This window comes from Strongylocentrotus purpuratus, unplaced genomic scaffold (genome assembly GCF_000002235.5).
Source record: "Strongylocentrotus purpuratus isolate Spur 01 unplaced genomic scaffold, Spur_5.0 spur5_scaffold_12, whole genome shotgun sequence".
NCBI lineage: Eukaryota > Metazoa > Echinodermata > Echinoidea > Camarodonta > Strongylocentrotidae > Strongylocentrotus > Strongylocentrotus purpuratus.
The window spans coordinates 30,320,960-30,609,317 of NW_022145597.1; the positions used below are offsets into that span (position 1 = coordinate 30,320,960).

Sequence of the window (288,358 nt, forward strand, 5' to 3'; positions counted from 1 at the left end):
CTTGTCAGCTTTTATGTCCTAAATCCATAATTTCTCAGCCCGTCATGCAATAACTTTATGTTTTTGGCAAATAAGGAAATAACCCAGAAATAGCTAAGGAATTTGTCTCAAGCTACGCACTTAAACAGTAAAATCCACTATACTTCAGCTGTTAAGTCCTATAACAAGGCAATGGACACTATCATTTTTCTGACTAACTATTCTGTTTACATTTATGTCCCGCAAAAAGATTTTGTCATAGCCATAAAAAAACATTTTAAGACAAGGAAAGTTGAAGGGATAGTTGAGTTCTGTTTTCAGACCGCAAATGCCTTTAAAGTGCATGGTTATTGCTCTTATTCTTATCTATGACATTTCTAGTGCCTTTTTTAGAACCTAAAATTGCTTTGAAGGTAATTTTAGACCCCAAAATGTGTGAAATTTAGCCAATACAAGCATACCAATTCAGCTCCACTTTAAAAAAAATCATGGTGACCGTTAATTGATTATTTAATTAAAAATAACGATACATGGGCCGGCTGATTGTGTGTAATATAAGCAACACGGAAATGCAACGACGTTAAAGGCATTAATTACGGTTTTTTTCAACGTTTTTGTCAAATTTCTCAAAATATCTAATATTTGTGGTGGTACACAAGTATTAGAAATTGTTATATTTCAGCCGTCTCTGAACCGATTTTGATCAAACAAAGATGATTTTGTCATTTAAATATTATGTTCTTTCAAATTTGACACTCAGTTTTTCATTATCTCACAAAAAAATATTTTTTGTAGCGCCCTTTGCAACAGAACTCAACTATCCCTTTAAGAAATACAGATAAGTAAAGTTTTGATGTGGCTGTAAAGTCCTATAACCATGCTCCCATAGCTAGCAGGGTACAGATAGTTGCGACACATGCACTCTCATAGTTCACAGAGGACCAAAATGGTGTCCTTCCCTACTAGGCATTGTATGTGAAGGGGCACTATTTGAGCTCCAGGGATAGCCTTTCAGCACGTACATATGCTCATGTCACAACTCTCTCTCTCTAACTATGCTATGCATGCTTCAGAAGAGCTCCCTCTAGAGGCAGTTCTAGGATAGTTTCATCCTACAAGTACACTTTGTCTTTGCCATGTGAAAACTTGGTATTGAGCTGAGCAGACTTCTTGATGAGGAGCTTCCGCTTTGCTTCGTCAAACTGGTTGACATTCAGGTCAAGGTCACGGTCAAAAGGTCGTCTTTCAACTGGCTTTTCTCCTTCCTCTTCCTACAGTGAGGCAAACGAAATAGGAATTATCAATATCTAATTTCTCTATGATTAGAAAGCTATCCAATTTTTTCTAATATAATCTGACCAAGAAAGCGAACATCAGTTGCAATAAATTTCCCCTAAAATAAAGTTTAGAAGAATTCTCACACATATCACAGTAAAGCACTCATAACTCCCCTTCAATAAGAAGACCTTGAATAGCAATTTGAATGGAAAGTTTGGTCGAGACAAAAAGAGGCTTTGCGCATGTACTACTACTACTACTAATAACAAAATATATGAGATTTGTAAGGCGTGAATCCACAGTAAAAGCAAATGCTCTAGGGGCGCTTGTGAAACAAAAACAAAAAAGAGGATGTATAAAAGCATCTGCATTATAAACAAAGGAGCAGAAGTAAGAAAGAACATGTATACAAAAATTATAGAACAATTAATTATAACAAACGCCTTTATGCATACTCTGTGAATAAGCAGATTTGTGACCTTTATTCTTTGGTTGTTACATGGTTTACCATGTCATTTTAAAGTTGCTCAAGCGTGGGTATATAGTCGTTTGTGAAGAAGGAAACTTGGCGATCACTCCCGATCACTATAACACTGAGCCAATGGGTATTACGCTCCCGTGCGTCATCCGTGTGCTGCCCTCTATATAACCAAGCTTGAGCAACTTTAAAGGAAGGTGTGATGATGAAACAAGGACTAGAGCATATGTCAGTGGCCACAATTATTCCAGTGATAATTGCTCTGACCTTTATCTACACTGGCAGTAGGGTTTACGGTTTTTGGATCAGATTAAGGGTAAGGGTCAGTGTGAGGTATAGAGTCTGATCCAGGTTTGAATTAGGGATGTAATTAGTGTAGCAAACTCATCATGGAGCAACTGTGGTGAGAGTAGATGCTGAACAACACCTAGAAATACAAGACCACTTACTAGTATTCTCTTGCGGTCCTTGGAGTGCATGTCAACCAAGCTCTCTGCTCTCTTTGTCTCGTTGTGTTTAGCCACCATGTCAGCCAGTCTCTTGTCTCTCTGCGACAGTTCTGTCCCGGCCTCCTTTTTCCTACTCTTCCCTCCTCTTTCTTGAGTTTCTTCTATCCTTCTTTTCTCGGCTCTCTCCTAAAATAAGAACGTGTCACAACAAACTTGTGTGTTAATGAAAGGAATGGTAGTTGGGATGAAAAGTGTATTTGACAGAAAAATACAAACCAACATTACACTTACAATATAATATGCTGATTAAGGATAATTTTACTGTACACAGGAAAAGGGACAGCATAAGACACAGAAAGGAAAGCATAAGGGAGGAAAGAAAAGAACATGGAGGTCTGAATCATAGATATTTCCAGCATAACGTGGTAAAGGTGCTGTAGTCCAGAGGTTTCAACACATGAAGGTAGTAGATCCAAACCTAGGAGTGTCGTGGTCGAGTGGTTTAAGGCGCTTGACTGGAGATGCGAAGGTCGAGGGTTTGAATCCCGACACGGCACTAATATCCTTTGGCAAGATATTTACCTGCACTTGCTACTCTCCACCCAGGTGTTAAATGGGTACCTGGTAGGATGCGAACGTTCATGTGGTTGGACGAGCAAGTGTGCACTTGTAAAATGGCGACTGGCTGGAATACTCCCCAGGGAGTGGAAAATGTGCATACATTGTGTGCGGGTAAGCCTGAATCCGATGACCGGGGTAATAATATATCTGTAAAGCGTTTAGGCACATCGTCGGATTGATGTATTGAGCGCTATATAAACAAAGAATATTATTATTATTATTATGACACTCATGTCTTGAAGCATGGCAATGTATCCACATCGCTTCTCTCCTTCAAGGGGTTATATTGGTCACCTGTGTAAAGTGTGTATAAAGACCACATGTTTGTTTCGCTTGACAATCTTGTCTCATAGAAACTTGTACTAAAGGAACCTGCACATGAAGACCACCTGCCTATAAAAAACACTTTGACTTGTCTCTCTTGAGTGGTCTTTATATACCGTACGTTTCACTGTATCTGTGTCTGAACAATTATGTGTATGTAGCTGGAGTGCCCTCAGGGCTGGGAGTGTGTGCACGCAGGCAATGCTGAACCTAAAGACTGAGATGATAACATATACCATAAACATGTATATAATTAGGCACAAATTCACACAAGCCGGCAGAAGATCACCCTTGTCTAGATGCTGAAAAGGCTTTGACAAGTAGCAGAATAGAAGTAGAATAAAAGTGTAAGATCAGGAAAAGGCGCTATATCAGATATCTTTTGGATTGGATTGGATTGGATTGTGAACACAGGCAATGCTAAACCTGAAGACTCTGATGATAACATATATCTGTGAAGTGCTTAGAGACATTGTTGTTAACAATCCAGGATATTACTTTTATCATCTTTATTATCAGTTCAACTATAAATCACCTTTTCTCTCCTAGCTTTATCTGCTGGAGTATCTGTCCATTCCGACCGATCCGTTTCCTCAGGTCTCGCTGTCTTTCGAAAGGTCCTGGATCCAAGACCAAAGTTAGTAGAGTACCCTGGGAGCTCCATCATCCATGTCTCCCTCTTAGGCTGCTCCGGTCGATTCTGTAATTCAGCCAAAAATACAATTCTCAAGTAAAAAACAGAATTAATTACTTAAATATCATTGTGAGTAAATCCTCTGTATACAACATCAAAACCTAAAAGTGTGCCCACGAACAGAAAAGTATTTTTTACAATGCTGTAATTGATATGAGAAATCAGTGGGTTCAGGTTCAGTTCCTGTTACAGCAACAACAATTATTTTCATGATACAGAAAACTTTCATCAGTTGGGGATAATTATAACATGTAGTTTTAAGCTTCTACCAAGCTTATATTTGTTATGCAAGCTTTCGCCCACTCCCGTGGACTTTCTCAAGCTAAGTGATCAGTCTGAGTCATCTTTTTTTTCATGACAAAGATTTTAACATTTGAAGCAAGTGTGGTATTTGTTTTCAATATAATGCTGATTCATAATAGAGTCTTTAAAAAGTCATTTTTAGTTTGACGGTTCTTACATGCTATAGTGACTTGCTTCCACATTACGAAAGACACAGAGGCAGGTTTTTGTTTAAAAAACGTATTATTAATGAATTGCAAATGGGGATGAAAAAATTAGCTGCGCACTAAGAGATCCTTCGACCTTCGCATACTCACAACTACAACAATAAGCCATACAATATGGTTTCCAAAAAAAGGGATTAATGCTGCAAAAGCCAATTACTGGTACATACCTTATTTGCAATTTTTTCCTTCATGGCAGCTGCTCTCTTTTCAAATTCATCAGCGGTCGATGAAGAATATAAACCCTCACTACCTGGCTTCAAAGGCATAGGGCCAATCATTTCATCCTCCTCCTCATCATCACTCTCATCATCCTCCGCAAGTTCTACCAGCATCCTATTGCTATGGAGACCAGGAGGAAGTGATGGACCATAGTTTCTGACATTTAAGTTCGCCGACATTTCAGCATTGTCTGTCGGTTGATGTTTTTTATAACTGGGAGGTAGTGCTGGTCCATATGCATCATCATCGTCATCATCATTGTCTACCTCTTTATTCTGCTTTTCCTGAACACCAGCTGCGTCATCCTTTGTGTCTTCATCATCATTTTCACCAAAATCATCGTCACTGGCATCAACATCGAATGTGTTCCATCTGCTGTAGTCAGGGGGAAGCTGTACACCAAACTCTGTCTCATCGTCTTTTTCTTTTGCAACTTGCTTTCTTTTCTTTGGTTGTAGGTGTGGTGGCAGAGCAGGGCCTATTTCATCATTTCCATCACTGTCTTCATCGCCACTGCCGGCCATAGTTTTTCCAAGAAGGTGTGGAGGCAACGCAGGCCCAACTAAATCACTGTCGTCACTGTCATCTTCATCCACTAGTGATTTTCTACTGGAGTTGGCTGTTTGAGAAAAAGGTAGAAAGGAATAAGTAGTAAATTACTTACTTTCTTTTTGTAAGATCTAGCGCACATCAAACATGAATATCTGATACATCTCTACTACGTAACTTCTACAGTAATCGATGCCCTTCCAAAATACTTCAGAAATTATCATCCTGGCTTTCATTGCCAAACTGAGCTTTTGTCTCAACTTCAAAGTTCAAGACTGTTGTCCACTCATCCACTTTTACTTACTTAGTATCAAACAGGCTAGTACTTTGAAGTTGAAAGTCATTATTTTAGTGTTTAATTTTAGCAGTATAGGAATATTACTATTTTTTCAATGCTTTTTCGTGACTCTTACATCATCCCTCACCAACGTTAAAGTTAAGACTTTGTACACGCCCTAACAAAGGGCTAAAGCCAGGCGCAAGAACCTTCTCTAACAAGTCTAAGAAGTATAATAATAATAATAATATGTCTTGTTTACCCAGGGTAGCCTCATCAGTATGAAATACTGACTACAAAACCCCCTCCTCTAACCGCACCACTTCCATCCATACTAGCACCCAACTTTTGAAAACCCTGATAGTCCCAATAGATAAGACCAAATCCTTAAAGAACGTAACCCCTAAAGCAATAGCTACATCAATCAAAGAATGTGTGGGCCAATCACCTATGATTGAGTTTATCAAACACACGTACTCCGGAATTCTTGTTCAGTGCAAGACCCCAAAACAACATCGAAACCTTAACCAAATCCAATCAATCGGTAACATTCCAGTTAAAGTACAAGAGAAGATCGTGGGTGTGAAAGGAGTCATCTCAGGGATCCCGGTAGACATGACAGAGAAAGAGATAGAACAAGAGCTGAAATGCCAAAAAGTAATAGCAGTTAAAAGAATCATGAAGAAAAGAAAAGAAAACAAAGGAAATGAAAACGAAACAAATCTGCAGCCAGAGTACTTTCCGACTAGAAGTGTCATTTTGACTTTTAACTCAGAACTTCCAGAAAAGGTTTCTATGTTTTTTCAGACATTCAGAGTCTCGTTATATATCCCACTCGTTCCCAGGTGTTACAGATGCCAAATGTTTGGTCATGGCATTGCTCATTGTAGATCGAAGTTGAGATGCGTTCGCTGTGGAGATCCCCACACTTTTGAACAATGCCAAAGAAAAGAAAATCCAAAATGTGTAAATTGTGGAGAAGCCCACTCCGCTGCCTATAATGGCTGCAAAGAAGCTAAAAAGGCAAAACAGGTCCAGCAATTCAAATGCGAAAACAAACTAACTTACGCACAAGCCTCGAAGGCATGGAACGAAAAACAACGTCATGATCAAAATTCCAACCCTATCCCAGAACCCATTCAAAAGAGCGCTCAACAACAGAGTGCACATCAACCCCAAACAAACAAAGAGTCTCCCCCCAATTACGAACCCCCTACCAAAGTTTCAAGTGCTCCACATTATGAACAACCATCCAAAGTTCCCTCTTCCTTATACTCCCAAGATCAAAATCAATCAAACAGAAATACAAAACTCGCGGGGAACGCAAATTTAACAAATACTTATGTCAGAAATGGAAACGCCTCAACATCAGAACGAAATGAACAAATATTGCACTCTATTGTACAATTGATAATGATTTTTGAAAAAGATAAAAGAGAAGTTGATATTATTGAGCTGGTTAAAGTAGCAGCGGAAAGACTACTTTACAAAAGATTGCATCACGAGCAGTATGATGGGTGCAGTTAGTTATTTAACAACAATAGCTGTGCTTTCCATTCTCCAATGGAACGCACAAGGCATGTCCGCACATGGACATGAGCTCTTAAAATTTGTAGACTGTAATAATAGAACAAATAAAATAATTCATTTAATCTGTATCCAAGAGACTTGGTTCAATGACACTAGGAACTTAACCCTTCCAGGCTATACTTGTATCCCCAAAAACAGAAAATCCCAATATCGAGGTGGATGTGCTTTTTATGTTCATGACTCTATTCAATACAATCACTCCTCTAGAGATGAGACAGATTTAGAATTACAATCCATAGAATTATACGTAGCTGATTCTATTTATCGAGTTGTGAATTTTTATAACCCATGCAAACAACTAAACCAAATTATCATGCAAGAACTTCAAAAAAGCATCCAAGAATACGATAAATATATCATCGTAGGAGACTTTAACTCACACAATACTTTATGGGGGAGTGAAAAAACGGACCCCAATGGCAAGATCATTGAAAACTTCATAAACGAAAAAAATATGGTTTTATTAAATGATGGGTCCGGAACAAGAATGGATCCGAAGAACGCAAAAGTATCAGTTTTAGATCTATCTATTACGTCCTCCCTCTTATCTGGCAAATGCGAGTGGCGCGCTTTACAAAACAAATTTGGAAGCGATCATTACCCAATCTCTATTCATATCATACTAGATAAAAAGCACAACGATAATAAACAAGACGAAATGGAAGATATCAGATGGTCCTTTCGGAACATGAACTGGACACTTTTCTCGGTAGAGTGTGAAAAAATGTTTCATCGGGAAAACGAAAAAAATGTAAGTGAAGACCCAACAGAGTTATATCTACACTTTATCAGTACGATCACCGAGGTTATTCAGAAAACCTATCCAAAAAAAGGTAAACGACAACGAAAACCCATCCCTTGGTGGAATAAGGAGTGCTCAGATAAAATAAAGGAAAGAAATAGAGCTAAAAAGAAACTAAATAGAACAATATCGATTGAGAATTTAAACGACTTTTTGAAGAAGAAGGCAGAGACGCAGAAATTCCTTCGTCAATGTGAACAACTATACTGGAACAACTTCTGCCAGAAACTTAATCGATTTGTCCCGGAATCTAACATCTGGAAATGCATTAAAAGATTGAATGGCATACAAACCAAAACAAAAAGAATTCCAGTACTGAAAGACAAAGAAAGGATTATGCAGTCGGACCAAGACAAGGCGGAGTTACTTGGAGGTTTCTTTCATACAATTTTTACTACAGAAGCGCCAAAATCAACAGAAAAAACCCGAAGTTGGCAGCCGAATCAGGAAATAATGGATAATACATTAAAGGAAAGTAAAGTACATACTCTGAATGGGGCATTCGGACTAGCAGAATTCAATAGAGCCATCGAAAAGAAAAAAAATTCTGCTCCTGGAAAAGACAGAATACCGTATTCAGTTTACCAAAACTTGCCCCTTGTGGCGAGAGAGTACGTACTACATTTCATTAATTTAATCTGGGAATCCAACCAAATCCCTCCCCAACTCAAACACGCGATAATGGTCCCAGTCCTAAAACAGAACGGAAATGCAAGTGAGGCATCATCATATCGACCCATAGCGTTATCGCCATGTCTCATAAAAATCATGGAAACGATGATTAAAACAAGACTTGATTGGTTTTTAGAGAAGCATGAGATATTACCTACTTTTATGAGTGGGTTCAGAAGAGGCCGTAGTATAACAGACAATATAGTAAATCTTGAAAACGATGTCCAGAAGAGTATAAATAATAAAGAGCATACTTTAGCCGTTTTCTTAGACATAAATAAGGCATATGATACAGTATGGATAGAAGGCCTAATTCACAAACTAGGAAATATAGGTATTCAAGGAAACATGCTTAGATTTCTTCACAACTTTTTAAAAGACCGCACTTATCAGGTACGCGTTGGTAGACAACTATCGCACGAGTTCAAGATGGAGAGAGGTCTCCCGCAAGGTAGCATACTGAGTCCCACACTCTTTAACATAATGCTCAACGATATCCCAACAGACCCTTCGATAAAAATATCCTTGTATGCCGATGATTGCGCGATATGGATCTCACGCAGCAATATTCCTTTCATTACCAAAAAAATACAAAATTATATTGATGACCTACATAGCTGGTTTACGTCCTGGGGTCTCCAATTGTCCCTAAAAAAGACTGTTCCCCTACTTTTCACCAAAAGTACCAAAAACCATGAGATAAACCTCACTTTAAACAAAATACCACTAAAATGTGAAAATACACACCGATTCCTAGGTATATTATTTGACAAAAAACTTACCTGGACTCAACATATAGAGTATATATTCACCAGATGCAAGAGAAAGTTAAATATTTTAAGATGTTTAACTGGTACGTCATGGGGCAGTTCATCTAAGTCCTTAATAATGGTTTATAGAGCTTATATTCGCCCCCTTTTGGACTTCGGGTGTGAAGCCTACGACAGTGCATCGGAAAACGTAAAGAAGGTGTTAGATTCGATTCAATACCAATCCTTAAGGATATGTGCAGGTGCCCTACCGGTAACTTCACTAGCGTCTCTCCAAGTAGAAATGGGAGAAGCCCCATTAGATCTTAGGAGACAACAACTAGCCCTAAAATATAAGCACAGCATAGAACAGCAACCTAAGCATCCAGTTTTTCCAAGTTTACAACCTTGTTGGCAGTATCAGTATATGAAAGGAAAACAGTGCAACAAACCGTTTGGTTATCGAACAGAAAACTCTAACAAACACCTTTCTGTAGAAAAATTAAAACCCCTAAACTTCCCCCCATGGTTACTAACGGAGCCTGTTATATCAATTGAATTGGCTAGTCAGATAAACAAATCTGATAATCCACTACTTTTGCAACAGAGAAGTTTAGAAATAATAAACACAAAATGGTTCAGCCAACTTCACATATTCACAGATGGGTCCAAACTTCCTAAAGAAGGACGTTGTTCTGCAGCTTTCTATGTTCCTTACTTCGCGTGTAAACAATCAAAGAGATTGTCTGACGGAACATCCTCATATAGAGCTGAGCTGGCGGGGATAATGCTGGCCCTCAATTGGTTACACCAGTTAGATACTTTATATGTAGGATCAGTTATATTCAGCGACTCATTAAGTGCCTTAGTAGCAATAAAGAACAAAAAAGAAGAGAATTTTATTTCAGAAATACTTGTAAGCATATCCCACCTTAAATTAAAAAATATAAATGTTAGCTTTGAATGGATTCCCTCCCACTGTGGAATAACGGGAAATGAATGTGCGGATTTTCATGCTAAGGCAGCCCTCAGCAAACACATTGAAATAACAAACAGCCTTAATATCTCAGAAGTGAACAGCATTTTAGAGAGGCATTTTACCGAGCTGTGGCAATTAAGATGGCAGGTTTCTCCAAATACACATTACAAAACAATCCAAAAATCGGTTGCACAAACCTTCAATTGCAAACTAGAGCGAGCAAAAGAAAAGATAATACGTCGTTTACGACTTGGACACATTGGTCTTAACGCGGATCTAGGCCGAATGGGAATACATCCAACTGGACACTGTAACTCGTGTCGAGAAGTAGAAACCACTGAACACTTTATAGCAAAGTGCCCGAAATATTTAATTGAAAGATCCATGCTACTCGCTGAAACAGATTGTATAAATCCCGACGATATTTTAAGGCTCTTAAATTCATCAGAAGCTAACATTCAAAACGCTTTATACCGTTTCGTTCTAAGAACGAAACGTTTCAACTAACCCAAAATAATCGAGCATTTTTTTTTTTTTTTTTTTTTTTTTTTTTTGTTTTTGCACCACCACTCACAAAAGCCCACATTTTGTTTGTTTCCCCTAAAAAGTTTAATTATCCAATGCAACATGTATTATAAACACCACTCTATCACAAAATTGTTTTTCTTTTGATCGAAGATTCATTAAAGTCTGCGAGGTCGCTCAAAGCCAATTTCCCCGGAAAAGTACCCTCTTGATTTTATAATTGTTGATCAATTCCTTTCTTCTTTCGAGTTTCCAGATTATTTATGTATCCCAAAGGGAGCCCCCTGTCTACACCCGAGAGACAGGACGGTGTCTGGACGGTGTCTTAGAACGGACAGGACTACGCGGTAACCTACAGGATACAAAAATCTACATTTTGTCGTATTTTTATTTATTTATTTATTTATTTATATATTTTTTTTTCTTCATCTATTTTCTCTTTCATTTCATTTTAAGGGGGAAAAAAAAGAATTAAAAAAAAAGAGAGAAGCCTATATTTAAATTATATTTTTGATACTCTTATTTTTTTTAAAAAGAGAAAGAAAGAAATTAATATTAAAAAGAAAGGCGTTGGTGATAATAGTCGGGTTTTGACTGATTGCCATTACAACAAAAAACAACAACAACAGTATTCATACTGTTCTTCCTGTGGGCCCTGCAATCATATTATTACCCTGTTCATTGGATTCAGGCTTACCCGTGCACAATATATTGACTTTCAGAAATTTTAAACAGGCCCGAGGGAATTGGCATGTCATTGCCGGGACAAAGTCCAAAATGACATTTAAATTCTGTGTGAAATCTGATCAAAGTACAGATCCTATCCTCTTGCAGCGCCCAAAACTCAATCCACCTAGACTGAGACAGGCAGTTCCCATCAAGGCACAGCTACTGAGTGGTGTATACCCCACCAACTCTTGTAAACAAACCCATCAACCCAGAGAAATCCTCCTGCTGCTCCTGTGGAGAAACTACCGAGTCAATCATCCACATGGTGGGTGAGTGCCCTCACAGAGACAATTTCATAGCTCACTGGCCAAGACGCTGGGAGAGCCATTATTCCAACTTGAAAATGAAGGGTTAATGCTTCACAAAGCTATCGCTGCTTGGGCCTTGGCTCCTGCTCGATGCTCTCACACCTCTTTCATATTTCATACTTGACCTCCATGTTCAGATGTTAAACGTTCCACTACATAGATGATGCCACCTTTTAACCTGCCTTTCCTTTTTATATGTGTACTACCAACACCTGCACCAACTGCAGTTCTCCAAAATGGAGGAAGCCAAGCCAAGAAGAAGAAGAAGAAGTACATGTAGCATACGTACATGTATGTATCTATCTCTCTCTCTCTCTTTCTTTACGGCCCCCAAACTCCGGGGTAGCTTTTGTTCGTACCGATACGGTACTTCATGTACCTTGGTCCTTGCGAGTCTTTGACTTTTTTGTGTGAGTCAAGTGAAAAATGATAGATCTAGTAAGCACTAATTAATAATTGTTTAATATTTCGGTCATTCTAGAGTAGATACTAATTACCTGGCGGCATGGCCGGACCATAAGAAGCCATATTTATGGATATTTCAGTCGAATTCTCCCAGTCCCAACGAAACCCAGTTTCACTTGCTTATTGAGGCTATTGAGCGCATGCGCTAAACACAAATTATGAATATTCATTAGACTCTATTATGTATTGCATAAGTTCGCTTTCCTTGGCCTTGCATGTTGTGTTCTGCCGCGATCAACACTGCTCTGCACTCCCGACTGCACTGTCTAGCTAACGAAGTTTTTGGTAAGAAGAATGTACCTTTTAAGCGAACATTTTATTCTAAATAGGTGACATGAACTCAACATATTTTACATTAGTTTGTGATGTGAAAGTAGCTTAATCATCATGATACATTAGTTGTGCTGAAATAGATTTTGAAGAGAAGCCCCATGCACATGACCATGTGTATGGTTATTCGATCGTGTGTGTTGACCATGTTGACATAGTTGAGAGCTGAAAGTGAGATCGAAAGAGTCCCTGAGGCCCAATATCGCAAATGCCACAAATGTCACAGATTGTTGGAATGTGATCTATGATTCCTCATTTTCTGCAAATGTGTATTCAGATCAACCAAATGATAGCACAATTTTGAATGACAGATTGGGCAAATAAAAATAAAAAATAATGATTAATGACAAAGTCAAATTAAGAATTTCAGAAATGTTGCAGTCTCATGATTGAGAAACAAACAAATATGATAAAATTTATAAAACAATATATGTTCTTAAATTTATGGAATGTTTCCTCAACAGATAAATGATAACCTTTTCTGTCCAAGGACTTAAGCTTGGACACCATTGTCAGTGTTGGAAAGTGGTGTTTTTATCCAGGTAATATTATAAGTTCTTTCTATCGATCACGCTTAAGAATTTCTGAATTTTCTCAAATGATATTTTATGCAATAATGTTGATGATTCAAGTAGCAACACATCTCCCGTCCCACCCTCCCCTCCCTCCCCTCCCTCTCCCTCCCCTCCCTCTCCCTCCCCTCCCTCTCCCTCCTGTCCCCTCCCTAATTCCCCTCCCTTCCCCTCCTCTCCCCTCCCTTCCCCTCCATTCCCCTCCTGTCCCCTCCCTAATTCCCCTCCCTTCCCCTCCTCTCCCCTCCCTTCCCCTCCATTCCCCTCCTGTCCCCTCCTAGACCGAATTTTCCGTCTCTTTCGTTCGTTAGCCTCTTATTGGGGTAGGGTCGGCCGGCTCTCTCTTTAGAGACGGAAGCCGTTTATACACATGTCCTTGCTAACGCCACGGCCAGTCCTGGTCGTAGCGTTTTGCCCCCAAAATCCCCCAAAATGTCATTTTACCTCGAGCATGTTATATTGTAAATTAGGCCTAGGCTATAATAAATCAGTTCCACTTACCAACTTGACTGAAATAATCAGTTTAATAGTCCCTTTTTAGGAAATTATGGGTCAAAATCGAAATCCATTTTGAAAATCTTTTTCAACATGGATTCCGATTTTGACCCATAATTTCCTAAAAAGGGACTATTAAACTGATTATTTCAGTCAAGTTGGTAAGTGGAACTGATTTATTATAGCCTAGGCCTAATTTACAATATAACATGGTCGAGGTAAAATGACATTTTGGGGGATTTTGGGGGCAAAACGCTACGACCAGGACTGGCCGTGGCGTTAGCAAGGACATGTGTATAAACGGCTTCCGTCTCTAAAGAGAGAGCCGACCCTACCCCAATAAGAGGCTAACGAACGAAAGAGACGGAAAATTCGGTCTAGTCCCCTCCCTAATTCCCCTCCCTTCCCCTCCCTTCCCCTCCCTTCCCCTCCCTTCCCCTCCCTCCCCCTCCCTCCCCTCCCTTCCCCTCCCTTCCCCTCTCTTCCCCTCCCTTCCCCTCCCTTCCCCTCCCTTCCCCTCCCTTCCCCTCCCTTCCCTCCCTTCCCCTCCTGTCCCCTCCCTAATTCCCCTCCCTTCCCCTCCTCTCCCCTCCCTTCCCCTCCATTCCCCTCCTGTCCCCTCCCTAATTCCCCTCCCTTCCCCTCCCTTCCCCTCCCTTCCCCTCCCTTCCCCTCCCTTCCCCTCCCTTCCCCTCCCTTCCCCTCCCTTCCCCTCCCTTCCCCTCCCTTCCCCTCCATCCCTTAAGGCCCTTTTAACTCAATGCTGAGTTTCCCGTCGCCTCCCGGCGTATGCGATCGAAAATCCGAAAAATATTTTTTTCTTGTTGTTGTTTGTTTGTTTTTTGTTTTTTGTTTTTTGTTTTCCTTTTTATGAAAATTATTTTGTAATTGTTACAAATAGACTTGTTTTTTTCGGGGGAAAATTCCATAAAAAATTGTTTTTATCCCACTTTCAGTATTACAAGAAGTAGGTTGATTTTTAATTATATACATAAAAACAACATTGTAATTTTGTTCATATAATTTTTTAACAATAAATAAAATCACTAAACATTCTGACATGTGAATGTTAATTGTAAATGATACAAATGTGATTAATAGTCAACATAATTCTGAATGCAATTTCGAACTTATATCAAATATGGTAGAAAAAAGAAAAGAAACGAAAAAAAAAATCGGAAAAATTTCTTTCCCACTACTACTACTGCTACTGCAGCTGCTATCATTATTATCATTATTAGAACATAACAATGCTCAAGAATCATTTAACATTACTTTATTTTTACATCACTTGAGTCGATGAAATCTTTTATCCAACAGATTCATTCCATCACGCTCATATTCTTCCATAATGGGAAAGGACGGCCAAACAGCCAAGAGGTCAAGTGAAGGTCAAGACAATGGTGAAACAAGTGCCGCCAAAAAGGTGACTAAATTATTAACGGGAGATGTGCGTCAGTTTCCATGTGCAGAAGGTTCACAAACACTAGACTTAGGGAACTACTATTAATGGTTGTACAAGTCTCGCACAGAGCAAACCAGTAATCCCATCAAGAAATACCCCCTAGTCTCTCGGAGAGTCTTTGGGTGAGGGAAATGTAAGATAATTATGTTACCAAATTGGGGAGGGGGGGGGGGAGGGGGGGGGGGGGGATTGGTGGAAAATGCAGAGCATTACATTAGGCCTGTTGATCATATAACTTAAGGCTAATCCTGGTAATTGACAACACCTGCTACCTGGGGAAACAAACCTGAATGGTGTTGAATGAGAGCTAGTCCACTACTATGTGTTTTTAAAGACTGGACTCTCAAACTGATGATTGCGATTGGATGTAGTGTGCTTAACCCCTTCCACGCTACAGGTGGCGAATGTGCCCAACTTTCCCAAGAGTATGGGTGTTCTATACTTAAATTTGGATTTTGAAACGTACCTCCATGATAAAATTATTCCACTTAGAAGATATTTAAAAGAAAAGAGAAGAATTATGCAAGATATGACATTAAAACAGGTTTCAGAATTTGTTTGTGTGGAAAATTAGGACAATGGATATCACTGTGGTTGATCTAACATTGGCACCGGTGACAATGACCTCTGAGCTTTATTCCATCAAAAAGTATAGGGTAAAGGTTAGGGTTGCAAATGGTTTTTAAGTAAGGTTTAGGTTTAGGTAAATTGTTTGGTCCATGATTGATGTTTTAAACTCGGTTAACGTAGGACATTTCCATGAATCAGTTGTCAATGGGCCATTAATACAACCATACCTGTCAATATTTATAAAAAAAGAAATCTCATTCATTAAAGATGACCTATGTTTCTAGCTTCTATCAAGTGCACACATAAAAAGGAATAATTCTTATTAGGCCTGTCTTCATCAGTTTGAGATTGCCAAATATCCCGCTATTTGAACTATCCCGATCACAAATTATCCAGTTAATTTGCGTTTTAATCAGCCCTAGGTTGCAATTAGCAGGATATTTGGTTGAGATAATCATCCCAAGTTATCTTGGGCTAGTTTACAAAATATTCTGCTATTCGGCAAAATATTCCACTATTTGTCCGGGGCGTCTTCGACAGCCCAAAGACTCGCAATATGCGCGAACGCTGAGCAAAATATCTCGAGCTAATTTTTCGAGGTCAAGTTCCAAGTTTTGAGGTGAAGTCTTGAGCTGATGAAAACGCGATTTGTAACTAAGGGATTATTTCATAATTTTGGAGCGGGCTATTTGGCCATCTCCAGCTGATGAGGACAGGCCTAATAATACATTTTGTCTCCCTCTACAGGTGAAGAAAGAAGAGGATGGAGCCGAGGTTCAAGATCTCCAAACCAAGGTGGCAAGCCTCCGGAATGCTTCTGGAAGCTCCATCCTCAACTTCCAGTTCAACAAGAAGCGTGTGAAGATCCTCTCTGACACAATGGACATCGCAGAAGACAACAGAGGCATTGTCTACTGGATGAGCAGAGACCAGAGAGTCCAAGGTAGGGGATTGCTTGGTAGTGGCTCTTTGGGGGGGGGGAGGGGGTAGTGGTAGTGGCTCTTTGGGGGGTAGTGGTAGTGGCTCTTTGGGGGTATGGGGTAGTGGTAGTGGCTCTTTGGGGGTAGAGAGTAGTGGTAGTAGCTCTTTGGGAGTAGGGGGTAGTGGTAGTAGCTCTTTGGGGGTAGGGGGTAGTGGTAGTAGCTCTTTGGGAGTAGGTGTGGTGGTAGTGGCTCTTTGAGGGTAGGGGGTAAAGGTAGTGGCTCTTTGGGGGTAGGGGGTAGTGGTAGTAGCTCTTTGGGGGTAGGGGGTAGTGGTAGTGGCTCTTTGGGGTAGGGGGTAGTGGTAGTAGCTCTTTGGGAGTAGGTGTGGTGGTAGTGGCTCTTTGAGGGTAGGGGGTAAAGGTAGTGGCTCTTCGGGGGTAGGGGGTAGTGGTAGTGGCTCTTTGGGGGTAGGGGGTATTGGCTCTTTGGGGGTAGGGGGTAGTGGTAGTGGCTCTTTGGGGGTAGGGGGTAGTGGTAGTGGCTCTTTGAGGGTAGGGGGTAAAGGTAGTGGCTCTTTGGGAGTAGGGGGTAGTGGTAGTAGCTCTTTGGGAGTAGGTGTGGTGGTAGTGGCTCTTTGAGGGTAGGGGGTAAAGGTAGTGGCTCTTTGGGAGTAGGGGGTAGTGGTAGTAGCTCTTTGGGGGTAGGGGGTAGTGGTAGTAGCTCTTTGGGGGTACGGGGTAGTGGTAGTGGCTCTTTGGGGGTAGGGGGTAGTGGTAGTAGCTCTTTGGGAGTAGGTGTGGTGGTAGTGGCTCTTTGAGGGTAGGGGATAATGGTAGTGGCTCTTTGGGGGTAGGGGGTAGTGGCTCTTTGGGGATAGGGGGTATTGGCTCTTTGGGGGTAGGGGGTAGTGGTAGTGGCTCTTTGGGGGTAGGGGGTAGTGGTAGTGGCTCTTTGAGGGTAGGGGGTAAAGGTAGTGGCTCTTTGGGAGTAGGGGGTAGTGGTAGTTGCTCTTTGGGAGTAGGTGTGGTGGTAATAATAATAATTACAGTGCTTATATAGCGCCTAACACTTACTTCGTCAGAAGTCTCTAAGCGCTCTACAATAATGCAGCATAATTACCCTGGTAGTGGCTCTTTGAGGGTAGGGGGTAAAGGTAGTGGCTCTTTGGGAGTAGGGGGTAGTGGTAGTAGCTCTTTGGGGGTAGGGGGTAGTGGTAGTAGCTCTTTGGGGGTACGGGGTAGTGGTAGTGGCTCTTTGGGGGTAGGGGGTAGTGGTAGTAGCTCTTTGGGAGTAGGTGTGGTGGTAGTGGCTCTTTGAGGGTAGGGGGTAATGGTAGTGGCTCTTTGGGGGTAGGGGGTAGTGGTAGTAGCTCTTTGGAGGTACGGGGTAGTGGTAGTGGCTCTTTGGGGGTAGGGGTAGTGGTAGTAGCTCTTTGGGAGTAGGTGTGGTGGTAGTGGCTCTTTGAGGGTAGGGGTAAAGTTAGTGGCTCTTTGGGGGTAGGGGGTAGTGGTAGTAGCTCTTTGGGGGTAGGGGGTATTGGCTCTTTGGGGGTAGGGGGTAGTGGTAGTGGCTCTTTGGGGGTAGGGGGTAGTGGTAGTGGCTCTTTGGGGGGAGGGGGTAGTGGTAGTGGCTCTTTTGGGGTAGGGGGTAGTGGTAGTGGCTCTTTGGGAGTAGGTGTGGTGGTAGTGGCTCTTTGAGGGTAGGGGGTAGTGGTAGGTGGTAGTGGTAGTGGCTTTTTGGGGGTAGGGGGTAGTGGTAGTGGCTCTTTGGAGGGGAGGGGATAGTGGTAGTGGCTCTTTGGGGGTAGGGGGTAGTGGTAGTGGCTCTTTTGGGGGAGGGGGTAGTGGTAGTGGCTCTTTGGGGGTAGGGGGTAGTGTAGTGGCTCTTTGGGGGTAGGGGGTAGTGGTAGTCGCTCTTTGGGGGTAGAGGTAGTGGCTCTTTGGAGGGGAGGGGATAGTGGTAGTGGCTCTCTTGGGGTAGGGGGTAGTGGTAGTGGTTCTTTGGGGGTAGGGGGTAGTGGTAGTGGCTCTTTGGGGGTAGAGGTAGTGGCTCTTTGGAAGGGAGGGGATAGTGGTAGTGGCTCTCTTGGGGTAGGGGGTAGTGGTAGTGGCTCTTTTGGGGGAGGGGATAGTGGTAGTGGCTCTTTTGGGGTAGGGGATAGTGGTAGTGGCTCTTTTTTTTTTTGGGGGGGGGGGCTGTCTTCAAGCCCTACCCCCTATTCTCACAAGGCACATGTAGAAGATAAACACAACAATTATTCTAAGTTCTGCTTCGATCTGAGCATGCTGATATACGTGACAATGATCAATTCCAAAAAATTAAGCTTACTGTTGTATATGACATACTCTGCTGTCATTTACACTCTACAGTAATTGAATTCCTAATTTCAACACTCTACCTTTCTCTCACCCTAGTCCTCAAACTAACATAAAACTCAACCGAATCCATTGCTGTAACCTTACATCTTTAATTTTAAAAAGCCCATAACAATTATCACTTGAGCATATGTTGGGAAACTTAATTTGCACTATGCTCCAGCGTGAATTGCCATATTTCATCAAAGTCATAGGGTAAGTGTTGTATGTGCTTGGTTTTAAGTTTTGGTTTCGGGTTAGAGTTATGAATAGTATTAGGTCAGTCCAGGGTTGTAGTTAGGAATTTGGTTAGTGTAGAAAAAAATTAGTGCAGAGCAACTGTCACAGGAGCAAGTGTTGCACAAACCTTGGAGCTAACTGTATTGTTGGAGATTGAAGTCATCGTATAGACTATGCTTATGATGGAGGAGGGGGAAGGGGTTAATGACCTGGGGTATTTCCTGAGATGGTCCTTTTTCTACACCTGGTAGGTGGGGGTATTTTGTAAAAATGTGGGGAAGCCAGGGGGCCTTCTACTAAGGGTATGTGGGTAACTGTAGGGGATGGGGTTTAGTTTGAAAGTATTCCCCTCTTTATCTCTTGCAGATAACTGGGCTCTCTTGTTTGCGCAACGCTTGGCCATGAAACAGGAGGTCCCTCTTCATGTCTGCTTCTGTCTCGTTCCCAAGTTCCTTGAAGGCACCATCAGGCATTTCAACTTTGTCCTCGAAGGACTCAAAGAAGTCTCTCAGGTAAGTTCCATTTTTTTTTCTCCAGGATTTTCTTGAGCTGTCATTTGCTCCAGCAATATTTGCTCTAGGCTAGTTATGTGTATGTTCATACAACATCTGGATTCTTAAAAAAATAAACAGTTTCTTAAAAAAGAGGACATTGCAGAAGTTCATGCGTTTAATTGTAACACATATTAATTATTTGAGTCAATAAATGAAGAGATGTACTGTGGCGAGGAGAACTTCAAGGCACGGTATGTGATCAGAAGGATTTTGTAGGTGAGACGATGTTCAACAGGAAGCCAATGCAGGGATTTAAGGACTGGAGTGATGTGGGCGAACTTGCGTGTATATGTCACGAGACGGGCAGCAGCATTCTGAACAAGCTGGAGCCTCTTAACTTGAGACATAGGGATGCCATAGAGTAAAGAGTTACAACAATCGATGCGGGATGTAACAAATGCATGCACAAGCTGCTCAGCCGCCTTTGTGGTGAGATACTTGCGAATAGCACGAAGATTGCGGAGACTGTGGATCGCAAGTTTAACACTTGATGATACTTGTGACTCCATGGTCATATTGGAGTCAAAAATAACTCCAAGATTTCGAACTTTCTTCACTGGAGTAATTGATGACGACCCAATATTCAGATAGGGGGTTACCGACTTGGCGAGTTGCTGCTTGGAACCCAGCATAACAAACTGAGATTTGTCGTCATTGAGCTTCAAGTAATTCTCCTTCATCCAATTCCTAATGTCACCTATACAGGCTTCAACACGAGCAATCCAGGCATCAACTTCCCCTTGTGTGGGAGAACACGAAAAGTATATCTGCGTGTCATCAGCATACATATGGTGCTTGAGATTATGCCTCTTGATGATATCATGAAGGGGAAGAGTGTAAATGTTGAAGAGTTGTGGCCCAAGTACCGATCCCTGGGGCACAGAGGAGCCAAGATGAACTGTCTTAGAGACAGCACTGCGTACACAAACCCTTTGCGATCTGTTTGAGAGATAAGATGTTAACCACTGGTGAGCCTGTCCACCAATGCCCATAGACTGAAGTCTCTCTAGGAGTATAACATGGTCGACCGTGTCAAATGCACTACTCAGATCGAGCAGAATTAGCCCAGTTACTTTTCCACTATCCATTTCGGTGAGGATATCATTTTGCACTCGTAAGAGGGCAGTTTCAACACTGTGTTTTTCTCTGTAGGCTGATTGGAAGTTGTCTTGAAGGTTATTGTCATTCAAGAAGGACTGAAGACGAGCGGATACTATGCGTTCGATAACCTTCGATAGGAAGCTTAGATTTGCCACAGGTCGATAACTTGCAAAGTCTTGTCTGTCAAGATTCGGTTTTTTCAAGAGAGGCTTCACGAGAGCCTGTTGCATTGAGGCTGGAAAGCTTGCACATCGAAGAGACTTATTAACAAAGTCTGTAATATATGGTGCAAAGTCGTCAATGCATTCTTTTAGAAGAGCAGTAGGAATTGGATCTAACTCACATGATGATGTTGGAGAATTCATGACAACCCTCTTGATCTCACTAATAGAAGTTTTAGCGAAATCAGTCAAAACTGGAACAGATGATAACTCACAATGCTGTACACACTGTCCTGACGAAAACTCGGCATCAATGTCATCACGGATCTTGGTGACCTTGTTGAAGAAATAATGACAAAAGTTATCAGCCAGTATTTGGTCAGAAGAAGCATCCGGAAGAACAGTTTCCTTCTTTCGGTGCAGCAGAGCGTCTACAACAGTGAAGAGACGTCTTTGGTTTCCTTCGCATTCTGCACTGAAGCTTCAGTGGTTTCCTTCGCATTCTCTACTGAACTTTCGCAAGCCTGGTCGTTCTGGTCTGCGTTCTACCAATACATCAACTCTGATCATCCCTAAGACCAGACGATCATGGGGAGATCGAGCATTTGCCTCAGCAGCTCCCCTATTGTGGAACAGTCTCCATAACACACTTAAGGACTGTAAATCAGTAGATAGTTTCAAGGCCAGCCTGAAAACTTATCTAATGGCCAACTTTAACTAATATCATCTTCTTCCTTTTTTATGTGTAATGTGTAATGTATTGTAAGTAAAATTGTATTTAAGTATATTATGTAGCTCGATCATTGTAAGCGCCTTGAGCACCCTCTGGGTGGATATGTCGCGCTATAAAAATGTCTTTATTATTATTATTATTAATGAAGAAAAAAAATATTTCTAAGGGTTTTGTAGTGACCTGTTGCTTTTAATATGGTCGATAATCTACTTCATGATTTCTACTCTATTAATTGTCAAACTGCAGGAACTGCACCTCTTGGACATCTCATTCCATCTATTGATTGGGTATGCCAAGGATGTCCTACCTGGGTTCATCAAGGATCATGGGTTGGGAGCAGTGGTGACAGACTTCTCTCCTCTCAGGACATCCAGCCAATGGGTCACAGATGTCAAGGAAGAGCTTCCAAAGAATATACCTTTTTGTCAGGTAAAATATGATGATGGAGGCGATGATGATGGTGATAGTGATGATGATGACGATGGTGGTGATTTTGATTTTGATGGTGATTTTGATGGTGATGATAGTGATGATGATGATAGTGATGATGATGATGATGATGATAGTGATGATGATGATAATGATGATGATGATGATGATAGTGATGATGATGATGATGATGATGATAGTGATAGTGATGATGATGATGATGATGATGATGATAATGATAGTGATGATGAGGATGATGATGATGATGATGATGATGATGATGATGATGATAATGATAGTGATGATGATAATTATAATGATAGTGATGATGATGATAATGATGATGATGATAATGATAGTGATGATGATAATTATAATGATAGTGATGATGATGATGATGATGATGATGATGATGATGATAGTGATAGTGATGAAAGTGATGATGATGATGATAGTGATAGTGATGATGATGATAGTGATGATAGTGATGATGATGATAGTGATAGTGATGATGATGATGATAATGATAATGATGATGATGATGATGATAGTGATAGTGATGATAGTGATGATGATGATAGTGATGATGATGATGATGATAGTGATGATGATGGTGATGATAATGATGATGATAGTGATGATAGTGATGATTATGATAGTGATGATGATGATAGTGATGATGATGATGATGATAGTGATGATAGTGATGATGATGATGATGGTGATGATGGTGATGATAATGATGATGATGATGATTTTTTCAATGATGATGATGATGGTAGTGATAGTGATGATGATGATGATAGTGATGGTGATGATGAAGTTAATGGTGATAATGGGGGTGGTGGTGATGATTATAATGATGTTGGTGGTAATGGTGATGATGGTAATGATGGTAATGATGATGATGATGATGATTGTGATGGTGATGATGATTATGATGATGGTAATGATGATGATGATCATATCATAAATCATTTCCAACGTACATGTACATATCCTGTCAGGTAATTTATTATCTAAAAGTTCTTCTGTAACCAAGCCAATTGTTGATAAGATGACAGCCTTATTTCATACTAATTGTATGTCCCATGTAATTTATTTTCCATGGAACTAAGATTTTTAGCTGCAGTGTCGAGCTTTGATTAATCATATTTAATCAAATCATGAAATCATTTTGTTTAATTCCGTTTAATCCATGCCTGTAGGTTGATGCACACAACGTAGTTCCGTGTTGGGAGGCATCCAATAAGCTAGAGTATGGTGCCCGAACTATCCGTCCAAAGATTACCAAACAGTTGAGCACCTACCTCACCGAGTTCCCTCCAGTCATCTGCCATCCTCAGAAGGCTAAGGCCAAAGCAGAGGTGAACATTCTTTTTATATGACACATCATCTGGTGACCGTTGTTCCATGGGCAATTTTTAGACTTCTTCTTTAACTGAGTTCCTAGTTAATATCAACTTTGGCCAAACACTAAACTTACCTAATCATAACCTGAACCCTCGCCCTAAACCAAACCGAACCTAAAACCTAGTCGCAGCTCTTACCCGAACTTTCAATGAAATAAAGCCTAGAGGAAATGTCTGATCACTGAATATTGTAGCTTATTGAGTTGTGATATTTTCTGGATGATAAAAAGAGGAGTATGTGTTGTATTTTGGGTTAAAGATCAAACAGCATGATGTAGTTTTATCTGATTTTAGAGAAAAAATTAGCCCTTTGTTGTGAAGATATTAGGCAATGATTGTGAGAAGTCTTATTTTTTGTTAGATGTTGTGTCGTTCCCCCCACCCCATCCCTTGGTCGTTACGAGAAATTTTTGCCCTTGGTGGTAATGAAATGATATAAACCAAGCTATGTCGTAAACCTGTACTGCTAGTTGTAAGTATAAAGTGAGATGATAATCCAGTGTGGAGCCATAGAAATAAGTGTTCTATTATCTTTGATACTCTCAGACTCTTCACCCTGTCTAGCTTCATTCAATTTTTAAATTAAACATTGCATTCTACTCTTTTACAGCCCATAGACTGGGAGGGGGCCTATGCTAGCCTAGAAGTAGACCAGACCGTCAAACCTGTAGACTGGGCCAAACCCGGGACCTCGGAGGGTATGAAGATGCTGGACTCGTTTGTCAAGGAGAGGTTGAGGTACTTCAGCAGTGCTAGGAATGATCCAACCAAGAGTGTCTGCAGTAACCTCTCACCATGGATCCACTTTGGTAAGCTTCACCGGCCAAGCCTCCCTGTGGTTCTAAGCCCACCTCCTACTTAGTTACATTTTTATTGCTTTTTCAAGTCTACACAATTAACCCACCCCCCCCCCCCTTCCCCCTTCCTTTAAAAAAAAGGGAGTGAAGAATTATTAAATGAGGTGTTTAAAGGGATCCGGTAACTTTGTCTCAGATTCTGAAAACATATTCTGGATTTAGCTCATGATGCAATGATAATTATAGACCTTTAGGCCAGTCAGGAACCCCGTGACTATTACAAGCCGATCGCCTGTCTGATTATCAAGATATTTATGATTGGAATTACAATATTTGAAAACCGTTCGCCTGACGGTTTTCATTACACTACAGCCTATTGGGGGAAACAAGTATGGTAAAACCGGTCACTCAAAGATTTTTACTTTTTTGAGGCACTTCTTGATCATTTTGAAGCGCAATTTTTTTAGGGCTTCAATATTACATCATATCACAGACACTGATAACACGTAGGGCCGTGTATCTCAGATTTAACATTGTTAAACGATCCCTTTAAAGGGAGTAGTGATACAGTCAAACCTGTCTACAGCGACCGCCCAAGGGAAACACAAAAAGTGGTCTTTGTAGACAAGTGGTCTTTGTAGCAAGGCTCCTTTAGTACATGTTTCAACGAGAAACCATTTTCAAGGGAAACAAAAAATGTGCTGTTGTAGACAGGTGCTTGTTGTAGACAGGTGCTCTTTGTAGACAGGTGGTCTTTGTAGACAGGTGGTCTTTGTAGACAGGTGGTCACTAAAGCAGGTTTGACTGTACCAGCCTTTGTGCCCTGAATGCCGTAATCTGTATTTGCCACACTCTACCCGGGTGAATAAACGGGTACCAGGTAGGAAGTCTGAATGTTTGAGCATCTTATCATGATAGCTCAGCTAAAGCTGTGGTAATGAAGGTCCAGGGAAATGGCATTTTTTAAATCCAACTATTCATTATCATCTCTCTGTCTACTTCATTTATTGATAACAATTAAACAGGATCAAGTGGATGTAGAACAGAGCAAATCATTATTAAAGATAAAGTTGAGTTCTGGTCATGCGATTGCATTGTGAAAGAAAAGGTGTGGAATGAATCAGAAAAAGTTAATCATGTAGCATGTAAGTATTGGTGTGTACTGCAAGGTATAGGAGTCATCAAAATTATAATAAATTTGGCCCAGTCTTGGTAAGTAACAAGCACTGTACACAGAAAGATGTATATGGGACTACACGAACATGTGGGGTAAAAATCCATCCCGATTTTTATGATGTTACATGACATGTTTTATCTGATGTTCTTCCACACTTGCATTATAACAATGATAACGCTCACAAATTGATTTTCACCTCTTCCCAGAACTCAATTAAACAGGATCAAGTGGATGTAGAACAGATCAAATCATTATGAATTATATAATTAATTTTGTATCACTGTTATTATCATCATTCTCTCTGCATACAGGTCAGTTGTCAAGCCAGCGTGCTGCCCTCATTGTCCGACTCTATAGAAGTCGCTTCAGTGAATCTGTTGCAGCCTTCATAGAGGAGTCCATCATCAGACGAGAATTGTCAGATAATTTCTGTTTCTACAACGACAAATATGACTCTATTGAAGGCAAGTGATTTGAAAGGGTGACAGTTTTTCTTGGGTTATTTTGTTAAAGATATATAGGGCACAGATTGGATTTAGGTTTTAGCTTAAAAAGGATTAGAGTTAGGGTTATTATGTGATAAGGTCCATGTTGTAAATAAGGAATGGAGCGAATGTATGTAATTGACTGCTGAGTAATTATGGTAGGAGTATGTGTGGTTCAACCAGAAGCCATGTTCACCCCATCCTCACTTGTCGCTCAGACCTCAAAACCAGAGATTCCTCACTAAAAACAAAACTGAAATTATCGAGCATGTTATTCTACCAGGATGTTCTCAGGTTTGTAAGTTGAGTAAAAAGTAGCCAAATCTTTATTTTGAAACAATTCTTTGAACACATTTGTGATAAGCTTTAAAGCCCCACTGTCCTACTTGTAGCTACTTTCTCCCTCTATATAGAAAACTTCCCCAATCGGTGCTTGTTGGTCCCCCATGATCCTCTTTTTCTTATGTTAGTTGAGAGCTGAGTTAATGAGATAGCCACCTGTCAGTGACCTCGCTGTGTGGTCTAATCCCTTCTTGCCCTGTAGTATTGACGGTCTTTAAGGAGTACAGTGTATTGGTAAAGAATCTCCTTTCAAGCATCTAAAATATTAACTATATCTAATGTGCAATTTGATTTAAAAACTTTCCTGGATCTATTGTAATTAGTCTTGAACTGAATAAATTGAACTAACAACCTGCATTACAAAAACGTGGCTCCTCCTATGTCTTATGAAAACTTCCAATGAAAGAAAGTCATTTGATGGGATTATAATTGTTGCCAATTGAAGGAACCAATGACTGGGCCAAGAAGACGTTAAAGGACCATGCAAAGGACAAGAGAGATTATGTGTATAGCAGAGAGACACTGGAGAGGGCTAAGACATATGATCAACTCTGGAACAGTGCACAGGTAATTCTTTTACTTTACTCGGTCCCTGTTTCATAAAACTTGTTATCAATATCAAGTTACAAGCTACTGTTATAAGCTACTGAAATCATGGCATCTGATTGGCTGAGAGCATATTTGTCATAGAAATTTAGTTGTTGTTATAGATAATAAGTTTTATGAAACAGGCCCTTTGAGCCTGTGGTACTCTGATATATGACCCAGTACTCTGTTTCATCAGTTGCGATTGATCCAAATCAATCGCAAGTCGATCCTCCTATCAATCGCAAGTTTGCAGTCTCCTATCTCTTATGTACATAGTTGCGATTGATATCAACTCTTTGTAAGACGGGGTCCAGTACTCTATTTCATCAAAGATGTAAGGTCATGGTTAGGCCATATGCAATATAACCACATTTGTATTAAAGTGCCTTGATGAAATTATTTCATTCACCTGTTACAAATAATTTTATTTCAGTAGTTAGAATTCAAATTGCATATGGTATATGTGTGGTTAGGTAGAGCACACCATAATATTTTGCCCTACCTAGCAACAAGTAATGTATGCAAATTCACATTCTGACTGTTGAGATACATTTATTTGTAACAGGTGAATGAAATAACTTGTATCAAGGCACTACACAAAGGTATATGGGTTGAAGTTATAATAGATTGCATTGGAATAGGATATTTACTGCGGAGCAATTGTTGCTGGAGCAATGTGTTGTAAAAACATGCCCTTGATTTGTTTATTTTATATTCATCTGTGAAGAAAAAAAAAAACATGAGACAAATTCATATTGTCATTTTGAATTGAATATGCTAAGGGAATGTATAGACTATAAAGGGTCAATACAAAAAAGCAATGTCATATGAGTAAAACCCCCTCTATAGTTTAGTTGGTGCTATGTAGATTGTAAGGCTGTCTAGCCATGCTAATCTATCATCAATCATTCATTGTATTAAGTCTAAGTCTTTCATGTTGTGACTTTTGCATGTTCCCCTCTGTATGACCTCTGTTGAATTTACAATTCATTCGCAGAGCTTTATAATATGTGTTCTTTTTATAGAGTGTAATGCAAACCAGGCGGGTGTTTCACAAAGATGCTAAGTTGGACTTAACATTTATGGAAAGCCGTTAGCAGCTATGAAAGTATTTTGTAAAAGTTTTTTTTTTAAAGCATAAAATGTTGAATCAAATCATTCATATTTTCTATTATCAAGGAGATCTCGTGTTGTCGATGTGGAATTTTTAAAAAGCCTGAAATATTTGAATTTTATATTATATTTTAAGGCTACAAATGGCTCTCCATAATTTTTAAGTCCAACTTAGAGTTAAGTTTGACTTAGTATCTTTGTGAAACACCCCCCAGAGACACTGGATGCTTTCTGCCTTGCTAGATGGTTGCATGTTTGTTTGTATGCTTGTTTCTCTTTTCATGGTTTTATTCAAAAACTGCAATTGTGCTTGTGCTTGGGTAATATACAAGAAATAAGCGATGAACAGTTGACGCACGTCACTGTGTGAAATGATTTCTGAGGATTAATATGGGGGGGGGGGTTGGGCTTAGCAGGTTGCCCTCAAAAGGAGGGGGGGGGGGGGGCAATTTTATGACTATATACATTGATATTGATATTACATTTTTAGATCAACTGATTTGTTGATGTATAGACCCATACTCGTCAACTAAAGTCAGTTTGCATTTGCCTGTTTGGAACATTTAATACTATGAAGAAATGAGTCAAAATTATGTTATCTTTCTAATTTTGATTTATCTTTTACCATCTACACATGCTGTTACTCTTTTTTGCATACAGAGGTAAAAAATGTCATGTTTCAAAATTTAATTGGTTATGACCAAAATGTACTTTTATGGTATTTTTATCTCAAAGTTATTTTAGTACCAGATATATTTTAAACTCAATTTTAGTACCAGGTATATTATAAAACCAATGATGGTATTTTTAGCTCAAAACATTTTAGTGGTTAGTACCAATGATGGTATTTTTTAGCTCAAAAGATATTTTAGTACCAATGATGTTATAGTTTCAAAGATGTTCTGAGCATTGAGTTATTTTTTAGAAATTCACACTTCATCATTTGAAGGATATTTTTTGCCAGGCACTTGTCCGCTCTTGAGTAACATCTGTGTGACTATGTGAATAACCAATAAGCTTCTTCTGAAATTGTTGTGGAACCTGGTAATTGACTTTACATTGGACCCTTACGGACATGTCCTTGTATTTAGGGTAATTTAGGGAAGATGAGAAGTGATCTTGATGGTCATACAGAGCTGCCAACCATTCCGGTTTTTTTTTTTACATACCGCACGTCCAACAACTGTCCTAAAATGGTGATTTGATTACAAATTCAATAGAAAACTTATTTTAAAACATACTTAAAGAGGAAAATATTCTCAAAAAGAGTGAAATGCCGATAATAGGAAAATAACCACCAAAAAAAATACCTGCTTGTTTGGAAAAAACAGCATGATGAATGAACATTTTTGCATTGGAAGTGTGTCGCGCGTGGTTGTAAGTTTTGTTTTTATGAATTCCTTTTTTTGCTTGAAATTCCTTTTTTTTGGCCATCATGATTCTTTTTTTTGGTCGCACAAGGTTGGCAGCTCTGGTCATACATGTATATTTCTAATTCTTGATTGAAAGAAGACAATAGTGTTCGTTAATACATTAGAATTGAAAAGTTTTTTTTAAAAACAAATTTTCTGCCTTGATATGTCCATATGTCCCAATATTTTCCTTTTCCTTTTCTATGATTTCCTTCCCAATGTAATCTCATTTTTTAATTATTTTTTTTGTCTTTCTTTATTTTGTTCTGTTTCTTCTGATTCTTCTTCTACTTCTTTTTCATCATCATCTTCTTCTTCTTCTTCTTCTTCTTCTTCTTCTTCTTCTTCTTCTTCTTCTTCTTCTTCTACTACTTCTACTTCTTTTTCATCTTCTTCTTCTTCTTCTTCTTCTTATTATCATTATTAATCTTCTCCTCCTCCTTTTCTCGCCCTCTGTTTGCTTATTAGGCAGCTATTATTCATTCTGCTTATTTTAGTTCGAAGATTTCATTAAGATGCAGTATTGAACATTGATCAGAATTCTAGTCTGAATCTAGCTGTGATATTTCATTTACCAAGATCTCAATATTACCTTTAATCTTGGTTTACATGTAGATCAGCATAATGACAGATGAATTATGAAGAGGCTGCCAAGTTCAATGTTTATCAGGCTAGGAAATTTAATCAATTACAATATTTAAAGCTGTTCTATTTTAGTCCATGTCCCTATGAAAGGAAGATCCCCCCCCCCCATTCATATATGCTATGATTATAGACATAGCCCCCTCTTGTGTCCTAAAGCAGCCAGCTTCACATGGGACTTAGTCAGGTAGGACTGAGTCAGAATGGGAGAGACGGAGAGGGGAAGAGGTTAAGGCGATAACGACGGTGAAATGATTTTAATATTCCAAAGTAAATGTTAGCTTGGAGGAAGTGGAATGTCTTGAAGTCAGCCACTTGACAGGATGGCTAGAAAATAACTTGAAGTGTTTATTGGGAGTGGAATGGTTATTGCCCCTGTTAAACTTTCATTTATTTATGATGGAGAGGGAGAGGGGGAGGGAGGGGAAGGGGATTTAAAGAGAGAGGTGTAGATTAGCAGCTCCTATGCCTGAGTAGTCTACTCAATTTGGGTTGGAATCGGGAATTGCAGTGAGAAAAATATTCAGGGATTGATATTGAAATAACTTTAGCTACTTTGTGCCTTTACTTTAGGGGTCTTCTTTGAAGTTGCTTCAACAATTCCATAGTACTAACATAGAAAGCGATGTGAATAATGTGTACTGTTTGCAAACTTATAGACATGCATATTTATTATCCAAACTTCATTTCCTTGCATTCTCCTCTGATGAGGGCAAGATGAAATGCTTCATTAGGTGTACTTTGTATAATGTCTGTACTTAAAGCTATTTTGCTATTATATTCTTTTTGTAGTGCCAATCACCTCTTTTTTGTGGGGGGGGGGGGGGGGGGGAGGTGGGGGGGAGGTTAATGTCTTCTTCAAGTTAGAAATCCCCAAATTTGTTTAGACTTGTTGCCAAATGGTGAAAATGGTAGTTCTTAGGCAAGTACTCATTTACGTTAACACTACACACAGTGAAGGATTATGAGTCAAATCGCACATTGTCCACTGTAGGATATAGCCGTGGTAGTTCTTGGCACTGCCTGTCTGTTCCACGCTGACTGGCGATACCCAGGCACGCACGCGAGGGAGAGCTTATTAGCTGCACGTGGCGCTACCTCAGCCATGGCAGGCAGCTGCATGTGACCTGACTCCGCGTATCCCATAATTCCTCTGGAACAGTGAGCAGGATGTCGCCGATATGAAGTGGTAGCATGGTCTGGGTATGATCTTAATGGAGACTGATTTGAGGGAGGGGTTAGTTTTTGTGTGGGGTAGAAAGGGGGTATTGGTGGCAGGAGGGGGTGGGTATGATCTTAATGGAGACTGATTTGAGGGAGGGGTTAGTTTTTGTGTGGGGTAGAAAGGGGGTATTGGTGGCAGGAGGGGGTGGGTATAATCTTAATGGAGACTGATTTGAGGGAGGGGTTAGTTTTTGTGTGGGGTAGAAAGGGGGTATTGGTGGCAGGAGGGGGTGGGTATGATCTTAATGGAGGCTGATTTGAGGGAGGGGTTGGTTTTTGTGTGGGGTAGAAAGGGGGTATTGGTGGCAGGAGGGGGTGGGTATAATCTTAATGGAGGCTGATTTGAGGGAGGGGTTGGTTTTTGTGTGGGGTAGAAAGGGGGTATTGGTGGCAGGAGGGGGAGGGGGATGGGGGTAAGTAAGCGTGGACAAATATAGCAAAAGCAATAAGATGAACAAAGTTGTAAGAATAGGGGGTCCATGCATATTGAAGGTTCTCAGGATTGGTTGAGGAGGGGGGCTTTGTGTGACTTGTTTTTTCATTATGGAGAGGTCAAGATAAGTAACCAGCATAGAGAAAGGTAAGGACATAGATGGTCCTTAAAGGCATTGACTGAGAAGCGCACTCATATTTTCATTAATAGGTGAATAGATTCATGGTTACAAAATAGAAGGATGATTAAAAAAAGTGAGAATAAGGGGGAGGGCTTGGAGTAAGAGAATGGGTAGCCGAGGGTGTACTGCGTTACTGGTGGGTAGGGATAAAATGCTAGACAGATGCTCGCATGCCCTATGACATACTTCAGAGGGTAGGGTGGAGAAAGGGGGCAAGAAAGGGGGCAAGAAGGGGGCGAGAAGGGGGCAGGAATAGTGCTCCTAAGGGATCACCTTGGATTACTCGCCACGCTCCTAAGTTCGTCCCTTCCGGTGAACTCCATGGTCAAACCGGAGTGTAATAGGGATGTCCTCTTCTGAACATTTGTCCTCTTTCTTTAAGGATCATTTCATTCTTCCTGTCTGCTGTCCTCGTTGCTAAAGGAAGTGCCGTTGATTTCACATATAACACAGTACCCTTCAAGGTATTACAATGAAACATGCATTCAAAGACCGCTAAAGAGTGATAGGAGTCTTTATGTAGTCTTTATAAGCAGGTGATGTTTATGCACAGGTTACTTTAATAATAATAGTAATATAATGCACTTATATTGCGCCATCTATCTAGTATTCCAAGGCGCATTGAGAAAGAAAGTAAGGATAAAGTACCCCCAAAATGACTACATTTTAAATTCACGTACTGTATGCTTTTAAAAACAGGACTGTCTTCAGAGAATCTAAAGTTTCTAATGAATATGTGAGCTGGGGAGTGCTTCACAAAGACTAAGATCGACTTTAAGTTAGACTTAACAATAGCGGGTCATTCATGCCACTGTTTGCTCTCACCATTTACTGGCATTGGTCTCTCAAGGGACGTAAAAAACAGTACAAAATCTACAGAATTAACATTTTCTGATAGATCATTATTGAAGGAAAAAATAATATCTAAAGATCATAATTGAGAGCAACCAACCAGTGGCACGAATGGCCTGCCATAGTTAAGTCCAACTTAAGTCAATCTTAGTCTTTGTGAAACAGCAGAGAAAGCTAATATAGGTTTCAATGAGAAATACTCACAGAGGGAAACCAAAAAAAAGAGTCTTTATAGACTGGTGAAATTAGCATGTGATTTTGTACTTTTGACACCGACAGAAAAGTTGTTGAATGAGTGGGTTTAAAAAAAGATCAACACATAGTGAGGAGAAAGAAGCCAGATTGCTTAGTCATGGACAGACTTTTGATTTTATAAGTTGATAAGTTCATTTTTTTTCCACAACAAAAGTACAAAAGTGTACAAATGAATAACAAGCCTATAATTCGAACAACTAGCTGTGACAAAGAAGAACGAAAAAGCCGTCAAATAGATAATAATGCCAATGACAAAAACCGAAACAGGATGGAAAAAGGAATACACATTATACTCTTGAGGGATCGAGCCAGCAGGAAGCAGTAGATAAGCCTTAAATGCCTTAATTGGCACCCAATATATGAAAAATGAAATGAAGTGTTTAATTTTAGTATAATACCGGTAGGTAGATATGATTTGAGTGATTTCAGAGGAATTCCATATCTGTCACTGTCCCATAATCTGTTTCCCATAACCATTTGCAGCTTGTATTTTCATAAGTGATAGTAATGTGAAATAGCACTATGAAAAAGAATTAGACTGTGTGACCATGTGACTACATACAATTGTTTGTGCGAGTGTAATTTGTATTTTACTTCAATTAATTAGATAACTATTTTGCCGGAATAACACTAGGTGTAAGCTTAGTCAACATTTAATGGGCAACTTGTTTATTTAATTATTATTACCAGGTTCTGTTGTCATTTAAATCCTGAACTATGACTTATTTTTCAAGAATGATAATAACATTAATTTTTCTGTACAAAATGTTTCAGCCACAGGTATACTGCCTTGTTACATACGTGTAGATTGAGAATTGAGATAATCACTGTTATTAACATCCATGGTTGAACTGAACAAAAGTCCTTCCTACCCGGTATGTTGGTGATTGATGAGTAGCTTAGAATGGCTGACATAGTTTTGATGTTGCACAAAGGCATAAAGATTTATCTCTTTTTATACATATTCAAGACTATTCATGATGTGTGATTGTGCAGCATAAGCAGAAAAGGGGTAAAAATAGTTCTATTCAAAGAATTCTTGACTTCAAAAGATCACCCCATGCAGTTATTTCCCTAAAGATTTGAAAACTTCAGCAATGGTAATAGCAGCAAAAAGTTTCCCAAAGTTAGTTTGAATTACCAGAAGTTGAATTTCTAGTTCACATTTAAGCAAATTTTGGTTAACAGAAGAAAAATTTGCTTGGATGAATAGGAAAAATTGTTGTAGGCATCAGATTTGATCTTGTCATATGTCAAACATCATAATTTAAATTTGAACTATCGTAACAATAACTATATGTATCATGGAAAAGTATCTATAGTAGCGAGAGATATGAACTTTTCATGAACGGCCCATGATTCAACCCATTCCCATGTTCCATGAAATTTTAACAGTCCCACCTATTGGCTTTTGCTGGCGGTAATCACCTTTTACCCGCTAAGACTTTGTTTATTCAGGCCAAAGGAATGACAAGAGATATTGTCGATAATTGCCAGTTCCTGTTTTCATCGGCAGTGAAGTCCAAGTGTATGGCGCTCTCTCGTTCCTGTTTTTCCTGTTGCGCTTCGGTTTGGTCATCCGGGGCCGTCGCACAAAGAAGTCACAAATTGTCAGAGCTTCCTGTCTTCAATTTGGATTGTCACCTGGCTTGATAACAGGAGTTGTTTCTTTCAGATGTTGTCCCCCTCACCCCTTTTTGCTTTGAATGAACCTCTCTCTCCAATCATTTTGTAACCCCCCCCCCCCCCCTCCCCCTCCCCTTTATCTCTCAATAAATGTCTCTTTTCCCCTCATTAATAGATGTCCCTATCCAATCATGCTAATACTCTCTCAGTAATATTGTTTTCTCTCTATTCAATTATTTTTTACCCTCATTATACCGTAAACGCTGTTATTTTACGCGTTTAATTTTTTCGCACTGAGCGACCCCAAAACATATTCGCTGGTTTCTTAAATTCGCGTTGCACACAATTCAGCCCATTCAAAACACGCGAGTTCAAATATTTGCGCTTGCCGATCTTAGCGCAAAATCCGTGAAAAATGAATGTACCGCTAATATTTCTACTATTGCTGTACTACCTCTTTCTCTCTCTCTCTCTCTCTCTCTCTCTCTCTCTCTCTCTCCCTCTGCCTCTTTTTCTGCTTTTTCTCTCTCTTCCTCTCTCTCTCTCTTCCTTTCTCTCTCTCTCTTCCTCTCTCTTTGTCTCTTTTCTCTCCACTCTCTGTCTGCCTCTCTCTCTATGTCTCTCTCAAATCTTCCCTCTCAATACCTTTCTCCCTCTCTCTCAATTACATATCATCTTTCAAATGATTTTGTCCCTATTTGTACATATTTATAGTAAGTATTATGCCTATAAAATCAAAATATTCATATACCATGTGTGAATGAAGTTTTCTAAAAAAATACAAATGCATACATCTTCCTCCCATAATTATGTTTTTCCTCTCTTTTTCTCTATTTTCCGATACTCTCTCATTCTTATGTTACTGAAGTATTACTCTTTCGAACAATCAAAAGGAAGGGAGGCAATAAATGGCCTGAGCCCCATGAAAGCTTCTAAACCCACTTACAAGCTTTTTATCTCATTTTCTGCTTTCTCATTTTGTTTCTAACATTCCCTTGTTTGCAAATGGCATCCTCTTTTCTGTTCATCTTTATGCTTGCATTCACGCTAGTGCCATCCACTTTGTGTTTGTGTGTGTAAAAACGTAGATGTTACTACTGTTATTATAAATGATTTTCCAAATCCCTTGCAACATGACGTTTGAAATAAGTTTTTAAAAATTTGCTCTGAATTCAAAATAAAAAAGTTTACATGAGGTACACGTCAGAATTAATCATGCTGTGTGTACATGATGTGTGTAAGAACAGTCAGCGCATGCGTTCTTCCCCTTTAACCATGACTGGCAATATTCTTGCAATATGCTTGTAAATGGTATTTGCATGATCGCTGTCTGATTCATGCGTTTAGCGCCACCAAGGGCTTAGAGTTGACAAATGGCAGACAATTGGTTGATCAAATCCCCCACTCGTTCATACTGACACTAAAGTTATACACTCCTTTGCATTTGCAATTTTGCATTGTGTTGTTACCTTCAATTACACCATAACATGCACTTATATTGAAAATGAGCTCATTATCTTTCTTTTTTATTGAATTATTACCAGTTAGTAGAGTTATAATGCGAAATTAATGATTACATGAGTAGAATTATGACATAGTTGACAGTTGTAACATTTTCAGGAAACTAACTCAAGAACAATTCACTGCAATATTGGCTATATAACTTATGTTTGGATTGTGTAAATGTCATTATAATGTATGCACATTTCTAAAGGTGATGCAAGGAATATTGAAAGTGCCTACTCTGATGTCTTGAAAGTCTTTGAAAGTCTATTGATAAAGAAGTTTTTAAGTTAGAACATTTATATACAAAACTAGCCAAGTGAATGTAGTCGTGGAGGTGATAATAAAAGTAGTTGCAAGGCTAAAAAAAATAGAGACTGAAGACATTTTGTCTGCATTATTATGAACCGACAAATTTGTCATATATATTACTGTACAGATTGGTCAGCTCGTCATATCAATGACAACCATGACGATAAAATCGTCGCCTGGCTAGCAGAAGGATGTTAGCTCAAATTTCAGGTAAAAAATGAAGCACTAAGCAGATCTTTAGCACTAAATCACCTCAAACTTTTATAAAACTGACTTATTTTCGAGAAAAAAATTGTGACCTTCTTCTACTCAAACATTTCTATTAGCCCTTTAAGTTTTAAATCAATTTTTGGGACGGAAAGCAGTTTAAATAAAAAACAAATCTTTAAACGTTGTGAACAGGAGTAATTCAGCCTTTGACTAAGGAGCACCATCTAAATATAACTATAATTGAATTAAATGGAATTGAAAATTCTGAGGAACCTCCTTTTAGAAATGTTCCCCCTTGTCACTGCCATCAGCTCTCTCTAACTTCAAGTCGCTTTACAATAGAAATCCATGGTTTAGGATGGCAAAGCTAGTAAAGGAGAAGGTACTCTATCCATTCTCATCGTGACGGAGCACGGAAGGAAAAAGGGTCTCAGCGTCGTTAAGTAGCTCCCAGGTCGAGCTCTCTCATTGGTTAATGACTCACTCTCACCGGCTGAGCCTGTCATGAGAGGAACTTACTAAAAAGACAATAAGATATGAAACCACTCAAATTCACATTAAAGGGGTCCCACCCTCCGAAATATTTTGCTATATATCTTTTGGATTCCTTGCTGGTATACTATATTCAAAACATCAGCTCAAAATACTACGTCTAGAAAGGGATATAGGAATTTGAAGCACAGAACTTGGGCTTTTGATGAAGGGTAAATTGACTCCTTAGGACACTAAACGGTAGTTTACATATATGTGCACAAATATTTTCTGGACTCCAAGTTAACTTTGGTATAAAATAATTGTTCCCTGTAGACTGATTTATCCTTTTGCATTTGAATGTTATTGTAGTCATTCTATTTTTAGAGGGATTTTATGTAATTTCACAATTAAATGTACACATTTTGTTTTGTTGTTGTTGGGCATTCATGTTATTGGATCACTTAAAAGATGATCTTAAAGTAATTTTTAATGTGAAATCTAGTGACTTTAAGAAATCAATTTTTAATCATACCTGATCTTCCTTTCCATATAAAACGTTAAAGATATAAGGGATGAGAGGACACATGATCCGAGTCACATGATCCAAGTCACATGATCAGAGTCACATGATCTGAGTCATATGCAACCACAATATACATTATTTATGGAACGCCAAGTGTCCACCTCATAATCCTGTACGCCAATTAATGATATAAATTGTGATGGAGGAGATATCAGCGGGCTTTAATAGCTAGTTTAAGGGAAAAGGGTAGCTTATTGTATCCCTACAAAAAAAAAATTCAGTATATTTGTCTATCTGTCTATCTATCTGTCTATCTATGTGTCTATCTGTCTATGTATCTATTTGTCTATCAATATATTGCTTCTAATGAATAGTATTTCTTCCTACCAAACTAAAAGTTGTGAACAGCACCTAACATCAGTCAATGTTCAAGGTCTGCTCCCATATGGTGCTAGAAACCATGCAAGTTTTTTTCTTCGAGTACATGAATGGCAAGTGGGAGAAAAAAATAGCTAGGCAAAAATGGTCCTACACATATGGGGCGTTGCAAGAAAGTTGCGATCGATTGCAAGTTGCAAAATTTGCAACTAATATTTGCATTTGATTGCAACTCAACTTTCTTGCAAGCCCCACTGGTCTCCTAAATTTCCTAGGATTTTGTTAGGATTACATTTTTAAAAATTAAACTAAGTTAACTAGATCTAGCTTTTATTCTCTGCCCTCTCTCTCTCTGTTACTATTGTGGTGTTGCAAGAAAGTTGAGTTGCGATCAATAGCAAATTTGCAATTAATCGCAAGACTTACACTTGATTTGGTGGATTTGCAATTGATTGCAACTTTGTTGCAACCCCCCAATAGTCTTTTATCTGTGTCTTACAAGATAGAGAAATGTGAGGATACTTACGCTGATATCATCATGAAAAAATGCTGTGCTTTACTGCATCAAACATAAACGAGGCTCTGGTAGCCGATTGGTCAAGATTGCATAATCATGTAGGACTAAATTTGTCTCGATGACCATCATTAGCAAAGGTGGTAATGACGCAAGTCTCAACAGAGAATAATTCATGACGTCTGTGTTTGCACTGCCAGACATTCTCATCATTTGTGTCTAGCAGTGCAGTCATACTTTGTTTCATCTACGTTAAGTCTGTTCAGAGCAAGAAGGGCATTATATCTGTGTTTAATTTAATTCAAGAATATGTGGTTATGCCCTTCTGGCTCCAAATAGAAAATTTGCTCTGGGATTTATTTCATCAAAGATATCCGGTTAGGGCTTGGGTTGGAATTGGGTTTACGTTACATGTAGGTTTAGGGTTAGGTTGAGGGTTAGAGTTAGGTTTAGGGTTAGAGTTTAGGTTTAGGGTTTAGGGTTTTAGGTATACATTTAGTGTTGGATTGAGGATTGAATTCAGTAAGTATCAGAAACTCACTGCTCTATTATTAGAGGACCATGTGCTGCAAAATCAAGCAAAGGAATTAAAGAGGAAAAGGGGAGCGGGTAGAAATTGGTTGGTATGATTGGCGCGGGGGTGGGGGGTGGGGGGGGGGTGGGGGTCATAGAGTTGGGGATGGGGGTGACAGGAAGACAGCGTACCGGAGGAGTGCTAATTCTTCTTTCCTTTTCTTCCTGTTATTCAAGTAGAAATGTACACATGGGAGACTGGTACTCATACTGAAATCTGACTGGTAATCATTTGTCATATTACAAGGTTGTGTTTTGTGTCCTTATCTTTCTCTCTCTTTCTCTCTCTTTTCTCCATCTCTCTCCCTCTCTTGTTTTTAATATCTGTATCCCTTTCTCCCCTCTCTCTCTCTCTCTCTCTCTCTCTCTCTCTCTCTCTTAAGTAGTAGGGAAAGCAAAGAAAGGAATAATGATAGCAAAAAACTAATTAATTACTTACAGAGGTTTGGAGAATGCAGTTCTTACCAAAAGAAAGATGTTTCATTTATTCCTTTGTGGTCTTGTCAAGTTTTTGAAGTGGTATTTTTTCATCAAATAAAGGAGTATTTCTCTCACCAGGTATTGAACGGTGAGTTCTCTTCAATGTTTGGATTAATAACATTATTGATGTTACATGAAACTGGGCTTCAACCATTGCATATATGTACATTTCTTTCCTTGTGTTTTATGTTTCTGTTTTTTGCTTTCAATAAAAACATTAACACAAACAAATGTTTTGAAGAATGATTCATGTCCCTTTTTATCTTACCAATTAGTGAATAGTTATGTATCAGCATAATTGTATGATCGTTTGATATGAATGCTGTAAACCAGAGAAGTGGATGAATTATAAGAGTAAGAAATCAGCTTATCATTCCACTCATGTTTTACAGCATAATCTTCTAGGTGGGTCAATAAATAGAAGCTTTAAAGGTAAAGACCAGTTTTGGAACGCTCCCCTTTCAAAAAATGAAATGGAAGCTCTTATTACCGATCATGTGAAAGAATATGTTTTGATCAATACGTGATGATACAAATTTTGCTGAGAAACCGCCTACTAATTGATATATTTGGTAAATTATTATATCTATTTGGACCTGATAGATATAACGCACATGCGCACACGTGACGTGTAGTCCCATATACATCTTTCTGTGTACAGTGCTTGTAACTTTACCAAGACTGGGCCAAATTTCCTATCATTTTGATGATTCCAGAACCTTGCAGTACACACCAATACTTATATGCTAGATGATCAACCTTTTCTGATCGATTCCACAACGTTTCTTTCACAATTCAATGACCAAACTGGTATTCATCTTTAAATTGGCTGCACATGACAGTATACATACATGTATTTGCAGTCATCCCATAATACACTTATGAGTAAAAGGGATGTATATATCGTAAGAATGAAAAGAAATACAATTATTGCCAGTTGAGAAGGTGAAGCATACCCAACAATTATTTGTTACTGTCTCGTCTTTTTCCCTCTTCCTATCTCCCTCTCTCTCTCTCTTTCCCCTCTCTGTTTCTTTCTTTCTTCTTTCTAACCTTCTCCCATTCTTTTCTTTCTTCTCTCTCTTGCTGTTTTCTCTCCCTCTCTCTCTCTCTCTCTCTCTCTTTCTCTCTCTCTGTTCCTTTCTTTATTCTCTCTCACCTTCTCCTCCCATTCTTTTCTTTCTTCTCCTCCCATTCTTTTCTTTCTTCTCTCTCTCTCTCGCTCTCTCTCCCCAACCTGTAGAAGCAAATGGTTCGTGAGGGTAAGATGCATGGTTTTCTGCGCATGTACTGGGCTAAGAAGATCCTGGAATGGACTACATCACCGGAGGAAGCCCTAGAGATCGCCATCTACCTCAACGACCGATATTCCCTAGACGGCCGCGACCCCAACGGCTATGTAGGTCAGTATCATCAAACCCATTGGCTATGACATTCCCCCTTCATCTCTTGCCCTCACCCCCTCACCCACCCCCTCCCTCCAATGAAATGGGTTGAATTGGGTCTGGACTCTGCAAGTAGAATACCCCTACAAGTAGAGTTGTCATATAGTAAAGTGGTTTAAACATCTGACAACGGATGCCAAGGTTATTGGTTCAAGACTGTGCATGGCGCTTACATACATATCGTCGGTGGGGTGACAAAACCTTGTATCTCAAAAATCATGAATTTTCAGGAGAGCGTAAAAACATTTCCTGTCTCAACAGGCTTAGTGCTGTGACACCGTCCTTTGTGTGGAATTTGTGAAAAAACCGAGACAGGAGGCGTTCCATGGATTTATCAGGTGGTGTTGTAGGCCATTAGGTACACAATTATGCAAAAAAATCAAAATCTCAAAAAATTGAGATACAAGGTTTTGTCTCCCCATCTATTTATCTGTTTATCTGTTGTATTTATGTGGAGGGAGGGAGGTGGTGCAAGAATGAGTCAGGAAATGGTTTCAGAAGAAATTCTTAAAAAATTTTTTGTTCAATATTTATTATTTATGTTCTCGTATTGCTATCTTGTGTTACACATTTAGGTTGCATGTGGTCTATTTGTGGCATCCACGACCAAGGCTGGGGCGAGAGGCCTGTCTTTGGCAAGATCCGCTTCATGAACTACAAAGGCTGCAAGCGCAAGTTTGACGTAGACACTTTCGTCAACCGGTACAAGAAGTACAACCTGTGAGGAGACAAATTTTATCATTCTTTTTCAACAAACAAGAGTGAGTGAGGTTGAATTTGCTGAAGTGCGGACATCAGCTGGTACAAGAAATGCACTCTCTCAGAGATACATGTACCTTGCCCGTTTGTGAGATATGGATTTAGTTTTGTAGATTTGCTATTGAAACTGAGTTTAGTTTAAAGTTCTAGAGCAGTGGGTGAAATGGATCAACATTTGTGATCTTTATTGGTGTAAAAAGTGTGGGTTTAGACTTTACAACAGTGTGTGAAACAGAGGTCTAGTTTTGTACTTTTTCATTGGTAGTGAATCTAATTTAAGAATTGTGAGCAGTATGTAATTTGGTTAGTAATGAGTACATCGTGATAAATTTAACAGGGATGTTGACATATGGTCTGAAAATATCAGTCTAGTCTAAATTGGGTCCAGGACCTAAAGAATGTGTGATACCCAAAGGATTCATGCTGTATACATCCACAAGGATCTAATATAAGTACGTCATTTTAGTAATGTCCAGACGGTTGTGGGTTTATTTAGTAGTGTGCATAAACATGTAGCATTACTGAATTAAATGTTCCTTCTGGAAATAACTACATGTATTACGACAGTCTTTCAAGAGTGTGCTGTGAAGGTCCGCTCACATATTCAGCTTTATGAAAACTTTCGGTATTTAAAGATAAAGGTGAGTTCTGGTCATCTGATTGCATTATGACAGAAAAGGTGTGGAATGGATCAGAAAAAGTTGATCATGTAGCATGTACGTTTTGGTGTGTACTGCAAAGTTCTGGAGTCATCAAAATCACAATAAATTTGGCCCAGTCTTGGTAAAGTAACAAACACTGTACACAGAACTACACAAATGATTTCAGGGCTACTAACCTTGATTTCCTAATTTTTCTATGCTCGTTACTCAGCCAGTAATCAGTATGCATTTTCTTCCAAAATTGTTTGGCACATGACATTTATTTGTAATCTTGAGCATTCAGTGTAAGTTTCGTTTGAGTCTGTGAGAATCCATTTTCTTTTTTTACCAGAACTCAAGTTTATCTTTAATAAATAAGTGAATAGCAAGGAGGGGGTGAGAAAAATAAAATCATCTGTGCAAAACAAAAAGCTCCTAACCATACTTGTGTTGCAGAAATGTGAGGTGCACTTCGCTTATATCATTACACCATTACAGTAATGACAATGTATTCAGGGAAACTTGCCGAGAGAATGGTTGATAAAAAGTCAATGCTAAAGCCTTGACTCTAGTCATTTTCAGTATCATTTCATCATTTTGTTTGTTTGTTTTTGTTAGTTGGAAACTAGTGTTTCAGTTCCATACAGTATATGGTAAATAAATCATTGCTAAAGCCAGACTGTAGTCTACATCATTATGTCATTTCTTAATTTAGTTAGTTTGTTTGTTTTGTTTGTTTTATAATAGCAGGAAACTAGTGTTTCAGTTTCATACAGTATTTCTTTTCATACTTTGTGTGGGGTCTAAGGGAATGGGGTTAGGGAGGGGGCAGGGTAAGCAAGTACTTTCTGGATGAATTGATTAAACTTAACAACATTTTGGCTTCTAATGAAAATGTTGGAATTTAATCTTTTCTTTAAAAAATATAGAAGGAACAATGTGTCAATTATTTGATGATACTGGGGGGGGGGGGGGTGCACATTGTTAAACGTACTGCAGGTACATGTGTATCCCTTTGAATATGTTCAGCTTTTAACATTTGAACTTAAATTTAACTTGAGCAGCGATAAATATGGAAAATATTTATAGTTTTGGCATTGATAGGTAAAATAGGATAACAGTTATGTTTTCTTTTGAAAGTAAATACATTCTATTTATTCTTCATTTAACTTTCTGCAGAATAACAAGGGTAAGACTTTGTAACATAAGTAAATTTAATTAGTTTAATATTGGAAACAAAACGAAATATATCCTCTCGTAGCCGTTTCAAGTGATCAAAATATGATGTGTGTGAACTACAACCATTTCTGTATGAAAGGCAGAAATACCATGCACAAATTCTGTTGTATTTATTGAGTATTCATATACTGTATGTATCCGACCATTTCTGTTGCCAGGGTAAACATTTGTACCATTTTATAGATACACATGTTTTTCTTTTAATCTTTTGATACAACTTTGTGTATATCATGTATAGTTTTCTAATAAAACAGCATTTTGTAGACTAGTTTTTCACATTTTCTTGTTTTGGGCAGAGAAACACCCAGATTCATGGATAAATGTTATTACAAATATTTTTCCCTCATTTTTCTGTTTCTCTTTTCCCCCTCATACCTTTTCTGCCTTTCAGCCTCCCTCCTCTCCTTTCCTTCCTCCATCTCCCTCACCAACCCCCCCCCCCCCCCCCCCCCCCCCCCCCCTCTCCCTCACCACCCCCCCCCCCTCTCTCTCTCTCTCCCTCATTCCCCTCCCCCTCTCTCTTTCTCCCTTTCTTTCTTTCCCCAGGGGCCGATCTAGGGGGGGGGGGGGAGGTTCGGCGGTTAAACCCTCCCCCCCCCCCCCCTTGTCTGCTAAGTGAGAGGAAGAATAAGAAAGGGAAAGAAAAAAAAAAGAAGAAAAAAGTAAAACAGCACAATTTTTGGAAAATCCTGGATCTGCACTGGGTCAAACCCCCTTTTGGCAAAAAGCTAGATCCGCCCCTGTTCCCACATGAGTGGCAGCACGATCGGAAGATGACTAACAGTTAATACGCTGCAGGTTCACACACACATATCACTCACTCCTTCACACGCTCGCTCATGAGCTGAGTAATAGAAGATGGATAATAGATTAAGAGTTTTAATTGCTAATCTACTATCCCTGCAATGTTTGAAAAGTTGTACATGACACACACTCTCTTTCTCTCTCTTTTCTGTATGTGACTACTGTATACCTCCAATCTTGGTTTATCACCGTCTATCAAAACTCCACCTTTATCTAAACAAATAGATATAAATTATCAATTGTACGAGCTGAGTAATAGAAGATGGATAATAGATTAACAGTTTTAATTGCTAATCAACTATCCCTGCAATGTTTGAAAAGTTGAACATGACAAACGCTCTATCTTTCTCTCTCTTTTCTGTATGTGACTACTGTATACCTCCAATCTTTGTCTATTATCTTTTCTTCAATAGAAACTCAACCTTTATTTAAACAAATAGATATGAATTATCACCGACTGGAACAATCTTCCTCAGTCTGCGGTCACAGCACCAAGTTTGAATAAGATTACTCGATAATTATTGGTCTAAATTCTAGTATGTTGCGCGTGATCCATCTATCTAGTGTGCCCTCAAAGTTGAGAACCATAAAGAAGTAGCGACCGGAAGACCAACAGGACTACCTTTTCTTCAGTACACTGTGGATGTTGATTTTACGATTTTTAACTACTTGACATAATTAAAGATACATACTTTTATATAACAAAAATATAGAAATATGAATATTCCAGTGTTGCCAAGTTGGAAAATTAAAAGATGGTCTATTGAGCACATTAAAATTCGCATCCTGAAATTTCTCTTTGCAAACAAAGGAACTTACAATTGTTTTCCTACATTATCTAGGCATTATAATTAAGCATCAAGCAGTAGTTGAACTCTGAACCAGACGAAAGGATCAGACAGGGCGGCTACCGTTCATATAAACTGATCTGTTTTGGCTGCACTCCAAAGCCTTTTCCCCAAGGTTCTGATGATGCAATGAAGATGGCATTTAGAAAACATATAATTTTCCCTTCATTTAGGCACAAAAGTTTCACAACTGTGATGCTGAATCCTGTTCTTAAGGAAGGGCTCAACACCACAGGTCTCTGGGACGTGTATGCGGGACGCATGGGCGGGCACACAAAGTTTAAATTTAGATCCCCAAAATATCAACACTTTTACATAGGGCATGCATGTAGGTTCTAAAACATTAAATCCGGACCCTATTCCAAAAAAGTGGAGCCACTCTTTAACCCTTTATAGCCTGGGCTATTTTGAAACTGCATAGCCTGGGGTGGGGGGGGGGGGGGGGGGGGTTCTAATGCCTACCTCGGCCGTAAAAGATTGCAGCGAAAGATTTGCATGCGTATCAAGTGACGTGTATAAAACACTGGTAATTTCAACTTTTTGAAAAATTCACTCATTTTCAGATTTTTGGTAATATACCGGTATGCAATTAAAGTCATAAAATTCACATTTTTACCCATAAATCATATATTCTTCATATTTTAACAGTCATTTTCACTACATGTATTCTTTATACCATTTGGAATAATAATACAACAAAAAAATTTGGAAGAGCCAGGTTATTCCTTATGTTATCTATTGTTCTGAAAATGTCTTATCTATTTTTTTGTTTTTTTAACTTACGGTATGTATTTTATTGTTTTATTTCATTTCGAACTATAATTCAACTTTTTGGCCCCCAAAAAACAGTCACCTTAACTATAAACAAGACCAAATAACCAATGTTTTATCTCTTTTTTGGAAAAATGATGACTTTGTAACGGTAGGTCTGATTTTCGAAAAAATTTGTTTCAAAAGATGCGCAAGACTCGAAAGAAAGAAGTAATAAAATTCCAGCGAAAAATTCTTTCGCGAAAAATGTAGAGGAGGGGGGGGGGGGGGGGAGAAGAAGAGTAGAAAAGGTTCAGTAAAGCAGAGAAATACTAGTCGAAGTAGTCCACATTTAGTGATTAGAATAAAGAGATTTGAGGGGAATTCTAATGAAAAAACAAATCATTTTCCTAGATCCTGCATTCTTCTAAATTGTTTGAATCTGACAGAGGTTCCAAGTCAACAGCGGGAAAAGTAAGAAAGAAGCATCGAGTCTCAATTTGGTAGAAGATGAGCCTTTTTATATCCGATCACAAAGACTATAACAAAAGGAGTTAAAGGTAGCATTAAAAACCCTATTGCTTATTCTACAGAATTCATGTTCTGATTGGTGTAATGTCACTGCCACATGTGCACAGATTAGTACCGGTAAGTGCTACACGCCTCGGATTGATAACAAACTAGGCCATTTTCATAATGTATCCAAATTTATGCATATGTCTTTGTGAAGCGCCTCAATACAAATCATTTCATTCACCTGCTATGAATACCTGTAGTCAGAATTCAAATTGCATACATAAGTTGTTGCTAGGTAGGACAAACATTATTGCTTGCCCCACCTAACAACACATAATTATATGCAATTTGCATTCTGACTAGTGAAATACATACATTTTTTAACAGGTGAATGACATCAATCGCATCGAGGCTTTAAAGTATAAATTTGGTTACATTACAAAAATGGCCCATTGTGTTAACAACCAACTCGAGAGTTGCACATCACATGAGACAACTGTTCAGCTTGAAGTCCCTACGCTAACTAAATAGACCCCCTAGACCATGCAGTTCAGGGTTAGCACATGTCCCAAATGACCCTGAATATCCACAGATCTTTAAAACATGAAGAGGTCCCACTTTGTACATTTTGAAATAATTTTGAAACTCCTACAGCAATGGAGGTGCTACATAAATAGCCTTTGTTTCCCCTTTCCAAATAATACTTCCACCTGTGTTCCATGGAGTGCATTGCTTGTGCATATATAAATAATGATTACATAACTTTCATGAGCACTTATCCAGTATTTTGTCTCTGTGTATTTCACAATTTGGTCTGCAATGATCTTTATCTGCTCATGCTCAGACTGCAACTATTATTCTTAACTTCAACCCTGGTCCCAAACACTATACCTAACCCAGACCCTAAATCTAAGCTAAAAGCGAAAAGAGTGTTTCATCAACTAAAATTGATTTTGATCTTAAAGGGGAATTCCACCCCTATGATAAGTTTTAATATAAGAAGTACGTAGAATAAATTAAAAAGTTATGGATTCTTTAAATCCATAATTTTTCATGAAATACTTCAAATCTGTAAGTCAAATTGGCAACACGGTCTCTAAATATGATGTCACCCCCTTCACAATTTTATCCTTTGTTGAATGCAAGAAATGTCATAAAATTCCTTTTTTATCAAAAGATATATTTTCTCTGTGCCTATCTCGATCATATATCGCGGATGACACATTCTTTCATGAACCCCCATATAAGATAGGTCTACTATTCCATTAACATTCAGAGAAATGGAGACTTTGGGTCATTCCATCATTCAGATCAGTGGTGAATTGTGAGGGGATGGCATCACAACATTCTGACCACATTGCCAATTTGTCTCAGAGATTCCATGATTTTCATGATTTGGCAGAGTCAATAACTTTTACTAAATTGTTTCTCTAATTTTTCTGCTTCTATTCAAACCAATTTATTATCAGGGTGGAATTCCCCTTTAAAAAAAAATCTGATCAATTGTAAGGATTTATTTCATCAAAGCTACAAGGCTTAGGTTTTAAGGCAAATGTGGCATCATTACGAGTACGGTAACCTAAAGTATATATGTACATGTACTTGGGTGAGTAAAAAGTTTGCGAGTTGCTCTTGAATCGGCCGAGAGTGCCTTTCCTTCCCTTTCGTCTTTTTAAGTGACCTCAACTTGACCCGAGTGCCTAATGATGTTAATTATGAATCACTTTCCTTTACGGCTGTGGGAACTTGGAGAGCTTTCTGGGGGGAAAGAAGGGGTAGGGGAGAGAGAGAGAGAGAGAGAGGGAGTGAGTGTGTGTATGGGGGGGGGGGGTGAAAGAGAAATAAAAGAGACAGCAAAAGAGAGATAGAGAAAAAAATAATTGCTTCATAAAACAATTTAACAAAGCTATATAAAAAGAAAACTGAAACTACTGATGGTACAAGTACAAGGCAGCAAAGCAAAGACATTCGACAACAGATTAGGGGAAAAATTCAAACTTTTATTTATCCTTCGTAAGAACACACAGTCGTTACAGTACAATACGCTGCCTAGAGCTACCGTTCTATGCAATTTGCATTGCCACGTTAACAATTGAATTCATTTTCCTCTCTAAAGAAAATTGCTCATAAGGACAGCTTCATACACACTTAAGTTTTTATTTGGAATATTACAATCTTTAAAAATATCAAAATAGGGCTACTCAATCCATTGTATTCAAAGAAATTGGCATCCTTTCGATCTAGGAGAAAGGGATCCGCTCAGTTTTTAGAAGTCATAAAATTTGAATTTTTCCTAAACTTTAAGAAACAACCCATGAATATTCATATCAATAGGTAAAATTTGGTATAATCGCAAGTAAACTACATCCAGATTGCAATGAATGAGTGATCACAGTTTTCTGGCCATATGTTGAGATACACCTCGAAACCAATTTTAAGTCGGTACATTGCATAGATGGAATCGACATAACACATCAACATGCTAGTGTGAGGTTCTCTCTTGAGAAAAAGAACAGTACTTGTATCGTGTGTGGGGGATTTGGTCTGTTACCTCAAAGTCTGGCGGCATTCATTGGTTAAGTTTTCACTCTCCCACATACTTCAAAGGTTTCTGATATAATGTCAAGGGAGGCAAAGAGATAATCGTTTGCATTTATTGGTTAAAAGATGGTTTCATAACTCTATGACCTTTGACCTTTGAGGTGAAAGGTTAAACGCACTCAACTATGCTGTTCTATGCCACACCTAAGACCCGCTCGGTATAAAACGATTGAAATAAACACTATCCAACAAACTGCTTTTATCACACATAGAATTTCTTTCAAAATATGGCAGCTAGGTCAAAGGTCGACAAGAGTCGAAAGAAGCATATCTAATATCAGTGGTCTCTTTTAAGAGAACATTGGAATGAGAATTTTTTTTTTTATAACTTTTTTCTGTTTTTTCTTTTTCAATTCTATAATACTACAAACAAGTTAAAACACCATCTGTTCGCCTACAAGAATAAACATGTTTATTTTCTGTATTCTTAATATACATGTACTTCATAAAACTCTTATGCACATACTGTTGTGAGTAGCACTGTACACTGCGCAACACAATCAGATGCAGAAAAGTATGGATTCAACCAAGATTCACTTATTTCCAGAGTAGAAATGAAAAAGAAAAAAAAATAATAAAGTAAAAGGAAATATTGTAATAAACCTAATTTTCCTACAAACAAAAATGATGCTTTCGCTTATATCAAAATTTATCAAAATAAGTACCCATCACCAATTATCCTAAGACCTATTTTGCCTACTATTCTGTTTGTTTTGGCACCGTAAACCAACTGGGACAGATCTAGGTTGCATAATGCAGCTGTCAACTTTACTGATATTAATAGAAACACCGAAATGCAATGTACAAAAGCTATTTGCTCCCTCTCTGCGAAATAAACATCGCAATCGTACGAAAGATGCTAAGACCAACACCGGAACTGCCCAGTCAGTGCGTTGTTCCCCCTCCCTACTACGCGACTGTGATCGTCCGATCAGAGTCGACGCAGTAAGCATCCTGTCACATTCTTTGCATCACATGACACAGTGGTTGTCGGGTAAAGATTTCATCTGGTATGTTTACAAGCGCACATGTACATCAACTCTGTTAAGCTAGACTTGTTATCCTGATATTCGGAAGCTAGGCAGTTACCGGTTAACACTTAAACATCTGACACGACACTTTCACTGTCTTACACCTTGGACTCAAATTACTCTATTTTGGTCTTTTTCATCTCCTCTTTTCCATCTAATTTTATAACAGTAAATACTTCTCATTTTTGCAAAACATCAATCAATATAGACAATATATATAGATATATTCAATATACATATTTATATCTATCTATCACAAAAGAGTAGACGATTGAACATCATATATCGAGATTGAAGTTGCAATAATGACAATTTTTTTCATATTTTTAAAATTCAATTCAACCTGTATAGGTAGATCCACATTGAATGGCAAAAACTATATGGATAAAAAGTGCAAATAAGAATGTCTGATTACTAACAAGACTTCTAATCTAGAAATGTGCAATGTAGTAACTCTTTTCAACTAAAGTGCAATTGACAAATCTAATATCCTAGACAGTCAAAACATCTTTTGTGCGATTATACAAAAAGAGCTAAAAATTGTCTTAAATGATTGAACATATTCTCAAAAACTAGTCTTTTATTATAAATCGAACACATTCCACACACATGAACATCTTTTTTTTTCTTCTTTTAACTTGCTTAGTATTGCTACGGAACCCCTGTAATACAAACAACCCTACCCATTTGATTGTAATACAACTATGAAGAGATAAAAAGGAAAAGGGGGTATAGGAAGATGATGGCAAAAGAAATGTTGGACTAGAATTATATGACTACTTCCAATAAAAAGGGAAGAAAACCGATAAAGAGAACTGCAATAGAAATATGTGTACATGACATACATAGTGTTATATGGTATAATGTTGTACGGAAAATCCATCATTTACAAACACATAGCATGATCTATACCTGAATTGAAACGGGGTGTGTATAATGAAGTAACTACGAAAATATGATATAAATAACAATTAATCTTATTCCTCAAATCTGGGTACCAATCAATTCTTTAACGTTTGGTATCCACCAGAAAGCAACATAAAAATCATTTACAACAAGACTGAATGCCAAGATAATTACACACATCTTTACTTAATTTCCCCATTTTTTTTGTTAAAACAGAACAGTTGTATTTTATCGTCATTTACAAAGAACAACATACAGGTGTATGGTCTGAATTCTATCTCTCACTCACTATCTCTCACGCTTTCTCTCTCACATGCATGGCACACTCTGAAGAAGAAAACCCTGACGCTCCACAGGGTGAAAGCGCAGAGGGCTACTGAAAACTTGGGCAGAGACTCCAGAGAGACCCCTAAGCTTCTAGTTTCCAATGGCCCACTGATTGCTTTCTTCTTTGCCCCTTTTCAGGAACATTCAGAGGTACGGAAAGGCAGGTGAAAACGTCGGAATTTAACAGATTTGCTTAGAAAAATGAAAAACGTGCAAAACAAAGTTGCATCAATAAACGAACTGAATACTTCATCGTTGGTTATCTGCAAGCAGACAGTGTTTGATCTAGGTAAGTTAACTTTTGAGAGAAGAATGTTCTGTCTGTTTGTCTACATGTTATGCTGTACAGAAATCAAAACGTCCAGCAACGGTCGAATTATTCACTTATTCTGAGTTACCGAATGTAACATTGTGATTGAGAGAGCAGTGTGAGCACATCTAAAAAAATAGAACACTTCTAAACTTTGGTATCTTTACTGCAATCTGATGTTTCCGATGTCGCATTCGCCGTGTATCGAGTGATTAAATCAATGATTTTCTGGTGATAAAATTCAACGCATACACATAACAATGGCATATAAAAAGAGAGCATACATACATGGTATTTGGTAGAGAATTGAGGAAAAGAAGAAACCTAATTTTTTTTTAATCTGTGAATTAATACCTTTTTAGCAAATCATGAATACCTTCTGATCTGAAAATATCAAAACTAAACTACCCGTAAGAGAAGATGCAAGGAAACCGAGAGGGGGCAACAGAGAGCCAATGAGCCATCAGTACAAATCAGCCGATTAACAATGATTTTGGTCTTTTTGAGGAGGGGAAAATCGCAAGATTGATGCATAATGGGATCGTTCACAAATTCGTGTCTCGCCTGTCCAAGAAAAGACGGACGACTCCCAACATACAAGCTTTCTCAGGCCCCTGGGTTTGTCGCCCCCTACCATCATCGTCAACCCTGACAGAAGTAAACTGGTGTTTGTGTTTCACTTGAACCTTCTCTTGCCCGAGCGTCCTTTTTTGTTTTCCTTAGAAAAGAGATTTAAATTTGAAGAAGGAAAAGACTACGGTTTTTTGTCATTATTAATAAAATTCACTCTGTATGTTACATCTCATCCTTGGCTTGTGACTTGCCCAAGTTGAATATAACAGTGAACTCCGACCTGTCTTTGATATCGTAAAGTCCGCCCCTAGGTTCAATGTTGCCGGTATAGGCTTCACACTGGATTTTGACATCTTTGCCTTCAGCTTCCTCTGCGTTGAGGGTGACGCGGACGGCGACATACGGAGAGACGTAGAGAGCCTGCTTCTTCTTGTTTGTACCCGTCACGTAAGGATAGTAAGCGAATGGCAGACCAGTGGGTGGGTAGATGGTTGTGCCATTGACAGACGAAACATCCTTATCTTTCTGCAAATTAAAAAGAAAAGGATAAAGGGATGATATGAGTAACTGTGAACTCTTATGTGATATCTGTTACAGTGGAACTTTAGTATAACAAACTTGTTAGGATCAAGGACATTGCCTTGTTACATTGAAACCTTGTTATATCAGGTTATAAAAAGCACAAAAAACAGAAAAAAGTGTGATTCACAAACTTCATGAAAGTTTTACAGTCGATGCCTTTTGAACTTCTTTGATTGCATAGGGAGGCTCATGAAAACATAGTTGAGCTTCTCAAACAGTTATTTAAAGTTTTAAAAAATACATTTCAAACCTCGCCAGGTTGGGAGGGGGATCGGCATAATATTAAATTGTTAATTCAAGCCTATAAACCATGAAATAGTACAATGTGTTTAAGAGGTAACACGACATGGTACCCATACTAGTAGTCGATGTGGGGACGACCTTGCACGGAATACACAGGTGAAGGTTGTAGACTCACATGATGGCAAGGCTTGCAAATTGAGACAAATTGGATGGTTCCTGCCATGAGGCTTAAGTGGGGAGTGGAGGAGTGGGGGAGGGGAGGAGTAGGGGAGGGGAGGAGTAGGGGAGGGGAGAGGGAGGGGAGGGGAGAGGGAGGAGTAGGGGAGGGGAGGGGAGGAGTAGGGGAGGGGAGGAGTAGGGGAGGGGAGGGGAGGGGAGGGGAGGGGAGGGGAGGGGAGGAGTAGGGGAGGGGTGGAGGAGTGAGGGAGGGGTGAGTGGGTGAGGAGTGAGGGAGGGGTGGAGTTGGGAAAGGGAGGGAGGGGAAGGGGAGGAGTGGGGAGGAGAGGAGTGGGGGAGGGGAGGGTAAGGAGAGAGGAGGATAGTTTAGAAAAGGCAGGTTGGGTTATCAGGTAAGAACTTCTGCAGTAGAGTGTCGATGCCTGCAAAGCTATCTATCATTTCATTCATCTCATGTCATCATCTCATACACTGAAATATCCCCACAGAAACTCAGCTTTTTTTGTTGAAAAGCTCGGGAATTACATGAAAGAGATGTAATATGTCACCAAAAGCCAAGTGTAGCAAATTGCTTCATAACATCTTTTCAGATGGCCCTTCCCTGCCCCTCCCCACTCGCTATTAATGGCATATTTTGTGTACTCTTCAAATATCCCCAACATGCAGTTGATGACTGCATTCTTTTGTAACTAAAAGCTGATAAGGGCTACCTAACGCACTATACCTACTTCCGCTACAGATAATTGACCAACCAAGTTCAATTCTAATCTTCCTATAGTTTGGGCAGCCTGCATTCCCTCATAAGAGAGAGGGGGAGGCTAGGGAAATGCATTATCAACATGGTGGCGTCTATCCTGTCCCGTCTCTCCCAACTCTCACCTCACCGGTACTACCCCGAAATTATGGTTAAATCAAACATTGTTTCAGTATGAGACACCAACCCAGGTTCACAGACTCGGTCATAATCATGTGATCCGATATGCCCTAGAATTCCCCTCTGAGGGAGTGGGTTAATCTACCCGGGTAAGAGGGTGAGGGGGGGCAAAGGCTATCACAAGGGTTTATTCAGGGTAATATACGTCCCTAACCCCCTCCTGGGGCCTGCAACTTGAACTTCTCAACTCGAAGTCGACTCAGACATGGGGGCAATTCCCTTTTTTGCCTTCTCTCTACAGCTATCAGGGGGTTTCTATTTCCTCTCACCCTCTCTCTCCGTCTCTCTCCGTCTCTCTCTGTCTCTCTTTCTCTCTGTTTCCTGGGCATGTGTCCAAAAGCATAGAGCACTGCATGTCAAGGTAACACATGCGCCCTAAAAATACTGGGATAATTCATCAGGGTGAATCAGAGAGCAAGAGCCAAACCAGGAGCAAACCACGTCCGGCTGCAGTTGACCAAGAAAAAAATGCCGGGTTCAAGAGAGGAAATTTCTTAATCCATTCAAAAAGTTGGTACAAAGGACTCTTTGTAGGGCATAGAGCAAGATAAAAGATTGGATCTTAAAGGGCTACAGTTAATATATGTATCAAATACAACAAGAAATACTGAAGTTTTGAAAAAACAACCAGTTCAAAAGACTTTATTGATCTGTTACCAAAATAAATTCAGAAGAAAGGGGCTTTTCTGGCCCAAAGGTTGGATCTTTATGATTTAATCAAAATGGAATTTTGCTATGGGCATTCATGGTAACAAGAACTCTCTTGAAGGCATACAGCTCGTCATGGATGGAAACTATGCTTGAGACCGACTGAGCAGACGATCTTGCAGGTTATGGGAATCTGCCTGACACAGCCCGGCTGATGAGTCACATGGCTCATGAAATCAGAAATTTTGCCTGTCTCTCTCTGAAATTATGAAGATCTCCCACCTAAAGCAGCCCGTCTCTCTTCTCTTGATTTTCCAAAAGCTTTATTCGCAATGACATTTCACAGGAAGTAGAAGTATATCAGTTGACACTGATCTGCATAACGGTCAAGTTTCTCCATAGGACAAACCTAAACCAAATGTAAGAACGATCAGCTTCAATGGCTGGTGTGCAATGCTCTCAGACACTTGTGTTCTCATGACCCAGGAGAGCAGTGAGGGGGGAAATACACACTGCCACTGCCACCCCCTCCCCCCAAACTAAACCCAAATCTAGCCCCAAATATCAAACTCTGATATGGATGTATGCATACCATTGCTGCAGATAGCTTAAAAGCAGAATCAATATGTCTTGGAACCTAATAAACTTGTATGCATTTAAAAAAAAGCATGACACAAGCTGTTGGTCTGAAATCATGCAAAATCCTATTAAATCTTTCTTCCTTATGTCCTTGATGTGCCCTTAGTGCTTGTGTAGCCATGACAATTATTTCAGTTCTAACCATTCTCCTATGACTTAGCATGCACCATGCAGAATGGGTGATTGGACATTTCCTCCAGCAACAACGGCTCCGGGCTTTACTTTGTCAAACATAATGGGTTAGAGTTAAGTTTGCAGTTAGGTTTAGCCTTAGGGTTATGGCAGGGCTCGACACTCAACAGGCATTCAGGACAAATAGGGGCCAAAGTCCGGACTCCAAAGATTTCAAAATTGGAACACAGAGCTCATGCATACAATTTCTAAAAAGTTCACTCTGGACACCCTTCCAAAAATGTTAGCATGACGCCTTGGGTAGAGTCAGGGTTAGGTGTTTGGTTCCAGGTTGATGTTCATAATTTGGCTAGTGCAGGAAGTGCATGGTGGATCAATTGTTGCAGGAGCATGATTCGTTGTACAACCCTGCAGAGTGCACAGGTGCATGCGTGGTACAACCCTTCAGAGTGCACTGTAGGTGACTGTACTTACGTATGGCTTGCAGGTGATCAGGATGTGTCCACTGACGTAACCTTCTGGGACGTCTGTAGCATCGGCTTCAGGGTCTTCAGGAGTCCATCCCCAAACCTGCAGGCACAGGAACGAACAATGTGTACATTAATGATGGGATTAAACAACAGGTATTCTGAAAAAGAAAACAAAGCTAGACTTCAGGACAATAGATGGACAAATGAAATCGTTTAACACACTGGCAACCAAGGATGGGAAAAAGAAGAAGAGGAAGGCAGAAGAGAAGATAGAGAGATGACCTAACATCATACATGGGAATGGCCGCTTGGACTGGGATAGCTAGAGACAGAAGAGAATGGAAGTGTTATGAGGAGGGCTTTGTCCAAAGTCTGGATGAACTATAAGCCTGATTGATAGATAGATAGATTCTGAAAAAGAACCCCATATGTCATCGTCATTGTCCATTCCCTCACCCGTGAGGAAGGAATTGAAAATGTTCTTTAAGATTCTTTAAAAATTAAGAACTAAATCAGAATACATGTTTCAACAATTCATCTCCCTTCCCTTGAAGAAAAAATGTTCACTTCGTGAGCTAACCTTGGTGCTGAAAGCGATCCCTACTTCTCACACAGAGAGCTGTATCATACCACATTAGGAAATGCATTATTGAAAATGACAATCGACCAGCTAGGGTATTCGACTTGATCATGTTATGAGATTGGATGCAATTAGACTATGGAGACACATCCAAGTTCCTATTAAAGGGAAGGTAGAGTTTTGGTGAAGATGAAAATACCTTATGAGCTTTCACATTCTTTGTATGTCACTTCGGAAGAAAGTCATAAAAGAACTGTCATCTGATAAGGATTGCTCTTCAAATGTCCTTGTATTTGAAATATGATAAGAAAAGTTTGGACCACATCTTTGTGTGCCACATTTGTGTGTTGTCCTATTTCTGTGTGCAGTGCATTTTACTTTCCGCCAGATTAAGTCAAATTCATGTTGAGGATTCCCAAGATATTACAGTACATGCTCCATTCATTGTGTACTACATAAACAATTCCTTTTCCAATTGCTTCAAGACAGTTTCTTGAACGATGTAATTATACGATCAAGGCTCAACTTCATCTTTAATTGTCGTGAATTAGGGGACACCAGCGATGAACATCTTTATTACATGACTTTTCTTCTGGCTCTGAAAGAGCAATTTGCCTGAGGAGCAAGTGTACGACGATGCAAGTGAATTGATCTATCTGTGGGGTAATGAACGCATGGGCATAGACGGTTTACACCTGGGTACAATCCACAAAGACATGTCTGTGTAAGGTACTGGGGGCTAGTGCTCAGTGTATTATTCAGTACCATGGAAAGTCTATTTCTAAAGGATTTGTTTAATTTTTTAATTTCCAAACTTTTGGGGGGGGGGGGGGGGGTGGTGGGGATATCATTTTATAAAAGGTACATAGTAAGGGATGCATTTGGGTTTTAGGCTAGGTTTAGGTATAGTGTTCGGTCCAGGGGGGTGTTTCACAAAGATCCTAATTTGAACTTATCTCTAAGTTTGACTTAACAATTATGGAAAGCTGTTAGCATCTATGAACATTTTTTGTAAAAGTAATTTTTACAAGGCATAAAATGTTGATTCAAATCATTAATTTTCTATTATCAAGGAGATTTCATGTTCTTGATGTGGAATTTATAAAAAGTCTAAAATACTTGAATTTTCGCTTTTGAATACATTTTATTTGTGGGAGGAGCAAGTCTCATACAATCCTGAAGTCTGCAAGGAGGCTCAGTAATTAGCACTTGAGTAACATGGGAAATTGGTGTATAACAAGTATTTGAGTTAGGAAGACATCTATTATCAGAGGCTCTACTTTAAAAAAAATTGACACTTACAGGAAGAGATAAGACAGGAAAGAGGAAAGAACAAAAGAGGGCATAAAAAGGGTCCTGGAGTTTGGAAGTCAAAAGGTGCTCTGTATGATAGGTTGTGTTTCTCACAATAATTGCAAATTGCTTACTTCAACCCTAGACCAAACACTTAAAACTCACCCAAACCGTAACCCGAAACTAACATAAAACTCGACTGTAACACCACATACTTTGACAAAACAAAGACTGAAGCAATTGTCGCCAAACCAAATATTGGAGCAACATTTAGTGAAAATAATCTCTATATATTTCACCATGATTAGAAATCATGGATATGACCTCAATGTTAACTTCACTCTACATTGTTCTATGATCATCACATGCAGTACAGCACAAGAAGTTGGGGAGTATCACTTTACGTAACTCGATGCTTGCATTGTTAGCACACTTTGTGCGCAAGCGAAACCATACGAGTGTCTAATATTAGAAGTCAATTTTGAAAGGAGTTACCAAAGCAATTTACTGCGGCTCTTGGGTGAGGATTGAATGGCTTTCAAGGCACTACCTGGTTATTGCCTAAGTCTGGGATATGATGATACTTCCACATTTAATATTGCATGTTTGGAGCCAAATGGGTGTTAACTCTATGTTAGAGTAAATGAGTGAACTTCCTTCTGGATCCAAACAGAAGTTTTGATCTTTTCAACAAGGTGGAATTAATACAGAACATGTACATGTACTTAGTATCAATCGTTTGATACTGTTGTGGTACTGTCTGTGATGTTAAGCCATTTAATTTGAATTGTGACCCCCCGAAAAGTAAAATATTGTTGAATTTGTCAATTAAGAGCCCTCTATTTACCCTGTTCATATTGACAAAGACGCAGGGTTCCGTCGAGGTGTACCCAAAGTAGTTCTCTGGAGTGCAATACTGGCCAAGATGCTCGCGGTTAAAAGAGCAGAGTCTCTGCATGGTCTTGTTGCCTGCCTCTGTGAGCGGGTCGCATTCTTCAGTGTGTTCTTGCTCGTCAGGTGAAAGTGCTTCAGAGACAGATGGGATGAAAAGATGGGTTAATACCACAGCACAATGAATGGGGAGATGTATGTCTACGCACCTAAGTCTTGACTTCAAAATGACAAGGACTTTCTTAAAGATAAAGACCAGTTACGGTCATTGATTGAATTGTGAAAGAAACGTTGTGGAATCGATCAGAAAAGGTTGATCATTTAGCATATAAGTATTGGTGTGTACTGCAAAGTTCTGGAATCATCAAAATGAAAGGAAATTTGGCCCAGTCTTGGTAAAGTTACAAGCACTGTACATAGACAGATGTATATGGGACTACGTGCCACGTGCGCGCACATGCGTTATATTTATCCGATCCAAATAGATAAAGTAATTTACCAAATATATTAATTAGTTGGGGGTTTCTCGTAACCTAGTTTCTCGTCAAAATCATCACGTATTATTCAAAACATATTCTTTCACATGATTGGTAATAAGAGCTTCCATTTCATTTTTTGAAAGGGGGGCATTTCAAAAACTGGACTTTACCTTCAATTCTATTCCTGTAATGCTTAAGCTGTTATTATTCCTCATACATTCTAAGGAGTAAGTGTGCAAAATTCTAGCCAGAACAATGCCTTTTTCACTAGAAAAGCAGTCAAGTAAAAATAAAGATGTCACATATCTGCACATTCTTTCATGTTACACACAGTTTTGGACTTTTCATGTGAAAGATAGCATATCAAGGCTTGTGTTATAATAAAATCACTGAAATTTGAATTTTCTTTAAATTCTTCTCTTTTTTTTGCATTAATATGTATTGCTATTAATAGAAATTTTAAAAAAAATGCGTTTGTTTGATAAAAATTGTGGAATTACCATTTGTACACAATATCCTTGATTTTACCCTTCATATGCACAGCTAGTACAATTAAAATGCTAAGGTACTTACAATTCCAGGTTTCGTTCATTTTTTTGAAAATGTCCTCGATTGTGCGCTCATTGGTTGGTGTGTAGCTAATCCTTTCTTCGATAAAACTTGGTGTTACAACAAGACCTAGGAGGGGAACAAAAAATAGATTTTTGAACATCTCATTCTTAGATGATGATGATGATGATGATGATGAGTTGACAACTGCCACAAAATTACAGATTATAAACATCAATAAGATACAAATACTGACTACTATCTTTCTAAAATAGTGCACTGTCAGGATTTGAATGTGATGTAAATTGATCCCGTCTAAACTCTCTTCTACAAGGTGCACTGTTAGCCACAACTTTTTGCATCCCAACTACATATTCTTTACCATGGACAAGAAACTACAGGGTTCCCAGTATTGCATGAAAACACAAGTCAGTGATTTTATTCTCTGGTGGAATTTTAAAATTCCTGGATCCTTACAGGAGGCCATTTACTGAACAGCCATCCTAGCTAGTCATCCGGTAAATATGCTCTTTGGACCCGAGACAAGTTATAAGAAACAGAATTGTTTCTTTTGAGCCCAATGAAATTCTGAGATTGGAGAGCTTTTTCTTGAGCTCTGTGCCTCCCCCCCCCCCCCCCCCCCCCCACAGGAAAAAAAGAAACTTAGTTTTCCAGGTTTGCCCGGATTTCCAGGATGGCTACAAAGCCAGGACTAGGAACCCATTTGATCCGCTCTCCACTTACCTGGTGTACTAACGTATGAGACCCATTTGGGACGGTCGTAATCCACCGTTTGCATGAAAACAAGCAACATACAGGCCCAGAATGCAGCTAAACAGACGTAGAATATAAAGTAGAAAAGTGAGATTTTACCTGGAGAGGGAGAAAAACAAGAAAGAGAAGAGAAATACAAAATTAGTACAAGGCATAACACTTGAGCAATAATAAATATGAAGACTTTCACAAATAGTTTGTTCGGCTAACTTGACTGGGTTCTTTAAGGGCAATCCAGATTTCTGTAACAAGATGAGTTGGGTGAAAACATTTTTTTAATGTTGGATTTCCCTTTAAAGGTTACTATGTCCCTTTTGCAGCCAACCTCAAATGCTGTAGAACTTTGCAGGAATTATGAATATGTCATGTATGTCTTATCTGTGAAATTTAACGTTAGCAGTGTCCTCATATTCAAATTATGCAAGGAAACCCGTTTACTTGCTAGACTTCACTGTCAGACACTATTGAGTGACTGACTGGCTTTTTTCTTCTTTGGTAATAACATACATGAAAAGAGTTGTAAAGGGTACATGAGCATTTGTCTTCATCAATAACCCACTTCTTGTGATGGCCAAGATTAAACTGATTGAATCTTTGCGCAGCATAAAACGTATGACCATTCGGTACAATCGTGTGAAAATCAAGACTATTACTTTTGGGCTCTATAGCCCTAAAGCATACCTGCCAACCTGAGACAAGAGAAATTAGGAGTAAATTTTTCTGGACGGACTACGAGGTCGCGAACCACCGAAGGATTGGGGTAGTAGCCCGTAGATTGGGGGGGGGGCAGAGATGCCAACCCTATAGGATGGCTGTCAGTAACATTTACCATATTTGTCCGTAACAAATGGGGGTCTTTCCGTAACGCAAGACACCGCAGCATAATTTTCGCGCAAAACGTACACAAACACCCAATCACTCTTACTGCATTTCGAACCTACCATATTCAAGTCCAAAATAAAGATGTGCATAAAAACGTTTTTAAAAATCTGTTTCCAGTCAAAGGATCTCCTTTTCGGGTACTCGCTCTTTTGAGTGAATCCATGATAATATTCAGGAAGAAAACACCTCGTTCAAGCGTCGAATGGCAAATTCGAATCCACAGTCAAATGGCAGAGCTCGTATTCTACACACGCACACGTACACTCACCAGTACCACAGACACACCATACAGCCCAGGCCGCTAGGCCCGGCGTTCATGAACAACAACACACCGTATACCGCACTGCACTTGCAATGCGCCCGCTGAATCACCGAAGTCTTCGCTACTATATTGCGGGCGCCATGCGCACGATCATCTACCCCCATGCTCCCCTCAAAAGGCACGAACGCACGTAGCATACGTAGCGGCCGTGTTGTTTTGGAATTAAACAAGATGGCGGCGGACGGACCATGTGCACGAAAGTGTCTATCCAGTGTAGTCAAATTCAGTGAACCTATGAGTGAATGCGTGCGACATGCAGCGCTGTGTGCGGAGGCTATGTGATAAGGCGGCATTCGCTATATAAAGTACTTATGTTTATCGTTTCCCCGTAAGGCGTGATCTGGTTATCAGTGCTGTGTTATGCTTTAGTCTTATGCAACAGTCGTTTGTTTTAAAAATATTTTAAAATTACAAAAAATCGGAGTTTTGAGGCATGCAATCGGAATTCGGAGTGGGTATGAAAAAAGCGGAGTAACTCCGCCTAAATCGGAGTGGTTGGCAGGTATGCTAAAGTCGATTTGACAACTAATAGTCGTTATTTTCCCACTTGAAGACATTTTCAAGCCCCACCTTTTTTAGAGAAGTTCTAAATTAGTATTATCTTTCAAATGCAGTTGGAATTTAACTTTTTCATTTTTTTGGCCTGCAAATGGGACATAGTACCTTTAATCATTGCATACACTGAACAAGTGCCCCCTTAACAATGATGACAGATTATGCATTTTTGAATTTGTATTAACCGGCAAAGAAATACATCTGCATCATTTACTTAAATGGACTTGTCAGATCCAAGGCACTCTTAAATGATTCACAACACGCACCAGAGACGGCATAAATGTCCTTCATTCTCCTCCAAGCTCACATCCAACCTAAACAGCTGCCTCGAAACACACCACCACCACCACTCATATTAATAATTCATATCCATGATCCACTCTACAAGGAATATGAATAGGTGAGCGCAATAAGGGCACGAGAACACACAGATTTTGCTTATTCCAGTGCCTAGATGCCCTTCTGTCTCTCATCAACCCATACATCATTACACACTTGCGTATGATCGTGACACCCACTTGGGTTTACCATGCAAATTTGATCCGCAGAGTATCTCTGAAAATGGATTACATGACATCAGTGATACGTAAATGGTTGAGGTAACCCTTCTGAGCATCCATACAGCTGGTCAGATGTTCTATTAGAATACTATCAGGTGACCCAGAAGGGCGTTAGCGCAGTGGAAGCGTCTATGAGTTAGCAGCCTTCTGGCTCTCAACAGACTCTCAACAGACTCTCAACAGACGACATGATGTCAATATGAATCCCAAGCTCTTGTAAGTTGGTCACAGGGAAAAAAAAATTGATATTTATTTTTGGGGGGCTACTTTTCAAGCATGCCTGCATGAATATAACATTCTAAAATTTATTTTGCATTGACCTCTATGCAAATTTATGTGGGCTATTTCGCCCCGAGCTCCGGTGTATTTTTTTCACTGGTTGGTCAAGTGAATGCCTCCATAGATAATGGTTCAAACCCATGTCACGTCTACTGTAATATCAAATGCTATTAAAGGTAAGTCCAACATATAAATAATAATTAATGCAAGTGCAACTCCACAGTCCTTGGTTTGCATGCAGAAATACTCTGCAATGCACTTTTTTTTATTTGCTTTTGAAGAAGAAAAACAAACCGCAACAATGCATAATCCAATCTTCCCCAATAACATTTGTGGAAACAATTTTTTACAGTACAGTACAGTACTGTACTTCTATATTTCCTTTCATGATTCATCCCAACAAGAAACTAAAGAACAAATATGATATCGTGAGCTTCAGCAGTCAATATTTGATATGAATTTTGGACCAAGAAGGACTAAAACTTGAGACAGGCAAGAAAGGGGCATTCTACACATTTTGAACAGCGGAGGATCATAGTTGTTTGAAATGCTGTACTTGTGCCTGATGAAAGAATTGAGTTGTCAATATAAGAGGAAAAAAATAATCACTTATCAAACACTCTTACTAATAAGCACAATATTGTACTTGTCTGATATGAGTTTATTAATGTATCTTATTGCTATACAGCTTCATCGCTTTAGTGTGAGGAAAGAAGTTTAAAAAAAGAATAAGAGTGGGCAGGTTTGATCTTATTGGTCAATATTTAATGAAGGGTATCCAACAATGGCAAGATTTTCGATGCACTCTGAAATGTGCGTCACACTCACTCGAACTTAGCCCCCTCGTTTCCCTATTTCCTGTTAATTCATTTCATACACCATTTCTAAACTGATGAATGATGAGCTAATGCATGTGGACAATGGAAAATTGGTTTGTAATCCCTGCCTTCTGTCAAAAATCAAATCCCCCCCCCCCCTCTCTCTCATATACTCATGCCGTAACTATGGCATTCTTTCTAAATCAATGGAAAATTATCCTGAATGCATTCTCTATTCAGACAGCTTAACATCCACTGGTTTGTACCAAACACAATTGCTTTGCAGCATATAATCTGATCCATTCCCCTTCTTTCCTCTTTTGCTCCCTCTCTGATTTGTGCATAGACCTTCCTCCCGATGGAGACCCTCAATATCCATTTATCCTCGCTCTCCGTTATAACGCATCGGCTCTAGCTCACTCTAAATTGTGTGTCTAAAAATAACGCATGTAATATGATTAACCGGGAACATGACTGTGCAAATTACGTGGGTAAGAAAAAGAGGAAATAATACATGTACATGTATCTGATTGTGTACCATCCTATTGGAACACTTCATACCCCACTCCCCTCATCTCCAACATCCACCCTAACTCCCCCCCCCCCCTACCCCCAGAAGACACAAATCTATAATGTATTGACAGAATGATATCCCTATATCTAAACACACCTGCTCTAGCTTTTTAGAATATGAACGAATCACTGATTCTGTGTGTATCTTGCATAGAATCGAATGGGGATGCATGTATCAATGACTTGTTCAACAATTGTGACATCTACAGTACATCAATGTACAATACATGCACCTGCTTGATGGCTTAGTAATCTATACAAATGAAATGGACGTTGTACAAGATGTGCAAAATTGCTTGCAGTACTCCGTTTTCAGCTTGTACGTTCGTAAACAGCGAAGAAAAGGGGGGAAATCTGTTAACGTTTGTGTTTTCAACTGTCTTTTTTTTGCCGTCTACAATATATGACGGCAACACTTGCTTATAGAAAACCAACAAAAAACTCGATTTTATTCTGTATTGGATCTGTATGTCTTGATAAAACAAGATGGCAAGCAAGTGGTACTGTTTTCCCCCTGTTTAATGGATAATTATGAGGTTATCAGTTCTGAAAATAAAGTTTTTATGGTTCTATAATAAGTTCATGACCTTTTATGAATATGATATGGAAGAAGGGTGGAGTACATTAAAGCTCTTTATACAAATACTGTTTACCACCGAGTGTAACTTCTTGACAAACTTCAAAATGAGATACAGCTATTCACATGTACTAAAACTAACAGTGAGCCTACACATTCAGTTTCAGCTTTATTACAACATAGTGTTACTACGTAGATCTCAATATATAGGACAACAGTGTATTCTGCATACTACAAAAGTGGGAGGTGTCCCGAAAACTTGAGGAATTTACGAGCTTTAAAGGGGCAATCAAAGCATTTTCCAATAAATATTTGCACTTCTTATCAGCCATTCATAGCTAACAGGTCCAGTATGGATAAGGGTTATACACCTGAGCAGTGCTGAATAAATGGAAGAGATATACACGTAGATTTGGGACTTGAATGGGCTATTATGCAAAAAGGAATGCGTTTCTGAACAATTAACTATTGAAATCTACACTGTATCTACACTGATCTAGATAAATGATGTGTACAGCAATGGTGGTATTATTCCACTAGACAGGAGAATATGCTGAAGACAGCAAAAAACAAACACACAATTTTCGTCATATTCACAGCCGTAAATGTTCACTGTAATAAAGATTAGTTGCTGGATGTTAAGAATTCATTCATGTACCGTAATCTATTTTAGTAGATGAGGCTATTTTTATGACTATCGTCTTTGGTTAAACATGTTCTATCTCAATCACAGGAACACAATGGGATATTATTATTGACTCTGTGATAAGAAACTATTGTACATTAACCAACAGTTCTTGAACATTGAATGTTGTCAATCTTAAGGAGCAGACTAACATTGTGATACACTACTCATTTTCTTTTTGTTCTCTCTTCGGGGGTAATAGCATGGACCTACTTCTGAGTAGGTCCATGAAAATAGTGTGATCACATTTTTGGTTAAGCTTGTATATATATATGTATTATTGCATGCATAATTTGATATACAGGCCTACACATACCTTTAGAGTATGATCCTGCATTTTTTTATACAATAATGCTGTATTATTAATTCAAGTAGTTGATGTCAATGTTTGAACTGTTGTGTATTGCACTTCCGACTACATTTAGTTGGAGAGAAAACAAATCCTCATCCACATGTGCAGGCCCATGTTCACATGCTAGAGTTAAACCAGAGTTAAACCCTTTCATACCTGACATGGGTCAAGTCATTTACTTTTCTTGTGTGTGGCAGGCAATAAGAAGGCCTTCATACGAAAGTTAAACCAGAGTTTTCCCTACTCCTACCTGTTCAACATGCATCAAGGCATTTAGTTTGTATATTGTGTGGTTAATGATCACTGGCAGCTACTGACAAAGTGATGAAAGCCTCTATCAACTGCATGCATTCCAGGAACGATGGAACTAAATTAGATCCCAATTAAATATCAATGTGAATGAGTATGAAAACTTGAGGTACTACAAATTACCCTGAACCGCTGTACTACATGTGCAAGTACCCTGCTGAAAAGGTGCAACGTTACATGTAGCCCTAATAGCTCTACCAAACGTGTGGAATTTTCCTATTTGAGAGGAAACAATAAATGCACATCAAGGCAGCATTCATTTCCCCATTAATCTATTCCCCTGCCATGGCGACAAAGGTTTGACTGAACTATTATCTTTAGCGTAATTTTCTCATGATAATTGCACTGAACAAGTAAGTAGAGCTAGACTAATTAGTGAAATAAAAGAGCACAATTTTGGTCAAATTTGTGAGAATATGGAGATCTTGTCATCGCAGAAGGGAAATTAGTTTGCGAGGTTAGCTTTGGATTTGATAAGGGCTGTAATAGGTCAACAATGTTTGCTTTTGGATATCTGCAAATGAAGATAAAGATCTTGTTATGTATTTACTGCTATTACCAATTACAAAGTCCTTCATTGAAACTTATGGATGTCCTACATATCAGTGCAGGGCTCCAAACTACCTTTTTGCAAAAGGGGATCAGATTGAAATTGTTTAGGTCTGTATTAAGCATTGCCGGGCAACTCGTTTAATTCAATCGTTATTATCATTATATTTATGGTTGTGTCAAGAATGAAAGAACTATAAGCCCTGGTGACAATAGGCTATAGGTTTATAATATCATTTACTTTATTTTTACTATATTTTTATTTTTAATCATTTATATATATTTTTTAACATTCCATTCAATATCTCAATTTCTTCTTTGTACAAAGGTACTACACTTTCTCTATTCCAATGACTGCTAATGATGGCAGCATGTGCTTTGAATATCTCCGTTTATAAATGGTATAAATACAAAAGCTGTACACCATGTAGACCTGAATCAATTTTGAAAATAAGAAGAAAACAATTGACATGCATACAACATGCAAACATTTGATAGTTGCATGTGAACAAGCACCATCTCCCACGCCCTATAACGTGGCAAATTTGAGATGTGTGTTTTCATTTGTCAACAAAGCTAGCTTGGATTCGATTTAAAGAATTTGAAATGAGATTAGCAGTATTTGAGTTAGGGGCAGAATGCATACATACAGTGTTTTGAAGTTAATTAATAGTATATCATAATAGTATGCATACTAGCCTACATGTAATGCCGTGACAGCTGCACACATACATGTAAACCTACATCTGGGGTGCTACGGGTGCGTTCAAGAGATTTTTTGAAGCTAGAATCACAAACATGAATCACAAATCAAAACGCTGTTAAAGAACATGGTTACTGCGGGAGAGCGTTCAAGCGATTTTTCATCAACGCTGATTCTCGCTCATTTCAAGCCCAGCCACTGCTCATCACACTGTGCATTTGACCCAGGAAGTATAGGTCAACTTCGCCGCGTGCTTTCTGTCTGTGATTATGGTCGACTGTCGGTCAAACCGGAACAGGCTACGATAATGACGTCATAGAATCAGGATTTAGATCTCTGTTCGTTCAGGCGAATTTTAGCGACCATGATTTTGCAGAATCACGATATAAAACGCATATTTTTCAGCAATTTATATCTGTGTTTTTAAACAAGTTTATTTTCACGACCAACACAAAACAATTCTTGAACGCAAGCGTGTTTTAAACTTAACGTCTTGAAAACGTGATTCTATGGTGAAAAAGTGTAGATTGAACACACCCTAGGTGCATTCGATGAACATTTGTCATCTCCTGTTCATCTGTCATCACCAACACACTTGGGTTGTAATCCCCCTGAGAGATCATTCTTGGGCTTCCTCGAAAGGCTTCTTTATTACAGTACAAGAAAATGCAAAATACACCCGCTTCATTCCACCATCTCACTCAAAAACACTCCTGAGTATTGTACTGTGTACAGGAGTCTAGCTACTGTAGTGTCATTTTTTTAAGAGCCATTATTTTATATTACAGTGACAGGGACACCAACATTTTCATGACTTGTTATTTTTTTTAGCAATAATGTTTTCTTGCTATTTACTTTGAACATGTCTTATGATAAACCAAGCTATGTTTTTCTTTCTCTCTCATGTTGTTTGCACTGCAAGTTGGTTACTGCATTGGCCTAGAATTTATGGTAATAGCAACTGCCTTGACCATGGCTATTCATAAACACGTAGTTATTATAACAGACAAGAATTGCTTTTGGTGAGGCTCCATTGATTCCATTTAGGAATCACTGAAGCTCAGTAGCCCACATAAAAAAAAAAAAATTACTGGGTTAAACTATTCAGGCTTCAAGGTTTACTGGAAATATAAAAATCTGTGCTATAGAATAATGATATCTATGCAGTATGCATTGTCAAAATATAAAGCAAGGAATGGTTTCTCTGATACTAGAGCACAATTTCCAAAATTCTTTCTTCTAAAGCAGTGTATGTCACAAGCATACAAAACATACCTAATGCTATGGTCACAAAAGTTTGTATGAACGATAATTTTGTACGAATCTCTGTTTTGCCATTGTCTTCCCGAATTTGCAATGTCTGAAAATCGTTTGTACGGTGTTCGTAGCAGTTCGTAATGGCATTTGTGACCGAGGCTTTCACTGGAAACTTTACACTCGGTACAACATTTGGTATACCCCTGTATAGGTGGTCCTATACAGTAGTTTGGCACCATTTCACTGATGCATATTACATAGTCCCTGTAATACCTATCTCTACTTTAATTCCTAAAATCTGTACAAGGTCAGAGTTAACATGTAGCTCATCGAGGAAACAGTGCTCTTTTCTCTTTTTTGTTCTCCTGGAGCCCCCTAATATCTCTTTTCTATCCCAGGTTTACAGAGGCAATGGGTTTAAGTGAGTGCTTGAGCAAAGTTCACTTGAGTAATTGAGAGACAGATGGGCTAACAGTATCCACATGCACTACTGAAGAGGATCCGTCCAGACTTGGTCCGGAGTGACAGCAAACCTCTTCATTTGAACCTAATTATCATGCTATCTTGTGTATCTTCAGCAGCTAGAAAGTATCACATCTACTTTTTTTTTTCCCATGGTTGGACACATTGCATGCCTAATATAATCGTTTTTATTTACACATTGCTGTAAAATGTACAACAAATCCACAAAGAGATATCTTGATCTGCAGTAGGTGTTGTGGATAGTGTTCCTATTATGAAGAATACTCTTCCGGTCCGGACCAAAGACAAAATCAATCTTGGTCTCGAAATACATCAAAAAGTCAACGCCAAGTGCGTATCAGGAGATGCTGGTAGAGTTCACACAAGCTTTTAGGTACGAACTAAGTGCAGATTTAATCCATATCTACTACTCTTCTTACCCCTAATGTGAATGAGGGTTTATGACCAGTGAGTGCTTGATCAAAGTTCACTGGAGTATTTGGTAGACAGCTGAGCACCAAGACATAGGAGGTAGAATAACATTAATTTATCATCGTCCACAGGGACTACGCTGACAGACATACAGGGTACAGCTGACAGCTCCAATCATATCATTCGCTGAGTATGGGGCCAGAATTTAACCCTCAATTTTAAGACAATGCACAATTTGAAATGTGAGTTCTATAACATGAAATTTAATCATGGTTCATGTAACTAAGCCTACATGTATACAAGACTAAATTAATTACGTATGCATCAATGCACTGAAAGTGCATTATTCCGACCTTCAAGTACTTGGAAGTAGAAAACATTTAAGGGTACATGCACAGGTTAGTGAGGCACATGTTACATTACATTTCCACAACACATACTGGAAAAATAGAATAATGAATTCTCAGCAATGGCATTTTCAAAAGACAATCTTTCATAGCAATGTAATCATCTCTTCAGGAAGGGGGGGGGGGGTGATTAAACTTTGATATATTTTCTGTAATCACATCTACCAGCAATTATGAATTTACTTCATGTCTCCCGACACAGATGTGTACATGTGGGACATGTGGGACAAATGTACACAATCCTATAGTACAAGTGCCTACATTAATTGTTTATGACGAAATCTCTAAAATTAGGCTTCCTGTATTCTTAGGCACGTTACATCATGACAGGATACTTGTAAACATGTATGACCACAAACTCAGAAACTACAGAATACAAAGACCCTATTTGGAATGAAACGGATCATGAAAGGAAGACGGTCGGTCTTCATCGCTCTGGTCATTTGCATGGAAAAGTACTGGGTGAGAAGTACATGTAATGTACCCACACACCGAGCAGAAGGCTTACTATGCCAAAGCACACGTGTTTCAGAGTTCATCCACTTGAATTGGCATGAATCCAAATTTCTTGATGGTCTCATTCCTTTGATACAATACAACCCTATGTAGGCCTACATTCTGAATGAAAGAAACCATTACTTGTAATCTTCCTAAGCCTGTTTCTATTATTAGCTTAAGTTTCAAACAAAGCTTGCTAATTTTGATACAATACAACCAATCCTATGTAGGCCTACAACATTCTGAATGAAAGAAACCATTACTTGTAATCTTCCTAAGCCTGTTTCTATTATTAGCTTAAGTTTCAAACAAAGCTTGCTAATTCTGATGCAAGAAAATTAGTATGATTTGCAGAGAATGGCTTCCCTTTTTCCCATAATAAAAACTACACTTTTTATAAATGGTTTCAAAAATATGTAACAAATATAATTAGAATTTCTATATCATAATCTTGCTTCTTTAATTAATCAGAGACAGAATTAATGTTTTGCTTTCTTTCTCTATCCGAAATAAGTGTGCAAAGTGTATTATAGCAATGGTTGCAATAGATCTGCAAATGAACTTAGTCAGTAGACTACTAGTAATAGTGGGCGGATAATGCTTACTTCAATCTGTAATTCAATCATTGAGGGGGAAGATGGGTTGGCTAATCCATTGACTGAACACACTTTAATAATATCTATGTTTAGACCAAGAAGTTGTGAAATATCACTTGGTAATTAAAACATAGTTTTGCTATGTAAACCCACCTGACATCCAATATGTTAACACCATCAACATGAAATCATGTTCACACGGGCAGTTAATCTTTTTCCTAAACAATTTTTTATTACTGGTGGTGAATTATTACATAGCTAAGGCATGTTCATACAGGCAAATTAATTCTGTTCAGAACCATTCACAATTCTTCCTGGTAGTGAATCATAAGATAGCTAATTGCTCAATCTGACTGATGGTTAATAATAATACGGTAATTGCACACTAAATGGGAAATATGATCTAATAGATATTGTAGCGGAAGTAGGAAGTGCAGGTAGAAATGTTTGATGTATACGTAGAGCATGCTTGTAGCAATTACAAATCATGTGAGTTCCACCCTAACCAACACAAGTGTGATTGAAAAAGATGTTCTACTGCAATATAATTAATGGTAATTTTCCATTATCTGCTAAGGATATGATGTTTACGTCAAGAGTTTTTTTCTGTGTTGTTTCCGTGCTAGGTAACCCACCCACTGATCCAATTTTTTTGTTTCACGTGTTCCTTTTCAATGTCAATGACGGATCTTTGTCTTCCCCCAATCACTGCCATGTCATTCATACATTACATGTACATGTAGAGGACAAGTTAAATCATAATTCAATGTCCTTGCCCCAATACATTAAATTGAATATGACATTACTGTACCGCATCTTGCCTCTGAGCCCCCATTTTGGTATTTATTTCTTTTTATTTCCATCATTTCTTTTAAGTTCATTATTTGCACTATTAAATTGTAATGACTTTGATTGATCATTGTATCTACTTCAGAGAGACAATAAAACCATGTATGTACTTAGTGTATTGTATGAATGAATGGAGAGTTCATGTTCGCTTTCAGTGCCAGGTGCTAAAGGTTAGTCTTATCACTGTTCCGAGGGTGAATTATTACTGCAAATATTTACATTACAGATAACAGGTAGCCAACTTATCATCCAGCACTGAAATGCTTTATACTAGCACGTGTTTATACAACCACCATCAAATATGTTTTATAGTATCAGGGGGTTGAAGGTGGAGTGAGATATCATCTAGATGCAGCAAATGAATGGCAAGGAAAGTTAAAGGTCATAGAAAGTATCCCTGTGGAATACCAACAAGAAAATCAACATGATTTATGGCTCCCTCTGTGTTTCCAAAAGTGACAAGTCTGAAAAAGAGAGGGGGGGGGGGGGATATGGGAGTTCGACATATTTTCCCTTATTGAAACTCTCAAACTCTATGTACTTTTAGACAAAAATCTTTATGCCTTACTAAGGGATTCCATGAATTTATCCATAATATATTGAACTGCATTATCAACCTGCATTGTATAATACCAGTTCTTGAATTGAGAAAACAAGAACTTGCTGTGTCCATATGCAATGAAGTTGACTGATAATAAGACACCAGTTTACATGTAGGCCTTTATAATCTGTATTGGCAAAAGTGCAACATATTACAGATGATATGTTCAATGATAATTTACATATTTTGGAGTGTGAGGAAATGACCATGCATTTAGTCAAGTCATTCTCTTTCGATTTCTATAAGGGAACTGTAAATAATAAAATTCTCCAATGACTACTTTTTTTTCAGTTTCCATTTCCATATCCTGGTTGGTGGCTCTCCTAAGAAAGTTGTAGGCTCGTTTGTATTGTGTCGTCATGGCCATGTCAAATCATTCCACAGACATTATTGTGAATATCTCATAATGTTGAGAGACTTCCAGAGAGAAGTGAATGCTGAATATTCAAAGCACTTTGTGTTGTCCATGGTCTATAGTAGAATGGTTGGTGTCAGGTCAAAAGGATGTTAACAAATTGGCTTCTTTAGTTCAAGTTCACTCAGCTATGTATATGTAGTTCAAAAGGATTAATTGGAAGGGGAGATGCATAGATCTTGCATACACTTGCACCATTTTTACTTAGTCTTGGTAAACAGATCCCTTTGTACATGAATGCATTGGCAATACCTTATTCCACAAGTGTACATTTAGCAATTACATATTGCTGTTTGTATTGTTTTAATTTCATTCCTTGATTACTAGATTCACGAGAAATGATTAGGTCTGCAGCTGAGTCCTGAAGTGCAATTAATATGAATTTAAGTCAAACCTGAATATCACAATCTACACCTTCTATTGCAGTATGGAACTAACACTAGCACTAATGTATGGCACTCTCTGTAATATGGCTATCAAAAGAAAAATACTAATTGGAAAATATTTTGATTACACTTTGACACTGATGAAAATACTGTTAACGGACGTCAACTGTGTGCACATGTGGGTACACATGGCTAGTGTAGATAGAGTAAAAAGGTACGGGCATTCCTACCAAACAAATGTCTGCCCGGCTATTGTGTTTCATTGATTATAATCGCCATTGAGAGAGTTATTTGTTTGCAAATGCCACTACGTCTGTTGATATCCACCCACTATTATACATGTAGGTAGTCAGATAGGGTGGATACTTACACAGAGAGAGAGAGAGAGAGAGAGAGAGAGAGAGAGAGAATTATCCATACTGCCTATGAATGAATCTCCAAAGCTCTTATCTGTCTGTGTATCAAACACCATACAATACATGGGCCCATTAACAGCTAGCATGCATAAAATGATCATCCCGAAAGATGTTAGCCTAGGAAGAAGACTATGTGCACATGAGACCAGGTCCAGTCATTGGGCTGAATAGGAAGGCACTGATGAATGAAAGGGAAGCTTAAGAAGGACAGACAATACTAATGCAGTAGACAATGGTCTCTAGCATTGCCTCCCCAGGACAATCTATTCATAGCTTAGACTCGTCTGGGATTTTGGGTCCTACAGGTCCATAGGTAACAAAGGCCAGGTCTTCTTTAATACAACTCACTTCTCTCATAGTCATAGCACTGCATTTATGGTTGAATACCTTTGCAAAGGTGTTATTGCATCTATGAAGCTAAATGGAAGCCATGGCTACAATATACTTTGTGCATGGAGTCTAATAGGTAATTACTTTGTGTCACAAGTGAAAAGTTGTTATATCGATTAGCCCCTATCCCATTTCAAATGAATTGAATTTTCATCTTACTAAAATGTATCTCACAATAAATTTATCAACTTCCGTCCCAATGTAAAAATTTAAATGAAGAAACTCTCTCCTGTCATTCAAAGTGCAAAGAAAGAAAAGAGCTGTATGCTTTAATGCAGAAAGACCCAAGATAATTTAATATACTTTGCAGGAATGGATAAATTAGTCGAGGCTTGTTGAAGGTTACCATAGCAACAGCCTTGCAGAAGTGGAGACTGGTGTGATAAGCATGCCCAAGAAGAATATAATTGCATCCAAATTCACTCATTCCCAAACAGTAATTAGATACAATCAAATTGGTATATATTGGTTTAAAAAAATCAAGAACTAATTTAAGCAAGCTAAATCTTCATTGCTTGTACTTTTTCTACAGACAAATTTTGTGACTAAAATATCAATGATAACTTGATAAGTATTCAGCCCTGTATTTTGTAAACTAATACAGGGTCTTGGCTTGTAGTCTAAAGCTTGTAGTCTAGAGGCATGTCTTCATCATCTCGAGATTGCCAAATAGCCCGCCATATCTGATTTGGGAAATAATCCTGAAGTTGAAAATCGCGTCTTCATCAGCTCGAGATTTGCAACTTAAAACTTGAAACTTGAGCTTGGGAAATTAGCTCGGGCTGGTGAAAACGCACCAGACAAATAGCGGGATAGTTTGCCAAATAGCGGGATATTTGGCAAACTATCCCCAGATATCATGGGATGATTATCTTGACCAAATATCCCGCTAATAGCAACTTTGGGCTGATGATGACGCAAATTAACTCGATAATTTGCGATCGGGATAGTTTAAATAGCGGGATATTTGGCAATCTCGAGCTGATGAAGACAGGCCTTAGGTACAGGAGAATGGTGCACATTTCAGGATTGGGCATCTTGCACCTTGATGAATGCCATGTAAAGGTCAAGCATTGAGATGTGATAAAGTCATTTCTTATTCTGGGATACTCCAGATGTGCACCAACAAGTAGTCTCCTGGCAAAGACTCTAGTTTTATGATTAAACAACCAAAAGCCTTAGGCCTTGCCTAACAATTTCAGTTGGTCAGTGGATTGGTAAAGCAGCAAATAAAAGAAAAGGGAACCATGTCAAGTGCTAATTTGAGGACAAGGTGGTATTTTTTGTTTAAATTGTTGCAGTCAAAATAGTCTTTCAGTTCAGACATTCTGTTACTCGACTGACCAGGGTTTGTGTATGCAGACTATCTCCAAAGTGTCAGCCATTGACTGGCCGCCGCTGATCTCCTCGCCTGTCCAGGATGTCTCACATACAGGACAAGAATGGTCACAAGTAATTAGCACTATTGTCTCTCATGTGAGGATGGGAGCAATTACACAAGTAAGGACTATCTTGCCAGAAAAGGGGACTATCTTGCCACCAAAAATGTCATTTCCTACCTGATAATGACAAATATGAGTAAAAACATTGTGACACATTGAACGTGACATAGATAATTATTCACATTATAGTTGCATGATTGCAAACTTTAAGATTAAGATATGTACAATGTATTAAAATGCTTGTTTCCCCATACTAAATCCAACCCCAAAATGTATTTTTTCAACTAATCCCTAAGTATACCAATGGCCTCCTTTTCACCCTCAAATTTGACTTCAACTTTGTCTAACCCTTGCTTGACCTTTCTGCTATATGATCAAGTTTCTCATTGCAATTGATATCTGGTATTGAGAGAGATGCATCAGAAATGAATGTCATCTCAATACACAAGAACATGGAAATATACAAGGAAGATGTAACATATTCTGAACCTAAAGATCATGAACTTGGATAAAACACACAGGTTCTAATGAGATATCACTGAGATTTGCATTTTTACTCTCTGAAATAAAAATTTTGAAATGCTTATCAGGAGACATGATCTGCTTTAGGCACATCTACTGTAGAGTGTAACCTGTGCCCTGTCTCATAAACCTGGTTTATCTGTCACAATTCTTATCAAAACTTGCAATAACCATTCCAATACAATGCTTTCAGTTGCTTGTATCACTACATGCGAATTGCATACGATGACACATTTTATGAAACCAGACTTTGGCTCTCCCCCCCCCCCCCCTCAACCTTGTATTTGTATTGCAGTTGTATGAACATGCTTCAGCAATAATGTGTCTGCTTGATCAATTTCCTACAGAATTCAAATACCTAACTTCAACCCGAGACAATCTGGACCCAACTCTCAACTAAACCCTAACTCTAAACCCAACCTAAATCCAAATTGCAGTTGTTACCCTCCCTCTATCCCTGCTAGCAGTTCCCAGAGCAATTATCATTCAAGCTAAGTTGGAGCACTGGTACCATCCACTCACAGCCTGCCTGGCTGTTTATTCTAAATATTTACAATTCATGAATGTCAGTGAATAAACAGGGCCTAGATATCTGAAACCCGGTACACATGCATCATCATCACATGCATTCGTAGCCAAAATTCAACAGCTTTTCACTCTGCTCTCTCTCTCTACTCATGGTAGGCAAATGATAATCAGTAGATAGACCCAAGCCACACTGGCGGATCATTTCACGAAAAAGGATGAGCGTGAGCATCAAAATGCCAAATCCTCTTTGTTACTCTATAACATGTATGCTTAATTGCAACATGCAAGAACCTGCACTGGGATCCTCCCACCCCTCTCTATCATTTCAGCCTATGTTCCCATCTAACTCCCCCCCCCCCCCCCCCGAATCTTAAGCTCAAGTCATCACGATTTTGGAGTCTGCCGGTTGACTCCAAAGGGGAAGAGTCTCAGTCAACGGCCAAGTCCCATCGGCTTCCCTAGAAGGAAACCAGGAGGTAGGGGATCACATCGATGCTTCATGTTCACAAGCCACAATCACACAGGAAGGCACCCGGTTTCAGCATCATAAACTGAATTCTCTGGGCCCTGTAAATTGAATTATGCCAACTTCCTTCAACACATCTCATGATTCACCCAAAAAATTCCACAAAGGTGCAGCAGGGTAGAGCAGGGTTGAGCATGGGGAGTGACTAAGGTGCATCTACCACAGAGTTGGACCACCAATGACTCAATAGAATTCTGCAAAAAAGGAAAAATGTGCCCTTAAAGGGATCATTTAACAATGTTAAATCTGAGATGCACGGCCCTACGTGTTATCAGTGTCTGTGATATGGTGTTATGTTGAAGCCCTAAAAAAATTGCGCAAACGCAAAATATGATTTCGATTTTCAATCATAAATATCTTGATAGTCAGACAGGCGATCGGCTTGTAAAAGTCATGGGGTTCCTGACTGACCTAAAGGTTTGTAATTATCATTGCAGCATGAGCTAAATCAAAGACAAAGTTACTGGATCCCTTTAAAAATGGAACAGTAAACATTTGGAAATGTAGCACATTTTATAAAGAAAAGAATGTCAATTTAAGTGGATGCCTTAAAGACTGCCAATGTCGTTGGAGTTTTGAGTTTATCGAAACTAATTGGATGTTCATATACCTAAGTCTAACCTGAGCCCTTTCCAATGCTTTACAAATGTACATGTAGTATTGTAACTTGTATTGCTTGAAATAAAGTAGACACTCTCACACTGTGTCACGCATGACTGCATGTATTATTCCATAGAATTTGGTGTGACATGGTGTTTATAGGACGTCTACCATATTTCAAGCAATTGCTCTACATGCATAATGCACAAATAGATGACTCCTTTCAGTTTTATGGAATATCCCCTGTAACAATGCATTGAGCACTGGTAATACACATGACAAGAAACTGCTGACATTACAGAAAGGCGTGGAATAGTACCGATAAATAATTATGCGATTTGTGCAATTTCAGAAAATTTATTGTGATTCATTGAACCATTGACGCGTATTGAATAGAGGATCCAAAATTAGCTTAGCACAGCTATTACATTCAAGCCCTGAGGTCATGTCTGGCAGGCTCAGTAAAGAAATTAAAAAGAGTTACTAAACAAAGAGACTTCACTACAATTCACTGAGAAGCAAAACTAAATGTGAGAAAATCTTTAAATCATGCCAAACTTTTGACCCCTTTTGGTAATTCTTACACATTGTGTTAATTATTCACGAGAACATCTGAGGCACCTACACTTTGCAAAAAACAACCATGCAAAGAACAAGAATAATGGTAATATACGTGTACACTGTACATGCAGGTCTAGAGGTAATTAGGGATAGTGTCCGATTTGTGAGCATTCTTGTCATTTTAATCCTGAGTGGATAAAAACCTGCAGTTTTAATGCTTCTATAAACTTATAAATGCATAATCATTCTGATTTCCTTCATAATAATTAATTATACTTCAAATTTTGTTCAAAACGCAACTATACTATACCACTAAACCTGACCATCAGTTATGGTCAGTACTTTTCTTATATCCTTTACTATGCACATTCGGTTTGAATTCACAAGTAGAATCTTGAGATATTTGTTCCCCAATGGTCTAGTCTTCATACTCAAAAACCTTTTTCTCACCGTTCGTAAATCTTTTCAAAGTGCCCTGCAAATCACAAACTGGGGGGGGGGGGGTGCTATCCTATCTTTTCTCTTTCTGGTCCATTAATCAAGGACTATAAAACCCTCAAAAGGACGCCAAATTCTGAATCGACAAACAAGAATGTTTGAGTTCTGCTCTCTTTGTATACAGGTATTTGAGACATGAAATAATTTCTCCAGCGAGAAGTAACGTGCTGACGATGCAAGAAGCTATTACCCAATTTAACGATCACTGATTGTATCGTTCAGCTACAAAGACGAGGGTGAAAATACCTGCATGTATTTTCTAGTGAGTTTGAAAACTGGATGCTTTTATACAATGGCTCAACCCTTTGTCATTCCTTTCTATACAAAAGAGACTTCAGATTTTGGGGTCTTTCATACATACTCTATCTCTCTCTCTCTCTCACTGGTCCAACAATTACAAAAGACAACCACTGAATAGGGAAGCACAGATTCGATCCACTGAACATGTGGTTGCAGCATGGTCCATGGACAGATTTTACTCTTCAGAGTCCAATGGTACGCTGACAACGCTAAGAAAAGGCTATGGGGCGACATGCTACCTATCTCTCTCTCTCTCCCACCACCCTTTGGAATAATGGGGTGAATGTTATCCCATTGTTGGATTAAATACACACATTAATTCTATTTGGCTGTACCTTGGTCCTGGATTAATATGTTGCAAAGGTCACGATTATGTACATGGATGGGAGCTCGCATGCACAGAGGGGCCATGCATAAGTGGCTAGCAGAGGTGCATTGTGTCCACTGCAGTATAAGGGGGCGGGGCTGGTATTGTAACTGTAGACCGGCACTGTAAGCAAGCGCTTTTGTTGGGAGTAGAATATCCTTCAACCAAACAACAGAAAGAGTGTATTTGAACTGACTTCAGGGTTCAATTTCTTGAACCTATCAGAACTTTTCCACTTTTTTTTATAATCATGCTTAGTTATTATACTATGTGTGTGAGAAGAATAGGAAGAGTTGCATGATCATAGATTGTGTACAGAGCAGGGATGCCCTAAAATCAACAAGCTAATGCAATCTAGTGTGCCCTTATTATATACCTACTCGACGCTACATTTGCTGAAGTAGATAGGATTGTTATAATGGTATAAATTCTGAAAGGTAAATACTCGGTTGTGTACAGAACAATTTTTTTTTTTTTTGGCAAATTAAATTGAGGCGGTTCAAAGTGGGGTTAAAGGGCCGGTATAATTTTATCTTTTAAATTTAAAATATTACAGTTCAGATTTCCTTTCAGCCTATGAATTAGATAATGCTGATGGTACTTCAGTAATAGCAGTAGGGGTGGTTATTTTACCTGACTGCTAAGAAAGCATAAATGCTTGTTACGCTTATTCAATATATGAACAAAATCATTCTTCTTTCTTCATTTTTTTTTTTTTTGGAGTGGGGGGGGGGGGAATAATATATTAATTCCAAGAATGTAACCACAATTAAAGACCAATTTACACTAATTCCACAAAAATTGAATAATAAGAATAAAGTTGTGAAAAATTAAAATTAGGCCAAGTATTCTTTCTCCGAAGAATCAAATGTGAGACAGAGATCTCAGAATGATGGATGCAGATGCATCAATTACCCATCACATCATTAGTAATCATAAGAACTTCTCACATGTATCTCTTGCATTTATCTAACTAATCACTCCCGCATCCATCCACAGAGTGTAGGCCTACGTGTACACACAGCTCACAAGCGACGCTTACGCACTATGTATGCAGCCCTAAGACGATCCAATCTTCAATAACCATCCCCCAGTGCTTGTTAGTAGTAGTAGTACCCATAGGCTACTCTGGCACGGTCGTGTTGACAATTGCATGCATCCCCATGTACCTAAAAGAAGGCACGGCGCAGGGCTGGCTTGCTCCACGACGTACGTACATACATAGCAGGCATCGCCACTGACCTTCATTAGCTATGCGCACAACAGACGAGGCATCGATATATTAGTCTGGGAGCACAGACCGCCGCCTTCCTTCTTCACGGTTATCAATTAGCGTGGAACGTAACTCTTCTGTCAAGTGGCATTTGTGTATGCATGTACATCTAAATGTAGTTCAATATCAAAATGGTAGTTGGAATCAGTGATATTTTAATACAACTTTAAAGATGAGATGCTATTACTATTGCAGTTTGTAGATTTTATTTGGACTTTTTAAGGGAGACAAGATCTAAAGAATTTGATTTTGTTTTATATCTGCCTATAGACTATTGTTTTTTTCAAGAATTATACACATGCATTCTTCAGGTTCAGAGGCATAGAAACAGAGTGAAACATACAAATGTACACGAAAGCCCTTTGGTTTTTTTAATTTGATCTGAATAAGACATTGTCTTTCTCATCAAGTTGACATATTTCTCATAGTTTAAAGCGGATGCTGACAATTTAAAGCCTATATGTGTATAAATGCAATATATGTATACATGCAATATGTGTACAGTGAGAACTTGATTTGTGATAACTGGAAAACACTGCCCCCCCCCCTCACCTCTCCAAAGTGTCTGTGGATTGAGAACACATTTCCCTATCAATATTGGCCGAGTGTTCGCCACTCTGTTTTCTTTAGCTATTAGCTAATGTGGGCAGCCTATCTCTACGTCCGATTCTAGCCCTAATGGAGCATGATCAATTGTTCGGTTTCCATAATTACTAACGCTAGCATACAAGTTAATGTACCTGTTTGTATTTATAACCTGGGTTTGTGAGCCATACAGATATTGAGGTGCATTTTGCTCTCTGCAAGTCTGTCTCTCGATTGAACAAGTTCAACACATACTTTCTAATAGTGGAAATTGTGAGTTGACAACACACATCAGGCTCCGTGGTCACTAATTGAATTTCAAACCTTGACCCTGAACTCAACTCTTCAACAAAAATCCATTACGTAACCTTCAACCAAATTGCGACCCTCACAAAGCTGAAGGCATAAATGCTGAAAAATATGTAATCATTAGGCTTGAGTCGGTACGGTCGATCACACCGGGACCCGACCGTTGCCGTCGGGTCCCGGTTTCGTTTTTTGAGAACCGACGCTCCGAAAAAAATAATGAAATATGTAAGAAATTGCAGTTTTGCACACCACTAAAATCAATCCACCTTAAAACTTAAGTATTTAATTGTTACCAATCATATTCTAGCTCATCCTGAATCAATCAATCCTGAACTGCTGATATAAATATGGGTTGCAAAGCAGTTCGCCCCATGGGGTTGTTGTTGCCAGCTGCTAGCCAGCTACTGTACTGGCCGGGTCTCTCGGCAGGATTAATGAATCAGGTTGAAAGAAACATTAATGTTTGAATAATAAAACGGCTTTCTAAAAAGTACTTCTTTACAACATACCGATCGAATAATTTTTAAAAGACGAAATAGATATTTTTTCTTTGATTTTGAACACCGCATGCTTCTTTTAAAAGCTGAAAATTACTTGCTAATCACAAGAAGTTTCGATACGGATAGCTGTTGCAAGGCAAGTTCAGACTAGTCTCGAAAAAATGCGCAGTGCTCATCGTTAGCTGTAATGCGTGCCAGAACGAACCTAAACAAAGACGTGATCGTAACGAAAAAAAATCATTAAAAACTACGAGAGCACAATTGGAAAAACAACTACTCAAAATTATCGTAAGCAGATACATAACTTGGAGGAAGAGTACAATAGTTGTCCAAGAAAAGCCACAGAAATAGTGATATTTAAGGAGCTACTATAGGTACAATTATTATCAGAATGGGCCTGCAGCTCCGATCTACACGTGTTTAAACTGAACACGAGGCTAGAAAACAAATACCGCCCTCTACGGTAAAAGCAGTATAACAAAGGGTTCGAGTATTTGCAGCAGGCCCAATGCGATAAAAATGTACCCAGTTACTCCTCGATTATCACAATTTCTGTGGCATTTCTTGGGCGATTACTGAATTCTTTGTCCAAGTAATGTATCTGATTATGGTAATTTTGAGCAGTAGTTCTCTTTCCAATTGTGCTCTCGTAGTTTTGAATGATTTCTTGTTACGATCAAGTATATTTGTTTTGGTTCGGTCTGGCACGCATTACAGCTAAGAGGTGCACTGCGCATTTTTCCGTGACTAGTCTGAACTTGCCTTGCAACAGCTATCCATATCGAAACTTCTTGTGATTACCAAGTAATTTTCAGCTTTTAAAAAAAAGCATGCGATGTTTAAAATAAGAGATAAATATTTATTAGTCTTTAAAAATTTATTTGATCGGTATGTTGTAAAGAAGAAGTTTTTAGAAAGCCGTTTTATTATTCTAACATTCATATTTTTGAGCTGATTTATTCAACCTGCATGAATCAAAATGGCGGCTCGAATGTTGTCACGAATGTTGTCTTTATATTTTTGCTCGAGTTTTTTAAAACTTTTAGAGGCACGATAATGGCACTAAACATCGCCAATCATGGATGAAAATATTGTCAAATGGAAGAATATACCAATCTGTGCCGAGGTATGCATGTGTTGATTTATTTGACTGATAAAAAAGGTCACTTTTAAGGGACATACTGATGATATGCGCTTTTAATAGAGGCAAGTGACAAATCCTGCGAGCTGATTTCGGGACACCGGGTCCCGATCGGTGCAAGGCCGTCGGGACCCGGTTTATGAAAATCCCGACATGACTCAGGCCTAGTAATCATCTTCCCCTCAATATATTATATCTTGGCCAGCTAAACCAATTGTACGTAAAATTGGCATTACGTGTTATCGGAGCAAAGAGCGTGGGCAATTATCTGACATAATCATTATTTGATCTATTACTAATCCATTTGATAACATCTTGATATCGGCCAAATATAGGTCAACGACATGTAGCTGTAGGTTATGATTACAGGGGCCAACAAATAGTATTTCATTATCTTAATGATTGTGAGATTTGATACAGCTGACATCTGGTCAGTGCAATATTGCATACAAGACAAGACCCAAGTATATTTTTAATGCCTCATTCAAATATAACACGGCAAGGTAAAACGATTTGAGCGTAACCCTCATCCTAATGCTTAAGATCTTTTGTAGCATTAACTACTTTCAACCACAAGGACCGCCCACTTGCCATACGTTTACATGTATTATTTTATACAGAGGTGGCTATTTCTTGAAGGTGGTTTACCAATTCACAAGCGGAGACTAAATTTGTTTCCCTCAAAACCACTGATTAGGCAGGTAACCACAAAATGAAATCAAAATGTGAATTTTATATATTTGAGGATAGCTCATTTCATCTTTGCATTCAAAATATTATTTAATATTAATCAAACCACACATGTACATGTGTAGGAGCATAGAAATAAGGTGAGGCCTTAAACCTAGCACAGAAGTTTGTTAATATCAAACTGATAGCAGAGTAACCAGCACAGAGAACCACGGATACCTGCTAGGAACCTACATGCAGCAGACGTATTGATTTTGGTCCTCTCCTCCACATTTTTCGTGGGACGGATGCCCTTTTCCTTGCACCCCTCGCAGGCACGCACAGGTACGCTAAGGCATTTGAGGAGAAGGTAACACAAAGCCAATGAGCGTGCGTGTATGTTTCATCATCTACCAAAGATTTCCTGGCCAACGAACCGGGGGAAAAAAGATGCGAGAGCTGAATCAACACTAGGATGGTGCTGAAGCTGTACTTTTAATCTGGTACTTCCCTGCCCCCCCCCCCCTTCATAGTTGAACAACAATCTCCCCTGCAGAGAGATAATTAGAACCTATTCCCACACACTGTTTTCAAACAAACGATCTTGATCTTCGAGTGCTGCCAAAGGCAAGGCTCAAAGTGTTTTGAGATGCCCTATTGCCTGAACCTATGCTTTTTCTTGGCAATTGTGACATTTGATTCTAAAGAAGTCTACCGGTAAGGAAGATTAATCAATCAATTTATATTTAATGTATTCACTCTAAAGCTTCCATGTAAAGGAATCAAATTGCAATATTTTTGTATATCAGGTTACAAGGCCAATACTACCATCCTTATATCAAGAGCTAATAGCAATGTCTCTAACCTTGTTCTTGCATGTATTAATTAGTAGCCCTACAAAAAAATATGTTTTCTCACTTGGAACCCCTCGGTTGTCATTCCAGATTGAAGCCAATAAAAAGCCAAGCAACATGTAAATATTCTGTCATCACTTCTCATAAAGCGAACAATGAATATGATTGTCCCTTTTGTTATCAAGCCATATTTGATCGCAAGCTGAACAGCACATAATTTTCTCCCCTTCCTAATTCTGCTGCTCGGATCTAATAATATCCCTTCAATCTCTAGATTAATGTTCAGAGAGGAGTGAGAGAGATAGCGAGTGTAATTAATCAAGTGGTAGTACAATGCTTGACTGTATAGCTGAAATACGCTATCTCCATGGTAATCTCATATTTTATACATTCTCGTTTCCCCTTTACGTCAAGGTCCTAATTGTCTTCATATTTTTTTCCTTCTGCTTTGTTCAGAATGTTCATGTCTCCCCCTTGAGATGATGCAGATTGCAAATGCTGATTGTATGTTCAATTGACCCTTGACCTGTTCACTATTAGTTTATTAGTTAGTGAAAGTCAGTACTTGGTACTTGGTAGGATTCCTCCAAAAGACGCTGTAAAGGTGTTTAAACTGGAGTTGTGTCGTCGTGTGTGGCCACCAACTTAAGGTGCTGGTAGATCCATGATTACATACTAGCATGTCATTGTGGGTTTTGCAAACTACAGCACCATTTTTTCCCCAGCATACATTACAAAACTGTACATATGTGAACCTTTCAAAGCAAATAATGACTCTTCTTATTGCTCTTGCATAACACAAAAACTAAATTATTATTTGAATATTTTATATGATTTTACTATAATATCAAGTATCTTGATTTTGAAACACAAATATCATCAAATAAATACATGAAGCTATACTGGTCATGTAGATATCTGTAATTAATTTTGGGCAATACAATTGACATGTGTTACATGTTGGTTAACTGCCCATGAATTATTTCCAATATAAAGACACACATTTTGATAAATCATCAGACCTGTCGTTTGTTTGATGTTAATTCTACTAATGAGATTCCAATTATCATGCACCTGCCTCCTCTAATCTGCCTCAAAATCAAGAAAAATGGGTGATGCGCAACAACGGCTGGCCACCAGCCCCAATTAATTCAATAAATATTTGGCCAGTTCAGACTTCAACACCTCTGTCGATAACACCGCAGCACACACGGCACTGGCTTGGGGATGAGCTGAACTTCAAAGGGGACCCCCATTAGCATAAATCACTCCAAGCATGTAATACGTTCGGACATCTTCAAGGCAGGCCTCAACATCGATCATTACAACAGAGACTGGTAACCTGTCCCATCTCTCACCTACAGTATCTGGAGTAAGGATGAACGATAATTCTATGCCAGTGACCCTAACAAACGGCAGACAACTTTCTAAAGCCATGGATCATGTACTGCTGTATGTATGTATCTAGGGAAAATATGGGAAAGTACTCAACATACATATAAACGACATGTATAAAGGTCATCTGTAAAATGGCAGTCTGTGGGATGAAGTTAGTACGAGGGAGAATGTTATCTGACACATGTATTTCTGTTTCTCGGAGAAGGGAATCTTAATTGCCTGCTGTGGAGCAGGAATATTTAGAGCAAATAATAAGGCTTGAAGTCTACTAAAACATTTCATGTTCCTAACAATTGATGTCTTCCTTTAACGATTAGGATTCTAGGAAAAATGGAAATACTTCTTGACTTGATGGTAAATGCATTCAATCACTTTGAAAAGAGTATATTATTATTTCCTTGTAGCATTCTATTATTCTATAATAAGGCAACTGGAAAAATAAAGTTCCATCCCCATATCAAAGCTAGGAAAAAGTATTACTTCCCCAATTTCTAAACCCTAAGATAATGTTACTTTGTCAACAAATTAATAAAGAACGACTCTCAATGCAGAAGGACAACAAAAAATCTTGATTCTTCTTCTAAAATGGAATTGTCAGAGATGGAAGGGCACGATGCACTTTTCTTTACAAAATACACAGAGGCGACAGCGTCGTATTTTTCAAGAGGCCTAAATGGATTAGGACGATACTGGGGCAGGTGCACCTGAAGATGTCACCTGTATTACTGTTGAGGTATCATCAATTGTTATCAATACCAAGAGGCGAGGGTATGATCGCCCAGCACTGACCTATTATAAACATCAATAAACTGCCGCCATTATACCATCACACAGTACACGCAGGCCCAAGATAACCCAACAGTCTTTTTTTACCACAGGGATAACTACATCTCAATTTATCTTGTATACATCTGACGAACCAGTAACAAGCCACACAATCTGACGTCTTTCTTGCATTGCGGGCAGTGCATGCGTCTCGATCATGTAGGGCTACTTTTCTATGTCTGCTGATTGCTGCACAAATTTGCTGTGTACCGCATACTGGGTGTAAGAGCACAGCATGGGCATACATTGCATAATGATTTCTTTGCGATGCATGCAGCGACTGCGAAATGCAACTGCATGCAGATGCATGATACACTAGCAGCACTGCATCAGCTCCAAGTGAGCTTTTCAGAGATGCTGGCATTTTGAGAGCGACACAGGACCCCACACAGACCTTCTCCCATTCACGTCACACACATACACATATCTTACACACACCAACACACACACAAACACACACACATACGCATGTAAGGCATTCACAGGTATGCGCCAACTAGCACTGACGCACATCACACTCGGCATGCACAGCCCATCACATGCAGTATAAATTACTCCCAATCCCCTAGCATTGTACGTGCATGTATACTCATGGGTTTGCACCACTTAATAACTGAAATGCCAGGCAATTAATACTGCACATAATGATTATAAATACACACATGATCATGCTCCACATATCATTGACAAGGACAAGCTTTCAATAGCTCCTGGCTGTAACGTGGAAAGCTTTCAAATTTTAACACATACAAACCCTAATAAAACTCTTATCAAATGACAGCTTTATAATTGAACATGTTCAATGAAAAACCCTCTAGTAATCACATTTTTTCTATTCATCCCCCCCCCCCCCGATCATTTCAACTATGACTGAAAGATGAATCTAATTAGATTCACTTTTTATGAAACTCAGGAATCTGTGTCACTCGATACCAAATTTTTCTCACTACTAGATGTGTCAGCAATATTTCAGCAATTTTCCTATGTGTAAACAGTTACGGTTGCTTCATTTGAATGCATTGACATGAAGACATCTATTACATGTATGTCCTTTTCTATTTCAATGTCATCTGGCATCTGAAAGAGTTTGAAAAGAGAGAATGTGAACCTCCACTGTACATGAATTGACTGCACTACATGTAAAGTATGCTGATGACTATCATCATCATCATCATCCCAAGATGTGAACCTACTCTATGTCAAATTGCTGATCATACAAACCACTTTGATCAATAAATGATCAAACCACTTTGTAAATCAATATTTTTCTTAACGAATACAGTACCGAAATGTAATTCAGCAAGAATTTGTATAATTCTGTAGACTATATTAGTCCATTAAAAATATATATATGTTTAGCGTCCTGCCTTTTTGAAAAATAGGGAGGAGGAGGCCCTTTTTTTTCTCCTTCAAAATGGCCGCTCGGTACATTTTTCTGGACGTCCAGCCAGTCCGGCTATTTTTCAAGATGGACGCCAGCATTTGCTTTATTTTTTGTTAAATCAGAAAAAGATCATTTTAGCAGTATGTTTTTTCATTATAAAAAAAAAATGGGTAAAAAAAGAAGATGCGTTGTGGAATTGGTTTACAAGATAGATGGTCCTAAGCATGCATGTTATATTATTATTATTGGTAGCAGTATTATTGACTGCAAGGACCAATTTGTTGCATAATCATATCTTCACTCTCAAACAATATCTGAAGAATTTGACAATGTTTGTTTTTTAATGTTAAGTTTTCATTTATTAAAAAGCAAGACAAAATACCTTCAATTTTTAGTAAGAATGCCTTTGTCATAATATAATGTAAGACATTAGAGCTTTGCATGACTCAAAAACCACAGATACCATCACAACTAGATAACACAAGTGATTTCCAAGAAAGTCCACATGTTTGTCATCTACCATTACATTTATAACCACCTTCAATGATTCTTAAATATCCAGCAAAGTCAAAGTTAATTGTAAATTAAGTAGGGCCCCTTTTTGCCCAGGGGGACTAAGGAAACTGGGTGTCCTTGTCCAAGAGATCCCCATTTGGTCTCTCTCTCTCTCTACATATATCATGTGCTCAGATCAAGAAAGGCACTAACTCATTCACTTTACACTCTTTCTGGCACTCTACAGACAATTATACCAGAATTTTTGTAATGTCCAACCTTACATAAATGCAAAGATTTTCGTGGCCTCTATAATCTTCTTTTCTTTGAAATAAAACATGAAAAAATGAAGCCTGTTTAATGCCCTCCATAGACAATAATCAATTCCAGCTCAATTTAAGCTCAAGAATGAAAGTTTAAGTCCAAGATCAATACCTTAAAGTCCCCTCCCTATCATGGTGTCTAAAAGGGAAACCTAATCTGATAGACTAACAATCAGGGTACACACCCATTCACACAAAAGGCATGGTCTGGGCTGAGTAAAAGGCATGGACCTATTGATAACTGGTACTTTTTATTAGCTCCACACTCCAATGAGCCGATCTTCCCCTTTGAACCCTAAGGTTTTATTTGTTTTTCCTCTGCATTATCTCGGCCAAATCAATAAGAGGATTAGCCTTTGGTCTGTGATAGCCACACTGATTCCAGAAGCCTACTATGTCCTTATGAACTTTTATCAATTATCAGGTACCCACTATAGGCCTTGTTTTATTGCAGGACTATTAAATAGGTGAGTGGGAGGTGGCCTTAGTGATTGGATTTGGGTTTAATAGTGGGACAAATAAGTTCAATTTGCTAGCTGGAACAATGCAATCGGTAAAGTGGATGACCACCAATCTAGCTTGTTACAGGGATTACATGCATATCCCAATTCACTGCACATGTTCAGTTCGTTAGTAGTTTTACTATGCCTGGCAAGCTGCAGAAGCTGGTATACAGTTTGAAGATTTGGGCAATGAATATGGGCAATGATGAAATTCTTTATTCAAAACTAATTTGATAACATTTCCTGCCTAATTCTAGTGATTCTGTCTAGCTTGAATGTTATATCCTGGATAAGTATTAACACTTTACTAAACTAGAGTACAAATGATGTAACCACAATTACAATTTTTACAGCGAGTCCTGATTGAAATCCTAACTAAGGTCTGTATGCACGGATTCCTGATTTAATTTCTCAAGGTTGGGGCATCCAAAGTTCAAATTATTGGGCCTACGTGTATGTATGTGATCTGGACCCTACCTAAGTGTTAAGCCTTGCCTACATGAGATTTTACAAATGCCCAACAAAATTAATGGAACACAACTCTCTTTTCACATTAGTATAAACAATGCTATTTTAAAGCAAATTAGTCCCAACATTTTTAATGTAACCCAATCAACAGAAACCAAATGAAACTAAATCTAAGTCGAATTTAGAAAATTTGAATGCAAGTACTGGTATTCAAAAATCCATGAAAGCGCATTACGAGTCTCTGACCACAAAGTTATGTGTCATTCTGGTTGCACAAAGTTGACCAGGATATGGTCAAGTCACTTCCAATCTACTGTTCTTCTCAACTTGCATACAATACATGTACAGTGTACATGGATTATGGACCTCTTGTAATCCTTTGAGACCCCAAAATATATTGCTACACGTAAAAATAAACCTTATGACATGTTACAAGATGGTAGGAATCATGAGTCTGGCATCGCTTGCTCCCACATTGTAGGAAAGTGCTACAGTACAATCGCATCAAGTGCAAGGTCATTTGACTACAACTTTTCAAATGTAAAACTTTTTTTTTTTAATCAATAATGTCATGAATCTTTTGTAATCCTGACACAAACAGGACAGGAGCGTGCACCCTAGGACACCAGAACTTACAAGTAGGAAAGAAGATGAAGGAAAGTATTTTGCATTATGTTTAGGCACACTTGCATTCTTTTCTCCCTCTCTCTCTCTCTCTCTCTCTCTCTCTCTCTCTCTCTCTCTCTCTCTCTCTCTCTCTCTCTCTCTTTTATTGGGGGGGGGGGGGGTAAGGGGGATCAAGAATTAGATCAAAGTACACAACTTTATCCAGCCACATGATAGAGTCAAAGGTCAAGAACCACAGAGAAGGGGGAGGGGTGACCCCTGATCTGAAAAACAAAAGAGCCAAAAGCCAAAAACGAGGTTCCCCAGAAACAGTGAATAGCTAAAATATTGTTTGACAAAACTGTCGGATATACAAGTTTGCTGACACACTATTGAAACAGTTAATTTTTATACATGTTCTGATGCCATGGGATGTCTAGGATTAGGAATTAGGAATGGGATGTCTGTAAGCTTGTTCAGTGAAACCATACTAAAACAATTTTTTTTTTCTTCCAATGAAACTTTGCCCTCTTAATTTTATCATCTTATGAAACTTATTGTTTGCATCCTGACTTGACAAAATTGGTGAAGACTAAAGGAAATGACCGCTTATTACAAATTCAATTCACCTCCACTCTCACTCACCACTCGCCCATTCACTTGTCCATGGAACAAATTGGAATAATAATCATGATCTAGTTCTATCTAGGTCTATATAGTTTAGTACATGATTAGTACTAGATCTACATCAAACATGATGTAGTCCGACACCTCTTCATTCTTGATTCATATTTTGATCAGCGACTGATACAGAGTGTGACGAGTGTGTGTGAACATTTTCATCACTCACGATCCTGCTCATAATTCACAATCACATTTTCATTGAATCTAAATTATCTTACGGATAAGAAATCATCCTCCTTTCTATCTCAATTAGTCTACCACACAAATCAGCAACGCAATGCACATGTTAAAATCTATGATAGGCCTAGCCTACACCACAATCTTACATAATCAGTCTCGTATTACAAAAATAATTCAACGTGCAAGAACCACAGACTAGCGCTATCTACGCAAACAAGGCAACGGAAATTTACCCCAGCTACTCCCTCCTCTGCCGAGAAATTCCCTCGTTTCGCTGTTCCAAAGAAAATGTTTGAACCCGCTCCATCTTTCTGACATTCGCTGCCCGAAAGTTGTATCGTCATCACCGCCCATTTTGATGTATTTCAATATTGATAATTATAAGATGAAGCCGGAGAACGAGATATTCGACTCTCTGCACGTCCAGATAGCTAGCGGAGTGAAGGTAAAAAGAGTACGGCAATTTGCACGCGTTCTCGCTGTACGACCGTCTATGGAATATCCCATAGAGAGCGAAAATTTGCCGGTCAATTTTCTATCCTTTGCACACGTTACCCGCGCATACCGCGTGCGTGCCCGCTTCATAGGATGACGTCATTTATGAAAAGCAGGCTAAAGGTTAGTGCTATCGCTAGCTGGCGCTGTAGAAAACGCAATCAAAACAACAGATAGTTGCGACTATACCATAGAGATATTATTAATATATATCTCTATGGGCTATACATAATTGTAGAATTGATTGATTGATTGATTGATTGATTGATTTTTATTCGACAAGTTTTCAACAGCTTGAAGTCAGCTTGAACTGGATACTTACGAAAGCTCAAGAGCTTATTTCCAGTGGGGTCCCCTACAAACATGTACAAAATTAACTAGTTAAAATAGTAAAATGTACAGACAGATAATAAAAACAAAAATAATTAGAAATGATAATAAGTGGGAGAAGAAAAAGAAGAAGGAGAAGAAGAACGAGCTATTATTATTATTATTATTATTAAGTGGACGAGGAAGAAAGGGAAAATAAAGATGAATTTCTAGAATTTATAGAACGTACACAAACATAAGTATATACAAAATGAAAAAGTATGAACCGGCAGAAGAATACAAATTTCAATCATATAACATGCATGTCATTCACTTCTCTCCTCTGACTCTCAGGTATTAGGTATTACTTTAATTTCCTCTTAAAATTAGCATAGTTTTCTAGAAAGAAAAAATATTGATAACAAAAATTAATGTATAATATTATGACGATTTTTTCGGGGATTTTTTCAAGATGGAAACTATCTAACATCGATTCCTTTATACATTTATAGGCCTACTTATAGTTATTATTATTCATTAGGAAACAAAGTTTGAACAAGCATTCAACGTAGTCTGGTCCAGCGTTTTTCATCCGGGGTGCCGCAAGCAATATCTACGGCAGTACGGGGTACGTGCGGCGAGAGAATATTAATTATACATGTACAATATATATTTTTCGCTCGCATGCTTTATTATATAGGCCTACACGACGATTTATGCCAGCGAAGGGCCTGAATTCCTCCATTTTGAGCAACGGGGTGCCCAAATATATTTGACAGCGAGGTGCCCATAATTTGCGTATTATATCTTTTATGTCGAAATTAAATTTTTAATCACGTTCATTCGCTTAATTCTGTTAGACATTCTGGCCCGGACATTTGGAATAATTTTCCCGACAACATAAAGTCTTGTTCAACCATCTCATCCTTAAAAGCTATAAACGACAAATAATACAATCATACGCTCCCCACTCTTTATATTAGTATAATAAAACCGTGGCTTATTTTATTCTTTATCATGCAACTGTTTACTGCACCTGCACTTGCACTGTACCACTTGATCCCTCAGTTTTCCTTATAATAGAGTTATGTCGCCAATTCTTTTTTTTTATGAGACCGCCATCCCCCCCCCCCCCCCACACTCAAGGGTCGGAGGGGCCGCATGCGTGTTCCCAAAATGTCCGGTAAAGGGAGGGGTACTTTTCAGGCACCAAAGTCCGGCTCGAGGTACACACAAATCCGGCCCGTATTGACTTTACACACCGGACTTAGGAGTGTGTTTTCAAAAGGAGCCTGGATGCATATACGCGTACCCTAAATAACACTGCGTGGGGGGGGGGGGGGGGGGGGGGGGGGGGGGGGACCGCCATCCAATGGGACATCTCGATCCAACCTAACCGCTCACGATGTTGGTCTCCTGCGTTCTAAATTACCTCTCTAATTTATTGGAAAATATTTCATATTTCTTATCTTATTTGTATGCTGCGTACATGTATATTGTATGATTATTGTACATGATTTTCTATTTTGATAATTACTCTTGTAAACATTTTATTCATTGTATTTGTTAATGTTCGAGTTTTTGTACTTTGAATTTGTATCTTTTTGAACGCAGATATAAAATCAATCAAACAAACAAACACAATTTTACTCGCTCGTAACATTTAGAACCGGGGTATTTTTGGGCATTGAGATACCCAAATCTCCTAATAATTCGAATTGTACACACATACGGCAGCGAGGTGCCATTTTATCTAATGTGTTGGTTCTAAAGTAAAATTAATTGTCTTTAATTTTTGCTCGCTCTCAAAAAATTAGAAACAAATGTGCCTTGTAGCCTATACATGGCACGTGAGGAGTGTCAGAGTGTTACAAACGAATCTTAAAACCTTAAAACTAAAAGGATGCCGTGACTAAAAAATATTTTAAAAAGCTGGTAAAGGTATACACACACAATCAAACAACCAAGAAAAAAGTGGGGGTTAGGGGTAGGCGCCCAACTCTCTTCAATTAAATTTGCTAAACGGTACTTTTTTGCTGTGTTTCCATGTCAGAATGTGTGTAGACACAAGATCGCTAAACCGTAGACATCTCTTTGTTGAATACCGGTAATGATCTTTTCAAGTTCTAAATTTTAGAGAATGATGATTTTGTGAATTTACTTTTGCCATTAAGTTGTTAATTGTTCTTTAATCATATTCTAAGTGAAACGTATAAAGATCACAAACTTTGCTGTTCAAAATATATGCTTCTCGATAATTTCAATTTCTTTTTACGAAGGGCCGGATGCAGCCACCTCCCCGCCTCCTATGCCTGTGATTGCCATACACAAAATCCTCACAGCGGTAGATGGGGAGGGATAAGGGGTGGTATAATCATCCAAAATATATAGTACATCGAGCAGTGTGTTTGGAACTTTTGGAATCTACCGTATGCATTTATTTTTGATCTGTATTTTACTTGCTTTTTTTTTTTTTTATTAATTATGTGAAACATTTCCTGAATATCAGTGTCCTTGAATTATTTTTGGTTAAATGCTTTTTCCTTTCATCCTTCTTCTTTATCGTCTCATCGAACCAATATTCTTCCAGTCTTTTAGTAGCCTAGGCCTATCCGATATCCGTCGGGCAAGTATACTAATTTATACCAATAAATAAAATAAATCAAATCGCCTGTATTTACTACACTGTACATTAATGGACAAAAGATGGCGCTAGACCAATTCTGACTGAATGAGATGATGGGTGATACACAACGCGCTTGCATCCCGCCTCCTCCCCCGTTTTGTTTGTTTTAGTTTTTAGATTTTGGTTGGACATTGTCTGCAATTTCGTGTCATACAATTATTTTGTGATTACTATTATTACTATTGCGTTCTTGAATTGAATTCTCGGGCTTGTAAACCCCAGGCAATATCTTCACGATCCACCGAGGCCGAGGACTCAAAACAAAAACCGACGAAGTGCGGCGTCGCATAAACAGAGCATAAAGTTCGAATTATTGCCGCCGGCTTTATAAAGCTTAGACAATCATGCAGGAAATGACTCTTGGTAATTACCGATTCGATGCATTTCTGTGGCGGATCCAGAATTCTTTTACCGGGGGTGGGTAGGCTCGGGAAAATATTTGTTGTGACTTTAACTTAAAATAACTAAAATAAAACGTTTTGAAAATACTATCATGTCTAAAAGAAATCGAGTGATCACTGACATCACTCCTCTGGAGAGTGAAAATGTAGTGAAAATAGAGTGAACATTCACTCTTTTCTTTTTAGAGAGCACTCGAAAATCAATCGATATTCACTCCTAAACAAGACTAGTGATCCCTGACGTCACTCCCAAGAAAGTGAAAGAGTGAAAATTCACTCTCTTTTTTTAGAGAGCCGGCACCTCTGTAGTCCAGAATCTGCACGGTCCTTTATAATTTCCCTACACACTGATTCAAGCCGTCGAAGGTGGCGTTATCAACAAACTCATAATTATGCTCACCAGCCCACTGATCTCTACGTAGAGATCAGTGCACCAGCCCAGCCTTTTTTCGCCGGGCGTCCTAATTTAATGATCACGCCATCATCGGCTGGTAGCAAGTAAGTAGGGAGAGGTAGGGTTGGTGTGGTGGAGATCAAAATTAAATAGGCCAGAATCTGGACTAGCACCTCTGTTGTAAAGAGTCACAGCGCGGAAAGGCCACGACTCCACTAGTCACAACTCAGAGCCTTATAGACTCGATTTAAATCGCTGCTCGGAAAGACTCGGATCGAATCAGGGACTCGAACCCGGCTCCACTGAATCGAATCGACTCGGACTCAAGCTTGGAATTTAATGTAGGCTTACCAATAATTATCTCCCAATGTGAAATAGTGCCTTTAATTCTTCTATACTGTACCTCAAAATCAACTACTATGAAAGACCACAGATTAAACAGCATAGAAAGTTATTTTTGTTCTATAATGATAGAATGATTATTCAATATTGCTTTCGACTTTGCAAACATAATAACAAAACATATATATAAATATACATACATAATATAAACAATTTAATTTTTAAAAAGATATATATAAAATCGATTATACAGGACATGGTGTACAGAAAGAAAAAAAATTAAAGCAACATAATGAAAGCTTTTTGACGGACGACTCAAAATCTAAATAGGGAGGGGGTCAGAATGGTAGATCCAATCAGCAAACTGCTAAATACAAAATTAATTCAGGAATATAATCATACAACGTTTTATTGTCACCTCTCGGTTGTAGCAATGTTAATTAAAAAACTAAATTCTTGCCGGAGCCACCCCCAATAAAAAATAAAATGTTAAATTGGCTTTAATTCTCTTACTCTACCTCCAAATCAACCACTGTGAAAGACCACAGAGTAAACAGCTATGAGAACTATTTTACGGATGATTGGGGCAATGAGGAACCACCGTGTGAAAGCAAAATACTCATAAACGTTTAATATTCGTCACAAATTACTGTTCCGGAACAAAAAGCATGGAATGAATGGCGAGATTAGCTTGATAAGAAACGTGTGTATAGATTGGTGTAGATATATTTTTATGTACAGTTATACACAAGTGGATTAAATCAAAAACTATACTGTGTCAAATTGTGTGTGTTTAGATAAGGGAGAGATGGCTGATTCATACAAAAAAAAGTACAATTTCATATTGTTGTACTGTCATAGTATAATATTGCTACAAAAATTTGTATTTGCACAGTTTTTGTCATTCCAATTTTGTATTTACCATGTTTATATTGTTATATTTCTTGAAAGTGCCGAATAAATATTACAATACAATACAAATACAATACATTATACAAGCCTTACTTCAAAATAGTCTCGTGCGATACTTCACTCCATTATCATATGTGTTCTTTATATTCCCTTTCCTTTTATTCCTCGAAACGCCCAATTAACGGTTTCTTTTGACGAAAGAGTTATATCAACAGCCTTTTATGTTCCCGAAATCCTTAAACGTGAATACTCACCATGGAAAGCTATAGAGAACATCAGATTTATGTATGAAATTTAATTACTCAGTAATATTGTTTTTCTCTCAGCTATTTCACAATCAGGAAATAACCGCAGTGCTGTATTATCTCACCCCGTTTTAATTCTAATTATCATTTCCGAAAGCAATATCAGTTAATGGATACACATTTTCTTAAGTTGTAATTTGATACTATGTTTATAGGACATTATACTTATTCACAAAGGTCTTTACTTTCAGTTTCTGTTTGCATGTTCTATACTATCATTTTATAACTAAGCCCATGCATGTGATGGATGATATTGTGCATTGTAAATTCAAGTTTAATTGTATATGACACGCAAATGATAATAATGTTATATTTGAAAAAATATACCATAATCTTCTGTGTGTCATATGTCATTTTGACTATCTTTTCCAAGCCCTCTCTGTCTCTCTTCGTCGCATTCCAATCTGTCTCTCTCTCTCTCGCTCTGTCTTTGTCTATATACCTGTCTTTGTCTGTGTGCTTGTCTCTGTCTCTGTCTCAATATACCTCTCTATTGGCCGTTTTCTACATTTCCTTCTCTCCATGTCACCTATTCCTTTTTATTCTCGCATCCCCCCCCCCCCCTCTCTCTCTCTCTCTCTCTCTCTCTCTTCCTCTCTCTCTCTCTCTCTCTCTCTCTCTCTCTCTCTCTCTCTCTCTCCATTCCTTTCATGTTTCTGTACGTCTGTCTGTCTCCTCTTCCCCTTTTTCTCCGTCACATTCCATCTATCTACCCCACCCCTCCCTTTTCTTTATCTCTCTAATATATTATATATTCATCCAATTCTTCTTCTTCTCGCACTCAGCCCTCCCCTCTCTCTCTCCCCCTCTCTCATTCTCTCTCTCTCTCTCTCTCTCTCTCCCATCTCTCTCTCTCCATCTCTTCCCCTTTCTCTCTCTGTCTCTCTAGAGCTTGCAAATATCTGTTTCTTTGGGGGATGTGCATCGGGGATTCCTTTGACATCGCCTGTGCCTCTAAACTTTGTAAACTGCTAAAAAAAAAACGCCCCTCTGCCTCTGGTTCAATGCATGAAACCACACAAGCATTTAATGTGTATGAATAACAAATGAGCACCTTTCTTCTTTGTAGCCATCGGCCCGTCTACCCTCGCAGGTAAATTAACCATTGCGACTAATGCAGGGCTTCATGTATTCGGGAAAAGAGAAGGTCGTGAGAGCATTGGAAGAAAGCTTCTTCAGAATAAGATTATCCCTCTGATGTGTCGGCTCCATCCCCTGTTTCTGTTTGTCTGTCTTTCCGTTTGTCTGTTTGTCTGTCTACCCCCTCGCTCTCCCATCCCCTCTCTCTATCTATCTTGGACCACTTTGGTTTCAGTGTCATTGTCATTGACTGTCGACTGCGTTTTTATTTGTTGCTTGGTGGTTATGCTAATTTTCTTTTCCATCGATATTCTCCACCTTCATATCGTTTCTCTCTCTCTCTCTCTCTCTCTCTCTCTCTCTCTCTCTCTCTCTCTCTCTCTCTCTCTCTCTCTCAAGCTTTCTCTATATATCTCCCCCCCCCTCCTGCCACTCACCCCGTCTCTCCCTCCCCATCTCTATATCTATCTATCTCCCCCCCCCCCCACCTCTCGATCCTCTCTCCCTCTCTCTATTCATTTCCTTATTGATTGTTTGCTAATAGCAGGATCACACAATACCAATCGCTCACGCGTTACCAGACGATCTCTCGTGAGTGAAAGTGTCTATTATCATCTGCATTGCCTCCAGTCCGCCTGTTTACAACTCGTTGATTACTTTCTGGTGGTAGACGAGGGCTGGCGAACCATAATTACTAGCCTGCAACCAGATCTTGTCTCGTTTACGTTTCTGTAGCTATACATAGTACATTGGTAAGTAGGTCTACAATGTTTCATTGTCTGTTTGTTTGTTTATTATTTGCGTGTTTGTTGTTATATTCATAAGGTGACATTATACGAAAACTTGGTGCATCACATTATTATAAAGAGTTTGTCGTATAAATGAAATGTACCTTTCTGTTTTCGACGGAGCTTCATTGGACCATGGACCCTACTTATACACATTCTCACACTCGTTCTATTACTGTATGAGTGAACTCTAGATATAATCATTATGTCTAGAAATATTATATGGAGGCTTGTATGACATGAAGTCATATGACTTTCGTTACTATAGTCGGTGTCGACGAATACTATCATTTACGTGTGCTGCTCGCAAAAAAGTCGTAATCTCAATTATGATTTTTTTTTTCGGCTACTGAATGTTTTACACATGATAAAGGATTAAAAAAATATATATATATATAATACTACTACCACACCTACTACTACTTCTCATAAGTTCGTCTACTACTTCTACTATCACCACCACTATTATGTACTACTAATACTATACTATACTACTACTACTACTACTACTACTACTACTACTACTACTACTACTACTGCTGCTGCTACTACTGCTACAACTACTACTACTACTACTACTACTACTACTACTACAACAACAACTTGTCTACTATATACTGACACTACTACTAATACTACTACCACTGCTGCTGCTACTACTGCTACAACTGCTACTACTACTACTACTACTACTACTACTACTGCTGCTGCTGCTGCTGCTACTACTGCTACAACTGCTACTACTACTATTACTACTACTACTACTACTACTACTACTACTACTACTACTACTACTACTACTACTTGTCTACTACTATACTACTACTGAAACTACTACTACTACTACTACTATTACTACTACTACTACTACTACTATACTGATGTTGCTGCTACAGTGCTGCTGCTGCAACTGAATACAACGTTAACTGAAGGGGGGAAAAAGAATTAATTGATTGTCAGCAAACCATTTTTTAGATGAAAACTATCTGTAAACCGTGTTGCAAATAGACCATAATGTTTGTGTCACTTCGGGCTATGCTTCAGAACTTCTGTACAGTGGTACTTGGGGTCACCGGGTGCATGTGCCCCTCCCTTTGAGCTGAAAACAGGAGGGGGAATGAGGAGTGCTTGGACACATGAGAGAGAGAAAAAGAGAGAGGGAGAGAGAGAGAGAGAGAGAGAGAGAGAGAGAGAGTAGGAGAGAGAGTGGGATACAATGAGAAAGAGAGAGAGAGAGAGAGGGGTGGGGAGAAAGGGGGATGGGGAGTGGCAGAGAAAAAAGAAAAACGTGGCAATATAAGGAGCTATTTCGGTCTCTGTGACTACACTGTGCGTTGGGCCCCGCCCCTCAAAACTAAACTAAGGCTACGCCACTTTTCAGAGACCTTTTGAAGCTCACACTGCAGTGAAAGTTTCTCTCCAAGTTTTTAACATGGATTTACAAAGCTTCCACGGGACTCGTTTACATAATAAGCGTTTAAGTTTCTGGATAAAAATGTATCCCTTTACACGACACTGCATGGGAGACATATACTCGTTATTTATCCTCCTTCTCAAACGATCCCTTCTGTCCACACTTAGCCTTCATATGCTAAATAGAACAATTCTCAATCCCGCCCGCCCCCCCCCCATATGCAGTCAATTTCCACCCGAATCAATACCGAGTACAAGCCAAACAAAAAACGTTTATTGATCAGAAAACCCTTGGAATGTTTGCAGAGGGTCTAACCTCTAAAGCCTATACATTCAACGTTTTTTTTCTTCATAATTATACTATCATTAAACTCAGCATTAATTGAAAGTAATTGGTAAGTAAACGTGCTTTTTTCCTTGTAGTGCAGCGCAAAAAGGGCGATATCAACGAGCATAAATTTATTTCACTTTGTTTGAAAACGATTAATCGGAAATATTTAACGATTGAGGAATACCGTTTTCTGTAAGCGTTGTATTTGCCTGTTGCATTTCTGAGTAAATGAGTGCGTTTCGTAAACGAACTTCAAAGAAAAGAAGGCCTAATGAGCTATATTTTAAAAATATGTATGTTTGAAATATGATATAGAAATCAATAAATCAATAAATCAAATCAATACATCAAAAGCGGAGTGGAAAACAGGTTATGTATTAATTTTATCATCCCGTTCCCATTCCCTTCAATCAAAATCTCCGTTTCCAAAAGGGGGAGGGAGAGAGTGGGGTGGGGAAGGGGAGAGGGTGGGGAGAGGAGAGGGTGGGATGGCAATTGCCCCATAACATTTCATTTGCACATTATTCCGTAGCAAAAAAATTGGTTCATATCTGTTAACTTGTCCACCTCAATCGTTCCTTCGACCCCCTGTAACATGAACACGGCTTGTTTTGCCAATGAATCCTCTGCACTTTTGAGCAAGTTCACGAGAATGAATGAACAGACCTGCCAAATATTATGAAAGGATATTTTGTCAAAAATCAGTTCTACTATTCAGCCTCGCGCTAGGACAACAATCACCATTTTTCAGTCCTCGGCTACCCTAACCAGACCCCTTGCGTATATAATCCAGCCATGTTTCACCTACTTCTATGATTATTGCAGTGCATGTTCAAGAGAAGCCTTTCAAAGGGTTATTTTTTTCTTTGCCCTTTTTTGTTGTATTCTTTGCTGTGTCCTATATTATGCCCGCGAGTGTATGCAGAGAGCTTGCTTTTGTCGGTGGAACTATTCAATTATTTCACGGCTCGCTGGACGTTGGAGCGAAATATAACGAGTTGATTTGTCCAAAAGATAATTCCACTCTTTGCGAACACAAAACAAACTGTTTTTTCCGATCTCTATGTGCTCCGAGAGGTGTAATTATAATTTGATTTATAGATAGGAAGAGGACCGTTTACTTAGAGCAACTTAAAAGATGGTTTACTTTTTGGAAGAGGAGCTATTATTTTACAGACGAAATTCGGTGAATCCAGTTCGCGACCGGTGCTGTGTTTTGACCATGGTTTTGACTTTGAACGCGCACAAATTTTGACAATAGCGTACGTGACTCTATTGGTGGAATGCATTAGTGGACTTTTCATCCCAAATCCGACTTCTCGGATGACAGTTCAAAAGTTAGATGCGAGAGCTGATGACTCCTGACCCCAAATCGTGCTGGGTCTCGAGGAAAAAGCGTCCATTTCTATCAGATGTTCTTCCCAAGATGATATGCCGTTGGTGAGATTACGAGATCGTCTGCATAAACACTGCTGATAATCATGGTATTTTGAGAAATATGATCGCCATAGCAGCTTTGCATTAATTGAGAATTTCGAAGATTTCTGCCAGAGACATGCCATAGATTTTGCCAATAACATGCGTCGGAGAGATTTGTAATACAGGTCATTTGAGTTGGATTACTACTAAGAAGATTCACTATACCTCTTCAGATGTTTCGTTTAACGAATTCATATTAACTTCGAGTTTGAATGTGGAGTAGTATCACAGAAGAGATCGCAGCATGCATGTGACTGTCCAGTATATGAAACCGACGATTCGGTTAATTGACGCGCCGCACTGGAGCTGGTATATATTTCACTAGCATGCAAAGAGTTCTAGCAACTTGTCGTCTATATGCAGGTGTTGTTGTTTTCGTGCCCATGAACGAGGCATTGAACTCACTTTTGAGGGGTAATAACCCTAGCTTATAGGAGGGTGTAAGGATTGGGAGGGGTGCATTGCCATGGATATAGGCGTGGACATTAATCAAAATCACGGTAAGCGCAGAAGAGATAGTAGAACATTAATGACGTGCAATATCATATGAATATAAAAGACAATAACATGCGTTTAGCTTGTGTGATCGATACAAACCGGGAAACAAACGAAACTTAATAAAAGATTGTGATGTTGACGTGATAACATGATCCATGGTGATAACAATTCATATCGCTGATGCTAATGGTGGTGGTGCGGTTGTGATTATAATTGATTGTGGTGGTGATATGGTGGGCTGGTGAGTATGGTGGTAGTGGTGGTTGAGATGTTGATGGTAATGGTAAGGATGTTGATGACGATGGTTGTAAGGAAGATGGTGGTGGTGACACCGATGAATATGGTGGTCATGATGGTGGTATGTTTAAGGTGTAAGTTGTGTTGTTCGGTAGGACAAGCCATAATGTTTTCTCTACCTAGCAAAAACTAATGTATGCAACTCGGATTCCGACTATTGAAATACAATTATTTTTAATAGGTGAATTAAATATTTTGTAACATATGACACTTCAATAAGATGTATGCATTACATTTGATTATATTATGAAAATGGTCTATTGTGGTGATGGATCAAGTGGTACAGTTGATGATAGAATGATGAGTGATATACAATGCCTGATCCGAGATGAATCAATCTTGATCGAGTTGTGATTGTGAAAGTGCATTTTGCAAATCAAATGGCTCTACGCAGTACCTCATCCTTTATAATTGTAAGGACAAATAGACAACACTCTTATATCGCATAATGTGAACAGAAATAGCGAAAGCATGCTAAAATCCTCACAGACCTACACTAAAACCCTTGGGATGGCTCTATTACACGGAATATTGGATAATCTTGAATAGAAGTAACATTTTATATTCTGTAATTAGTCAATATACAGAGTAATAAAAGAAATGCGCAGTTCGTTAGAGGTGGGCTATTATATTTAGATTTGATTTGATTTGATTTGATTTGATTTATTTATTTCTGTTTGATTTTCTTTTTCTTTTGCATTTTTACAAATATATAACAAACAAATATTGCAAATTTACACATGTCAATAGAATATATGTAGGATAAAGTAAGGCTGGCTGTAACTAATCGAAAACATCAAACAGGAGGGTTGACAAAGTAAGCAAAGCTTGATAGCATGACTACCCTCAATGGATACATACTGATACAAATATGGAGGAAAAAAATATAGGTAAAAGGGGATAAAGAGAGAGAGAAAAGAAAGAGGGGATGCACATCAATATTCACAGACTTATGTGGTAGTTGGATGAAGAATATTATCGATACCCCCCCCCCCTCGAGGGGTGTAAACGCGGTGTATACGTTTAGATGGTGATTGTGTCATAATTCGGACTAAAATATTTTATCTTCGATTGGACAAGATTGATATTTTAGTGTAAAGAAATACAAGATGCACTTATCTATATATTACCACTTCATTCATGTAAAATAATGTATCTACAAAATTTGCGGATGTTCATTATCGGTTATAATTCATCACATATTTCATTTAATTCCTACAATTATTCAATCTGATTTTCGTCAGTAGAATGAAAGCCAACGATTACATGCAAACAAGAAGGACAGATATGTGGAGCATAACATTATGGGGCAGAAATCTATGGCGGGAAACCGCAAATGACTGACGTGTTGATTTGATAAATATCCAAAGAATAAAAATAACACATACATAATAGTCAATCACCAACTGCGTATGACTTCAACTGGAATATACGTTACTTCATGATATTTGAATGAAAAGCAGTCTGCCATTTTTTGGAGGGGGGGGGGGGGGCAGAAAAGGAACCTTAGATGTGATTCGTCAAATCAAGGGACAAGTGACCCTTTTTAAAACACAGTCTGGCATGCCTTAAATACAAAAAGAAAAATTGTGCCCTAAGTTTGTTCTTGTGCTTACAAATGTGTGCATTTGACCCCCAAAACACTTGAAAATGCCATAACTTTTGTTGTTGCTTATCAGACAGTTTTTGTTGTAAACAAGCGCAGAAAAGAATATTCCATCTATATTGCTTGTCATTGAAATTTCGGAATTGTGCTTCGCCCCCGGAGAATCGTGGTCCCAAATCTTTTCTTTTCCCATTTCATTTTCCAGACTCAAATCATTTCATCATTCTTATACAATGTGTACGTTAATACCATAGTAGAATGAATAACAAGTACAAGTATGAATCTAAATAATCTTAACAGTGCAACACTTTGTTTCATTCATTTTCCTTAGATAAGTTCTTGAATAAAGCTGTAGCCCACCAAAACGCATCTACACCAAACACATCTCCTTGTAGTACGAGCACCGAGTCACCCACCGATCCCAAGAAGATACAGCTGCTCGACAACGACTTCCACGACGACTCTGACTTCGGTGACCACGTCGATGACGACCATGATGGTTACGATGTCGATAATGATGACGACGATGATGAAGGATCTTCCAGTGTCAGCAGTGAAGAGGGATCTGTGAAGAGGTATAATATTATGAAGATGACTGATTTACATTTACTCCTAGAGAAAACCATCTACGTCGCATCCTTAATCATTCTTGTTTTAACACATAATCTCTTTCGTTGATCCTTCGTAATTTAATTTTCCTTACACATTAGTTTTTACCGGTTATGTTCTCTTTCATTTGCTTCCTTTTGTTGTTCTTTTTTTCTCTTTTTTTCTTCTACATCCTCTTTTCTTCTACTTCCTCTTTTCTTCTACTTCTTTTTTCCTTCTACTTCCTTTTTCCTGCTACTGCTACTTCTCCTTGAGTTTACCCTTTGCACCCTTTGGCAATTGGTATATATTACGCACTTTGTATCTCAAGCAAAATGTTTGTCAAGGAACAGTTTGAGAGTTAACAACAAAAGCGAGAATATCTTTTTGATACACTTTTTCGAACATGAATGTATCAGTTTCTTGAATACGGTATAAATAACTGGCATATATAGGAGGTTATTGTGATTTTGCTTTAAATTTAATATGGGAAGCTGGAATGAAATTTTATTTCATAGAATTTCTTGTGAAACTTTCATTTTAACAAATTTGTTCATGAGAGTCTGCATACACGAAATACCACATCATGACCTTAACAATTGCTTTTCATATGGAATTTTGAGATCATTTTGACCCCTGTTTTTCAGTAACTTGATACGATATACAGATTCAGTAGTCAAAGAATATCAAACACACCACAAGAATGTTTTAGATTTAATTCAGCCACCTACGCAAACACACCACTATCGTGCCTATTGCAATAAAAAAAGAGGGTTCGGAAAGTTAAACACCAAATTCAAAGCAACTTCTCACTTGAAAAGTTAGGAAAACACCGGCAACCTTGTGCGGCCATTTCCATTCTATGAAATACCAGCAGATAAAGGAACGAAAGCGTTTGTCACTCGAGAAAAAGAAATCCCACTTCTTACAATAGTTTGCGATATGGAAGAATAGGTTTTGTATCAGCTAGCCTTTGGTCCAGACCATGCAGAAGACAATTGCTACATTTTCCCATATGCATTTATTCGGGTTTACTGCCCATAAAATTACCAAAACGGTTGTACTCAATCCATTGCTAATGTTAAACACTTTCCTTTTCGTTAAGGGATAAATAAACTCTAGGTATTTAGTTGTACCTGGCGTTTATAATGACTTGCAGGCCTGTATTGTAAAACAAGACAGTAATGCAACGTGTACATAAAGATGCTTTTGACTTTAAATGAGGCCATATTTGACATTTCTTGTTAACCGCAGACGTTTTCTTCGCTTAATTTGTGTGAGAATATTAGTTTTGGAAAATAAAAAGGTGTGATACTATTATGATTGGGGTCTGATAGAATTGTAAAGTCAAAACTGACAACTGTTGAAGTTAACTATTTGATTTGATTCAAGACATAGGCCGTGTCTCTGTTTATAATAATGGTGATGAAATAGCCTCTACCATAGTATGTATAATGTGGGGTAGATGAGGGGGCGCAGGGGTGCGTGCCCATGAGTCGAATAGCGAAAGAGAAAAAAAGAGAAAAAAAGAAGGAAAAAGGAAGAGTACATGGGCAAGGTAACTTGAAAATAACATAACCTGCGATAGAAGTTTAGCACACCCCCTCCCCCCCCCCCCCCCTCCCTCCACATCTTCCCTCTAACCAGTGGCTTTGTAGACCTAGTTAGTTCGGTGCCCCCTCCCCACTGATGAAAGTGTCCACTGAATGTATGGGCTCACGCTATGCCACAACCATGGTGCAGGTAAAAGATAGAAATGTGAAAAAGGTGTTTTCTAGTTTTGAAGGAGCACGAGGATAAAACCGAGAAACGGAGCCCTGGGGGCGTTTCATGAAACAATTAGTCGTGGTTTTCACCGACTAATATCATGTTCACCGACAATTTAGTCAGCGCTGACTAAATTTGACCAATCACAGGCCTGGAAAATAGTCGGTGACAAAAGAATTGTCGGTAAACATGATGTTATTCGGTGAAAACTACCGACTAATTATTTCATGAAACGCCCCCCTGGTGTTTGTAAAAATGTTAACAATAAAAATGTCCAAAAAAAGAGGGGCGATTAACGTGAAAAGAAGATGAAACGCCCTCCTCCCGCACTTTTTCCTCACTCGATGCGCCCTTTGTTTTGTCACATTGCATGTAGGCCTATCTAATATCCCCGGTCCTCCACCGCTCCCCCCCCCCCCCCCTTTCCGGGCCCCATAGCACCATGAAGCGTCCAAGCAGAGGCTTGATCCACTGTTTAGCACAAGACAGCGACACCTCGTATGCAACGTCAGCTACAGAGAAGGCTGAGTTCTTGAAGAGATGAACAATAATCTGTGAAGTTTCTTGTTCCTTTCAAATTACTTTGGAAGAATTAATAGCCTATAATAGTTTTTAAAAAAATAATAAAGAACTTTGATCTTCAAATACCACAATGTTCGATATATGACGGGAATCAGGGGAAATGTTTAGTTTGGACCGAATGCCACCTACCTGTGTATAGTTCCTTGTACCCTTCGCCCCCTCCCCCTTCATGACCCGTTGGGGGGGGGGCGCAATGCGAGGGAAGAAGAAATGTGCTTACGTGATACCAACAGAATACAGATTTTTCTACAATATTTACTTGAACATTTTGAAGGATATTATGCTAGGGAGCGTATGTGTTGCAGTATTTAGTCAGTATTTGCTATACATTTTGTGTGTGTGTGCACTTTTTCAAAGGGGGGAAGGGGCAAGTGTCCCATCCCGGATCGCCGCCCCTGGGCCTATGTATTTGCTTTGTCCTGAAATATCCTTCCCAGAGGAGCAATATCTATTACAATCTAAAGAGGTAAAGTTTTAAAGCAACTTCACAGACAAACCTTGATCAATTATTTAATAAAGTGCCCCATTTATAAATAAATATCTTCAATGGGCTAAGGGTCTCTCCGGCTTTCTATTATCTCCGTTTCTCCCTCTCTTTCATGCAGAACCCTTATCTCATCTTAATCCGTTAATACGTCTCTTTACGAGGTTATTACTTGGTAGTACATTGAGGAAACGTATTAAATCCTCTTTATAATGGCATTGAAGTACTTATTTGTTTGCAACCATTCCTATTGATGTTTCGAATTCGACACAGAAAGAGCAACATTCTTATACCATAAAACATTCTGTCATTTCGCTAAACTGTCATGGCGCGTTTGTCATTTTTGCCAGTGTTGCGATAATGTCGGCGGCTTATCTATATGTTTTTTCATGACCAAACTCATGATTTATTAGTTTTCCTTCTGACTTCACAAAGGAAATCTGCCAACCGATCATTCCGGCGAACCAAAAGCCACCATCAGATCAAAAGGCCTCACCTTTCACAAATCTCGTCTATTCTTAACCACGCAGGCGAATTGCACGGTGGGAGCGACGACTCTCTCAGGGAGAGGATTTAGACGTCACAGGACCTGTCAACCAAGGCCAAGCATCGCATGAGTTAGGGCAGCGAGACCTGCCAGCTCCTGTAGTAATTCCGCCGACGTTTCTTCACGACCACGGGTCCGTATCGCTTCGTGAGAATTCGCAGGCGGAAAACGAGCTCTCCTTTGTAAGGTAAATTCCTTGTATAACACGTCATTCGGATCAGAACAAAAGATTCAGTAGAGAATATCGCAGTTTCCATTGATCAGAAGATTTAGAAAGAGTAAATAATGAAAACGTAATGTGCATTGATGGTACGATTTTCAATCTTGCGGAAAACGTGGGTATATTTACCCCCCCCCCCCCCCCCTGGGCGTTTGGCACTTAGGCCTACAAGCCTTCTAAAATAATGAGGTATGAATATATATATATATATATATATATATATATATATATATATATATTCAAATATCTTCTTGTACGGATCAAGGATCAATATTTCTTTTTTGTGTGTGTATTTTCTCGAACTCCGAGCGGAAATGAAGACTTTCTTTTAAATATCGATACATTATTAATAATATTATATACCTGTGTGTATATCGAATTTCTGACAAGTTATTAAAAAAAAGTTGTCAAAGATTTGTTTGCGGGGGGGGGGGGGCACGATAAGTCAGACTTTGACGGAGGAGGGGTGTACCCGTGTTATTCTTTGAAAAAACATGGATTTTAATTTTCTAAGCAACCTTTATTCAATCGTCAAGATTCCAAATACATCGAAATAATATATGAAACTCGTAACAAGGATACAATCACTGGGTGTATATGTATACTTGATTAAAAACACGCTATTTAGTATCTAAACTGTAGATTATTGGTACATATACAATGTGTATATAATACACTGTATGTGTCTGTGTATTCCCCCATGGCAAACTTACATGTAATATAAAAGTATAAGCCTCCTAAAAGAAAGGAGGTATGATGTGTAAATATGTGTGTGTATGTGCGTGGATGTTTATCGAATTTCTGGAGAAGACAACAAATTGGAAAAAGTTTTATTTGCGGGGGGGGGGGGAACACTGTGTTTAGGTATGTCAAATTTTTGACGGAGAGGGGGAGGGGGTGTACCCCTGTCAGGGGCACAGTTAAGGTTGGCCTATATATACTCTATGCTTTACACAAAATAATTACCCTAATTATTCTCAGTAACCTTCATTCATTTATCAAGATTCCAAATCATTCAAAAGATTGATTAATCAATAATCATACCCCCCCCCCCAACAAAAAAAACCCCAAAAATAAAAATAAAAATGAAAATAAAAATAAAAATAAGGAAAATGTAACTGGGTGTAATTGATTACAAAACACGTCCATTCAACTGACTCGGTAACAATGCCTCAGATTCTGAAAAAAGAAATCCTGGATTTAGCTCATGCTGCAATCATAGGACAGTCAGGAACCTCATGACTTTTACAAGCCGATTATCAAGATAGTTATGATTGGAAATCAAAATTTCACTTTACGTTTTCTCTACGATGTTTAGTACACTACAGTCAATTCGGGAAAACGAGTATGGTAAAACCGGTCAATCAAAGATCAAAAGATTTTCACTTTTTTGAGGCATTTCATGATCATTTTGAAGCCGCGCACTATTTTTAGGGCTTCAATATTACAGCATATCATAGACACTGATAAGGGTCGTACATCTCAGATTTAACGATACCGATACTCATAGGTACATATTATACATACATTATGAATTGTCTGAGTACAATTTGATTTAGTTAATGGGTAATATTTCACTTTCAGTCTTCTAATTTGTTTGTTGTTGTATTTCCGAAAATCATCATAAAAACAATAACACAATGTAACAAACTCAAAGACTTATATAACCATGAATAGAATGATAAAACGGTTGGATAGTCCATTTCAAAGCCAATGGCTCTGTTCTTCCATGGAGACTATGTCAAAAATCAACCAAAGGTAATTAGCCTTGTCCATCCTGTTTGAAATGTGCGAACATTAAATTGTGTTTTTCATCAGTCACTTGGATCTAATTGTTTGTGGACAATGGAGTAATGCGATGTAATGTTAATGTGAAGCATTTATTGAGAAATGATCAGCATAATTTTGCGCAATAGGCCATTTTCATAATGTAATCAAATTTAATGGCTTTTATGGCTTGTCCTACCTAACAACACTTAATGAATGCGATTCGCATTCTGACTATTGAAATACAATCATTCGTAACAGGTGAATGAAATAATTCATAACGAGGCACTTAACAAAGAATTGTGCATTAAATTTGATTACATTATGACAATGACATATTCTCAATGGTCGAAAAGCATTGTCGAGATTGAAACCATTATTGAACAAAAGACAAAAATAGTATGGTGTTAGAAATTATGTACGCAATTATCATTAGGTAGATCTGTGTTAGCTAGATTAGTTTATAAAAGGTTTCAAGAATAGAGCCAATGAGAAGCGTCGAAATGGATCACGTGTGCGGCATTAATTATTACCATATGCACGGGAGTGCATTTTTGAGATTATATCAACCGTCAATTTTCTCGACTTCATACTCATTGTAGATCAATCCTTTAAAGGCAGGCTTTATTACTTCAGCTAGAAGGGATTAGACCACCCAGCGAGCCAGCGAGGTCACTGTGACAGGTGGCTATCTCACTAACTCAGCTCTCATTTAACATAAGAAAAAGAGGATCATGGGGGACCAACAGGCACCGATTGGGGAAGTTTTCTATATAGAGGGAGCAAGTAGCTACAAGTAGGACAGTGTGCCTTTAAAACACATACCGTAATACATGTTTTAGCTCGTGCATTAGTAATATGCACTGCACTTGGTTAGGCCACAATGAGACGGATAATGAACTCGACAAGTCTCGTTCACTATCCTCCTGCGTGCAGTGCATATTCACTAGTGCACTCGCAAACATGTTTTATTTGTATCATATCTCCAAAATATTACGCCATTTACGTCACAAAGGAACTGTCACACTTTTATAAAAACCACCTCTCTTAAGAACCAATTACATCTAAATCTAAATACCCCCAAGTCGTTTTGCTGTCAAATTTAGGAAGACCTTGTCATGAATCAAATATTATTCATGACCTTCAACTAAATGGAGCCCCATTTCAATCAAAAATGGAACTCATCATAACTCGGGTGTATAATGTAAGCGATCAATCTCTTTGAACAGCTTGAAGTCGACGGATAGTATAGATGCATTTTTGTTTTCATTGAGAACGGTTTGACGAAACGGTTCACTGATTTTCGCTTAAAGACTTGTTTCCACCTCATAAGTTGGATATAATAAGAAGGAAAAGAATCCTTAGCAATTCGATTTCTTTTCAATACAGCCATGGTATACAATTTAGTTTTGTTGGAATGCTGTATTCAAATACTGCATTATATATACGTGTACAGTAGGAGCCTCTTGTATTTTGTACTAGATCGCTATTGCTAGATGAGTTCATTGGAATACAGTCATCCAAATAATATTTAACACACTGCATTCTCTATTAGGCTACTACTGATGAATGACATGAGTTGGAGGGGGGAGGGACCTTTTCCCACTTAAATGTTACACCTCTTTTGTTCATGTCGAACTCATTTTTCAACTGTCCACTGCGTGGGTCCAACTATACTTGGGGAGGGGGGCATCAATCGTTCTTTCTACGTTGAAGAAATTAGAGAACAAGGCTATATAACGAAGAAGGGGGGGGGGGGGTGAGTCGTGTCAATTTTTACGTTAATTACCTCCCCTCTCTTTCAATTTCTCTTCTCTTCCTTTTTTGTTGTTGAATACTTCTATTAGATGTGGAGGGGGCACGTGTCCCCTGAACTCTGTAGCTAGTAGCTACGCCACTGGATATCTTAGTATGATTGGAGGGGAGGGATGGGGCTACGTTTCTACGGTGGAGAAAATTTCATTCGACCATCTTAATGGATTTGGCAAAAATGATGGGCAGAGCATGATTATGATTGATTTGAGTTTTATCTATTTTAAAAAGGTAGCCCCATCAGTAGATGAAACACCGTTCTCCCTACCCTGGGGCACCTGTACAAATCTTGCATTCCCATTGTTACGTCAATAGAAAGTAATGTCCGATAGCGCCAACAAAATTGAAAGAATGATTTTAAAAACACAATCTGGATTCCATCGCTTATGCAATGTTTTCAAATTTGTCATATTTGATGTTATCCATCAATGAAAAGAACTTTGACATGGAATATTGACATATTAAGTATTAGTATTGAATTGGCAGTTCCAATAATGTGATCTGCATTAATTATTATGATGTTAATGTCATTCGAAATCAAACGATTGCTTTCTATCTTTAGTCATATCTCGGCGCCATTTTGTCCTTGTCAGAGAACTTGTTAGAATATAATCGTTAAGAAGCTTGTAGTCATTCAATCATTTTACATTCCATATAATCAGTAATGAATTGTTGATAGCACCACACCCTTGCCTTTCAATGAACATGTAAATACACTGAAAACGATCGCAAGGACCTTCGAAAAATCAACCGAAAATCAATTTCCCTAGCCTCGACCATCGCCTTGTGAAATATGTTAGCATTACGATGACGTATCGCTTGATCCAAAGTTAATTCATATGGGACTGGGATGAACAATAGGTTTTGAAATTGCCCTTGATGCTCCCGAAAGTTTGGTTCTCGAAACCCTTTACGACTATGTTGGTGACATTTTTTTTCTCTCCATCTCATTCATTTCTTAACAGGGCCAATGTGATTCGAATGAAAGCCGACTTCCAGATGACTGAACTCAAATTAAGCAACGCCAAGTGGCAATACGACGTCAACAAAGGGACAAAACCACCAGTGAGGTCACAGAAGAGGAACCCTGCTCTGAACTGGTCCAGCGATAACGTCTCTCTACCAGACATACCAGAAAACATGGCGGCGAGGAGGCGTGGAGAGGGCTCCCCGAGCACCGCACACCAGATGAGTCTAGCGTCGTTTGGCAATGACGGAAGAAGGCGAGATACATCAGGACAACATCGGGTTGTAAACCAGAGGATACTGTCATCTCCTGGAGGCCAGAACCCTCGTGTCATGATGAGCCAGTCAACACCGTCATTGGGTTCAAATGGAAGTCAAAGACACGTTTTAAGTTCCACCAAGTCTAATCAGCAAGCAATCACGTCGCCAAGCCTTCCAGCAAACAACTATGGTTTAGAAACAATGGAACTGAAACTCAAGAATATGAACAAGCAAGTGGAAAAGGAACGATCTCCAACCCAACGTACCCTGGTGGCCCCTTTAAAATCCTTTGCAGGTACTCTGCAGAATTCACAGAGAATACGTGGCAGCGGTGGGATGGAATCGCATGGTTATCAGATGGACCACCAGCGCAGGTCTGAGAGGTCCGGAACCACAAACATACCAACATCTCATCTTATTCCCAGCCCCAGAACAATGATACAGAGGGGCATCGATGAGAGAACAAATCAAGGCACACCACATGGTTCTCAAAGGGACCATCACCAAAGGTTCGAAAGGCCTGGAACCTCAAACTTACAAACATCTCATTCTATTCCCAGCCCTAGAACAATAATACAGAGGGGCATCACTGAGAGAACAAATCAAGGCACACCCCATGGTTCTCAAAGGGACCCTCAGCAAAGGTTCGAAAGGCCTGGAACCTCAAACTTACAAACATCTCATTCTATTCCCAGCCCTAGAACAATAATACAGAGCGGCATCGCTGAGAGAGCAAACCAAGGCACACCCCATGGTTCTCAAAGGGACCATCATCAAAGGTTCGAAAGGCCTGGAACCTCAAACATACCAACATCTCATTCTATTCCCAGTCCCAGAACAACAATACAGAGGGGCATCGATGAGAGAACAAATGAAGGCACACCCCATGGTTCTCAAAGGGACCATCACCAGGGGTTCGAAAGGTCGGGAAGCACAAACATACAAACATCTCGTTCTATTCCCAGCCCCGGAACAATAATACAGAGAGGCATTGCTGAGAAAACAAATCAAGGCACACCCCATGGTTCTCAAAGGGACCATCACCAAAGGTTCGAAAGGCCTGGAACCTCAAACATACAAACATCTCATAGTGTTCCCAAAACTAGGACGATCTTGCAGGATGACTTCGTGGCGAGAACACATCAAGACCCATACCATGGTTATCAAAGGGATCATCAGCAGAGGTTGGAGAGACCTGGAACACATCATAGTGTTCCCAGCACCAGGACAATCGTGCAGAATGACATTGCCGTGAGAGCAAACCAAGGCACATCCTATGGTTATCAAAGGGATTCCCAGCATAAGTTCCAGACGTCTGAAACTTCAAACGTACAAACGTCTCATTCTGTTCCCAATGCAAGTACAACCCTACAGGATGTGATTGATGCACGAACAAACCAAGATTTAGCTGATTTGAAAACTGAGCGTGAGAGATTACTCAATGAACTCGGTAATATCCTCCTTGATGACGTAGCACAACAAGATGCAATGGAGGAGGAGATGTCTTCAGGAGGTATTTCTGATGGCTCTGGTTATGACTTTGAAGATTCTTGGGACATGGAAACGTCTGAGTCCCCTGTAGACACTAACGATGTTGGAACACAATTTCCTTATCCTGATGAGGGAGGGTCGTCTCGGGACACATTTGAAGCAATTGAATCTATGCAAGATGAGAGTCAATGCTTAATTGAAGGAAGCGATGAAATCTTTCAATCTTCAGATTGTACGTTTGACGTGTGCATACAGGTTTCTGTTAGGACAACCACTAAAACTACACCTGATATATTCCCTGATGCCTTTCACACCCGAGACAGTTTTGAGAATCAGAATGAATTAGTAGTTGATCACATAGATACAACAGGTGATATACAGCTTGATAATTTGGAACTGGAAGAAGACGCCCCTTCCATGACTCCACTACCTAAAACAGGGAACACAATGAATGAAGAGCATCCCGGTGAAGAAGCAGTAGAGGATTTAGTACTGGCTCTAAATCATCCAAATGACAACGCACAGGTCAATGCTGTTGGTGTGGATCGTGGAATTGAGTTAGAAAAGCTCTCACAGGAGATGGATGGTTGCAACGAACCTGTTGAGGAACAACCAAAGCTAGCACCAGGATTCCTTTCTCATGTGGGCGAGACACCAGTGAACAGCCAGAGCGGTACAAAGAAGGTAGTTGTTGAGGAGTTTATCCCTCTTCGAAAATGTTCAAAGGATACTGTGCAGTTCAGCGCAGTTGGTGCGCATCATGATGATTTAATGGAAGAGCTTGCACAAGAGATAGAGAATGACCGCACCAACGTCAGCCCGGAGCAAAGAGAACAAACACCAGAAACGTTTTCTCAGTTAGATGAACCATCAGTGAACGGCCAGAGCAGTACAAAGAAGGCAGTTGTTGAGGAGTTTGTACCTTATTTAGAATGTTCAAAAGATACCGTGCAGTTCAGTGCAGTTGGTGCGCATCATGATGATTTAATGGAAGAGCTTGCGAAAGAGATGGAGAATGACCGCACCGACGTCAGCTCAGAGCAAAGACAGCAAACACCAGAAACGTTTTCTCAGTTAGATGAACCATCAGTGAACGGCCAGAGCGGTACAAAAAAGGTAGTTGTTGAGGAGTATATCCCTCTTCGAAAATTTACAAAGGATACTGTGCAGTTGAGTGCAGTTGGTGTGCATCATGATGATTTAATGGAAGAGCTTGCACAAGAGATGGAGATTGAAAACACCAACGTCAACCCGGAGCAAGGAGAACGAACATCAGAAACCGTTCCTCATGTGGACGAGACATCAGTGAACAGCCAGAGAGTCACAATCAAAAGAGTTGTTGACGAATTAGTACCACGCGTAAATGTATCACATGATAACTCGCAGTTATGTGCCATTTTTGCAGATCATGATGATGTGTTTTCTGCCATTGCTGCACATCACGACGATGTGTTGAAAAAGCCGACAAACGAGATGGACACTTGCAATATTCCTGAAAGGACGGATGGAAGTGAACCTTTTGTGGACGGTGACCTCAACATATCGGCTGTTGATATTAAATCTGATCATGGGGAGCCACAAGAACAATTAGCAAACACATCTTCTCGTCTCGATCAAAGACCCATGACAAACCAGACAGACATAAAGAAAACGGCTGAGGAGGAATTCGTACCACGTCTAAATTCTTCATCTTCGGATCTTCGGGTCAGCGCCGATAATGGACATAGTGACGATGGTTTAGAGAGGCCGACGCAGGAGATGAAGAAGTGTAACAACACAGCCAATGGTGACCCGGAAGAACTTCATTCAACCGATGATTTGCCAGCTGAGAGTCACCCATCGTCTGAATTACATATATCAGAAAATGTGTATGACCAAGCAGACCCAATGAAAGAAACGCGTCTCGATGAAAGATCTTCGCAAAGACTGCAAGACACAAGCAAAGAAGTTGTTGAAGAATTCGTACAAAGTCTTAAGCTTCCACTTGATGAGGCGGAGCTTAGTACTAATGATGCACATCACAATAATGCACTGGAAAAGCTCGCAGAAGAGGTATACAAAAGCAGCAACCCGGTTGTTTCTGCAGAACAAGAAATGAAATTGACGGCATCCGATAGATCCGATCTCTATGATGATAAGACGCCGGTTCAAGATAATTTTTGTGAGTTTCGTGCAGGGGACAACAAACAGCCGTTAAACTTGTCAAAGCTTTCGTCACCCGTCGAAGAAGATAATGCATCTTTAGTCAAAACCAAAATATCAGTAGGTTCTCCTTCTGTTGAAACAGCTCAGATTTCATCTAGCAAAGACCAGTTTAATGGCTCCGATCAAATCTCACATTGTAGGGTAGAAAATGAAGCTGAATCGAGAGAAAATGATGGAATGGTTTCGGTAGATTCAGAGGACCCCGTTACACCAAATGCCTTAGCAACTATTCCAAATCCTCCACTAGAATTTGATTTCCCTTCATTACCCACGCCTGTCGAAGACAGCAATGAGTCGACCAAAGAAAAAGACCTCTTGCCGCAAGGAGCCTCTAATGTACCTGCTGCTCCAAGAGATAATGACGACAAGCCTGATACTGACCAGAAGAACTCTGAACAATTGAGTATACCCCTCGATGTTTCTGCGGCTTTTGAAAACGAGTTGGCATTCGATGACCTTTCCAAAGACGGGACACGTTTTAAAGACAATGATGACGCAGCTAACCAGAGAAGTCCCAAAGATATCAATGTGAAAGACAGTGGGGTAAGGGGACCTTTGAGTCCGAGGAGATCGAAAATTCCAGTACCGAAATCAAAACTTAGTAGGAGCAAAAGCTGTCCAACTCGCAACCGCTCAAACAAGAAAGTCTACAAGCAAAACTCACAAACTCCAAAAGATCAAGAAGGAGCTTTAAACAAGAGACCAATCAGTGATAAGACGCTCCCTGTTAACGTCAAGACAACATCGCCAACTTTGGTTAACTCTTTCCCGTTTCGTAGTGATGGAAACCGTAGGTCCTTTAAAGGAGATAAACAACAAAATAGCCGCATACCAGTACCAACGTCAAACTTTAAAAGAACTGGGAGTTGTCCAAGTCGCCCAAGGCCCAGGATTGTAGAATTAAATTCCATGTCTTTATCAAACAAGTCGAAACGAGTTCCAAATCTCACACCGCCTACACCTGCTACTAGAGACAACACCAGTAAAACACGTTCAAGAGACATTGATATCACTGAAGCACTTGCCATTTGCGAACAAGAGGCTCTCCAAGGTGATGAAAAATCGACTCGAGAAATCGAATCAAGCATACCTGATGTCGATAATTCATCAATTCTCCTTGGTGAAAAACCCAATGATCTTGCAGCGGATGATGTGCAATCATTGAACGCACTGCCATCAGAAACTGAAAAGTTCATACAAAGAGCAAAGCAAATTTTGTCGAGATTACCAATTTCACAAACAAATGTCCCAAAGACCCGGAGTGTGCCATTTGGTATGAAACCAACGGCCAGAGAGGAGAGCCATGGGTCTAAAGATGTTAAGGGTCCACCAGAAGAAGTGCCTTACGCAGACTATCCTGCTGTTTCGTCACCAGAAATGGATATTGAATTTCTAGCATTGGAGGCAGATGCAGAAGATGATACAGCTAGTGACACGTTTACTCTTCACTCAGATAATGACTTGGATATACAAAGCCCCTTATATGACGAGGTCCTCAGAATAGAATCGTCTGAAAACGGGGAAGATGTGTTTGAGTCGGATGACCAAAAATCTTTGAAATCTGGGATACCAGTTCTGAAAGAATGCCGTAAGCCAATCCACAGCGATGATACAGTGGAGGAAAGAAGTGAACCTGAAGATGAAGTCGTTAGTGATCTTTCTGGCAAAGAACGTTCCGTCGCCAGGATTTCTCCTATGCCAAGGGAAGATGGAGGTGAGTTGACACCAATGCCGAGATTTAGAAAATCTCTCAAGTCAAGGATCCCCCTCCCATCCCCAGTTGCAATTAAACCGCCACCAAGAACAAATAGAAATCGATCGTATTCTGAAACTGACGGAGGAAATGCGATTAATACTGATGAGGAGCCTGACAAAGTGAGTCGGGAGGAACCTGATGATACCGATGGTGAAAATATAAGAGATCGGTACTCTGAACTTGAGGAGGAACGTATTCTAAGAAAGACGCAGTCATCTCGGGAGGTCAGGCCCCGTGGTAGCTATTGGGCCTTTTCCACATCGCCAAGTCTTGCGACCTCGGATTTTGAACGTTCGCAGACGCTGAGGCCGAATCGTTCAAGGAGCACCGGTAGAAAATCACCAGCTGGTACTCCAAGAACGACACCAAGAGGCACACCAAGGTCTACACCAAGGGGCACACCTCGGGATACGCCAAGGGGCACACCGCGAGATACGCCAAGAGGTGGAAGCCTCAGGAGGCAGTATCCTCATTCCAAAACACCACCAACCTTCAAATCTCGAGAGTGTGCCATCGTGCCACTTCCTGAATGGAATCGCTTGAGAGAAGTTCTTTCTTCAGGGGAACAGTCCAGGCAGAGCACCCGCCCACCCAGCCCCTCGGAGTTCAGCTACACCAGCAGAAGGTCATCTAACGAATTTCAAACGGTGCACTCTCCGAAATGGGAAATCCCCGTTACAACTCCGAAGCCGAGTCGTTGGAGAGCAGATGGTCGTGTCCCATCACATTTAAAGAAGAAATACTCCTCCATGAATGACATGGGCCATTCCGAAGACTTCTACCCATCAGACCAAAACCTGGCTAAACCCGGAATAGCCAAACCGGAAACGGACTCTCCCTGGACGATTCAATCGCCAATCCGTGCATCATCTTCATCGCAATCTGTACCCCATACTGATAGATATGGCGTTGCAAACAAAAGCGCGAATCCCCTTGAAGAAAGATCATTCACAGACGCTAGTACAAGCAGAAGACGCCCTTCTTGTGTATCTGAAACTACTACCGACTTTCCAATGTCTTCTACAGGAGACGTCTCTGCGATTTGGACAGAGGATGACACCATGGCGAGCTCTAACTTCAGTATACCGGCAGGAGCTAAGAAGAAATCATGGAAGAAGCGTCTCTCGATCAGGAGAAAGAAGTCCGTTGACCCCTCGAAGGAACAGGGCAAGGAGCCTGAAGAGGTCAGGAGAAAGAAGTCTGAAGACCCCTCGAAGGAATCGGACCAGGAGCCTGAAGAGGTCAAACGGGAGAAGAAGAAGAGGAAGAATTGGTTACTGAGGTTTCTTGGAATCAAGAAATAGTTTATCTTCACTGCGGATTAACCACACAACCAAGCCTTCCATATTTATCGGGAGATGCCCCTAACAAGTTTGAGGTTCCACCAGGCGAATTGTGCCCCCACACCGATCTCTTGCTGAGTATTCACCATGTTTTGTTGGTATAATTATGCCCCTGAAGGGAGCTTACCTTGTGCGCTAGCTATAGAAAAAAAGTAAACCCAGGAGGGAACATATTACTCTCATGTTCATTTTATAGTATTTATTTTCTGGCATTGAAGTTTCTCCTCGAACAGTTGACTACTAACATTGTGTTGATTTCAGAAGAGGAGTCGCTAGAAGGGCGGGAGGGATGGGATTTTGCACCCCGTCTCTCTTAGTTTAAACAAAATTGTCGACAAATCAATTTGTTCGAATTATGCCGGCAAATAGAAGAAAAAATAAGACATTTTCCACTGTGAGTGACTTTTTATTTTTGAAAAGCCATTGTTTACGGAGGGGGGGGGGTCGACACCCCTATTCAAAATGAGTATAGCAACGCCCGTTTGCGTCACCGAATCTGCATAAGCAGACACACTTGGGTGGACGAGAACCTACTGTACAAAATCGGTCTTCCGAATCGCAACACTATCGTCTTCGTGATACTCGTTTCTGTTTGTACAGTGTTTTATTATTATTATTGCTTAGTTTGTATTTCATGAAGGAAAAGCATGCAGCTTTGATTTGTTTGTATGTTGTAGCTTGAATGCATTGTATTAATGTATTCACCTCTAACGTCAGATGTTTATCCATGTAAGAACGTGTTTTGTTTGCTGTTCCTCATATTTGTTTACCTCAAGCGCGCTATGTGGACTTTGGATATCCACTCAGCGCTGTGATAATCAGCCTTTGTGTGTTTGCAGGTACTTATATATTTCTATATCCAGATCATTTCTTGTAAAACTTGAAGTTTGCTGTGATTGATGCTATAAGTATTAACAGCTTGTTTGATTATGTACAGGTTTCTTATACTAGATTCAATTTATCGTTTGATGTTTAATCCACTGTGTTTTTGTAATATGTTAACAAAATTGTTGATACACCATTCTAACCCTCTTCATTCTCCTCTGTAACTATTTCCCCCAATACTCTCTCTCTCACGTTTTGTCTCGATGACAGTGTGCCTCACGTCTCATGATCTTTCTCCTCTCCTCTCCTCTGTCCCCGCTCTCTCTGTTTTTGTTCTCTCTCTCTCTCTCTCTCTCTCTCTCTAATTTCTCTCTTACACACCTATTCTTCCACCCCTTTTCTCTAGCTCTTATCCCTCTTCAATCTTTGCTATATTTGTTCATACATCTATAAACCCTCCTCACCGCCTCCCCAATGTATTTTCATTTTAGAATATGACTTTAAGGTTGAGGCATTTATATATCCTTTTTTAAAGACACTGTGACGTAACAAAGTACAAGTATAGATGCACAAGCATATACTACATGTACAACTCGAGGGAATTCCGAATTTCGTCAATATACCTAAATGTGTAGGCTATATGTATTTTAAGTGTATTTATCTTCTCCAAAGGATTATAAAATACTCAAATTTCGTGTTTTTTTTTGTCGATCAATTGCTGAACTAAAGAGTTATTTTACAATATTAGTCTATTCGTTGTAGCTGAAAATGCATATACATTTTGAGTAACTGGTAGATCGACGCACGAGACGGTCAGTGGCTTTGAGAATACAATGTGTACTAATATTCGGACAACCACCGCCTTATATTTAGGCAGCGCGGTGCATTGGTCTCTTGTCATTTTTATATCTTATCTCGTATGTTTGATGTCGAAATTACATTAAAAGATTATAAATTAATAAATGAAGTGCCAATTTTTAAAACAGGAAAATTGATATTCGTTCAAAAGACACCAACCCTTTACGATGTCGATATTGTACCCGTATGTCTATGAATGGACTTATATGACTAGTTGACTAAAAGCGTCTTTCAGTTTTTCTACAAACAAAAAAAGAAACACCTTCCGTGATATTCAACTTACAGTCTGTATAAATATCAAGATAAACATTTTTTTGTATATGCTAGGTGCTAAAAAGTTGAATATTTGACGAGGTAGTTCATTCAACTCATAAGAATGTGTGATGGAATATAACTGCACTTATATATTTGAATTTTTTAAAAGTGAATATATTATATATTTTCGTAGTCAGATATTTTGTATTAATGACAGATAATCAATTTTGACGCAGTGTTGCATTAAAGATGCTAGATGGGATTGAGTTTCAAAACTGTTTTTTGTTAAAGACAGTTTCATTCATTCTCGACTTGCAGTTTGTACACTTGAACATGTATTTGAGAGTTTCTAATAATTTGCTTAAATAAAATATAAACAGAATAATACACTGCGAGATAGGCAGAGGGAAATAGATGCAGAAAGGGAGAGGGAGAGAGAGAGAGTAAGAGAAAGAGAGAGAGAGAGAGAGAGAGGGTGGGTGGGTGGAGTAGGAGAGGTATGCAGAGGGGAAGACATTTAGATACGAAGAGAGAAAAAAGAAAGAGAGAGAGAGGAGAAAGAGAAATAAAGAGATGCAGACATGAGGATATTGAGAGAGATGTGGAGAGTGCGAGATGCGGAATGTAAAATATTCAAAGACGAAGAGAGAGTGGTAAAAGTCCAGAGAGGAAGAGAGAGAGATATATATATATATAAAGAAAGAGTTGCAGAGATAGGTACATATCGAGATAGAGAGGCACACACAGGGAAGGAGAGAGAGATAGAAAGAAAGAAAGAAAGGGGTGCAGAAGGTAAAATAGATGGAGGTGTAGAAAAGAAGATATTCGGATTGCGAGGGAAAGAGAAAAATAACAGAAAAACAGATGAATATGGGGTGGGGAGGATGGGGCGTAGGAGAGGTATGTAGAGGGGAAGATATTCAGATACAAACAGAAAAAAGAAAGAAAAAGAGATAGAGAGAAGGAGAAACCCAAATAAAGAGAATGAAGAAAGGAAGAGATTGAGAGAGATGTGAAGAGTGCGAGATGCCGAGTGTAAAATATTCAGAGACGAAGAGAGAGAGAGAGTGGTAAAAGTCCACAGAGAGAGAGAGAGATATATATATATATATATATATATATATAAAGAAAGAGTTGCAGAGATAGGTACATATCGAGATAGAGAGGCACACACAGGGAAGGAGAGAGAGATAGAAAGAAAGAAAGAAAGGGGTGCAGAAGGTTAAATAGATGGAGGTGTAGAAAAGAAGATATTCGGATTGCTAGGGAAAGAGGAAAATAACAGAAAAAACAGATAAATATGGGGGTGGGGGTGGGGAGGATGTGGGCGTGGGAGAGGTATGTAGAGGGGAAGATATTCAGATACGAAGAGAGAAAAAAGAAAAAGAGATAGAGAGAAGGAGAAACCCAAATAAAGAGAATGAAGAAAGGAAGAGATTGAGAGAGATGTGAAGAGTGCGAGATGCCGAGTGTAAAATATTCAGAGACGAAGAGAGAGTGGTAAAAGTCCAGAGAGGAAGAGATAAGCGAGGGAGAGAGGTAAAGAAAGAGTTGCACAGAGGAAGTCAGAGGGAGAGAGAGAGGGCGAGGGAGAGAGAGAGAGAGAGAGAGAGAGAGATAAAGAAAGAGTTGCAGAGAGGAAGAGAGAGATTCAGATCGAGAGAGGGGGAGAGATATAAAGAAAGAGTTGCAGAGATCGAGGTACATATCGAGATAGAGAGGCACATACAGGGAAGGAGAGAGAGATAGAAAGAAAGAAAGAAAGGGGTGCAGAAGGTAAAATAGATGGAGGTGTAGAAAAGAAGATATTCGGATTGCGAGGGAAAGAGAAAAATAACAGAAAAACAGATGAATATGGGGTGGGGAGGATGGGGCGTAGGAGAGGTATGTAGAGGGGAAGATATTCAGATACAAACAGAAAAAAGAAAGAAAAAGAGATAGAGAGAAGGAGAAACCCAAATAAAGAGAATGAAGAAAGGAAGAGATTGAGAGAGATGTGAAGAGTGCGAGATGCCGAGTGTAAAATATTCAGAGACGAAGAGAGAGAGAGAGTGGTAAAAGTCCACAGAGAGAGAGAGAGAGAGATATATATATATATATATATATAAAGAAAGAGTTGCAGAGATAGGTACATATCGAGATAGAGAGGCACACACAGGGAAGGAGAGAGAGATAGAAAGAAAGAAAGAAAGGGGTGCAGAAGGTTAAATAGATGGAGGTGTAGAAAAGAAGATATTCGGATTGCTAGGGAAAGAGGAAAATAACAGAAAAAACAGATAAATATGGGGGTGGGGGTGGGGAGGATGTGGGCGTGGGAGAGGTATGTAGAGGGGAAGATATTCAGATACGAAGAGAGAAAAAAGAAAAAGAGATAGAGAGAAGGAGAAACCCAAATAAAGAGAATGAAGAAAGGAAGAGATTGAGAGAGATGTGAAGAGTGCGAGATGCCGAGTGTAAAATATTCAGAGACGAAGAGAGAGTGGTAAAAGTCCAGAGAGGAAGAGATAAGCGAGGGAGAGAGGTAAAGAAAGAGTTGCACAGAGGAAGTCAGAGGGAGAGAGAGAGGGCGAGGGAGAGAGAGAGAGAGAGAGAGAGAGAGATAAAGAAAGAGTTGCAGAGAGGAAGAGAGAGATTCAGATCGAGAGAGGGGGAGAGATATAAAGAAAGAGTTGCAAAGAGGTACATTTTGAGATAGAGAGGCACACACAGGAAAGGAGAGAGAGAGATATAAAGAAAGAAAGAAAGTGGTGAGAACGTAAGAGAGATGGAGGTGTAGAAAAGAAGATATTCAGAGTGCGAGAGAAAGAGAAAAATAACAGAAAAACAGATAAATAACGGGGTGGGGAGGATGGGGGCGGTAGTTCCCTAGGTTTTTCAGGCCTGCTTGTAATGTATAAGAGGCAAAATGTTATTTGAAGGATGTTCATAGGTCAGGGTTTAGCAGGGTTGCTGAAAATAATGTACAAAACTGTTTGAAATATGTATATGTATTCGATATAATGAAGACCTACACTCATCACCATTCACAACATTCATACAACATTCACCATTCATTACAGGTGTTTAGACTGCTCAGGGTGATCAATTCGGCTTCGTAATTTTTGGTGGTTAAGCGCCACCTGCTGTCAAATAATTACAGTCATGTTATTGACCCAGAGTGAAATAATTAAAGGTAGGTATTTTATATCAAATTTAATTGAATTCGCCTCTGATAAATCAAATCATAAAGGGATTTAAATTTGTATGAGTGATTCATTTATTGTCATTTTTTGTTATAGTTATGTTGATTTGTCGCCTCGAAGTCGCCGTCTCTTAAAAGTTTTTTCGGGCAATTTTTTTATTCAACAGCACCTTTGATGCCAATGTCATATCCATATATTATGTCTTTTTTGTGAGATACCTCGCCCCCATCGTTCTGGTGGAGCCTCTTTTAACGAGCACTAGCTGCTTCTCTTTCAAGAAAAACGTCCCTCAATACGTAATGAATGAATTAACTCGATAACATGCATCTCCCTAACGCACACGCACGCCCACTCCCCCTACCTGCCACATACAACTTTCCCTACACCCACACGAACCCTCCACATACACACATCCTCCCACAAACCTGAAACGCACGAGTGACAAAGGAGACTTTAAAACACTATTGTCCATTTTATATCTTTGCTTCGGATATTTATTTATTCGTAAAAAGATTTTGAAAATTAAAAGAACAACCAAGAACCCAGGCTTACTGTGAACAATACAAGAAAAGAAGACAGAAAGATAATATATTCTTATTATTACAACTATAATATTATACGTTAAAAAGGAAAATAATCCTGGTGAGAGAGGCGGAGAATTAGATATCAATATTTTACTTAATAAACAGAAATGAAAATGGGCCGGGAAGAGGAGATGATACAAAAGATTGGGAAGGTTATATGTACAGGGATGGAAACCCACTTATGGGCCCCCGAGTCATATCAGAGAACATTTTCGTTTGGAGCGGAATACACGCTCAAATGAATGGAATCCACTCTCAAAGGATTAATTAAAACACTCCTTTGGAGTGGGCTCAACTCCTAATAAAGTGATTCCTGACACGATTGCTAATAAGGGAATTTCCACTCCTTTGCACTTCTTAGTATACATCAATGTGTATATGCTAGCAAACTTTGGCAAATGAGGACCTTCATATTGACCCTTAGAAACTCTCTCTCTCTCTCTAAAAAAAAATCGAGTGATCACTGACGTCACTCCTCTGGAGAGTGAAAATGTAGTAAAAATAGAGTGAACATTCACTCTTTTCTTCTTAGAGAACACCTTAAAACCAATCGATATTCACTCCTAAACATTAGTGATCCCTGACGTCACTCCCAAGAAAGTGAAAATTCACTCTTTTTTTAGTGAGAGAAAAATAGGGAGAGTACATTCACCTCCGTAAAAGATGGCTACCTTCTACTTTTCGTTTGTAGATTAAGAACACTCACAAGAATAACAAAGATGAGAACAATCTTTAACAAACGGTCTATCTAATATAGTTTCTTTACATGAGTTTTTTTTATAAATGTAACTGCTATTTACATGAAAAAAGGAATCATTCATTAATGGCTCGTTCAGATACGATGCGGGAAAACCTCGGGTTTTTAAAAGGATGACGTAAAGTGTTATACGCTTCACATTTATGTATTTTATAACACAGAGTCCACACGCCACGCCTGAACAAGCCTTTAATCTATGAATAAAGACATAATGTAAAAAACCTTCTTGAATTCATTCAGCCTTACATCGTCTTACTGAAGTTAATTCAATTTGGAATGACAAAGGTTTAAAACAAATTTTGGAAGCTTTTACAGCTATCATCAAGTACTAATATAACACTTGTGTCATAACCAGTGCAGCGATTCCAATATTTGTTTAACAACGGATAGAACCGGTTAGCGAAAATGCATGAAATATGAGGTGATAAATTCTTCTGAGTATAACATTAACACACGGCCTAATTAACATCTTGATTATATACATGTTTTATTCAATCATAAAAAATAGTGAAAGACGTTTAGTATTGAAAGTATATAAAGTGCATCTACACAAACGATGATCATTTGAAAGACATTTTGTTTGATCATGAATGACTAATTTCCTGTCTCGACCAAGAAAATAAAGTAAAAAGTGATTTAAACTGGTTTCGATGCGCTCCCATCAATTCTGCCGCCTATACTGTAACTTCATTCATTTTTAGAAACAAGCATAGATGTTGTAACTCTGAAGAAAATCACGATATGCAAAATAATTAGGATATCTTCTGATTTTTACTCATTTTCTCAATCGAAAAAAGCTTTTACTCTTTTTTTCTGATAGATTGTATCTCTTCCTCATTATATAATTATATACACACATACTTAAGTAAGTTCTAGACTGATGTAACTACATTTCGAAGTGTTTATATACAGCAATGAATATTTATGACAATAGAAATGATCAGTGAAAACAAATCCTGAGAAAAGAAAATGGTAAGGTTTAGTTTTATGAATCATGCAGTTGTCTATTTTATCTACCCTAGTCTTGAATCGAGGTAGCTAGAATTCGAAAATATAGACATAAAAATATTGATACTTGATGTAGTGATTTCCCCGATTTATTTTGGTATTCTATACCCCCCCCCCCGACACACATCCCGGGGTCGGAGGTACCGCATTCGCATACACGTATCCTAAATAATACTGAGTGGGGGGGGGGGGGCAGGATTCTATATAGACTAGAATTAACTCCCACTAACACAGATTATTATTTAAAAAATAAAAAAAAATATCTGATGAACGTAATACGAGCATCACATGTTGCCGCTTTTGGCAAAACCAAATATATGAACAGTTTTGATAACTACCTTTAAAAGTGATCGATTTAAAAATGAGTAAAAGGGACAACAACTTATAACAACTATCATCATAAAACAATAATGTCCCTGTTTATTAAAACACCTATTTCAAATTTCTCCGCTACTTTTCGTGGAATCGATATGCAAAAGTGGAAAAATATTAACTTTGAAATTGAAGAATTTTATATACACCTAACATTTTACAGGTTGATTACATAAGCGACATTTTTGGGTAAACAGCAAGGCATGGAAGGCATGAAATTCAGCCTTGTATTTTTATTCTTTTTCTTTAAAAAAAAGTGTGCAAACATGTGGTAGGCAAAAAAAAACAATAATAGTCTTTATACTACTTCCTGCAGCAATAAGCTCATCTTGATAGGCAAATAAAATGATACAAAGAAAACAATCAATTTTCAACACAAATACTTTTGATATTTTGAAAGACTTATTTTGAAGAAAAGAATTGTTTATCAAAAATGCATCGTAGGAAGAAATGGCGTTGTGAGAAAAAATAAAAGGCAAAAATCTATAAGTTATTTGAAGGTTTTTGTAGAAATAGAATGATGGAATAATATACAATCAAAGCTGTCAATAGCATTCAACGATAACTTTGCACCTAATCATGCAATAAGTTGAATGTACCGTTCCATAGCCTAAATGAAAGCTATGCTTTTTTTGAAAAATAACATGAATATTATACGAAATGCAAAATTCACCTAATTATTTATTATATCATTTTCTTTCCAAGCAACATCATACATGCATTTGCAGTTTCATCTTACCAATAATGCTAATTTGCAAAGCAAAGAAAATTGAAATAAGGAGAAAACTAGACGCACTATACTCGTAAATAATCAATATAAAAATATCTTTGAATCAGCAATGTACAAGCCACTGTGATCATTCACAATAATATTGAGGGAATATACAAATTCTTACCCACGTACCATCATTTAAAACTAATATATAAATTGTCTAACTTTATATCAACATTACATTATCTGGCGCCAATAACTCAGACGGGACTAAAGTTGACGGCATTTGTATTTCTGGGGGGTTGAAGTTGGCTCATGGATTTATAGAACATCAAGTGGTACGATCTTTATTCTGTACAGAATTACCATAATTGTGTGACAAAACAGAGTAAACCAAATGAATTTTACTATCATGGCATGATTATGGGAAATGTATGTCATATTGACATGTAGTGCAGTTACCGTGCTTCTAAAAAACAAGATAATCTGTATTCATTAACAATCGTTGTTTATGATAATTATGTGCAAATTTCTGATAGTGACCCTTAGAACGATATAACATGATACCTTAGAAAGATATACAATGATAACAGGTGAAGAGCTATATGTAGTGCTCATAGAAGAAAATGGGTTTAGTAAATCATGTCATCTCGTGCGTAGCCGTTGTCGACGTATCTCCGTGATCGTCGAGCACCACGATCACCATAACCTACTCTCCTGGATTCGTACATATCGTCATCGTAGGCTGGGCGGTGACCTCCTCGTCTTCCGTTTCGTCCGTGCCCGTCGCCAGCAAAGGCCGGCGGAGGAAACGTCTCCCTTGTGTAAACGACCTCCTTTTCGACGGCGGGTCGCCGGGGAGGTGGGGCCTCTTCCACGAAATCGTCCTCGTAGTCATCGTCGTAGTCGTAGCCACCCTGTCGAGGGTCGCCGTAGACTTCGATGAGTTGGTTTGGGCGGGGTCCATGCTGCCTGGGTCGGGGTTTGCTAGCCTTACGAGCCGGTGGGCGGTATTGCTCACGCTCGAGTACGGCTGGTGCCTCGAATGAACGACGGTGGTGGTCTAGAGCTGTTTTGAATAATATGAAATCAAACATTATTTAATTCACATGCTCATTAACGCATTTTAACAGTGTTGGCATATTATAGTTTGTATCATTATCATCATTCTTATATATCATTATATATCTGTAAAACGCTTTGAGAGGGCCTTCGGTCTTGAAAGCGCTATATAAGAACTAGCTATTATTATTATTATTTTTGTTATTAACATTTATATTTTCATTCTTTATTTATTTATTTAATATTCATTATTCATTTACTCATTCTTTCTTTCTTTCATTCATTCATTCATTCACGTATTTATCTATTCATTCATGCATTTATTCATTCGTATTCACCTCCTCTCGTCAGCCTGGCTGGAGGGGCATATTCAGAGTAGGTATCACGAACAGGTCTTCTTGCGGGTCTAGCATCCTCCTTCCAATCCCTGAAAGCAGCTTGGAAGCCCCTGGCGAATGCCGTCTGCAAGAAGAACAATTCAGTCATATCAATGTCTATTCGGAAATATAAGCAGGATGGGGTATAGAAGCGGGAGAAGGGGTAGAAGCGGGAGAAGGGGTAGAAGAGGGAGGAGGGGTAGAAGAGGGAGGAGGGGTAGAAGAGGGAGGAGGGGTAGAAGCGGGAGGAGGGGGTAGAAGCGGGAGGAGGGGGTAGAAGCGGGAGGAGGAGTAGAAGCGGGAGGAGGGGTAGAAGAGGGAGGAGGGGTAGAAGCGGGAGGAGGGGTAGAAGCGGGAGGAGGGGTAGAAGCGGAAGGAGGGGTAGAAGCGGGAGGAGGGGTAGAAGGGGTATAAGCGGGAGGAGGGGGTAGAAGCGGGAGGAGGAGTAGAAGAGGGAGGAGGGGTAGAAGCGTCAGGAGGGGTAGAAGCGGGAGGAGGGGTATAAGCGGGAGGAGGGGGTAGAAGCGGAAGGAGGGGTAGAAGCGGGAGGAGGGGTAGAAGAGGGAGGAGGGGTAGAAGCGGGAGGAGGGGTAGAAGCGGGAGGAGGGGTAGAAGCGGGAGGAGGGGTAGAAGCGGGAGGAGGGGTAGAAGCGAAAGGAGGGGTAGAAGCGGGAGGAGGGGTAGAAGGGGTATAAGCGGGAGGAGGGGGTAGAAGCGGGAGGAGGGGGTAGAAGCGGGAGGAGGAGTAGAAGAGGGAGGAGGGGTAGAAGCGGGAGGAGGGGTAGAAGCGGGAGGAGGGGTAGAAGCGGAAGGAGGGGTAGAAGCGGAAGGAGGGGTAGAAGCGGAAGGAGGGGTAGAAGCGGGAGGAGGGGTAGAAGAGGGAGGAGGGGTAGAAGCGGGAGGAGGGGTAGAAGCGGGAGGAGGGGTAGAAGCGGAAGGAGGGGTAGAAGCGGGAGGAGGGTTAGATGGGGTAGAAGCGGGAGAAGGGGTATAAGCGGGAGGAGAGGGGTAAAAGCGGGAGGAGAGGGGAGAAGCGGGAGGAGGAGAGGGGAGAAGCGGGAGGAGGAGAGGGGAGAAGCGGGAGGAGGAGAGGGGGAGAAGCGGGAGGAGGGGCGGTTATAAGGGCTGAAGGCAAGTGGGGAATCTGTGGCCCTAAGTGAGATGTGCTCCCTCGCCCCTCTCTGCAAAAATATTCTTTTATTCCATTCACGTCCAGAAATAAAACAAAAATAAACAACAACGAGACAAGCAAATACAAAATGACAAAACAAATACGTGCACTGATTAAAATATGCGCCCCTTATTCTATTGAAAAATATTAGGGGCATATACTTATTCACGTCCGGGAAAATACAGCGTGCCCAACGATGTGTGCCCCTGGCTAGTTTTGTTTTGTTGGGGTATCTCATGGGCATTCAAATCTTGATGGGCATTGGAGGTGTCCTATGGCTCGTCCACGATCATGGGTGGGAAAGGAAAGGCATGCCTCTCCTTTCCCACCCATAGGAGTGCAAAACTTGATCTTCATTGATGTTGGTAGAGTTTTAACTTTTCTTTAATTTGATATATAATAATAATAATAATAATACTCAGTTTTTATATAGCGCTTATTAGAATCACTAAGCGCTTCCAAACTTGGAGATTATTACCCCGGCTTTAGCTGTGCTGCCATTGCGGCGCTCTAGCATTTCAAGGAATTAATTCCTTAATTTATTTATTTTATTATACTTTTTTGACAGTTAATATGGACATGTTGGGCAATAAAGAGTGTCCACTTTCTTTTTGGTTGAGTGTAGCATGCTCATTATTTGCAGAGAATGCGGAGAGCTAGAAGCCCGGCCCCCCCCCCCCCCCCCCACTCAGAGGTCGGAATGACCGCATGCGTGTTGCCAAAATGTCCGGTAAAGGGGTACTTTTCGTGCGACAAAGTCCGGCCCGAGAATTGTAAGAAAAGGAGTGTATTTGACTTTTCACCCGGAGATTTCTTTAAAAAGGGGGTGTTTTTCTTTTTTTCTCTCATCTCTTTGGACTCCTGAGAAATTATTCTGAATTTAGGGGGGTACATTGAGCACTTTTTCTGATTTAGGGGGGTCTCCAATGCAAAAAAAGCCCGCGAAAAGCCCGCGAAAGGGGGGTTCGGAAATGTTGGCAGTCCTCAGATAGGGGGTGCTTTCAAAAAGAGGGTACGAGCATATGCGTACCCTAAATAACGCTGAGTGGGGGGGCCGGGGCATTACACTTATCTCTACACTCTAAGAAAAAAGGGTGCAAAAAAGGGTGCAAAATAAGAGTTTGCACCCTTTACATAAAAATGAACCCTATTGAAGGAAGAGGGGTTCGAAAAAGGGTGCAATATAAGATTTTGCACCCTTCCCACAAAAATGAACCCTATCGACCAATAAAGGGTGCAAAATAAAAGTTTGCATATTGCATGCATATTCATGATTACTTTCCACGTGTTCACATAAAAATACATTTATCATGATTTGTTAAGCAAATTATGACAATGCACATCAATTGTGTGATTTGTATTTTCCTTTGGCAATCATTAACCAATAGATTATTTTGTCTGATCATGTTACAATTATATTCACGTTTTAGCAATATATATATATTGATTATATGATTACTAACCAATAAACATCTTGCATGTTTAATATGTATTTGTGTACGAGCAAATTTTACCAGTATTCCTCGATGATGGGTGCATGATTGCACCTTTTAAAGGGTGCAGGATTGAACCCCTAAAGGTGCTGCTATTGCATCGGTTTGCATCCCTAATGGAGCAGGATTGAACCATTAAGGGTACTAACATGTCTCATAAAAGGTGCAATCTGGCACCCTCTTAAATGGTGCAGGATTGAACCCATAAAGATGCTGCTATTGTTGCATCGGTTTGCACCCCTAAAGGTGCAGGAATTAACTATAAAGGGTGCTATTCCCCCTAAAAGGTTCAATCTGGCACCCTTTTAAAGGGTGCAGGATTTAACCCCTAAAGGTGCTGCTATTGTTGCATCGGTTTGCACCCCTAAAGGTACATACTTGCACCATTTTTTCTTAGTGTGTATGTTATATAATATCCTTCTGGCTTCAAACAGCCGACGACATTACATTCACCGAATTCCCCAATTATACCTAGATTTTGTTCCATGCTTGGTCACACCTTTGGGACAAACAGTTAACGGACATTGGGACTAGGCACTGACGCCGAAACCATTGGTCCGAAAAATCCTATTATATCTATTTAGGATGCATTTTACTCCCCCGAATTCACCCATAACCTAGATTTATTCATTGAGATAGGCGGTTCCGGAAATTGGTCATGGGCTTTGAATACATGGAGACTCTATGGTATACGTTTGATGCGCAGACATAACGGCCCGAATTCACAAAGAAGGTTTGTCGACAAACCTAGGTTTATGTGCGTCATATGACGCGTTTTGACGCGTTTTTACAAACCTTGCCATATAGTTAGATGCATAGTACAACGTCTGTGTACACGAGTCAATTGCGTGATTACAGGCGGTAATCAAGTGTATAAATTAGTTCGTGCGCCATTAATTCAAAACCATATTCACAATGCTTAATTTGCACTGCTGCTTTGTATGATCATGATGATTTCACTCTCGGTGAATTTAAAGCGGTGCTTTAAAGGTCGTGCATGTCGGTAACGCAGTCCTACTTCAGTTCATAGGGACTTTTCGATTGGCCAGTGCCTTAAAAGGACGTAGCAGTCCACTATGTCGACGTGCAAATCTAAAAATTCCCAATGCCGCTTCGAGTGCAACGGGCACATCAATGGAGACGCCAAGCCGATAGAGGCCTAAGTCACTCGTATTTGCACGGTGCCACTTGCAGAGACGCAACTCAAATAAAACATAACGCCCCACGTCGGAGTAAATAAAAAAAAGGGGGGGGCATTCTGGGTGGGGGGGGGGGCATTCTGGGTGGGGGGCATTTTTGGCGGCTGCCGGCTGGCGGCTACCTCATCAGGAAATTTCGTCTGACCTCAAAATACCCGCATTTTTAAAATGAGTGTAAGAAGTCACAACGCCCCTTTATGGAAGAAAAACCTATAAAATGGAGTGGGGAACGGAAAGCAAGAACAAGATCAGGACTAAGACCAGGACTTAGACCAGGGGGTGTTTCACAAAGATTCTAAGTCGAACTTAACTCTAAGTTGGACTTAAGTATTATGGAGTGTCATTTGTAGTCCTATAATGAAATATGTTCAAAAGCAAAAATTCAAGTATTTTAGACTTTTCATAAATTCCACATCAAGAAAATGAAATCTCCCATGATAATAGAAAATATGAATGATTTGAATCAACATTTTATGCCTTTTGAAATAACTTTTACCAAATATTTTCCAGGATGATAATTGCTTTCCATAATATTTAAGTCCAACTTAGAGTTAAGTTCAGCTTTGGATCATTGTGACCCCCCCCCCCCCCCCCCAGGGCTATGCCTACCTTGATGTTAGCAGCTTCTTTAACGGTTTCGAAGAAGAAGATGTGTACGATAAAGAGGCTTTGAGACTGCGACCAGGCCACGAAGGCGAATATGTGATTCAGAGTGTCGTCGTGAATGCAGTAATGAATGTATTTGGTCTGAATCTTCTCATCAACGCCATTGTGAGAATCTGAAGAAAGAGAAAGAGAAAAAGGAAAAAAAAAAACAATTTAGTCCTATAATACTATAATATAATAATATTTAATTTTTATATAGCGCTGAATACAAATGTCTCTAAGCGCTTTAAACATATAATATTACCCCGGTCATTGGATTCAGTGCTTGCCCGCACACACTGTGTGCACAATCTCCACTCCCTGGGGAGCATCCCAGCCAGGCGTTAAATGACGCTCAAAAACTATTATCTCAAGCATTATACATGTGCATTTAGAAATGAACCACACATGGTTACCAAGGATCGTTCATGGTAGGGCAGTTCCTCCCCAGTGAAGGAGATGTCGTGGTACAGTGGTTCATTCACTAGACTCTGAATCCAAAGGTTGAGGGTTCGAATCCCAGCTCAGAACCAACATCCTTTATATTGATTATTTACCGCTGTACCCCAAGCCGCATAACCCTGAGCGCTACCTAATTATTTGGCCGCCTGATATGATTATGAACTGGGTGATGATGTTGGAACGCCATAAGCGTCATGACGTAAAAGGCATGTACGCTTTAATAAGAAGCAACCCTTATCATCATTATTCGTCAAGCTTATCAAACTGAATAAAATTGAACCAGTGGCCTATCCAGTCATTTGCTATCCTATTAGCTGAACAGTCTGCTGTTATATCGAATTGTAATCATGACTTCTTCAGTCTAACTTGAGCTTTCGAAGATGGCCTGGCTGAAGTCTCAGATACATTTTGTCCCAGTAAAACTGAAATCATACTGCTCTATCAGTTATTCCTCTTCCTTCTTTCCAATTCCTCCCATCGGAACTTTTTTCCTGTCTTGTCCTTACTTTCATTCTATGCTTTCCTATTTTTAATGATTGTCATATCTTGAGTAGGCCTATTATCTCACGTGATTGCATGTGATGTAATTGATCCATGTTCTATAATAGGCCTAAATAAATTGAAATTGAAATGCATAACTAAATTCTGACCTATTTTAACCCTGGACTAGGCACTAATCCCATCCTTTAGTAATTTTAACCCTTATAAGTCACTCCAACCGCAACCTTATCTACTTATTTCATGTATTTCATTTGAAATATTTCAATTCAATAATAGTCCCACACAAAGCTATATCACGCTGTGTTTCAAAGCAAGCATCCCCTGTTTTGACCTATTTCTTCTTGGTCTATTTTGGTCCTCATGATTTCTAACGGGTGATTTGAAGATGGACGCAGAATATCACCATACATTCAGACCGTACACGGTCAAGGGCAAGCGCAAATAGGAGAAACGATATAGCCCGGAATCATAGTTTGCTCAAATAAAAGAGGCTGAGTTTTTGTCAAATTTGCAGTGGGGCGTAACGAGACACACCTCCACTCAAAATGGCCATTTAGAATGCACGCTATGGTAAAAAATAGTTTGTTGAATTGTGTATTATTGCTTCCTTTTACGTGGTAGTTGTGGAATTTTTAGTATTTTCCTTTTCTCTGTCGATTTATTTCATAAGAGCTTCTCTCTCTCTCTCTCTCTCTCTCTCTCTCTCTTTTTTTTTCTCTCTCTCTCTTTCTCTCTTTAGCTTAATGACTGATTTTTAAACTTCGTGAAGGAGATATAGCATTCGAAAGACCTTCTACCGGCTCCTCTATTAGGTATTTGGGCTTTTATTTGAAAGAATAAAGAAATGAACAGATGAAAACAACTATAGTGATCATCTATGCTTTTGGTATGGCAACTGTTTTATTGCTCTTCCTTCTACGTTTTTTTTTCTCTCTGCTTTTTTTGAGCTTGAGGGGGTAAACCAAACTTATTTTCATGGCCATGTTTCGTCCTATTTCAAGTTCTTCCCATACAACCCACAACGGAACCGTCTCAAGTTGAACAAGTAACAATCTATTGACATGCAATACTCGTACTACCATTGGATATGATGATAATATCATAATTTAGTAATTTACTAGTGCTAAACAAAAATTTGCAAAATAAGATTACAACATACACACTGTATTTACATTATGGTGACCATAAAGGGACAATGCAATCTACTAGAATACTCGTAAACTATATTTTGGATACAATCCTCTTGTGTTAACTCCATGAACATGAATAGAATACCTATGCCCAAATAAGACGCGTTTAAACACACACCCATATCGATAGAATACACGCGCATTGTAACGGAACCCACACATTTGGTGTCACGATGTACTTTTTGTCATCAGTTTGGTATGTACATTAACATATCAGTTCTACAAAAGAAAAACAATCAAACACAAACACAAACTTACGTCAAGGCTCCGGTCTTACGTTTCCAATAAAGACAACTTTTTAGAATATTTCGTTTTTGTTTGGAGTAAGTAATACGTCATGATAATTTAGCACATTCCACATTGTGAATGACAAGGATACTAAACACAATTCAAAGGTCTTTTCGATCGTGTTTACTAGTAGGGCATTTTTTTAGGATGTTCTAATTATAGTTCTTTGTAAATGTTGCCGAGCTAGGCTATGACAATTATGAAAGCGAAAAGGTGTGTACTTTGCTATACGGTGTACAGGTGACGGCGAAAGTAAAGGCCTATAATTAGTGTACATGTTTACAGTGAAGTAGTGGTAGTAGTGGAATAATGTATTGCTGTTGTTGGATCAGTAGAAAAAGTAGTAGTAGGAGGAGGAGGAGGGGGAGGATTTGTAGTAGTAGTTATAGCATAGTAGAAGTAGGAGTAGGAGTTCTAGTAGTAGAGGAAGCCGAAGTTGTTATGTTGCACTCCAGAAAGATTTTTGGGAATAAAATTCAATGTATAATTTACCATTCACTGAGAAGTGTACCGTCATGTAGACTCATGTTCACATTCTAACAGTATTCATGATAGGGGCTTAGAAAACAATCTGGATCATCTCGACGAAAAAGTCATCAGCAATAACTAACGCACTGTAAACAAAAAATTAAGGGGGGTTATAAACGACTCATTCGTGCTCCTTCCAAAACCTCATCGCCATACCTCATGTAGGAAACCCGAAAAATGTGCTTCTTTCACATTTCCTTTACAAAGATCATCTAAAATGCGATAACCATTTTTTGTTTCGATTGTGAGAGACTATTCAGAGTTGTGCCCCTTTTTACAAATCTGGATTAATCCTTGATTATTCAATCCGCATTAACTCTCACCATGGCTCGCGTAAGTTAAGATTCGATCGTTTCATGGAGTTAAGAAATCGTTCATTAATTTTTTAATTAACTTGTTTCCATCCATGTCTCAAAGTCCCTCTTTGTGTGTTTTAGAATAATCAATACCAAAGTCATTGTATGTGCTTCATAAATAGCTTTTGTTTTTGTTTTACAATTTTATCACAAATGACCTTTATCGGCTCATGCGCAGAGTGTATCTACGAACTGGTCTAAGTACGCATGCTTATGAACTTTGCCCTCTTGTCATAATGCGGATAATGTCAGTCAATACAGAAAAGAAAGCAAGAATAATTGTGTACCTCCTGTTAAGAAAATATTGCAAATAAATGCCTTTTTAAGGACACAATGTCTACGTACTCTAGAGAGCGAGAGAGAGGGGAGAGGGGGGGGGGGGGGGAGAGAGAGAGAGAGAGAAAGAGATAGAGTGACGACTCTAAGTATGTGCATGAATAATATTTACCCACAGTATAATGCAGTAAATGAACTGTAATGTGATTTAATTCGCTCTAATGAATTTGGAACATTATTCCGAACGAACTCGAAGATACATGACCTTGTTACATGTAACGTTAAAACACAAAATGGCTCATTCGGTAAGAGCGACATTTCACCAAAGATAAAGGGACAATTGAGTTCTATTAAAGTTGAAAGCGAGAAAATAAACTAGAAAAAGTACGAAACTTTAAAACTACTTTGATGCCATTTCACGTCACTTGTGCGTGATAGGTGCATCAGCAAGATAGAGTCATCGAGGAAAACCCTTAAACAGAAATTGATATTTCTGTTGGCAATCCCCAGACATTAGTTGTTGTTTTGTCATCATTATTATTACAATAGATAGATAATTACGTATTCTAGAATCCAGATAATTAGTGTAAAAGGTTTTTTACTACCTTGCTGTGTGATATCTCATCTAATCGTAAAAGATGATCAAAATGTCGTTAGTTTATTGTTCAAGGGGATAAAGGACTAACCCAGGCTCCCTTTAATAATCATTTTTTTCATGTTACATCCTTGAAAATGTCAAAGTTAACTGACGTTGAATATCAAATGATAAACCCATCGCAGACTGTAGAAAATTGCACTCGATAGACTTCAAATAATCCACATAAATTATCTCTACATGGGCGAGTCTTGCAGAGATTAAAGTGACAACGATTTCATTGTAGGTACGTGAATACTAAGAGTTAAGTAGGTTTATACATGATATGAAGTAACCAACGGACTTACAACTTTAATTCCTATCCGAGAGACAAGCTACTGTAATTGAGCGAGTATACCTTACCAAAAGGTATACCAAAATGGCTTTGTTTCTAAACCCAGGACAGGATTCCTTGTTATGAGATCACCGCTCTCGACTACCTCTGCGACATCACGCTCAGCTAAAGAAATCAAATAGAACGAAATTCCTCTTTTAAACGCGCATTATAAGGCCGGTACTCTTTACAGCAATGAATAGATAATGGCTCAAAAGATTCCCCTCTACAATAGCCGCCCCTCTCAGCAATTGCCATGGATTTATTAGAGCGTAAGAGCAAGAATGTTCTACTACTACTATACGGTTTCAGACTCTCTTGATAGAGACGCGGTGGTTAGAAACTCGACACGATACGGTAGAGGCCGGGTATAGAGAAGTTTTTTTTTTTTTTTTTTTTTTTTTGGGGGGGGGGGGGGGTGTAGCCCTCCCGATATTGTCAAACCCCCAAACCCCCTTCCTCTAACCCATCCCAGAAAACTTTTTTCATTATAATTGAATTTAAACGAGGCACACAAAACCTTGACAGCCCCCGAAAGCGCCCCTCCCTTAATAAAACTTTTTTTTAAATCTGAAGCCTCGTCTGATCCAAGAGAAACAAATAAATTCCTGTGTAGACGGGTACACTATACTCAAGAATCTTTTGACGTCATTAACTCCTTACCATTTGCAATTCAAATTGAACAAGTTTATGCTCCCCTCTCTCATGCTCCTTTCCCCTTCTCTTTCTCTCCACCCCCCCCCCCCTCTCTCTCTCTCTCTCTCTCTCACACACCTCCTCTCTCTACCGATACCATCCCATCTCTTTTTGCCTTTTCGTTGTCTCTCGTGGAATCAAGAAGACCTTAAGTAGCGTGGCAAAGACAAATTTGTTTGCCCCGAGGACTTAACCAACAAACGCAGCTCTCATGAATAAGGTCCAACTCAAATATACATCCGTTCTTCCTTTCACATAGATTCTTGATTAGACTTTAGACCGTTGTATTATTTAGGCTCTCATCATTAAAACATCGTTGTTGAAAGTAGTATTGTTGTGGGAACTGTTTGATCGTAGAGTGAATGTGATGAGCTAACACACAGTTCAGTTGTAATGTTCGTATATAATCGTACTTGATAAAACTCAATTGCGAGATTAAGGAAGTAGTCAATTAATGGACACATACATATAAATAAGATGTATATATTGTTCGTAAATCTAGCACTGTCACATACATGTATCTCACATACCATGTACGACATGTTATGTTCATTTGTCAGAAAGGAACTTCGATCTGTAACCAGACTTCATGCGCTTTACTGGTGGCAGCGGTGGGATATGACCATAGCTAGTAGAGACAGATAGTTGCGACACATTTTTAGGTCACGTTCACGGAGCTTCCATTATACTTCCCTCCATATAATATGTGAGAGGGAATGAGAAGAGTTCCATGATTCGACCTTTGAGCGCACGTTGTACATGTACATGGGAACAAGAAGATACCCGATCATTTCTATTACATCCATGCAATACTGCTTTGGCCACACAGAATTAGATCAGATTGATCATCTACCTTTCCTTTCCTTAATTTGTGTGTAAATATAGCTCTTAGCACTTTGAAGCAATATTTGCCGACTTTCAAAGGATGGTAGCGGTAACAGAAAGGTGGACTGTTTAAATGGTAACCTGCAATATCATAAACATAATAATACTTTCATGTCGTCTACTCTTAACTGCACTGTATTTACGTGTCCAGTTGCTCTTTTTAATGTAGGCAGCCATTATGCTTCGTTGGACTCAGACGTCATTAACTCGAGTGGGCCCTCAAAACTGCTATTTACCCGCCTTTGTCAAACACGCCACAGTTCATCAACTAGTTATGATTGATCTAGATTTTGCTTTTTTTCATATTTCCTCTCAGATTGACCGTGGCCTCAAAACTGCTCTATATTCAACAACAAAATGTTGTCCTTGAATTAAAGATATTACCATGTGCAAAAGGTCATCTTCTCACTATTTTGTTTTCTGATAATAGTCTTTCAAACAGAGGTTGGTTCGTTGGTTGATCTTATTTTCCGCATAAATATGTACATTATGCACACACACACACACACACACACACCACATATACAAACACGAACACAAACAAATTTGATATTAAAAAGCATTTTAAAAATTCAACATTAAAATGACTAGCTTTAGCAGAACTTCAAGCTTCAAGTCAGTTCGCCAACTTCTGTCGTATAATATGCCCGTTGTACACGAGGCGTTATGTTGATTGCGTTATTACTACGCTAACCAAGCCTATAAATTAAGGGTCTATAGCCGCATCACGCAGTCATTCAAGGCAACGTTTTCACTATTCTTGTTTGCCATTGTGTTGAAATAAATGTTTGTATTTGCTTCCAATATCACACGGTGCGTTAAAGACTGCGCCAAACGCGAAGATCATTCACCAAATTAATGACGCATCCGTGTGCAACGGAAAATTGCATTACACAGCATGTAGTATGGTCTTTAAGTTCAACAATTTGGACCAGACTGCAAAATAGCCAAAACTTTGTTCCCTGTACTAATGATAACCCTTAAAACCCAGTGATCCACGTATAATCTGGATTAATGCAGGTTGCTAGATGCCCTCAATGCATCATAAGGGCTCTATCTACTTGGCTGATTTTCCTGGGGTATTTTGAGAATTTTCTTTATTTTTCAGACCTGAAGTGCCCAAAATGCATTAAAGAGAGATTAAACGCGTATGCCTCATTGCAAAATCACACTGGAAGCATGAAGAATGCATGGGAGCAGCAGAAATACAAACTTCAGTCACACCGCTAACTGACCGACTCCAAGCCGATCGACTGGCCCCTAATTGATTATATTGTTCGGTCTCCTGTCGGTCTGCATGTCTGATATTCTCAGTGTGACAGGGGTATGAGACTGGATAACCCCATCATCATGCTTTTTATTGGTCGGATTCAAATCACACTTTCGCTTTCTATTTATATTATTGTTCTGCTTTCATAATGAACGTATTATAAAGGCCGGATTTCCCCAATAGAATGAAAGTTGAGTATATACTGGTCATGCGATTACATCATGAAAGAAACTGCCTAGAAGCAATTGGAAAAGGTTGATTATGTAATACATAAGAATCGATGCATGTAGAAGAAGCAAATCTCATACACTGAACACACATGATGCGTAGAGGAATGGGTATATGGAACAAAAACATATTACATTAAAGTGACTCGGTAACATTGCCTCAGATTCTGAAACAAAATCCTGGATTTAGCTCATGCTGCGGTCATAATTATAAACCTTTAGTTCAGTCAGGAATCTCATGACTTTTACAAGCCGATCACCTCTCTTATTATCAAGATATTTATGATTGGAGATCGAAATGTCAAAAGTCGTTTTCCTAACGGCTTTTATAACACTACAGTCTATTGGGGGAAATGAGTATGGTAGAACCGTTCACTCAAGGATTTTTACTTTTTTGAGGCACTTCATGGTCATTTTGAAGCGCAATTTTTGTAGGGCTTCAATATTACACCACTGACATTGTTAAACGATGCCTTTGATTTTATCTATGAGTTCAATGAGAAATTCATTCGTAGTATTCCTGGAATTCGAGGATGAATCGAAGGACACTTTAGAAATATTTCATGAAAAAGAATTGGTTTTCAAGTGCTCTTATATTCGAAATATAATGAGACAACATTGAAAAGTTTGGACCTAAAGATTCATGCCTCGTGTGTTTGTCCCACATTCCCTTTTCTGTGCGTATGATTGTCAACAAGATTGAGTGATCGAATTTCTTTTTACTTTTAAACAATGAACTGTTTATTCCATCCTTCTCTATAATCAATATTGCAAAGGGCATTTCGTTTTGTTTGGGTAAACATTATTATTTCCAGCTACCCCCAATAAAGAATGATTAATCAATACCTTTGAAAGGCCAATCTTGTGTCGATTTATAGTGATAAAGATAGGGGGTTCACAATGTGAAACAGGAAATATAGACTGATCGAGATTAGTATCAATGTTCTTCGGTTGATTCATCCACAGGGGGCAACAATAGTAAACAACATGACACACGTAGCTTGGGTTTAGGTAAAGTCCTTTTTTTGCAAACAAATACGAAAAAGGGTTCATTATTCCGAAAATAAAGAAGGGCTCGTAATTCCGAAAATGAAAAAAGCCCCATAAGGTAACTATTTCCTCTGTGCATATTCGGAATTATGAACATTCGGATAACATTAATGAATCTTTGGGAGAAACGAGTGCCTTCCTATTTGGTTGATGAAATGTGAATTGCCTATGGCCCGTAGGCCTTTGAATACGGGGGACATGTGGGAGGGTATGTCGTTATGGTGACTCCTTTCATTTTCCCTTTCTATCGTCCCTCTACGTTTTTTTCTCTCTTAATTTTTGTTTTCTTTTCCCTGCCCTCCAAATTGATAGGGCCCCTGCGTATTCCCAGAACCTATGCAATTAAACCGTGATTTGTACAGGCACTATTCACAACTCCCTGATTAAACCAAGCGAAACATCGCCGGCCGCCCATATCAATCCTAAATTGAAAGGGAAAAAATGGTGATAATAATCTTTTAAAATTCAGTATTTTACTGATGAACACGCACTGATTGGATCCCCCACGTAACCTTCACCCACACTCGCGCGCACAGCAAAGAGAGGATATCGACTGTGTTGATGTATGTCGTAATATTACTAGATGTCACAGGGACTACCACATTCAACTACAAACCCAGACAACTACGGCCCCGGTCAACTACGGTCCCCGCCCCCCACTCCGAGAACGGACGGACCGCATGCGTGTCACCAAAATGTCCTTTCGTAACAAAAGAAAAAGGTCGACCCGTATTGACTATACACACCGGACTTTTGCTGAAAAGGGGGGGGGGGATGCTGAAAAAGGCTCGTATAACAAAAGAAAAAGGTTGACCCGTATTGACTTTACACACCGGATTTTTGCTGAAAGGGGGGGGGGGGGGTCGATTGGAACACGCATATGCGTACCCTAAATAACACTGAGTGGGGGGGGGGGGGCGGGCTACGGTCCCGGACGACATCCATCCTGTCCTGGAATACTATCCCCTTGCACTATGTTTCTTCCCAAGACAACAACCCCTTGAACAACTACCACCACAGGGTCTAGAGGTTTGTTTGGGGGACACTACTTTTACTGCGGGTAGCTGTTCTTAGGTTTCCTGGAATATGAGATAGTTCCTGGAATCATAAGAATACCTCGTTGACTTGATTGCATAGGAAATCAAAGAGCATACTGAATATAACATAATTATCAAGGGGTTTGCAATTAATCGGCTGAGGAAAACTGTATCCACTACAATGTTTCAACAAACGATTTTGCAATAAAAATGATAGGCAGCACGAAGAGGTATTAGCAATACTACAGTGACTACATACTTCCTTTCCTCCATTGCGGAACTTGCATTCCTGGCATAATTTAGTTTTTAAGGGTCAACAGGTAGTTATTATCATCGGTTTATGGAAGAGTGGTCTTACAAATAGTTAGTTAGTTAGATTAGATCAGATTATAATGAATAACGATATTATTTTGTTTGTTACAAAGTGTAGTCACCTAAAAAATGAACTATTGCACTTTCAAGCATCGACGGCCCATTTTCATTAAAGTAAATTTTCTTTAAAGGGTAGGGGGGCTGGGGGAGGGGGCTTCAACCTTCCCCATGCATGGATCCGATTATGGGTAGATCTAATATAGTTATAGTTACTACAATGTACTTACAAGGCATTGAGGAGTTATGAACTTAATACCGATGTAAGTCCCCAGATTAACATTGCTAGGGTTTCTTGCAAATTAGAACGGGACAAGTGACTGATTGTCAGTTTTAGTTTCTAATTGTTGAATTTAGAGGTGTTCTAAATACTCTTGTAAAGTTCGAACCTCCCCCCCCCCCTCCCAGATTCGTTTATGCAAAAGGGCGAATTCTATTCATTATCTATATTCTGTGTTCTTTTACGGGATAGTCACTTCCGTACATTAAAAAATAAATTGCAATTAGAGAATACAGCACGTAATAAATAAGAATAATTTGTGTACCTAAAAAGAGAGAGACCATGTAAAGATTTTATATTCAAAGAACGACCCATATCCTTTTCTGAATAAAATACAAATAGTGCAGTTCTATCACTTGCGATACATTTAGAACTACGAACAAAAAAAAATGACAAAACTCCGTTATTTACTTACGAACAATGACGCCCTACAAAAACAGACCACGCCTTATCATTGTATACGATCATTTACACAGTGTAAAGGTGGATCCACATACAAGCGGGAAGGGGGGGGGGGTGGAGACGTACGTCAGATTCACCGGATATTCAACTTGTCACAGTACTGTGCAAAGTGTACCTCATTGTACATGACGTCATTCAGGACAAATAAATAGATAAATGTTATTTATTGATTCATTTCCATATCGCAGTAACAAGTGTGTTCGACCCGGGTTCGAAACCAAGTCGATGCGCTAGTGCCCTTTGGTAAGGCATTAATCCTCATTACCTGGTCCCTCGGAGAGGATCCTAAAGCCGTTGGCCGTCTGGTTACTTACCTACAAGCAGTAATTCTTAGCAGTCAGGTAAAATAACCACCACCACTTTCAAGTTACTGAATAGTTGCGCATTTATAAAACATTTTAAGCGATATCACAGTAACAAGTAACTGAATTGCACATGAGTAAATTGTTAAAAAAGACAAGCATATATTTCAAGAGATATCACACTACAATCTTCATAATTACGAAGAGCATGCATATATATTATGTAATCCGTTGTTACACGAGGCATGGTTTACTTGACGTAGGACTGCGTTGAATTTCGTGGCTTTTGTCACACCATGTCAGTGTGATAGTCGTATAATCTGCTGATAAGTGAATGCAAATGCGGTGTTGCAAATATTGCGTTGAACTATACTGGTTATTGGATATTAATGGGCTTCATTAGGGCAGATAATAGGGACTTTTAGATTTGCACGACGAGAACGTGGACTGCTCGTGTGACATCCTTTTAAGGCAATGTGACGTCACTGCCAGTGCCTCAAAAGGACGTCACATTGCCTTAATAGGGATGACGCCTCGTGTGCAATTAACGGGTGTTATATACATGATGCAGCATCAGTCCCGGGGGAAGGGGGGGGGGGGGGGGGGACTCACGTATTAAGACATCGGGGGATGTGCCGCTGTTTTTTCTTCAAAATATTCCTCATCATGGGTCCCATTTTTTTACAAAAATATCACTAATCATGGGTCCATTTTTTGTTAAATGTCCAAAAGTAATAATTGTGGAAAATGGGCCTATATTTCGAGAAAAATCTGCCAAAATGACCCTTAAAATATGTAGGGCTTTCGAGGCTTGAGCAGCACACGGGGCAGCACACCCCCGTCCAAACCAAATATGAGTACACCCATCGGGCCTCAATCACTTGAAATAAACATCAGCAACAACAATAGCATCAAATATTGCAAATACCAGGTCGAAATTTCATTCATTAATGCGTGGTGAACCACCATATTTTACGAGCCACAGACACTATAAGATGTGTATATGCACGGAATATTAGAAGTACATGTTCCTAGAACTGAGCGGCACACCCCCGTACAAACCAAATCTGAGTTCACCCTTGGCCTCAGTCACTCGAAATAAATAACAGAAACAACAATAGCATCAAATATCGCAAATACCAGCTCACAATATCATCCATAAAGGCGTGGTAAACCACCATATTTTACGAGCCACTGACACTATAAGATGTGTATATGCACGGAATATTAGAAGTACGTATTTTTAAAGGTAATACAAAGTTTCGGGAAATTCTGAAAATTGGCTGGATAGTGATTCTTTACAATTTTCATATATTTTGATTCCTCTGTGAATATATAATAAGCACTAAAAAATTCAGCCCCTAAAACACTTTTGCTTTCGAGAAAAATTGAATATAAAAATTTACCGGTGCTCCCGGTAAATTTTGATAAATTTCAAATAGCGCCTACGCCAATACAATAGTAGCTGCGAACATGAAAATCTCAGAATTTGTAGTTCTGATATATGATTTCCAAACGAGAATAGCCAATCGGTCGATTTTAGTCAAGAAACATTGTTTCATGGCTTGATCAATATCTTGACCGCGAGAGGAAGCTATACAACATAAATAGTTTATTATTTATAATTTCATAACTTTAGACTCGATTTCAACCGCTACAATGATCACTAAATATTGTAGGATCGCATATGCTTCCAATACGTTCATTTGAACCAAATTCATGACCCCATACCAAAACTTTGTATTACCTTTAAAGTGTAGGACTTTACGATTGGGCAAGTCCAGGATATTTGGTCGTTAATTTTTTTCTGTCCCATGCGTAAACAAGAAAAGCGAGAAAAAGAAAAAAATAGCATCAAGAGTATCATCTGCTTCTAGCCCTGGTAACTCTATAGCATCATCGGGGATACCTTTACTAACGTGATCGTAAAGACTTTCGAGAAATCATCCTAAGGCATTTTCAAAAGCCTTGTCCATTACCTGCTGTAAACCAAACATGTTTTGTAGGTGGTATACGATAAGGTACTGAAAGTGTCCTTAACCCGATTTTTTTCTCGAAAGTCTTTACACTCGCGTTAAATGATGATGTGGTAACAATGATTACGTATGGGTGTAACTACATAAGGCCTAACTTTAGGGCAAAATTCAGCAATAATTATGCGATTTATTCATAACGATGACCATAAGCTACTCAAAAAAAAATGAATGGGTTTCATAAGGGCCAGTCCACTTTAACGATGGCTATAATTCACAATATTATTGAAGGCTTGTGGTCCACAACGCGTCAATGATGTTCATAACTTCGTATTTACAAACGCCTTGCGATATACACTCTTCTATAAAATGCCATTTATGGTTTAATCAAGTTTTCCAGAAAAATCCACACCGCATTACACAACAATATCATGATATTTGCAGAACAAAAACTAGTGGAATGGAACAATGGTAGCAATTGTATCAAAGATTTTACTACTGAAATCTCTTAACAGCGATTGAAACTTCTTCCAGGAAGCCTAACATTAAAACAATTACGGTAAGTACCACTATGTTATTTATTGTTGTAAAGAAATTATTGGTTTTCACCAAGAAGATTAATATCATGTACTCGATGTTGTTATAGAAAACGAGTGAGAAAAACAAAATGGGCTAGTGCCAAAAGCGTCCCTGGACGGTATGACTGTGTGCGCTCTTTAAGTTTTCATTATGATTAAAAGCCGTTGTTCATTCAAATAGCATTGTAGAGATGATGAACAAATAAGAATAATATTTCGGAAAACGAATAGTTAGGTGACGTTGATTGAATGCCGGAGATTATGATAATGCCTACGAAGTGTGAAATGAATCGGGATGTAGGATGGCACCTAGATAGAGATAACAAACACTGCGTGCAAAACGAACGGTCTTTTGGAAAATAAGATCAAGAAGAAGGACGGAGACAATGCATTGGCGAAAAGTCGTCAATGCAAACGCTATCGTGCGCGCGTATCCATCCCAATGGTGCTTGAGTCGTTAAAAGCATTCAAGGAATACATTCCTTACACCTGGGTGGAGAGTAGCAAATGTAGACTAATGTCTTGCCAAAGCAGCCAAATGAAATTAGTTCCGCGGCAGGACTTGAACATCCATCGAACCATGTGATCTACAGTCGGTGACGTATCTACTAAACCACAACACCCGGGTCGATATAGATGGTAAAAGAGTTGCTTCATTATATATGCACAGACCTTTGTGATATTCGTAAGGGAGAATCCCTATAAAGGAAAGGCAAATATTCTATTGAATTCTCTTTAAAGAAGGTCCTTCTCGTGTATTTCCTATCATAATAGACTGTATAATGACAGATGTTGTTAAACATCTGCCCTATTCAGACCAAGGTGAAATGCTAGTAAGTGAATAAGAGAATTGGTCCTCGAATATCTGACCCCATGCAGCATGTATAACTTTATAAGAAAATTTTTTTTTTTTAAAACAACAAATTATCTGTAAAACTGTATAACTTTATAAGAAAAATATTTTTTTTTAAAACAACAAATTATCTGTAAAAAAAAATGTATTGGTAATTACTCAACAATTGTAACTTGTATTATTACGATTCTCTATATATTATTTTTTGTTAAATTAAGTAATTACTTCTGTACAATTCAGCCTCCGGGCTGCGATGCATATTCTTTAATAAATGAACCTTTATTAAAAAAAATCCCCATACACGAATATCCTTATCATTAAAGAGAAGGTTGAGTTCTGGGAAGAGGTGAAAAATAATTTGTGAGCATTACTCATTCTTATTATGCAAGTGTGGAAGAACATCAGATAATACATGTTCCCTGAAAAGCATGGCTCTTCAAATGCCTTCATATTTTAAGTATGCATGTAACATCGTAAAAATCGGGGGCCGGCTTTTTACGCCACGTGTTCGTGTAGTCCCATATACATCTTTCTGTGTACAGTGTCTGTAACTCTACCAAGATTTGGCCAAATTTCTTATCATTTTGATGATTCCAGAACCTTGCAATACACAAAAAAATGTATATGCTAGATGATCAACCTTTTCTGGTCGGTTCCACACCGTTTCTTTCACAATGCAATCGCATGACCATAACTCAACTTCATCTTTAATGTTGATTGAGGTTATTGCTATTACGTTTTTTTTTTTTGGGGGGGGGGGGGTACAGGTTACATTTTTTTTGTTCTCTGAGCAAGATCATGTTAACAAAATGCAAATTGTAGATTTGCTTGTAGTGGTGTTGTAGTGGTGTTGTAGTCCGGGGATAGGTCTCCGGACTGTGAATCACAAGGTGCAGGGTTCAAATCCCTGTCGCAGCCCTGATACACTATGGCAAAACGTGAATCTACAGTTGCCACACTCCACCTAGTTGTGTAAATTGGTACCTGGCAGGAATTAATTCCTTTCATTCTCGAGCGATGTAATGGCAGCCGTGCTGAAGCTATAGGGTAATACTAATGGAGCACCAGGAGTGTGTTTCACAGAGCCTCTTTTTAATGACAGATGACAAAAATCAGTGACAAATCTGCTGATAACCAATCAGAAGCAAGTATTTCAGTAGCTTATAACTGTCATTATTTTGTCTCTGATGACAAGTTTTGTGAAACACCCCCAGGAGTGACAATACGCCAGACATGAGCGCTATACAAGACTCCACTATTACTTTTATTTTTATTATTATATTCAAAATATCAAGGGGGTGGAAGACATTTCTTGTCTATGATATTCAATTTGCCAAACGATGTGGTACGTTATGTTCTTGCAATTCACAAATATAATTGCATAATATATAACTTTAGAAATAACAGTGTGCAAATTCATGATATGTACTACTTGATATTAACCATAATTCTATTCATAATATGTAGTTTCGTGACAATTTATCAATCTTGTCCCCAAATATTTTTGACAATCTGTTATATAATGTAAAACGACTTTAAAAAAAATATGTTATTACCATATGCAGCAACCTATAAATTATACATGCATAAATTTCAAATAATATTTAACGCTATATCTGCCTACAGCATTAACGTAATGTACATGACTCATGGTTGGAAATTGAGGTCATTCACGGTCTTTACAAAAAGAAAAAAAACGCTATGAAACTTCTCTTTGACAATACACTCATGACAACATTCAACCTTTCACGTTTTGTCTGCATATCCTAAGTAATGTAAGTAATGACGTAATTCCTGTGTATTGTATAAAGCAATGTACGACTTTCCCACCACTCTAGCTGTATATGCATAGCTGTGCGACGACGTCACTGGCTCTATGGGAAGCGCTTGTGAACTACGCCCAGTATTTCAATAGCGCACCTCCTTCGCTCGATTGCACCCAATGAAAAAAAACTAAAAGATGACGGCTACTGGCTACTAGACAAATATTGTTTCACCTCATTTCAAACTATGTAAGACATATTTTACCTATTATCACTGTACATTCATTCATGATGGGAAATATTACGATTTTGAGAGTGTATTCTGTGAACTATCACGAAGAAACGGACGGCGATATGAAGGGTGATACAAACACTTGCCCAATGCATTCGACTCGTACTGTTACTGGAGTTTGAAATGTACAGCAGTCGGATTCAATTTGACCATGTGTTGGTACATTCTAAGTAGTCTGCAAGTTTAAATAATAGCAATGATTACCTTAAAGGAAACCGAATCCCAAGAAATGACTTTACTTATTCTGAGAGATTTATTATATTATTGCCCATTAGTCTACAAGATTCCCCACCAAAATGTATGAGAGAGGTATAAAGCAAGAATAATCTAGTTTCTCAGCACGACATGGGCATCGCTATTTTCTTGATAACGTGACGTACTATGCGAAGTCGTTTATCAAGTAAATGTATTCAAATTTATGAATGCTTCTTTCCCAGACGTGTGCTGATGAAGCATTTCATTCACCTGCTATTATCCTTTGTACTACAAATGCCAGAACGCCAATTGCATAAATAAGTTACATTTTTTTCCCTGTCATTCATTTTCACCAAATACAATTTCTATTTTCTCAGTTATGATTTTTCCTCATTGAAAAGTAAAGGTTTCGTTATTGATTTTAAAAAAAATTCCAACTAAAGCTTGGTGCATGATACATGTACAACTTCAACTGGTACGTCACATTTTCAAGAAAATGGCTGCCCCCATGTCAGGCTTAAATGCATCACATCATGCCAGGAATATCTTCATTTATATATCTCTTGTACATTTTCGTAAGGAATATTGTACATCAAAGGGCAGGAATACATCTCATTTTTCAGAATACCTAGGCCTACACTTATTCTTTGGGGTTAGGTTACCTTTAAAGTGAAAGTGAAAAGTTAAGACAGAGACGAAGCATTCTTGAGCAATTTTCCTTACGAGAGAGGAAAATGATGGCCTTTATGATAATAAAATGAAATGAAAACGAAAAAATCTATAAGATAATGAAAACAATTATGTAGTGTAAATGTAATTTTTGAATATTTTCTTACTTTTCATTTATGTACACATTTTTTATTATGATACTGAACATTTTTCTTTTTTTGATCGTCAAAGAAGCAACAATGTGACGGAGGTCAACACGTTAAGGAGGTTATTACAAAGTTTGAAAGTTTGCCAATGCCCTGGACTTACATGAGAGCAATATGACCTTTTTAGAAACATTGTGTTGAATTATTAGTGTAAGCACTGCAATTGCATTCACAGGGTTAATAAACGCAGCTAACGACGCAATTAAAATGACGTATGGTGCGTAATGGGCATAAAACTAAATGTGTCAGTATAATGTCCTTCTTAGCAGATCAATGGTTCCGAACTTCCCCTTTTGTCTGGGTTTTTAACAAGGAGCTTCAAGGAATCTCCTTGGATGGAGTGATGAAACCACATCTCTGGCTGATTGTTAAACTCTACTTGTTAATCCTATATTGATTTATTGTCACCTCGAAGAGGGATTTAAACTACATGCCATCAAAGAAGAAAGACAACGGACTTACTCTATTTCACTTGTGGCCCGACTTGTGCAAGCACTTGAAAAGGGTGCATTGTCATAAGTTGCGCATTTTAAGGTGCTATTCGTTCTCTTCTTTTCGATAAAAGACAATTTAGAAATCTCTAAACGAAAATAATGTGTTAGTTTAAAAAACAAGTGTATTTGCCTACAATATAAATATTTCATTTTAATTATCTTAACATTCCAAACTTTTTGGTAAAATATTTCGCCATAGCCCCAAGAATGTCAAATATGGCACTAAATACTGATGAATTTCTCACGTTATATTAAAATATTCCAAATTTAAGTAATTTACATATTGATTGGAAAATATTATGATGAAGATGAAAATGACGATGATAGTAACACGTATAGCAACCAAAGTAGTAGTAATATAGTATCAATAATGATGATTATGATGGTAATAACAAGAAGAAGAACAATCTTATCATAAAATGAATTGATGATAAAAACAATAATGGTAATGATAATGATTATGATAACTTTTTTTTTTACTTTGCGCACTTTCTGATCAACAGCTTACTGATACCATGGAGCTCGCTTGCATAATTCTCAAATGTGAATTTTTAATATTTTTCTTTGTCTTTATGTACATATTTTGAAACTATTAATGCAAAGCCTTGAGTCATTATAATTGGCAACCTCACCATTACAGCAAGCAGCATGAAACGAAGCTATTTCTCGATCAGAGGAAACGAAGCTATTTCTCAATCAGAGGGTCCATTCACAAATCACCCCCGCGACAAGCTTTTGAGACACAACAAAAACTAACTTTATTGTGAGGAAGAAAAATAAATAATCCTCTGGTACCTTTTATTGTCTGAAGGCAAGTTGAACTTTAACGCGAAGTATCTACGAAACAATGGCGCCTCTCGTTCAACACCACGTGATTGCGTAATACCAGCCAGTCACAACGACACGGCCGATACCAAACCAACAAAAAACCGAACCACATATTACATTACCCCCAATTGACAAGGAGACTATTTTTTTTTTGCTCTCGAAATATGAAAATCGCGCAGGCCGATATCTCGTTCATGGGGGGGGGGGGGGAGGGGTTGTGAGCAATAATTTCAGTTCCAGTGGAGAGGGCCCGTCTTCTTTTTCTTAACAAATAAAGGTAAAATTAAAGTGTTTTTATCTGGTTTTTCCCCGGGTGAGGGGGCCCCTGGGTCCCTCCTAGATCCGCCATTGATTACACATGTCCTACAGACAACCATCCATTTATCATTATGCTTAATCGCCAAGATAATTTATGCTGCGTGTTGTTAATATCAATGTATGGATTGTTAATCCTCCCCTTAATTGGCAAAACATCCTCAATTTAATGACGGGTTCAAAATTTATTGTATGAAATCAACACACCATGTCGCAAGTGACAAGAGATGTGACCTTTATAGTGAAACCGCAATCCCGCCAAATTTATTTATGCAAACAAAAACATGAACACGTTCTCATGCATTCCCCGTTTAGAACATTATGTTTCAATAATGCTAACATAATTCAATTGAACGTAAAAAGCAAACACAAGTAAGGATCATTGCGTTAAGCTGTTTATGCACCCATAATGAAGAAAATATCGTCAACTGTCCTTAAAAAGTCGTTCCTGCCATTGACAGTACACGTACCTAGTACGACCTTCTGGCGGAGAGTCTACAATATGATATTCAGCTTGATCAGCCGAATCTGCGAGAACAAATATTTATATTTCTCGAATTTATTTGAGCTTTATAAATCAATGATCTATAAAGTGATCTTAGTGACCTTGGACCAAATGGCAATTGACTATCACGCACTGGGAAATGTATGGTATTCCCAACCCCTAAGTCACCCATGCTTGTAGTAAATGGCCGGATTTATTTTCAATTTCACAATAATTGGTCATCGGGGGTCACAGTATCACAATAAAAAAGGAGTGGACTTATAGAAAATACGTCAGGGTGAAAGAAAATCTGTCAAGGTAATTGAAAATACGTCAGTTGTCCAGATAATGATATACGTGTTCATGGTTGTAATCTTGGTCAATTCTAAGCGTCACGGAATGACGTTTCCAGAGAATTTTCTGTTTTCAATAACGAATGTTACAGACATTTTAATGCCCCAAAAAATCTACAAATTACTTATATGATATATTTACTAATATGAGTAACCTTCATAACATTTGGGTTTCCTATCAAACACTCGTCAAATTTATGAAATATTGAATCTTATTTGGGTTTGTTACGGAAGACATAGCCATAGGTCATTATGGTCATTCTGTAACAATACTATTTTAATTTCAATATTTTATCAATTTGTTTAATGGTTGTTAGGAAACTCAACTATTGAAAGTACTTCATATTAGGTTTTATGATTACTGATGTGTATAACATTTATTTTTCAAAATTAAAAATTCCTTGTAAATGTCAAATTAGGATCTAGGCTCTCGTTTAGTCACACGATCGCAAACAAAAAAAAACTTAAAAAAAAAAATCAACTTAATGCAATTTCAATAGCATTAGTGCCTGGCAATAAGTCAAATCGCTTGGGTGTGGCCACTTTGACTAAAGCAGATCGATTGTCGATTGTTCAACCTTGCTGAGTTACTCAAACGTATCCTCCAAGCACATTTCTCATAACAGACCCCGCCTTTTTTTTCGAAACGGTAAATATTAAATATAAATTTGCATTTAATATGCTTGCAAGGATAAAATACTCATGATATTGATACTGTAAACTCAGAAGGATTGTATAATGAATAATGACGTCATGATCACCATGAATATCTAACCATGCAAATATTCAACACATTTAATATTGATTCTATAATTAATAGGACCACATTGTTAATGAGCTCTCGACCTTTAATTGGCCATCCTGTCGAGTTAATTCTTATTTTCATTTGTTCTATATATTTCCTTGTCTTTTGTACCACTCTGCTTTGATTCTATATTATATTTGAGTTTGACAAATAAAATAAAATCAAACAATGTCTGATTAGCTGATGAAAAAGAAAATCATCATAAAATGTTCCTCTTATGATGACAAACCATGAAAAACATAGATTTACTAATTTCCAAGAGAAAGTCTTATTTTAAGTACAGAAATATAGATTATTTGATATTTTAAAACTGGCCTTAATGGTAAGATTACCAAATTCAATATGGCGATGATACAAACCAATATTATGACGCCATCGTACATGCCAAGTGAGAGTGAATTGTGTGTGTCATTATAATCACCCTTGAGTGTACAGTATGTATACAATGTTACTAGTGACAGAAGAAAATGCACGATAGATATTCAAAGACAAAATGCGTTTACTTCCTTGTAAAAGAAAAGAAATTCCTTACTAGTCATTACATTGAGCTTATTCATCGAATTACACTGAAGACTGCGCACTAATTGAAAATTTACGGATTTGCTGAGGAAATGTTATTTGGATTTTTTCCCTTAAAATTCTAGCTGTTTTAGCTCAAAACTTGAAATCATGTACCTCTGTTAATGTGTTAACCCATGCATGCGATATTTTATATATATATATGAAATGCGTAATGGTAGTTAGGAGAAATGATAAATTGCAACTTCAAATCACAAGCAGAAAATGCTTAAGGATTGGACAAAGGCGACATTTGAGGTAAATTAACTGAAACAAATTGCTCTTAGTCATTTTCTTAGTCATCAGAAAAAAGGAGCACGTGTTAAAGTAAAAAGGGCATTTATCAGAGGTGGAATTGGGGCACTTTTTGCACCTGAAAAATGGCACTCACCATGATAAAAAGCACATTATGAGAATGAAAAAGGGGCACCTATAATATATTTGGATAGGAGAATATATCAACTTGAAAAAATGCGTTTATAAAAAGGGGAAGGGGCTCTTGTACAAAAAAAGGGGGGGGGGGGGTGTGCTCATCAGAAGGAAAAAAAACCCACTTTTTCTAAAGGAAAAGGGTCACGTGTGAAAAGTAAAAAGGGCAATTATCAGAGGGGGGGGGGGGGGCTCTTCTCGCACCTAAAAAGGACCATTCACCAGAAATGAAAAGGGCACATAAAAGGTACAAATAAGACGTTCCACGTCGTAATATCGACATAATCAATAATGTATGTATGTTCCATGATTTTATCAATCATTTTTTTTTTGCATCATCCTATCCTGCCAACACGTCGACTACAATAAAATAATAATAATATTCAAATTTGTTTCTAAGTGTTTTACATTGTAATAATTATTACCCGGTCATTAGAGTTTCTTACAAATCTGCTCATGATAGTACACACGCCCCGCTTCCTGGGGAGTATACCGACTTGATATCAGATATAATGTATATACATGGATACTAGATATGATATAATATGTATATAAATATATATTGTTCTTTGATTTCTCTCTTTGAATATCTTAAATTCTATTTTTAAATTTATAGAGGGGAAAGAGTCCCCCCCCCCCCACTAAATAAAAACGAAAACGAAATTTCTAGTATTGCCTTATTATTACACTAACCCTAACCCTAGTTTCCCATGTTGTATATATTATATTATCATTAGGTATATCACTCGGAAACATATCTATATTTTTTTCTTCTCCAATTTTAGTAGAGGGTATTATGGAACTCTTGCCAAATAAGGATAATAATAATAATAATAATAATAACAGAGATGAAAATAAAGCTTACCTTCCTCCCTCACTATAACATGAGTGGGTGATACATGGAGTGAATAGCTCCTTGGACTGCGCTTGGCAGCTTTGTAATCATTGACGACCATCTTAATTTCCCTCAAAACCTCCGCCGGACTTGGTTCAATTGCCCCCATTCTCCTAGAGCCCAGAAACCGGGCCATGTGAGTGCTATCATAATTTCGGCCATAAATACCACCGTAGTCACCACCGTAGTCACCACCGTAGTCCAGATCCATGTCCCCAGTCCGATCTGATTCCACTCCTCGACAAAACTTTATTTCCTAGTTTTTAGATATTCCGTCAGTCCAACGATTGTGCTGATTGTCTGTGAGTATGAGATGGTATTCGATCGTGGGTCCGAAGAAGTCAGTAATGGCACGTGTTTCGCGTTCGAAATATTGACAAAATGAAAGGAGTTGACGTTGGTCCACTTTTGATTTAAAAATTAAAGTTTACGCCCTTCTCTGAACTTGAAGTATGGCTCTTTTAACACACACGGTGAGTTATTCTCTTTATTTGTTCAGTGTACGGTGACTGTGTGTCGTGCATTGTATGGATATGACAAGGCGCACATACACACGCACGTACACACACACACACACGTAAAGTACGACCTCCACCTAAAAACACGACGTTGTGCGCCAGGCTAAAATGATAGTGCGATCTTCTCCCCCTTTATTTCCTTTTACGCCACTGGTACAGCTCACTCGTACAGTATGAATAGAGAGAGGAAGAGAGAGGAAGAGAGAGAGAGAGAGAGCGGGAGAGGGGTGTTTGTCCGCCACAGAACATGCCATTCTTCATTGAACCGTATATAGTGGAACCTTTATCATTTTTTCTTTTACTCACTCCCCTTATGCTCACTGTTCGTGGGCCATAGAAAAGAAGAATCGAGTTCGAATCAAAAGACAATTTGAAAGCTCGCAACTTGGGAGGGTTGAATGGAGTCCATGTATTACTGCAGGTAAAGCCACTGCCTATTCAAATGCAAATAATGTGCTTTTATGAGAAAGAGTATTCATCGGAGAGAGGGGAAGAGACGGCTAGTAAGTCGACTAGCTTCGCCTCTAATGTAAACAATACACATCATCATGCGGATAGGAAATGCTTGGGAAAAAGAAGAAGTTTTAGTTAGTGAATAGAAATAGATACAATACCTCTGTAAAATGAATATAGGGAGTTTATAAGCCCAAGCAAGTTTACAATGTTAGCCCATAAACTGTTAATCATTACTTTAGTAGATAGGAAAGGTATGTGAAATGGATAGAAAACTGTGAAAGGGGTAAAATAGATTGTTTAGTGATGGCCCACAATCTTTTCATCATTACTGCTATGAAAAGGAAATGCAAAAGAAAAACAAACTTTTGAGTGAATGAGGATAAATCAGAATGCTTCTATTAAAAGAAAAATAGATATTGCTTACCCATTGTTAGCTCATTATCTTCATAGGCCTAAACTTTATTTACCCATACAATGCTAAGTCGGTTTCAAAGTGCATTTTTTTAGAATTCAGAAAGCACTTTCTAAGGATAAAACGAACTGTAATTGTCACATTGATTTATGTATATTAATCTATATTTTTCTCTTTACATAAAGTCAAGGTGTGTGTGTGTGTGTATGTGTTTTTGCATTCACACAATCTGTTACGTTATTTATTTACATGAACACAACACACACACAACCACACGCACACACACACACACACACACGCACACATACTTATATACTTGTTCCATTATTTCTTCTTAGCTTGTCTATATTTCGTCAACCGCCACGCTGTGTTTCTTTGTATTCTTTAATATATATAATATATGTATGTATGTATGTATGTACATGAATGTATTATAAGCGTTAGCATTTAAAAAAAAAATATATGTATAAGAAAAATTTTGTAAGTTTTACGCTTTGTAATCTTTCAACACAAACACACTCATATACTTGTTTCATTATTTCTTCAACACTTGTCTATTTTTGTCGACCATCACAGGACTATTTTTTCGTTTTATTCCTATATATTTGTATATATACAAAGTGTAAACAATTATTATTCTTTTTGTATAAGAAGAATTCTTGTGAGTTTCATGCTTTATAATCTTTCAACACGTCCACTTCGTTTACATGATTATCATTATCATCATGATCATATTTATTTGATGAAGACGTAAGGTATTTGTGATCTAATAACAACTGTATGAGACGTCTCTTTTTCATCATTAATTTTGTTAATTACATGATGTATATAATTATATAGGCCTATATTATATATAGATATAGGAGTTGGAAGGTTAAACTTTATTGGTAAGAGTTATGCAGACTGTTTCGCCATATGTATATATATATATATATATATATATATATATATATATATATATATAATACATGGGTAAGAGTTATACAGACTGTTCCGCCATATGGGTGGGGTCAATAAACAAGATGACTCAGTGGACTCCGGATTTCGGACCCTATACGGCCTCCCGTTATTCTTCTTTTTTATGTTAAGAATTGTTTATTTCATTATTTGTTTATCTAGACATGCTTTATTGTTCTCTTGCCTTAGTCATTTTCTCACTATTTTGTTAATACATTTCAGAATAAATAACCGGAGAAGGCCGAGAGCGACCAGCCCTTCCCCTTTGCGATCTTGTTGACTTGCCCACCCAATTTTTGTTCTCGTCCATGTCATTTCTTTATATATTTCGGGAGAGTTTACGTTGTCATTGTACTAGAAATTACTAATACGTATCAGAATTCTTAAATCTGGTGCTAGTCTCACAAAGTTACATAATAACATCCAGGCAATATGCGAAGATATAAATCTAGCGTACTTTAATTGTCATTTAAATCGTACCTGGATGACATAAGGTTAATCTTCATATGAAATATTAATATTATATCATAGAAATTAATTGTTATTTAAAGGTCATAGGGCTATTTTTACACGAAGAAGATTTTCCCATGGCAAATTCTGATAGTCAAATTATCTCTCGGTTATAGAAGTCTCTTTTTCTTTCTCTTTCCCCCCTTCCCTATATATATCCATGCAGTCTTTCGCCTCTCACTGTTCTTATTTGTTTTCTTTTGTTATTCAATTGCACGTTCCCTATATGCCCCTCCCCTCCCCATGCCGGGTACTTTTCAATAGTTCTGTATTTGAAAGTTAAGCTCTCGGATCCTAAAATGTATATATATATATATTAAGGGGGGGGTGCAATTTTTCAAATTTTTGAGGGCCAAAAAAACAAATTAGTGCTCACTACCCCCCCCCCCCCCCCCCCCCCCCCCCCCCCCCCCCCCCCCCCCCCCCCCCCCCCCCCCCCCCCCCCCCACTGAGCGAAATATTGGCCGGCACGATTTTCATATTTCAGAACACTACATTTCAAATTGATTTCAAATTTGGGCCCCCACCACTAAGAAATCCTGGATCCGCGCCTGCCCATGGGACCCAGGGATGGGAAAGAGGTTGGTGCCCCAGACAGACCAAAACAAGCAACATAACTTTAGCGACCTCCCCCCCCCCTTCGTAAACAAAATAATAATGCGAAGAAAAAAATTGTCACATATTAAATTTTTGACCAATCTGCTTGTGCCCCAAAAAGAACTGAAAGTGCATACAAAAAAGCGCTATCGTAGAGGGCATTTTTCTATCTTTTCTTTTTTTCCGGATCGCTGAAACAACGAAATTATCGAAAATGGCGTTAAAATCGGACCGTATGACAGAGCTTAGTGCCTACAGGGACCAGCATTTCGGGGTATGTCCTTCTATATATTTTGAAAGTGTTCAATAGTAGTTATAGTAAACTTGATAATACTTTGCAAATGGCTTGATATATATTTCCATTACCGTTTACACGATCCCACATGCCCGTTTTGATGTTGTGTGATCCGTCATTGTCTGTGGCGTCGCCTGCCGCGGCGGCATTGACTGTAGTGTAAGACGAAGAATTGAATAAGTGTTTGATAGAGATATTTCGATCTGAGTAAGTGAGTAGGTCTGACTTTGTTAGATGAAACTCTAAATTTCAGAGTATAAAATATAAATTGGCAGTGATATCTGTCTCCGTTATTTTTCCAATGGCAATTGTGAATTGCCTATCCATTCCTTTGAGTCTTGACTTCGAGTTCGAGATGCAATTTATATTCTTCACACCGTCACTAGCTCAGTACAATACAAATACAATACAAATACAATGAAGTCATTTCTATAGCGCTCTTACAAACTAACTGTTGTTTCACAGCGCTTTACATAAAAGTTATCAAAGAATCTATCGTTGATCATGGTCAAAGAGGAGAGTTTTGAGACATTTTCGGAAGACATCCAGCGCAGGTGCTAATCGAATAAAACGTTGAAGCTCTTTTCTGAGTCGAGGAGCACATGCATGGCAAGCATTGTCGCCAGCTTTGGTGTATATTCGAGGAACGTGTAGCAGGGTGCTGTCAGTACACGAGCGAAGGCCATGACAAGCAGATTGGTAGGGTACGATGAGAGAATTGAGATACACTGGAGCTTTGTTTTGGATGCACTTGTAGACAACCGTCAGGATCATCCCACAGTCACACTCGACCTCACACTGTTACAGCACAGATACAGAATTTCAGCTTTCCTTAAAACATAACAAAAGTTCCTCTTCAAAGTTTAAGACTTCATGTCTCTCATTTTTAGAAATAAAACATCAGTTTGAAACTTTGAACTTTGAAACTTTGAATCTCAATCTACTGTATGTAGATCTAGATCTAGTTCAGTTCCCAGTGGCAGTGCATTCGGACTAGTAAGATGTAGAGTCTATTCAAATTTTAACACCTCAGTCCTCACATCTCTATACTGCCGGGATTGGCCTTGGCTACAAATAGTACAATTAAGTGAGACTGAGAGTGTGTTCTCAATCTTGTTTGAGCTTCAAACAAAGGAATAAGATCATCAGCCTGAAATTTTGTATTTTTTACATGGTGATTTAGAGCCAGTTGGATAAATTGTACGGAAGTGATATTTTTATTATCCCTCTATGTAAAAAAAAAAACTATTTCCCCTGAACTTTGCTGATTATTTTTGTGTTTTTATCCCATCAACTGAGGTAAACCATTGCCAAATTTAACACAGCCCCACACCTACACCTATGAATGGTTCTGCTAGTGGGCCACCAAGTATGGACAAAAGGATGGGGAACAATTAGAAGGAATAAAACAAGAAGTTTAATTGATGACAATTGAATTTACTTATTTTTTTATTTAGGGGTCTATGGACAACCAAGAGAGAAAGCTGAAAGAAGCAAGCACTCTGTACATAGGAAACCTGTCTTTCTTTACCACTGAGGAGCAGATCTATGAGGTCTTCTCTAAGTGTGGCAGCATCAAGCGTGTCGTCATGGGGCTGGACAAGATCAAGAGAACGCCATGCGGTTTTTGCTTCGTGGAGTATCCTTTGCCTAAACTTTGCTTAATAGATTTTAAAGCCCCACTGTCCTACTTGTAGCTACTTGCTCCCTCTATATATAAAACTTCCCAAATCGGTGCCTAGTGGACCCCATGATCCTCTTTTTCTTATGTTAGTTGAGAGCTGAGTTGATGAGATAGCCACATGTCAGTGACCTGGCTGGGTGGTCTAATCCCTTCTGGCCCAGTAGCATTGACGGTCTTTAATATAATGTAAAATGTAGAGAATTTGGTATCTTTTGTACTGGAAATAATGTTAGTTCATATTATACATCTACACAATACAAATTATGATTATGATTATGACATGTTTCCTTTGTATTTTTCTGTTTTCGGAGAAGTTTTCACAAGCACAGGTACTAGTAGAGAGCGTATAACGTCACATTATTTCTAAATGCTATTGCTATCCATACTGTATGTTTAGTACAGCCCCTAAAAAACAGTTGCCTAGGAGGAAAACAAGAATTTTGTAGTATTTTATTCTATATATATGCTATGTAAATATGTTTCTAAAACAAATTGTATCTCAAGTGTTGATCTATGTTGAGCCAAGATGGTATTTCTTCTTTGTTTATGAGCTTCCAAAACTTTACAAGGCTATTTTCAAAGACATACAAATGTCTGAAAATTATATAGATATATTGACTGCTATGAGATGCATAGCTGTTTCTATTGGCTCAAGGGGACATTGCATCCTGTATACCAATAGAAACCGACACAGCTATGTGTCGAATATTAAAGCAGTCCATACCGGTATATCTTTTATATTACCAAATTCACAAAAAAAAATTAAAAGAATTCTCACCTTCTCCTTTCTTGAGTAAAGATTGCTTAAACATCACAGAAAATCTGTGACACTCTCTGTAAATCTTCGCTGGAAAGTTGCCTGAATGTAATGATCATTCTGGAATCGCACGCACACTGTATGGTATCCATGCTTGCACAAAGAATTTTTAAATTTTTTTTTTGGGGGGGATCTCAGCAAACGTTCATCTTTCTCATGAACTATTGACTGTTACTGGCATTGAAATATGATATCACTAAGTCTATACGAATCTCAAATTGGTAGTTTGGTCATTGTGACGTAGGACGTGGATAACTCTCCCATTTGTTGTATACAAAAATATCATTATTTTCTGTTTTTCTTGTAATTTCCTTCTTCCTTGGTGAACTACTCAAAATATATTATAGATAGCATATTATTATAGGTCCTCTAAAAAGAAACACCCTCATAGTCATGAGCAATGAATTTTTGAAAAATTAAATTTTAATTGTTTTATATGTTGGAACAGATGGGAAAGTAGTCCAGTACTACATTACATTGACACTACCGCTTCAGCCAATTTTTGAAGTTCCCATACGTATAGTGATTACAACTTTCAAAAATTCATAACTTTTTTATATACAGTGTGTCCCAGTAAAAACGAAACCGAGAATTATGGACATTTGATCATAACTTAATCACAATTATAATTGATAAATGACACATATTTGGAAAGCTGAGATCCCCCTCTTCCATCTGATGTAACTCATATAATGCATATTTCCAGTCAGTGAAAACGAATTCGTTTGATAAAAATATGGAAATGCAAGCACTAATTTAAACATACAGAACTTTGTCATTCCTTGCTCATTTTTCGTAATTGAGGTGTCATATGAAAGGGCAGAAACTCAACTTTCTAGAAATGTGATTTTCTCTTTGAAATTCAGATATTGTCCACCAAATGACTTTTTGGTTTCCTCTCTTCAAATTCATTTAAATCACTCATGCGTGAAATATGCATCAGGTGAGTTGCATCAAATGAAAGAGGAGGATCTAAGTTTTCCAAATTATGTGCCATTCATTAGTATATAAATGTGACTAAGTTATGATTAAACATTGATAATTCTCGGTTTCGTTTTTTCTGGGACGCACTGTATAGACAGATTTAATTAAAACTTTCATCAGTTTGCTTCTCTGATTTTTCTGCTTTCTTTTAGAGTAGTTGTCTATTTGGGTTGGATTTGCCTTTAAAGCCAAATTGCAGCTTCTAAACCTATATCTTGCATAATGTGGTAGCCCAGAGCAATTGTTGCCAAAGCAAATTGTGGAGCACCAGATCAAACATTGAATCAATCAGTCATTACCATTTTGATCAATCAATACAAAACGCTTTGCATGTAATTAGAGGTTTAATCTTGACTGCCAAATCAGATATTATGATCGAGAAGAGGCAGCCAACTGCATGAGGTACGTGAGCGGAACACGTCTAGATGATAGGATTATCAGGACAGACTGGGATGTAGGCTTCAAGGAAGGGAGGCAGTACGGCCGAGGGAAAAGCGGGGGACAGGTAAGATCAGATCAACCTTAAAATCCTCTGTTTTCACTCAAATTTTCAGATTATCTTTAATTGTACAACTAGCATTGAAGTCACTACCTTAGCACCATTTTCTCTCATCTGAACAATGTAATCCAATCCCTTTAAAGTACTGGTGCTTTCAAACAGGAAACTTTTGTGTGCATGAAATGCTCACAAGTGTTGTGAATGGTTCAGACTCGTGAGTGTTTCATGACTCAAAGGGTTTTTTGCTATAAAAATCGCTATAATTTTCTTTTGCAAGTTTCATGTCGTGGCAGGTTCTGGTTTTAAGTTATTGGCCCTGTTATTTATAGAGTTGGCATGTAAGATCAACCTTAACTCAATTGAAGCTGACACTACACTAAAGTTTTGCAGTTCATGTTTCTTGCTAATGAAAATCACTACCATTTACAATTCACAAAAGTTTCATGTTGCAGAAGTTTCTAGTATAGGCCCTGTTTTCTAAAGAGTCATGATTTATCTGGATCAAGAGCAAGTCCTCTAATCAGTCACAAACATACCATTGCTTATTCGAGTAAAATCGGATTACTAATACAGAAGTTATGATTTTTTTTTTAAAGTATGATAAACTATGGAACAATGGAAATCACTACACAAATTACCAATTCGGTTATCAGTTTGTGACATCACTGCCTCACTATTTATCAATTGCTTTATACATTTTTATTCCATTAATTTCCCTTTTTATCCCCCAAAACAGGTTGATTTACCCATGCCTTTGGTTATATGATTTGTATCATATTTCACACAACTTTTATGACCTGTGAAGAATTGATACATGGTGTAACTATTTTCTGAATATTGTTTATTCATAATCATTGATTTTTATATAAATAGTTTATCAAATTTCAAATTTGTCATGATTTAACTGAAAAAATTACTCTATATTAGTGCATCCACAGTTCACACAAAAACATATTTCTATCAATACAACTTGGATGCTGGTGTGGGGAAATAAGATTCTTAGGGGGAAAATGGGAAATTTATAATTATTAATATAAAGAAAACAATTAGTGGATAGTGAGGCAATGACGTCACAGGCTTATGAGTGAGTTGCCAATTTGTCTTGTGATTTTCAGGGTTTTTCATGTCCTTAAAATGTATAACTTTCTTATTAATTATCTGATTTTGCTCAAACTCAGTTCAGTGTGAAATCAATTTGAACCCTCAACCTTTAGATTAAGAGTCAAGTGAATGAACCACTGTTCCATGATGCTCCCTTATTTCATAGACCTCTTGTCCCTGTAGGTTTATTTCAGATCTTACTCACACTGTAACTGTGATTGAGAGTTAGAGAGTTAGAGCGCCTAGAGACTTGTCCCTCTATGTTTATTTCATATCTTACTCACACTGTAACTGTGATCGAGAGTTAGAGAGTTAGAGAGTTAGAGCGCCTAGAAACTTATCCCTCTATTTTTATTTCAGATCTTACTCACACTGTAACTGTGATTGAGAGTTAGAGAGTTAGAGCGCCTAGAGACTATTATTGATTAATTCTTGTACTTGTTTGCAGGTCAGGGATGAATACCGGACGGACTACGATGGCGGACGAGGTGGTTATGGGAAGGCTGCCCTCAAACAGCTTTCAGCGGGCAAGGAAAAACCAAGATACCAGCAGTGGGTTAGCTAAAACCTGACATGGATTCTAATCATAAGAAAGACAATTTGTGTTTGTTTTGGTCAAGGATAGCCAGCCCACATAGACCTCTCAAAGGCAACAGTTCACACTCTTCATCAGCTGCTTGTCCAACTTTTGGATGAACAATTTGACCAACTAATATTTGTTTTGGGACAAAATGCAGAAAGCTAGGAAAACCACATGGACTTCTCAAATGCAACAGTTCATACTGCTTGCAAGCTCTCCTTGATGGCTTTTTCTCAACAATGTTACATGCTCTGATGTCCAATATTGGAGGAAAAGTTTGAACAGTTTGTTTTTGTTGTTGATATAATGCAGAACTAGGATAACTCCCATGGACTTCTCAAAACAACAGTTTGTGGAACATTTATAGAATGCCTGCTGTGCACAAGTACTTTCAAGGTACAAAGCATAAGAAACAAGCACAATTATTAACTTGTGTATTCCATCCCAATTATACTTGAGTGATTATGGCACATGTTTTGTTTGTTTGTTTGTTTGTTTTTTATTTCTTTTAATATTTAATTTTAAAGATGTAATGACATTGATAGCTTTAATTCAATATCTATTGCATACTTTTTATAAAGATTACTTTTCTCAAATTATGGAGAAAAAATGGTCACTGGTACTTGACATTTAAGCTAAGGAATGCTATTCCAGTCAGGATAGTTGTGAGACACTTTTAAATTTCTGTTTTATTGTAAGAAAATGTTCATGTGAAATGTGCGCAAGGCTATAATATTCAGGTTTTCACATGGGAGTTTTTTAATTTTTATCAAGGATCATTCACATGTGTCACTGTAAACCCTGGGGGCTTACCACATTTTGTTTTAATTCTGTATGTAAAAAATGGCATGTGGGGATGAAGAAAAACAAACTATGTGCAACAAAAGTTCCTAGTTGTACTCACTTAACTGTGTGTCCTAATAATAAGGATAGGTGGAAATGTGTAGCACTCTGTGCATACTTACATCATAATAACATACAATATGAAGTGCTCTACACTTATTGTACCCTGTTGATTTATGCTGACATATGTGAACAATCTTTTGGAAGGGTGGTAACTGTGCTAACAAAATCTTAATGGTCTGGGCCATCATTTTTATTTTGTTGTCAATAAAAGGGAAATAAAATGTTTGATGATCTTCAATCCTAGGAATGTACAGGCAATGACTGTTTTTTCCCCTTTCAATTTAACCTTGAATAGTTTGGGTAAATTCACAAGTCACACAGCGATGTCGAAATGTAATAAATGGTACCTTCTACTGTTTTCTTTCTTACGTTGTTGTGCCTCATGAAGTCTTAAAATCATGATTGTATTATAACCATCTAATTTTTTACTTATGATCTCTGCCCTTTAAATTCATGAAACTTTTAAAATTCTTTGATTGAATAATTTCCAAATACTTTTGTGTTAATGTTTTGAGCCTGAACTTGGTACAAAATATGAAAAGATCAACAATTTAAAGCTTCTCAAGTGAAGAAGATGCTTCACCAAGTTGCTAAGTCATTTTGAGTTTTGTAATTTCATTTTAAGTTGCTATATCACTATTTATCACTGAGCCATACCTTTATTTTCCTGCCAGATATTCATTTTGTGTAGAGGTATTATGACCAGAAATTGACATCAGAAACATCATTTTACTGTATGTTTTTGTCACAGCCTAGCTCTAGTAGGACCATATTAAAAACTTAGATATGGTCAGTAACGTAAGGAATAACAAAATTTGCCCACCCACATCTTTGTCCAGTGTTTTTCATATCACATGATTTACATTTTCCAGCATGTTTGCGTCATTTTGTTATGATTTTGATGATTCCAAAACCTCATAGCTCATGGACAGGAAGTCATTTGATTCACGTCATAGATAATTTATTTTTGCAGATTAATACACTCCTTCTCGAAAAATGGTTTGTATATGTTTACCCATTTATGATTATATGAATGTCATGTTCTAATGTTGCATGAAATTAGAAGTTAGATTCTCATGCACAAGTGAGTAATGATTTGCATTGTGAAATATTTAAATGCTTAATACTATACACTGCATTAATTCCACCGACCAATTAATTATGATCAGTTTAGGCAATTGGTTTTGGCATGTTTTGAATAATAGAATGCGCCCATTGCTTTACAATTGCTAAGCCATTACTCATCATCACTTTTATGTTTTCAGTTGTCTTTTTTAGATAGCATTCTAAACCAAATAGGCCATTGCTTTTTGCAGTGAAACCTGTATATAGAGACTACTCAAGGGAGATCTGCAAAGCTTTCTTTATAAAAAGCATGCAGATGACATAGTCTTTATGATATACTTTCTATACAGGTTTCCATAGAAACTCAAGTCAAAGAAAGTTAAAAATTTGGTCTTTATACAAGGCAGGTGGTCAACACACCAGTAGATTGTATCATGTTTATTTTGTGAGTGATTTATTCCACAGGTTCATTATGTTTGTTTGTCTACTTATTGAATGAATAAATGGGCAGAGATAATGTGATATAAATTTCTTTTGTTTTGAATCATTTAAGTCTGGGGTGTTTGTAACTTATGATTAGTTCATCAGCAGTATTGATAGCAGAATATGGTTATATGCAGCCAAAAACAGTGTTTGTAGGAAATCACCATCATTAAGTACTTTTAAATAAAAACTAAAAGCACATCTTGCGTTTAACTTTACATAGTAGATATTAAGCATATCAGGAACTCTTGCAGCACAGTAGAATGTATTTGCAGAGTGGCTGCACTTTATAAATGTATGCTACAATTATTATTCATAGAGGTGAATATATATATATATTGCTTTCTTTCTTTCTTTCTTTAAATTGATTTAATTTTGTTTTATCAAGTTGATTTATTTGTTCACTTATTATTTCATCATGGTTGGGTTTGGTGTTTGCTATCATTGTCTTCTCTTTTTTTTTTTTGGGGGGGGGGGGGGGGTCAGTAACCGATATTACAAACTGAGAATTGGCAGCCCAAATTGAAATTTGATACGGCTAAAATTGTTTATGTACTACTGCTATATTATTACTATGCTTCCCGTCTTTCTTAGCAGCCATGTATAGCCTGCCAGGGGCATTATCTGTTTCCGACGAGGTTCTATCGTTATCTTTCTATTCTATCTAAAACCACAAGAAACACTACTGAAAAATATCGCTTGTTCAGACATGAATGCACTTTTAAAATAGGTTGGGCATATAGGTCACAGAATATGAATTTACTCTCCAAGAATAGAAAACGTCATGAACGTTCTTTTGTTTATGATAGTATCAAAAGGGAAACTCTGAACTAGAGGAAAAACAGATTGAACTCTAAAATCGTTCCAGTTTCATTTACGTATGATGGGGAAGGGGAGGGGGTGCACTCAGTCAAATTTAAATATTATTCAATATCTATTTGTGTGTTTACTTGCTTCTTATAAGTTTTGACATTGATTTATAATTATGTCTCTGGAAATGCGGCAACTTTTAAATGATGATGATGAAGAAGATAACTGATATTATTGGCTAGTGTTGATGGTGATTATTCTTATTTTCTTCTTCTTTTTTCCTTCCTTCTTCTTCTTCTTCTTCTTCTTCTTCTTCTTCTTCTTCTTCTTCTTCTTCTTCTTCTTCTTCATACTACTATTACTGTTACTACCATTATTTTTACCAGGCCTATTACTATATTACTTCTACTTTTCCTAATATTACTGTTGTCAGATATTTTTGTTTTGGGTATGTGCCTCTTCACCCCCTCGCCCCCCCCCCTCCCCCTCCCAACAAAAAGAAGATAATATCAATATCCAGTTTGAAATTGTTATGCTGTCAAAAGATCCCAGAAAATGACTACATGCTCCTTCCATGTCGAAAATGACGTAAGACGGCAAAAACAGCTTTGTATCAGTTGACATCAAATTAGTGGCGTGATTTAATTTAAGACCATTAGACATTCACAAGAGAATATTAATTGTTGCCCTCGTCATGTTAAACCAACTCGACTAAATTGGGGGAATCGTTTGAATTCATCGTCATAGCAAGGGGGTTATTAGAGCGAGCTTGATCCCAGTATCGTAGCAGGGAAGGTCCATGATCATAGAGAGCGGGAAATGTAAAAAGAAAAAAAAAAACGACCTAGTCTCACATAGCCAGTACGAAAACTATATATCCATAATACAAATTTCACATTTTCTTTGAAGTAAAACAAATATGAAAGCGGTTGAATTATCCGTAGTTAAATTTTTCCAAAGATTTCATTTTCGAGAGGGGTGAATAGATAAATTTTGCAAATTTTGTTTGGTGATCGAGTGAATTTCATTTAGGCACTTGTGGAAAATTGTCAGAATCTCCAACAGATGTTAGTTTGACAAAGAAATATTTTATTCTTGTCTGTTTTTACTTCATTATTATTTCTTATCTTGACATTCCAACACAGCACAAGAATCATAAGTATAGGACTAGTGTTATCCACATGATATCCGCGTGTATCAATCGTTTATTGGTAAGGTACGTGGGACGAGGCCTTTATACACGATTGTGTTGTGTAAATTGAGCATTAATTGTTCGTGTTCACATTCCCCGAATTCTTCCCATTATGATTTTCAATGAGATATGGCGGAATCCCAGATGAGCTTTTGTGACAATGCTATTTTTATAGGGGAAGGTGAATAAAAGCTGTGAGTTCAAGTGCGAAGGTCGATTAGTTTCGTCTTCGTTTCATTCCCACAGTATAATGTGTTACACAGCATACTGTGAGAGCCACAAACTAACCATATTATTAGGGTTACTATCAGGGCTCAAATTAATTTTTTGTCCACGGGGGCTCTTCCCCCCAAAAAAGAGCCCCCGTGAGCCTTCTCACGGGGGCTCTTTTAGTACTGACGGGGGCTCTTTTTGTATACAAAAGTCCATTGAATTGGTAACTATGATACTCCTCAATTATTTGCTATTTCATCATTATCATTTCAATCAGCATTTTCCCTCTTACAAATTTACAAGCTACATAGCTGTTAATGGCCTGTGTATATAATATATACGCATACAACACTGATCTTTATGATGTCTTTAACGTGACATAATTATCTTCTTCTCCCCTTGCAAACGAGAAAGAAAACAAGGTCATTAAAAGGGATTAAGCGACAAATAATGATTGTGATTCAAATCGATGCGAATATTTGTTTGAATAAGCACTGCTATTCACCCGAATCTTCTTTGTAAAAACAACTTTTACAAATCTCAGCCATACTTACTGAGTTGAGACGTTCCATTCAATGTAAAATACTCATTAAAGAATACACTTCTCCTAATCTGAAAGTGATCTTACAACACAGTGGCAGATTTGGGCTGAGATTTGTAAAAGTCGTTTTTACAAAGAATATTCTGGTGAAAAGCATTGCTTATTCAAAATCCTTGCATCAATTTGAATCACAATGATTATTTGTCACATGATCCTTTTATTAAATAACCTTGTTTTTTTGTTTTTTTTTTTGTTTTGCAGTGTTTGCACTGCGAGCTGAATAACTAGGCCTACTCATAAAACGAGAAATCTTGCACGCTAATCTAAGTTCCATTTCATTGGTTTAAGGTTTAAAAATTGAAACTCAATATTGTGTTAAAGTTATAACAGAAAAGATAATCTTTGTTTTATAATTCCACGGGGGCGATTTTTAATTTTGCAATCGCCCCCGTGAGCAACCTGACGGGGGCGATTATGTAGCTCACGGGGGCGAATCGCCCACCGCCCCCGTGTATTTTGAGCGCTGGTTACTATTACCATATTACTCTGTTACTATTACTATTACTTTTACTATTACTTTTATACTGTTACTACTATTATTATTACTAATCTTTCCATTATTATTATTATTATTACTATTTATATTTCTATTACTATTACTACTACTGTACTTCTACTACTACTTTTCCTATTATTACTGTTGTCGTCAGATATTTTGTTTTGGGTCTGTGCCTCCCCCCCCCCCCCCCCCCCCCCCAAAAAAAAAAAAAAAAAAAAACATTTAAACAAAAAACAAGACTCCTGGATCCATTAATGTATAGTATCAATATCCAGTTTGAAATCGGTATGCTGTCAACATTTAGATAGAGATAAAGTAATATAGGACACCAGAAAATTAATTTATGCTCCTTTGATTCTAGTCGAAAATGACGTGAGACAAAAAACAACATCTTTGAACTCTGTATCAGTTTACATCAAATTATTGTCGTAAATTAATTCAAACCCATGACACGTTCCCGAGAATATATATATTTATTGTTGGCCGCCTCGTGGAAAACTAACTCGACTAAATCGGGGAAAATATTTTGATATATATTGTCACATAGTAGACATCGCAGCGAGCTTGGTAACACGCAGTAGCATATAGAGAGCGGGAAATGTTAAAAGAAAAAAAAACCTAGTCTCACATAGGCGGTAACGAAAACTATTCATAATTAAAGTATAGAATTTTTTGAAGTTAACAATGAAAGCGGTAGAATTTTCCTTAGTGAATTGTTTTAAAGCATTGTAGACAGATTTAGTAGGACAAGATTTCATCTTCGAGAGGGGATAAGAGATACATTTTGTTTTGAGAGTGCATTTCACTTATAGGCACATGGTAGAAAAATATCAAAATCTTCAACAAATAACTTTTTCTACTAATAAAAATGTTACTCTTGTTTTCCCCTCACAGTTATTTCTGATCTGTATTTTTCTTTAGAGCACAAGAATCATAAGCAGACATCTAAATAGTATTATCCACTTGTATCAAAAGTTTTGGGCCTACTTATCGTTAATCGGTAAGGTAGCTAGTGGGACGAGTACATTTTATATACACGTTAGTGTTCTGTAAATTGAGTATTGTTCGTGTTCACATTCCCCAAATTCTTCCCACTCTGATTTTCAATGAAACATGGAGAAAACCCTGATAAGCTTTTGTGAAAATGATAATTTTTTTAATGGGAAGGTGAATGAAAGCTGAGTGTTCAAGTGTGAAGCCCGGTGTGGAGGTCGATTATTTTCGTCTTCGTTTTATCCCCACAAAGTTACAAAGTACCGTGAGAGCCATTAACCAACAACCATAAAGTACCACAATGTATCGGGGTAGAAAGGTAAAGAAAAAGAAAGGGAGAGAATGGGTGGAATGAGAGAGAGAGAGAGAGAGAGAGAGAGAGAGAGAGAGAGAGAGAGAGAGAGAGAGAGAGAGAGAGAGAGAGAGAGAGTAAGAGGGGGAGGGGATGCTGTCACAATTACCCTTTTCTAACGGCATTTATATTAAAAAATATGTTTTTATTAATATGTATATATATATATATATATATTTATATATGATTCAACTATAGGTACATATTGAAAAATGACAGGTTGTTTTAATTTTTCACAAGAATTGACATTGTCATAATACAAAGTTAGGCCTATAATGTAAAATATACTGTTTTTGTCTCTGTCTCCCTTCTTCTGTCTGACTCTCTCTATCTGTTCCCTCCATTTTCGTTTTTTGTTTTCGTTTTTGTTTGTTATTGTTTGTATGTTTTTGTTTTTGTTTTTGTTTTTGTTTTTTTTTGGGGGGGGGGGGGGAGGGGTGAAGACAATGCCCCCGTGCCCCTGTAGTAATTCTTGTGAATTCAATACCAATAAGATCTATCAAAATGCCAGACTGGACAGAGGGTGAGAGGGGGAAGGGGGGGGGGGGGTGTTAGGAGATCAGAGACAGGATATCACTCAAGGTGCATATCGGAAAAGTAAATGACGAATTTCATCACAAGTTCGAAGTTGCAAATTTGAATTTTTTAATTTAGACATTGTAGATTTAATCCAAGTCTCATATGAAAAGTGAAAACTCTGGTTTAATTGTCATTGATATAGACTATACAAACAATTAAGGTGTTGATTCATTATTCTGACACAGAATCTTTTACTGTTTTGCGTCACTCTATCCATTACATTTTTTTAAAACACAAATTCCCACATTTAACCTTGCAGAAACATTATATTTTAGAAAAATACAAATGTTTATTTGTTGAAACTGTCTAACTTTTAGGTGGCTTTGTTTTTAAATGATATTTTATTTCCTTCCTCATAATTTCACATAACAAGAAATTCACATAACAAGAAATTATCAAATTAAGCAATATAAAACAAGATCTTTGATACAAGACATTTCATGAGTTACATCAATCAATGAACATAGAAAAAAAAGGGGGAAAAAATTCTTGCATGTAACAGTGTATAATCAAAATAACCGTAGAGGAAGGTTTAAAGTGTAGATTTTTTTGTTTTAAATGATATTTTATTTCCTTCCTCATAATTTCACATAGCAAAAAATTCACATAACAAGAAATTATCAAGATAAGCAATATAAAACAAGTTCTTTAATACAAGACATTTCATAAGTTACATTAATCAATGAACATAAAGGGAAAAAAAAGGAAAAAAAGTCTTGCATGTATCAGTGTATAATCAAAATAACAGTAGAGGAAAAAAAGTTATTCCTGAGCGACTGCCCCCTAAACGCCCTCTTGTGCCATGAAACAGGAAGTAAACATAAATAAGCGCTAGCATCTGTTAGTGTTACTGTATGCTGTATGGGGTAAATGTAATTTTTTATCTGCAGTTATATGTGATTTTATACTTCTTAAAGATCTCATTTGAATGTTTCGCTACATTTGGAGAACACGCAGTAGGTAAAATTATCGTCAATGTAACTTGCGCTTAGGCTGAGCTAGAGCTAAGCTGAGCAGCTAGCAGCAGCCCTCCACGCCCACGGCCACGCAGGCGGGAGCGGCGGGAGGGCCCACACAGACGGGCCCCCGACAAATCTTGTTACTCAGCTCAGCTCATCATCTACATATGCAATCATCTACATGCATGTGACTTAGCTTAGCTTAGCATCTTCTATGAGTACATGAAGTATAGTATTGACTCTCATTATCTTGTCATTTTCTTGATGTACATAATAAATAAGAAGGGAACTGATCATTATCACAGTAATAGATCGATCTAAGCTGAATGAGTTAATTTCTAGACATGCTTAAATTTTTAGACATGCTTAATGAGTTAGATAAGAAGATAATAAGTTAAGATAAGAAGATATTTATTCATCTTTCTTTCAAATGTCACATAACATAAAAAAGAAAGATAAAAAGTACAGGTGGACACATACATACAGTATAGTTACGTGAGTTATATTCGAGCGTAACAGATCACATTACAAAGTTGATGCTTGACCTCTTTCTAATTTTCAGGCCTTTCCTGCATTTTTCTTCTATACTTTTAACTCACATTTATTGTAGGCACAGAAATATAGCCCTATATTATCCTGAAAATTGTAAGCTGGGCCGGGAGAGTGAGCATTACTAGTACAACCCTGGTAATGCTGGTGTCTTAATTGGGCTTGTTTGTCCCCTCTAATGGAACCATTCCTACTTTGCTGTGTTTATTTCAGCTGAAGATTACCTATTGCGCGTATTTTCACCATATTATCAATGAAATTTAAACAACACAATTGCTTTTTTAGTTTACAATGTTGCATCATTGCATGTCTTGAATAATTTCTCATTTAATCTGTCAATTTTCTTTTTTTTTTTAATATTTTCGATTCACTTAAGAACCATGAATGTACTTTCCAAATTGTTTGTAATTGTATGTTCCTTCTTCCTCCAATCTCCATTACTTTAGACACTGATAGAAAGGATCTGCTTTAGTCCTGCTTGAATATGTTCAATTTCCCAGCACTCACCAGACTTTTTGAAGGTCACAAGGGGTCAAAGGTCCCTTCGGAGGTCAGTGATGAGTGGGACTTGATCCAGGAAGGTCTAGAAAAGTTTGAGGAGTGTCCAGAATTTGAGATGCCTGCATCCACCGTGAAGAATATTAGTAAGCAAAGACATTCTCAGTTTGATTTGGAAACCAATTAAAGGGCATGTTCCCCGTATTCCAGAGGGCGTTCAAAATACATACGCGCTGGTGGACGGTGCTATAGCTGCCTATTGACACCAACAGAATACGGCTCTTACACAGATGGCATGTTCCGATAACTACACTGGCGGGAACGTGCCCCTTTAATGCCAAGTTGTCAAATTGTTCTTGAAGGTGATCAGAAAATAAACAGTAACAATTTTGAAACTAAAGTGATTCTTGTGTCAGAGTTCTCTTTCTGGCTCTATAGCCTATATATATATATATATATATATATATATATATATGCAAAATTGTGAATTATCTAAAATATCTTGGCTTCAAATTGGTTTTGCAAGGATTTGAGGATTGTCCATAGTTGGAGTCGATATGAACATCTACGGTGCAGAGTATTAGTAAGCAAAGAATTAAAACATTTATAAAGCACAGCTAGGGATTTTATTCAAAAAGGAAAAATGCTCAAATTGTAAAAAAAAATATTTAGTTAGGGATAATTGTAGGCAAACAATTTCTCAATCTACGAAGGACATATTTATTTAACAAATTCACCACTGGAAAAAGTATCATTGAGTGAAATAAATATGGTAGATATGTTTCATCATTTATATTAAAAAATTTACTTACATGCCTGAGTACCTTTCAATATTTGTCTGTCGATTTTTTGTTGTAAACATCGACAGCTCGGCTTCATTGGAAGAAGAGTTCTGAGTGTCATGTCTGTAGCAATCCGGTATGCAAGAGAGGCCTGTGGGCTACGTCTAAACACCATTGTCGAAGGTATGTAGACATTCACATCTTTAAAAATAAGTTAGACGTCTGGCTGCATGGTAAAGATGAAACTATGAAACATAAGTTGTGGGCTTTCTCATTCTTTTTATGCCATTTCAAATGAAAGAATATCATAATAGAAATGTCCCCTGAAAAGGATTGGACCACTCTTCAAATGTGTCTGCAGTCCTATATACCTATTTCTGTGTGCAGAACACCAGTAATTAATTTGCTTCTGCCAAAGTTTAAATTGGATGATGTGGTTAGCTCTAGCAACTGTTAATTGTGCGTAATCTGTATTTCAAGGAATTTATCCTTCCAGGTGCCCACTATCATTTTGAGGAAGAAGAACAAAAAATGCTTGCACATTTCATTTTCAAAGTATTCTTTTTATGAAAAGATTCATTTTACAATATTCATTTGAATCATTTTCTTTTCATGTACCTGTATTTAAAATCATTGTGTCAATTACACCAATGCTTACCATTTTCTAGATTGTTTCCTTTCCTTTAATTTATCAGTAGTGTCTTGGCATTCCCTCTTGAAGCCCAGATCCCTCACTCTCTCTCTCTCTCTCTCTCTCTCTCTCCCCCTCTCTCTGTCTCCTTTCTCTTTATCATCTCTCTTTCTCTTTCTCTTTCTCTCTCCTTTTCTTACTATCTCTGTTCCATATATTCTTCTGCTCACACCATGCCCTCTTTCCTATATTACATCATTGAAAAATATACAGTTTTAATATCACTTCATATATTCCTCTTACATTTTCACTTTGAAAGGATGCATGTTATTCATATACATATCTACTGCAGTCATAAAGCAAATCCATGTTACCTTGTTCATAAAATTACATTACATATTACATCTCAGATGGTATATGTGGTACATATCTGATAATTGGGTCCGTCCAGAAAGTTGGGGCACTCTTTGTGACATACCAGAAGTGAGAAACTATGTCTCCTATTGACTGTAACAATGTTTGCTCAAATTGAGTTTTGCATAAAAAGCATTGCCAACTATCTTCAGAAGTACTCAGCTTCATGGTGAATCAATATTATGAACCCAACGTTTATGTAATGTTATATGAATATGGTGTCCAAGTAACGGTGGTAAAAAGAGAAATGTGTATTCAGCAATGATTTTGAAAAATAGCTACTGAAACAGGAACGATTGTGGCAGGGCACTACTATTCACTGCATAAAAATCTTCAACAGATACATTCATCTCCCATGTGTAGTAGAAGATCTCATACCTACGTTACATGGACACCGTCATATTTTTTGCCCAAACTTTATAGTTACATCATGTTGATATAACCCTACCAAATATGATGTGGCAAAACTGCTGCATTTAAAAAATATGATGATTTAAATGTAAATATGCTGGACTTATCTGTATCTTATATAGAGCTAAGTAAATGCATGGATGATCTTGGTTGTGTGTAGTTCCAATTTATTTACATGTTTTTGTGGTGGGTTACTGTATCTTATCTGAAGGAGCCTTAGGACCTAAGGAAAAAATATCAATATACAAAATACATCAGCAAAAGACGGCTTTTCCCTCTTTCTCTCTTTATCTATCATCTCTTAGAAAAATATGGCAATGTGTAAATGTTGTGATATTTATTGATATTATATTATTGATATTATTTATTTATAGGACCATGCTTGTTATCATCATTCAAATCATCATTCATGGCTGGAGCAGTGGCAGGTGGTGGTGGGTATACACATATAAGTGTGTGTGTGTGTACATCATGCATGCCTAAATTAATATCAATGCTGCTTGTTTTGGTGTTTCTTTGAATATTTTGTTTTCATTTGTTGTTTTATTGATCAAATGTGCACAACAAAGGAGCTATAATAGGGGATAAAAGCAAATTGTTGGTAGATGCAGGGTACATATCCTGAACACTCTACAACATACCAAACATAGATGTATCCTTTGATTTCATATATGGAAACATTCAAATAATTCATTAGAATTTGTATTCAATGTCAAATAAAAGCATGTTAATTCACTATTATAAAGGTAGTACCATAACTTCTTCGAGGCAGAAATGAAAGTTGTTGAATCATTCAAAGTAAAATCTAGTTTAAATTATTTGAAAACGCATTTTGGAAAGCATAATAACATAGTGTGTTGATCAAGGAACTTGTGTCTTTGGTATTACTCTGTCTTCTCAGTGTCTTTCGCAAAAGGACTTTGTCAAGAATTGCCAGTATTACTGTTAAACGTTTCATGCAATCAGGGTTCTGTTCACTGTTTCTTTTACCATTGAATTTCTGTATTTCTTATTTTATTTGTGGTTATTTCTTCTTACTGCAGATGTGGGAATATTTTTTGTGCACAGTGCACCAAGTTCCAGCGACTGCTTTCTCCAAATGCAGCATATGATCCCAATGGCTGGCCTTTCAAGGTGAGAGCTGCGGGGCGTTTCACAAAACTTGTCATCAGTGCTAATGACAGTTTTTGTTATAAGCTACTGAAATCCTTGCTTCTGATTGGTTATCAGCAGATTTGTCACTGATTTGAGTCATTTGTCATTGAAAACAGGCTTTGTGAAACGGGTCCCTGGTTGTTGTTGTTTTGTTTCTATTGTCGTCTTGTTTACTTTCATCGTTATTGTTATCATTATGTTATTTTGTTCATCTAAAAAGAAGAACAGATAAAGTACTCTGAAGGAAGAGGAATATATGTACAGTAAAAATAATGTGAAGAGAACATTAAAGGAAAATGCACCAAAGTGAAGTACTAGAACACTGTTGCCCTAACTCATGTGCATCCACTGCTTTCACTGTAGAGATATATTTACAAATAAAGTATTCAACTAGATTTTTTTTCCCATAAAATGTTATGAATAAGGAACTTTCATTCTCCATATAAGTATACACTAAGGGATAGAGCAACGTCGATCTGGCGCTGCTCAGTTTGCCGGGCTCACGATCAATTGGGCAAAAAGAATTTCCATTTTCGGTTTAACTTAATAAAATTTGGAGTGGACATTAAAAGATTATTATTATTATTATTATTATTATTATTATTATTACACCTGTATATTCACACTGATATCTGTATGATTAGGTGTGTGAGAAATGCTACTACTATGAACCTCAAACCGTGGGATTCAGTCGAACCCAAACGGATTACTTTGAAGGATGGCGAGCAGCAAAGCATCTAGAGAGCAAAGTCCTGACCAGGTATGTATCATACAGGGCACACACTTCAGCTATCGTAAGGGTCCTGGGGGGTGTTTCACAAAGATCCCAAGTCGAAATTAACTCTAAGTTGGACTTACAGAGAAGGTTGAGTTCTGGGAAGGGGTGAAAAACAATTTGTGAGCTTTATCATTGTTATTATGCAAGTGTGGAAGAACATCAGATTAAAAATGTTCCTTAAAAAGCAGGGCTCTTCAAATGCCTTAATATTCTAAATATTGCATGTAACACTAACAGGATAAAAGTCTGGACAGATATTTATGCCACATATACATGTAGTCCCATATACACCTTTCTGTGTAGGCCTACAGTGCTTGTAACTTTACCAAGACTGGGTAAAATTTCTTATCATTTTGATGATTTCAGAACCATGCAGTATACACCAATATATGCTAGAAAGCAGCTAGATGATCAAACTTTTCTGATCGATTCCATACTGTATCTTTGACAATGCAATCACATGGCCAGAACTCAACATTCTCTTTAAATATGATGGAGAGCCATGTAAAATATATTCAAAAACAAAAATTCAAGTATTTTAGACTTTTCATAAATTCCATATCAAGAACATGAAATCTCCTTGATAATAGACAATATGAATGACCTGAATCAACATTTTATGCCTCTTGAAATAACTTTTACAAAATATCTTCAATGATGCTAACGGCTTTCCATAATTGTTAAGTCTAACTTAGAGATAAGTTCAACTTAAGATCTTTGTGAAACACCCCCTGGTACGTACAAACCAGTTTTGACCCTTGTGGGAAAGGTATATGATCTCTTGCTGTCCTATTACTAAGAATAAAGAAAAGTTACAAAAAAAACATGGCCCCAAACCCTAGCTCTGAACCATTCATATTATTTTTTTTAACAGGGGCTGTTGTAAATTAAATTATTGGGAACCCTTTTGGAAATATGCATTGATCCTTCCTACTTTTATTATAAACATACTCTTATTCTTGTCTGCTTTTTGTTTTTTATTCTCCTATATTTTCTGAATATCAGTGTTTTCTGATTTGATGATAACAAACTTGACGAAAGCTGTAAAATTGTTATGAATTAAGTGCTCTCCAAACTATGTTATGCTTTGTTATAATGCTAAGGTGAGTGTAAAAGATGGCAATTTGATGGAAAGATTTGGGTTCAAAATCTAAGAGATAAACTTATGGTCCCTTTGTTTTAATGTGATTTGAAAGCATCTGTCTCTTCCTTCCTCAGACCGCCCATTCTTCGCAATCTGAAGAACCTGGTAGAGGGCTTTGAAGTCCATTACAAGCCTCCGCCCCCAACCCCTTCCACCCGACCTCCTCGAAATACATCCTCTGCCTCAGAGGACCCAACTGCAGCCATCCCGCCCCAAGTCCGGAAGCACCGGGAGCTGCTGGCATCGTCGCTCTTCAAGGGTATGTTTGCGATGCGGCAAGGGGTAAGCGGGATTCAGAACGCTCCAAGATGGATGAAACAGAGTGTGATGGACCTCCCCAAGGCTCCTGGAAGGGTTGCCAAGGGCGTGGCCGAGGTACCAGGGCGGGTCAAGAAGGGTGTGACAGACCTCCAGAAAGCGGAGACATGGAAGAAAAGAGAAGTCCCAGATTGGCAGAAGCCTCCTACTTGGGTGGTTAGTTAGAATTCTGTATATAAATGTTGTTTGGAGATCACATTGCCTACCGGAAAGCTCCTTGCCTACCTACTATATATGTAAAGCGCTTAGAGACTTTTGTATTAAGTGCTATATAAACGGATTATTATTATTAATATTACTATTACCGATGATGAAATGTCATAGTAAGGGGAGCTCTCCAGGAGTTGTTCTAAATATTTGGTCATGTATTTAATGGGAGTATATTTATGTCATGAGGTTTTGATGTCATGACAATTTTGGCAAATAAAAACATATCTTGCTGAAAATTGCAAACCATAAGAAAGCACAGGACACATATCTATTTTTTTTTAATTTTTCAAGTCATATTTGAAGTATGAGAGCACTTCTGAGGCATATTTCATTGTTATATGATTTTTTCTGTCTATTTAAGAATAAAAAGAATGAAAAGGCTCAAAAATATAAAACTACAACTTGAACCTCCTCTGTAAATCTTCTCTCCATTCATCCTTTCCTTCCACTACAAGAGCATGGGAGCTGCATGCCAGTGCTGTGATCGTCCATACCCAGCCCTAGAGCAACAGCACAACTGCCGTGTCTGTGGTAAGCTGGTCTGTAAGGCCCAGTCCACGCTGGACCTGCTCCTCTACAAACCAGACCCAGTGGACCAGGCCCTGGCAGGGTCTCATGCTCGCTGGGCCCTCATCAGAGTTGTAGGGGTGAGTGTTCATGCAAAACTGAGTTGAACTGATAAAAGGTCAACATTTATAGTAGTTTATATTTACAAGCCTCAAAATGTCACCTTTCATGTACAAAATTATGTATTGTGTGTAAATTGAATGAGTGCACAAACCTGGGCCAGGCTCATATTTCAATGTCAGAATGACTTGGTACCCTCTTCTTGTGAAAATTTAGAATATTAGAGTGTTCTTGTTTAAATTTGATGATATTTTGGGCAAATTTACTCATCAGAATATAAGAAATGATATAAGATCAAGCATTAGGGAAGTATTAGAGAAACTTCTCTATCAAGTCAAATCTTATGTGTGTAGATATACATTCAGGGCTTAAAAATGTTCATGAATGTTCCCTATACTGATTGGATATTATGCTATCTCTTCTTCTCTTTATCTCCCCTTTCCCTTTGGACCCTTACCAACTCTCTCTATATTTCTCTTTTTTATCAGTCCTTCGAGCTTGAGCTCTCTTTTACTTTCTCCTACAGCTCGTATTTCGATTGTGATGCTGCTCCTATTCTACTTTCATATTCACATTTATATTCATACCTGAATTTATTCATGATGTGATTCAGAATTGTATTTAAAATGCTTGCTATGTATAAGTCATAGTCTTGTCATGTTTTGTGCAGAAAGCCGGAGGACCGTACCTGCTCATAGACTTTTTCTTATAGAGTCTTGACGCCCTTCTGGCTTTCAGCACACGACACCATGTTCTTGTCTTGTGTTAATACACCAATGGAAAACAAATTTCTGTATTATATATGGACAATAAAATCTTGAATCTTGAATGTATACTCCTCACTCAGAGCCCCGAGGTTGAACCTGACCATCGTCTCTACCTACGAGTATGCCAACCCTGTCAAGACCAGCTCCAAATCATCCAGGTCCAGGAGTACCAGCGATTGACCCAAGGTCAGGGCTTGGTCAATCTCTGCTGGGAACAGATGATGGCCATTTATCAAGATATCATGAGCATACGGTCAAAGATTGACCATCAGCTTCCCGAGGTCAGTTGATTGGTGGAAATTACAGTGTACCAACAAAAATCAACAAAAATATGTTTTGCTCTTGATTTAATAAGGGCCCGGTTCCATGCTGCTGTACTGTATTTGAAATATCTGCTTCAATTATTACTGCTACAAAGAGATTGTAGTTTGAAGATAAAGACCAGTTATGGTCATGCGATTGCATTTTGAAAGAAACGTTGTTGGATCGATCAGAAAAGGTCATCTAGCATATAAGTATTGGTGTGTACTGCAAGGTTCTGGAATCATCAAAATGATAAGAAACTTGGCCCAGTCTTGGTTAATTAAGTTAAAAGCACTGTACACAGAAAGCTATATATGGGACAACATACATGGTGTCGGGGCTAGTACTACCTTGATTTCCTTGTCTTTCTATGCTCATTACTCAGCCAGTATACATTTTCTTCCAAAATTGTTCGGCAGATGTCATTTATTTGTAATCTTGAACATTCAGTGTAAGTTTCGTTTGATTCTGTGAGAATTAATTTTTTTTTTTTTTTACCAGAACTGGAGTTTATCTTTAAATACACTCTTGGTTAACATAAAAACAATTTTTTGAGACTAGTCAACACACACATATGTGCTTGTATGCAATACGGGCCCAATTCAGCCCCCGGGTCCATGCGCTATGTTTTATGTTCTTTATTTTCTTCATACTCTTTACCGGTATCTGTTACCACATATAATACCAGATTATATTTTTAGGTTGATTTTATACATTCTAGCTGTACATAAGTTCTTTATTTCTTTACGCGATTGGTACAATTTAAGTAAAAACTTTACTTAACACTTAGCTCGTGTATATTGAGGGTTTTAATGCAGCTATGCTACACTGCTTAAGCTGATTTTTTTTTTTGCATACAGATATAATGACAAGGACACAGATGTTGTTTTCACGATAATTAATAATTGCTACGTACAATATGCACTTGTCAGTATATTTTCATGAAATTCACAAAAATGAAAGCCTCAAAAAATAAAAAAAACTTATGCATTATTCAGAATATGAGCTTCGAATAAGTTCTTGATAAAGAGTTGATGTAAATGTAAATGCATTATCATTAGTTTTAAAAGCAACTTGTGTGAGTAAACCAGTTGATGTATGCACACATAAAGTGTGCTCACAAAAATAATGAAGAGCATGAGACCCAAATTGAATTAGATTAGATTTTAACCTCCCGGCCATCATAGAATTTCCTCTGTTTCTTCCTTTCTTTTGATTACTCCTCTCTTCTCTCAAACAATCCTCATATTTACAGTTCCAGGAGACTGTGGCTAAGGTGGAGGCCAAAACGAGAGGTCCTGAGGTCACAATTGAACCAGACTCGCACAATAAAGAGCAGCTCACTAAATATCAGGTAACCTTTTCAATGAATAATATGATGTTGGCAAAATTTGCTTGGGGAATAGCAATGATAGATTACATCATACATTGAATTGTATTGAATTTGAATTGTGAACTTAATTTAACCCGAATTAAGATATTTAATTTTACTACTTAGTTTGAATTATAAATTGAATGTGATTTGATTTTGTTAATTATATTTTAATTTGAATTACGAATTGAATGTGATCGGGATTTGAAATGGATTTGATCTGAATTACGAATTGAATTGGTTTAAGTTTTTAATTGTATTTAATCTGAATTGCGAATGAATTTAATCCGAACTTGAACTGAATTTAACTACTTAGTCTGAATTTATGAATCGAATTTTAGTCTGCATGTTGAACTATCGCATTTGTTGTTACCTATGTCCAAGTTAAATGTTCTACTCTGTACCCATATGTATCTTATTGATGTTTATAATCTGTAATCTTGTACTGACATGCAAATGAAACAAATTTCCAATCATTGGACAATAAATTTGAATATGAATATGAATAGGGTTTTTCCCCATGTGAGTAATAAGTCATGGTCAAATTTACAATTTGCATAGCACACAGAAACAACCTTGAGAATACAACCTTAGCAAAACTTTGATTTATACAAAACTGGCTGTGTTATCCTGTTTACTTAATACTATTGTGCAAGATAAATTTTGGTTTGGTTCTATAGAAATGGGAAAAAAGGTTTGTAAAAAAATCATATATTCAATGGGGTAAGATATGCTAGAATGCATGAAGATGGTACATAATAATACAAATGTATAAACTATAGTCTCTCAAGAAAGACTGGTTTATGCATTTTTGTACATTTTAGCATTAATCAACCTGTTAAATGAATGAATTTATCTTTTTCTCTTATTCTCTGTATTTATTTGATATTACACAAAAGGAAGAGAATTACATCTTTTACCTGTCTGTTTATTATAAGATTGCTGGTCACTTTGATAAAATTAAGGATTTGATATAATGAGTATGATTAATTATATGAGCCCTGATTGTGCGTTTTTGATACATGTATATTTATTTGTTTGCCTTAATTGTAGAGTGAGCTTTCCCATCACCTGTCTGTGTTCGTAGCGGTCATATCTCGTCTCAAAGAACTCCACCCTCAAACCCAAGGCCAAGTCATATTACTCAAAAACATTCTCAAGGTACGTTTATTCCTGTGAAGGAAGGGGGAATGGGGAAGACTACATTTGTGAAGGGGACATGGAGGGAAGGGGTCAATGACCCATCTTTGTTCTCTGATGGTTACTCTTATATCTTACCGGAAAGATATTTGCTCTCAACTTCAGGCCAGGTTATCAGGTCTGGGCCCTGTTTCATAAAACTTAATTGTTATCAATAAAAAATGCTAATTATCTATGACAAATTTGCTCTCAGCCAATCAAATGGCATGTTTTCAGTAGCTTATAAGAGATATTGGTACTTGTTATTGATAACAAGTTTTATAAAACAGGGCCCAGGTCATTTGGCCATCGATCATCAAGATATGTGGTTTGTTGTGATGGAAGGTGAGTGTATGACAAGGGGGAAATGTAGGGGAAGGATTGGGAGAGGGAATAGGGGATTGTTGAGGAGGTGGAGGAGTGCAGGGGAGGGGGAGTCCCATTTTAATACCTAAACAGTATAATAATAATATGTTCTTGTATAGGGAATAGAACATTATGATAATAAAAAGAGCGTTGGTAATTATTACACTAGCTTTGGCTTCGACAGCCCTTATCAGTGCTCAGTACAATTCAAGGAATAATCCTACCATGTACCTATTTACCTCGCCTGGGTAGAGTGTGCAAATATAGATTACCATCTTGCCAAAGGATGTTAGTGTTGTGGCAGGGATTCGAACCCTGTACCTTGGTTCATGCACAGTCCGGAGACTTATCCACTGGACCACAACACCTCTATAATCTAATTTTGAATATTCATTTTTTTAAAAACAACATTAACCTGCGTATTTCATGTTGGTTCTTTATCAGCTGATTCATTTTGATTTGTTTTCAAACTGTTTTTATCAGTGTCAACAGAGATACTACATGGACATGGACACACGGTTCAAGCAACTCCAAGCTCAACTCAAACAAATCACACCAAACACTGTTCATCAACAAATCATGGATTTTTTAGAGACAGAGGTAAATGAGTCAGCTTTTCAAATCAGTGTCATTGTTCATTATTATCCTTCCCCCCCCCCCATCAATAATACAATATTCATGTGCTTTATTGATTGCTAATTGTTTTCTTGTATGGCTGTGCTTTACAAAAAGTATAATTTCAATATTATATAGAAATATCTGTCTTGACATTTATGATGTGAGAACATTGACAAATTCAGCAAAAGGTATTCCATGACTTCATAATCATTAAATTATATTTTTGGAAGAAACATTCATTTTTGAAAAATGCACTGTAGTATTATCACATGCACTGTGTGAGTGAGAAAAATCAGAAAACCAATGTCTATATAGGCCTCAATATTTTGAAAATCAATGGAAATTGATGAAATGTATCAATTCAAAATGATAGATGATATTTTATTTGATGTGATAGATCGCTTATCGAAATATGATCATGGATTACTGAACACTGGCCATTGTTAAAAACGTGTCGAAATCAGCACTCAGCCGAACCTATAATCTGTTTCTTTCTAAACTGGAGCAGAGGGAAATTTAACATGATCTAGGAAAAAAATACAGCTGTTGAGCTGTCCATGGCCAGATTTGATTGATGAAAATGTCAAATTAAAACGATATAGACAGTAAAGTGAGGTGTACTGTATCTGTATTTGCCGATTATATGATATTTCAGGCTGAATCTGAATTATTTTGAGGAATATGGTATATCTCAAGTTACGAACTTTCTAATATCATGCAGGCTTTGAATTCTGCATGTGCATCACTGAACCAGCTAGAGGTGGAATGCAGATACCTCTGTGAAACACACCATCTAGACCTCAACATTCCAGTTATCATCAAGGAAACAGCAGAGGTGAGATGCCGGGTCAAAGTTTAGTTTTGCATATCTCATGAAAAAATACTCAAAAAAAAGATAAGATAATTGACACAAAACAGGTAAGAAAAATAACGACTTTTAAATCATGACCATATGATTTTGTCATTTAAATTGTATATATATATATATATATATATTCTTTCAAATTTGACACTCATTTTTTCATTATCTCATGAAAAAATTATTCTGTGTAGCACCCTTTGCAATACCTATGTACACATGTGTACAGTGAACTAGGATAAGCATATGTTAGGTTTAGAATTAGGGTCAGGTTTCAAGTTAGAGTCATGTTTAGGCCCTAGGTTCGGAGTTAAGGTCAGGATTAGGGTCAGGGTTAAGGGTAGGATTGGGATTAGTGTCAGGTTTAGGGCTAAGGATGCTTGTAAGTGTTGTGGTGTATTCTGCAATTGTTCCTTGAAAACCAAAGAACACTTCTTGTTCTTTTATAAATGTAATGCTTCCTGGGAGAAATTTAAAGTATTTAAACATATTTGTGGCTTACACCCAGTGAGTAAGATCGATTGATCGACCAGTGATGGCCTGGTGGTAGAGTCGCTGCCAAGCAAGCAGTAGATGCAGGTCCAAGTCCCGCTGGTTCCAAGATTTTTTCTGACTTGTTTTTTTAATACAGATCGATCAATCGATCTTATTTACTGGGTGTAAGCCACAAATGTGTTAAAATAACTTGTTGTTGTGTTTTAGATGGTGGAGATTGAGATGAAAGAGAAGATGGAAGGGACAGGTGAAGACTGGTCTGAACAGAAGGAAGAACTAGATGAGTTTGTTCACATACAGCTGGAGGTACGTTCAAAACTTGTTTTAAAAAATCTGCTGCAGCAAAATGAATACCATACTGCTTGTGAATGGCAAGTAACCATGGAAACAAAGTTCCTATATGCAACAACGGCTCTGCAAATGCTCAGTTATCTGTGTTATAACATGCAGAAATGTGAATGATTATGTCATGTTATATTTGCCATGGCAGTGTTAAAAAAAAAGTTTTACCATGTCACGTTCAGGCCTTAAATTAATCGACGGCCATCGACGGCCAGGCCGTCGATGCCCCTATGACTGGCCGCAGTGCCCTCCCCAAAAAGATAAATTCACGGCCAAAAAGGCCGTGCCCTTTTTTTCAAACTGGCCGACGTGCCTTTTTTTCCAACTGGACGTGCCCTTTTTTTTAAATTTGCGCACATAAAACCACCAATTGCGCCCATAATCATCTAAAACTAGACGGCAAGGCGCAAGTGTTTTCCGTGAAAATGCGCCCATAAATTATTAGAACAGTAAAAATACACGAATCACGAACAGTCTGCCGCCCACGAGCTCTCTTCTAGCTTCGTATTTAGTGCTTTAATAAGGCGCAAATGCCGTGAAAATGCGCCCTTTGTTATTATATAGGCAATGCGCTAGCGCACGTACGTACGTTCATGCGATCGCATGATATGCATATTATTATGGAGCATGCTTTTGACGCACGCACATGCATTTGACGTACGTACAAATCGAATGCCAGGTCCCCCAGGATCAAGAAAACAAATCGTCAAATGGAGAAATAAACAAGCATTCAAATAGTCATTAGAGATCTGTCGAGGTTTGTTTGTAGGTCTAGTTTATTATTTTATCTCAAATAGAATTTAGAATTATCTTATTAATAAGTTAAGAACACCTACGATGTTCTCGATCGTAGTTACTCTCATTTTGCCACCAGCCGACCTCGCTTCAAAAAGCTACCCCGCCAGCTTCCCAAGACGAACGTTTCGAGTCCCGGTAAAATTACGCGCTGCGAATCTCCGAGGGTGCATCGGTTTCGCTGGCAAACTTCCAGCCCGACAGCATCCCACCAAAAGTGGCGAGAGTGTGTCTGCGAGGAACGATTTTGGTTTCGTGAATGCACGTTACGCAACTGAGCTGAGCGTGTCACTTCCAGCTGTCGAATGTCTATAAGGACATTTTTACATCTTATTTCATTAGTTAGGCCTATCTAGACCTTTCTATACAACAGTTAAAAAGATAATTTCTTCAAATTTGCTCCTACTACCGAGAGAGTGGCGGAAGGTTTGTGTGTGAGGTGCGATTTTGATTTGGGATACCCGGCCCGGTAAACTTGCCAAGTCCTTCTGACTTTCGATGTTTGTGAAATTGACAATTTATTTATTCATTTGCTCATCACTATTTTTAGTTACTTTAAAATACTGTTTAATGTGCAAGTTTGATGTTCTTAATCAATCTTTCCTGTTCATATTGTTCAGATTAAAAAGTTATTAAATTGATCGTTCGATCTATTGATTATGAAATTAACATTTAGGGATGTTACAAAAAAATTAAATCTCAGAATTCAAGCTCTTGCTTTATGCCATTAGACAGAGCTTGATAAGACCTTTTATTTGATGCCTCATTCATCGTAATAGCCCCAGTAATAAGAGAGTTATGCCAATTTTAAACGCACAGAAATCATGTATTTAATTGCTTTGTTTTCCTTTGTTTTTAAACCAACAGTTGTGATCTCAAATGTGACCGAAAGATTCTATTTCATTACATAAAATCGCCCCAAAATGTATGTAAATACACGAAAATCGCTAATCGGGCCATCATTTTTGAGTGACATTTTCACATTCCTCATCCAAAAAAACATATTTCTCATCGATAGATTTTGCTGAAATTTCACCAAAAGCAAATTCACATGTTAACCAATCATCCTAGATACTTTTTTTCAAATCCTGTACATGGGATCAGGGTACAGAATGGCACTAAACACGGCTCTTGTGAAACGGTGCAGCAAAACAAACTGCCGAAAACATAAATCATAAAAAGTTTAGTATGAAATGAAAGATAACAATGTCATTCTTCTCATCCAATAGAAATCAGGAAACAAAAATCTAATCACCCATTAAAAGATCACATTTACGTAGGCTATCCAAATTGGTCTCCAATAGTGCATAACAGCCCCATGGCAGAAACCTTCATGGCGAAAGCACACACATTGTAACATACCTATAACATTTGTAGACTCTCTTTGAACTTATGATTAGATAAGGGGCCTATCTGTTTTTGGAAAATTGCCCCTCGCTCTGGTAAATTCCCGTGGCAAAGGGCAACTTAAAAAAAAAATTGCCCCTTGCTCCTGGCTGCTAAATCTAAGGCTTGCGGGCCGCCACCTTGTTTGTATGTACCGTAGACCTCTATACATTCTGTGAAGAAGCTGGTGCTAAAAGTCATGGGAAATTGATCCCGCACAAGTTTCATAAAATACACATGACATCTAACAAAAATAGAATCAATTTTTTTGTAAAATATTTTGGCCTCGATGCCCTTTTTGTAAAAATATTTTGGCCTTGGTGCCCTTAAAAATATGAGGTACTCAAGGCCAAACTGGCCTTGCCCTAAAAATGACGAAATTTAAGGCCTGCACGTTTAAATGTGGCCTTGTTTTGATCTATGACTAACCCTAACCTTATTATCTAATACTTACAGACACATGATCTTCTTGCTTTAAACATTATATAACATTTACAAAGTATCTAGGCATTTGATAGGCCAATTACACATCACCTGACCTCTAATGTTGGTATCATTCGCCTTTTGCTTCTCCCACAGTACAGTTTTTTGTGTAACCAAAAATGGATAATGCAAGTTCGATCACAGGATATTGCATGTTTGATCAAGTTTATCCCGTTCACTTATAATTAAAATCATCAGTGGACATTCAACTATATCATCACTTTGGAGTTGTTGTGGTGTAGCTAGTGGTTCATTCATGTGACTCTCAATCCAAGGGCTGAGGGTTCAAGTCGCAGCCCGGCACTAACATCCTTTGACAAGTCATTATTCTACATTTGCCACCCTCCACCCCGTGTAAGTGGATACCTGGCAATTACTGGGGTCATAATAGAGGTCATAACAGCATTGATGCTGACGAGGCTTCACCTGGCAAATAAGATTTTTATTATTTTGTTATAGCCTCAAAGGTGTTAATTCATGTATTTTAACACAGTTAATGCCCTTGTATCTCCAAACAGATATTATAATACGTTTCCAATGTGTTACTTTTCACCATCACAGGGTATACCAGAGGCCAACATCCTGCCCCAGCGAATGATCCAGCCATCCGCACAACTTCTCCGTCGCCTTGGCTCCTTCTACCTCCAGTGGCTGGTCAGTAGGAAGGCCTTTGAGGTCATCGGCAGGATCCGCCTCCAGCTGATGATTAGGAATGCTGCCAAGGCCAGTCTCCTAGCAACCAACGAGTCACTGGATCGACTGACACAGAGTGCACAGGAGGTAAGGAATGGGGAGGGAAAGAAAGAGAGGGGGAATAGGATGAGGAGAGTAAAGGAGAGGAGAGTGAGGATGAGGTGAGGAAGGATGAGGAGAGTGAGGATGAGGAGAGGAAGGGAGAGAGAGGGTGGGATAGGATGAGGAGAGTGCAATAGAGGAAGGAGAAAATGGAGAGGGAGAAGAGAGAGGAAGGAGAGTGGGAGCCTGGAAAGAAGAGGATGAATAGAGGAAGGAGAGAGAGGATGATGAGAGAGAAGGAGAGAGAGGGCTAGACTAATAGAATTGTGAGAGAAGAAGAGGAACAAGAGAGAAGGATGAGAGGGAGGGTGAGAGGATGAGGTAAGGAGAGGAAGGGGAAAGAGGGATGAGAAAACATGAATAGCGAGGGATAGGATGATGAGAGGGAATGAGATGTAAGTGTCAATGAGGAAATGCTGCCACGGACAGTCTCTGGGCGACCAGCGAGTCCTGTATTAGAGGTATTAAAGGGATGGGAAAAGAGAGAGGGAGGGATATTAAGGATAGAAGGAAAGAGAGGAAGGGCATAGGGAGGGTAGGATGATAAAAGGGGAGGGAGAGAGAGATAGGGAGGGAATGAGACAAAGGAGGGAGATGAAGGAGATGAAGGAGATGAAGGAGAGAAGGAAGAAGATGAAAAGTGGATAGGAGATGATAATAATAATAATATAATGCACCTATATTGCGCCATCTATCTAGTAAAACTATTCTGAGGTGCATTATGGTTTCTGGCAAGAGTTGAAGAACCTTGGGAGAGGATGTAATGGGTATAGAGAAAGATAAATAGCAACGGAGATGAAGAAAAGAGTGGAATAGGAGAGGTGACACCTACATGTGATTCCATACTTTAAAGAAAAGTGTTTTCTTATGCTATCCATATATATGATATACTTTGTCTTTATTGAACGACTCTGTTTTCCTCTTGACTTCTTTTCTTTCTTCCAGGTGTCTCTAAAGGAGGAATCAATAGAGGAAGATTAATTGAGGAGAACTTGCCAGAAACCACTAGGATATCTTCATAGAGGTTTTCTTTGATATGATATGGCGACAACTGTTTTATTAAATAGTAGACTGTAGTGCTTTTGATGTGCCAGGATCATCATTATATTTTAAATGCTGCTTATTTTTTATAAAAAATGCTACTTTAGCTGTGTATGATGGATATGTAATATACAGGTGCTATTATTCTTGCTTTTATATTTTGAAATTATGTATATCTTTAGAATGATATTTTTGGGTGAGTGGTACTTTAAAGCTTGATTCTGTTTTCTTTGCACTGTAGGTAAATGAGCCGTAAGGAGCCTGTCAATTGAATTGTAGACTCTTCAGAATGGGAATTGTTGTTTTCTTTACTAGGCTGATACCAAAATTATGTAACCCTCTTTTTTATTTGTTTTAAATATGTAGATTTCTTTTGTCTTGCCGAAGACCAATTATTCATATTACAGTCAAATCTGTCTATAGCGACCACCCAAGGGAAACACAAAAAGTGGCCTTTGTAGACAGGTGGTCTTTGTAGAGAGGTTCCTTTAGTACATGCTTCAATGAGAAACCATTTTCAAAGGAAACAACAAATATGGCCTTTGTAGACAGGTGGTCACTAAAGCAGGTTTGACTGTATTTATACAAAGCTGTGTAAATAACCATTCCCCATTATCTGACATGTGTTTTTTTGTGTATGAAGAATATTCCTGCACATTTAAAAACCAGTTATTACTACTGCATTTTTTTACAAGGTTGGTACACAAATCATTTTAAATGAATTTTTCATTGAATTTGTAGATAACTTTTGACTCGATAAAGACCTATCATTTTTTATAATAACAAGGCTATACTAGTACATACAGTGTAGTGCATAATTCTTTGTATTTTTTTGTTTTTGTATATTCTTTTGTACTTCATTATATATATTGTATTATTCTGAAAACTGATACCTCCGGTCTGTGTTGCTGGTCACTTCTCATATAAAGACCACCCAAGAGAGACAAGAAAAGTGGTCTTTATAGGCAGGTGGTCTTTATATACAGGTTTCTTTAGTACATGTTTCAATGAGAAACCATTTTTCAAGGGAAACAAAAAGTGTGGTCTTTGTAGACAGGTGGTCACTAAAGCAGGTTTGACTGTATCAATAAATAACCCTCTTTCCTTTATCAGAAATATATATTCCTGTATAATGGAAAACTGAGTACAAGGGTGGTACATGGTTAACTTTCTCTTCTACATCTGCATTTTTGTTTGTTTCAATTTATCCTGAAATTACTGATAAACAATCGCTCAATTACAAGGCTGGTTCATGAACAATTTTCTTTTCTACATTGCGATACAAAATCATACAGGTAAATTATGTCTTTATAAAAAACATGTACCGGTATCTTCTTTTTCTATGTATGTCTCTGAAATATTTCATTGCAAATCAATGTTGGTAAAATTCACAGGGTGTAATATAGATTTTCATAATTTGTATTCATTTATATACATGGGTATATCAGGGTAAAATACCGCAAGATAACTATATTGCTTCAATACACCAAGAAAATGTGCTATATCCACAAGATTCTATGTAGACTGGTTTCCTATACTGTGCAGTATCTTTCTTATAATGTAAAAATGATAAATCTTTATTGAATGGTTAATTTAAGTCCTATATTGTGTATGTGGACAGATTTAAAGATACATGTATTAAAAATGGCTTTACATGAATTTAGTTTGTGTTTTCCAATTTATGTGCATCGTTTATGCATTAACAAAATTGTTTAATTATGTAATTATCACCTCTTCTTATCAACTATGTACCTGTCTCATCATCTTTCATAAGTTATTCCGTCTTCCTTTATCCTCTTTCATTTGTCGTTCAATGTTACACCATCAAGGAAAAAAACAGCAATTATCACCCTCAACTCCATTTCTGTTTCCATTTCTATTCCCTTTTATCATCTCTCTCTCCCCCTCTACTTCATATATCTCCTGCTTATTCTCTCCCTTCTCTCTCTTTCTCTCTCTCCTCTACTTCATATATCTCCTGCTTACTCTCCCCCTCTCCCTTCTCTTTCTCTCTCCCTCCCCTCTACTTCCTATATCTCCTGCTTACTCTCTCCCTCTCTCTCTCTCTCCCCTCTACTTCATATATCTCCTGCTTACTCCCCCTCTCCCTTCTCTTTCTCTCTCCCTCCCCTCTACTTCCTATATCTCCTGCTTACTATCTCCCTCCCTCTCTCTCCCCTCTCTTTCTCTCTCTCCCCTCTACTTCTATATCTCCTGCTTATTCTCTCCCTTCTCTCTCTTTCTCTCTCTCCTCTACTTCATATATCTCCTGCTTACTCTCCCCTCTCCCTTCTCTTTCTCTCTCCCTCCCCTCTACTTCCTATATCTCCTGCTTACTATCTCCCTCCCTCTCTCCCCTCTCTTTCTCTCTCTCCCCTCTACTTCATATATCTCCTGCTTACTCTCCCCCTCTCCCTTCTCTTTCTCTCTCCCTCCCCTCTACTTCCTATATCTCCTGCTTACTATCTCCCTCCCTCTCTCTCCCCTCTCTTTCTCTCTCTCCCCTCTACTTCTATATCTCCTGCTTATTCTCTCCTCTCTCTCTCCCCCTACTTCATATATCTCCTGCTTATTCTCTCCTCTCTCTCTCCCCCTACTTCCTATATCTCCTGCTTACTATCTCCCTCCTTCTCTCTCCCCTCTCTTTCTCTCTCTCCCCTCTACTTCTATATCTCCTGCTTATTCTCTCCCTTCTCTCTCTTTCTCTCTCTCCTCTACTTCATCTATCTCCTGCTTACTCTCCCCCCTCTCCCTTCTCCCTCTCTCTCTCCCCCTCTACTTCATATATCTCCTGCTTACTCTCTCCCTCTCTCTCCCCTCTACTTCATCTATCTCCTGCTTACTCTCCCCCTCTCCCTTCTCCCTCTCTCTCTCCCCCTCTACTTCATATATCTCCTGCTTACTCTCTCCCTCTCTTTCTCCTCTAACTTCATATATCTCCTGCTTACTCTGAATTCTCTCCATCAATATATCCCTCCACTCATCCCTCCACTTCACTATCCCCTCTTTTTCTCTGCATAACTTCCATTTCATGTTCATGATCCTCGCATCTTTCTCTTGCTAGTTACAGATCACACTTGTAACGAATAAGATTTATCACTTTCATCAGGTTTTATTTCAGCTCCATGATGCTTAGTACACATTTTTTAAATGTTAATATATTGTTTATACAATCATCTTTTTCCATAGTTGTTCAATACATAAAATATCTTCAATGACTTAATAAACTTTATACATTCACTTGCAGTGTAACTCAAATAATAATCACATACCTTTACATTTTGACATTAATATACACTCTACATGTATGAATATGCGATTGAATGTAAATCTTTCTTTCTTTAATAATTAAATATTTGTTAATTGCACCCAAAAACATCATTCATAGCAATATAAAAAATCACCAGTAAAATTTATTTTTTACAATGTTGCAGATATCTTGAAGCAGAAATTATTAATTGGTTGAGGCACTAAAAATAGTTAGTGGTACATGTACAAATTCCTTTTAGTAAAGAAAGAAAGATACTTTCTCACACACACACAACAAAACAAAACAAAATCCTTTGCAAAATTTCAATGAGGTGACTTTAGCAGCATGAAACTTAAAGCTTGCAAGAAATTCTTACAGATTTCTAGGTTTAATGGCAAAATACATGCTATAGGACCCTAAAGTAATATTTAAAGGCTTCATAGCTAGGAGTCTTTTATATACATGTATGGAAAGCCATAGGCTTAGGGGAAACGACTAAATATATTCGATCACTGCAAACTATATGGGTCATTTTCAAAATATATTCAATGTTTATAAGAAATATATGCATTATTCAAATACATGTCAATTATATGCCAAAGACAAAGTATTTTTGACCAGGAAAGGCTCTTTGAACTAAGGCTAATAGCACCCAACCTCTGCAGGCAAAGAATGTTCAGTGCTCAAAACTTTGATTAGGCTACAGAAAAGTACTGCACTCATATACATGTACAGTATATGCATTATATATAACTCTGTCCTTATACACAGGAAATTGCTGTGATAAAGTACTAAAAACTAGTACCTAATAAACTCTACCTTTTAATAAATATGGCATAAATTGCTCTGATAAAAAAAAACCTACTGCTGTCAAGTTGCATACAAATTGTAGTATTGCGCTAATTAAGTGAGGCAAAAGTGAGATTTTTTTTTTTTCCTTTAGAAACATTCAATATCTTACGATAAACTCTGCTCAAGCAAGCATGAAAAATAATAAAGAAAGTGTTACATCTTCATTTAAATAATAACATTCAATTCATACTGATTATCAATTAATTCTCAGTGCACTCTAAATTGCACTCAAACTCAAACAGGAAAGTGAGTTGAAATTTATAACCCCCTCTCTATATATCTCTTAAGTCATGTTCAAACATGACATGAAAAGCTGCATAAAAAACCTATGCATGTCAATAAATGGCAAGAGGCAGCTAGTACATTGACAGTAAAGAGAACAAGCCTGCTTGAAAAAGATGCATAGCTGCATGCAGCCATGCAACAATGGCCTCCATACGTACCGAGGGAGGGGGGGGGGGAGGAAGGTACTCACATATTAAGACATACAGGGATGTGCTCGTCTAAGGGTTCTCTTTTAATCCCCACTTGCCATTCATCTGGTACACAAAATATCCACTGTGGTAAACTGAGGCATATGTGAACGGCCTATACTTCTCTCCGTTTCCAACTACATCACCAAATGAACTGTATCCCCTCCCTTCACCTCATCAATCTCCTTAGCTCCTTTCTCCTGTTCCTCCTCTTCAAGATTCTGCTCTGCTCCTCCTCCTTCTCCTTCTCCTCCTTCATCTTCATCTTGAATAGGTACTCTGTTATGGAGCTCCAGACACGCCCCATTGTTGCCATGGCAACAGGAGAGGGTCTGCCTGCATCCCTGTTGCCCCGCCTGGTAGACAGCCTTGATGCAGAACGCTGTGCCAAGGAGGTAGAAGTAGCCGCCATATACCAGGAACTATAATGGTGAGAAGGATCATGGTAAACATTAGCAGAAGACAGCCACAACTACCTACGCGTACTCTTAATCTTTTGGCTTATGGTAAGAACCTACAGGTCGGTATAGCTTGGAGAAATAGGTCGTCTTTAAGAGACTAAGCTTTCTCAGCTGTTCCATTAAATGTCACAATCTCATTTCAGTTCCTTAAAAAGTGATTTCAAAATCTGTAGAGTGGCAAGTCCAAGAGCTCTATTTTCGGGCCGACATGAGGTCATAATGAATGAATGGTGGTGGTTATTTTACCTGACTGCGAAGAAAGCATAAATGCTTGTAAGTAAGCAACCGGACGGCCGACGGCATTAGGTTCTCTCCGAGGGACCTGATAATGAGGATTACTGCCTTACCAAAGGGCACTGGGTCACCGGATTACGAGACCACTGCTCTACCGACCGAGCTATCCCGCCTCCAAATGGGAAGCAGCCATAGCGGCCATAGAGGCCAAAACTTGACACACCAACTTTACAACCATACACCTGATTTTTGTTTACTTGGAGTTGAGTCTTATTCCTAAAAAGTCAGGAAAGCATGCAAAGAGATTTAGAATGTTCCAAAGTAATTATACAATTTTTGGGTGGGGAAGAGGCAATAAATTAAGAGTTTCAGAGAAGGTATCAGTGCGTATAGTACCTGTGTATCGGCTGGTAGATTTAGAGTGCGATAGTCCACCACAATGAGGGTCAGTATGGTCTCGAGGACAAGAGCCACAAAGGTGTTCCATCCAAACACCAAAGCATAGCGCTCTAAGGTGAGGTGCTTGGCAATCTGGAATCTAAATGGAAAGTGGAAAAAATTAATTCCCCAATATGAGATGTCACTGATATAGATAGGTTGAGCCATTGTTATAACATATTATCTGGGTCAAGACAGGTGCAACGCTTGCCGAGTAGTATTGTTACATCACAGATATTTCCAATTCCGTTTAACCGCTAGTCAAATATATTTTTTTGGTTTACATACTTAGAAACAAAATCACTGAACAAAAAAGGAGACTTTAATGTCGGGCATGCATTGGAACAATTATTAGTTTCATAAACAAAGTACTGTCCATGAAACCCAATCTATTATTCCAATGCATGCCTGACAGTAAAGTCTCCGCTTTCGTTCAGTGATTTTGTTTCTAATTATGTACATTAATTTTGTTAGTAATGTGATTTCTTTTGATTTTCCACAACAACAAAAAAAAGTTAAAATTTAAATTTAAATAACAAAATGAAAAAAAAAAAAAAAAAATAGAAAAACAAAACCGTCAAATTTAAAATGGATAGTGGCATGGACGGTCAGCAGATACTGGACGGTTAAACGTTTGACTACAGCACTATTGCAGGGTAAGAAGATATAAAGATATATATGTGTGGATGACAAGTGCCGTCTTTGTTATTCGATAGATGTTACTTCCAAAATATGGTCACACATGCATTGCAGCTTATTTCTCCATGTTGTTCAATTTGTGACTATTGCAATTCTCCAATAAAAACATTCACAAAGTGACAGGTACATGTAATGCAAGATATCACTGCTTGCAGCTGAAATGTGTGTGGAGGCCTTTAGGGCCTTACATTGCTATGGTGATGACCAGCTGGTAGGAGGCTCTGAAGATGATGTAGAATGAATAGCAGAGCCAGATGTTGGTGGTCAAGGCCATGATGAAGAGCAGGATCGCATCGATGATTGAGACCACTCCTAGGAGCAGCTCTCCGTACCGGTCCCAGTCCACCCGTGGGAACATGATCAGGAATGCAGACAGAGCACCTACAACATAAAAAAAAGCATCATATTTTTACACAAGGCCAGAAATTAACAGGCTTCCAGGATATACAGGTGCCAAATATCTGTCAGAACCCCCCCCCCCCCCAAAAAAAAAGGGCCAACATTTCCTCATGAAAACAGACTCTACAAAGTTAAATCTGGATCCTTTCCTGTGGAGCGCTGTTTACACTAAAGGGATCTGGGATAATGTTGTACCTGTACACAGCTATACCAGTGGTACTTCCTAAAATACATACTGGGATTGGGCTGGGATAGATTTGGCATACTTGGAAACCCAAAATACACAACAGAATATTTATTAATAGAGAGAGAGAGAGAGAGAGAGAGAGAGAGAGAGAGGGAGAGAGCAAGAGTGATGGGCAAGTGAGAGATTACACAAAAGAATATTTTGAAAAAGTCTGAATCAAGTCATCTAGTAAAGAGAGAGAGAGAGAGAGAGAGAGAGAGAGAGGGAGAGAGAGAGCAAGAGTGATGGGCAAGTGAGAGCTTACACAACAGAATATTTTTGAAAAAGTCTGAATCAAGTCATCTAGTAAAGAGAGAGAGCAAGAGTGATGGGCAAGTAAGAGATTACAGAGAGTTTTCATACCAAGCAGTGTTGACAAAGCCTCCACTGCCCCGTTGTAGACGTTTTCAGTGCTGTTCTCATCGCCTGATTTCGTGAAAATGGTATCCCAGAGGTTTTGGATGTAGTTGCCTACTTGCAGATTACCACAGGTTGCAAAAGCCCACCTGTTTCAAGACAGAGAGTTGTTTTGATTAAATTGTTTAGAGTTCATTGTAAGAATAGGTACACACCTTGTACAATTCAAAATGTTGTACTATACGTTGTCAAACTCTGAAACAGAGTGGAGAGCGTTTATTTCTTCTCTCAGGAACAGAAACAGACTGTTATGGCCAATGTTTCTATGAACAAAAAATCTTATGTCAAATTCATGAGAGGAAAGCAACTGATACATATCACTGTTTCAAGAAATTTTGCAAAAGTTTAAAAATACACTACAACTTTCATATTTTTCATTCGATTTTGATAAAACTTTCACCATTATTAAATTGTTCTCTATTTATTCAATTCAACTTGCCAACGTGCCGGACTTGCCTTTTAGTGACATATTAAAACACTATTACTCAAATTATAATCCAACCAAATTACCAAAGTGACCATTCTAGCAGCCGTCTATTGCTGTAGCAGCTCTTGAAGTCTGCCCACAAGTAGTGACTAAACCGTTTGGTAGATGAAAAGCAAGAAAGTGTTCTCTCTTTTATTGATCGTAAAGGTGGTTTTGACAGCACAGCATTATCATCTGTGCAACAAGACTCATTTCTTAGTGCACTGGGAACTTGTGGTGGGTTTTGGTTGGTGTCATCCGTGGCGGGACTGTTTTGTATTTCCGGCGAGTCTCGATGGAAATATGTACTCTTGTGAACGGATGGCAAGAACAAGCTTATCACGAAACCTAGAGAGACAAAGGTCAGACTAATGTAATTGAGACCCCTGTATGTCGTGACTTTAAAAGAGATTAAGAGTTGTCCGATGACAGCCGCGACGAATCTTCCAGCAAGCAGGGATGACCGTGTGTAGCTGGACACCTGTTGATAGTGGTCAGACGATACGGCCGCAAAGATGTACGCAAGGTACGCCACTTCTGTCGACGTTGCGAAAGCGTACATGAACTGCATGAGTTTCATCATTGTCACTCCATAAGCCCAGAGGAGAATTGACCACGTCGCAATGTAGGCTAAGCCTTCGAAGACGATGACTGGCTTGTAGCGCAGTAAGTCAGTGAGGACAAACACAAAGATAAGAGCAACCATGTACGTGTACGTCCAAACCGGGTAGACTTCATTATCCACCTGTTGCTCCGTGAGGTTCTTATCACCACGGAGATACGGGGTCAGGAAGGGTTCAGAAGGGCGGATTTCCTTTAAGAATCCATAGCAGCACAACAGAGCTGTTGGGATAAGCCAGTGTCTTTCTCGTACAGGCTCCATTTCCAATAGTCTAGATGCGTTCACTGTGCAATTAGTTAGAGGCAGAGTTGGGGGTTTACTAGAACATCAAGCAAACCATCTGAAACAAACAAAAAGAAAATATTAATGATGATGATATACATCTTATTGTACATATACGGTATACCATTCAGGTGTAGGTCTGCAACTAGTGTAAGGCTTCATTGTTAATTGGTAACATAGTTTGAACTTGAAAAAAATATGGAACCAAATGGAAATTCTTGAAATAATCCTGCATCCTTATTGCTCGACTCATTACAGTAGTATAGGCCTATGTAGTATAGCATAGATTTTCCCACCCAATTTCGTCAACGTTGCATCCGATTTACGATGCATTCACTTTCAAGCGATTTTGAACAATCAATTCAATTCAATTTGATTGTATTAGCATGTGATTTCATGATTTTCTTACATTATAAACGTGTAAAGAGCGCGCTCAATTTTTTTAAAAAAAAGCACATAAATGCATTCATATTCGCGCTTGCACCACCCTGATGAACGTTAAGCCTTTAAGGTATTCAAATTCACAAATGCAAGCATTTATAGCATTTGGGCGTCAGTTTTTTTTATTTTCACCGTTACTGTTACTTTGCATCTGTTTGAATAAATTATGAAAACTTTATGTACCTTGAAATGGGACCTTTGCCTAATTATACAGGGAGGGCTGATAGTGAGCACTAAAAAATAAATAGGATTTTTTTTTTCTTTCCCCTTAAAAAAGTTCTACAGAATTTGAGTTTGGCTGCAAAAGGGACATAGTACCTGTAAATGTCGTAATTTCTTTTTAAAAAAATCAGGAAACCGATTTAAAGATAAAGTTGAGTTCTGGTTATGCGATTGCATTGTGAAAGAAACATTGTGGAAAGGATAAGAAACGGTTGATCATCTAGCATATAAGTATTGGTGTGTACTGCAAGATTCTGGAATCATCAAAATGATAAGAAATTTGGCCCAGTCTTGGTAAAGTTACAAGCACTGTACACAGAAAGATGTATATGGGACTACACAAACATGTGGCGTAAAAATCTGTGCCGATTCTTATGATGGTACATGCCATATTTAGAATATTAAGGCATTTGAAGAGACATGCTTTTCATGGAACATCTTTTATCTGATGTTCTTCCACACTTGCATAATAACAATAATAACGCTCACAAATTATTTTTCAACTCTTCCCAGAATTCAACCTTCTCTTTAAACAAAGAACTACGGAAAAATATCGCCTGAAAATGAAATGCCTACCTATTGGGCTAGGCTTAAGGACATACAGGGGTGTGCCGCTCTAATGCCTTTTGTAATGGGTGACTTTTTAACAAAAAGTCCCACATGGGTCCCACTTTTAACAAAAATACCACAGGTCCGTTTTTTTCAAAATTTCAATTTTTGTTTTGGTGTTTGCCATGCTAACACCTGAAAAACACCCGAAAAATGACCCCAAAATGACCCTTAAAAATGGGTAGGAGTTTCGAGGCTTGAGCAGCACACCGCCGTCCAAACCAAATCTGAGTACACCCCCCCCCCCCCCTCCCCCGTATACTGAATTTTCTAGAAAACAATTCAAGAAGATATATCTAGACACTTACTTACCGGTATATTTATATTCTTCTTCTTCTTCACAGTTCACCTACACATAGTACAAACTACAATATATTGTGCTTTTTTATTACCATGTTGAGAAAACAGATCCACAAGTAGAGTCTATTCTACGTTTCCTAGATTCAGTAAAGCATAGAGAGTCAATGCTAATGCGTATTGACCTCTAACAATGCATACTTGCTATGAGGCAGGTATTATACACAGATATACACACCACACAATATTGCATAGACTGCACACAATAGGACCGATTGAGCTGATCGGCAAATTTGACACTAGACTTATGGTGGTGTGACCAAAGTTCGCGCGTGACCAAAGTTCGCGCACTAACACTAAAAGCGCTTATAACAGGAGAACGATACGCAATGCCTGTGTGGGACTGAGACAACGAAATCTTTGAGCACCGTCGACAACTCCAAAGGTCAAAATGCGACATAAAAATGTGAATAAGCTAGCTATTTCACGCTTTTTATCATAACAAATTGTGTTTTTGTTATATGAAAATCAGTTTATTAGAGGGATTGACTCCGAAAACTAATGATAAAATTCCAATTTCTTACGCAAAAAACGAACCTGCGCACCTGCTTATAATTCCACCGTATTTGTGTTTGTGAATTTCAATGAATCTATGGGTTTCGTAAGAATACAAATTTAAAAGGGGAAAGTGGAGAGACAAAGAGAGAAAAGATCAAGAACTTGTGTATGGCTGACATATAAAACGGAGACACATGATAATTTTTTCAAACAAACAAATGACATGCAGATAGAGACTACATTGTCAATAACACATAAACATTGACAAATATTGTCTTTTGTTTGCAAAATTTAACAAGGGTATTTTTATCGGGCAATATTTCAATGATAGAGAGAAATTATTATCTTTTTCAAAGTCTCAATATAAAGTTCGGCTTCTGAATGAAACTACGTAACTTTTTGGAATGTTTACATATATAAAGCCCATCACAAGAGGGCAGTAAATATCATGCGCGAACTTAGGTCACACTTTTTGACGGACGTCGGTAGTGGTAAGGCTTCCGATATTCTCGTCTTATCATTGATTTGAAGTAAATAAAGCCTTGGAATATTATATAATCTGATTATATGATAAATTACGAATCTTATGACGTATGGAACATGATATTTGTTGATCTGGATTTTTTGTAATGTGCAATAAAAGAAAAATATCCGCGAACTTTGGTCACCCCTTCATACAATTTAAATTTTTCAATTATTCTTTTTAACATCAGTAAGCTGGAAAAATATATTTTACTGCTATTTAGGTGTCATCAATTGTCACTAAAGTACCGATTTTGAGTGAAATCAGTTGAGTTTTGTACAGTGGTGTTTGAAATGTTGAGAATCAAAACACAGCTTTTACTACACAGCTAGGAGTAGGATAGTAATGCACCTATGTGTGGATTCTATACTCACTTTATTTACCACTTTTCTAGACTAGAAGTTACGGCGCGGTGATGCTGGCCAGTAAATCTGCTGACTTGACCCACCGGGTAAAGACGTCTGCACCCTATTTTTCTTGCACCTTATGTTTATAAATGATTTGAAAGGGTGAATCTCAACCATGTTTTTTACGAAGCAAGGAGAATAAGAATGAGTCTTGCTTGAGCCTGTGCATGGTTGGTTGTTCAAGATCCGGTTGACGGGTGCATAACCATTACACAGCGATCATCAGCGCAGCAGCATAATAGCGCTATAGTATGAGAAGCCAAGGTTCTGGTTTTTAAAAAAAAAAATGAATTCTCACAGAGCTGGAGTCAAACGAAACTTACACTGAATGTTAATTACAAATAAATTTCATTTGCCAAAAAATGTTGGTAGAAAACGTATCCTGGCTGAGAAATGAGCATAGAAAGATTAGGAAACCATTTGTAGTCCCATATAATAAGCGAGGAGAGACAAGATCGAGAGAGATCATATAGCTATAGAGAAAGAGAGAGAAGAGAGAAAGAAAAAAAGGAGAAAGAAGACATTTTAAATTAAAGGGAACAAATAGGAAGACCATATAGGAGAGCTAGAGAGAGAGAGAGAGAGAGAGAGAGGCAGAGATCGAGAGACAGACAGACTAGAGAGAGAGAGAGAGAGAGAGGAGAGAGGGAGAGAGAGAGAGAGAGATAGAGGGAGAGAGAGCTGAGAGAGAGAAGGAGAAGAAGAAGAAAGATGAAGGCCTATAGATCTATATTAGATAGCTTAGACAGATACCGAGATGTGATTGGTCCAGAGCTCGTCACGTGATATCAATTGCGAGGATCCAAATTGTTATATTTTCCTGGCCGGTCACTTTTCAGTGTTATATTATACCGGCTGGTGAAATGAAGATATTTTTAATCAATGCATGTCGCCCTCTTGAGGACTGTATGTCACCAACTACATACATTACACCATTATCGAGGGGCCATTTTATTTTTTCAATATTTTTTTTTCATGAATTTTTTTTTCCCTAGAAATTTTTTTTCCCCCAAAAAATGCTTTTTGGGGTAAATTTTTTTTTAAATAATTTTTTATATTAGATAGCTTAGACAGATACCGAGGTGTGATTGGTCCAGAGCTTGTCACGTAATATCATTTGTGAGGATCCAAATTGTTATATTTTCCTGGCCGGTCACTTTTCGGTGTTATATTAACCAGCTGGTGAAATGAATATATTTTTAATCAATGCATGTCGCCCTCTTGAGGACTGTATGTCACCAATTACACACATTACACCATTACCGAGGGTCATTTAATTTTTTCAATATTTTTTTTTCATGAATTTTTTTTTCCCTTGAAATTATTTTTTTCCACATTTTCTTTTTTTCCCAAAAAATGCTTTTTTAGGTAATTTTTTTTTTCCCGAAAAATGCTTTTTTGGGTAAGAATTTTTTTTCCCCAAAATTTGTTTGTAATTTTTTTTTTCTTTCTTGAACTATCTCGACAGATTATTTTTCCGTAATTTCCGAAAAAAAGGGGAAAAAAAAAATTTCGGGTAAATTTTTTTGGACCCCCCCCCCCCCCCACACAAAAAAAGGGCTATCTAATATAACAGTTATTGACTGGCAGGGGGTATATAACATTCTTTGGACCTGAAGGGAGTTATATTTCCCCTCGTGACCATATTTTCCCTCAGCTGCGCGCTTCGGGAAAATATAACCACTTGGGAAATATAACTCCCTTCAGCGGTCCAAATAATGTTATATTACACCCCCTGTCAGTCAATAACTGTATAATATTGGATAGAGAAGGAAGAGGAACTAGATTTTATAAATAAAGAAAAATTGAGAGTGAAGGGGTACCGTACCCTGCCCAGTTACCGCCCCCCTGTTACCAGTGGCTTATTAGACACAACGGCCGTCTTCCATCGCCCGAGTTTCTACGGTGCGCAATGAAGGCGTGCGAATAACTTGCCTATAGCAGCATACACGTTGTAAGGAACATGTGCACGAAATATGGTACACTGTCGATCGCCCATTTAACGGAGATACGCGAATGACGTCACTGTGCAGCAGTCAGCTATGCGCTTATTTAGGTGTGAATCAACCTTTTTAAAAAACATCAAGTTCCTATTCACAACGATCAGAAAAAAAATATGGTGGAAATTTTACTTTTGTTTAAAGAGATATGGAAGTTTAAATTCCTGATGTTTTACCTGAGCAAATTTCTTGCGAAAATTATTATTTATAAAAAAGTTATCGAGGCTTGAACTCGGCCATGTCGCCCTGTGATGCCCCTGCCCTATTTCCGCCCACTCAAACACACGCGCTAGTTCAGTGTATGTACCGTGCGTTGTTTATGCTCTAACAGAGAAAAGGTTATCTGCCCGTGGTTTTTTAGTCTATTTGTGTGTTTTTAGGTCTGCGGTTGGTTTTTTGAAAGTGCACACTTCATTGTCTTTTTTCCATGATAAAACACTCGGTTTACTCCATAAAATCGCAACTCGAGAGTATGAAGAAGGTGAAGAATACACAAATACTATAAAACTACATTCGACCTATAAACAGTTTGTAAATTGGGAATTCACCCCCCCCCCCCGTATATGTTGACCTACATTTTGCAAATAAAAGAAAGATCATAAATGAGATAACATGGTCACCAGGCATAAAACTCTTTACTGGGATTACAGCCATGCAGTTGTCAAAATCTGCCAGACGGAATGTTGTTTCACTTTTTGATGAGCAATCATAACCGTGCTACTAAACTTAAAGGTATTACAAAGTTTTGGGAAATTTTGAAAAATGGGTGGATAGTGATTCTTTACAATTTTAATATATTTGGATGCCCCTGTGGATGTATTAAAAACACCAGAAATGTTAGCCCCTAAAACGCTTCTGCTTTCGAGAAAAATTGAATATAAAGATTTACCGGTGCTCCCGGTAAATTTTGATAAATTTCAAATAGCTCCAACGGCCGTACAATGGTAGCTGCGACCATGAAAATCTCAGAGTATGTAGTTGTGGTATATAATTTCCGAACAAGAATAGCTAATCAGTCAATTTTAGTCAATAAACATTATTTTATAGCTTAATTAATATCTTGACCTTGAGAGGGAGCTATTCAACATAAAGTGTTTATTATTTACAATTTCATAATTTTAGAGTCGATTTCGACCGCGACGATTACTGAATATTGTAGGATCGTATATGCTTCCAATATGTTCATTTGAACCAAATTCATGACCCCTTACCAAAACTTTGTATTACCTTTAACATTTTGCAGGCTCACTTGCATGGTCTACAAAATAATCATTTAGAGGTGGCCATTCATTTTTTGTTGAGTTTACAACCAGAAAATAAAATTCAGTGTAAATTGAGTAGCTGTTTATTTATTGCCCTTTGAAGGTTCTAGGTCAATTACCCCTTGGGCATGTCACCCCCGGCCAATTAGCGGTACAATAATTACCCCAACGACGATTACCCCCCCCCCCCCGAGGACAACCACCCCGAGGAAGTTACTCCCCCCCGAAAAATTACCCTCTAGGACAATTATTACCCCCCCCCCCCCCCGTGGACAATTAAACCCCCAGAGGACAATTACCACCCCCTGAAATTAATGATCTCCCCCTAAAAATTACCCAACTAATTATCGAGGTTGACTTCCCCCTGTTCATACTGAACAGGGGGTAGTCCTCGGGGCGGTTGTCCTTGGTTGTCCCAGGGGGGCATTGTCCTATATAGGGGTTAAGTTTCAGGGGGTGGGGGGGGGGGACTCTTTTCCGGGGGTAGCTCGTCGAGGCACGGTAATTGTCCTAAGGGGTAATTATCTTTGGGGGTAGTTTTCCGGGGGGTAATGGTAGGCGAATAAGGTGGGAGGCCGAGATTGAACCCCCCCCCCCGAAGAATGTTGCAATGATGTTTGGCCGTTCGTTCGATCGAGCAACCGACAATTTCTGGTAACGATGTGGTAATGTGATAATCATGCAGTTAAATTTTGTGACAAAATTATATATGATTGATTAATGTTGCAAAAAATGCTTGAAGTTCGGTTCTCCAAAAGTGATCCCGATGACAACTAAGTCCGGCTTTTAAAAAAGTTGCCAGGTTTGGTAGATTTGCAAAAAGTTTGTATTTATGTTCTATGTCGCTGAAGCTTGTGTCGCCTTTCAATCCAGCGTCGTGGCTTTGTAGCGAAAAGAGTGCTTGTTTCTGATACGATACAGGATGCAGGCAGAGGATTGATGTATTAGTTTTTGTTTTAATTACTTTAGTTTAATTTATTCCCTCAATTTTCTTCGATTACACCCCTCCTTTCCCCGATTTTTCTTTTAGTCTCCCTCTTCACTTTTACATCCTTTTTCTTAGTGCTTCTATACATTAGGCTATAATATCTTTTTTCAAATGTTTGTGTGTTATATATTTTTGCCAACACGGACCATGACATTTTCGCTGCTATCAAATTTCCGTCAGCTGACTGTGAATAAAATAAATGTTGTTTTATGTGAAATAAACCTATATGAATGGCTATCGAAAGAGTAGTATAAAACTATAAATGATACATTTCACAAGGGCCTATACGCCTGTCAGCCTTTCAAATGGCTAGGGTAATTCTTATATACGTTGTTAGTTTGCTAAAGTTTTATGGCGAATAAAAGGTGAATTTTTTTTTATCTCTATCCATCACATTAATATCTCTCGGCAATTAATGAATGAATATTGAATGAATAAATAAATAGATGAATTATCTAGAAGATGTGGGAGAGGGGGTATAGTGCCAAATTTAGAGAAGGGCAATACATTGCAGGACATGATTTGAGTTGTTCTCGGTAATGTCAACAAAATACTTATACAATAGCTTTCAACCCTCTTTGGATGTTGAAGTGGCAAAAACGTGACTGGTGACCCCCCCCCCCCCTACCACCACTCCTTTTGCATTAATTATTATACTACATTATTTTGCAAAAAAAAAACACTGACTTTCTATGGAAGTGAATCGACAACTTCGTTTTTAAGATCATTTCGGAAAGTTTTGTCTTTCAAGTTGGCTATAATTATTATTGAATGCATTATCAAAATATAATACTGCATAATTTAGAACAAGTGGAAAACAAAAAACACAACAACTTGAAGTCTTAAACAAATAATCAAAAAGGAAACCACATTTGCGTTATAGACCTATATACCCTAAAATTGTAATGATGATGATTTAGACGATGTCGGCGATGATGATAATTCTAATGACAATATTGCTAGATGCTTTTTCCAACCAATTATTATGCCTAAAAATATACGCTAATTTATTTTTGAATCAAGATTTGAGAGATGTCGAGAATAGTTTGCATTTAAAAAAAATTAAAAATGAAGCACCATTACTTTCTTTTACAATATGTTCACTTTGATAGTGGTTATAGTTTTTTTTTAATTAAATTCTTTCACCCTAGTGGTTAATTTAAAAATGATTAGCGATATGTTAAGTGACTTTAGTCAGATTTGTCTGATTACCATTATTAAAACATTTAAGACAAGTCACAGGATTTTCCCGGAAAGGCAGTTACAGAATTTTCCCAGATCAGAAAGTGGTGAATAACAGTGAACAGACATTATTAGTAGGCCTACAGAGGCAAAAGAAGAAATAAAGAAAGAAATATCAATTATCAAAATATCATGTAGATCAAATTCTACTGGGAAGCAATTTTATTTGGCCTAACGTTTACCCGAGATGTCTCCCTTTTCTATACTTTTGATGCGCGTCCACCATCGGGTATAGGCGGAAATAGGCAAGGAAAATGCCTCACGCAGACGGCGCACTACGGACAATTGCTTACGATTTCAGGCATAAGAATGGCATGGTTGGATTCGCTAGAATTTCGGCTACAAATTGATATACATTAGCGCCTGTATAATTCATTTTCAGAAAAGTTATCTAAGAAAAACTGCCTATCGGGCGGATACCGGGCAGGGTACGGTACTGTAGCGGCTGCTGCTCCTATATATAGTATTAAATACAACCCACTGATCTCTACGGAAAAATCATGTTGTTGTTGTTGTTGTTTTAGTTTTAAGGGCGTGTGTCATTCAATTATGAATATTTACGAATCTTCTGATTCTTGTCCTAAAATCATATATAATTGATGGTTTTTAAAACGGTATCATTTGAATTTCCATTTCCAAGCATTATTTTGAACTGTCCCGAAATTGTTTTCCTTGCTTGAAATCAGACTACAGCCCCAGCCTATTCTTTTCTTATGCATGGGGATATTGAAAGGCCTTGTCCTCCCAGACAAGGATAAATAGCTTATTCAGCAGGCTACCTTTAGGGACAATACTTTAAAATAATGCTGTCATTGTTGCAATGTCAGGAATGCTATTATTACCTCTTTGGTAATCCACGTATTTGCCAAAAGTATTCGCTCAATGAAGGGAGGGTCGGATTTTTTTTCTTCAATTCATTAATTGATGCCATGTCTGAAAGAGCTGAGTAGTTTGTTACGTAACTATTCAAAAATTGCAGGTGCAAGCTATTGAAAAGCCAAGCTTCCTTTATTCATTGGTGCCCTTTTATAGAATTCGTAGCGTATACTAAATTGAATAGACCCGTGTTCTATTCATTATGCAATGTCAGGGCAGTAACCTATTGTCATATCACTTTAAGTTAAAGTCAGTAGTTTGCAGAATAAATGAAAATAACATAAAACCTCCCTAATATATCAGTAACTGAAAGAAAAAAATTAGGGGCAATCTTGACAACATCGGACTACAAAAATAATAATAAATATGCCTCCCGAAAGCGTGAAATCAGTAAATCGGCATATTTTGTAAAGTCATTAACAGCTAGCTGGCGATCGACAGCGTAGCCTGGCGGCGGTAGCGGGTAGCCCCAAAGCCATGTCCATTTAAAAACTGCATTCAAGAGCCTCTTATTGCTAGGTTTACAACGTTGTTTTACATTTGCAATTATAATTTCCTAGTTTTATTCACTCTCTACAGTCCCGTACTATCCCTTTTTCAGTCTGTAAACAACTTTGCAACACGAAAACAATGATGAACAGGGTTTTACTTCTCGTATAAATTTATTAGAAGTGCCCTATGTCATTTTGCACGAAGTGATACAAAGGGCCTTTCAAATTTAAGTCTATTGAAAGCATTCCCCCACCTAGCCTGTATGACCGAGCAGAATCATTTAGTGCTCAACAATAAAAATCCATAGTCTTGGCTAAAGAGGTCCATTATTTGTTTGTTTATTTAGTTATTTTATTTAATTGACATTGTACAGTACTATTAAATATCAGGTATATTGGATGCTCTGTTTTAAATACAGTCAAGATTGCCGAGCAATGAATTACATCCTGCTTCTTGTCCTCAAACCATATCTTTCTGGTTTTTAAAACGGTATCATTTGAATTTCCATTTCCAAGCATTATTTTGAACTGTCCCGAAATTGTTTTCCTTTCTTGAAATCAGACTACAGCCCCAGTCTAAAGTGCTTGTCCTCCCAGACAAGGACAAAGAGCCTCTTCGGTAGGTTTAGGGACAATGCATCAAAATAACGCGGTCATTGTTGCAATGTCAGGAATGCTATTATTACCTCCTCTTTGGTAATCCTCGCATTTGACCAAACAAAAGTCACTCAATGAAGGGAGGGTCAGGTTTGTTTTCAATTCACTAATATTATTGATGCCATGTCAGAAAGAGCTGAGTAGTTTGTTACGTAACTATTCAAAAATTGCAGGTGCAAGCTATTGAAAACAGAATCGAATAGCCAAGCTTCCCTATTCATTGGTGCCCTGTTATAGAATTCGTAGCATATACTGAATTGAATAGACCCGTGTTCTATTCATTATACTATGTGAGGGCAGTGGCCTCTTGTCATATCACTTTAAGTTTAAGTCAGCAGTTTGCAAATTAAATGAAATAAACATAAAACCTCACTATTATATCAGTAATATCAGTAACTGAAAGAAAAAAATACGGGCAATCTTGACAACATCGGACTACAAAAATGATGATAATAATGCATCCCGAAAGCGTCAAATCAGTAAATCGGCACATTTTGTAAAGTCATTAGCATGCAGAAAGTGTTAACAACAAAAAGCGAACCAGTTATCACGGTGAGGCAAAATGGTCTTGTGGATAAAAGTGATCACTTCACAATGCAATGTACTCGGTTCGAGTCTCAGTTTCTCCTTTATATAAACCCATGTTATTTTTTTTCTTCACTCCATAATATTGACTTGTCATCTCTTTTTTAAAGGGGACACCCCCCCCCCTCAACAAAGAAAAAATAGCATGTAATACTCTTTCTTTAACAAGCGACTCTCTGAATTAGTCAGAAAACATCTTTTGCTACATCTACAACAATTAGTGTAAGTATGAAGAATACATGAAGATTAGCAATGTGACACTTTAGTCTAGTGGGTAGGCAATCGTCTGATAACTGGAAGGTATCGGGTTCGATCCCCAGCTGTTGCGTTTTTTTCTTTTGCTACATCTACAACAATAAGTATAAGTATGAAAAAAAAAACATGGAGATTAGCAATGTGACACTTTAGTCTAGTGGGTAGGCAATCGCCTGGTAACTGGAAGGTATCGGGTTCGACCCCCAGCTGTTGCGTTTTTTTCTTTTGCTACATCTACAACAATAAGTATAAGTATGAAAAAAAAAACATGGAGATTAGCAATGTGACACTTTAGTCTAGTGGGTAGGCAATCGCCTGGTAACTGGAAGGTATCGGGTTCGACACCCAGCTGTTGGTTTTTTTTTAATCTTTGAAAAAGAAAAACTGATGTCAAACCCATTTTGATCTCACTCAAAGTCCATATTTATTGCTATTCTCTTAATTGATCTATACAATGAGCTTGCAATTAACTTGTAAGCAAGGTAAAGTATTATATTTACGAAGTACAAGAAGGACAGGAATCCTGTTTTATCTATTTATCAAACATTATTACATTCAATACTTTTTCAGTCCCAATGAGAGAGAGAGAGAGAGAGAGAGAAAGAGAAAGAGAGCCAGAAAGAGACAAGTGAAGAGAACCCAATACACCTCATCAGTGTAATAAAGTCTGATGATCTTAATCTACATACTTACTTCAAATATTTTGCCGGGCAGATATTATTATTTATAAAAACAAACCAATTTTGGAGTTTTATAATAAATATTATTGTTGTTGTTGTTGTTGATGTAAAACAATGAGAAAATAGGGACCTTTTGCGGGGGGGGGGGGAGCAATGTAGAAAAAAACTACAGGGGAGCCTTGGGATTTTTATTTGGGGGGGGGGGGGTGGGTATCGGCGCGGATTCAGGATTTCTTAGGGGGGCCCAAACTTGAAATCAATTTGAAATTTAATGTGCTGAAATAAAAAAAAATCGTGCCGGCCGATATTTCACTCAGTGGTAGAGGGGAAGGGGGAGGGGGGGGGGGGGTAGAGAGCACTATTTTTTTGTTTGGCCCTCGAAAATTTGAAAAATCACCCCCCCCCCCCCCCACATTAATCGCCAGGGGGGTCCCATCTAGCTGGCAATCGACAGCTAGCTGGCAATCGACAGCTAGCTGGCAATCGACAGCTAGCTGGCAATCGACAGCTAGCTGGCAATCGACAGCTAGCTGGCAATCGACAGCTAGCTGGCAATCGACAGCTAGCTGGCAATCGACAGCTAGCTGGCAATCGACAGCTAGCTGGCAATCGACAGCTAGCTGGCAATCGACAGCTAGCTGGCAATCGACAGCTAGCTGGCAATCGACAGCTAGCTGGCAATCGACAGCTAGCTGGCAATCGACAGCGTAGCCTGGCGGCGGTAGCGGGTAGCCCCAAAGCCATGTCCATTTAAAAACTGCATTCAAGAGCCTCTTATTGCTAGGTTTACAACGTTGTTTTACATTTGCAATTATAATTTCCTAGTTTTATTCACTCTCTACAGTCCCCTACTATCCCTTTTTCAGTCTGTAAACAACTTTGCAACACGAAAACAATGATGAACAGGGTTTTACTTCTCGTATAAATTTATTAGAAGTGCCCTATGTCATTTTGCACGAAGTGATACAAAGGGCCTTTCAAATTTAAGTCTATTGAAAGCATTCCCCCACCTAGCCTGTATGACCGAGCAGAATCATTTAGTGCTCAACAATAAAAATCCATAGTCTTGGCTAAAGAGGTCCATTATTTGTTTGTTTATTTAGTTATTTTATTTAATTGACATTGTACAGTACTATTAAATATCAGGTATATTGGATGCTCTGTTTTAAATACAGTCAAGATTGCCGAGCAATGAATTACATCCTGCTTCTTGTCCTCAAACCATATCTTTCTGGTTTTTAAAACGGTATCATTTGAATTTCCATTTCCAAGCATTATTTTGAACTGTCCCGAAATTGTTTTCCTTTCTTGAAATCAGACTACAGCCCCAGTCTAAAGTGCTTGTCCTCCCAGACAAGGACAAAGAGCCTCTTCGGTAGGTTTAGGGACAATGCATCAAAATAACGCGGTCATTGTTGCAATGTCAGGAATGCTATTATTACCTCCTCTTTGGTAATCCTCGCATTTGACCAAACAAAAGTCACTCAATGAAGGGAGGGTCAGGTTTGTTTTCAATTCACTAATATTATTGATGCCATGTCAGAAAGAGCTGAGTAGTTTGTTACGTAACTATTCAAAAATTGCAGGTGCAAGCTATTGAAAAAAGAATCGAATAGCCAAGCTTCCCTATTCATTGGTGCCCTGTTATAGAATTCGTAGCATATACTGAATTGAATAGACCCGTGTTCTATTCATTATACTATGTGAGGGCAGTGGCCTCTTGTCATATCACTTTAAGTTTAAGTCAGCAGTTTGCAAATTAAATGAAATAAACATAAAACCTCACTATTATATCAGTAATATCAGTAACTGAAAGAAAAAAAATACGGGCAATCTTGACAACATCGGACTACAAAAATGATGATAATAATGCATCCCGAAAGCGTCAAATCAGTAAATCGGCACATTTTGTAAAGTCATTAGCATGCAGAAAGTGTTAACAACAAAAAGCGAACCAGTTATCACGGTGAGGCAAAATGGTCTTGTGGATAAAAGTGATCACTTCACAATGCAATGTACTCGGTTCGAGTCTCAGTTTCTCCTTTATATAAACCCATGTTATTTTTTTTTCTTCACTCCATAATATTGACTTGTCATCTCTTTTTTAAAGGGGACACCCCCCCCCCCTCAACAAAGAAAAAATAGCATGTAATACTCTTTCTTTAACAAGCGACTCTCTGAATTAGTCAGAAAACATCTTTTGCTACATCTACAACAATTAGTGTAAGTATGAAGAATACATGAAGATTAGCAATGTGACACTTTAGTCTAGTGGGTAGGCAATCGTCTGATAACTGGAAGGTATCGGGTTCGATCCCCAGCTGTTGCGTTTTTTTCTTTTGCTACATCTACAACAATAAGTATAAGTATGAAAAAAAAAACATGGAGATTAGCAATGTGACACTTTAGTCTAGTGGGTAGGCAATCGCCTGGTAACTGGAAGGTATCGGGTTCGACCCCCAGCTGTTGCGTTTTTTTCTTTTGCTACATCTACAACAATAAGTATAAGTATGAAAAAAAAAACATGGAGATTAGCAATGTGACACTTTAGTCTAGTGGGTAGGCAATCGCCTGGTAACTGGAAGGTATCGGGTTCGACACCCAGCTGTTGGTTTTTTTTTAATCTTTGAAAAAGAAAAACTGATGTCAAACCCATTTTGATCTCACTCAAAGTCCATATTTATTGCTATTCTCTTAATTGATCTATACAATGAGCTTGCAATTAACTTGTAAGCAAGGTAAAGTATTATATTTACGAAGTACAAGAAGGACAGGAATCCTGTTTTATCTATTTATCAAACATTATTACATTCAATACTTTTTCAGTCCCAATGAGAGAGAGAGAGAGAGAGAGAAAGAGAAAGAGAGCCAGAAAGAGACAAGTGAAGAGAACCCAATACACCTCATCAGTGTAATAAAGTCTGATGATCTTAATCTACATACTTACTTCAAATATTTTGCCGGGCAGATATTATTATTTATAAAAACAAACCAATTTTGGAGTTTTATAATAAATATTATTGTTGTTGTTGTTGTTGATGTAAAACAATGAGAAAATAGGGACCTTTTGCGGGGGGGGGGAGCAATGTAGAAAAAAACTACAGGGGAGCCTTGGGATTTTTATTTGGGGGGGGGGTGGGTATCGGCGCGGATTCAGGATTTCTTAGGGGGGCCCAAACTTGAAATCAATTTGAAATTTAATGTGCTGAAATAAAAAAAAATCGTGCCGGCCGATATTTCACTCAGTGGTAGAGGGGGAAGGGGAGGGGGGGGGGGGGGGGGGGGGTAGAGAGCACTATTTTTTTGTTTGGCCCTCGAAAATTTGAAAAATCACCCCCCCCCCCCCCCACATTAATCGCCAGGGGGGTCCCATCTAGCTGGCAATCGACATCGACAATCGACAGCTATCAATCAGCTGGCAATCGACAGCTAGCTGGCAATCGACAGCTAGCTGGCAATCGACAGCTAGCTGGCAATCGACAGCTAGCTGGCAATCGACAGCTAGCTGGCAATCGACAGCTAGCTGGCAATCGACAGCTAGCTGGCAATCGACAGCTAGCTGGCAATCGACAGCTAGCTGGCAATCGACAGCTAGCTGGCAATCGACAGCTAGCTGGCAATCGACAGCTAGCTGGCAATCGACAGCTAGCTGGCAATCGACAGCGTAGCCTGGCGGCGGTAGCGGGTAGCCCCAAAGCCATGTCCATTTAAAAACTGCATTCAAGAGCCTCTTATTGCTAGGTTTACAACGTTGTTTTACATTTGCAATTATAATTTCCTAGTTTTATTCACTCTCTACAGTCCCGTACTATCCCTTTTTCAGTCTGTAAACAACTTTGCAACACGAAAACAATGATGAACAGGGTTTTACTTCTCGTATAAATTTATTAGAAGTGCCCTATGTCATTTTGCACGAAGTGATACAAAGGGCCTTTCAAATTTAAGTCTATTGAAAGCATTCCCCCACCTAGCCTGTATGACCGAGCAGAATCATTTAGTGCTCAACAATAAAAATCCACAGTCTTGGCTAAAGAGGTCCATTATTTGTTTGTTTATTTAGTTATTTTATTTAATTGACATTGTACAGTACTATTAAATATCAGGTATATTGGATGCTCTGTTTTAAATACAGTCAAGATTGCCGAGCAATGAATTACATCCTGCTTCTTGTCCTCAAACCATATCTTTCTGGTTTTTAAAACGGTATCATTTGAATTTCCATTTCCAAGCATTATTTTGAACTGTCCCGAAATTGTTTTCCTTTCTTGAAATCAGACTACAGCCCCAGTCTAAAGTGCTTGTCCTCCCAGACAAGGACAAAGAGCCTCTTCGGTAGGTTTAGGGACAATGCATCAAAATAACGCGGTCATTGTTGCAATGTCAGGAATGCTATTATTACCTCCTCTTTGGTAATCCTCGCATTTGACCAAACAAAAGTCACTCAATGAAGGGAGGGTCAGGTTTGTTTTCAATTCACTAATATTATTGATGCCATGTCAGAAAGAGCTGAGTAGTTTGTTACGTAACTATTCAAAAATTGCAGGTGCAAGCTATTGAAAACAGAATCGAATAGCCAAGCTTCCCTATTCATTGGTGCCCTGTTATAGAATTCGTAGCATATACTGAATTGAATAGACCCGTGTTCTATTCATTATACTATGTGAGGGCAGTGGCCTCTTGTCATATCACTTTAAGTTTAAGTCAGCAGTTTGCAAATTAAATGAAATAAACATAAAACCTCACTATTATATCAGTAATATCAGTAACTGAAAGAAAAAAAATACGGGCAATCTTGACAACATCGGACTACAAAAATGATGATAATAATGCATCCCGAAAGCGTCAAATCAGTAAATCGGCACATTTTGTAAAGTCATTAGCATGCAGAAAGTGTTAACAACAAAAAGCGAACCAGTTATCACGGTGAGGCAAAATGGTCTTGTGGATAAAAGTGATCACTTCACAATGCAATGTACTCGGTTCGAGTCTCAGTTTCTCCTTTATATAAACCCATGTTATTTTTTTTTCTTCACTCCATAATATTGACTTGTCATCTCTTTTTTAAAGGGGACACCCCCCCCCCCTCAACAAAGAAAAAATAGCATGTAATACTCTTTCTTTAACAAGCGACTCTCTGAATTAGTCAGAAAACATCTTTTGCTACATCTACAACAATTAGTGTAAGTATGAAGAATACATGAAGATTAGCAATGTGACACTTTAGTCTAGTGGGTAGGCAATCGTCTGATAACTGGAAGGTATCGGGTTCGACCCCCAGCTGTTGCGTTTTTTTCTTTTGCTACATCTACAACAATAAGTATAAGTATGAAAAAAAAACATGGAGATTAGCAATGTGACACTTTAGTCTAGTGGGTAGGCAATCGCCTGGTAACTGGAAGGTATCGGGTTCGACCCCCAGCTGTTGCGTTTTTTTCTTTTGCTACATCTACAACAATAAGTATAAGTATGAAAAAAAAAACATGGAGATTAGCAATGTGACACTTTAGTCTAGTGGGTAGGCAATCGCCTGGTAACTGGAAGGTATCGGGTTCGACACCCAGCTGTTGCTTTTTTTTTAATCTTTGAAAAAGAAAAACTGATGTCAAACCCATTTTGATCTCACTCAAAGTCCATATTTATTGCTATTCTCTTAATTGATCTATACAATGAGCTTGCAATTAACTTGTAAGCAAGGTAAAGTATTATATTTACGAAGTACAAGAAGGACAGGAATCCTGTTTTATCTATTTATCAAACATTATTACATTCAATACTTTTTCAGTCCCAATGAGAGAGAGAGAGAGAGAGAGAAAGAGAAAGAGAGCCAGAAAGAGACAAGTGAAGAGAACCCAATACACCTCATCAGTGTAATAAAGTCTGATGATCTTAATCTACATACTTACTTCAAATATTTTGCCGGGCAGATATTATTATTTATAAAAACAAACCAATTTTGGAGTTTTATAATAAATATTATTGTTGTTGTTGTTGTTGATGTAAAACAATGAGAAAATAGGGACCTTTTGCGGGGGGGGGGGAGCAATGTAGAAAAAAACTACAGGGGAGCCTTGGGATTTTTATTTGGGGGGGGGGGGGTATCGGCGCGGATTCAGGATTTCTTAGGGGGGCCCAAACTTGAAATCAATTTGAAATTTAATGTGCTGAAATAAAAAAAAATCGTGCCGGCCGATATTTCACTCAGTGGTAGAGGGGGAAGGGGGAGGGGGGGGGGGGGGGGGTAGAGAGCACTATTTTTTTGTTTGGCCCTCGAAAATTTGAAAAATCACCCCCCCCCCCCCCACATTAATCGCCAGGGGGGTCCCATCTAGCTGGCAATCGACAGCTAGCTGGCAATCGACAGCTAGCTGGCAATCGACAGCTAGCTGGCAATCGACAGCTAGCTGGCAATCGACAGCTAGCTGGCAATCGACAGCTAGCTGGCAATCGACAGCTAGCTGGCAATCGACAGCTAGCTGGCAATCGACAGTTGTTTTACATTTGCAATTATAATTTCCTAGTTTTATTCACTCTCTACAGTCCCGTACTATCCCTTTTTCAGTCTGTAAACAACTTTGCAACACGAAAACAATGATGAACAGGGTTTTACTTCTCGTATAAATTTATTAGAAGTGCCCTATGTCATTTTGCACGAAGTGATACAAAGGGCCTTTCAAATTTAAGTCTATTGAAAGCATTCCCCCACCTAGCCTGTATGACCGAGCAGAATCATTTAGTGCTCAACAATAAAAATCCACAGTCTTGGCTAAAGAGGTCCATTATTTGTTTGTTTATTTAGTTATTTTATTTAATTGACATTGTACAGTACTATTAAATATCAGGTATATTGGATGCTCTGTTTTAAATACAGTCAAGATTGCCGAGCAATGAATTACATCCTGCTTCTTGTCCTCAAACCATATCTTTCTGGTTTTTAAAACGGTATCATTTGAATTTCCATTTCCAAGCATTATTTTGAACTGTCCCGAAATTGTTTTCCTTTCTTGAAATCAGACTACAGCCCCAGTCTAAAGTGCTTGTCCTCCCAGACAAGGACAAAGAGCCTCTTCGGTAGGTTTAGGGACAATGCATCAAAATAACGCGGTCATTGTTGCAATGTCAGGAATGCTATTATTACCTCCTCTTTGGTAATCCTCGCATTTGACCAAACAAAAGTCACTCAATGAAGGGAGGGTCAGGTTTGTTTTCAATTCACTAATATTATTGATGCCATGTCAGAAAGAGCTGAGTAGTTTGTTACGTAACTATTCAAAAATTGCAGGTGCAAGCTATTGAAAACAGAATCGAATAGCCAAGCTTCCCTATTCATTGGTGCCCTGTTATAGAATTCGTAGCATATACTGAATTGAATAGACCCGTGTTCTATTCATTATACTATGTGAGGGCAGTGGCCTCTTGTCATATCACTTTAAGTTTAAGTCAGCAGTTTGCAAATTAAATGAAATAAACATAAAACCTCACTATTATATCAGTAATATCAGTAACTGAAAGAAAAAAAATACGGGCAATCTTGACAACATCGGACTACAAAAATGATGATAATAATGCATCCCGAAAGCGTCAAATCAGTAAATCGGCACATTTTGTAAAGTCATTAGCATGCAGAAAGTGTTAACAACAAAAAGCGAACCAGTTATCACGGTGAGGCAAAATGGTCTTGTGGATAAAAGTGATCACTTCACAATGCAATGTACTCGGTTCGAGTCTCAGTTTCTCCTTTATATAAACCCATGTTATTTTTTTTCTTCACTCCATAATATTGACTTGTCATCTCTTTTTTAAAGGGGACACCCCCCCCCCCTCAACAAAGAAAAAATAGCATGTAATACTCTTTCTTTAACAAGCGACTCTCTGAATTAGTCAGAAAACATCTTTTGCTACATCTACAACAATTAGTGTAAGTATGAAGAATACATGAAGATTAGCAATGTGACACTTTAGTCTAGTGGGTAGGCAATCGTCTGATAACTGGAAGGTATCGGGTTCGACCCCCAGCTGTTGCGTTTTTTTCTTTTGCTACATCTACAACAATAAGTATAAGTATGAAAAAAAAAACATGGAGATTAGCAATGTGACACTTTAGTCTAGTGGGTAGGCAATCGCCTGGTAACTGGAAGGTATCGGGTTCGACCCCCAGCTGTTGCGTTTTTTTCTTTTGCTACATCTACAACAATAAGTATAAGTATGAAAAAAAAAACATGGAGATTAGCAATGTGACACTTTAGTCTAGTGGGTAGGCAATCGCCTGGTAACTGGAAGGTATCGGGTTCGACACCCAGCTGTTGCTTTTTTTTTAATCTTTGAAAAAGAAAAACTGATGTCAAACCCATTTTGATCTCACTCAAAGTCCATATTTATTGCTATTCTCTTAATTGATCTATACAATGAGCTTGCAATTAACTTGTAAGCAAGGTAAAGTATTATATTTACGAAGTACAAGAAGGACAGGAATCCTGTTTTATCTATTTATCAAACATTATTACATTCAATACTTTTTCAGTCCCAATGAGAGAGAGAGAGAGAGAGAGAAAGAGAAAGAGAGCCAGAAAGAGACAAGTGAAGAGAACCCAATACACCTCATCAGTGTAATAAAGTCTGATGATCTTAATCTACATACTTACTTCAAATATTTTGCCGGGCAGATATTATTATTTATAAAAACAAACCAATTTTGGAGTTTTATAATAAATATTATTGTTGTTGTTGTTGTTGATGTAAAACAATGAGAAAATAGGGACCTTTTGCGGGGGGGGGGGGAGCAATGTAGAAAAAAACTACAGGGGAGCCTTGGGATTTTTATTTGGGGGGGGGGGGTGGGTATCGGCGCGGATTCAGGATTTCTTAGGGGGGCCCAAACTTGAAATCAATTTGAAATTTAATGTGCTGAAATAAAAAAAAATCGTGCCGGCCGATATTTCACTCAGTGGTAGAGGGGGAAGGGGGAGGGGGGGGGGGGGGGGGTAGAGAGCACTATTTTTTGTTTGGCCCTCGAAAATTTGAAAAATCACCCCCCCCCCACATTAATCGCCAGGGGGGTCCCATCTAGCTGGCAATCGACAGCTAGCTGGCAATCGACAGCTAGCTGGCAATCGACAGCTAGCTGGCAATCGACAGCTAGCTGGCAATCGACAGCTAGCTGGCAATCGACAGCTAGCTGGCAATCGACAGCTAGCTGGCAATCGACAGCTAGCTGGCAATCGACAGCTAGCTGGCAATCGACAGCTAGCTGGCAATCGACAGCTAGCTGGCAATCGACAGCTAGCTGGCAATCGACAGCTAGCTGGCAATCGACAGCTAGCTGGCAATCGACAGCTAGCTGGCAATCGACAGCGTAGCCTGGCGGCGGTAGCGGGTAGCCCCAAAGCCATGTCCATTTAAAAACTGCATTCAAGAGCCTCTTATTGCTAGGTTTACAACGTTGTTTTACATTTGCAATTATAATTTCCTAGTTTTATTCACTCTCTACAGTCCCGTACTATCCCTTTTTCAGTCTGTAAACAACTTTGCAACACGAAAACAATGATGAACAGGGTTTTACTTCTCGTATAAATTTATTAGAAGTGCCCTATGTCATTTTGCACGAAGTGATACAAAGGGCCTTTCAAATTTAAGTCTATTGAAAGCATTCCCCCACCTAGCCTGTATGACCGAGCAGAATCATTTAGTGCTCAACAATAAAAATCCACAGTCTTGGCTAAAGAGGTCCATTATTTGTTTGTTTATTTAGTTATTTTATTTAATTGACATTGTACAGTACTATTAAATATCAGGTATATTGGATGCTCTGTTTTAAATACAGTCAAGATTGCCGAGCAATGAATTACATCCTGCTTCTTGTCCTCAAACCATATCTTTCTGGTTTTTAAAACGGTATCATTTGAATTTCCATTTCCAAGCATTATTTTGAACTGTCCCGAAATTGTTTTCCTTTCTTGAAATCAGACTACAGCCCCAGTCTAAAGTGCTTGTCCTCCCAGACAAGGACAAAGAGCCTCTTCGGTAGGTTTAGGGACAATGCATCAAAATAACGCGGTCATTGTTGCAATGTCAGGAATGCTATTATTACCTCCTCTTTGGTAATCCTCGCATTTGACCAAACAAAAGTCACTCAATGAAGGGAGGGTCAGGTTTGTTTTCAATTCACTAATATTATTGATGCCATGTCAGAAAGAGCTGAGTAGTTTGTTACGTAACTATTCAAAAATTGCAGGTGCAAGCTATTGAAAACAGAATCGAATAGCCAAGCTTCCCTATTCATTGGTGCCCTGTTATAGAATTCGTAGCATATACTGAATTGAATAGACCCGTGTTCTATTCATTATACTATGTGAGGGCAGTGGCCTCTTGTCATATCACTTTAAGTTTAAGTCAGCAGTTTGCAAATTAAATGAAATAAACATAAAACCTCACTATTATATCAGTAATATCAGTAACTGAAAGAAAAAAAATACGGGCAATCTTGACAACATCGGACTACAAAAATGATGATAATAATGCATCCCGAAAGCGTCAAATCAGTAAATCGGCACATTTTGTAAAGTCATTAGCATGCAGAAAGTGTTAACAACAAAAAGCGAACCAGTTATCACGGTGAGGCAAAATGGTCTTGTGGATAAAAGTGATCACTTCACAATGCAATGTACTCGGTTCGAGTCTCAGTTTCTCCTTTATATAAACCCATGTTATTTTTTTTCTTCACTCCATAATATTGACTTGTCATCTCTTTTTTAAAGGGGACACCCCCCCCCCCTCAACAAAGAAAAAATAGCATGTAATACTCTTTCTTTAACAAGCGACTCTCTGAATTAGTCAGAAAACATCTTTTGCTACATCTACAACAATTAGTGTAAGTATGAAGAATACATGAAGATTAGCAATGTGACACTTTAGTCTAGTGGGTAGGCAATCGTCTGATAACTGGAAGGTATCGGGTTCGACCCCCAGCTGTTGCGTTTTTTTCTTTTGCTACATCTACAACAATAAGTATAAGTATGAAAAAAAAAACATGGAGATTAGCAATGTGACACTTTAGTCTAGTGGGTAGGCAATCGCCTGGTAACTGGAAGGTATCGGGTTCGACCCCCAGCTGTTGCGTTTTTTTCTTTTGCTACATCTACAACAATAAGTATAAGTATGAAAAAAAAAACATGGAGATTAGCAATGTGACACTTTAGTCTAGTGGGTAGGCAATCGCCTGGTAACTGGAAGGTATCGGGTTCGACACCCAGCTGTTGCTTTTTTTTTAATCTTTGAAAAAGAAAAACTGATGTCAAACCCATTTTGATCTCACTCAAAGTCCATATTTATTGCTATTCTCTTAATTGATCTATACAATGAGCTTGCAATTAACTTGTAAGCAAGGTAAAGTATTATATTTACGAAGTACAAGAAGGACAGGAATCCTGTTTTATCTATTTATCAAACATTATTACATTCAATACTTTTTCAGTCCCAATGAGAGAGAGAGAGAGAGAGAGAAAGAGAAAGAGAGCCAGAAAGAGACAAGTGAAGAGAACCCAATACACCTCATCAGTGTAATAAAGTCTGATGATCTTAATCTACATACTTACTTCAAATATTTTGCCGGGCAGATATTATTATTTATAAAAACAAACCAATTTTGGAGTTTTATAATAAATATTATTGTTGTTGTTGTTGTTGATGTAAAACAATGAGAAAATAGGGACCTTTTGCGGGGGGGGGGGGGAGCAATGTAGAAAAAAACTACAGGGGAGCCTTGGGATTTTTATTTGGGGGGGGGGGGGTGGGTATCGGCGCGGATTCAGGATTTCTTAGGGGGGCCCAAACTTGAAATCAATTTGAAATTTAATGTGCTGAAATAAAAAAAAATCGTGCCGGCCGATATTTCACTCAGTGGTAGAGGGGGAAGGGGGAGGGGGGGGGGGGGGGGGGGGGGGTAGAGAGCACTATTTTTTTGTTTGGCCCTCGAAAAATTTGAAAAATCACGACAGCTAGCCCCAGCTAGCCACATAGCTGGCAATCGACAGCTAGGGGGCTCCCCTAGCTGTGGCAACGACAGCTAGTGGCTAATCGAAACAGCTAGCTGGCAATCGACAGCCTAGCTGGCAATCGTAAGCTAGCTTAATTTGTTTGTTTATTTAGTTATTTTATTTAATTGACATTGTACAGTACTATTAAATATCAGGTATATTGGATGCTCTGTTTTAAATACAGTCAAGATTGCCGAGCAATGAATTACATCCTGCTTCTTGTCCTCAAACCATATCTTTCTGGTTTTTAAAACGGTATCATTTGAATTTCCATTTCCAAGCATTATTTTGAACTGTCCCGAAATTGTTTTCCTTTCTTGAAATCAGACTACAGCCCCAGTCTAAAGTGCTTGTCCTCCCAGACAAGGACAAAGAGCCTCTTCGGTAGGTTTAGGGACAATGCATCAAAATAACGCGGTCATTGTTGCAATGTCAGGAATGCTATTATTACCTCCTCTTTGGTAATCCTCGCATTTGACCAAACAAAAGTCACTCAATGAAGGGAGGGTCAGGTTTGTTTTCAATTCACTAATATTATTGATGCCATGTCAGAAAGAGCTGAGTAGTTTGTTACGTAACTATTCAAAAATTGCAGGTGCAAGCTATTGAAAACAGAATCGAATAGCCAAGCTTCCCTATTCATTGGTGCCCTGTTATAGAATTCGTAGCATATACTGAATTGAATAGACCCGTGTTCTATTCATTATACTATGTGAGGGCAGTGGCCTCTTGTCATATCACTTTAAGTTTAAGTCAGCAGTTTGCAAATTAAATGAAATAAACATAAAACCTCACTATTATATCAGTAATATCAGTAACTGAAAGAAAAAAAATACGGGCAATCTTGACAACATCGGACTACAAAAATGATGATAATAATGCATCCCGAAAGCGTCAAATCAGTAAATCGGCACATTTTGTAAAGTCATTAGCATGCAGAAAGTGTTAACAACAAAAAGCGAACCAGTTATCACGGTGAGGCAAAATGGTCTTGTGGATAAAAGTGATCACTTCACAATGCAATGTACTCGGTTCGAGTCTCAGTTTCTCCTTTATATAAACCCATGTTATTTTTTTTCTTCACTCCATAATATTGACTTGTCATCTCTTTTTTAAAGGGGACACCCCCCCCCCCTCAACAAAGAAAAAATAGCATGTAATACTCTTTCTTTAACAAGCGACTCTCTGAATTAGTCAGAAAACATCTTTTGCTACATCTACAACAATTAGTGTAAGTATGAAGAATACATGAAGATTAGCAATGTGACACTTTAGTCTAGTGGGTAGGCAATCGTCTGATAACTGGAAGGTATCGGGTTCGACCCCCAGCTGTTGCGTTTTTTTCTTTTGCTACATCTACAACAATAAGTATAAGTATGAAAAAAAAAACATGGAGATTAGCAATGTGACACTTTAGTCTAGTGGGTAGGCAATCGCCTGGTAACTGGAAGGTATCGGGTTCGACCCCCAGCTGTTGCGTTTTTTTCTTTTGCTACATCTACAACAATAAGTATAAGTATGAAAAAAAAACATGGAGATTAGCAATGTGACACTTTAGTCTAGTGGGTAGGCAATCGCCTGGTAACTGGAAGGTATCGGGTTCGACACCCAGCTGTTGCTTTTTTTTTAATCTTTGAAAAAGAAAAACTGATGTCAAACCCATTTTGATCTCACTCAAAGTCCATATTTATTGCTATTCTCTTAATTGATCTATACAATGAGCTTGCAATTAACTTGTAAGCAAGGTAAAGTATTATATTTACGAAGTACAAGAAGGACAGGAATCCTGTTTTATCTATTTATCAAACATTATTACATTCAATACTTTTTCAGTCCCAATGAGAGAGAGAGAGAGAGAGAGAAAGAGAAAGAGAGCCAGAAAGAGACAAGTGAAGAGAACCCAATACACCTCATCAGTGTAATAAAGTCTGATGATCTTAATCTACATACTTACTTCAAATATTTTGCCGGGCAGATATTATTATTTATAAAAACAAACCAATTTTGGAGTTTTATAATAAATATTATTGTTGTTGTTGTTGTTGATGTAAAACAATGAGAAAATAGGGACCTTTTGCGGGGGGGGGGGGAGCAATGTAGAAAAAAACTACAGGGGAGCCTTGGGATTTTTATTTGGGGGGGGGGGGTGGGTATCGGCGCGGATTCAGGATTTCTTAGGGGGGCCCAAACTTGAAATCAATTTGAAATTTAATGTGCTGAAATAAAAAAAAATCGTGCCGGCCGATATTTCACTCAGTGGTAGAGGGGGAAGGGGGAGGGGGGGGGGGGGGGGGGGTAGAGAGCACTATTTTTTTGTTTGGCCCTCGAAAATTTGAAAAATCACCCCCCCCCCCCCCACATTAATCGCCAGGGGGGTCCCATCTAGCTGGCAATCGACAGCTAGCTGGCAATCGACAGCTAGCTGGCAATCGACAGCTAGCTGGCAATCGACAGCTAGCTGGCAATCGACAGCTAATCGACAGCTAGCTGGCAATCGACAGCTAGCTGGCAATCGACAGCTAGCTGGCAATCGACAGCTAGCTGGCAATCGACAGCTAGCTGGCAATCGACAGCTAGCTGGCAATCGACAGCTAGCTGGCAATCGACAGCTAGCTGGCAATCGACAGCTAGCTGGCAATCGACAGCTAGCTGGCAATCGACAGCTAGCTGGCAATCGACAGCGTAGCCTGGCGGCGGTAGCGGGTAGCCCCAAAGCCATGTCCATTTAAAAACTGCATTCAAGAGCCTCTTATTGCTAGGTTTACAACGTTGTTTTACATTTGCAATTATAATTTCCTAGTTTTATTCACTCTCTACAGTCCCGTACTATCCCTTTTTCAGTCTGTAAACAACTTTGCAACACGAAAACAATGATGAACAGGGTTTTACTTCTCGTATAAATTTATTAGAAGTGCCCTATGTCATTTTGCACGAAGTGATACAAAGGGCCTTTCAAATTTAAGTCTATTGAAAGCATTCCCCCACCTAGCCTGTATGACCGAGCAGAATCATTTAGTGCTCAACAATAAAAATCCACAGTCTTGGCTAAAGAGGTCCATTATTTGTTTGTTTATTTAGTTATTTTATTTAATTGACATTGTACAGTACTATTAAATATCAGGTATATTGGATGCTCTGTTTTAAATACAGTCAAGATTGCCGAGCAATGAATTACATCCTGCTTCTTGTCCTCAAACCATATCTTTCTGGTTTTTAAAACGGTATCATTTGAATTTCCATTTCCAAGCATTATTTTGAACTGTCCCGAAATTGTTTTCCTTTCTTGAAATCAGACTACAGCCCCAGTCTAAAGTGCTTGTCCTCCCAGACAAGGACAAAGAGCCTCTTCGGTAGGTTTAGGGACAATGCATCAAAATAACGCGGTCATTGTTGCAATGTCAGGAATGCTATTATTACCTCCTCTTTGGTAATCCTCGCATTTGACCAAACAAAAGTCACTCAATGAAGGGAGGGTCAGGTTTGTTTTCAATTCACTAATATTATTGATGCCATGTCAGAAAGAGCTGAGTAGTTTGTTACGTAACTATTCAAAAATTGCAGGTGCAAGCTATTGAAAACAGAATCGAATAGCCAAGCTTCCCTATTCATTGGTGCCCTGTTATAGAATTCGTAGCATATACTGAATTGAATAGACCCGTGTTCTATTCATTATACTATGTGAGGGCAGTGGCCTCTTGTCATATCACTTTAAGTTTAAGTCAGCAGTTTGCAAATTAAATGAAATAAACATAAAACCTCACTATTATATCAGTAATATCAGTAACTGAAAGAAAAAAAATACGGGCAATCTTGACAACATCGGACTACAAAAATGATGATAATAATGCATCCCGAAAGCGTCAAATCAGTAAATCGGCACATTTTGTAAAGTCATTAGCATGCAGAAAGTGTTAACAACAAAAAGCGAACCAGTTATCACGGTGAGGCAAAATGGTCTTGTGGATAAAAGTGATCACTTCACAATGCAATGTACTCGGTTCGAGTCTCAGTTTCTCCTTTATATAAACCCATGTTATTTTTTTTTCTTCACTCCATAATATTGACTTGTCATCTCTTTTTTAAAGGGGACACCCCCCCCCTCAACAAAGAAAAAATAGCATGTAATACTCTTTCTTTAACAAGCGACTCTCTGAATTAGTCAGAAAACATCTTTTGCTACATCTACAACAATTAGTGTAAGTATGAAGAATACATGAAGATTAGCAATGTGACACTTTAGTCTAGTGGGTAGGCAATCGTCTGATAACTGGAAGGTATCGGGTTCGACCCCCAGCTGTTGCGTTTTTTTCTTTTGCTACATCTACAACAATAAGTATAAGTATGAAAAAAAAACATGGAGATTAGCAATGTGACACTTTAGTCTAGTGGGTAGGCAATCGCCTGGTAACTGGAAGGTATCGGGTTCGACCCCCAGCTGTTGCGTTTTTTTCTTTTGCTACATCTACAACAATAAGTATAAGTATGAAAAAAAAAACATGGAGATTAGCAATGTGACACTTTAGTCTAGTGGGTAGGCAATCGCCTGGTAACTGGAAGGTATCGGGTTCGACACCCAGCTGTTGCTTTTTTTTTAATCTTTGAAAAAGAAAAACTGATGTCAAACCCATTTTGATCTCACTCAAAGTCCATATTTATTGCTATTCTCTTAATTGATCTATACAATGAGCTTGCAATTAACTTGTAAGCAAGGTAAAGTATTATATTTACGAAGTACAAGAAGGACAGGAATCCTGTTTTATCTATTTATCAAACATTATTACATTCAATACTTTTTCAGTCCCAATGAGAGAGAGAGAGAGAGAGAGAAAGAGAAAGAGAGCCAGAAAGAGACAAGTGAAGAGAACCCAATACACCTCATCAGTGTAATAAAGTCTGATGATCTTAATCTACATACTTACTTCAAATATTTTGCCGGGCAGATATTATTATTTATAAAAACAAACCAATTTTGGAGTTTTATAATAAATATTATTGTTGTTGTTGTTGTTGATGTAAAACAATGAGAAAATAGGGACCTTTTGCGGGGGGGGGGGGGAGCAATGTAGAAAAAAACTACAGGGGAGCCTTGGGATTTTTATTTGGGGGGGGGGGTGGGTATCGGCGCGGATTCAGGATTTCTTAGGGGGGCCCAAACTTGAAATCAATTTGAAATTTAATGTGCTGAAATAAAAAAAAATCGTGCCGGCCGATATTTCACTCAGTGGTAGAGGGGGAAGGGGGAGGGGGGGGGGGGGGGGGGGTAGAGAGCACTATTTTTTTGTTTGGCCCTCGAAAATTTGAAAAATCACCCCCCCCCCCCACATTAATCGCCAGGGGGGTCCCATAGCTGGCAATCGACAGCTAGCTGGCAATCGACAGCTAGCTGGCAATCGACAGCTAGCTGGCAATCGACAGCTAGCTGGCAATCGACAGCTAGCTGGCAATCGACAGCTAGCTGGCAATCGACAGCTAGCTGGCAATCGACAGCTAGCTGGCAATCGACAGCTAGCTGGCAATCGACAGCTAGCTGGCAATCGACAGCTAGCTGGCAATCGACAGCTAGCTGGCAATCGACAGCTAGCTGGCAATCGACAGCTAGCTGGCAATCGACAGCTAGCTGGCAATCGACAGCGTAGCCTGGCGGCGGTAGCGGGTAGCCCCAAAGCCATGTCCATTTAAAAACTGCATTCAAGAGCCTCTTATTGCTAGGTTTACAACGTTGTTTTACATTTGCAATTATAATTTCCTAGTTTTATTCACTCTCTACAGTCCCGTACTATCCCTTTTTCAGTCTGTAAACAACTTTGCAACACGAAAACAATGATGAACAGGGTTTTACTTCTCGTATAAATTTATTAGAAGTGCCCTATGTCATTTTGCACGAAGTGATACAAAGGGCCTTTCAAATTTAAGTCTATTGAAAGCATTCCCCCACCTAGCCTGTATGACCGAGCAGAATCATTTAGTGCTCAACAATAAAAATCCACAGTCTTGGCTAAAGAGGTCCATTATTTGTTTGTTTATTTAGTTATTTTATTTAATTGACATTGTACAGTACTATTAAATATCAGGTATATTGGATGCTCTGTTTTAAATACAGTCAAGATTGCCGAGCAATGAATTACATCCTGCTTCTTGTCCTCAAACCATATCTTTCTGGTTTTTAAAACGGTATCATTTGAATTTCCATTTCCAAGCATTATTTTGAACTGTCCCGAAATTGTTTTCCTTTCTTGAAATCAGACTACAGCCCCAGTCTAAAGTGCTTGTCCTCCCAGACAAGGACAAAGAGCCTCTTCGGTAGGTTTAGGGACAATGCATCAAAATAACGCGGTCATTGTTGCAATGTCAGGAATGCTATTATTACCTCCTCTTTGGTAATCCTCGCATTTGACCAAACAAAAGTCACTCAATGAAGGGAGGGTCAGGTTTGTTTTCAATTCACTAATATTATTGATGCCATGTCAGAAAGAGCTGAGTAGTTTGTTACGTAACTATTCAAAAATTGCAGGTGCAAGCTATTGAAAACAGAATCGAATAGCCAAGCTTCCCTATTCATTGGTGCCCTGTTATAGAATTCGTAGCATATACTGAATTGAATAGACCCGTGTTCTATTCATTATACTATGTGAGGGCAGTGGCCTCTTGTCATATCACTTTAAGTTTAAGTCAGCAGTTTGCAAATTAAATGAAATAAACATAAAACCTCACTATTATATCAGTAATATCAGTAACTGAAAGAAAAAAAATACGGGCAATCTTGACAACATCGGACTACAAAAATGATGATAATAATGCATCCCGAAAGCGTCAAATCAGTAAATCGGCACATTTTGTAAAGTCATTAGCATGCAGAAAGTGTTAACAACAAAAAGCGAACCAGTTATCACGGTGAGGCAAAATGGTCTTGTGGATAAAAGTGATCACTTCACAATGCAATGTACTCGGTTCGAGTCTCAGTTTCTCCTTTATATAAACCCATGTTATTTTTTTTCTTCACTCCATAATATTGACTTGTCATCTCTTTTTTAAAGGGGACACCCCCCCCCCCCTCAACAAAGAAAAAATAGCATGTAATACTCTTTCTTTAACAAGCGACTCTCTGAATTAGTCAGAAAACATCTTTTGCTACATCTACAACAATTAGTGTAAGTATGAAGAATACATGAAGATTAGCAATGTGACACTTTAGTCTAGTGGGTAGGCAATCGTCTGATAACTGGAAGGTATCGGGTTCGACCCCCAGCTGTTGCGTTTTTTTCTTTTGCTACATCTACAACAATAAGTATAAGTATGAAAAAAAAAACATGGAGATTAGCAATGTGACACTTTAGTCTAGTGGGTAGGCAATCGCCTGGTAACTGGAAGGTATCGGGTTCGACCCCCAGCTGTTGCGTTTTTTTCTTTTGCTACATCTACAACAATAAGTATAAGTATGAAAAAAAAAACATGGAGATTAGCAATGTGACACTTTAGTCTAGTGGGTAGGCAATCGCCTGGTAACTGGAAGGTATCGGGTTCGACACCCAGCTGTTGCTTTTTTTTTAATCTTTGAAAAAGAAAAACTGATGTCAAACCCATTTTGATCTCACTCAAAGTCCATATTTATTGCTATTCTCTTAATTGATCTATACAATGAGCTTGCAATTAACTTGTAAGCAAGGTAAAGTATTATATTTACGAAGTACAAGAAGGACAGGAATCCTGTTTTATCTATTTATCAAACATTATTACATTCAATACTTTTTCAGTCCCAATGAGAGAGAGAGAGAGAGAGAGAAAGAGAAAGAGAGCCAGAAAGAGACAAGTGAAGAGAACCCAATACACCTCATCAGTGTAATAAAGTCTGATGATCTTAATCTACATACTTACTTCAAATATTTTGCCGGGCAGATATTATTATTTATAAAAACAAACCAATTTTGGAGTTTTATAATAAATATTATTGTTGTTGTTGTTGTTGATGTAAAACAATGAGAAAATAGGGACCTTTTGCGGGGGGGGGGGGGAGCAATGTAGAAAAAAACTACAGGGGAGCCTTGGGATTTTTATTTGGGGGGGGGGGGTGGGTATCGGCGCGGATTCAGGATTTCTTAGGGGGGCCCAAACTTGAAATCAATTTGAAATTTAATGTGCTGAAATAAAAAAAAATCGTGCCGGCCGATATTTCACTCAGTGGTAGAGGGGGAAGGGGGAGGGGGGGGGGGGGGGGGTTAGAGAGCACTATTTTTTGTTTGGCCCTCGAAAATTTGAAAAATCACCCCCCCCCCCCCCCCACATTAATCGCCAGGGGGTCCCATCTAGCTGGCAATCGACAGCTAGCTGGCAATCGACAGCTAGCTGGCAATCGACAGCTAGCTGGCAATCGACAGCTAGCTGGCAATCGACATTGTACAGTACTATTAAATATCAGGTATATTGGATGCTCTGTTTTAAATACAGTCAAGATTGCCGAGCAATGAATTACATCCTGCTTCTTGTCCTCAAACCATATCTTTCTGGTTTTTAAAACGGTATCATTTGAATTTCCATTTCCAAGCATTATTTTGAACTGTCCCGAAATTGTTTTCCTTTCTTGAAATCAGACTACAGCCCCAGTCTAAAGTGCTTGTCCTCCCAGACAAGGACAAAGAGCCTCTTCGGTAGGTTTAGGGACAATGCATCAAAATAACGCGGTCATTGTTGCAATGTCAGGAATGCTATTATTACCTCCTCTTTGGTAATCCTCGCATTTGACCAAACAAAAGTCACTCAATGAAGGGAGGGTCAGGTTTGTTTTCAATTCACTAATATTATTGATGCCATGTCAGAAAGAGCTGAGTAGTTTGTTACGTAACTATTCAAAAATTGCAGGTGCAAGCTATTGAAAACAGAATCGAATAGCCAAGCTTCCCTATTCATTGGTGCCCTGTTATAGAATTCGTAGCATATACTGAATTGAATAGACCCGTGTTCTATTCATTATACTATGTGAGGGCAGTGGCCTCTTGTCATATCACTTTAAGTTTAAGTCAGCAGTTTGCAAATTAAATGAAATAAACATAAAACCTCACTATTATATCAGTAATATCAGTAACTGAAAGAAAAAAAATACGGGCAATCTTGACAACATCGGACTACAAAAATGATGATAATAATGCATCCCGAAAGCGTCAAATCAGTAAATCGGCACATTTTGTAAAGTCATTAGCATGCAGAAAGTGTTAACAACAAAAAGCGAACCAGTTATCACGGTGAGGCAAAATGGTCTTGTGGATAAAAGTGATCACTTCACAATGCAATGTACTCGGTTCGAGTCTCAGTTTCTCCTTTATATAAACCCATGTTATTTTTTTTCTTCACTCCATAATATTGACTTGTCATCTCTTTTTTAAAGGGGACACCCCCCCCCCCTCAACAAAGAAAAAATAGCATGTAATACTCTTTCTTTAACAAGCGACTCTCTGAATTAGTCAGAAAACATCTTTTGCTACATCTACAACAATTAGTGTAAGTATGAAGAATACATGAAGATTAGCAATGTGACACTTTAGTCTAGTGGGTAGGCAATCGTCTGATAACTGGAAGGTATCGGGTTCGACCCCCAGCTGTTGCGTTTTTTTCTTTTGCTACATCTACAACAATAAGTATAAGTATGAAAAAAAAACATGGAGATTAGCAATGTGACACTTTAGTCTAGTGGGTAGGCAATCGCCTGGTAACTGGAAGGTATCGGGTTCGACCCCCAGCTGTTGCGTTTTTTTCTTTTGCTACATCTACAACAATAAGTATAAGTATGAAAAAAAAAACATGGAGATTAGCAATGTGACACTTTAGTCTAGTGGGTAGGCAATCGCCTGGTAACTGGAAGGTATCGGGTTCGACACCCAGCTGTTGCTTTTTTTTTAATCTTTGAAAAAGAAAAACTGATGTCAAACCCATTTTGATCTCACTCAAAGTCCATATTTATTGCTATTCTCTTAATTGATCTATACAATGAGCTTGCAATTAACTTGTAAGCAAGGTAAAGTATTATATTTACGAAGTACAAGAAGGACAGGAATCCTGTTTTATCTATTTATCAAACATTATTACATTCAATACTTTTTCAGTCCCAATGAGAGAGAGAGAGAGAGAGAAAGAGAAAGAGAGCCAGAAAGAGACAAGTGAAGAGAACCCAATACACCTCATCAGTGTAATAAAGTCTGATGATCTTAATCTACATACTTACTTCAAATATTTTGCCGGGCAGATATTATTATTTATAAAAACAAACCAATTTTGGAGTTTTATAATAAATATTATTGTTGTTGTTGTTGTTGATGTAAAACAATGAGAAAATAGGGACCTTTTGCGGGGGGGGGGGGGAGCAATGTAGAAAAAAACTACAGGGGAGCCTTGGGATTTTTATTTGGGGGGGGGGGGGTGGGTATCGGCGCGGATTCAGGATTTCTTAGGGGGGCCCAAACTTGAAATCAATTTGAAATTTAATGTGCTGAAATAAAAAAAAATCGTGCCGGCCGATATTTCACTCAGTGGTAGAGGGGGAAGGGGGAGGGGGGGGGGGGGGGGGTAGAGAGCACTATTTTTTTGTTTGGCCCTCGAAAATTTGAAAAATCACCCCCCCCCCACCCCCCCACATTAATCGCCAGGGGGGTCCCATCTAGCTGGGCAATCGACAGCTAGCTGGCAATCGACAGCTAGCTGGCAATCGACAGCGTAGCCTGGCGGCGGTAGCGGGTAGCCCCAAAGCCATGTCCATTTAAAAACTGCATTCAAGAGCCTCTTATTGCTAGGTTTACAACGTTGTTTTACATTTGCAATTATAATTTCCTAGTTTTATTCACTCTCTACAGTCCCGTACTATCCCTTTTTCAGTCTGTAAACAACTTTGCAACACGAAAACAATGATGAACAGGGTTTTACTTCTCGTATAAATTTATTAGAAGTGCCCTATGTCATTTTGCACGAAGTGATACAAAGGGCCTTTCAAATTTAAGTCTATTGAAAGCATTCCCCCACCTAGCCTGTATGACCGAGCAGAATCATTTAGTGCTCAACAATAAAAATCCACAGTCTTGGCTAAAGAGGTCCATTATTTGTTTGTTTATTTAGTTATTTTATTTAATTGACATTGTACAGTACTATTAAATATCAGGTATATTGGATGCTCTGTTTTAAATACAGTCAAGATTGCCGAGCAATGAATTACATCCTGCTTCTTGTCCTCAAACCATATCTTTCTGGTTTTTAAAACGGTATCATTTGAATTTCCATTTCCAAGCATTATTTTGAACTGTCCCGAAATTGTTTTCCTTTCTTGAAATCAGACTACAGCCCCAGTCTAAAGTGCTTGTCCTCCCAGACAAGGACAAAGAGCCTCTTCGGTAGGTTTAGGGACAATGCATCAAAATAACGCGGTCATTGTTGCAATGTCAGGAATGCTATTATTACCTCCTCTTTGGTAATCCTCGCATTTGACCAAACAAAAGTCACTCAATGAAGGGAGGGTCAGGTTTGTTTTCAATTCACTAATATTATTGATGCCATGTCAGAAAGAGCTGAGTAGTTTGTTACGTAACTATTCAAAAATTGCAGGTGCAAGCTATTGAAAACAGAATCGAATAGCCAAGCTTCCCTATTCATTGGTGCCCTGTTATAGAATTCGTAGCATATACTGAATTGAATAGACCCGTGTTCTATTCATTATACTATGTGAGGGCAGTGGCCTCTTGTCATATCACTTTAAGTTTAAGTCAGCAGTTTGCAAATTAAATGAAATAAACATAAAACCTCACTATTATATCAGTAATATCAGTAACTGAAAGAAAAAAAATACGGGCAATCTTGACAACATCGGACTACAAAAATGATGATAATAATGCATCCCGAAAGCGTCAAATCAGTAAATCGGCACATTTTGTAAAGTCATTAGCATGCAGAAAGTGTTAACAACAAAAAGCGAACCAGTTATCACGGTGAGGCAAAATGGTCTTGTGGATAAAAGTGATCACTTCACAATGCAATGTACTCGGTTCGAGTCTCAGTTTCTCCTTTATATAAACCCATGTTATTTTTTTTCTTCACTCCATAATATTGACTTGTCATCTCTTTTTTAAAGGGGACACCCCCCCCCCTCAACAAAGAAAAAATAGCATGTAATACTCTTTCTTTAACAAGCGACTCTCTGAATTAGTCAGAAAACATCTTTTGCTACATCTACAACAATTAGTGTAAGTATGAAGAATACATGAAGATTAGCAATGTGACACTTTAGTCTAGTGGGTAGGCAATCGTCTGATAACTGGAAGGTATCGGGTTCGACCCCCAGCTGTTGCGTTTTTTTCTTTTGCTACATCTACAACAATAAGTATAAGTATGAAAAAAAAAACATGGAGATTAGCAATGTGACACTTTAGTCTAGTGGGTAGGCAATCGCCTGGTAACTGGAAGGTATCGGGTTCGACCCCCAGCTGTTGCGTTTTTTTCTTTTGCTACATCTACAACAATAAGTATAAGTATGAAAAAAAAAACATGGAGATTAGCAATGTGACACTTTAGTCTAGTGGGTAGGCAATCGCCTGGTAACTGGAAGGTATCGGGTTCGACACCCAGCTGTTGCTTTTTTTTAATCTTTGAAAAAGAAAAACTGATGTCAAACCCATTTTGATCTCACTCAAAGTCCATATTTATTGCTATTCTCTTAATTGATCTATACAATGAGCTTGCAATTAACTTGTAAGCAAGGTAAAGTATTATATTTACGAAGTACAAGAAGGACAGGAATCCTGTTTTATCTATTTATCAAACATTATTACATTCAATACTTTTTCAGTCCCAATGAGAGAGAGAGAGAGAGAGAGAAAGAGAAAGAGAGCCAGAAAGAGACAAGTGAAGAGAACCCAATACACCTCATCAGTGTAATAAAGTCTGATGATCTTAATCTACATACTTACTTCAAATATTTTGCCGGGCAGATATTATTATTTATAAAAACAAACCAATTTTGGAGTTTTATAATAAATATTATTGTTGTTGTTGTTGTTGATGTAAAACAATGAGAAAATAGGGACCTTTTGCGGGGGGGGGGGGGAGCAATGTAGAAAAAAACTACAGGGGAGCCTTGGGATTTTTATTTGGGGGGGGGGGGGTGGGTATCGGCGCGGATTCAGGATTTCTTAGGGGGGCCCAAACTTGAAATCAATTTGAAATTTAATGTGCTGAAATAAAAAAAAATCGTGCCGGCCGATATTTCACTCAGTGGTAGAGGGGGAAGGGGGAGGGGGGGGGGGGGGGTAGAGAGCACTATTTTTTTGTTTGGCCCTCGAAAATTTGAAAAATCACCCCCCCCCCCCACATTAATCGCCAGGGGGGTCCCATCTAGCTGGCAATCGACAGCTAGCTGGCAATCGACAGCTAGCTGGCAATCGACAGCTAGCTGGCAATCGACAGCTAGCTGGCAATCGACAGCTAGCTGGCAATCGACAGCTAGCTGGCAATCGACAGCTAGCTGGCAATCGACAGCTAGCTGGCAATCGACAGCTAGCTGGCAATCGACAGCTAGCTGGCAATCGACAGCTAGCTGGCAATCGACAGCTAGCTGGCAATCGACAGCTAGCTGGCAATCGACAGCTAGCTGGCAATCGACAGCTAGCTGGCAATCGACAGCTAGCTGGCAATCGACAGCTAGCTGGCAATCGACAGCGTAGCCTGGCGGCGGTAGCGGGTAGCCCCAAAGCCATGTCCATTTAAAAACTGCATTCAAGAGCCTCTTATTGCTAGGTTTACAACGTTGTTTTACATTTGCAATTATAATTTCCTAGTTTTATTCACTCTCTACAGTCCCGTACTATCCCTTTTTCAGTCTGTAAACAACTTTGCAACACGAAAACAATGATGAACAGGGTTTTACTTCTCGTATAAATTTATTAGAAGTGCCCTATGTCATTTTGCACGAAGTGATACAAAGGGCCTTTCAAATTTAAGTCTATTGAAAGCATTCCCCCACCTAGCCTGTATGACCGAGCAGAATCATTTAGTGCTCAACAATAAAAATCCACAGTCTTGGCTAAAGAGGTCCATTATTTGTTTGTTTATTTAGTTATTTTATTTAATTGACATTGTACAGTACTATTAAATATCAGGTATATTGGATGCTCTGTTTTAAATACAGTCAAGATTGCCGAGCAATGAATTACATCCTGCTTCTTGTCCTCAAACCATATCTTTCTGGTTTTTAAAACGGTATCATTTGAATTTCCATTTCCAAGCATTATTTTGAACTGTCCCGAAATTGTTTTCCTTTCTTGAAATCAGACTACAGCCCCAGTCTAAAGTGCTTGTCCTCCCAGACAAGGACAAAGAGCCTCTTCGGTAGGTTTAGGGACAATGCATCAAAATAACGCGGTCATTGTTGCAATGTCAGGAATGCTATTATTACCTCCTCTTTGGTAATCCTCGCATTTGACCAAACAAAAGTCACTCAATGAAGGGAGGGTCAGGTTTGTTTTCAATTCACTAATATTATTGATGCCATGTCAGAAAGAGCTGAGTAGTTTGTTACGTAACTATTCAAAAATTGCAGGTGCAAGCTATTGAAAACAGAATCGAATAGCCAAGCTTCCCTATTCATTGGTGCCCTGTTATAGAATTCGTAGCATATACTGAATTGAATAGACCCGTGTTCTATTCATTATACTATGTGAGGGCAGTGGCCTCTTGTCATATCACTTTAAGTTTAAGTCAGCAGTTTGCAAATTAAATGAAATAAACATAAAACCTCACTATTATATCAGTAATATCAGTAACTGAAAGAAAAAAAATACGGGCAATCTTGACAACATCGGACTACAAAAATGATGATAATAATGCATCCCGAAAGCGTCAAATCAGTAAATCGGCACATTTTGTAAAGTCATTAGCATGCAGAAAGTGTTAACAACAAAAAGCGAACCAGTTATCACGGTGAGGCAAAATGGTCTTGTGGATAAAAGTGATCACTTCACAATGCAATGTACTCGGTTCGAGTCTCAGTTTCTCCTTTATATAAACCCATGTTATTTTTTTTCTTCACTCCATAATATTGACTTGTCATCTCTTTTTTAAAGGGGACACCCCCCCCCCCTCAACAAAGAAAAAATAGCATGTAATACTCTTTCTTTAACAAGCGACTCTCTGAATTAGTCAGAAAACATCTTTTGCTACATCTACAACAATTAGTGTAAGTATGAAGAATACATGAAGATTAGCAATGTGACACTTTAGTCTAGTGGGTAGGCAATCGTCTGATAACTGGAAGGTATCGGGTTCGACCCCCAGCTGTTGCGTTTTTTTCTTTTGCTACATCTACAACAATAAGTATAAGTATGAAAAAAAAACATGGAGATTAGCAATGTGACACTTTAGTCTAGTGGGTAGGCAATCGCCTGGTAACTGGAAGGTATCGGGTTCGACCCCCAGCTGTTGCGTTTTTTTCTTTTGCTACATCTACAACAATAAGTATAAGTATGAAAAAAAAAACATGGAGATTAGCAATGTGACACTTTAGTCTAGTGGGTAGGCAATCGCCTGGTAACTGGAAGGTATCGGGTTCGACACCCAGCTGTTGCTTTTTTTTTAATCTTTGAAAAAGAAAAACTGATGTCAAACCCATTTTGATCTCACTCAAAGTCCATATTTATTGCTATTCTCTTAATTGATCTATACAATGAGCTTGCAATTAACTTGTAAGCAAGGTAAAGTATTATATTTACGAAGTACAAGAAGGACAGGAATCCTGTTTTATCTATTTATCAAACATTATTACATTCAATACTTTTTCAGTCCCAATGAGAGAGAGAGAGAGAGAGAGAAAGAGAAAGAGAGCCAGAAAGAGACAAGTGAAGAGAACCCAATACACCTCATCAGTGTAATAAAGTCTGATGATCTTAATCTACATACTTACTTCAAATATTTTGCCGGGCAGATATTATTATTTATAAAAACAAACCAATTTTGGAGTTTTATAATAAATATTATTGTTGTTGTTGTTGTTGATGTAAAACAATGAGAAAATAGGGACCTTTTGCGGGGGGGGGGGGGGGAGCAATGTAGAAAAAAACTACAGGGGAGCCTTGGGATTTTTATTTGGGGGGGGGGGGTGGGTATCGGCGCGGATTCAGGATTTCTTAGGGGGGCCCAAACTTGAAATCAATTTGAAATTTAATGTGCTGAAATAAAAAAAAATCGTGCCGGCCGATATTTCACTCAGTGGTAGAGGGGGAAGGGGGGGGGGGGGGGGGGGGGTAGAGAGCACTATTTTTTTGTTTGGCCCTCGAAAATTTGAAAAATCACCCCCCCCCCCCACATTAATCGCCAGGGGGGTCCCAGCTAGCTGGCAATCGACAGCTAGCTGGCAATCGACAGCTAGCTGGCAATCGACAGCTAGCTGGCAATCGACAGCTAGCTGGCAATCGACAGCTAGCTGGCAATCGACAGCTAGCTGGCAATCGACAGCTAGCTGGCAATCGACAGCTAGCTGGCAATCGACAGCTAGCTGGCAATCGACAGCTAGCTGGCAATCGACAGCTAGCTGGCAATCGACAGCGTAGCCTGGCGGCGGTAGCGGGTAGCCCCAAAGCCATGTCCATTTAAAAACTGCATTCAAGAGCCTCTTATTGCTAGGTTTACAACGTTGTTTTACATTTGCAATTATAATTTCCTAGTTTTATTCACTCTCTACAGTCCCGTACTATCCCTTTTTCAGTCTGTAAACAACTTTGCAACACGAAAACAATGATGAACAGGGTTTTACTTCTCGTATAAATTTATTAGAAGTGCCCTATGTCATTTTGCACGAAGTGATACAAAGGGCCTTTCAAATTTAAGTCTATTGAAAGCATTCCCCCACCTAGCCTGTATGACCGAGCAGAATCATTTAGTGCTCAACAATAAAAATCCACAGTCTTGGCTAAAGAGGTCCATTATTTGTTTGTTTATTTAGTTATTTTATTTAATTGACATTGTACAGTACTATTAAATATCAGGTATATTGGATGCTCTGTTTTAAATACAGTCAAGATTGCCGAGCAATGAATTACATCCTGCTTCTTGTCCTCAAACCATATCTTTCTGGTTTTTAAAACGGTATCATTTGAATTTCCATTTCCAAGCATTATTTTGAACTGTCCCGAAATTGTTTTCCTTTCTTGAAATCAGACTACAGCCCCAGTCTAAAGTGCTTGTCCTCCCAGACAAGGACAAAGAGCCTCTTCGGTAGGTTTAGGGACAATGCATCAAAATAACGCGGTCATTGTTGCAATGTCAGGAATGCTATTATTACCTCCTCTTTGGTAATCCTCGCATTTGACCAAACAAAAGTCACTCAATGAAGGGAGGGTCAGGTTTGTTTTCAATTCACTAATATTATTGATGCCATGTCAGAAAGAGCTGAGTAGTTTGTTACGTAACTATTCAAAAATTGCAGGTGCAAGCTATTGAAAACAGAATCGAATAGCCAAGCTTCCCTATTCATTGGTGCCCTGTTATAGAATTCGTAGCATATACTGAATTGAATAGACCCGTGTTCTATTCATTATACTATGTGAGGGCAGTGGCCTCTTGTCATATCACTTTAAGTTTAAGTCAGCAGTTTGCAAATTAAATGAAATAAACATAAAACCTCACTATTATATCAGTAATATCAGTAACTGAAAGAAAAAAAATACGGGCAATCTTGACAACATCGGACTACAAAAATGATGATAATAATGCATCCCGAAAGCGTCAAATCAGTAAATCGGCACATTTTGTAAAGTCATTAGCATGCAGAAAGTGTTAACAACAAAAAGCGAACCAGTTATCACGGTGAGGCAAAATGGTCTTGTGGATAAAAGTGATCACTTCACAATGCAATGTACTCGGTTCGAGTCTCAGTTTCTCCTTTATATAAACCCATGTTATTTTTTTTCTTCACTCCATAATATTGACTTGTCATCTCTTTTTTAAAGGGGACACCCCCCCCCCCTCAACAAAGAAAAAATAGCATGTAATACTCTTTCTTTAACAAGCGACTCTCTGAATTAGTCAGAAAACATCTTTTGCTACATCTACAACAATTAGTGTAAGTATGAAGAATACATGAAGATTAGCAATGTGACACTTTAGTCTAGTGGGTAGGCAATCGTCTGATAACTGGAAGGTATCGGGTTCGACCCCCAGCTGTTGCGTTTTTTTCTTTTGCTACATCTACAACAATAAGTATAAGTATGAAAAAAAAAACATGGAGATTAGCAATGTGACACTTTAGTCTAGTGGGTAGGCAATCGCCTGGTAACTGGAAGGTATCGGGTTCGACCCCCAGCTGTTGCGTTTTTTTCTTTTGCTACATCTACAACAATAAGTATAAGTATGAAAAAAAAAACATGGAGATTAGCAATGTGACACTTTAGTCTAGTGGGTAGGCAATCGCCTGGTAACTGGAAGGTATCGGGTTCGACACCCAGCTGTTGCTTTTTTTTAATCTTTGAAAAAGAAAAACTGATGTCAAACCCATTTTGATCTCACTCAAAGTCCATATTTATTGCTATTCTCTTAATTGATCTATACAATGAGCTTGCAATTAACTTGTAAGCAAGGTAAAGTATTATATTTACGAAGTACAAGAAGGACAGGAATCCTGTTTTATCTATTTATCAAACATTATTACATTCAATACTTTTTCAGTCCCAATGAGAGAGAGAGAGAGAGAGAGAAAGAGAAAGAGAGCCAGAAAGAGACAAGTGAAGAGAACCCAATACACCTCATCAGTGTAATAAAGTCTGATGATCTTAATCTACATACTTACTTCAAATATTTTGCCGGGCAGATATTATTATTTATAAAAACAAACCAATTTTGGAGTTTTATAATAAATATTATTGTTGTTGTTGTTGTTGATGTAAAACAATGAGAAAATAGGGACCTTTTGCGGGGGGGGGGGGAGCAATGTAGAAAAAAACTACAGGGGAGCCTTGGGATTTTTATTTGGGGGGGGGGGGTGGGTATCGGCGCGGATTCAGGATTTCTTAGGGGGGCCCAAACTTGAAATCAATTTGAAATTTAATGTGCTGAAATAAAAAAAAATCGTGCCGGCCGATATTTCACTCAGTGGTAGAGGGGGAGGGGGAGGGGGGGGGGGGGGGGGGGTAGAGAGCACTATTTTTTGTTTGGCCCTCGAAAATTTGAAAAATCACCCCCCCCCCCCACATTAATCGCCAGGGGGGTCCCATTAATCGACAGCTAGCTGGCAATCGACAGCTAGCTGGCAATCGACAGCTAGCTGGCAATCGACAGCTAGCTGGCAATCGACAGCTAGCTGGCAATCGACAGCTAGCTGGCAATCGACAGCTAGCTGGCAATCGACAGCTAGCTGGCAATCGACAGCTAGCTGGCAATCGACAGCTAGCTGGCAATCGACAGCTAGCTGGCAATCGACAGCTAGCTGGCAATCGACAGCTAGCTGGCAATCGACAGCTAGCTGGCAATCGACAGCGTAGCCTGGCGGCGGTAGCGGGTAGCCCCAAAGCCATGTCCATTTAAAAACTGCATTCAAGAGCCTCTTATTGCTAGGTTTACAACGTTGTTTTACATTTGCAATTATAATTTCCTAGTTTTATTCACTCTCTACAGTCCCGTACTATCCCTTTTTCAGTCTGTAAACAACTTTGCAACACGAAAACAATGATGAACAGGGTTTTACTTCTCGTATAAATTTATTAGAAGTGCCCTATGTCATTTTGCACGAAGTGATACAAAGGGCCTTTCAAATTTAAGTCTATTGAAAGCATTCCCCCACCTAGCCTGTATGACCGAGCAGAATCATTTAGTGCTCAACAATAAAAATCCACAGTCTTGGCTAAAGAGGTCCATTATTTGTTTGTTTATTTAGTTATTTTATTTAATTGACATTGTACAGTACTATTAAATATCAGGTATATTGGATGCTCTGTTTTAAATACAGTCAAGATTGCCGAGCAATGAATTACATCCTGCTTCTTGTCCTCAAACCATATCTTTCTGGTTTTTAAAACGGTATCATTTGAATTTCCATTTCCAAGCATTATTTTGAACTGTCCCGAAATTGTTTTCCTTTCTTGAAATCAGACTACAGCCCCAGTCTAAAGTGCTTGTCCTCCCAGACAAGGACAAAGAGCCTCTTCGGTAGGTTTAGGGACAATGCATCAAAATAACGCGGTCATTGTTGCAATGTCAGGAATGCTATTATTACCTCCTCTTTGGTAATCCTCGCATTTGACCAAACAAAAGTCACTCAATGAAGGGAGGGTCAGGTTTGTTTTCAATTCACTAATATTATTGATGCCATGTCAGAAAGAGCTGAGTAGTTTGTTACGTAACTATTCAAAAATTGCAGGTGCAAGCTATTGAAAACAGAATCGAATAGCCAAGCTTCCCTATTCATTGGTGCCCTGTTATAGAATTCGTAGCATATACTGAATTGAATAGACCCGTGTTCTATTCATTATACTATGTGAGGGCAGTGGCCTCTTGTCATATCACTTTAAGTTTAAGTCAGCAGTTTGCAAATTAAATGAAATAAACATAAAACCTCACTATTATATCAGTAATATCAGTAACTGAAAGAAAAAAAATACGGGCAATCTTGACAACATCGGACTACAAAAATGATGATAATAATGCATCCCGAAAGCGTCAAATCAGTAAATCGGCACATTTTGTAAAGTCATTAGCATGCAGAAAGTGTTAACAACAAAAAGCGAACCAGTTATCACGGTGAGGCAAAATGGTCTTGTGGATAAAAGTGATCACTTCACAATGCAATGTACTCGGTTCGAGTCTCAGTTTCTCCTTTATATAAACCCATGTTATTTTTTTTCTTCACTCCATAATATTGACTTGTCATCTCTTTTTTAAAGGGGACACCCCCCCCCCCTCAACAAAGAAAAAATAGCATGTAATACTCTTTCTTTAACAAGCGACTCTCTGAATTAGTCAGAAAACATCTTTTGCTACATCTACAACAATTAGTGTAAGTATGAAGAATACATGAAGATTAGCAATGTGACACTTTAGTCTAGTGGGTAGGCAATCGTCTGATAACTGGAAGGTATCGGGTTCGACCCCCAGCTGTTGCGTTTTTTTCTTTTGCTACATCTACAACAATAAGTATAAGTATGAAAAAAAAACATGGAGATTAGCAATGTGACACTTTAGTCTAGTGGGTAGGCAATCGCCTGGTAACTGGAAGGTATCGGGTTCGACCCCCAGCTGTTGCGTTTTTTTCTTTTGCTACATCTACAACAATAAGTATAAGTATGAAAAAAAAAACATGGAGATTAGCAATGTGACACTTTAGTCTAGTGGGTAGGCAATCGCCTGGTAACTGGAAGGTATCGGGTTCGACACCCAGCTGTTGCTTTTTTTTTAATCTTTGAAAAAGAAAAACTGATGTCAAACCCATTTTGATCTCACTCAAAGTCCATATTTATTGCTATTCTCTTAATTGATCTATACAATGAGCTTGCAATTAACTTGTAAGCAAGGTAAAGTATTATATTTACGAAGTACAAGAAGGACAGGAATCCTGTTTTATCTATTTATCAAACATTATTACATTCAATACTTTTTCAGTCCCAATGAGAGAGAGAGAGAGAGAGAGAAAGAGAAAGAGAGCCAGAAAGAGACAAGTGAAGAGAACCCAATACACCTCATCAGTGTAATAAAGTCTGATGATCTTAATCTACATACTTACTTCAAATATTTTGCCGGGCAGATATTATTATTTATAAAAACAAACCAATTTTGGAGTTTTATAATAAATATTATTGTTGTTGTTGTTGTTGATGTAAAACAATGAGAAAATAGGGACCTTTTGCGGGGGGGGGGGGAGCAATGTAGAAAAAAACTACAGGGGAGCCTTGGGATTTTTATTTGGGGGGGGGGGGGTGGGTATCGGCGCGGATTCAGGATTTCTTAGGGGGGCCCAAACTTGAAATCAATTTGAAATTTAATGTGCTGAAATAAAAAAAAATCGTGCCGGCCGATATTTCACTCAGTGGTAGAGGGGGAAGGGGGAGGGGGGGGGGGGGGGGGGGGGTAGAGAGCACTATTTTTTGTTTGGCCCTCGAAAATTTGAAAAATCACCCCCCCCCCCCACATTAATCGCCAGGGGGGTCCCATCTAGCTGGCAATCGACAGCTAGCTGGCAATCGACAGCTAGCTGGCAATCGACAGCTAGCTGGCAATCGACAGCTAGCTGGCAATCGACAGCTAGCTGGCAATCGACAGCTAGCTGGCAATCGACAGCTAGCTGGCAATCGACAGCTAGCTGGCAATCGACAGCTAGCTGGCAATCGACAGCTAGCTGGCAATCGACAGCTAGCTGGCAATCGACAGCTAGCTGGCAATCGACAGCTAGCTGGCAATCGACAGCTAGCTGGCAATCGACAGCGTAGCCTGGCGGCGGTAGCGGGTAGCCCCAAAGCCATGTCCATTTAAAAACTGCATTCAAGAGCCTCTTATTGCTAGGTTTACAACGTTGTTTTACATTTGCAATTATAATTTCCTAGTTTTATTCACTCTCTACAGTCCCGTACTATCCCTTTTTCAGTCTGTAAACAACTTTGCAACACGAAAACAATGATGAACAGGGTTTTACTTCTCGTATAAATTTATTAGAAGTGCCCTATGTCATTTTGCACGAAGTGATACAAAGGGCCTTTCAAATTTAAGTCTATTGAAAGCATTCCCCCACCTAGCCTGTATGACCGAGCAGAATCATTTAGTGCTCAACAATAAAAATCCACAGTCTTGGCTAAAGAGGTCCATTATTTGTTTGTTTATTTAGTTATTTTATTTAATTGACATTGTACAGTACTATTAAATATCAGGTATATTGGATGCTCTGTTTTAAATACAGTCAAGATTGCCGAGCAATGAATTACATCCTGCTTCTTGTCCTCAAACCATATCTTTCTGGTTTTTAAAACGGTATCATTTGAATTTCCATTTCCAAGCATTATTTTGAACTGTCCCGAAATTGTTTTCCTTTCTTGAAATCAGACTACAGCCCCAGTCTAAAGTGCTTGTCCTCCCAGACAAGGACAAAGAGCCTCTTCGGTAGGTTTAGGGACAATGCATCAAAATAACGCGGTCATTGTTGCAATGTCAGGAATGCTATTATTACCTCCTCTTTGGTAATCCTCGCATTTGACCAAACAAAAGTCACTCAATGAAGGGAGGGTCAGGTTTGTTTTCAATTCACTAATATTATTGATGCCATGTCAGAAAGAGCTGAGTAGTTTGTTACGTAACTATTCAAAAATTGCAGGTGCAAGCTATTGAAAACAGAATCGAATAGCCAAGCTTCCCTATTCATTGGTGCCCTGTTATAGAATTCGTAGCATATACTGAATTGAATAGACCCGTGTTCTATTCATTATACTATGTGAGGGCAGTGGCCTCTTGTCATATCACTTTAAGTTTAAGTCAGCAGTTTGCAAATTAAATGAAATAAACATAAAACCTCACTATTATATCAGTAATATCAGTAACTGAAAGAAAAAAAATACGGGCAATCTTGACAACATCGGACTACAAAAATGATGATAATAATGCATCCCGAAAGCGTCAAATCAGTAAATCGGCACATTTTGTAAAGTCATTAGCATGCAGAAAGTGTTAACAACAAAAAGCGAACCAGTTATCACGGTGAGGCAAAATGGTCTTGTGGATAAAAGTGATCACTTCACAATGCAATGTACTCGGTTCGAGTCTCAGTTTCTCCTTTATATAAACCCATGTTATTTTTTTTCTTCACTCCATAATATTGACTTGTCATCTCTTTTTTAAAGGGGACACCCCCCCCCCTCAACAAAGAAAAAATAGCATGTAATACTCTTTCTTTAACAAGCGACTCTCTGAATTAGTCAGAAAACATCTTTTGCTACATCTACAACAATTAGTGTAAGTATGAAGAATACATGAAGATTAGCAATGTGACACTTTAGTCTAGTGGGTAGGCAATCGTCTGATAACTGGAAGGTATCGGGTTCGACCCCCAGCTGTTGCGTTTTTTTCTTTTGCTACATCTACAACAATAAGTATAAGTATGAAAAAAAAACATGGAGATTAGCAATGTGACACTTTAGTCTAGTGGGTAGGCAATCGCCTGGTAACTGGAAGGTATCGGGTTCGACCCCCAGCTGTTGCGTTTTTTTCTTTTGCTACATCTACAACAATAAGTATAAGTATGAAAAAAAAAACATGGAGATTAGCAATGTGACACTTTAGTCTAGTGGGTAGGCAATCGCCTGGTAACTGGAAGGTATCGGGTTCGACACCCAGCTGTTGCTTTTTTTTTAATCTTTGAAAAAGAAAAACTGATGTCAAACCCATTTTGATCTCACTCAAAGTCCATATTTATTGCTATTCTCTTAATTGATCTATACAATGAGCTTGCAATTAACTTGTAAGCAAGGTAAAGTATTATATTTACGAAGTACAAGAAGGACAGGAATCCTGTTTTATCTATTTATCAAACATTATTACATTCAATACTTTTTCAGTCCCAATGAGAGAGAGAGAGAGAGAGAGAAAGAGAAAGAGAGCCAGAAAGAGACAAGTGAAGAGAACCCAATACACCTCATCAGTGTAATAAAGTCTGATGATCTTAATCTACATACTTACTTCAAATATTTTGCCGGGCAGATATTATTATTTATAAAAACAAACCAATTTTGGAGTTTTATAATAAATATTATTGTTGTTGTTGTTGTTGATGTAAAACAATGAGAAAATAGGGACCTTTTGCGGGGGGGGGGGGAGCAATGTAGAAAAAAACTACAGGGGAGCCTTGGGATTTTTATTTGGGGGGGGGGGTGGGTATCGGCGCGGATTCAGGATTTCTTAGGGGGGCCCAAACTTGAAATCAATTTGAAATTTAATGTGCTGAAATAAAAAAAAATCGTGCCGGCCGATATTTCACTCAGTGGTAGAGGGGGAAGGGGGAGGGGGGGGGGGGGGGGTAGAGAGAGCACTATTTTTTGTTTGGCCCTCGAAAATTTGAAAAATCACCCCCCCCCCCCCCACATTAATCGCCAGGGGGGTCCCATCTAGCTGGCAATCGACAGCTAGCTGGCAATCGACAGCTAGCTGGCAATCGACAGCTAGCTGGCAATCGACAGCTAGCTGGCAATCGACAGCTAGCTGGCAATCGACAGCTAGCTGGCAATCGACAGCTAGCTGGCAATCGACAGCTAGCTGGCAATCGACAGCTAGCTGGCAATCGACAGCTAGCTGGCAATCGACAGCTAGCTGGCAATCGACAGCTAGCTGGCAATCGACAGCTAGCTGGCAATCGACAGCGTAGCCTGGCGGCGGTAGCGGGTAGCCCCAAAGCCATGTCCATTTAAAAACTGCATTCAAGAGCCTCTTATTGCTAGGTTTACAACGTTGTTTTACATTTGCAATTATAATTTCCTAGTTTTATTCACTCTCTACAGTCCCGTACTATCCCTTTTTCAGTCTGTAAACAACTTTGCAACACGAAAACAATGATGAACAGGGTTTTACTTCTCGTATAAATTTATTAGAAGTGCCCTATGTCATTTTGCACGAAGTGATACAAAGGGCCTTTCAAATTTAAGTCTATTGAAAGCATTCCCCCACCTAGCCTGTATGACCGAGCAGAATCATTTAGTGCTCAACAATAAAAATCCACAGTCTTGGCTAAAGAGGTCCATTATTTGTTTGTTTATTTAGTTATTTTATTTAATTGACATTGTACAGTACTATTAAATATCAGGTATATTGGATGCTCTGTTTTAAATACAGTCAAGATTGCCGAGCAATGAATTACATCCTGCTTCTTGTCCTCAAACCATATCTTTCTGGTTTTTAAAACGGTATCATTTGAATTTCCATTTCCAAGCATTATTTTGAACTGTCCCGAAATTGTTTTCCTTTCTTGAAATCAGACTACAGCCCCAGTCTAAAGTGCTTGTCCTCCCAGACAAGGACAAAGAGCCTCTTCGGTAGGTTTAGGGACAATGCATCAAAATAACGCGGTCATTGTTGCAATGTCAGGAATGCTATTATTACCTCCTCTTTGGTAATCCTCGCATTTGACCAAACAAAAGTCACTCAATGAAGGGAGGGTCAGGTTTGTTTTCAATTCACTAATATTATTGATGCCATGTCAGAAAGAGCTGAGTAGTTTGTTACGTAACTATTCAAAAATTGCAGGTGCAAGCTATTGAAAACAGAATCGAATAGCCAAGCTTCCCTATTCATTGGTGCCCTGTTATAGAATTCGTAGCATATACTGAATTGAATAGACCCGTGTTCTATTCATTATACTATGTGAGGGCAGTGGCCTCTTGTCATATCACTTTAAGTTTAAGTCAGCAGTTTGCAAATTAAATGAAATAAACATAAAACCTCACTATTATATCAGTAATATCAGTAACTGAAAGAAAAAAAATACGGGCAATCTTGACAACATCGGACTACAAAAATGATGATAATAATGCATCCCGAAAGCGTCAAATCAGTAAATCGGCACATTTTGTAAAGTCATTAGCATGCAGAAAGTGTTAACAACAAAAAGCGAACCAGTTATCACGGTGAGGCAAAATGGTCTTGTGGATAAAAGTGATCACTTCACAATGCAATGTACTCGGTTCGAGTCTCAGTTTCTCCTTTATATAAACCCATGTTATTTTTTTTTCTTCACTCCATAATATTGACTTGTCATCTCTTTTTTAAAGGGGACACCCCCCCCCCTCAACAAAGAAAAAATAGCATGTAATACTCTTTCTTTAACAAGCGACTCTCTGAATTAGTCAGAAAACATCTTTTGCTACATCTACAACAATTAGTGTAAGTATGAAGAATACATGAAGATTAGCAATGTGACACTTTAGTCTAGTGGGTAGGCAATCGTCTGATAACTGGAAGGTATCGGGTTCGACCCCCAGCTGTTGCGTTTTTTTCTTTTGCTACATCTACAACAATAAGTATAAGTATGAAAAAAAAACATGGAGATTAGCAATGTGACACTTTAGTCTAGTGGGTAGGCAATCGCCTGGTAACTGGAAGGTATCGGGTTCGACCCCCAGCTGTTGCGTTTTTTTCTTTTGCTACATCTACAACAATAAGTATAAGTATGAAAAAAAAAACATGGAGATTAGCAATGTGACACTTTAGTCTAGTGGGTAGGCAATCGCCTGGTAACTGGAAGGTATCGGGTTCGACACCCAGCTGTTGCTTTTTTTTTAATCTTTGAAAAAGAAAAACTGATGTCAAACCCATTTTGATCTCACTCAAAGTCCATATTTATTGCTATTCTCTTAATTGATCTATACAATGAGCTTGCAATTAACTTGTAAGCAAGGTAAAGTATTATATTTACGAAGTACAAGAAGGACAGGAATCCTGTTTTATCTATTTATCAAACATTATTACATTCAATACTTTTTCAGTCCCAATGAGAGAGAGAGAGAGAGAGAGAAAGAGAAAGAGAGCCAGAAAGAGACAAGTGAAGAGAACCCAATACACCTCATCAGTGTAATAAAGTCTGATGATCTTAATCTACATACTTACTTCAAATATTTTGCCGGGCAGATATTATTATTTATAAAAACAAACCAATTTTGGAGTTTTATAATAAATATTATTGTTGTTGTTGTTGTTGATGTAAAACAATGAGAAAATAGGGACCTTTTGCGGGGGGGGGGGGGAGCAATGTAGAAAAAAACTACAGGGGAGCCTTGGGATTTTTATTTGGGGGGGGGGTGGGTATCGGCGCGGATTCAGGATTTCTTAGGGGGGCCCAAACTTGAAATCAATTTGAAATTTAATGTGCTGAAATAAAAAAAAATCGTGCCGGCCGATATTTCACTCAGTGGTAGAGGGGGAAGGGGGAGGGGGGGGGGGGGGTAGAGAGCACTATTTTTTGTTTGGCCCTCGAAAATTTGAAAAATCACCCCCCCCCCCCCCACATTAATCGCCAGGGGGGTCCCATCTAGACAGCTAGCTGGCAATCGACAGCTAGCTGGCAATCGACAGCTAGCTGGCAATCGACAGCTAGCTGGCAATCGACAGCTAGCTGGCAATCGACAGCTAGCTGGCAATCGACAGCTAGCTGGCAATCGACAGCTAGCTGGCAATCGACAGCTAGCTGGCAATCGACAGCTAGCTGGCAATCGACAGCTAGCTGGCAATCGACAGCTAGCTGGCAATCGACAGCTAGCTGGCAATCGACAGCTAGCTGGCAATCGACAGCTAGCTGGCAATCGACAGCTAGCTGGCAATCGACAGCTAGCTGGCAATCGACAGCTAGCTGGCAATCGACAGCTAGCAATCGACAGCTAATCGACAGCGTAGCCTGGCGGCGGTAGCGGGTAGCCCCAAAGCCATGTCCATTTAAAAACTGCATTCAAGAGCCTCTTATTGCTAGGTTTACAACGTTGTTTTACATTTGCAATTATAATTTCCTAGTTTTATTCACTCTCTACAGTCCCGTACTATCCCTTTTTCAGTCTGTAAACAACTTTGCAACACGAAAACAATGATGAACAGGGTTTTACTTCTCGTATAAATTTATTAGAAGTGCCCTATGTCATTTTGCACGAAGTGATACAAAGGGCCTTTCAAATTTAAGTCTATTGAAAGCATTCCCCCACCTAGCCTGTATGACCGAGCAGAATCATTTAGTGCTCAACAATAAAAATCCACAGTCTTGGCTAAAGAGGTCCATTATTTGTTTGTTTATTTAGTTATTTTATTTAATTGACATTGTACAGTACTATTAAATATCAGGTATATTGGATGCTCTGTTTTAAATACAGTCAAGATTGCCGAGCAATGAATTACATCCTGCTTCTTGTCCTCAAACCATATCTTTCTGGTTTTTAAAACGGTATCATTTGAATTTCCATTTCCAAGCATTATTTTGAACTGTCCCGAAATTGTTTTCCTTTCTTGAAATCAGACTACAGCCCCAGTCTAAAGTGCTTGTCCTCCCAGACAAGGACAAAGAGCCTCTTCGGTAGGTTTAGGGACAATGCATCAAAATAACGCGGTCATTGTTGCAATGTCAGGAATGCTATTATTACCTCCTCTTTGGTAATCCTCGCATTTGACCAAACAAAAGTCACTCAATGAAGGGAGGGTCAGGTTTGTTTTCAATTCACTAATATTATTGATGCCATGTCAGAAAGAGCTGAGTAGTTTGTTACGTAACTATTCAAAAATTGCAGGTGCAAGCTATTGAAAACAGAATCGAATAGCCAAGCTTCCCTATTCATTGGTGCCCTGTTATAGAATTCGTAGCATATACTGAATTGAATAGACCCGTGTTCTATTCATTATACTATGTGAGGGCAGTGGCCTCTTGTCATATCACTTTAAGTTTAAGTCAGCAGTTTGCAAATTAAATGAAATAAACATAAAACCTCACTATTATATCAGTAATATCAGTAACTGAAAGAAAAAAAATACGGGCAATCTTGACAACATCGGACTACAAAAATGATGATAATAATGCATCCCGAAAGCGTCAAATCAGTAAATCGGCACATTTTGTAAAGTCATTAGCATGCAGAAAGTGTTAACAACAAAAAGCGAACCAGTTATCACGGTGAGGCAAAATGGTCTTGTGGATAAAAGTGATCACTTCACAATGCAATGTACTCGGTTCGAGTCTCAGTTTCTCCTTTATATAAACCCATGTTATTTTTTTTCTTCACTCCATAATATTGACTTGTCATCTCTTTTTTAAAGGGGACACCCCCCCCCCTCAACAAAGAAAAAATAGCATGTAATACTCTTTCTTTAACAAGCGACTCTCTGAATTAGTCAGAAAACATCTTTTGCTACATCTACAACAATTAGTGTAAGTATGAAGAATACATGAAGATTAGCAATGTGACACTTTAGTCTAGTGGGTAGGCAATCGTCTGATAACTGGAAGGTATCGGGTTCGACCCCCAGCTGTTGCGTTTTTTTCTTTTGCTACATCTACAACAATAAGTATAAGTATGAAAAAAAAAACATGGAGATTAGCAATGTGACACTTTAGTCTAGTGGGTAGGCAATCGCCTGGTAACTGGAAGGTATCGGGTTCGACCCCCAGCTGTTGCGTTTTTTTCTTTTGCTACATCTACAACAATAAGTATAAGTATGAAAAAAAAAACATGGAGATTAGCAATGTGACACTTTAGTCTAGTGGGTAGGCAATCGCCTGGTAACTGGAAGGTATCGGGTTCGACACCCAGCTGTTGCTTTTTTTTTAATCTTTGAAAAAGAAAAACTGATGTCAAACCCATTTTGATCTCACTCAAAGTCCATATTTATTGCTATTCTCTTAATTGATCTATACAATGAGCTTGCAATTAACTTGTAAGCAAGGTAAAGTATTATATTTACGAAGTACAAGAAGGACAGGAATCCTGTTTTATCTATTTATCAAACATTATTACATTCAATACTTTTTCAGTCCCAATGAGAGAGAGAGAGAGAGAGAGAAAGAGAAAGAGAGCCAGAAAGAGACAAGTGAAGAGAACCCAATACACCTCATCAGTGTAATAAAGTCTGATGATCTTAATCTACATACTTACTTCAAATATTTTGCCGGGCAGATATTATTATTTATAAAAACAAACCAATTTTGGAGTTTTATAATAAATATTATTGTTGTTGTTGTTGTTGATGTAAAACAATGAGAAAATAGGGACCTTTTGCGGGGGGGGGGGAGCAATGTAGAAAAAAACTACAGGGGAGCCTTGGGATTTTTATTTGGGGGGGGGGTGGGTATCGGCGCGGATTCAGGATTTCTTAGGGGGGCCCAAACTTGAAATCAATTTGAAATTTAATGTGCTGAAATAAAAAAAAATCGTGCCGGCCGATATTTCACTCAGTGGTAGAGGGGGAAGGGGGAGGGGGGGGGGGGGGGGGGTAGAGAGCACTATTTTTTTGTTTGGCCCTCGAAAATTTGAAAAATCACCCCCCCCCCCCCCACATTAATCGCCAGGGGGGTCCCATAGCTAATCGACAGCTAGCTGGCAATCGACAGCTAGCTGGCAATCGACAGCTAGCTGGCAATCGACAGCTAGCTGGCAATCGACAGCTAGCTGGCAATCGACAGCTAGCTGGCAATCGACAGCTAGCTGGCAATCGACAGCTAGCTGGCAATCGACAGCTAGCTGGCAATCGACAGCTAGCTGGCAATCGACAGCTAGCTGGCAATCGACAGCTAGCTGGCAATCGACAGCTAGCTGGCAATCGACAGCTAGCTGGCAATCGACAGCTAATCGACAGCTAGCTGGCAATCGACAGCTAGCTGGCAATCGACAGCTAGCTGGCAATCGACAGCTAGCTGGCAATCGACAGCGTAGCCTGGCGGCGGTAGCGGGTAGCCCCAAAGCCATGTCCATTTAAAAACTGCATTCAAGAGCCTCTTATTGCTAGGTTTACAACGTTGTTTTACATTTGCAATTATAATTTCCTAGTTTTATTCACTCTCTACAGTCCCGTACTATCCCTTTTTCAGTCTGTAAACAACTTTGCAACACGAAAACAATGATGAACAGGGTTTTACTTCTCGTATAAATTTATTAGAAGTGCCCTATGTCATTTTGCACGAAGTGATACAAAGGGCCTTTCAAATTTAAGTCTATTGAAAGCATTCCCCCACCTAGCCTGTATGACCGAGCAGAATCATTTAGTGCTCAACAATAAAAATCCACAGTCTTGGCTAAAGAGGTCCATTATTTGTTTGTTTATTTAGTTATTTTATTTAATTGACATTGTACAGTACTATTAAATATCAGGTATATTGGATGCTCTGTTTTAAATACAGTCAAGATTGCCGAGCAATGAATTACATCCTGCTTCTTGTCCTCAAACCATATCTTTCTGGTTTTTAAAACGGTATCATTTGAATTTCCATTTCCAAGCATTATTTTGAACTGTCCCGAAATTGTTTTCCTTTCTTGAAATCAGACTACAGCCCCAGTCTAAAGTGCTTGTCCTCCCAGACAAGGACAAAGAGCCTCTTCGGTAGGTTTAGGGACAATGCATCAAAATAACGCGGTCATTGTTGCAATGTCAGGAATGCTATTATTACCTCCTCTTTGGTAATCCTCGCATTTGACCAAACAAAAGTCACTCAATGAAGGGAGGGTCAGGTTTGTTTTCAATTCACTAATATTATTGATGCCATGTCAGAAAGAGCTGAGTAGTTTGTTACGTAACTATTCAAAAATTGCAGGTGCAAGCTATTGAAAACAGAATCGAATAGCCAAGCTTCCCTATTCATTGGTGCCCTGTTATAGAATTCGTAGCATATACTGAATTGAATAGACCCGTGTTCTATTCATTATACTATGTGAGGGCAGTGGCCTCTTGTCATATCACTTTAAGTTTAAGTCAGCAGTTTGCAAATTAAATGAAATAAACATAAAACCTCACTATTATATCAGTAATATCAGTAACTGAAAGAAAAAAAATACGGGCAATCTTGACAACATCGGACTACAAAAATGATGATAATAATGCATCCCGAAAGCGTCAAATCAGTAAATCGGCACATTTTGTAAAGTCATTAGCATGCAGAAAGTGTTAACAACAAAAAGCGAACCAGTTATCACGGTGAGGCAAAATGGTCTTGTGGATAAAAGTGATCACTTCACAATGCAATGTACTCGGTTCGAGTCTCAGTTTCTCCTTTATATAAACCCATGTTATTTTTTTTCTTCACTCCATAATATTGACTTGTCATCTCTTTTTTAAAGGGGACACCCCCCCCCCCTCAACAAAGAAAAAATAGCATGTAATACTCTTTCTTTAACAAGCGACTCTCTGAATTAGTCAGAAAACATCTTTTGCTACATCTACAACAATTAGTGTAAGTATGAAGAATACATGAAGATTAGCAATGTGACACTTTAGTCTAGTGGGTAGGCAATCGTCTGATAACTGGAAGGTATCGGGTTCGACCCCCAGCTGTTGCGTTTTTTTCTTTTGCTACATCTACAACAATAAGTATAAGTATGAAAAAAAAACATGGAGATTAGCAATGTGACACTTTAGTCTAGTGGGTAGGCAATCGCCTGGTAACTGGAAGGTATCGGGTTCGACCCCCAGCTGTTGCGTTTTTTTCTTTTGCTACATCTACAACAATAAGTATAAGTATGAAAAAAAAAACATGGAGATTAGCAATGTGACACTTTAGTCTAGTGGGTAGGCAATCGCCTGGTAACTGGAAGGTATCGGGTTCGACACCCAGCTGTTGCTTTTTTTTTAATCTTTGAAAAAGAAAAACTGATGTCAAACCCATTTTGATCTCACTCAAAGTCCATATTTATTGCTATTCTCTTAATTGATCTATACAATGAGCTTGCAATTAACTTGTAAGCAAGGTAAAGTATTATATTTACGAAGTACAAGAAGGACAGGAATCCTGTTTTATCTATTTATCAAACATTATTACATTCAATACTTTTTCAGTCCCAATGAGAGAGAGAGAGAGAGAGAGAAAGAGAAAGAGAGCCAGAAAGAGACAAGTGAAGAGAACCCAATACACCTCATCAGTGTAATAAAGTCTGATGATCTTAATCTACATACTTACTTCAAATATTTTGCCGGGCAGATATTATTATTTATAAAAACAAACCAATTTTGGAGTTTTATAATAAATATTATTGTTGTTGTTGTTGTTGATGTAAAACAATGAGAAAATAGGGACCTTTTGCGGGGGGGGGGGAGCAATGTAGAAAAAAACTACAGGGGAGCCTTGGGATTTTTATTTGGGGGGGGGGGTGGGTATCGGCGCGGATTCAGGATTTCTTAGGGGGGCCCAAACTTGAAATCAATTTGAAATTTAATGTGCTGAAATAAAAAAAAATCGTGCCGGCCGATATTTCACTCAGTGGTAGAGGGGGAAGGGGGAGGGGGGGGGGGGGGGGGTAGAGAGCACTATTTTTTTGTTTGGCCCTCGAAAATTTGAAAAATCACCCCCCCCCCCCCCCCCCCCCCCCCCCCCCCCCCCACAGCTTAATCGCCAGGGGGGTCCAGCTAGCTGGCAATCGACAGCTAGCTGGCAATCGACAGCTAGCTGGCAATCGACAGCTAGCTGGCAATCGACAGCTAGCTGGCAATCGACAGCTAGCTGGCAATCGACAGCTAGCTGGCAATCGACAGCTAGCTGGCAATCGACAGCTAGCTGGCAATCGACAGCGTAGCCTGGCGGCGGTAGCGGGTAGCCCCAAAGCCATGTCCATTTAAAAACTGCATTCAAGAGCCTCTTATTGCTAGGTTTACAACGTTGTTTTACATTTGCAATTATAATTTCCTAGTTTTATTCACTCTCTACAGTCCCGTACTATCCCTTTTTCAGTCTGTAAACAACTTTGCAACACGAAAACAATGATGAACAGGGTTTTACTTCTCGTATAAATTTATTAGAAGTGCCCTATGTCATTTTGCACGAAGTGATACAAAGGGCCTTTCAAATTTAAGTCTATTGAAAGCATTCCCCCACCTAGCCTGTATGACCGAGCAGAATCATTTAGTGCTCAACAATAAAAATCCACAGTCTTGGCTAAAGAGGTCCATTATTTGTTTGTTTATTTAGTTATTTTATTTAATTGACATTGTACAGTACTATTAAATATCAGGTATATTGGATGCTCTGTTTTAAATACAGTCAAGATTGCCGAGCAATGAATTACATCCTGCTTCTTGTCCTCAAACCATATCTTTCTGGTTTTTAAAACGGTATCATTTGAATTTCCATTTCCAAGCATTATTTTGAACTGTCCCGAAATTGTTTTCCTTTCTTGAAATCAGACTACAGCCCCAGTCTAAAGTGCTTGTCCTCCCAGACAAGGACAAAGAGCCTCTTCGGTAGGTTTAGGGACAATGCATCAAAATAACGCGGTCATTGTTGCAATGTCAGGAATGCTATTATTACCTCCTCTTTGGTAATCCTCGCATTTGACCAAACAAAAGTCACTCAATGAAGGGAGGGTCAGGTTTGTTTTCAATTCACTAATATTATTGATGCCATGTCAGAAAGAGCTGAGTAGTTTGTTACGTAACTATTCAAAAATTGCAGGTGCAAGCTATTGAAAACAGAATCGAATAGCCAAGCTTCCCTATTCATTGGTGCCCTGTTATAGAATTCGTAGCATATACTGAATTGAATAGACCCGTGTTCTATTCATTATACTATGTGAGGGCAGTGGCCTCTTGTCATATCACTTTAAGTTTAAGTCAGCAGTTTGCAAATTAAATGAAATAAACATAAAACCTCACTATTATATCAGTAATATCAGTAACTGAAAGAAAAAAAATACGGGCAATCTTGACAACATCGGACTACAAAAATGATGATAATAATGCATCCCGAAAGCGTCAAATCAGTAAATCGGCACATTTTGTAAAGTCATTAGCATGCAGAAAGTGTTAACAACAAAAAGCGAACCAGTTATCACGGTGAGGCAAAATGGTCTTGTGGATAAAAGTGATCACTTCACAATGCAATGTACTCGGTTCGAGTCTCAGTTTCTCCTTTATATAAACCCATGTTATTTTTTTTCTTCACTCCATAATATTGACTTGTCATCTCTTTTTTAAAGGGGACACCCCCCCCCCTCAACAAAGAAAAAATAGCATGTAATACTCTTTCTTTAACAAGCGACTCTCTGAATTAGTCAGAAAACATCTTTTGCTACATCTACAACAATTAGTGTAAGTATGAAGAATACATGAAGATTAGCAATGTGACACTTTAGTCTAGTGGGTAGGCAATCGTCTGATAACTGGAAGGTATCGGGTTCGACCCCCAGCTGTTGCGTTTTTTTCTTTTGCTACATCTACAACAATAAGTATAAGTATGAAAAAAAAAACATGGAGATTAGCAATGTGACACTTTAGTCTAGTGGGTAGGCAATCGCCTGGTAACTGGAAGGTATCGGGTTCGACCCCCAGCTGTTGCGTTTTTTTCTTTTGCTACATCTACAACAATAAGTATAAGTATGAAAAAAAAAACATGGAGATTAGCAATGTGACACTTTAGTCTAGTGGGTAGGCAATCGCCTGGTAACTGGAAGGTATCGGGTTCGACACCCAGCTGTTGCTTTTTTTTTAATCTTTGAAAAAGAAAAACTGATGTCAAACCCATTTTGATCTCACTCAAAGTCCATATTTATTGCTATTCTCTTAATTGATCTATACAATGAGCTTGCAATTAACTTGTAAGCAAGGTAAAGTATTATATTTACGAAGTACAAGAAGGACAGGAATCCTGTTTTATCTATTTATCAAACATTATTACATTCAATACTTTTTCAGTCCCAATGAGAGAGAGAGAGAGAGAGAGAAAGAGAAAGAGAGCCAGAAAGAGACAAGTGAAGAGAACCCAATACACCTCATCAGTGTAATAAAGTCTGATGATCTTAATCTACATACTTACTTCAAATATTTTGCCGGGCAGATATTATTATTTATAAAAACAAACCAATTTTGGAGTTTTATAATAAATATTATTGTTGTTGTTGTTGTTGATGTAAAACAATGAGAAAATAGGGACCTTTTGCGGGGGGGGGGGGAGCAATGTAGAAAAAAACTACAGGGGAGCCTTGGGATTTTTATTTGGGGGGGGGGGGGTGGGTATCGGCGCGGATTCAGGATTTCTTAGGGGGGCCCAAACTTGAAATCAATTTGAAATTTAATGTGCTGAAATAAAAAAAAATCGTGCCGGCCGATATTTCACTCAGTGGTAGAGGGGGAAGGGGGAGGGGGGGGGGGGGGGTAGAGAGCACTATTTTTTTGTTTGGCCCTCGAAAATTTGAAAAATCACCCCCCCCCCCCCCCACATTAATCGCCAGGGGGGTCCCATCTAGCTGGCAATCGACAGCTAGCTGGCAATCGACAGCTAGCTGGCAATCGACAGCGTAGCCTGGCGGCGGTAGCGGGTAGCCCCAAAGCCATGTCCATTTAAAAACTGCATTCAAGAGCCTCTTATTGCTAGGTTTACAACGTTGTTTTACATTTGCAATTATAATTTCCTAGTTTTATTCACTCTCTACAGTCCCGTACTATCCCTTTTTCAGTCTGTAAACAACTTTGCAACACGAAAACAATGATGAACAGGGTTTTACTTCTCGTATAAATTTATTAGAAGTGCCCTATGTCATTTTGCACGAAGTGATACAAAGGGCCTTTCAAATTTAAGTCTATTGAAAGCATTCCCCCACCTAGCCTGTATGACCGAGCAGAATCATTTAGTGCTCAACAATAAAAATCCACAGTCTTGGCTAAAGAGGTCCATTATTTGTTTGTTTATTTAGTTATTTTATTTAATTGACATTGTACAGTACTATTAAATATCAGGTATATTGGATGCTCTGTTTTAAATACAGTCAAGATTGCCGAGCAATGAATTACATCCTGCTTCTTGTCCTCAAACCATATCTTTCTGGTTTTTAAAACGGTATCATTTGAATTTCCATTTCCAAGCATTATTTTGAACTGTCCCGAAATTGTTTTCCTTTCTTGAAATCAGACTACAGCCCCAGTCTAAAGTGCTTGTCCTCCCAGACAAGGACAAAGAGCCTCTTCGGTAGGTTTAGGGACAATGCATCAAAATAACGCGGTCATTGTTGCAATGTCAGGAATGCTATTATTACCTCCTCTTTGGTAATCCTCGCATTTGACCAAACAAAAGTCACTCAATGAAGGGAGGGTCAGGTTTGTTTTCAATTCACTAATATTATTGATGCCATGTCAGAAAGAGCTGAGTAGTTTGTTACGTAACTATTCAAAAATTGCAGGTGCAAGCTATTGAAAACAGAATCGAATAGCCAAGCTTCCCTATTCATTGGTGCCCTGTTATAGAATTCGTAGCATATACTGAATTGAATAGACCCGTGTTCTATTCATTATACTATGTGAGGGCAGTGGCCTCTTGTCATATCACTTTAAGTTTAAGTCAGCAGTTTGCAAATTAAATGAAATAAACATAAAACCTCACTATTATATCAGTAATATCAGTAACTGAAAGAAAAAAAATACGGGCAATCTTGACAACATCGGACTACAAAAATGATGATAATAATGCATCCCGAAAGCGTCAAATCAGTAAATCGGCACATTTTGTAAAGTCATTAGCATGCAGAAAGTGTTAACAACAAAAAGCGAACCAGTTATCACGGTGAGGCAAAATGGTCTTGTGGATAAAAGTGATCACTTCACAATGCAATGTACTCGGTTCGAGTCTCAGTTTCTCCTTTATATAAACCCATGTTATTTTTTTTTCTTCACTCCATAATATTGACTTGTCATCTCTTTTTTAAAGGGGACACCCCCCCCCCTCAACAAAGAAAAAATAGCATGTAATACTCTTTCTTTAACAAGCGACTCTCTGAATTAGTCAGAAAACATCTTTTGCTACATCTACAACAATTAGTGTAAGTATGAAGAATACATGAAGATTAGCAATGTGACACTTTAGTCTAGTGGGTAGGCAATCGTCTGATAACTGGAAGGTATCGGGTTCGACCCCCAGCTGTTGCGTTTTTTTCTTTTGCTACATCTACAACAATAAGTATAAGTATGAAAAAAAAACATGGAGATTAGCAATGTGACACTTTAGTCTAGTGGGTAGGCAATCGCCTGGTAACTGGAAGGTATCGGGTTCGACCCCCAGCTGTTGCGTTTTTTTCTTTTGCTACATCTACAACAATAAGTATAAGTATGAAAAAAAAAACATGGAGATTAGCAATGTGACACTTTAGTCTAGTGGGTAGGCAATCGCCTGGTAACTGGAAGGTATCGGGTTCGACACCCAGCTGTTGCTTTTTTTTTAATCTTTGAAAAAGAAAAACTGATGTCAAACCCATTTTGATCTCACTCAAAGTCCATATTTATTGCTATTCTCTTAATTGATCTATACAATGAGCTTGCAATTAACTTGTAAGCAAGGTAAAGTATTATATTTACGAAGTACAAGAAGGACAGGAATCCTGTTTTATCTATTTATCAAACATTATTACATTCAATACTTTTTCAGTCCCAATGAGAGAGAGAGAGAGAGAGAGAGAAAAGAGAAAGAGAGCCAGAAAGAGACAAGTGAAGAGAACCCAATACACCTCATCAGTGTAATAAAGTCTGATGATCTTAATCTACATACTTACTTCAAATATTTTGCCGGGCAGATATTATTATTTATAAAAACAAACCAATTTTGGAGTTTTATAATAAATATTATTGTTGTTGTTGTTGTTGATGTAAAACAATGAGAAAATAGGGACCTTTTGCGGGGGGGGGGGGAGCAATGTAGAAAAAAACTACAGGGGAGCCTTGGGATTTTTATTTGGGGGGGGGGGGTGGGTATCGGCGCGGATTCAGGATTTCTTAGGGGGGCCCAAACTTGAAATCAATTTGAAATTTAATGTGCTGAAATAAAAAAAAATCGTGCCGGCCGATATTTCACTCAGTGGTAGAGGGGGAAGGGGGAGGGGGGGGGGGGGTAGAGAGCACTATTTTTTGTTTGGCCCTCGAAAATTTGAAAAATCACCCCCCCCCCCCCCCCACATTAATCGCCAGGGGGGTCCCATCTAGCTAGCTGGCAATCGACAGCTAGCTGGCAATCGACAGCTAGCTGGCAATCGACAGCTAGCTGGCAATCGACAGCTAGCTGGCAATCCCAAAGCCATGTCCATTTAAAAACTGCATTCAAGAGCCTCTTATTGCTAGGTTTACAACGTTGTTTTACATTTGCAATTATAATTTCCTAGTTTTATTCACTCTCTACAGTCCCGTACTATCCCTTTTTCAGTCTGTAAACAACTTTGCAACACGAAAACAATGATGAACAGGGTTTTACTTCTCGTATAAATTTATTAGAAGTGCCCTATGTCATTTTGCACGAAGTGATACAAAGGGCCTTTCAAATTTAAGTCTATTGAAAGCATTCCCCCACCTAGCCTGTATGACCGAGCAGAATCATTTAGTGCTCAACAATAAAAATCCACAGTCTTGGCTAAAGAGGTCCATTATTTGTTTGTTTATTTAGTTATTTTATTTAATTGACATTGTACAGTACTATTAAATATCAGGTATATTGGATGCTCTGTTTTAAATACAGTCAAGATTGCCGAGCAATGAATTACATCCTGCTTCTTGTCCTCAAACCATATCTTTCTGGTTTTTAAAACGGTATCATTTGAATTTCCATTTCCAAGCATTATTTTGAACTGTCCCGAAATTGTTTTCCTTTCTTGAAATCAGACTACAGCCCCAGTCTAAAGTGCTTGTCCTCCCAGACAAGGACAAAGAGCCTCTTCGGTAGGTTTAGGGACAATGCATCAAAATAACGCGGTCATTGTTGCAATGTCAGGAATGCTATTATTACCTCCTCTTTGGTAATCCTCGCATTTGACCAAACAAAAGTCACTCAATGAAGGGAGGGTCAGGTTTGTTTTCAATTCACTAATATTATTGATGCCATGTCAGAAAGAGCTGAGTAGTTTGTTACGTAACTATTCAAAAATTGCAGGTGCAAGCTATTGAAAACAGAATCGAATAGCCAAGCTTCCCTATTCATTGGTGCCCTGTTATAGAATTCGTAGCATATACTGAATTGAATAGACCCGTGTTCTATTCATTATACTATGTGAGGGCAGTGGCCTCTTGTCATATCACTTTAAGTTTAAGTCAGCAGTTTGCAAATTAAATGAAATAAACATAAAACCTCACTATTATATCAGTAATATCAGTAACTGAAAGAAAAAAAATACGGGCAATCTTGACAACATCGGACTACAAAAATGATGATAATAATGCATCCCGAAAGCGTCAAATCAGTAAATCGGCACATTTTGTAAAGTCATTAGCATGCAGAAAGTGTTAACAACAAAAAGCGAACCAGTTATCACGGTGAGGCAAAATGGTCTTGTGGATAAAAGTGATCACTTCACAATGCAATGTACTCGGTTCGAGTCTCAGTTTCTCCTTTATATAAACCCATGTTATTTTTTTTTCTTCACTCCATAATATTGACTTGTCATCTCTTTTTTAAAGGGGACACCCCCCCCCCCTCAACAAAGAAAAAATAGCATGTAATACTCTTTCTTTAACAAGCGACTCTCTGAATTAGTCAGAAAACATCTTTTGCTACATCTACAACAATTAGTGTAAGTATGAAGAATACATGAAGATTAGCAATGTGACACTTTAGTCTAGTGGGTAGGCAATCGTCTGATAACTGGAAGGTATCGGGTTCGACCCCCAGCTGTTGCGTTTTTTTCTTTTGCTACATCTACAACAATAAGTATAAGTATGAAAAAAAAAACATGGAGATTAGCAATGTGACACTTTAGTCTAGTGGGTAGGCAATCGCCTGGTAACTGGAAGGTATCGGGTTCGACCCCCAGCTGTTGCGTTTTTTTCTTTTGCTACATCTACAACAATAAGTATAAGTATGAAAAAAAAAACATGGAGATTAGCAATGTGACACTTTAGTCTAGTGGGTAGGCAATCGCCTGGTAACTGGAAGGTATCGGGTTCGACACCCAGCTGTTGCTTTTTTTTTAATCTTTGAAAAAGAAAAACTGATGTCAAACCCATTTTGATCTCACTCAAAGTCCATATTTATTGCTATTCTCTTAATTGATCTATACAATGAGCTTGCAATTAACTTGTAAGCAAGGTAAAGTATTATATTTACGAAGTACAAGAAGGACAGGAATCCTGTTTTATCTATTTATCAAACATTATTACATTCAATACTTTTTCAGTCCCAATGAGAGAGAGAGAGAGAGAGAGAGAAAGAGAAAGAGAGCCAGAAAGAGACAAGTGAAGAGAACCCAATACACCTCATCAGTGTAATAAAGTCTGATGATCTTAATCTACATACTTACTTCAAATATTTTGCCGGGCAGATATTATTATTTATAAAAACAAACCAATTTTGGAGTTTTATAATAAATATTATTGTTGTTGTTGTTGTTGATGTAAAACAATGAGAAAATAGGGACCTTTTGCGGGGGGGGGGGGAGCAATGTAGAAAAAAACTACAGGGGAGCCTTGGGATTTTTATTTGGGGGGGGGGGGTGGGTATCGGCGCGGATTCAGGATTTCTTAGGGGGGCCCAAACTTGAAATCAATTTGAAATTTAATGTGCTGAAATAAAAAAAAATCGTGCCGGCCGATATTTCACTCAGTGGTAGAGGGGGAAGGGGGAGGGGGGGGGGGGGGTAGAGAGCACTATTTTTTTGTTTGGCCCTCGAAAATTTGAAAAATCACCCCCCCCCCCCCCCACATTAATCGCCAGGGGGGTCCCATCTAGCTGGCAATCGACAGCTAGCTGGCAATCGACAGCTAGCTGGCAATCGACAGCTAGCTGGCAATCGACAGCTAGCTGGCAATCCCAAAGCCATGTCCATTTAAAAACTGCATTCAAGAGCCTCTTATTGCTAGGTTTACAACGTTGTTTTACATTTGCAATTATAATTTCCTAGTTTTATTCACTCTCTACAGTCCCGTACTATCCCTTTTTCAGTCTGTAAACAACTTTGCAACACGAAAACAATGATGAACAGGGTTTTACTTCTCGTATAAATTTATTAGAAGTGCCCTATGTCATTTTGCACGAAGTGATACAAAGGGCCTTTCAAATTTAAGTCTATTGAAAGCATTCCCCCACCTAGCCTGTATGACCGAGCAGAATCATTTAGTGCTCAACAATAAAAATCCACAGTCTTGGCTAAAGAGGTCCATTATTTGTTTGTTTATTTAGTTATTTTATTTAATTGACATTGTACAGTACTATTAAATATCAGGTATATTGGATGCTCTGTTTTAAATACAGTCAAGATTGCCGAGCAATGAATTACATCCTGCTTCTTGTCCTCAAACCATATCTTTCTGGTTTTTAAAACGGTATCATTTGAATTTCCATTTCCAAGCATTATTTTGAACTGTCCCGAAATTGTTTTCCTTTCTTGAAATCAGACTACAGCCCCAGTCTAAAGTGCTTGTCCTCCCAGACAAGGACAAAGAGCCTCTTCGGTAGGTTTAGGGACAATGCATCAAAATAACGCGGTCATTGTTGCAATGTCAGGAATGCTATTATTACCTCCTCTTTGGTAATCCTCGCATTTGACCAAACAAAAGTCACTCAATGAAGGGAGGGTCAGGTTTGTTTTCAATTCACTAATATTATTGATGCCATGTCAGAAAGAGCTGAGTAGTTTGTTACGTAACTATTCAAAAATTGCAGGTGCAAGCTATTGAAAACAGAATCGAATAGCCAAGCTTCCCTATTCATTGGTGCCCTGTTATAGAATTCGTAGCATATACTGAATTGAATAGACCCGTGTTCTATTCATTATACTATGTGAGGGCAGTGGCCTCTTGTCATATCACTTTAAGTTTAAGTCAGCAGTTTGCAAATTAAATGAAATAAACATAAAACCTCACTATTATATCAGTAATATCAGTAACTGAAAGAAAAAAAATACGGGCAATCTTGACAACATCGGACTACAAAAATGATGATAATAATGCATCCCGAAAGCGTCAAATCAGTAAATCGGCACATTTTGTAAAGTCATTAGCATGCAGAAAGTGTTAACAACAAAAAGCGAACCAGTTATCACGGTGAGGCAAAATGGTCTTGTGGATAAAAGTGATCACTTCACAATGCAATGTACTCGGTTCGAGTCTCAGTTTCTCCTTTATATAAACCCATGTTATTTTTTTTCTTCACTCCATAATATTGACTTGTCATCTCTTTTTTAAAGGGGACACCCCCCCCCCTCAACAAAGAAAAAATAGCATGTAATACTCTTTCTTTAACAAGCGACTCTCTGAATTAGTCAGAAAACATCTTTTGCTACATCTACAACAATTAGTGTAAGTATGAAGAATACATGAAGATTAGCAATGTGACACTTTAGTCTAGTGGGTAGGCAATCGTCTGATAACTGGAAGGTATCGGGTTCGACCCCCAGCTGTTGCGTTTTTTTCTTTTGCTACATCTACAACAATAAGTATAAGTATGAAAAAAAAAACATGGAGATTAGCAATGTGACACTTTAGTCTAGTGGGTAGGCAATCGCCTGGTAACTGGAAGGTATCGGGTTCGACCCCCAGCTGTTGCGTTTTTTTTTTTTGCTACATCTACAACAATAAGTATAAGTATGAAAAAAAAAACATGGAGATTAGCAATGTGACACTTTAGTCTAGTGGGTAGGCAATCGCCTGGTAACTGGAAGGTATCGGGTTCGACACCCAGCTGTTGCTTTTTTTTTAATCTTTGAAAAAGAAAAACTGATGTCAAACCCATTTTGATCTCACTCAAAGTCCATATTTATTGCTATTCTCTTAATTGATCTATACAATGAGCTTGCAATTAACTTGTAAGCAAGGTAAAGTATTATATTTACGAAGTACAAGAAGGACAGGAATCCTGTTTTATCTATTTATCAAACATTATTACATTCAATACTTTTTCAGTCCCAATGAGAGAGAGAGAGAGAGAGAGAAAGAGAAAGAGAGCCAGAAAGAGACAAGTGAAGAGAACCCAATACACCTCATCAGTGTAATAAAGTCTGATGATCTTAATCTACATACTTACTTCAAATATTTTGCCGGGCAGATATTATTATTTATAAAAACAAACCAATTTTGGAGTTTTATAATAAATATTATTGTTGTTGTTGTTGTTGATGTAAAACAATGAGAAAATAGGGACCTTTTGCGGGGGGGGGGGGGAGCAATGTAGAAAAAAACTACAGGGGAGCCTTGGGATTTTTATTTGGGGGGGGGGGGGTGGGTATCGGCGCGGATTCAGGATTTCTTAGGGGGGCCCAAACTTGAAATCAATTTGAAATTTAATGTGCTGAAATAAAAAAAAATCGTGCCGGCCGATATTTCACTCAGTGGTAGAGGGGGAAGGGGGAGGGGGGGGGGGGGGGGTAGAGAGCACTATTTTTTGTTTGGCCCTCGAAAATTTGAAAAATCACCCCCCCCCCCCCCCACATTAATCGCCAGGGGGGTCCCATCTAGCTGGCAATCGACAGCTAGCTGGCAATCGACAGCTAGCTGGCAATCGACAGCTAGCTGGCAATCGACAGCTAGCTGGCAATCGACATTGTACAGTACTATTAAATATCAGGTATATTGGATGCTCTGTTTTAAATACAGTCAAGATTGCCGAGCAATGAATTACATCCTGCTTCTTGTCCTCAAACCATATCTTTCTGGTTTTTAAAACGGTATCATTTGAATTTCCATTTCCAAGCATTATTTTGAACTGTCCCGAAATTGTTTTCCTTTCTTGAAATCAGACTACAGCCCCAGTCTAAAGTGCTTGTCCTCCCAGACAAGGACAAAGAGCCTCTTCGGTAGGTTTAGGGACAATGCATCAAAATAACGCGGTCATTGTTGCAATGTCAGGAATGCTATTATTACCTCCTCTTTGGTAATCCTCGCATTTGACCAAACAAAAGTCACTCAATGAAGGGAGGGTCAGGTTTGTTTTCAATTCACTAATATTATTGATGCCATGTCAGAAAGAGCTGAGTAGTTTGTTACGTAACTATTCAAAAATTGCAGGTGCAAGCTATTGAAAACAGAATCGAATAGCCAAGCTTCCCTATTCATTGGTGCCCTGTTATAGAATTCGTAGCATATACTGAATTGAATAGACCCGTGTTCTATTCATTATACTATGTGAGGGCAGTGGCCTCTTGTCATATCACTTTAAGTTTAAGTCAGCAGTTTGCAAATTAAATGAAATAAACATAAAACCTCACTATTATATCAGTAATATCAGTAACTGAAAGAAAAAAAATACGGGCAATCTTGACAACATCGGACTACAAAAATGATGATAATAATGCATCCCGAAAGCGTCAAATCAGTAAATCGGCACATTTTGTAAAGTCATTAGCATGCAGAAAGTGTTAACAACAAAAAGCGAACCAGTTATCACGGTGAGGCAAAATGGTCTTGTGGATAAAAGTGATCACTTCACAATGCAATGTACTCGGTTCGAGTCTCAGTTTCTCCTTTATATAAACCCATGTTATTTTTTTTCTTCACTCCATAATATTGACTTGTCATCTCTTTTTTAAAGGGGACACCCCCCCCCCCCTCAACAAAGAAAAAATAGCATGTAATACTCTTTCTTTAACAAGCGACTCTCTGAATTAGTCAGAAAACATCTTTTGCTACATCTACAACAATTAGTGTAAGTATGAAGAATACATGAAGATTAGCAATGTGACACTTTAGTCTAGTGGGTAGGCAATCGTCTGATAACTGGAAGGTATCGGGTTCGACCCCCAGCTGTTGCGTTTTTTTCTTTTGCTACATCTACAACAATAAGTATAAGTATGAAAAAAAAACATGGAGATTAGCAATGTGACACTTTAGTCTAGTGGGTAGGCAATCGCCTGGTAACTGGAAGGTATCGGGTTCGACCCCCAGCTGTTGCGTTTTTTTCTTTTGCTACATCTACAACAATAAGTATAAGTATGAAAAAAAAAACATGGAGATTAGCAATGTGACACTTTAGTCTAGTGGGTAGGCAATCGCCTGGTAACTGGAAGGTATCGGGTTCGACACCCAGCTGTTGCTTTTTTTTTAATCTTTGAAAAAGAAAAACTGATGTCAAACCCATTTTGATCTCACTCAAAGTCCATATTTATTGCTATTCTCTTAATTGATCTATACAATGAGCTTGCAATTAACTTGTAAGCAAGGTAAAGTATTATATTTACGAAGTACAAGAAGGACAGGAATCCTGTTTTATCTATTTATCAAACATTATTACATTCAATACTTTTTCAGTCCCAATGAGAGAGAGAGAGAGAGAGAGAAAGAGAAAGAGAGCCAGAAAGAGACAAGTGAAGAGAACCCAATACACCTCATCAGTGTAATAAAGTCTGATGATCTTAATCTACATACTTACTTCAAATATTTTGCCGGGCAGATATTATTATTTATAAAAACAAACCAATTTTGGAGTTTTATAATAAATATTATTGTTGTTGTTGTTGTTGATGTAAAACAATGAGAAAATAGGGACCTTTTGGGGGGGGGGGGGAGCAATGTAGAAAAAAACTACAGGGGAGCCTTGGGATTTTTATTTGGGGGGGGGGGGGTGGGTATCGGCGCGGATTCAGGATTTCTTAGGGGGGCCCAAACTTGAAATCAATTTGAAATTTAATGTGCTGAAATAAAAAAAAATCGTGCCGGCCGATATTTCACTCAGTGGTAGAGGGGGAAGGGGGAGGGGGGGGGGGGGGGGGGGGTAGAGAGCACTATTTTTTTGTTTGGCCCTCGAAAATTTGAAAAATCACCCCCCCCCCCCCACATTAATCGCCAGGGGGTCCCTAGCTGGCAATCGACAGCTAGCTGGCAATCGACAGCTAGCTGGCAATCGACAGCTAGCTGGCAATCGACAGCTAGCTGGCAATCGACAGCTAGCTGGCAATCGACAGCTAGCTGGCAATCGACAGCTAGCTGGCAATCGACAGCTAGCTGGCAATCGACAGCTAGCTGGCAATCGACAGCTAGCTGGCAATCGACAGCTAGCTGGCAATCGACAGCTAGCTGGCAATCGACAGCTAGCTGGCAATCGACAGCTAGCCTGGCGGCGGTAGCGGGTAGCCCCAAAGCCATGTCCATTTAAAAACTGCATTCAAGAGCCTCTTATTGCTAGGTTTACAACGTTGTTTTACATTTGCAATTATAATTTCCTAGTTTTATTCACTCTCTACAGTCCCGTACTATCCCTTTTTCAGTCTGTAAACAACTTTGCAACACGAAAACAATGATGAACAGGGTTTTACTTCTCGTATAAATTTATTAGAAGTGCCCTATGTCATTTTGCACGAAGTGATACAAAGGGCCTTTCAAATTTAAGTCTATTGAAAGCATTCCCCCACCTAGCCTGTATGACCGAGCAGAATCATTTAGTGCTCAACAATAAAAATCCACAGTCTTGGCTAAAGAGGTCCATTATTTGTTTGTTTATTTAGTTATTTTATTTAATTGACATTGTACAGTACTATTAAATATCAGGTATATTGGATGCTCTGTTTTAAATACAGTCAAGATTGCCGAGCAATGAATTACATCCTGCTTCTTGTCCTCAAACCATATCTTTCTGGTTTTTAAAACGGTATCATTTGAATTTCCATTTCCAAGCATTATTTTGAACTGTCCCGAAATTGTTTTCCTTTCTTGAAATCAGACTACAGCCCCAGTCTAAAGTGCTTGTCCTCCCAGACAAGGACAAAGAGCCTCTTCGGTAGGTTTAGGGACAATGCATCAAAATAACGCGGTCATTGTTGCAATGTCAGGAATGCTATTATTACCTCCTCTTTGGTAATCCTCGCATTTGACCAAACAAAAGTCACTCAATGAAGGGAGGGTCAGGTTTGTTTTCAATTCACTAATATTATTGATGCCATGTCAGAAAGAGCTGAGTAGTTTGTTACGTAACTATTCAAAAATTGCAGGTGCAAGCTATTGAAAACAGAATCGAATAGCCAAGCTTCCCTATTCATTGGTGCCCTGTTATAGAATTCGTAGCATATACTGAATTGAATAGACCCGTGTTCTATTCATTATACTATGTGAGGGCAGTGGCCTCTTGTCATATCACTTTAAGTTTAAGTCAGCAGTTTGCAAATTAAATGAAATAAACATAAAACCTCACTATTATATCAGTAATATCAGTAACTGAAAGAAAAAAAATACGGGCAATCTTGACAACATCGGACTACAAAAATGATGATAATAATGCATCCCGAAAGCGTCAAATCAGTAAATCGGCACATTTTGTAAAGTCATTAGCATGCAGAAAGTGTTAACAACAAAAAGCGAACCAGTTATCACGGTGAGGCAAAATGGTCTTGTGGATAAAAGTGATCACTTCACAATGCAATGTACTCGGTTCGAGTCTCAGTTTCTCCTTTATATAAACCCATGTTATTTTTTTTCTTCACTCCATAATATTGACTTGTCATCTCTTTTTTAAAGGGGACACCCCCCCCCCCTCAACAAAGAAAAAATAGCATGTAATACTCTTTCTTTAACAAGCGACTCTCTGAATTAGTCAGAAAACATCTTTTGCTACATCTACAACAATTAGTGTAAGTATGAAGAATACATGAAGATTAGCAATGTGACACTTTAGTCTAGTGGGTAGGCAATCGTCTGATAACTGGAAGGTATCGGGTTCGACCCCCAGCTGTTGCGTTTTTTTCTTTTGCTACATCTACAACAATAAGTATAAGTATGAAAAAAAAACATGGAGATTAGCAATGTGACACTTTAGTCTAGTGGGTAGGCAATCGCCTGGTAACTGGAAGGTATCGGGTTCGACCCCCAGCTGTTGCGTTTTTTTCTTTTGCTACATCTACAACAATAAGTATAAGTATGAAAAAAAAAACATGGAGATTAGCAATGTGACACTTTAGTCTAGTGGGTAGGCAATCGCCTGGTAACTGGAAGGTATCGGGTTCGACACCCAGCTGTTGCTTTTTTTTTAATCTTTGAAAAAGAAAAACTGATGTCAAACCCATTTTGATCTCACTCAAAGTCCATATTTATTGCTATTCTCTTAATTGATCTATACAATGAGCTTGCAATTAACTTGTAAGCAAGGTAAAGTATTATATTTACGAAGTACAAGAAGGACAGGAATCCTGTTTTATCTATTTATCAAACATTATTACATTCAATACTTTTTCAGTCCCAATGAGAGAGAGAGAGAGAGAGAGAGAAAGAGAAAGAGAGCCAGAAAGAGACAAGTGAAGAGAACCCAATACACCTCATCAGTGTAATAAAGTCTGATGATCTTAATCTACATACTTACTTCAAATATTTTGCCGGGCAGATATTATTATTTATAAAAACAAACCAATTTTGGAGTTTTATAATAAATATTATTGTTGTTGTTGTTGTTGATGTAAAACAATGAGAAAATAGGGACCTTTTGCGGGGGGGGGGGGGAGCAATGTAGAAAAAAACTACAGGGGAGCCTTGGGATTTTTATTTGGGGGGGGGGGGTGGGTATCGGCGCGGATTCAGGATTTCTTAGGGGGGCCCAAACTTGAAATCAATTTGAAATTTAATGTGCTGAAATAAAAAAAAATCGTGCCGGCCGATATTTCACTCAGTGGTAGAGGGGGAAGGGGGAGGGGGGGGGGGGGGGGTAGAGAGCACTATTTTTTTGTTTGGCCCTCGAAAATTTGAAAAATCACCCCCCCCCCCCCACATTAATCGCCAGGGGGGTCCCAGCTAGCTGGCAATCGACAGCTAGCTGGCAATCGACAGCTAGCTGGCAATCGACAGCTAGCTGGCAATCGACAGCTAGCTGGCAATCGACAGCTAGCTGGCAATCGACAGCTAGCTGGCAATCGACAGCTAGCTGGCAATCGACAGCTAGCTGGCAATCGACAGCTAGCTGGCAATCGACAGCTAGCTGGCAATCGACAGCTAGCTGGCAATCGACAGCTAGCTGGCAATCGACAGCTAGCTGGCAATCGACAGCGTAGCCTGGCGGCGGTAGCGGGTAGCCCCAAAGCCATGTCCATTTAAAAACTGCATTCAAGAGCCTCTTATTGCTAGGTTTACAACGTTGTTTTACATTTGCAATTATAATTTCCTAGTTTTATTCACTCTCTACAGTCCCGTACTATCCCTTTTTCAGTCTGTAAACAACTTTGCAACACGAAAACAATGATGAACAGGGTTTTACTTCTCGTATAAATTTATTAGAAGTGCCCTATGTCATTTTGCACGAAGTGATACAAAGGGCCTTTCAAATTTAAGTCTATTGAAAGCATTCCCCCACCTAGCCTGTATGACCGAGCAGAATCATTTAGTGCTCAACAATAAAAATCCACAGTCTTGGCTAAAGAGGTCCATTATTTGTTTGTTTATTTAGTTATTTTATTTAATTGACATTGTACAGTACTATTAAATATCAGGTATATTGGATGCTCTGTTTTAAATACAGTCAAGATTGCCGAGCAATGAATTACATCCTGCTTCTTGTCCTCAAACCATATCTTTCTGGTTTTTAAAACGGTATCATTTGAATTTCCATTTCCAAGCATTATTTTGAACTGTCCCGAAATTGTTTTCCTTTCTTGAAATCAGACTACAGCCCCAGTCTAAAGTGCTTGTCCTCCCAGACAAGGACAAAGAGCCTCTTCGGTAGGTTTAGGGACAATGCATCAAAATAACGCGGTCATTGTTGCAATGTCAGGAATGCTATTATTACCTCCTCTTTGGTAATCCTCGCATTTGACCAAACAAAAGTCACTCAATGAAGGGAGGGTCAGGTTTGTTTTCAATTCACTAATATTATTGATGCCATGTCAGAAAGAGCTGAGTAGTTTGTTACGTAACTATTCAAAAATTGCAGGTGCAAGCTATTGAAAACAGAATCGAATAGCCAAGCTTCCCTATTCATTGGTGCCCTGTTATAGAATTCGTAGCATATACTGAATTGAATAGACCCGTGTTCTATTCATTATACTATGTGAGGGCAGTGGCCTCTTGTCATATCACTTTAAGTTTAAGTCAGCAGTTTGCAAATTAAATGAAATAAACATAAAACCTCACTATTATATCAGTAATATCAGTAACTGAAAGAAAAAAAATACGGGCAATCTTGACAACATCGGACTACAAAAATGATGATAATAATGCATCCCGAAAGCGTCAAATCAGTAAATCGGCACATTTTGTAAAGTCATTAGCATGCAGAAAGTGTTAACAACAAAAAGCGAACCAGTTATCACGGTGAGGCAAAATGGTCTTGTGGATAAAAGTGATCACTTCACAATGCAATGTACTCGGTTCGAGTCTCAGTTTCTCCTTTATATAAACCCATGTTATTTTTTTTCTTCACTCCATAATATTGACTTGTCATCTCTTTTTTAAAGGGGACACCCCCCCCCCCTCAACAAAGAAAAAATAGCATGTAATACTCTTTCTTTAACAAGCGACTCTCTGAATTAGTCAGAAAACATCTTTTGCTACATCTACAACAATTAGTGTAAGTATGAAGAATACATGAAGATTAGCAATGTGACACTTTAGTCTAGTGGGTAGGCAATCGTCTGATAACTGGAAGGTATCGGGTTCGACCCCCAGCTGTTGCGTTTTTTTCTTTTGCTACATCTACAACAATAAGTATAAGTATGAAAAAAAAACATGGAGATTAGCAATGTGACACTTTAGTCTAGTGGGTAGGCAATCGCCTGGTAACTGGAAGGTATCGGGTTCGACCCCCAGCTGTTGCGTTTTTTTCTTTTGCTACATCTACAACAATAAGTATAAGTATGAAAAAAAAAACATGGAGATTAGCAATGTGACACTTTAGTCTAGTGGGTAGGCAATCGCCTGGTAACTGGAAGGTATCGGGTTCGACACCCAGCTGTTGCTTTTTTTTTAATCTTTGAAAAAGAAAAACTGATGTCAAACCCATTTTGATCTCACTCAAAGTCCATATTTATTGCTATTCTCTTAATTGATCTATACAATGAGCTTGCAATTAACTTGTAAGCAAGGTAAAGTATTATATTTACGAAGTACAAGAAGGACAGGAATCCTGTTTTATCTATTTATCAAACATTATTACATTCAATACTTTTTCAGTCCCAATGAGAGAGAGAGAGAGAGAGAGAGAGAAAGAGAAAGAGAGCCAGAAAGAGACAAGTGAAGAGAACCCAATACACCTCATCAGTGTAATAAAGTCTGATGATCTTAATCTACATACTTACTTCAAATATTTTGCCGGGCAGATATTATTATTTATAAAAACAAACCAATTTTGGAGTTTTATAATAAATATTATTGTTGTTGTTGTTGTTGATGTAAAACAATGAGAAAATAGGGACCTTTTGCGGGGGGGGGGGGAGCAATGTAGAAAAAAACTACAGGGGAGCCTTGGGATTTTTATTTGGGGGGGGGGGGTGGGTATCGGCGCGGATTCAGGATTTCTTAGGGGGGCCCAAACTTGAAATCAATTTGAAATTTAATGTGCTGAAATAAAAAAAAATCGTGCCGGCCGATATTTCACTCAGTGGTAGAGGGGGAAGGGGGAGGGGGGGGGGGGGGGGGGTAGAGAGCACTATTTTTTTGTTTGGCCCTCGAAAATTTGAAAAATCACCCCCCCCCCCCCACATTAATCGCCAGGGGGGTCCCATAGCTGGCAATCGACAGCTAGCTGGCAATCGACAGCTAGCTGGCAATCGACAGCTAGCTGGCAATCGACAGCTAGCTGGCAATCGACAGCTAGCTGGCAATCGACAGCTAGCTGGCAATCGACAGCTAGCTGGCAATCGACAGCTAGCTGGCAATCGACAGCTAGCTGGCAATCGACAGCTAGCTGGCAATCGACAGCTAGCTGGCAATCGACAGCTAGCTGGCAATCGACAGCTAGCTGGCAATCGACAGCTAGCTGGCAATCGACAGCTAGCTGGCAATCGACAGCTAGCTGGCAATCGACAGCGTAGCCTGGCGGCGGTAGCGGGTAGCCCCAAAGCCATGTCCATTTAAAAACTGCATTCAAGAGCCTCTTATTGCTAGGTTTACAACGTTGTTTTACATTTGCAATTATAATTTCCTAGTTTTATTCACTCTCTACAGTCCCGTACTATCCCTTTTTCAGTCTGTAAACAACTTTGCAACACGAAAACAATGATGAACAGGGTTTTACTTCTCGTATAAATTTATTAGAAGTGCCCTATGTCATTTTGCACGAAGTGATACAAAGGGCCTTTCAAATTTAAGTCTATTGAAAGCATTCCCCCACCTAGCCTGTATGACCGAGCAGAATCATTTAGTGCTCAACAATAAAAATCCACAGTCTTGGCTAAAGAGGTCCATTATTTGTTTGTTTATTTAGTTATTTTATTTAATTGACATTGTACAGTACTATTAAATATCAGGTATATTGGATGCTCTGTTTTAAATACAGTCAAGATTGCCGAGCAATGAATTACATCCTGCTTCTTGTCCTCAAACCATATCTTTCTGGTTTTTAAAACGGTATCATTTGAATTTCCATTTCCAAGCATTATTTTGAACTGTCCCGAAATTGTTTTCCTTTCTTGAAATCAGACTACAGCCCCAGTCTAAAGTGCTTGTCCTCCCAGACAAGGACAAAGAGCCTCTTCGGTAGGTTTAGGGACAATGCATCAAAATAACGCGGTCATTGTTGCAATGTCAGGAATGCTATTATTACCTCCTCTTTGGTAATCCTCGCATTTGACCAAACAAAAGTCACTCAATGAAGGGAGGGTCAGGTTTGTTTTCAATTCACTAATATTATTGATGCCATGTCAGAAAGAGCTGAGTAGTTTGTTACGTAACTATTCAAAAATTGCAGGTGCAAGCTATTGAAAACAGAATCGAATAGCCAAGCTTCCCTATTCATTGGTGCCCTGTTATAGAATTCGTAGCATATACTGAATTGAATAGACCCGTGTTCTATTCATTATACTATGTGAGGGCAGTGGCCTCTTGTCATATCACTTTAAGTTTAAGTCAGCAGTTTGCAAATTAAATGAAATAAACATAAAACCTCACTATTATATCAGTAATATCAGTAACTGAAAGAAAAAAAATACGGGCAATCTTGACAACATCGGACTACAAAAATGATGATAATAATGCATCCCGAAAGCGTCAAATCAGTAAATCGGCACATTTTGTAAAGTCATTAGCATGCAGAAAGTGTTAACAACAAAAAGCGAACCAGTTATCACGGTGAGGCAAAATGGTCTTGTGGATAAAAGTGATCACTTCACAATGCAATGTACTCGGTTCGAGTCTCAGTTTCTCCTTTATATAAACCCATGTTATTTTTTTTCTTCACTCCATAATATTGACTTGTCATCTCTTTTTTAAAGGGGACACCCCCCCCCCCCTCAACAAAGAAAAAATAGCATGTAATACTCTTTCTTTAACAAGCGACTCTCTGAATTAGTCAGAAAACATCTTTTGCTACATCTACAACAATTAGTGTAAGTATGAAGAATACATGAAGATTAGCAATGTGACACTTTAGTCTAGTGGGTAGGCAATCGTCTGATAACTGGAAGGTATCGGGTTCGACCCCCAGCTGTTGCGTTTTTTTCTTTTGCTACATCTACAACAATAAGTATAAGTATGAAAAAAAAACATGGAGATTAGCAATGTGACACTTTAGTCTAGTGGGTAGGCAATCGCCTGGTAACTGGAAGGTATCGGGTTCGACCCCCAGCTGTTGCGTTTTTTTCTTTTGCTACATCTACAACAATAAGTATAAGTATGAAAAAAAAAACATGGAGATTAGCAATGTGACACTTTAGTCTAGTGGGTAGGCAATCGCCTGGTAACTGGAAGGTATCGGGTTCGACACCCAGCTGTTGCTTTTTTTTTAATCTTTGAAAAAGAAAAACTGATGTCAAACCCATTTTGATCTCACTCAAAGTCCATATTTATTGCTATTCTCTTAATTGATCTATACAATGAGCTTGCAATTAACTTGTAAGCAAGGTAAAGTATTATATTTACGAAGTACAAGAAGGACAGGAATCCTGTTTTATCTATTTATCAAACATTATTACATTCAATACTTTTTCAGTCCCAATGAGAGAGAGAGAGAGAGAGAGAGAAAGAGAAAGAGAGCCAGAAAGAGACAAGTGAAGAGAACCCAATACACCTCATCAGTGTAATAAAGTCTGATGATCTTAATCTACATACTTACTTCAAATATTTTGCCGGGCAGATATTATTATTTATAAAAACAAACCAATTTTGGAGTTTTATAATAAATATTATTGTTGTTGTTGTTGTTGATGTAAAACAATGAGAAAATAGGGACCTTTTGCGGGGGGGGGGGGGAGCAATGTAGAAAAAAACTACAGGGGAGCCTTGGGATTTTTATTTGGGGGGGGGGGGGGTGGGTATCGGCGCGGATTCAGGATTTCTTAGGGGGGCCCAAACTTGAAATCAATTTGAAATTTAATGTGCTGAAATAAAAAAAAATCGTGCCGGCCGATATTTCACTCAGTGGTAGAGGGGGAAGGGGGGGGGGGGGGGGGGGGGGTAGAGAGCACTATTTTTTTGTTTGGCCCTCGAAAATTTGAAAAATCACCCCCCCCCCCCCCACATTAATCGCCAGGGGGGTCCCATCTATCGACAGCTAGCTGGCAATCGACAGCTAGCTGGCAATCGACAGCTAGCTGGCAATCGACAGCTAGCTGGCAATCGACAGCTAGCTGGCAATCGACAGCTAGCTGGCAATCGACAGCTAGCTGGCAATCGACAGCTAGCTGGCAATCGACAGCTAGCTGGCAATCGACAGCTAGCTGGCAATCGACAGCTAGCTGGCAATCGACAGCTAGCTGGCAATCGACAGCTAGCTGGCAATCGACAGCTAGCTGGCAATCGACAGCTAGCTGGCAATCGACAGCTAGCTGGCAATCGACAGCTAGCTGGCAATCGACAGCTAGCTGGCAATCGACAGCGTAGCCTGGCGGCGGTAGCGGGTAGCCCCAAAGCCATGTCCATTTAAAAACTGCATTCAAGAGCCTCTTATTGCTAGGTTTACAACGTTGTTTTACATTTGCAATTATAATTTCCTAGTTTTATTCACTCTCTACAGTCCCGTACTATCCCTTTTCAGTCTGTAAACAACTTTGCAACACGAAAACAATGATGAACAGGGTTTTACTTCTCGTATAAATTTATTAGAAGTGCCCTATGTCATTTTGCACGAAGTGATACAAAGGGCCTTTCAAATTTAAGTCTATTGAAAGCATTCCCCCACCTAGCCTGTATGACCGAGCAGAATCATTTAGTGCTCAACAATAAAAATCCACAGTCTTGGCTAAAGAGGTCCATTATTTGTTTGTTTATTTAGTTATTTTATTTAATTGACATTGTACAGTACTATTAAATATCAGGTATATTGGATGCTCTGTTTTAAATACAGTCAAGATTGCCGAGCAATGAATTACATCCTGCTTCTTGTCCTCAAACCATATCTTTCTGGTTTTTAAAACGGTATCATTTGAATTTCCATTTCCAAGCATTATTTTGAACTGTCCCGAAATTGTTTTCCTTTCTTGAAATCAGACTACAGCCCCAGTCTAAAGTGCTTGTCCTCCCAGACAAGGACAAAGAGCCTCTTCGGTAGGTTTAGGGACAATGCATCAAAATAACGCGGTCATTGTTGCAATGTCAGGAATGCTATTATTACCTCCTCTTTGGTAATCCTCGCATTTGACCAAACAAAAGTCACTCAATGAAGGGAGGGTCAGGTTTGTTTTCAATTCACTAATATTATTGATGCCATGTCAGAAAGAGCTGAGTAGTTTGTTACGTAACTATTCAAAAATTGCAGGTGCAAGCTATTGAAAACAGAATCGAATAGCCAAGCTTCCCTATTCATTGGTGCCCTGTTATAGAATTCGTAGCATATACTGAATTGAATAGACCCGTGTTCTATTCATTATACTATGTGAGGGCAGTGGCCTCTTGTCATATCACTTTAAGTTTAAGTCAGCAGTTTGCAAATTAAATGAAATAAACATAAAACCTCACTATTATATCAGTAATATCAGTAACTGAAAGAAAAAAAATACGGGCAATCTTGACAACATCGGACTACAAAAATGATGATAATAATGCATCCCGAAAGCGTCAAATCAGTAAATCGGCACATTTTGTAAAGTCATTAGCATGCAGAAAGTGTTAACAACAAAAAGCGAACCAGTTATCACGGTGAGGCAAAATGGTCTTGTGGATAAAAGTGATCACTTCACAATGCAATGTACTCGGTTCGAGTCTCAGTTTCTCCTTTATATAAACCCATGTTATTTTTTTTCTTCACTCCATAATATTGACTTGTCATCTCTTTTTTAAAGGGGACACCCCCCCCCCCCCTCAACAAAGAAAAAATAGCATGTAATACTCTTTCTTTAACAAGCGACTCTCTGAATTAGTCAGAAAACATCTTTTGCTACATCTACAACAATTAGTGTAAGTATGAAGAATACATGAAGATTAGCAATGTGACACTTTAGTCTAGTGGGTAGGCAATCGTCTGATAACTGGAAGGTATCGGGTTCGACCCCCAGCTGTTGCGTTTTTTTCTTTTGCTACATCTACAACAATAAGTATAAGTATGAAAAAAAAAAACATGGAGATTAGCAATGTGACACTTTAGTCTAGTGGGTAGGCAATCGCCTGGTAACTGGAAGGTATCGGGTTCGACCCCCAGCTGTTGCGTTTTTTTCTTTTGCTACATCTACAACAATAAGTATAAGTATGAAAAAAAAAACATGGAGATTAGCAATGTGACACTTTAGTCTAGTGGGTAGGCAATCGCCTGGTAACTGGAAGGTATCGGGTTCGACACCCAGCTGTTGCTTTTTTTTAATCTTTGAAAAAGAAAAACTGATGTCAAACCCATTTTGATCTCACTCAAAGTCCATATTTATTGCTATTCTCTTAATTGATCTATACAATGAGCTTGCAATTAACTTGTAAGCAAGGTAAAGTATTATATTTACGAAGTACAAGAAGGACAGGAATCCTGTTTTATCTATTTATCAAACATTATTACATTCAATACTTTTTCAGTCCCAATGAGAGAGAGAGAGAGAGAGAGAGAAAGAGAAAGAGAGCCAGAAAGAGACAAGTGAAGAGAACCCAATACACCTCATCAGTGTAATAAAGTCTGATGATCTTAATCTACATACTTACTTCAAATATTTTGCCGGGCATATTATTATTTATAAAAACAAACCAATTTTGGAGTTTTATAATAAATATTATTGTTGTTGTTGTTGTTGATGTAAAACAATGAGAAAATAGGGACCTTTTGGGGGGGGGGGGGGAGCAATGTAGAAAAAAAACTACAGGGGAGCCTTGGGATTTTTATTTGGGGGGGGGGGGGGGGGGTATCGGCGCGGATTCAGGATTTCTTAGGGGGGCCCAAACTTGAAATCAATTTGAAATTTAATGTGCTGAAATAAAAAAAAATCGTGCCGGCCGATATTTCACTCAGTGGTAGAGGGGGAGGGGAGGGGGGGGGGGGGGGGGGTAGAGAGCACTATTTTTTGTTTGGCCCTCGAAAATTTGAAAAATCACCCCCCCCCCCCCACATTAATCGCCAGGGGGGTCCCATCTAGCTGGCAATCGACAGCTAGCTGGCAATCGACAGCTAGCTGGCAATCGACAGCTAGCTGGCAATCGACAGCTAGCTGGCAATCGACAGCTAGCTGGCAATCGACAGCTAGCTGGCAATCGACAGCTAGCTGGCAATCGACAGCTAGCTGGCAATCGACAGCTAGCTGGCAATCGACAGCTAGCTGGCAATCGACAGCTAGCTGGCAATCGACAGCTAGCTGGCAATCGACAGCTAGCTGGCAATCGACAGCTAGCTGGCAATCGACAGCGTAGCCTGGCGGCGGTAGCGGGTAGCCCCAAAGCCATGTCCATTTAAAAACTGCATTCAAGAGCCTCTTATTGCTAGGTTTACAACGTTGTTTTACATTTGCAATTATAATTTCCTAGTTTTATTCACTCTCTACAGTCCCGTACTATCCCTTTTTCAGTCTGTAAACAACTTTGCAACACGAAAACAATGATGAACAGGGTTTTACTTCTCGTATAAATTTATTAGAAGTGCCCTATGTCATTTTGCACGAAGTGATACAAAGGGCCTTTCAAATTTAAGTCTATTGAAAGCATTCCCCCACCTAGCCTGTATGACCGAGCAGAATCATTTAGTGCTCAACAATAAAAATCCACAGTCTTGGCTAAAGAGGTCCATTATTTGTTTGTTTATTTAGTTATTTTATTTAATTGACATTGTACAGTACTATTAAATATCAGGTATATTGGATGCTCTGTTTTAAATACAGTCAAGATTGCCGAGCAATGAATTACATCCTGCTTCTTGTCCTCAAACCATATCTTTCTGGTTTTTAAAACGGTATCATTTGAATTTCCATTTCCAAGCATTATTTTGAACTGTCCCGAAATTGTTTTCCTTTCTTGAAATCAGACTACAGCCCCAGTCTAAAGTGCTTGTCCTCCCAGACAAGGACAAAGAGCCTCTTCGGTAGGTTTAGGGACAATGCATCAAAATAACGCGGTCATTGTTGCAATGTCAGGAATGCTATTATTACCTCCTCTTTGGTAATCCTCGCATTTGACCAAACAAAAGTCACTCAATGAAGGGAGGGTCAGGTTTGTTTTCAATTCACTAATATTATTGATGCCATGTCAGAAAGAGCTGAGTAGTTTGTTACGTAACTATTCAAAAATTGCAGGTGCAAGCTATTGAAAACAGAATCGAATAGCCAAGCTTCCC

General features: G+C 38.5%; 8 protein-coding genes across 13 annotated transcripts; 4 read left to right on the forward strand and 4 right to left on the reverse strand.

The window, feature by feature from the left end:
- Positions 1 to 721: 721 nt before the first annotated feature.
- Positions 722 to 12,320, reverse strand: LOC592003 (GPALPP motifs-containing protein 1). Its single transcript, XM_791546.4, has 5 exons — positions 12,229 to 12,320; positions 4,500 to 5,170; positions 3,665 to 3,829; positions 2,185 to 2,370; positions 722 to 1,250 (listed from the first exon to the last, which is right to left on the reverse strand). The coding sequence occupies exons 1-5, from the start codon at positions 12,257 to 12,259 to the stop codon at positions 1,092 to 1,094; spliced, it is 1,212 nt and encodes a 403-aa protein (XP_796639.3). The 5' UTR covers positions 12,260 to 12,320; the 3' UTR covers positions 722 to 1,091.
- Positions 12,321 to 12,414: 94 nt separating this feature from the next.
- LOC593941 (deoxyribodipyrimidine photo-lyase) lies at positions 12,415 to 42,540 on the forward strand. 2 transcript variants are annotated; one of them, XM_030982382.1, is made up of 12 exons: positions 12,415 to 12,481; positions 12,991 to 13,068; positions 14,914 to 15,019; positions 16,376 to 16,571; positions 19,512 to 19,657; positions 21,941 to 22,123; positions 23,332 to 23,490; positions 24,146 to 24,344; positions 25,821 to 25,973; positions 26,782 to 26,903; positions 40,873 to 41,032; positions 41,650 to 42,540. In XM_030982382.1, the coding sequence occupies exons 2-12, from the start codon at positions 12,995 to 12,997 to the stop codon at positions 41,796 to 41,798; spliced, it is 1,647 nt and encodes a 548-aa protein (XP_030838242.1). In that variant the 5' UTR covers positions 12,415 to 12,481; positions 12,991 to 12,994; the 3' UTR covers positions 41,799 to 42,540. The 2 variants fall into 2 exon arrangements, with proteins under 2 accessions (XP_030838242.1, XP_030838243.1); XM_030982383.1 differs by lacking the exon at positions 12,991 to 13,068 and having other exon boundaries at positions 12,457 to 12,481.
- Positions 42,541 to 48,610: 6,070 nt separating this feature from the next.
- On the reverse strand, positions 48,611 to 92,684 carry LOC579450 (sodium/potassium-transporting ATPase subunit beta-1). Its single transcript, XM_774822.5, has 6 exons — positions 92,418 to 92,684; positions 60,741 to 60,869; positions 60,021 to 60,125; positions 58,925 to 59,103; positions 56,209 to 56,304; positions 48,611 to 52,904 (listed from the first exon to the last, which is right to left on the reverse strand). Exons 1-6 carry the CDS (start codon positions 92,536 to 92,538, stop codon positions 52,602 to 52,604), a joined length of 933 nt encoding a protein of 310 aa, XP_779915.1. The 5' UTR covers positions 92,539 to 92,684; the 3' UTR covers positions 48,611 to 52,601.
- Positions 92,685 to 103,236: 10,552 nt separating this feature from the next.
- Positions 103,237 to 123,579, forward strand: LOC100892371. 2 transcript variants are annotated; one of them, XM_011679394.2, is made up of 5 exons: positions 103,237 to 103,619; positions 105,852 to 106,095; positions 109,472 to 109,675; positions 114,253 to 116,905; positions 117,122 to 123,579. In XM_011679394.2, exons 1-5 carry the CDS (start codon positions 103,586 to 103,588, stop codon positions 121,268 to 121,270), a joined length of 7,284 nt encoding a protein of 2,427 aa, XP_011677696.2. In that variant the 5' UTR covers positions 103,237 to 103,585; the 3' UTR covers positions 121,271 to 123,579. The 2 variants fall into 2 exon arrangements, with proteins under 2 accessions (XP_011677696.2, XP_011677695.2); XM_011679393.2 differs by having other exon boundaries at positions 114,253 to 123,579.
- Positions 123,580 to 126,896: 3,317 nt separating this feature from the next.
- On the reverse strand, positions 126,897 to 159,350 carry LOC593892. The gene is made up of 4 exons (XM_795698.5): positions 158,617 to 159,350; positions 135,774 to 135,943; positions 131,263 to 131,386; positions 126,897 to 130,931 (listed from the first exon to the last, which is right to left on the reverse strand). Exons 1-4 carry the CDS (start codon positions 158,855 to 158,857, stop codon positions 130,495 to 130,497), a joined length of 972 nt encoding a protein of 323 aa, XP_800791.1. The 5' UTR covers positions 158,858 to 159,350; the 3' UTR covers positions 126,897 to 130,494.
- Positions 159,351 to 162,238: 2,888 nt separating this feature from the next.
- On the forward strand, positions 162,239 to 170,549 carry LOC581430 (nuclear cap-binding protein subunit 2). The gene is made up of 5 exons (XM_030982384.1): positions 162,239 to 162,370; positions 163,849 to 164,030; positions 166,243 to 166,381; positions 167,925 to 169,305; positions 169,351 to 170,549. The coding sequence occupies exons 1-4, from the start codon at positions 162,311 to 162,313 to the stop codon at positions 168,039 to 168,041; spliced, it is 498 nt and encodes a 165-aa protein (XP_030838244.1). The 5' UTR covers positions 162,239 to 162,310; the 3' UTR covers positions 168,042 to 169,305; positions 169,351 to 170,549.
- A 6,013-nt stretch (positions 170,550 to 176,562) lies between these two features.
- Positions 176,563 to 195,970, forward strand: LOC100891924. 4 transcript variants are annotated; one of them, XM_030982386.1, is made up of 15 exons: positions 176,563 to 176,615; positions 177,704 to 177,901; positions 178,624 to 178,720; positions 181,037 to 181,127; positions 181,793 to 181,908; positions 183,145 to 183,544; positions 184,054 to 184,245; positions 185,073 to 185,273; positions 186,551 to 186,649; positions 187,721 to 187,828; positions 188,696 to 188,812; positions 189,552 to 189,665; positions 190,392 to 190,490; positions 193,752 to 193,970; positions 194,931 to 195,967. In XM_030982386.1, exons 2-15 carry the CDS (start codon positions 177,742 to 177,744, stop codon positions 194,964 to 194,966), a joined length of 2,049 nt encoding a protein of 682 aa, XP_030838246.1. In that variant the 5' UTR covers positions 176,563 to 176,615; positions 177,704 to 177,741; the 3' UTR covers positions 194,967 to 195,967. The 4 variants fall into 4 exon arrangements, with proteins under 4 accessions (XP_030838246.1, XP_030838248.1, XP_030838245.1 ...); XM_030982388.1 differs by having other exon boundaries at positions 176,569 to 176,709; positions 183,145 to 183,352; positions 194,931 to 195,968; XM_030982385.1 differs by having other exon boundaries at positions 176,569 to 176,709.
- Positions 195,971 to 198,784: 2,814 nt separating this feature from the next.
- On the reverse strand, positions 198,785 to 207,109 carry LOC586864 (thiamine transporter 2). The gene is made up of 6 exons (XM_786626.5): positions 206,870 to 207,109; positions 202,986 to 203,903; positions 202,422 to 202,564; positions 201,622 to 201,814; positions 200,693 to 200,834; positions 198,785 to 200,023 (listed from the first exon to the last, which is right to left on the reverse strand). The coding sequence occupies exons 2-6, from the start codon at positions 203,822 to 203,824 to the stop codon at positions 199,739 to 199,741; spliced, it is 1,602 nt and encodes a 533-aa protein (XP_791719.3). The 5' UTR covers positions 203,825 to 203,903; positions 206,870 to 207,109; the 3' UTR covers positions 198,785 to 199,738.
- Positions 207,110 to 288,358: the final 81,249 nt, after the last annotated feature.

Bases quoted from the DNA above. Each gene is read 5' to 3' on its own strand.
- LOC593941 (XM_030982382.1), top strand. From the start codon at position 12,995: ATGATAACCTTTTCTGTCCAAGGACTTAAGCTTGGACACCATTGTCAG. The intron at 13,069-14,913 runs GTAATATTATAA...TTTATCCAACAG, and splicing joins AAAGTGGTGTTTTTATCCAG to ATTCATTCCATCACGCTCAT. The intron at 41,033-41,649 runs GTCAGTATCATC...TTACACATTTAG, and splicing joins CGACCCCAACGGCTATGTAG to GTTGCATGTGGTCTATTTGT.
- LOC593892 (XM_795698.5), bottom strand. From the start codon at position 158,857: ATGGATCTGGACTACGGTGGTGACTACGGTGGTGACTACGGTGGTATT. The intron at 135,944-158,616 runs GTAAGCTTTATT...CTCTTTCTTCAG, and splicing joins TGTTATAGTGAGGGAGGAAG to ATTCTCACAATGGCGTTGAT. The intron at 130,932-131,262 runs GTGAATACGAAT...TATTCAAAACAG, and splicing joins AGCCAGGCTGACGAGAGGAG to CTCTAGACCACCACCGTCGT.
- LOC100892371 (XM_011679393.2), top strand. From the start codon at position 103,586: ATGGATATAGGCGTGGACATTAATCAAAATCACG. The intron at 103,620-105,851 runs GTAAGCGCAGAA...CATTTTCCTTAG, and splicing joins GGACATTAATCAAAATCACG to ATAAGTTCTTGAATAAAGCT. The intron at 109,676-114,252 runs GTAAATTCCTTG...ATTTCTTAACAG, and splicing joins AACGAGCTCTCCTTTGTAAG to GGCCAATGTGATTCGAATGA.
- LOC592003 (XM_791546.4), bottom strand. From the start codon at position 12,259: ATGGCTTCTTATGGTCCGGCCATGCCGCCAG. The intron at 2,371-3,664 runs GTGATTTATAGT...TTCTTATTTTAG, and splicing joins ATAAAGCTAGGAGAGAAAAG to GAGAGAGCCGAGAAAAGAAG. The intron at 1,251-2,184 runs GTAAGTGGTCTT...GCCTCACTGTAG, and splicing joins AGGACCGCAAGAGAATACTA to GAAGAGGAAGGAGAAAAGCC.
- LOC586864 (XM_786626.5), bottom strand. From the start codon at position 203,824: ATGGAGCCTGTACGAGAAAGACACTGGCTTATCCCAACAGCTCTGTTG. The intron at 201,815-202,421 runs GTATGAAAACTC...TTTATGTTGTAG, and splicing joins GGCTTTGTCAACACTGCTTG to GTGCTCTGTCTGCATTCCTG. The intron at 200,835-201,621 runs GTAAGGCCCTAA...CTTTCCATTTAG, and splicing joins CTGGTCATCACCATAGCAAT to ATTCCAGATTGCCAAGCACC.
- LOC579450 (XM_774822.5), bottom strand. From the start codon at position 92,538: ATGGGCGGTGATGACGATACAACTTTCGGGCAGCGAATGTCAGAAAGA. The intron at 59,104-60,020 runs GTAAGTACCTTA...CTGTCTCTGAAG, and splicing joins AATGAACGAAACCTGGAATT to CACTTTCACCTGACGAGCAA. The intron at 56,305-58,924 runs GTAAATAGAGGG...CTGTGCCTGCAG, and splicing joins TCTTTGTCAATATGAACAGG to GTTTGGGGATGGACTCCTGA.
- LOC581430 (XM_030982384.1), top strand. From the start codon at position 162,311: ATGGCGTTAAAATCGGACCGTATGACAGAGCTTAGTGCCTACAGGGAC. The intron at 164,031-166,242 runs GTATCCTTTGCC...CTGCCAAATCAG, and splicing joins TGCGGTTTTTGCTTCGTGGA to ATATTATGATCGAGAAGAGG. The intron at 166,382-167,924 runs GTAAGATCAGAT...ACTTGTTTGCAG, and splicing joins GAGGGAAAAGCGGGGGACAG to GTCAGGGATGAATACCGGAC.
- LOC100891924 (XM_030982386.1), top strand. From the start codon at position 177,742: ATGTTCAATTTCCCAGCACTCACCAGACTTTTTGAAGGTCACAAGGGG. The intron at 186,650-187,720 runs GTAACCTTTTCA...CCTTAATTGTAG, and splicing joins AGCAGCTCACTAAATATCAG to AGTGAGCTTTCCCATCACCT. The intron at 190,491-193,751 runs GTACGTTCAAAA...TCACCATCACAG, and splicing joins TTGTTCACATACAGCTGGAG to GGTATACCAGAGGCCAACAT.